At 40.8% G+C, this 243,720-nt stretch overlaps 11 protein-coding genes, 2 long non-coding RNA genes and 1 pseudogene across 26 annotated transcripts; 6 read left to right on the top strand and 8 right to left on the bottom strand.

Moving 5' to 3' along the window:
- Positions 1-10,025: 10,025 nt before the first annotated feature.
- On the top strand, positions 10,026-20,070 carry ldhba (lactate dehydrogenase Ba). Its single transcript, XM_026142292.2, has 8 exons — positions 10,026-10,241; positions 14,038-14,174; positions 15,263-15,380; positions 15,477-15,650; positions 15,742-15,915; positions 16,004-16,121; positions 18,754-18,877; positions 19,200-20,070. Exons 2-8 carry the CDS (start codon positions 14,046-14,048, stop codon positions 19,365-19,367), a joined length of 1,005 nt encoding a protein of 334 aa, XP_025998077.1. The 5' UTR covers positions 10,026-10,241; positions 14,038-14,045; the 3' UTR covers positions 19,368-20,070.
- A 2,225-nt stretch (positions 20,071-22,295) lies between these two features.
- On the bottom strand, positions 22,296-24,172 carry kiss2 (kisspeptin 2). Its single transcript, XM_080290058.1, has 2 exons — positions 23,930-24,172; positions 22,296-22,750 (listed from the first exon to the last, which is right to left on the bottom strand). The coding sequence occupies exons 1-2, from the start codon at positions 24,039-24,041 to the stop codon at positions 22,488-22,490; spliced, it is 375 nt and encodes a 124-aa protein (XP_080146184.1). The 5' UTR covers positions 24,042-24,172; the 3' UTR covers positions 22,296-22,487.
- A 9,953-nt stretch (positions 24,173-34,125) lies between these two features.
- Positions 34,126-47,746, top strand: gys2 (glycogen synthase 2). Of its 2 annotated transcripts, XR_003269760.2 has the most exons (17): positions 34,126-34,399; positions 36,963-37,144; positions 37,892-38,083; positions 38,220-38,405; positions 40,238-40,382; positions 40,733-40,850; positions 40,955-41,075; positions 41,159-41,265; positions 42,152-42,211; positions 42,315-42,393; positions 44,007-44,120; positions 44,375-44,501; positions 44,608-44,703; positions 44,804-44,967; positions 45,506-45,586; positions 46,591-46,688; positions 47,169-47,309. XR_003269760.2 is itself a non-coding variant. In XM_026142474.2 (16 exons), exons 1-16 carry the CDS (start codon positions 34,276-34,278, stop codon positions 47,385-47,387), a joined length of 2,115 nt encoding a protein of 704 aa, XP_025998259.1. In that variant the 5' UTR covers positions 34,126-34,275; the 3' UTR covers positions 47,388-47,746. The 2 variants fall into 2 exon arrangements, 1 of the variants encoding a protein (XP_025998259.1); XM_026142474.2 differs by lacking the exon at positions 46,591-46,688 and having other exon boundaries at positions 47,169-47,746.
- An 874-nt stretch (positions 47,747-48,620) lies between these two features.
- spx (spexin hormone) lies at positions 48,621-51,134 on the bottom strand. Its single transcript, XM_026142476.2, has 6 exons — positions 51,129-51,134; positions 50,600-50,683; positions 50,397-50,454; positions 50,208-50,270; positions 49,363-49,449; positions 48,621-48,802 (listed from the first exon to the last, which is right to left on the bottom strand). The coding sequence occupies exons 1-6, from the start codon at positions 51,132-51,134 to the stop codon at positions 48,738-48,740; spliced, it is 363 nt and encodes a 120-aa protein (XP_025998261.1). The 3' UTR covers positions 48,621-48,737.
- A 6,889-nt stretch (positions 51,135-58,023) lies between these two features.
- Positions 58,024-67,375, bottom strand: golt1ba (golgi transport 1Ba). Of its 5 annotated transcripts, none has more exons than XR_003269795.2 (6): positions 67,225-67,375; positions 66,443-66,534; positions 63,898-64,076; positions 60,964-61,045; positions 60,160-60,223; positions 58,024-58,644 (listed from the first exon to the last, which is right to left on the bottom strand). XR_003269795.2 is itself a non-coding variant. In XM_080290057.1 (6 exons), the coding sequence occupies exons 1-5, from the start codon at positions 67,113-67,115 to the stop codon at positions 60,618-60,620; spliced, it is 387 nt and encodes a 128-aa protein (XP_080146183.1). In that variant the 5' UTR covers positions 67,116-67,251; the 3' UTR covers positions 58,024-58,644; positions 60,592-60,617. The 5 variants fall into 5 exon arrangements, 3 of the variants coding, with proteins under 3 accessions (XP_080146183.1, XP_025998626.1, XP_025998627.1); XR_013901959.1 differs by having other exon boundaries at positions 67,091-67,251; XM_080290057.1 differs by lacking the exon at positions 60,160-60,223 and adding an exon at positions 60,592-60,626 and having other exon boundaries at positions 67,091-67,251.
- A 309-nt stretch (positions 67,376-67,684) lies between these two features.
- Positions 67,685-87,737, top strand: recql (RecQ helicase-like). 3 transcript variants are annotated; one of them, XM_026143016.2, is made up of 16 exons: positions 67,687-67,800; positions 68,879-68,930; positions 74,221-74,448; positions 74,537-74,716; positions 74,821-74,927; positions 75,812-76,010; positions 76,120-76,286; positions 78,867-78,948; positions 79,595-79,743; positions 81,428-81,545; positions 81,645-81,783; positions 81,871-81,962; positions 82,056-82,272; positions 83,584-83,713; positions 85,295-85,434; positions 87,002-87,737. In XM_026143016.2, the coding sequence occupies exons 2-15, from the start codon at positions 68,921-68,923 to the stop codon at positions 85,397-85,399; spliced, it is 1,923 nt and encodes a 640-aa protein (XP_025998801.1). In that variant the 5' UTR covers positions 67,687-67,800; positions 68,879-68,920; the 3' UTR covers positions 85,400-85,434; positions 87,002-87,737. The 3 variants fall into 3 exon arrangements, with proteins under 3 accessions (XP_080146180.1, XP_025998801.1, XP_080146181.1); XM_080290054.1 differs by lacking the exon at positions 85,295-85,434 and having other exon boundaries at positions 67,685-67,800; XM_080290055.1 differs by lacking the exons at positions 67,687-67,800; positions 85,295-85,434 and adding an exon at positions 67,908-67,989.
- A 3,699-nt stretch (positions 87,738-91,436) lies between these two features.
- On the bottom strand, positions 91,437-91,582 carry LOC113007206 (U1 spliceosomal RNA; annotated as a pseudogene).
- Positions 91,583-91,777: 195 nt separating this feature from the next.
- LOC113006943 (gamma-aminobutyric acid receptor subunit rho-2-like) lies at positions 91,778-119,979 on the bottom strand. The gene is made up of 10 exons (XM_026143209.2): positions 119,063-119,979; positions 117,254-117,322; positions 116,248-116,354; positions 105,632-105,699; positions 101,239-101,462; positions 101,073-101,155; positions 99,800-99,940; positions 97,741-97,893; positions 97,360-97,568; positions 91,778-97,274 (listed from the first exon to the last, which is right to left on the bottom strand). The coding sequence occupies exons 1-10, from the start codon at positions 119,182-119,184 to the stop codon at positions 96,960-96,962; spliced, it is 1,491 nt and encodes a 496-aa protein (XP_025998994.1). The 5' UTR covers positions 119,185-119,979; the 3' UTR covers positions 91,778-96,959.
- Positions 119,980-121,524: 1,545 nt separating this feature from the next.
- ube2j1 (ubiquitin-conjugating enzyme E2, J1) lies at positions 121,525-169,548 on the bottom strand. 4 transcript variants are annotated; one of them, XM_026194542.2, is made up of 9 exons: positions 169,461-169,476; positions 162,381-162,581; positions 157,040-157,113; positions 154,732-154,863; positions 152,700-152,784; positions 147,925-148,030; positions 141,352-141,481; positions 140,681-140,800; positions 121,525-124,407 (listed from the first exon to the last, which is right to left on the bottom strand). In XM_026194542.2, the coding sequence occupies exons 2-9, from the start codon at positions 162,409-162,411 to the stop codon at positions 124,132-124,134; spliced, it is 954 nt and encodes a 317-aa protein (XP_026050327.1). In that variant the 5' UTR covers positions 162,412-162,581; positions 169,461-169,476; the 3' UTR covers positions 121,525-124,131. The 4 variants fall into 4 exon arrangements, with proteins under 4 accessions (XP_026050327.1, XP_026050326.1, XP_026050328.1 ...); XM_026194541.2 differs by lacking the exon at positions 169,461-169,476 and adding an exon at positions 162,668-163,119; XM_026194543.2 differs by lacking the exon at positions 162,381-162,581 and having other exon boundaries at positions 169,461-169,548.
- A 1,272-nt stretch (positions 169,549-170,820) lies between these two features.
- Positions 170,821-174,135, top strand: LOC145420691 (uncharacterized). The gene is made up of 2 exons (XR_013902006.1): positions 170,821-171,113; positions 172,894-174,135. It is a non-coding gene; the product is annotated as an uncharacterized LOC145420691 (long non-coding RNA).
- Positions 174,136-177,515: 3,380 nt separating this feature from the next.
- LOC145420313 (uncharacterized) lies at positions 177,516-178,147 on the bottom strand. The gene is made up of 2 exons (XR_013901608.1): positions 177,875-178,147; positions 177,516-177,765 (listed from the first exon to the last, which is right to left on the bottom strand). It is a non-coding gene; the product is annotated as an uncharacterized LOC145420313 (long non-coding RNA).
- Positions 177,887-200,225, top strand: gopc (golgi-associated PDZ and coiled-coil motif containing). 2 transcript variants are annotated; one of them, XM_026194118.2, is made up of 9 exons: positions 177,887-178,147; positions 181,425-181,589; positions 185,958-185,981; positions 193,776-193,951; positions 196,391-196,556; positions 196,639-196,734; positions 198,615-198,779; positions 198,853-199,018; positions 199,537-200,225. In XM_026194118.2, exons 1-9 carry the CDS (start codon positions 177,887-177,889, stop codon positions 199,650-199,652), a joined length of 1,335 nt encoding a protein of 444 aa, XP_026049903.1. In that variant the 3' UTR covers positions 199,653-200,225. The 2 variants fall into 2 exon arrangements, with proteins under 2 accessions (XP_026049903.1, XP_026049904.1); XM_026194119.2 differs by lacking the exon at positions 185,958-185,981.
- A 5,097-nt stretch (positions 200,226-205,322) lies between these two features.
- cep85l (centrosomal protein 85L) lies at positions 205,323-226,307 on the bottom strand. Of its 3 annotated transcripts, none has more exons than XM_026194114.2 (12): positions 225,872-226,307; positions 223,232-224,046; positions 221,054-221,139; positions 218,956-219,073; positions 218,698-218,865; positions 218,434-218,586; positions 217,342-217,496; positions 215,890-216,007; positions 215,760-215,810; positions 214,853-214,960; positions 209,616-209,793; positions 205,323-206,632 (listed from the first exon to the last, which is right to left on the bottom strand). In XM_026194114.2, the coding sequence occupies exons 1-12, from the start codon at positions 225,915-225,917 to the stop codon at positions 206,466-206,468; spliced, it is 2,163 nt and encodes a 720-aa protein (XP_026049899.1). In that variant the 5' UTR covers positions 225,918-226,307; the 3' UTR covers positions 205,323-206,465. The 3 variants fall into 3 exon arrangements, with proteins under 3 accessions (XP_026049899.1, XP_026049900.1, XP_026049901.1); XM_026194115.2 differs by having other exon boundaries at positions 217,342-217,493; XM_026194116.2 differs by lacking the exon at positions 214,853-214,960.
- A 6,772-nt stretch (positions 226,308-233,079) lies between these two features.
- LOC113007052 (uncharacterized) lies at positions 233,080-242,106 on the top strand. Its single transcript, XM_026143394.2, has 5 exons — positions 233,080-233,760; positions 233,842-233,901; positions 240,570-240,650; positions 241,238-241,303; positions 241,619-242,106. The coding sequence occupies exons 1-5, from the start codon at positions 233,229-233,231 to the stop codon at positions 241,867-241,869; spliced, it is 990 nt and encodes a 329-aa protein (XP_025999179.2). The 5' UTR covers positions 233,080-233,228; the 3' UTR covers positions 241,870-242,106.
- Positions 242,107-243,720: the final 1,614 nt, after the last annotated feature.

Raw genomic sequence — 243,720 nt, 5'->3', positions numbered from 1 at the left:
GATTATAAAAACCCACCCCTAATTCCAACCATGTGCAGTGGTACAGTACACAGTGAAACGAGACCATGAAGCTACATATGACATATAACAGACAATCAACACAGGACTTTACAAAGTTCAATGTGCAAAAATTGCAAATAAACAAAACAAAGAGTGCAACACCAGACAGAGCAGAACGATATAGACACAACAGTGGAAACTGAGCATTGTACAAAAAGTAACTTGGAGGTGTGTGTGTGTGTCAGTGCAGTTACTCAGTGTTCAGGAGTCTGACGGCCTGGGGGAAGAAACTGTTCGGCAGTCTGGCAGTGACGGCCCGAATGCTCTGGTACCTCTTGCCAGAAGGCAGCAGGGTGAAGAGTGTATGTGAGGGGTGCGTGGGGTCCTCCACAATGCTGGTGGCTTTGCGGATGCAGTGGGTGTGATAGGTGTCTATGATGGAGGGAAGAGAAGTTCTCCGCCAGGTGGACACCAAGGAATTTGGTGCTCTTGACAGCCTCCACAGATGCTCCATCAATGTTAAGTGGACAGTGATCTCTCTGTGCTCTCCTGAAATCTTTTGTTTTGTCCACATTCAGACACAGGTTGTTGACTCTACACCAGTCCATTAGATGTTGCACCTCCTCTCTGCATGCTGGTGTGAGATTATAGCATAACATATGATCAATTATTCCATTGTCCTCATCTCAGACTGTGGTTGATGGTTAATGTAGAAGTCAAAAGCTGGAATTGTGCAATAGATATTGTTCATTACTGATAGATCCTATTTTCTAGTACAAATGGCACAGTTTTGTGTGTGTGAGAGAGAAAGACAATTTAGAATTTTATTTTTATATTTTTTTGCTCTATAAAAGTGATTGATTCTACTATTAAATATCCAAGGAACCAAAAGTAAGCTGTCTGACAGCATAGTGCTGTACTCGGGTGATATAGTACTGTGAGGTCTGAGGAATATAAGATGGGGCCTGATTATTCAAGACCTTCTATGTGAGGAAAAGGGTTTTTAATTTGCTTCTGGATTACCAGGGAGCCACTGCTTCCTGTTAAATTTTGCAGATACATTTGCATGCATCCACTATCATACGCTCATGTTGTGCCTCATGATCCTAATAGTGTATTTGCTAAAATGATGTAGTAGAGCTGTGGAACATAAAAATCAGACACTGCATTTCAAACTGAGTTAAAAGGAACTACTGTGTCACAAATGAAATGATAGCGCCTAGCAGATTTACCTGATGCTCATCTAATGGGCCTGAGCCTGGCCTGGGTCACAGAAACTCCCCCTTACACACACACACACAGACACACACAGTGTGCTGTTGTACTGATGGTGTCATTACAATCCATTTGTTGCCCACAAAATGGGCAGCTTCTACACTGGCAGCAATAGTGTTGTCTTCTATTGGGATAAGGTTGCATCTCAGTGGGTACAACAGGGCCGCCTGGCAGGATAAGGTTGCCGGGGGTCATGGGAAATGGAGTCTATTTATGTGTTCCCTGTTTGTGAGGCAACACTGTCATCTGTGAATGATTGAATAAAACATCAACACTATGGGGGATAAAAAGGTTTGTCAGACGCTCAGTTTACTCATCTCCTCTTTTTGGGTGGATCGCTCCAGTAATTTCCACGTTTAGGTAGAATACGAAGAATCCATTGATTTGATAAACTAACAGGGTTATTGCACATGCTGCTTGAACAGTATGTGTGGCCTATTTTAGTACTCCATCTCCAGCACGTCCCACTGTTGATGGAAATAGCAGTGGGCTCCATCAGGGACAGTCAGGGTTTAGCCTTCATTATCAGGTCCACTTTCAACTATGTTTCCATTGCACTGCGCCAAGTCCACACAGACAGGCAGATCATGCACCGAGGACCCCGTAAACTTGCTTTTTTCCTTTCTTTCTCTCTTTCTGTTTTGAGTTTTAAAAAAGTGTTTGTGCACTTTAGAGTCCAAAAGATTTCAGTTTTTAAAATATTTTTACTGAACACTGTAATGTGTCCTATGAAAAAACATATTAGATAACCTGCAAACGACTAAAAAACAAATGTATATGGATTGTTACAAACTTTATCATTTAGTGTTATTTTACATTAACAGTATTTTTGCCAACGTGAATGGTTGAACGAGGGCACTGGGTATTTCTGTCGCACCCTGTCCAAAGATTAAACCAAAGTTGAACTCTGTAGCATTAACTTGACTCACCTTGTCTGAAGGAAGAGAAAACCTTCTAATTAGCAGATGATCTGCTCTACCTCCTTAGCTACAGGCACCTCATGACAACAAAGGAGTTGGAACATTCTGACTGCCCTCGAGTTGCTCAACCTGGGGTCCAGACTTAAAGCTGATTACTCCAGAGCAGGGGTGTCAAACTCATTTTACATGATAGGCCACCTATCACTCTTAAGAAATATCTTTAGCAGTGCACATTCAGGCCTGTGAGACTCATTTAGACACTCAGACACTGAGCCATAGCTGTGTGCTACATGCAGACATTTCTGCATCTATGCCATTCAAAGACACTTTGTATATACTTTAAGTAATATTCAATACTAAACTGTCACTTTAGTCTTTTTCAAGGAAGCTAATTTTTAACTCTGTATTGTCAGAACCCCCCCCCCCCAACTATTTTTATGGATTTGCTACTACTAGGGAGACACACACGAGGTTTAAGGCCTGGACAAATTTGAATCCTGCACAATGGAAAATAGCTGAAAAGAAAAACGGGTATGACTTTATCCAGGTCCTAGTCTTATAAAGTCTGCACTCAGCTTTGCGGTTTACAATAACAATATTACTGAAATTTAGCCAGATGCTGCTCATTTTATGTTTTCTTTCGTTTCTTTACTCTTTCCCGAGATGCTTGCATTTAAATCCGGTGTTGTGCCAAAAATGATCGCCAGCTGCCAAAAACCGATTTCCGGTATTTGCCAAAAACTGATTGCTCCTATTTAAACTGCTATAAATAACTTGTTGGTCTATAATACGTGAAACATATGTCAAATGTATCCCTCATCATCTTAAGCCACAAACAACAATCCTGTAAAAAGGTAGAAGCCACAATCAGTATTTGGCAGTGGCTTTTATATATCCTTTATTTATCTTGACATTAAAAATGTCTTTTTTTTTAAGTTCAAGTTGACAGCGGAAATTGCAACAAATATAAAAAATAGTTCTGTAAACATATTTTAAGTGGACAAAAAGGACCGGATTGGTTATAATCTAAGTACAATAAGACAGAGCTATAAAGATACTTGAAAAACAGGTCATTTTTAAATTTTATATGTAACCCCTTTGTAAACCCTGTTCACCGAAGTCTATTTACCAACATACGTAAGGATATTACACATAAAAAAAAACATACGGAAACATTGGAAAACAGTTTTGGGCGCAACACCGGCTCCCGGCTGTCCCCTATCTTCTTTTACATGTTCCCAGTCTGTCTTTGCATGTGATTGGCCGCATGATATGCCCATCAAAATAAAGTCCCGCCCCGGCTAGCATGGATCAGCAGGGCTCCAGGACTGAAGATTCGACTATTAATAACGGACATATGAAATTATATAATTGTTAAGCTGTGTCCCAAAACCTAGGCCGCATCTTTCGAGGACCCGGCCTTCGCGGTCTGCGTGGACCGGGTCCTAGTTTAATTATCACATGGAGAGGAATAACATTCCAAGTGGAGTTGAGATATTTTTGTACATTTTTTACCCAATTAATGATAAATGTGTTGTTTAAAGTGCTAAAATCCAGAAAGTTTAGACCGCCTTTATCATATGTGTTCAAGAGAACAAGTTTCCTTAAATACTGAGTCTTATTTCTCCACACAAAGCTAAAGAGCATCTTGTCAGTGTCATTTAGAATAGAATAGAATAATCCTTTAATTGGCCCCTAAGGGGAAATTTGTGTGTAACAGCAGCAAGAAAGACACATATACAAACAAACAGTACACAAGACACAGAACAGAAACATACAGTTTTTACATATTTACACCAAGGACAATGGTTCTGTTGGAGTGAATTGTTAAATGTTGTCATTTTTATGCCACCTCTGATGAAAGGAATTCCACTGTCCTTCCCCCAAGATTCTCGAGGTTCTGGGTGGGGGGCTGTAGTGTTTTATTACAGACACATCCTTGTGCTTTTTGATCTAAGCTTCCTGTGGTCAGCAGGAGGTCACACACACACACACACACACACACACACACACACACACACACACACACACACACACACACACACACACACACACACACACACACACACACACACACACACACATTCTTACAGAAGTTCACACATATACATACAATGCCTGGTCTTAGGACCATGTGGGCGTTGCTTTGCTGTGATGTGTTTTGTGTGAACTGTCTCTCAATAAAAGGCAGCGGGAGGAAGCCAGATTTGGGGTCATTTTCGTGGTGGACACAGACAAGGCCTCCCTTGCGCAAGTAATCGATCGATCGACTGTCTTGTTTTCTTCATGATGAATAAGTCTCTAGAATTAGCGGGGCTTGTGGAAACACAGACCCAACAGTTACCAAAAGCAGAGTACTGTATCATTATTGAATTAAATCAAGTACAGATAAGAGGCAAAACCTGGTTATAGTGTGAATCGGTTGATAAAATAGTGCAAGTTACAGTGCTGATGTAAACATCTATGTTTGTTGGGAGCAGTTCTGAGTCTGACAGCTGCAGAAGAGGAAGGACCTGCGAAACACTCCTTCATGCATCGAGAATGCAGCAGTCTGTCACTGAAGGAGCTCTGCAGTTCAGCAACATTTAAGAGGTTTTTTCTCCTCATGGATAGACAGAGCTGCATATATTAATCGTAAAATTCGCTCTGCTTTGGTGATCAAAACTCTTCCTCTTAAGAAGAGATCTCTAGGGGCCACTGGTTTAGTCTACTTTGAGTTTTCTGGAAGACAGATTTCACATTTAAGGATGTTCCTCTTGGTTGATCCTTAGTAATTATTATTCCCAAGTATCTCACTTCATTTTTAACTTGTATAGTACAAATAGATGTACTGAAATATTCCTTAAGTTCACACTTGTTAATATTCAGATCTACGCCAGAAGCTCTAGAGAACGCTTCCAGAGCTGCAGACGTGTTTTTGGTTCATCAGAAAAACAGCAGTATCATCAGCCATTTGACTGATTATCAGATTTCTGTCCAGCAGTGAGATACATGTGAGATCTAAAGATCTTGTAAAAAGAGGTACAGAGATGCAGGGCATCCTTGTCTAATGCCTCTTGACAGATCAACTTTAGGACAGGTTCCACTAATTAGTTTCACTGAGCCATTGCCGTTTCTGTATAGAGTCTCTATGGATTAACAACAGTAACTTTCAAAACCAAATTTATGTAAGGACTGTACAATGGACTGGTGTTCCACAGTGTCAAAGGCTTTATAAAAATCTAAAAAATAACATGAATCAGAATCAGAATAATCAGGTAAATGGTCTTCGTGAGTTTGGGAATCAGTGTGGTCAGTCACTGAGTCATAGTGAGTGGAAGACTTTCTTCATTGAGACGTTCCTTCACATAAAAACGAGCTAGCTCAGTAGCAAAAACCTCATGAAATTCTGCAGCTAGACTGTCTGTTCCTGGTGATTTGTTATTTTTGAGAAGATTAATAGTGCTCTACACCACTTACTGTGACTGCATATCATTTAAGGTCCTAGTAGAAATGGAATTCAGCAAGAAGTCTGCTGAGGCCTGTGGGAAATTGGATCTTTAAAGTTGTTTATAGAAGATAAAGATCTCTCCTGGTCAAAAAAACACAGCATCATGGTCAGTAAAGCCCTACAGCGACTCTACTTCCTCCACAAACTGAGGAGAGCAAGAACTTCGACCCCCATTATGAGCACCTTCTAGTGAAGCATTGTTGAGAGTATCCTTGCCAGCTGTATCACTGTGTGGTACGGCTCCTGCACTGGGTCCTGTTGGAAAAAGCTACAAAGAGTAGTGAGAGCAGTGGAGAGGATTGTGGGTACTTCTTTTTCCTCCCTCCAGGACATCTGCTGCACCTGCCTCACCTTAAAAGCCTTCTGCATTACAGGTGACTCCACTCGTCCGTCCAACAGTCTTTTCAGTTTGCTGCCATCGGGATGGCAAACTGTTGTGTATATAAGATTGTATTGTTCTCAGGGCTGGACTGGGACAAAAAATCAGCCCGGGCATTTTGACTAGTGACCGGCCCACCATGGTATTACAGGAAAATCCATAAAGCCTTTATAATAAACTTAAACCTACACCAGCCTCCCTATTCTGGTATTCTAAACAGTACTTAGCAAAAATATAAAACAACTTAATTTATAATTACATATACCTAACTAATAGGGTTGCCAACTCCCAGCAAAAAAAGAAAAAAAAGGGAACCACTCCCGTACCCTCTGCCTCAAGATGCTTAATTGACAAAACTGATTTTAATTTAATGCACGTATAAAACAAATGCACAGAAATCTATTCTTTTTCTCCAGTAATTAAATAGATTCAACATCTTTCTTCAACAGAATTGCAGACTGCACAGATGGTACCTTCCCAAAGGAAAGAATACTATAACTTACAAGGGTATATACTAGACTTAATATTTACTGAATACTATAATGGATTTCTGTACATTTTACATCAGATGAAAACTTTGGTTGTAAGATTCAGATAATTATTTATTAAAAGCTAGACATTTTAACCTTCCTGCCTTCTTGGGACCTTTTTGTGCCACTGCTATGTGTTAAATGGCTGCCATTTCCACTGTGTTCAGTGGAATATAACCAAACTTGCCACAGGATAGTTTTTACCTGTCAATGTTAATATTCCAGTGTGAATTCCTTAAATCAGCCTAAAATGGCTGAGCAGCAGAAATCCCCACACCCATCACCCTGGGGACCATTTTCTGCCCATTGACTTCCATTATAAACGCTATTTTTCAACCCCAAATTATCATCATATGATTTTATTTTTTCTTCTTTTCTTGGATGTCAATGAAGACTCAGGGCCTTGAAGTTTTAATTTTTAAATTGCAAAAAAAATGCAAAAAAAATAATGGCAGGTCAAAATGTATGTTGGTGCCAATCTTTGGTCCATCTAAAGGCCTACTTATAATGACAATCACATATTACTTCAACTGGTTTTTTGTGGAAATATTTAGTTTCGTTTTTTGGTTTTTGGGGCTTATAACACAGGGCGCTCATGTAATAACACTGGGATTTGAAGGGTTAAAACAACGAAAATATAATTAAAACTTTACATGAATATTTCAGGGAGAAGTAGTTTTACAAGGTTGGCTAATTTAAAGTGGAATAAAATATGGATATATGGTCTTTTTATGGCGTGGCTGAGAATGGTCCCTAGGGTGATGGGTGTGAGTTTTTTAAAGGATGGCAAGAGGGTTAAATAAGAATAAGAAAGAAAAGTATTTCTTTGTGCCCACCTTTCCCTGTTAATGCCCTACCTGCCCCCCTGGCAAAACTTTGCTAGACCCGCCCCTGCACACGTAGCTGTCAGCTACTTAGAAAAGGATCCTGGTGTTATTTGTCTCTCAGAAACACTTCATAACTTCCCTTCACCTCATTCCTGTCACCTAAAAGGTAAACCTGTTTCCCCGTCACCTGTTCAGCTCTGATGATTCAGTAAGGACATCTCCTGGTTTCATCTTCATGTTTCCTTCTCACCAGATATCCAAACCGACATCATGACCAGCAGTTTTTACAGCTGTGGCTCCAGCAAACATCAGCTGATACTAGAAATTAATATTAAATACATTCTAACAACAGCTGATCAAGCTTAAACGTGCTGCTGTTGTTTAGCGCGACCTCCGCTGGTTTCCTCTTTCAGTCATGAAACTTCATTGATCAGTTTCATGACTGAATTAGCAACTTTCTAGCTGAAGTAGTACGGGACAAATCGCGTTCCTTTTCACCTCAACTTTAAAGTTCGACCTCCTTCTGTAATTGGTCCAGCCCAGAGTCGATCATGACCAACTGGCCAATCCACCACCATTCATTTATACCATTAAAAAAAGAAGAAGAAAAGAAATAAAACCCCGTCGGCCGATAAAAACGAAAAATCACGAGCGGCCCACCGGGCAAATGCCCGGTATGCCCGATGGCCATTCCAGCCCTCATTGTACTGTATTGCGCATATGATTTTTATCTTTTTATCTTTTATATTGTTTAAGTGTAACACTGAGGGCCTTTGGAGCAATGCAATTTCAAATTCCCCTGTTTGATCTGCACATACAAATTTTGACAATAAAGCTGAATTTGACTTTGACCTAAATGTAGCGTACTGCTGAAAATGCAATGTCCAGATGAACAGAATCAACTTTCTGAGATTTTCTTACCCAGGTGATTGAGCATGCATCAATATATTTAATTTTGTTTGTTTCAAACTAGGACCTGAATATTTGATTACTGTTTTTTGGGATTGTTTTTTTTGCGTATTTCTTCCTCATGGAGACAAACTGATGACTGTTTATAATGATGGCTGGGAGAAATATTGGAAGCCGTTGAAGTGTTAGAGATAAAGAGAATGAGGAATACTGATAAGGCAAGAATGCAGCTACTATGATGGGGGTGGGGTGTTTTGTGACAGACTTTTGACTCTGCATGTCTTCTTGCACTTTCCCCAATATTCCCTTTCTTACTTCCCTTTCTGTTCACATACTGATTTTCAGTGTGTCTGACTGGGTGCCTTAAGGTATGAATGTGTTGCTGGATGAAGAGGGCAAGGCTGCAACATCCTATTGTTTTCGAGTTCCTCTCTCAGTCCTTTGTATTTCTTCAGCTTTTCATGTTCCTGATGTTGCTATTATTTGGCATAGCTACAGCTATCACTGTCCGGTTGGTTCGCCATCACCAGTTTATCTGTTTGTATCGGGAAGTTCCAGAGGATCTTAGCTCAGTCATTCTCAGTCACCCTCGGGGGTGTGTCCTATTTTGACCTTGGGACTTCCAGGCCATATTCGGCACAGATGTAAACTATGCCAGCCACTTCGTTATGGAGTTACATGTATGCACTGCCTGCTAGCATCTTGCACCCTGCTGGTATGTGCTGGATTGTCTCAGGGGCATCTTTGCACAGCCTGCACCTGGTCTTCCTGTTTTATCATAGAGTCATTTGATTGTTGGGGTTTTCTCTGTTTTCTTAGTATTATTCACACCTTAAAGCTCCTTCAGGCAACTGTTGTTATGATTTGGCATTATATAAAGGGAAATGACTTAAATTTAAATTGAACTTTGTGCACTCGTCCAAACTACTGGTAACAGTCCTGAACACATCCCAGTTGGCACAGACCAAGTAGCCTGAAGATATTATTTTACCTCACTGGACCACTTTTTGGATTTCCTCATGACAATTTCAGAGATTTTTAGTTTCTGCCTGTATGCAGGAATAAACTGGGTCATGACATGGCCAGAATGAGGAAGTGAAGGAGTTAAATGAGGAAGTGAAGGTGGAAATTGTAGATACATTGCTAACTGTAGTGTAATGATTTTCCAGAGTCGTTTACTCTTTCGGTCAGGCATTAATTAACAGTCTGCATTGGGGGAACTCGTGCTTGATAGTTTATTTGTTACAATCACCAAGGAACAATACAAAGAGAGTCTAGGTTGGTATGGTCCATAGTGGGAAAACAAAGATGCCAGTTTAAATATTGCATTTGCCTTATGCATTGTTGTATTTACCAACAATGAGCAGTTTCCATAATCATTTTTATTAAAAGTAGTCCACATGTAGTTTACCAGTCTTTAATGGCAGCAAGCGGAGAACGAAACTTGGAACCAAGGGAACATAATTTCACAGCACACTGATGTGGAAATTAAAAGTCTTACACTTTAGATATCGTTTGACGTTCATATATTTAAATGATCCAAAGTAAAGTGCTTGTGAGTACAATGATGTTTATGACTGGACGTCTTTATTGCTACAGATGGCAAAACTGCAGCTGATCTGAATCACTGAACGAAAGTCTTCATCTTCACCTATAAACAGCGCATTGACCACCACTAATGCTAGAAAGGAGTCTGATTAAACAGGTGTGAATTCAGGCAAGCAGGCGGACCCGCACCACCTCTTTCTCATAGCCAGCCTATTCACATCCACCTCCCTCTATACCCTCCCCCTCCTCACAGCAGCCCTTTCAGCTCCACACCACATTTCTGTTCATCCTTCACCAGCCACCGAACATCACCTTGTTCCTCCTCCGGGACCAGATAACGAATATCAGGCTTTCTATAAACCTGTAAGTCCATGTTCTTGTTGTTGTGGCTGTTTTCTGAAGCGGCGTCGTGTTCGCATCAGAAATGGATGCTCCGAGTTAAAACGGCAGCTAAAGGAAACCATTTTCAGTGAATAGGAAGTTCCACTAGTGTCTGCGCAATCTTTGCAGCATCGTTAAAATTGGGGCGATTTCACGCTTGTTTTGCACAGCTTTAAAACACCGTTTAATATTAGCTTTTTAAAAATGATATAAAAAAATTATTTCAATTGGAGAGGCCCACTCAGGAAGCTAGAGCCGTGATGCAACGCGAATGTCGTCGTCCTTCCCTTTATGTGCGTTCCACCACATCCGTGTCGACTTATCGTTATCTACAAGTAATCGTTTTTCCCGCTGTGCGCGTGACTTTGAAATAGTTTTCTCTGCGTGAAAGCGGACGGCAGGACTCGGGCCTGGACTCTTACGTAACTAAATTACAATGCAAGACCCTTGAGGCATAGCACAAACTGGAAAAACGAACTCGGGGCGTGTTGAAGACGTGATGTACGTGGCTGACGGCTGGATTGTGCAATGGTAATTTTTTAGAGGGTAGGAAAAGACGTGCTGTTCAGCAGCTACATCCTGTGTAAGTGTGCACAGAAGGTGATCCTTTATGGAGACAAAGCACCCCTCCCCCATGGCCTGTTCACAAATTTCTTTGACCTTGGTATAGCCGAGAGGTTGGAGCTTGTTGGTAGGCTAAATATGACACAAGGTGACCTCGCTGGCTTTGTTCTTACCACTGACTGGCAGCTAAGGTCAGTGGCTTCCAAACACAGGCCCTGTGAACTTCAGAGATCTCTTTTTGGATCCTCGCCTAGCAGTTTTCGTTCAAATCATGTGCTGTATAACTGTATCTACAGTTCACACAGTCATTTTATTATATTAGTCATTTTGTTGCACTGAAATGTTACACTGTTAATACATCAGATTTGGCAGTTTCTGCAGATTGGACGTAATATTTTGGTAAGGTCTGGTTTATTTTATTTTTGTCTTTGACTTTTTTGACCTTGATGTGTGAGCCACCATATTTACAGCTGCACAGGTCAGGACTAAGGCCTCAGCCCCAAAATACAACTAACTGTCATTTAACTGTTATTTTGAAAAAATAATTTCCTGTTCTTATTGAGCCTCACTGGCTGTTAAGAAAGTAAGCAGTGTAGTATTTGGAAAAAGGAAATACTTTTATGGCTTTCAGCTGAAGATAACAGATAAGATAAACCTATATTAGTTCCACATGTGGGGATTTTTTTGGTCATGGCACAGAAGGTACAATTTAAAAGCAGTAAGAATTAGAAAAGAATAGAATAACATACTTTGTTATATTGGGAAATTGCACTCGGTACTATTGCACATCAAGCAGACATGGCGAAAGTTATCATTGTGTATTGGGGGTGTGTGTGTGTGTGTCTGCACGTACGTGTGTGGTCATCTGGAGAGACCATGTTGTAGAGTCTGACAGCAGTTGGACGGAAAGACCTGCAAAATTTCTCCGAAACCATTTCTGTCATCAACTACATTTTTATTTCCGAGTCTCCTGATATTTTTTGTCTTTTCAGGCAGAAACTTGTGCTCCAATGTGAAAATGAAAGAAAAGAGAACGGAAATAAAACAGTAGTTGACTCGTGGAGATGATCTTATTTGATTATTCAGCTTAACAAATATTCTTTTGTTTTTTACAATGACGGACTGATGTCACATAATTTGGAAAAAAATAAAAATGTTAGTTGATATAAAGAAAATACTTGTAATAAAAATGATTTTATTGTTTAGTGGTAAAATGTGGTATAGGCCTGAGCCACATTGCTTTGGGGACTAATGATCTGTCCCATGATGATGTTCATCAGTCAATGTAATGTGCTTTATGGAGTAACCTTGGCAACCGGCTGACACTGTTGCCAAAATTTATACCCGTGTGGTCTGTGTCAACAGTAGCACATAGTTCTATTTGTGGGGAGGAGCAGTTTATAGGTTACAGTGTAAGGTTTCAGAAGAGTTTGCAGTTACAATGTAGCAGATTTAACTCCATCACAGTCATGCTGTTTCCTCAAAGCTGTCTCTGACCTCAACACTCCAAAACCCAAATACTTACATCTTTTGTGTTTATGGTGTTTTTTTTTTTTGTTTTCTTTTTTAATGGTGATGTCACATCATTTGTGATCAAACATATTAGCCAAAGTCAACCTTGAGTGTGGTAGTGTTTAATCATTTTAACTTAATAATGATTAACTAATGAAATGAACAGCTTGTGTCCAAAACTCACTTTGTTTGACTTTTTGATGGCGTTTATAAAACCAACCATTGGACCCAATGTAGGTCATTTCACAGTAGACCCTCTGCAGGTTACTGAGACATTTCAGCCCCAAATCACATTTACATATGTTATTATGGTTTGTAAGTGTTTCATACCGATTTAGATGGGTTTTTTTTTAAGTTTACAACTCGTACCAAACAAACATAACAACAAAAAATCTTCTTTTTGTATATACAATAGAATTTTTGTTCTCACTTGTAGAAAATGGCTAATATTTGCATAGAAATGGTCTTACCCAGTTTTAAAAATTACAATCATTATAATTATTATAATGATAGAATACACAAAAGACAAGATTATTTTGTTTTAACCTCCAGTGAATCAGTCATTCTGAGACTGGCTCCTTCTTACTGCCTGCAGTCTGAATACGGCCACACCCCTGTGTAAAGTGCTTTGAGTGCTCAGAAGAGTAGAAAAGCGCTATATAAGAACCAGTCCATAAGGAAACATTTTACCTGTAGGTGAAGTGGAGAGAGCAGTATCAGTGTTGAAAGAATAAACCCTACACCAGTTGGTGTAGTGTCTGAGGAGAAAGCCAGAACCTTCCAAACTGTTTCCACTGGTGTTTGTGGTTTAAAACGGTGTGAGAACAAGGAGCACCTGGGGCCCTGTACCAGGAAGCATGGCCAACAATCACAGTTTAAAATAAAACTCCGAGGTGTTCCCGAACAGCTGATCACAGGTGGTTCAGTCAACTCTGAGTTTAGCACATGCATAAAAGGGGCTCCAGCACCTCTGTGCCTAAGGACCACCCTCCGTTCATTGTGTAGCTGGTTCCTTTGGTTGTTGTTATGAATGTGCCAGAGTATGTGTTTATGTGGCTTAACTAGTTTTTCAGGGTTTTTCCTACAAGGACAGTTTGACTGATAAAATATAAGAACCCTCACCCAGTAATAGGCCCAGAATGTTTAAAGAGGACTGGGAGGAAGTAAACTGGAAATGGGACAGTTTTAGCTCAGGTGAACATTTGAGCAAACCCACAAACCTGAGCTTTTGTAGTCTTTCTGGAAGTTTTTGGCTGAGTTTTGGAATTAAGACTGGAGCTAACTGGAATAGGAGCACTTGTTTTTTTTTTTTTTTTCTCTCTTCTGGTGCTTAAAACAGTTTAGAAGAACTTTTCACAGATAGTTTTGGTCAGTAATATTTGCAGTTAATATTGTGCTTTTCTAGTCACACTTACCACTTGGAGAACGTTAGGATACGTAAGTCACATTCATGGAGTTTTTTTATTCTGTATGCATCAAAAAAAATTTTTTCCTGCACATGCCCAATTTAGAGTGAGCATTTAACCCAAAGTTCATGTGGTTTGAGCCAGGAGCCTTCAGTGCCCTCTACTCTACCACCGTGCTGGCCCATCTTCAGCAGCAGCAGTCAACACAATCTGTTTAAATTTTTTTTTTTCCCTTTGTTTTATTTTGTCATTTGACAAGTTGACTGAATTTCCTGTTTCTCTCTGTCTCCCTGCAGGTGCAATCATGTCCTCAGTGCTCCAAAAGCTTATCAGCCCTCAGGCCGGCAGCGCTGCTGAGCCTCCCAGGAACAAGGTGACGGTGGTCGGGGTGGGCCAAGTGGGCATGGCCTGTGCTGTCAGCATCCTGCTGCGGGTAAGACAAACTCCGCCTTCAGCCAGTGTGTGAAGGAAAACATAAAGCTGTGATGAAATTTAATTATAAAATGACCTCCTGTTTCCACCATTTGATCTAAAGAAGTGAGCACTCCCTGGGAGGCTGCTGTGTCTAGAAAAAGAGATGAGTTGTCACCACCAAAACATTGTCTCATTGGTTAAACCTGAGATGTGGTAACACAAAGTACCGTTCAGTGTGTCTCGTCTGTGCAGACCCATGCTCTACTGTCATGTCTTTGAAGTTTGGAGTCAGTTTCTCTGACAGTCTTAACTCATCCTCTGTGATTTATGGAAATTCTGGCCGTTTGACAGTTTTTCACTGATTTTTTTTCAGACGTCATGATTTTTATTTTCACCAAACTGGTGAAGAAACTTCCACAAACTCACTGCTGTCTAATTAAAAAACTTCTGGAACCAGCCATATTTCTATAATAAGCAGAAATCTGTGTCTCATTTATGATCAGTCCCATCTGAGAGTTTCATGTTTAGTGCGAAACTATATATATGTTTTCATAGCAACAATCCACAGTCACATTTGCTTCATATTGCATGTTAAAAAGCCCACAGGAAACCTGAACAGATCTCCTATAAGGACACATCCTCATACACCTCTCTGCATTGAATCATTAGTTATTATTAATCTCTGGCTCTGTTCCACAGTATGTCTTTTGTTCTGTCTTCCTCCCCTCATCACAACCAGTCGCGCCAGACGGCCGCCCCTCTTTGAGCCTGGTTCTGCCAGAGGTTTCTTCCTGCTAAAAGGGAGTTTTTCCTTTCCTCTGTTGCCAAAGTGCTTCCTCATAGGGGGTCAAATGTTTGAGGTTTCTCTGTATTATTGTAGTGTCTTTACCTTGCAATGCTCTAGCCTGGAGGTAACTGTTGTGAGTTGGCACTATATAAATGGAATAGAATTAACAAATTGACAACAGTTTTTTTTTTTTTTTTTTTTTTTTTTTTTTTTCTCCCCCCCATCTTTGGAGTCTTGGGGAGCTCCAGAGTCTCCTGGAATATGGCGGAGATGTGGAGAAATGTGTGGAAATACAGTAGTGAATTTTCTCCTGTGGTCAGGACCTGTGTGATGAGCTGGCTCTGGTCGATGTGATGGAGGACCGTCTTAAAGGAGAGATGATGGACCTCCAGCACGGCAGCCTTTTCCTTAAAACCTCCAAGATAACGGCAGACAAAGGTCAGGAGCTGGACCTGCACTGACCCCCATGCTACAGAAAGATGTCTGAATACATGCCTGAGCAGATCATGTGTTACTCTTTCCTTCCTCCTTCAGACTACGCAGTGACAGCCAACTCTCGCCTAGTCGTGTTGACTGCTGGTGTTCGCCAGCAGGAGGGAGAGAGCCGCCTCAACCTGGTGCAGAGGAATGTTAATGTCTTCAAGTCCATCGTCCCTCAGATTACCAAGTACAGCCCCAACTGCACAATCATTGTGGTCTCCAACCCTGGTAAGTGCAAGAGTTTCATAAAGACCCTTAGGAATACTATTTATTTATATTCATTTGGTTTTCGGCATTGTGTGTTTGTGTTTAAATGCAGTTGATGTGCTGACATATGTGACCTGGAAGCTGAGCGGTCTGCCGAAGCACCGTGTCATTGGCAGCGGCACCAATCTGGATTCAGCCCGCTTCCGTTACCTAATGGCTGAGCGACTCGGCATCCACGCCAGCTCTTTCAACGGCTGGGTGCTGGGTGAGCACGGAGACACCAGCGGTGAGTCCACACCCGAATTAGCTTCTGTCTAATAACAGCATTATAAAATCATATCTGCATGTAAAATCTCCATGAATTCCTGCTTCAGTGCCCGTGTGGAGCGGAGCAAATGTGGCCGGAGTCAACCTGCAGAAGCTGAACCCTGATATCGGCACTGATGCCGATAAGGAGCAGTGGAAGGCCACACACAAGGCAGTGGTGGACAGGTTGTACTTTGAACTCTATACCTTTTTTTTTTTCTTTTTTTTTTTCTCAGATATTTGTATTAAGTTTTCTGCATCCATTTTTACAAAAGACAAATTAAACAATATGCCGTTTTCTTTTTGAAGAACATAAAACAATATGAAACATACACTCCCACCTCATAATTATAGGAGTACCAGTGGGTGTACAAAAAGAAAGGATCCAATCTAATAATACGAATAGTAAACCCTGGAGTACAAAATAGCAGTTCCTGAGTGTACAAGAGAGATGTGGAGAGTTTCAGAACCCCCACACATACACAGAAAAAACAAAACAAACCAACCAAAAAAAACCAAAAACATAATGAGTGGTCAGCTTAGTTGTAGAGATAAGTCAGATCGGTAAGAGAAAAGAAATATGTATAAAGTAGGTAAATAAATACCATCATAAAGCGCAGGCACAATAGAGTCCGTATAGTTAAACATAAGATAAAATAAAATAGAATAAAGTCTGAGCTGGCTAATTGGGAGCGTTGCGGGACCGCAAAGTCTGAACATGGTCAAAAAAGGGTTGCCAGATCTTAAGAAATTTGGCCATAGACCCACGCAGGGTGGATTTAATCTTTTCAAGTTTGCTAAAATGCAAAGAATCTCTGATCCAGATTTCCCAGGATGGGGGAGAAGGGGACTTCCAATATAACAATATTCTACGTCTTGCCAATAAGGTGAGAAATGCTACCAGATCCGCTTGGGGCGTCGGCAAGACAACTGTATCAGGAAGAACCCCAAACAAAGCAGTTAAGGGCACAGGTTGGAGAGTTAGCTGGATGATCTTTGATAAAATATTAATCCAGTATTGTTTGAGGGATGGACATGACCAAAACACATGTATTAGAGAGGCTGGTGTTTGATGACAATGGTCGCAATCAAGGCTAAGGTTGGGGTATAGTTGAGCTAGTTTGGCTTTAGTCCAGTGTACGCGGTGCAAAATCTTACATTGAATCAACCCGTGTTTGGCACATAATGAGGAGCCATGGACCCGGTACAGAATTTTATCCCAAAAGTCATCCTGAATCACACACCCCAAATCCTGCTCCCATGCCATTTTAATAGCCGAGGTTGAGGAGTTGCCAAAGGAACATATTCTCCCATACAGACAAGAGATCAGGCCCTGTGATGAAGGGGGAGGCGATAGAAGGTTATCAAAGTCATGACAAGGAGGTCTAGATGGGAACTGGGAAGATTTCTCTTTAACAAAACTCCGGATTTGTAAGTAGCGAAAAAAGTGACTTTTTGGAAGGCCAAATTTCAATGAGAGCTGTTCAAAGGAGACAAGTGTATTCTGAATATACAGATCAGAAAAAGACCTGATACCCAAGGAGGCCCACAAATAAAAAGCACCATCAACTAACGAAGGCTGAAAAGAGGGATTTTTCAAAATGGGTGACTGAAGGGGAAAAAAGGGCAACTTAAAATAATGACGAAATTGATACCATATTTTCAAGGTAACTTTGACAATAGAGTTATTATAAAAACCTCCACTCAGAGGCTGCTTTTGGGCATAAATCAGGGCTGGTAAAGAGGATAAGGCACAAGAAGAAATCTCCAAGCTCAGCCACGCAGGGGGAATTTTCATGCCCTCCACCTGTAGCCAGTACCTGAGACCAGCCAGTACCACTTTCTCTTTTTTGTCTTTTTTGTCTTTTTTTTTTTTTTTGTTCCAAATGTACCCAGAGAGAAACTTGTCTAATTTAACAAAAAAGGAAATTGGGATAAATACAGGGACACACTTAATTGTATTTATGCGCCCTGCTACAAATACCTTTTATTTTAAAGTCAAACTTTTTCAAACATAATCTTACTACCTAATGCAAATATGTGTGTGCCATCAGTATATAAGTAAATGAAATCCTCTTCAGCATTCAGTAATCGGTAATTATCTGCATCACAAGCATACAATCAGAAAAATGCTGCTGGGACACTTAAACTGACCGCTAGAAGTTAAAACAGAAAATGGTAAAGGAAGGCGCATGGTGATCTGACAAATCAAACTAACAGATGTTCTGTTTTTGAAGCCAGTATCCTTCTGTAATTAAATATGTGTGTCATTCTGGGAATGTCTGCAGTTATTCAAGGCCACAAGTAATTACAGTTATACAGAAGGTGGCTCCAGTGGGAATAGAACCTCTAACCTCAGTCGTTGTATTTAGTTAGTTTCAGAGCTGAAGCTAATGTAAGTGTGCAAGGACTCGCTTCAAGGTGTGGGTTCTGTTAATAATTGTGCATTTAAGACCAGAGAGATGTTATCAAATTATACATGAAGCTGCTACTGTTTATCAGAAGCAGCAACTGTTACTGTGTACTATAATGTGATTTATTACAACAGGCAAAGAATGTCATTCATTCAAAGTACTTTTTTTTTTTTTTTAATATGCATCCAGCATCATATCGCTTCAAAAAATAAACATATTTTCGACTTGCTATAAGAAGATCGAAGGCTTTATACATGTTGCTCAGAATGATTTACAATCCTGTAACTTTTTCCCCATAATAAAAGCCTTCCTGTCAGTGTGCCTGGGTAAACTAATCGAGCTTCCTGTAACACATTTAATATCTAATTGCAGACAGATGCTAATAATGGTGTTTTGTATCTCAGTGCCTATGAGGTGATCAGGCTGAAGGGATACACCAACTGGGCCATCGGCCTGAGCGTTGCTGACCTCACCGAGAGCATTGTCAAGAATCTGAGCCGTGTCCATCCCGTCTCCACCATGGTCAAGGTCAGACATGCACACAGACTCTGTCTCGTACAATTGGGGTATATTGTCTTACTTTGGCATGCAGCGTGCATCAAACCACCAGCCTTCTGACCTGCTCTGCCTCTTGAGCCACCGTCACCCCATGAAAACCATTTTTCACGTGGCGGCTGTTACACAGAACAGCACGTTGGCTCTTTAGGCCAAAGCTACATTTGCTGTAAATCACCAGTTAATTCTGTAGTTAATTCTCCACATTAGTCATGATTTATGAATCCCCTTGGGGGTTTTGAATTAGAAAGGGCATCTGGTGTGTTTCTTCATTTTGTGTTTGTGTCTTTTCCAGGACATGTACGGTATCGCTGAGGAGGTCTTCCTGTCCCTGCCCTGCATTCTGAACAGCAACGGTGTGAACAGTGTGGTCAACATGACCCTCACTGATGACGAGGTTGCCCAGCTGAAGAAGAGCGCTGACACACTGTGGGGGATCCAGAAAGACCTCAAGGACCTGTGAACACACCACGTACCACTCCCATGATGCAGTGAGGCCTGTCCTCGCACACGCAGTCCTTTCATAATCTTGCCCATTCTTCTAGCTTTGTGTTGCCTTATTTTGAAGAACAGTACCAGTGTTTTTAAGACTGTCAGGGAACTTTTCAGTTTTACATCATGTTTCTGCTCACTCCATGCCAATCACCAGATTATTTGTAGGTCTAAAAAAACACTGGTATGCTTTTTTTTAAAAAAGGGCACATTTGCTTTCCGTCGTGCGCTAGGCCTAAGTTACTGTCGCGGTGATTGTGTTAGCACATCTATGCCCTTTGTTCCTGTACTGTCTTTGGATCCAGAGTGTCAGCCAACATATACACTTAGAAGTCCACACAAAACCACCAAGAAAAACACACAAAGTGTCACTGACTGCTTCAACTGCATTTTCACGTGTTGTTTTAATTTAGAGCAGGGAGTCACTGAGCAAAATAATCAACAAAGCCAAAGGACAGCCTTCCTCTGAAGTTGCTTCTTTGAAGCAGACAAATCATCACATACTTGGGTCTAGATGGGAAATCTTTCTTTCTCTGTGCTGTCGAAGCGAGGTGCAGTAGCAGTGGAAGCATGTGGGTATCCAGCTAGGACTGATTTATGGATACGAGGTGTGATTTTTCTGGCCTTGTGTTGTAAACAGCAGTGTGTGACTTAATAAAACTACACCTCCTGAATGTGTCTTTGATGTTTGTTCATGTTAATGTTACAGCCTGTAGCAAAATAATGAATCTGTTCTATCATCTGGTGGAAAAGTACAAATAACTTTTGATTGTGTTTGATGTAAAAGACAAAATGCAATAATTTAGAAGTCATTTGAAGGCTTTCTTGGCAAAATGTGATGAAGACAACATATCAAAGTTAAAAGTGAAATAATTTTCATTTTCTGAAATATTCATTCTAAATCTTGTGTCAGGAGCACATTTCAAAAAAGTTGGCAGGGGAGCAGTTTTGTATTACCTGTTCATTTAGCTCCAAGGAGACACAAAAAGTTTACTATGAACAAAGTTCAACACAGCCAGCTTTCTTTGTCTTAGCTGGCTCGGGGGGAAAAAAAATCCCTAAATCTCCTTTTGGAGATGACGGACATCATAACCACTTTCTCTGTTAACCATGGCTCTCTGCTTTAGACTGTGTGCGCTGACTTAAAAAGAGGGGTTTCATAGGTCGTGATTTTTCTGCACTGCAGAGATATTATCAGACGATCTGCAAAGAAAATACAGCAAAGGACAATACTGTCACAAGTATGAGACAAATGCTGCAGAAACGGGTTCATCTGATGATTTGTCAAACAGAGGGGGGAAAAGAAACATCTTAATTCAAGATAATTTTTTGTAATTACTGGGTGTCCTCTCAGTGTTGCTGTTTAGTTAATGCGATTGCTTGTACATCTATTTTTGGTGTGTGTTCTGTTTTATTAGCTGCAGTTCCAGCAGAGTAAGATATTTGATGTGTTCCTTCTTCAAAATAGTTTATCATTTGGAATGATAACCTAAAAATAATACTGCAATATCTCAAATCGAGCTGATCAACATGTAGATCTATAAAATCTTAGGCATTCCAATGACTTATCTGTACTGATAAAACTTTACTTTAAAGACTTGGAAAGGTAGCCTAAATTTGTTGAGTTAAATCTGAAATATTTAGTATGACTAAAAGTTTCAGTGTGTCTAAAATTGTACTACCACACATACACAGTACATTTGCACAATAACTGAAACTAGCACCACTGAATGAACAAGAACTACACATGGGTGTGCCATGGGTTCTCCAGTTTCACCCACTGTGGCTGACTTGTACATGGAAGAAATGAAAAAGAGGGCCATGTTATCCTACCCTGGAACACAACCACACCATCTGTGAATTGTGGTACATCCTGAGATTTGATTTTCGCCCAGGTGTCATCCACATACCTGAACCAATGACTTTATGGGGATGTGTTTTTATAGTTATTAAGTAGGTTTTAAGCACATGTAGAGAATCCCTTTAACAATGTGTTTTATTTACATTGTTAAATAGTGTAAGGATAACTCTTGTGAATCAAATAAAGGAAATAAGCTGTAATAACAATAACCAGTATTCTGCCAAAAAATGGTCTCATGTTCTGTAGTGCTATAGTGGACAATTACAACATTGCAAAATTTTATTATTGTTATTGGTAAGAGGAAATAATTAATAAAAACAAACTACCACTGAAGCCAAGAGAAACTAAACTAAAACTGCTCAAACATTAAAAAAACTAAACTGAAACAATTAAACTCCCTCTGGAACCTAAATGGAACCAAACTGAATGAATTTGTTTTTAAAAAAGGAACTAAAAATAAAAACTAACTTGAAACTAGAAGAACTCAAACTGTCAATTATTGACTTGAAATGCAATAAAGAAAAAACAAGTATATAACCATGGAACAAATGACAAGAGGGTTACCTCAATGTCAACTTTTTTTTTGTTTTGTTTTTTTTAAATGCTTTTTTTGTTTTGTTTTTTAAAGGTATTATTTAATATTGGTACCTTTCCATGTTTGTTATTGTTCTTAGCGTCTTGGAGTGACTGTGATCACCTAATTTGCTCTGCTATAAATAAAATATTCTGATTCTGATTCCCAATAGACACTAAATGAACATACCTAAAACCGGAGTCAGAGAATCTCAAGGGTCAAAGATAGATGTTTTCAAAGGTTATTTCTACATATGTCCCGGTAATAAGAAGCGCTTTGATCTGGATTGATTCAGCATTTTTATTTTATTTTTTTACAATTCTACTAAACACATTTGACTATTTTCCCTGTTATTTAGTTTGCAGTGCCCTCTTGTGACTGCAGTCAATTAAATCACTTCATTACTACTAAGGATCTCCTCGTATAACTCATCAGATTATTAAGACGAGACACAGGACAAGACATGCTCTCTAAAAGTATTTTATTTACATAGTTCTCCTCTCCATTGTAGCATCTGAAAATAATTTTACATTAAAGATAGGTGCAAAAGTTTTAATCAGGGAAACCTTTTTTAAATAAAGAGTTTTAAGAACACTGCTGTCGCCGTTTGACTTTCCACCACAAATAACATACTTCCCCAGTTCATGTCCTCTGTTTCAGGTGGGCACCTCCAGTTCTCGCAAGAACAGAGAGAAGGGTGAAACCTTTTTCGTTCTGGCTCTTTTAACAGCTCTTCTGTAAATGTAGCCGTTGTAGCGTTTTCCAAAGCGAAGGCTGAGAGGGTTGTAGTTGAAATTACTTCTGCGATCATTGCAAAGGAGCTGCCTCTGGTCCTCGTTCTCTCTCAGGGAAAAGCAGAGGCTCGGATCCTCTGCCAGGAAGTCGCCTGCTGTTCTCCTGAATGCAGAGGACACTGCTCCTGAAGGCAAACCCCAGACACATCAGTCCACAACTGCAAATACACAAACACAGCAGAGTACGTGCAGCTGCAACCTGCTACACAATCTATTGAATCAGTCATCACCACACACACAGTGTTTGATGAGGTAACTCATGTATTTTTTTTTCTTTTTTAGATTATTTTAGTTTGACATGTACTTTTGTTTTTAAAAAGAGGATTTTATGACCATGAAATATCTATGTGTCAATTATTTTTATACCAAATTATGGGTTTATTGTTTGTTTGTTTTTTAGCTTCATATCAAAATTAAGACAGTCAATTACGACATCATAATTTTCACTTAAAACAACCACAGGAGTCAACAAAGCCTTCATGGTTGATGCAAATATTTCATATGGATACCCTGTCTATTACTGATTATGTCCAAATCCTCTGCTAATCCATGAATCATAAGGAAAATACAGTCCTAATGATAGTAAGACTGTATATTGCTTTCATAATGATGAGAACAGGAGGCTCAGCGCTTCATCCTACAGCTACAGTTACTCAAACTTTTCTGCCCCACTTCAAAAGATGGAAACAGTTCAGATCTCACAATTTTAATATCAGCATTTTGAACAAGCCTCAACATTTTCCTTTAAGTCTATTTTGTCTGCAAAAGTCAGATTCACTTGATTTAGTTTTACTCCACATTGTTCTGGTCATCGGTGCAGTGGGGCCTGCAACACTGAGAAGAACTGTATTACAACAAGATAGTGTGCCAAAGTATTACGAGAAGGAAACAGGCACAAACTGCAGACATAAACCCCATCAAGCTGCTTTGGCATGAAGTAGACAGAAAACTGAATGCAAGACAACCTAAAAGTGCAGCAGATTAGTAGGAACAAAAAGTATATACATTAGAATCCGTATACCTATAGCAGGCTCAGCTTCTGAATGATTCAAACATTTTGATTCAATTTAGGGCTGAGAATTTCATGATTTTTTGCACCCCTCTAGCCTGTATTCTGAGACGTGAAACTACATTTTTTCAAACCCTTTATTTTTAGTGTAAATTCCAAATTCACAAAGCCTATAAAAACCTAACTGGCTGCAACTCTTGAGGCGACACGTTTCCTGTCTGTACTAATAGTGCTAAATGAATAGCATAATGCTGTAATAAATAACAAATAAAAAATATTAGACTTCAGTAGCCACCTGTTGCATGTGTTCTCTGTGCAGGGTCGACTCCTTGCAGAGCTGCTCCCACACTCCGTCCATCCTGGATAGCAATGAGAGCGCAAACCACAGCCAAAGCCAGTAGTCTCATCTTTCAACACCAGATCCAAAAATTGTTTGTCTACTGAGCCTTCCCTCCATTCAAACCTGTTTTATGTCTCCACCAGGTGACTGCCTGCGCCGCTTGGCTGCCAGCCAATCACAGTGCGTGCATCTCTGTCCTGTAAATTGTAGAGCTGATTGATGCTGCTTAAGTCATTTATCAGCGCTTCTACGAAATGCTGAGAACATCATTCAGTACAAATCACTATGCTGCATAAAAAAACCAAACACTTAAATCAAAAAAGCGATGAAGCTGTTGAGTAATGTTGCAGTTCAGTTTTTAATCCCATCTGCAGTCAATCAAAAAGCTGGAGCGGGAATGTGGAATGAGTCGTCGCTATAAAAATATTCTAGTTTTTTCATTCTCCGTGTTGAATGCTGTACAACTAGTACAGTGCAAAAGTCTTTAGACACCCATAATTTCTTTATATTTTGCTTCAAGTGAGTCTTTTGTAATTTTTTTTAAAGTGATCTTGATCACTAGCAGCTTCGTGAAGGGGTTTCAAAGTGTGTATTTGCTACTTTGCTACTCCTGCATCCTGCATCGTCCCGGTCCCCAAAAAGAACCGGCCCAATGAGCTGAATGACTTCCGACCGGTGTCACTGACGTCACATCTTATGAAGACTCTAGAGCGGCTCTTCCTCAACTTCCTCCGACCACAGGTACAACATGCCCAGGACCCACTACAGTTTGCATACAAGGCGGGTGTCGGAGTGGAGGATGCCATCCTGTACCTCCTACACAGAGCCCACTCACACCTGGATGGGGGAAAAGGCACGGTCAGGATACTGTTTCTTGACTTTTCCAGTGCCTTTAATACCATCCGGCCCTGTATGCTTCAGGAAAAACTGAACAGGATGGAGGTGGACCCCTGCCTGGTGGCTTGGATCTCCGACCACAGTACGTCAGGCTGAAGGACATCACGTCTGACACTGTGGTCAGCAGCACAGGAGCACCACAGGGAACTGTGCTGTCCCCTCTTCTCTTCACCCTGTACACCTCTGACTTCTGCTACAACTCTGAATTATGCCATATTCAGAAGTTTGCAGATGACACAGCCATCATGGGGTGTATCTGGGATGATCAGGAAGAGGAGTACAGAAGTCTGGTGAGGAACTTTGTCGCATGGAGTCACACAAACCACCTGCAACTCAACACCTCAAAGACTAAGGAACTGGTTGTGGACTTCGGGAGGTCCAGAGAAGGTCCACTGCCGGTTCAGATAGAGGGGGAGGAGGTGGAGGTGGTCAACAAGTACAAGTACCTCGGGCTGTGGGTGGACAATAAACTGGACTGGTCATGCAACACAGAGCACCTGTATAAAAAAAGCCCAAAGCCGACTGTACTTCCTCAGGAGGCTGAGGTCTTTTAACATCTGCAGGAAGCTCCTGAGGATGTTTTACCAGTCGGTGGTTGCTGGAGTACTTTTCTATGCTGTGGTGTGCTGGGGGAGCAGCACAGCAAAGAAGGACTCATCCAGGCTGGAGAAACTGATCAGGAAGGCTGGCTCTGTGGTCGGCATGAAGCTGGACACTCTGGTGACAGTGGCAGAGAAAAGGACATTAAAGAAACTGATGGACATTATGAACAATGCTGGGCATCCTCTGCACACGGCCATAAACAATCAGAAGAGTCTGTTCAGTGACAGGTTGCTTCTCCCCAAGACAAGAACTAACAGACTTAAAAACTCCTTTGTCCCACACGCCATCAGACTGTTTAACTCCTCTCTGGAGGGGAGAGGGAGGGGAAACAGGAGGACAAAGGAGGGGGGAACAACTAAGCTGTAGTGCCTCTTCACCTCACTGTTCACTACCTTGTGGAATACTTTTTGTAAATAGTCAACAGTGCAATAGACTCAATACTTGAAATGTGCAATTCACTTGTATTTTATTTTTTATTCCTATTTATCCCCTTTGTATATTTTATTTATATTTGTCTCTGTATTTGTGTATATATATATATATATATATATATATATATATATATATATATATATATATATATATATATATATATATATATATATATATATATGGACAGCTTGCTGTATTTCTTAGGCACCTTATTCGTCGCACCTTTCTGCAACTCCGTTAGTTGGCTAACCTCTCTCCGTGCTACTTTGATCTTGCCCTCTAGCCTCCTTCTCCATGGAGGGTACTGGCCCTTGTGGCTGTTCAACTTGTAGCCAAGCATCTCACTGATCACTGCTGCCGTATTGTAGATCAGCTTGTTAGTGTCGGTAATCGTGGTTGTAGGTATTGCCCGTAGTGCTGCATTAACATCATCTAGCAGACCTTCTGAGGGTACTTCACGTAATCTTGGTAACCGGCTACGGGGGATCCAGGTTTCAAGCTTGGCCATGATCCTATTTTTCAGGTCAGTTCCTCTCGCACTCAACGATCCTTCTCCTATCACACTTGGGGCTATGTACCCAATCTCGGGTGGGGGTGATGATATCTCCCCCCTGACCTGGCGTCCTGACTCCTCCTTGCCGTAGCATTTGTGTTGTACCTCGTCAATCTCTAGCTGTGAGAGCAGTCCCTTCTTTCGAATGTTGGAACACTGAGCTACTAGTTGTTTCGCCGTCATTGTGGATGTTGGGTATCGAAGAATCCATAGGTCCCTCATCCTATTCATGTAGCCCCTTCCGCCGGGGTTACTTGCGTAGTAGCATTCCAACAACGCCCTGTTTTCGTCCCTTGCCCACCGATGCCTTCTTGTTCCAGTAGCCCACTTTTCGTCAGGGTGCCCTGGTTCCTCAACACCTGACGCGGACCTTGTTGATCCGGGCGACGTCCGAGCCGGCATGCCTTCATATTTATCTGTCTCGCTCATGTCTGCGGTAGGCTTGCTTAGCATAGGGGGTCTAGCCTTAGGACCCTTACTGGATACAGACGCCCCAGGCAGGAATCGAACTTGCGACCCTCTGCTCCAAAGGCGTGTAGTCTAACCACTACGCTATCCAGCTGCATATAGCAGCAAGCTGTCCATACCTGAGGCCTTGGAAACTGCCAAGCAAAGACTCACAGCCTTGGCCAGCCGCTTGGGGAGGTACACCAGAGAGATAGAAGGCAGGAGAATAAACCAGCTGTTCTCCACAGAACCAGCAAAGGTGTACTCTCAGTGGCAAGGGAACAATAAGAGAACAGCACCACCAAGGCTGGAGACGGAGCAATACTGGAAGAGCATATGGGAGAAGGATGCAACCCATAACGGCAATGCTCAGTGGCTAGAGGATCTGAGGGCAGACCACAGCGACCTCCCTGAACAGGGTCCAGTAACCATCACAGTGGCAGATATCCAAGAAAGGGTCTCCAGTATGAAGAGTTGGACAGCACCAGGGCCCGACATGGTTCACGCCTACTGGCTGAAGAAGCTAACTGCACTCCACGAGCGTCTGGCAGCACAAATGAACCAGCTGCTAGTTAACGAGAGACACCCGGAATGGCTAACTGAAGGCCGGACGGTCCTGATCCCCAAGGACCCCAAGAAGGGACCGGTCCCCTCCAACTACCGACCAATAACCTGCCTCAGTACTACATGGAAGCTCCTGTCAGGCATCATATCGGCTAAGATGAACAGGCACATGGGTCAATACATGAGCGGGACACAGAAAGGAATTGGCAAGAATACCAGAGGCGCAAAACACCAGCTACTGGTAGACAGAACAATCAGCCGAGACTGCAAGACCAGACTGACCAACCTGTGCACTGCCTGGATTGATTACAAGAAGGCCTATGACTCAATGCCCCACAGCTGGATACTGGAATGCCTAGAATTGTACAAGATCAATGGGACCCTAAGAGCCTTCATCAGGAACTCAATGGGGATGTGGCGTACAACACTAGAGGCCAACTCCAAGCCCATAGCACAAGTCACCATCAAGTGCGGGATCTACCAAGGAGATGCTCTGTCCCCACTGCTGTTCTGCATAGGCCTGAACCCCCTCAGTGAGATCATTAACAAGACTGGCTACGGATACCGACTACGGAACGGAGCAGTTGTCAGCCACCTCCTGTACATGGATGACATCAAGCTGTATGCCAAGAGTGAACGAGACATCGATTCACTGATCCACACTACCAGGCTATACAGCAATGACATTGGAATGTCGTTCGGACTGGAGAAGTGTAGTCGGATGGTAACAAAGAGAGGGAAGGTAGTCAGAACTGAGGGGATTGAACTACCAGAAGGCAACATTGCAGACATAGAGGACAGTTACAAGTACTTGGGGATCCCGCAGGCGAATGGGAACCATGAAGAGGCTGCTAGAAAAGCTGCAACCACCAAGTACCTGCAGAGGGTCAGGCAAGTCCTGAGGAGTCAGCTGAATGGTAAGAACAAGATCCGGGCCATAAACACGTACGCCCTGCCCGTGATCAGGTACCCTGCTGGGGTAATAGGCTGGCCAAAGGAGGAGATAGAAGCCACTGACATAAAGACAAGAAAGCTCCTTACCATGCATGGAGGGTTTCACCCCAAGTCCAGCACCCTGAGGCTGTACGCTAAGCGGAAGGAAGGGGGCCGGGGACTGGTGAGTGTCAGCACCACAGTCCAGGATGAGACAAGGAACATCCAAGAATACATTGGGAAGATGGCCCCAACTGACCGAGTGCTCAGTGAATACCTCAGGCAGCAGAAACCCAAGAAAGAGGAGGGAGACGAGGAACCATCATGGAAGGACAGGCCCCTGCACGGTATGTACCACCGGCAGATAGAGGAGGTGGCTGATATCCAGAAATCCTACCAGTGGCTGGACAAAGCTGGACTGAAAGACAGCACAGAGGCACTAATCATGGCAGCACAAGAACAAGCTCTGAGCACAAGATCCATAGAGGCTGGGGTCTATCACACCAGGCAAGACCCCAGGTGCAGGCTGTGTAAAGATGCCCCAGAGACAATCCAGCACATAACAGCAGGGTGCAAGATGCTAGCAGGCAAGGCATACATGGAACGCCATAACCAAGTGGCCGGCATAGTGTACAGGAACATCTGTGCGGAGTATAACCTGGAAGTCCCGAGGTCAAAATGGGAGATGCCCCCAAGGGTGGTGGAGAATGACCGAGCTAAGATCCTGTGGGACTTCCAGATACAGACGGACAAAATGGTGGTGGCTAACCAACCGGACATAGTGGTGGTAGACAAACAGAAGAAGACGGCCGTAGTGATCGATGTAGCGGTTCCGAATGACAGCAATATCAGGAAGAAGGAACACGAGAAGCTGGAGAAATACCAAGGGCTCAGAGAAGAGCTCGAGAGGATGTGGAGGGTGAAGGTAACGGTGGTCCCCGTGGTAATCGGAGCACTAGGTGCGGTGACTCCCAAGCTAGGCGAGTGGCTCCAGCAGATCCCGGGAACAACATCGGAGATCTCTGTCCAGAAGAGCGCAGTCCTGGGAACAGCTAAGATACTGCGCAGGACCCTCAAGCTCCCAGGCCTCTGGTAGAGGACCCGAGCTTGAAGGATAAACCGCCCGCAGGGGCGTGCTGGGTGTTTTTTATATATATATATATATATATATATATATATATATATATATATATATATATATATATATATATATATATATATATATATATATATATATATATATATATATATATATATATATATATATATATATATATATATATATATATATATATGTGTGTGTGTGTGTGTGTGTATATAACAATTCTGTAACTGTAACTTCGGTCGTTGCTGTGCTTTTTGGAAGTCGAATTTCCCAGAGGAACCCACCCGAGGGATTAATAAAGTTCTATCTTATCTTATCTTACTCATTTTTTTGTCCAGCTCTTGTATGTCATCCTTCTTTCTTTCTTTTATTTTTTGTTAAACACTTAACAGGGACCCGAGTCATTTAAACATAAAAAAAACCACACATAACTGTATGGATGACTGTAGAAAATAGGGACGACCTAACAGCTCCCCCAAAATGAAGCCAAAACATCTCTATCGCCCCCTGGTGTCTGGCTGTAGGATAGGTCACCCCCCCCCTTTCTCAAGTCGTAGGGCCTGGGTTTGAGGTGAATCCATTCCATGCATACTCCAAGAAGTACTGTCTTTATCATCACCCACCTACTTTCTTTTAAATAAATAAATAAATAATTTTTTTTTCATTATTTACAATACCAGAAAAGAGAGGGGGACCCCCCAATAAATAAATAAATAAATAAATAAAATAAAATGTATGAGGGACATTTGCAACACTCAGGTCAGAAAAAGCGCACGTAACATCATCAAGGACCACACACACCCACAGCACACACTGTTCACACTCCTGTCATCTGCCTGCTACAGGTGTGTGAAAGCAAGGACAATCCACAGGCTATCAGTGTGACAAAGTGGAGAAGCAGTTGTAATTCTCTCCATTTGTCCCATATGTGTTTACCTTTTTTTTGCACATTGTACACATTATTCTGTTTCTATGTATTTGCTATGATTTGCTATTTGTCAAGTAACATTGCTTCACTCACTATCCCGGGTTTGTTTGTGTAAGCGTTTTGTTGCCGGCAAATCAAACATTCTGCAAATTAAGACAAATACTAAGTTATGTTTCTTTATACTTTATTATGTTACAGATTAAGTCATTTGTTCATACTTACTCTGTCTTTTCAGTCATCATGAGTGTCAGGTGTGGGGAAACGCCCGCTTGGCATTTCCTCATTTTAAAGTCCTGATCATGTCACACATGACATCATCAGGTCAAACCATGTGGAGGGGTTTCTTTTTCCAGAGAGATGCTTCCTTTTGTTTGTGTTAATGTTTAAAGGGATTTGTTGAATGTTTTTCCTTTTGTTAATACTGCCATTTAGTTGTGTAAATGTGCATATTAGAAGTGTGTAGAGGTTTTGTGTTTTTAGATAACCTGAGTAGAGTTTTAGATCCCTCAGTTGAGTGAGTGGTACTGGCTGGGCAATTGGAGGGAAATTGATGGCCCTATTTAAAGCCAGTCTCTACCAGATGCAGGAGAGAGGAGAGGTGAGCTGTGTCACCAGAGCCATGTTATGTTGAGTTTTGTTAAATGAATTGATTTGGGGAAAGTTTTGTTAAGTTATACATTAAATTAAGTTCACTGCAAATAAATTGCTCACCTTGGAAACCCAAAATGTCTGCATAGTCTGCTTCCCTACCACCTTCCTTGACGTTCGAGTGTGACTACCTCACAATCAGGCTACTGAATCACTGACTTACGCTTGAACTGTGATTATCTTTGACCTGTTAAATTGTAATTTTTTACATCTATATCTAACATAACACAACTTCATACAGTCTAAACATTTTAATATAGCACATTCTGTATATATTACCACTGTGACAGTGTTGCAACTACTGGCACTTTAGATTCTGACTACACCCACACATAAGCTACATAAGCACTTGTTTTACTTTATTATTTTGTATGCTCAGACTTAAACTTATTCTTTATTTTAGTTAGTTGTTATTTAGTTGTGTGAAGGGAACCTGCAAAGTAAGAATTTCATTGCTCTGCATAACCACTTGTGTTTTGTGGTGTATATGACAATAATCTTCTTGAATCTTGACAGTAAATAACATCTGAACAAGATCATTTTGAACAAAACATCTGAAAATGAGCTGTGAACTATGAAGTAGAAACGTGAACTATGAGCTGTGAAAACCAAAGGGGCTGTAAATCGTCATAGCAGGAGCTAGAGAGACAACTCAGGGAGAGGATTGTGGCTCAGGTGAGGGTCAGTGGCGCTTGAACACACAGAGATGGCAGCGATTGGTCAGGTAAGAAGAGTAAGTAACCTGGAAGTGTCTTACAGATTTTGTAGGTGGAGGCTGGCGTGAGGGGAAGGCAGTCGAAGTGATCCAGGTGTCCAGAATCCGAGTGTCCAGAGGGAGTGTTTATCGTGAATCCTTTGAGAAGGAGCAGGGAGGAAGGCAGGCGGGTAAATGGATATCTAACAGAGCTTGGGCTGTGATCATGATTACTGAGCAGACAAGCGTTCAGAAGTGGTGAGTAATGTTGAGAGTGAAAAGATGTACCAGACGATTCCTGAAAACCACAGACAAACACCAGGGAAGCATACACCAAATACGATGATGCACAGGAATAACTTGTTGGTCTGGCGAAGACTTATTGAATTGATCCCTAGGGGAAATTATGTTGGTTACAGTGCTCCAGTCCAAACAGTAACAAAAACAGACAATACAAGAAGTAAGAAATAGCACAATATATACAATATATACATACACATAACTCACTTACTAATAAATATCTGAATAAGAACGAAGAACATGTGTTAAAAGGGTGTTGCTATAGCAGGATGTGTTTGAGTGTGTGTTGAGAGCGCTGGTCTTATATGCAGGCATTGGAATGAGGAAGCTGCGCCCAGAGGTGGGAACTCCAGCTCTGCGGAAAAACACACAGCCACTCACACGGACCATGACAGTAACATGTTTAATACCTAATTATCACATCAAAAATTGTATATACACTCCACACCAGTTGGTGGCGGTAGTGCCCCATGCATCAGATTTATATTTTTACTGAAATGAGACCAGGTAAAAGTTTCCGCAACATTTACTTAGTCAATATAAAGTCATGAGTTGTCACTGAACCAGTTCTATGCAATCAACTACAGTGTGTGCAATAGAATTCAATTTTCAATTCAGTTTTGCTTATATAGCCTCAAGGTGCTCTATATTGTAGGGTAAAGACCTATAATAATATTGAGAAAAACAATCAGATGAACCCCTATGAACAAGCACTTTGGCGACAGTGGGAAGGAAAAACTCAATTTTAACAGGAAGAAACCTCCAGCAGAACAACGCTCGGGGAGGGACAGCCAGAAGAGAGCCAGAGATGAATAATAACTAATGATTAAAAATTTTAACACAATCAAACCATCTGCAGCACAGAATGGACAAAACTTTGGACAAAGTGCCCGAAATGCATTGACAGAGACATTTCAGGGATTTTGAGTCATTCTGCGCTCCAAATGGATTCATTGCGTTGAAAATTTTAATAGCATTAATCGTGACAACGGCGTTTACATTGAAAGCCCTAGTTTGTTGGTTTGTTTTTATTTTTGTTTTATTTTGCAAGCTGGTCGTTAGATGCCGCTCCAGCCGGCCCGCCCCTCTCCTCCTGTAAGCAGCAGGCGCACCTTGCAAACAGAAGGGCGAGCAACTTTCTTTTTTTTTTTTTTTTTTGCAGATGCCATGATGCTGCCCTGGGGAACCGCCCATGTTGCCCATATCAAAAAATGCTGCCTAGGGGTATGTTCTCACCAGGAAGTCCGCATAGATGTATGGTTAGATGTGGCTGGTAGACTAAAGCACTTTGACTGGTCACAAAGATGAAAAAAAGCTACATAAATCAGTCAGCCAGTGTAAGAGCTCATTGAGGCCTGCAAAGAGTCTCAGTTAGATACAAATTATTTTACAAATTTTGATTTTTGCTTTTATTGGTTTTAGAAATTCAGATTACAAAATCATTCCTTAGTACAAACCATTACAAAAATAGTCTTAATTAGATAAAAGTAGTTGGGGTGAGTTTTTTTTGGTAAGGTTTAAGGAGAGAAGTGTCAGATTGGCACAAGCTGCTGCACCTTTGCTAATCAACTCTGCCTTGTTAAGCAGCAGCAGGGTGGTTCCTCACGGAGCACATGTGCATGCTAGCTAATATAGTTGACTCAGGAGTGAACAGCTTCCGCTGATATAATATCTGACTTTTCTGGAATTTGACACTACTAAGGGGCGAAAACAGGCCTTATTCTGTTTTTTGCGTGAGCGAGGAAATTTCCCTGTAGATGTTCAGTAGTTTGTAGAATCCTTATTTGGTTGTATTGAGTGGAATGTAAAGGTGTTTTTTAGTATCTGCTCTAAAAACAACACTTTTAAGCTAACATGGAGTCAGCCTAAAGCGGATTGATCACTTTAGGCCTTCACTCCTCAGAGAGATAAATAAATAAATAGTAAGACTGAGCACACAGCTGCAGTTTGTTTTTATCACACACAACCCCAAAACCAAACCTTTCACCCTGACATGATTATGGAAGGTAGGCGGGGTGGAAGTGCTTTGCCCTCGTGACTTTTTTTTTTTTTTTTTTTTTTAATAAGTCTCATCTTTGCCTTCGGAGAGGAAAGCTCTTTCTGGCCTCTAGCCACAACAGGTTCGAAGGTCCTACATTGAGATTAAGCGGAGCTTCTTCCCAACAGTGACGTTTGTTGGACCCCCAGAAACTGTAAGATGCCTCTGTCCCGTTCGCTTTCCATGACATCCCTGACCGGGGTGCTGCCGGCCTGGGAGGAGGACGAGCTGCCTGTGGAGGACCTGCTGCTCTTCGAAGTCTCCTGGGAGGTCACCAACAAAGGTCAGTTTCATCAGAACTGTATTACTTCTATTTCCATTTTATACAGTAAAACACTGGATGTATCATTATAGTATTTATTTCATTTGAATCAGTTAGCTCATATTAATGTGTTTGAGTCAATATATTTCAGTGTGCGTGTGTATATATTTGTTTTTTTTAAATTACTCTTGTGGCTAGAAAAACAATATACAGAATGTATAAATATCTATGAATCAAAGGAATTAAAAAAACTTGTGAAACCATAATGAACAGTAACAAATGTGTATCTTTAAAGTATCAGTATTTCAGTTTAAACATCACTTTAATTTGTATCTCTAATACATGCCATGTGACAATTTCCTGTTTAAAAAAACCCCCTCTGTCTGTTAATATTAGTAATATTTTATGAAAGAGTCACTCTTTGCCCCTTGAAGAGCAAATATTGCACTGAGTGTGCTCCCTCTGAAGAGTTAAACATTAAGCTGATGCTCATGTAGTGTCCTAAACACAAAAAAGATAAAATGACTGAATATTGAATTGGTTTGCATGTGGACAGCAGGTGTCGTGTTACAGTACTAATTGTGGCTTTTGCCTCGAATCACTGAGAACATTTTATGCATAGTGAAGATTTCTGCTGCCTGTTTATTCACTCTTACTGGCAGTTTGGATTGAAGTTGGATATGGAAACTGCAACTTTTTTTTTAAAGATGTGACAATAGCACATTGTTTCATGTTGTGTTTAATTACCTTTAATTTCAAATTAATGAATCTAAAAATGTAAATATTAATTTGAACATTAAGGTTCAGAGGTTATCAGGCACTCTGCTGTTTTCTCTGGCTTTACTGTTTATATGATCCCTGCTCTCTGATGCAGCTCAGACGTCATTCTCCACTGAATGTTTTGGTGATAATATCAGTATTTGTCTTTATGCTGCCTAGTGAGACTGAAAAACATTACCACATGTGCTTTGACCCCTACAAACCAGAAATTTTGTGTCTGCTACAAATGGCACCAGTGCAATATCAGCTCCTGGTCAAAATGGGTTTGTATAAAAGATCTGTTAAAGCAATTGATGGCCCCTGACTATTTTCAGTGATTTAGTGTTTGACTAAATGACTGAACAGCTGATGATAATGTATGTAGGTATGTTTTGTGTCTTTCTTTCCATTTTTGTGTATTTTTAAATGACAATCTGGATTATGTCTCTGCACATAATAAGAGGTTATTTAACAAAAGTAAACCAAAAGCAAAAACACTGTATAGAAAAACTAGGAACATCTTTCATACTTCCATAGGAATTAGGAGACTGAAAAGCAGCCAGTTGCTGCTACTAAATGCATTTGATTAACTGATCTGGAAATGTGAACAGCTATAGAAGTAGCAGTAGTTTAATTATCATTCAGGTGTCTGTTCACCTAATGCCAATGAAGATGGAAATCAAAATTATGAGGAAGCAATTTTTGTTGCCCATCAGTCTGTAACCGGTTATAAGGCTGCTTCTTGAGCAATTTGAAATCAGTCATTCTGCAGAGAGGGCATTAGCAAGTCAGAAAGCACTCAAAACAGTTTTCAGTCTTTCAGTTGACATTCCAGCAAATTCACCCCAATGATACTCAGAAACTTAACCCTCTGGGGTTTAATTGGCCATTTTTTCAATACTTTTGATTTTACCTTGTATATTTCACATTTTTAAAACTGTTTACCTTGCCTTGTTTAAAATAATTCTTGTCAGCACTCCTTGTTTGATTTGGGGGGTTTTTCTTTTCATTTTGACGTACTGTATTACCTCTAAAATCAACACACAAATAATATGAGGTTAGGAAAAGTTACACTTCTTTTCTTTTTTTTTTTAACTGCAAAAACTACAAACATGTTTGACAAATCATTTTCAGAACTTGAAAAGCAAAAGAAATTGTAAATGTAAAAGAAATTATGCACAAGTTTTGCAAACAAAGTTATATAGAAACTACTTTCCTAAAAATGTAGCAAGGCCTCAGGCGTTTTTATATAACCATTTAAAACTATTTACAGAATAATCAGGTGTTCTGCATCAAATAGTTAAAGTTCAAAATAAATAACTGGATTAAGAATTAACGTAAAAATGGCGTTGACTCCGACAGATCGCTTTTTACGTCACGTAGCTGCGCAATGAACGCAGTTTTTGTGGGTGGCAGAAAAAAGCGGCGTTCAAAGACCGGGAAAACTGCCCTTTTTTCCGCCACTCAGAAGGGGTGTTGAAGGCGCCCCCCACCCCACCCCCTTTTTTCTGACTAATTAAACGGCGATCTTTAACGCCATTTCTTAACCAGACGGGTTAGGAAAAGTGGCAAATTGTAGCACTATTGGCTTGCAACAGTTAAAAGTTTTTACCCTTTTCTTTCAAACACTGACAGTCTTTTTTTTTTTTTTTTTTTCCCCCCCCCCTCCACAGATTACTGTAGTAATGTGTTAGGAGTCTGTGAATATACAGACTGGTTCCTATTGGACTTTTTACAAGAATTTTTAAAAGACAAGTCAAGTCAAAAGTTTGAAACCTTTTGCAGTGACTTCAGGTCTTTTCACTTGCCCTGTGTGTCACTATAGTTGGGGGAATCTACACAGTCATCCAGACCAAGGCTAAGATCACTGTGGATGAATGGGGAGACAACTACTACATGATGGGACCATACTTCGAGCACAACTTCAAGACTCAGGTGGAGAGCTGTGAGCCACCAAATCCTGCCATCAGGAAGGCCATGGATGCCCTCATCCACAACGGCTGCCAGGTGAGGGATGGGAGAGGAAAGATTATCTGTGTACCAGTTGACACACCAAAACTTACTGAGTTGACAGGCATACAATTTGCTTAACCATAAAGGGGACTAGTGGGTCTGGGGGTTCTCACCCATGAAATTAGTTATTCATCATTGTGAAATGATGAATATCACTGTCATACAGTTTGGGCTGCCCTGGATGTACGCTGTGTATGATGGGAATGATGTGATTGCTGGATGAGGATGGTCACTGAATGGTAGTTACGCAGGAGGCTCAGATGCCAAATGCGTGTTTGACCACTAGAGGGTGCACATATGCTGATGAGACAGTTGCAGATCAGACTGTCAGAATACATTTAAGGAAATAACAATTAGCATGACTTTAGTAAAAAGCTACACTAAAGCTGCAAGGCTCCTTGGAGATGTTTAAAATGATCCCTAAGTTATATTGTCTAACTTTAAGAGCAGATAGAAAATGTGTTTGTAAGAACACAACTTGGCTGTATATTGCTGTCATGCAAAAAAACAACACAATATAGTGATCACTTTATACTTCAAATGCATGCATCCAAAATTTCTCTTAGCAAAGTGGATATAACCAGAATCTTCATACCACCTACGCCCTAAGTAGGGTTAGGGTTAGGCTAACCTCAGGCTAAAACTGTTGCCATGAAACTGAATGCATATCCTGGGATAGAAACACAGAGGCACTTAAATCTGAAAGTGTCCCTAATAAAGCTGAACTTGTTTTTAATGCAGGTTCATTTTGGTCGCTGGCTGATTGAGGGCAGCCCCTACGTAATCCTGTTTGACATAGGCTCAGCAGCCTGGAACCTGGACCGCTGGAAAGGGGACCTTTGGGACACCTGCAACATTGGTCTGCCCTTCCATGACCGAGAAGCCAATGACTCGCTCATTTTGGGCTCCCTTATTGCATGGTTCTTCAAAGAGGTGCATTATAAGTGAACCTAATTGTCTTGTTGGCTCCTATGCTGAGTTTTGGATTTATAAAAATAAATAAATCTCAATATGCATCACTGAGATGGTTGGCATAAGTAAACATGGCAGCTTTCTTTTGTGTTTTTAGTTGACAGACCACCTTGGAGACAAACCTAATGTCATCAGTCACTTCCATGAATGGCAGGCAGGTCCTGGACTTATTCTCTCTCGCTCACGCAAAATTCCAATGGCGACAGTATTCACAACACATGCCACCCTGCTGGGAAGATACCTTTGTGCTGGGAACACTGACTTTTACAACAACCTGGACAAGGTGAGAGAACAAGAGAACTGCCTTACAGCAAACAGACACATAGTAACACTGTTTGTAGTTGGCCTATAACTGTCATGGACACCAAGCCATTCCCTTCTTATGACTCTAGTTAATAATACAGGCAGGGAAATTTGTCAATGTTTTATTGTGAATCAGAGCTTGATCTTTACAGCTGATATGTTGCCTACAATGTGCATATTAGATTCATTATAAATAAATTTCAGATAGTTGAATTGGGTAGTACTTAAATCCTTTTGACCCTAATAGAAGGGGGAAAAACATCAGTGTTTGTAAACATAGGGGCACTACAGTAGGCATGTTATTTATATTATCAAATCACAATAGTAATCACTTTTATATTTCATATTGCACGGCCTTTACACTACAATATGAAATGCAAAAAGTGAGCGAAGAAGAGAAGCCCACAGCATGCTGAGGCCTATTGCAGTGTACCTATGAAAACAGAACAAAAAGCAAAGTTCTTAAGAGTCTGTCTCCTGGCACCCCACGTCCATCACAAAATACGCGTGCAACTCACACTCGCGCCTGTCTGCCTACAATGACCAGCCATAAGATTTATGCTCATATTTAAAGGTTTAGCTCTTTTAGGACTACTTAGAGCATCATTAGTAATGTTGAGCTACATTTGGAGATGTCAATGCAATGTTTGTAATTGGCCACACAAGCTAAAGGTCAATGTGGAGCTAAAGGTTACTCCTTGACCGAATGGATAATTGACAGATGATTCTTAGGACCATCACTTATTCTGTCGATGGAATCTTGTTAACTGAGAGTCAGAAAATGCAGCCAATGTGGTAAAACAAAGCAGGATCATTTCCAGACTTACAAACTGTAAATGAACTTTAAAAGAGATTTTTTTTTAATTCATTTAATTGAATAAATGAAATGCAATATTTTATTATGCTCTTGTTTATGCTCAACTATGCCTGAAATGGATAATTATACATGCTGTTATAACCAAACCTTTTTGTGGTCCCACGAGGGTAGTCGAGATCTTGCCTTGTAGGATTAATGAGGATGCGGTGAACTAAACTGGTGCAGTCTCATCCTCATTTTCCCAGTATGTTTCATGACAAACGCTCATACTCGGACACTCGTGTCCTCTCTTGCTCATTTAAACATGTATGCACGCTCGCATCCACACACAGCATAACTGTGTATTTGTTTGTGTACCTCCCTCTGTTTTGTCTTTTAGGTGTTGTATCGTTGGTGTACTTTGTTACAGAGGAAGCACGTCTGTTTGCATCTCTCTCCCTCTTTTTTTTTTTTTGTCCCTTCTATTCTTCCACTTCTCCTGTCTTTTGCCTAGTCTTCACCCTCTGTCCACTCCAGCATTATATCTACAAGCGATAATATGAATAATATTTTCTTTTTTAAAATAATTGCAACAAAAACATTCAGATGAGAAAAGTAGACCCTCTGTAGGCTCCTCTTGTTACAGCAAATATATTTGGTAAAAAAAGGCATTCAGAAAAATATTCTGCTGCTCTGGGCAGGTTTAAAAAAAAAATAAAAAAAGCTTGATAATTAAACAGGTTTTGGGGATAGGTTAGGTTGGGGATAGGTTAATTGAATAATCCAAATTGCCACTAGGTGTGAATGTGAGTGTGAATGGTTGTCTGTCCCTAGATGTTAGCCCTGCGACAGACTGGCGACCTGTCCAGGGTGTACCCCGCCTTTCGCCCTATGACAGCTGGGATAGGCTCCAGCGCCCCCCGCGACCCTGAAAAGGATAAGCGGAAGCGAATGGATGGATGTAAAGTAAAATGAATGTTTTTGTTTTTTCTGTTTTTAAAAATTGTGTGTGGCAGTTTAACATTGACAAGGAGGCTGGTGAGAGGCAGATCTACCACCGATACTGCTTAGAGAGAGCAGCAGTTCACTGTGCTCACGTCTTCACGACAGTCTCTCAGATCACTGCTGTGGAGGCCAACCACATGCTGCACAGGAAACCAGGTGGAAATTTTTCACTATACTATCTCCACAAGAACGTAGTTTTACGTTGTCTATTGGTTTTCTGACGATCCATGCAACACAGTCATGCAAGAAATGTTTTTACAAATCACACTACAGTCCTGTAGATAAATACATATCATGATTGACTCATTTGTAGTGATAACTAGCAACAGTAACTTGAAGTAATCAGTTTCTGTATGATGTTCACACAGTCACACAACTGTATTCCAGGGATTGATGGCAAAAATACCTTCAAGTTTGAAATAAAATGTTGAAGCTAAACACAAAGTAATTTTGATACCGCTGTCAACGGAAAATGAATAAAACCATCTTTTCCTTTGTTGGTACAGATGTGGTCACCCCAAATGGGCTGAATGTGAAGAAGTTCTCAGCCATGCATGAGTTTCAAAACCTGCACTCCACCAACAAGGCCCAAATCCAGGAGTTTATCAGGGGACACTTCTATGGGTTTGTTGCTTTATTAAAAAGTAGTCCTGGCAGCTCTCGAAGTTTGTTGTACTTCATAAAATGAATTGAAAATTTCATTTTATTAATCTTTATTATCTCGGTAGTCACCTGGACTTCAACTTGGATAAAACCCTCATCTTCTTCATTGCTGGGCGCTATGAGTTCTCAAACAAAGGAGCAGATATTTTCCTTGAATCACTGTCCAGACTGAACTATCTGCTGCGGGTGAGGCCGTGTTTGTTTTGTGCCTTTTTGGTAGTGTTGTGTTGTACACATCTAATGGAAACCTATCGTCACCGTCTCTGCAGGTCCACCGAAACGATGTGACGGTCGTAGTTTTCTTCATCATGCCAGCGAAAACTAACAACTTCAATGTGGAGTCACTGAAGGGGCAGGCAGTACGTAAACAGCTTTGGTACGTCCTGCTTTGCTGATTATTTGTAGCAATTAAATAATTCTGTACAGTACATCCATTTTTTTTTTTTCATTATATACTCTAAATGTGATGAACAATACCCGGGGAGGGGGGGATCTGGAAATCTGTTGGGATTTTTCTCCCTCACTGATCACTTGGGGAGCTGCAGTTTTTGGCAAAATTGTAAATCCCACAGGTTGTAGTGCATCTGCCTCCCAATTTAGAAGAAGGCTATAAAGAACGGCACATGAATGAAATCTGAAATGGAGCCTGGGAATTGCAGGGCCTTCTAAGTTGTCTCTGCCATGTTGTTGTTGCCATGCAAAAGCAGAGGCTGTATGCCAACAGGTAATAAGGAAGAAAGTGCACTAATGAATGAGACAAAGGAGTGTTGTTAGGAGAATTTATTTTTAGGCGCTACTGATGCTCAAGTTCCCTGAACTTCTCGTGTAGCTGTTCGCCACCTGTTTGTGGTGATCACCTGCACAACATTTATTGCTTCAAGCTTGGGCTTATCGACCTTTCTGGGCAGCCACGACACATCAGACAAATCCAATCTTCACTTGTAAATAGCAGACAGTTTGAGACAGCCTGGTATTGATCTGATTTGAAACACAAACCTGATTTAACTGCAGCCTGAACAAAGTGTTTACCTCCATTAGGAAGCTGTACTGAAAGACTCGTCATTATCCAACATTGATTTAAAAAATGTGTACTTCCTCATGAGTGGTTGCCAAGGTGGGCATGGTTCAGCAAAAATGCAACTTAGGAACTTTGCTCCTTCCCTGCTTTAACTCTTAAACTCTAAATAATAATGATTTTCTGTTACTGTTGGTGCTTCAAACTAACAACTGCAGTGGTGATAGATTTCCTTTGCTTTTAACAGGGATACAGCTCATGCTGTTAAGGAGAAATTTGGTAAAAAGCTGTATGATGCTCTGTTAAAGTAAGTATTTCTACTTGCTGAGGTATTTGATGTTGATATCAAAGTGTTGTGTAAATTTGCAGATCGATGATGATGATGATGTATGTATGTCTTCTTTCATTAGAGGGCAGATCCCTGATCTCAACAACATTTTGGACCGAGATGACTTCACCATTATGAAGAGAGCCATCTACGCCACACAGGTGTGCGTGTGTGCGTGTGTGCGTGCGTGAAATAATCTTTAATTCTACTTCCCCTCTTTCAAGTAACTGACTACCATTAGTCCTTATTGATGATGACTTAGAAAGATTAATATCAGTAAATTGTACCAGTGTATTGTTTCCCAAGACAAACTGTGTTCAGCTGAAATCTTTACACCTAAGGTGACACTCTTGATAAGAAAATGTTAATATCTGTAAAATGATGTGGAAATTGGGATCTTTTCAACCAGACAGAAACGACCTTTTTACTACATAAAGGGCCATGTTTATGGTTGCGCCACTATTACATTTAGGCACATACAAATTTCAGGATAACTTATTTCAACAACATTAAAGATATAACTTTCATTTTGACTCAAATGTTAAAGCTATGCTGGAATATTTTATTTTGAATTTCATATAACATAATACAATTTTATTTTTTTAAATTGTCATCTTGCTCTGTTCATTTAATTTGTGGGTCCTTTTGTAGTCTGCTGTTAACAGTGTGGATAACATCGCAGGCTGTCGCAGTATTAGCAGAGAGTGCGGCACATGCAGTTATTCAATCTTCAATTGAAGTTCATACAGCACCAAATCACAACAGTTGCTGTAAGGTAGACCCTACAATAATACATGCAGAGTAAAACCCAACAATCATATGACCCCCCTATGAGCACTTTGGCGACAGTGGGAAGGAAAAACTCCCTTTTAACAGGAAGAAACCTCCGGCAGAACCAGGCTCAGGGAGGGGCGGGGCCATCTGCTGCAACTGGTTGGGGCGAGATAAGGAAGACATGTTATCACGATAACATATGTACACTCCCACAGTAGATAATACGGCCTCATTCTACTAGCTTACCAGCTCAATGTCCTTACTGCAGAGTGTCTTTTTGATAGTTAGATGGTGTAACTCTGGACACTTATCATTCAGAAACACAGCCAGACCCCCCCCCGTCTTATTTCTGCTCTCCTTGGTCAGCCTGGATTAGATGCAGATAAACATGGACTGTCTTACTTTTTGGTGTTAGTGTGGTTAATTGGACGGATAAGATGCCCACTGATGCCAGGGCCACCAATTCATCCACGTTACTGTGAAGAAATCTCACATTCCACATGAGATGATGGGTCCGTATCTTCTCCTCTGGTTTCGATGCCTGATACCAGATTCCTCCTAACATCTTAGGGCAGCTCTGGACTAGAACGGAGTCCAGCTCCTGCCAAGGATGGTTCCAGATCCTGACTATATCTAGTTGATATCTCTCAACCTCTCACAAGCTCAGGCTTCAATTCCACCAGAGATGTGATGTTTTATTTCCTAATAGCCAGCCCTGGTATCTGGAGACTGGACCACCGCCCTCCTGTAGAGCCTTTACCTTTGAACATCGCCTGTCACACAATGTACCCAATGCCTATAGCGCCTTCTAACCCTAACCTGCAGGTGGTGGACCTACTGGAGGGAAGCCAGTGTAGCTTCTTTGGGCTGCATCTGACTGGACCCCATTGCCTAAGGGCCTGGTCACCAGGCACTTTTTAAAATCACTCAGGGGTCACTTGAATTCCTCACTTTTATGTTTATCTATCCTAATCGCATACTTTAACCTCTTGGCTTGCAGAGGCACAGCCTCCCTCCAGTAACCACTCACAACATGCTGGACGACTCAGCAGATCCCATCCTGTCCAACATCAGACGTGTTGGCCTCTTCAACTCCAGGAACGACCGTGTCAAGGTAAACAAAACATTATGTCAGCCATGTCAGGTGTGATAAGATCTCTCGATCTCTCTATTGATGGAGATAGATAATAATTTTTAAAATATATATCTAAAATGTGGAGAGATCTACTGTGACTACACAGTTGGTCTTTAATCTATTAACTTGTAGTTATTAAAAACAAACAAACTGGCTTAACTTTTATGTTTTAATTTGTGCTATGCTGCCAAATAAGGACATGGGCAACTCTTATCTGTGTGTCACCCTCTCAGGTTGTTTTCCACCCGGAGTTCTTGTCCTCGACTAGTCCTCTGCTGCCAATGGACTACGAGGATTTTGTCCGTGGTTGTAACCTTGGAGTGTTCCCTTCCTACTATGAACCATGGGGCTACACACCTGGTAGACTGACCATCCTCATGTTGTAGCCAGGCATACATGTTTCTACACAAATGCTTTATACTTCCCCTGTGCATATTGTTTAGGGCTTCTGTCTTCTGTTCTCCAGGTGAGTGTACTGTAATGGGCATTCCTAGTGTGACCACCAATTTGTCAGGTTTTGGTTGCTTCATGGAGGAGCACGTGTCGGACCCTGCTGCATATGGTGTGTGAGTGCATTCACACTCATGGGTGCACAAACACTGTGAATTATGTGTGTTCATCCTTATGGATTATGTTCTTTCCCCCCTCCTCCTCTCTGTCAGGTATCTATATAGTGGACCGACGCTTCCGTTCTGCTGAGGAGTCCTGCAACCAGCTAACTCAGTTCATGTTCAGTTTCTGCCAGCAGTCTCGGCGGCAGCGTATCATCCAGCGCAACCGAACTGAGAGGCTGTCTGACCTTCTGGACTGGAGATACCTGGGACGGGTCGGTTTCTGATTCTGAAGCCCTGAATAGTTACTTGATTAAAGTCAGAACAGGACACAATCAGAGAAAACGGGAGTCTACTACTGAACTATATTCTGGTTCAGCCAATAAATAATCAATTTCATTACTGCTTTTGCCGTTTACCAGATACAGGTATACAACAGTGAACAGCAAGCTGCCAACTTTGGTTGTGCTAGGCTATTCCACTTACACAAGTCAAATATAGGGCTACCATGCTGTGGCTCCTGTGAACTGTGGTACAATGTGCCATGTATTGATCTGCTATATAGTTCACCCTCTCCTTTAACAGGATAACGTGCTGACCTCCAAGATGATTGCAAAACAAGCATACAAGATTTCATAATTGGTCCATATGTAGAACAAAGCATGCACCAACTTTAAAACTACTTTCGTCGTTACTGAAGGATGTATTCTTATGGTCAAGATTAATTAGAGGTGGTAGTTCAGACGCCCACATTGCAAATCTTTCATTGAAATGTTTGTTCAGTTCTTAATGTATTTCTGGCTTGTTTGACAGTTCTACATACATGCACGTCACCTGGCCCTTAGTAGAGCTTTCCCAGACAAGTTCAAGATGGATCCCATGGCCCCTCTGAAGGTAAGGAATCCTTTACAAGGGATTTTGATCATAGTTGTGCACAAAACTTTATGTAGAGTAAGTGTTGAGGAGAAAGTAGAGCTTTGTGAAGTGATTTAAAGAGTTTACTGTTTGTGGGGATTATGTCTGATCCCCTTTTGTGCTCAGAGGACATCCTGGCCTTTCTCGTGTGTTTGGCTGGACTCTTTTTGCCCAAAGAGGCAGGAAATGACAAAAAAATGTTAAACAGAAAAACTTCATTTTTTTACATTTTTTTTTATTCTTCCTTTCCCCTCAGTTCTCATGAGGCTAGGACCTTTGCTAGCTAGCTGTGATCCTGTGTTACATTTACAACCTAATTGAAAGCATGAGAAATGTACTGGCGTTACTAAATTCTGTGTGGTTCTTGTACCAAACAAGTTGATGCCATGGGATCCTAATGATCAGCGGCCCTCACATCACATGTGAGAAAGTCTGAGAGACTTGTTATGGTCCATGAAAACATCACTTGACCCTCTTCAGATTGTGGCAGGTAGATTGATTGCATTGTCGACTCTCATATTTGGTCTCTACATAAGCCTTGCTTCCATCTAGATGCTTGCTGAGGGTCATCTTGTTTTATTTATCAAGTTTAACACAATTCAGTCAGATTAAGAGAGACATACAGGAAATGTTAGTAAACATCTCAGGATCTCATGTATCACAGTCTAACTGACAAACTGCGGTATGTGAGATAGTTTGTCTAATGTTCAATACAGCAACTCCAAGGGGAACTTGCTGCGTCCATTCTTGTTGTCCTTGTACACATCCCACTTAAAATCAGACGTAAAAATCTGGCTCATGACATCGCCAGAAATACTGATTTTTGTAGTGATTGGATATGTTGGGAACAAGAGGAGTACACAGGACTGGTGGATCATTTTTTTGGAGCAGAGAAATCCTCTGCTTCTGAATGTGGGAAAAGACCAGAAAGGTGATGGATATCTAAACGAAGATGGTGGCTACACGTCCCGTGTCTATCGTAGGACAAGATGCCGCTGTGGTGCAGGAGTTGACATCCAGATACTTCTACATTAAAAGGCTGAATTGGAAGACCAACACAGAGGCTGTATACAAGAAGGGGGTGAGCATCCTCTATTTCCTAAGGGAGCTGAGATACTTCTGGAGAATTTCTGTCAGTTTCTTGTGGAGAGCGGAGTGGAGCTGGTGATGCCAACAGACTGAATAAACAGATTAGGAAGGTTAGTTCTGTGACTGGATGCAAACTGGGAGTCTGAAATACTACAACTATATACATTTTGTTGTTGTTTGTTTTCTTTTCTTGATGAAGTCAACTGCTGTAACAAGAATTTCCTAAGTATTTAAGAGTGCTTTTTAAATCCAATGTTTCTAAGCGATTATCAGATAAAAATGAGCATTTCATGGTTCTAGGCCAGCCTGCCAGCTTCCTTTTTACTTTATTAGGCTCCTCTGCTCACCTGGTAAGAGTTCACACACTAATCATAATTAACGATCTACTTCAACTTTAGATTAGTGTAGCAAAATTCACAGATCTGTTTAGGAATCACTGACTTACAGTGACTGGGCTCATTTGTCTCCACAGACGGAGGGTTTCCGGTATCCCCGGCCCTACTCGGTTCCACCCTCTCCTTCTGCCTCTATCCATTCCACGCCCCACCACAGTGATGTTGAGGATGACGATGATGAACCCTATGATGAAGATGAGGAGGCCGAGAGGGACCGGATGAATATCAAATCTCCATTTGTGCTCAATGCTGTGCCAGAGGGGAAGAAGCAGCAACCAGGAGAGTCAAGAAACTGAAATGCTCCAGAGTAGCTATGGCCTTTACAGTTGGATGGACTTGACAGACAAATGTGTGCGGTGGGGGGGGGGTCACTGCCTGGTTAGCCCCACAGTCTACACCACAGTAATGACGACCCCCCCCCCCCCCCCCCCCCCCACATCATCACCTTTTGTTAACAATTGTTACACTTATTCTGCTGCCAGGCAATAAAGTCCACCCTGCATAACAAACTTTTTATAAAGTTTGTAGAAAGGTTAAATCTAAGTTTATCATCTGTCTTCAAATGCTAGCTCGCCAAAATAACTTTAGTCAAGCAGAGTCTGAAAAATGCTAACTGAACATTACAGTTATTTAAAATAAACTTGAGTAGAACAAAGTGTCTGTCACAGGCTTTCCATTCGTTTGTTTGTTTGCATGAAGCGATAGAGGGTTGCGCTTTAGGAGCAATTTAGAATGAGCAATGAATTTGACACTGTAGCCTTTTAATTTTAGAAGACTATTTTTCAGATTAGAGAAAGCAAAACCAAAAACGATGAGATGAGACGAGGGACTGTCAAAGTAAAACAGGAAGTATAACACAGACGTGGACTTTACACTGAACAAAGGGACCACTGAGCTAATCTGAAGGCCGAAAAGTTGAGGTTGGAAGGTCTGCAGCATTTGACTTTGCAAAAATTTGGTTACATCTGTAAACTATGCGTCTCAGTATCCACTGACTTTTTGTGATTGGACTTGTTGCACAAGTGACATTTGGAATCACTAGGATGATGCAACTACCACTTCACATAAGAAAGTGATGGGCAAAATCTAACGACTACTTATTGCCTTTTTTTTTTTTTTTTTTTTTTTTTTTAAAAAGTACACAATTTTTACAGTGCACTTTGGTGTTACCACACACCTCTACACAGTAGTTTAAATATGGCAATATAAGGGAACAAGCTACATGACGTGATTTGATTCAAAAGACGCTTTGCTTCACTCTGGACTGAAATGGTTTGTATATGTTTTGAGTTTTCCAAGGTAATCTTGTGGTCTAATATTGCAAAAATTCTGATGTACTCTATTTTATTATTTATCATCACGTTTACACTTATCTTTCCTTGAATTTCCAAGTAACCTAATTTCAGTTCTGTTTAAATTCTTGATTCATATTTTTGAAATCTGGAGCTTCTTGATTTTGTTTTACAGGGATTGATTATATACCTGAAAAATAACACTGCCCATAAAAGTAGAAAATTTGCCCCAAACAGTTTCAATTAAACTCTTTTTATTAAAACATCACATTTCATATTTAGAGAATTTATATTTACAGCTTCCTTTTCCCCCACACAGAACAAATCAGAGGTTGTCTGGCAATGATACAAACATTAGAAATATTCCCTCTTCCACACTGGTAGCTCCTGGATATACACCTCATCTGCGTTTTCATCAGCTAGAAGAGAGGAACGGTAAAAGAAAGTATGGAATTGAAATTGAGCAAAAAGAAGAACAAAACACACATTTTGAACTAAATGCCACAAGATTTGAGATTTTTTTTTTTTTTTTTTTTTTCTATTATTGCCTTTTCACTACAATCTGAAGTTTATTCGAACTGGAACAAATTAAAAAAAAAAATTCAATCTCTTTTTCTTTATTAGGGCATAAAGGCAAATTTGTGTTGCAAAAAACCTTCATAAAACTGCAATGACACAGCCATGCTGACAACTACCATAGTACCATAGTTCCCACAACTTGAACTCTAACACCTAAATCATCTGTTTTCTCACAGAGATATTAAAGGACAGTTAATCATTTTTTTTTTTTGTATATTTGGTCGGAGTTGCACTATGACAGTGTACAGTATATGAGTTACCCAGTCAGCTCTAGAAATATCTACCTTCTCTCAAAAACAGCTGAAGTGGCCATCATGGCATCTTGTGATGCTCAAAGCATGAAAAACATACATTTGAAAAACGTGTATATAGAACCCATAGGTCCAGATTCTGCTCTCACCTCCCTCTCTAGCTTGCTGTAGGAAATTAAGCAGAACAGTAGCAGCCTGGTCCACAGTCAGCTTCTCTGTGTTGTGACTACGAGTCTCTGACAATCAAGAAAACACAACACACAGTCCTGAAGGTGATTGCAGGTCAAGGTCCGCCATGAAAACCACTTACTGTGTATAAACATGGAAAGTTTTTTTTTTTTTGTCATTCTTAATGAAAGTTAACTCTGTGAGGTCTAAGTCACCATCAGTGTTTACCATAAGCCCTGTGCAATCAAAATGTTTCCCCCCCCCCACACATATCCAAAACCATTTTCATTTTTTTCAAGAGGCTATTTTGCTTTCAAATTAGTTATGGTTATCACCAATGATGACTAAAGGTTCTTTACTTTTTTTTTTTAAATTATTCATTTGTTATTACTTATTATACAAAGGGCAGCACGGTGGTTAGCACTGTTGCCGCACAGCAAGAAGGTCCTGAGTTCAATTCCAACATCAGGCCGGGGTCTTTCTGTGTGGAGTTTGCATGTTCTCCCCGTGTTTGCGTGGGTTCTCTCCGGGTACTCCGGCTTCCTCCCACCGTCCAAAGACATGCAGCTTGTGGGGATAGGTTAATTGGATAATCCAAATTGTCACTAGGTGTGAATGTGCGAGTGAATGTGAGTGCGAATGGTTGTCTGTCCCTGTGTGTTGGCCCTGCGACAGACTGGCGACCTGTCCAGGGTGTACCCTGCCTCTCGCCCTATGACAGCTGGGATAGGCTCCAGCGCCCCCCGCGACCCTGAAAAGGACAAGCGGAAGCGAATGGATGGATGGATGGATTTGTTATTACATTTTACAGGATACTTTATTGTACCTAGGTGAAGAGTGTCGTAGACATCTCCTTCTTTTCGGTCCTCTGAGATGAACCTTCTTCCCTCTGAAAAAATGTTTTTAAAAACAACTTTATGGTTTATTTACATAACTAACTAACTAAATAGATAAATGGTGACAGTAAATGTTTATCGTCACCCTGTTCCTATTATGTCAGTAGCTAGATACATACGGGTGCCCTTGAGGTACAGCATAGCCTGCGGGGTCCAGTTTCTTCGCTGGAATGAGCCCTTTATAGAAGAAATAGTATTTGAAGCTCAAAGCTGGAGATATTTTTATGACTTTAGAATACTGTCAGAATATGAATAATTGTTTTGGTAATCTTGTAACAAAGCAGTTCAACAGGGGAAAAAAATTAAATCAAGCCAGCCGTACCTTTGGCGTGCTCCGTGACTGGGAGATAAATGTTGCCAGTAATAAAAGTGTGAGTACATACGCTATTGTGACAGTCTTCAAACCCTGTCAGCAAAAAAGAAATGATCAAATCATGTCATCAGCATCCTTCATCTTCCTCACAGACCGACTCACTCAGATATGTGCCTTTATATTCACTTGAAGAAATCTTTTAATAATTAACTCAGTAACTGTGAAGCCTCAGTGAAAAACGTGTATATGCAATATATCTGTGAATACAAAGAAAAAAGTGAACTTTTAGTGAGGACATCTCCAAAATTACTTTGATATTGCTGATTGATTCATCTTTTAGAAAGTGAGATATTAAAATGTTTAGTTAAGATAACATTTTCCTAAATGACATTTTCAAGAAAGAATGCATTTCACTTTTTTGAGGATGCAAAAAGCCCAGATATTTAAAAAAAAAATTTCCAATGAAACCTGTTTTAAAAGAAAAATAAATAAATTCCTTCCACCAAAATACTGCAAACGTTTCATGCCTTCTACCTACCTTCATGGTATCACAGGTCCTGTAAGCCTGGCGCCTGCAGAGACGATGAGAGAGTAGAAGGTTCAGGGTAGCTGCTGGTGGTGTTTCCTCTGCCTCTACTTATATCCTCTGTGAACCTTCTATGCTCTGTCAAGATGCTGCCAGCAATAGGTCATGCAAGTTTGATGGAAAGGGGGCGGTTAGGAGAGTGAATGAATTGTGCCACTAATCGATCCAGTTCCTTTCACAGACAGCTGAAGTCTGTTGTAAAATACCTGTGAATTGAATCAAGCTTCTCTAAACACTTCCTGCTCCCCAGGGTGGTTTTTCAAAATTAGTCGGAGCTGCAGGCCATTAATATGAAATGTGGAGCACCCTGGATGTTCATAACAACAGCAATATTCTCCTCTGTGGTAATTTTTAATGTTTGCACCTTGCTTACTGGAGCAGTATACGGAGAGATGTGAGTTCATTTAATGAATCAAAAGGCAACATATCCACTAATGAAAGGAACAGTCCACAGCCTACAGGAGTGAATGAGTGATGTTCACTGTCAGTAATAGAAGAATATCACTAACTGCCCTATTTCCCACATTGTAGCTGGTTACTCAAAGATGCCACCAAGCATTTGTGTGCATTTTTTAATACGGTTACACTCATGGGGTGGCTGTAGCTCAGCAGGTCATCTGCTGATCAGAAGGATGGTGGTTAAATCCATAAGAATGGTTGGGCCGAGAACTGCAGGAGGTGAGATTTAGCTGTGGCGGTGATGTGAACGAGGAGGGACTCAAGGAGTTGGGTCACTGCTGCTGCTGCTGCAACGTGGGAAGGCTTGTCCACTGCTACTGTGATGTGGAAAGGATTTCCTGCTGCTACTGCTGCGAGGTGGAGGAATTGGGAATGTGGAGGTGATGAACAGGGCTTGGAGCGTCTCCTTAGCCTGGGTCAGAGAATGGGCAAACTCCAAAGCCACAGAGAGTTGGTGCAGGTGATGATTTTCCCAGAAAATGAGCCCTGGATGACTCATCTTTCAGTGGGATATCAGCAGAGTTAAGGATGATACTGCAAAAACTCAATACTAACACACCTCAATCTGTTAGGATCAACACCATCACATGTTTATCCATCCTTTATCTACAACACTGGCTCCCCTCAGGGCTGAGTCCTCAGCTCATTTCTCTAAACCCTGCTCACACATGACTGCAAAGCCAATTTCAGCAATAACCTCATAGTGAAGTTTGCAGATGACACAGCAGTGGTGTGGTCGGCTCCTCAAGTCAGTGAGACTCACAAACAGCTTCTTCCTCTGGTCCATTCAGATCGTCAACAACACTACCCCACCCACCTCACCAATCTGAGCCATGGTTTGAGTAGCCCCCATCACTCAGGCCAATCACACACAGGCCACTCTATTCGGTCTTCTCTTTGCACCACTTCCAAGCATTTTGCATCTTGTTTTGTAATGTGGGCCTATTCTCTCTCTCATTTTTGGATACATTCTCTTGTTTTGTATACTTTATATCCCACTTGATTGTATTTATTTCTCCTGTTTTATATTTCTTCCTGCTGTCTACTATTTCTTTTTTGTTTCAGCACAGTTGGTGTGGACACCCAGAATTTCATTGTACATGTACAACAACAATAAAGGGCTATTCTTTTCTTTTGTTCCTTGTTTGTCCTTGTTGTTTTTGGTTTTACTGGTGTTCATTTGACACTGCATTTACCTTGTGATGTACAGGAGTGTTGCTTTTATCTTGACATTAGTAGTCATCATTTTGAATTCTTTCTTTTCTAAACTGCTCATATTTTAATATTAATTAGTGGACATTTTAAAAATAAAATAGGCCATTTAATTAATTTGCCTATTTGTAGTTTTTTTGTGCGTGTGTTCATCTTCATCTACTTATGAGCAGTGTGCATGATTTGGTGTTTGTGTTTAGGAGATACAGTGGGGCAAAAAAGTATTTAGTCAGCCACCGATTGTGCAAGTTCCCCCACCTAAAATGATGACAGAGGTCAGTAATTTGCACCAGAGGTACACTTCAACTGTGAGAGACAGAATGTGAAAAAAAACATCCATGAATCCACATGGTAGGATTTGTAAAGAATTTATTCGTAAATCAGGGTGGAAAATAAGTATTTGGTCACCTCAAACAAGGAAAATCTCTGGCTCTCACAGACCTGTAACGTCTTCTGTAAGACGCTTTTCTGTCCCCCACTCGTTACCTGTATGAATGGCACCTGTTTGAACTCATCATCTGTATAAAAGACACCTGTCCACAGCCTCAAACAGTCAGACTCCAAACTCCGCCATGGCCAAGACCAAAGAGCTTTCGAAGGACACCAGGAAAAGTATTGTAGACCTGCACCAGACTGGGAAGAGTGAATCTACAATAGGCAAGCAGCTTGGTGTGAAGAAATCAACTGTGGGAGCAATCATCAGAAAATGGAAGACATACAAGACCACTGATAATCTCCCTCGATCTGGGGCTCCACGCAAGATCTCATCCCGTGGGGTCAAAATGATCATGAGAACGGTGAGCAAAGATCCCAGAACCACACGGGGGGACCTGGTGAATGACCTGCAGAGAGCTGGGACCAAAGTAACAAAGGTCACCATCAGTAACACACTACAACGGCAGGGAATCAAATCCCGCAGTGCCAGACGTGTTCCGCTGCTGAAGCCAGTGCATGTCCAGGCCCGTCTGAAGTTTGCCAGAGAGCACATGGATGATACAGCAGAGGATTGGGAGAATGTCATGTGGTCAGATGAAACCAAAGTAGAACTTTTTGGTATAAACTCAACTCGTCGTGTTTGGAGGAAGAAGAATACTGAGTTGCATCCCAAGAACACCATACCTACTGTGAAGCATGGGGGTGGAAACATCATGCTATGGGGCTGTTTTTCTGCCAAGGGGACAGGACGACTGATCCGTGTTAAGGACAGAATGAATGGGGCCATGTATCGTGAGATTTTGAGCCAAAACCTCCTTCCATCAGTGAGAACTTTGAAGATGAAACGAGGCTGGGTCTTCCAACATGACAATGATCCAAAACACACCGCCTGGGCAACAAAGGAGTGGCTCCGTAAGAAGCATTTGAAAGTCCTGGAGTGGCCTAGCCAGTCTCCAGACCTCAACCCCATAGAAAATCTGTGGCGGGAGTTGAAAGTCCGTGTTGCTCGGCGACAGCCCCAAAACATCACTGCTCTCGAGAAGATCTGCATGGAGGAATGGGCCAAAATACCAGCTACTGTGTGTGCAAACCTGGTAAAGACCTATAGTAAACGTTTGACCTCTGTTATTGCCAACAAAGGTTATGTTACAAAGTATTGAGTTGTATTTTTGTTATTGACCAAATACTTATTTTCCACCCTGATTTACGAATAAATTCTTTACAAATCCTACCATGTGGATTCATGGATTTTTTTTTCACATTCTGTCTCTCACAGTTGAAGTGTACCTCTGGTGCAAATTACTGACCTCTGTCATCATTTTAGGTGGGGAACTTGCACAATCGGTGGCTGACTAAATACTTTTTTGCCCCACTGTATATATAAAATCTTTAGTCTATCCAAGCTGTCTCAGGGCGAGAGGCAGGGTGCACCCATAGACAGGTTGCCAGTCTGCTGCAGGGCTAATACAGAGAGACAGACCACCATTCAAATTCACATTCAAACCTATGGGTAATTTAAAATCACCATTTAGCCTAACCCCAGTCTTCTAAGTATTTATTTACTGCAATCTGAATCAAGAAATGCAAGAACTTGACTGACGCAGAGTGGGAATAGACAAACCTTGTTTAGCAAAGCTGCATTACAACAAGGACTTTTTAACCAAACTTTACACATGCAGGGATGGAACAATCAAGACCAGCTTTTTCATTTAGTTAAGAACATTTTTATTTATATAATTCTTTCCAAGATAAATATCACAAAGAGCTTCAGAACAAAAACAGTAAAAAACAAAAAGGGACAAAAGGTTTCCCCCAAAAGTTTTTGTTTTTTAGCTGCTTTGTAAAAAAACAGCACAGATGAGTCCACAGGTCACAGGCTCAGTGGGAAAGAGTTCCAGAGTCACTGTGGTAAAAGCTTTAGTTCTCTGATCACAGGGATCTGCTCGGGCTGCATCGGTGTCAAAGTTAAAATGTTGGTTTTTTTTAATATAGCACTTTTTTTTCTAGACTGGAGAAACATCATCATATCAGTGATAAAAAAAAAAAGTTCTTAAAGGTGCTCAAAATGTGCTGAAAAGGGAGAAGATTTAACAAATACAATAAAAGCCCCCAGGTGGAACGTTATGGCACATTATAGGCAAGAGAGATGGAAGAGGACCTGTACTGGGAAACAACACAGGAAAGGACTGTTCAGACAGATATAAGGAGAACCAATCCAAAGCAGACCCAGATACAAGCACCACGCATGTAGTAGTCAGCAGTTCAAAGGGCAGAGGTCAGGTCAAACAAAACAGAACATTCTTCTTCATCATTGGATCAAAGGAGGAAGACCTGTTCCAGTTAAATGAGCTTGATTAAAGACGGACTGAAAATGATCCAGAAAGCTGTATTTGTCCAAAACAGCTGTAAGCTTTTAGCCACACCCTTCTCTAACATCTTTGCATAAAAAATAATTTTAGATTGGCCTGTAAATGAGAGAAACTTGTTAAGCTTGTTTTTGTTTGCTTTTTAAGTGGCGGGATTCTTAAAATGAGTAGGCACTTAGCCAAAAAAGTGCTAACTATACAATTAAACATGTCAAAATCTTTCTATAATGCATCATCCTTTAATCGAAGCAGGTGAATGTATAAATGAGTTGAGTTCAACAAATGCTCCACTTTTTGACAAGAACACTTTAAACTGCAAATCCTGTCATTTGTCTAAAGTAAAGATTTTGAAACAGGAGCTGACCTCACTGTAACACGATATATGTTATCTGAAATGGAAAGAAGATCGTAAAACCACTGTTGGTCATTGTGAAGGAATAAGACTGTTCAAAAGCAGGGAATTTCACAGCCGCACAGGAATGTAAGACGCGAGCGCTAACCACACAGTAACATGATGATCACAAATAAAGATGTCCCCAGAACAAATACAGTCCTTATTAAATGTAAATAATAAAAGTAAAAACCAGGTCCAGTGTGTTTCCTTTGGTATATGTGAGGCCAGACAAATGTTGGGTGAAATAAAAATTGCAGGTTCCTACAAAACTGCAAAAAATATATATCTGATGGGGAATTTATCAGAGTACTTGATGGGCAACACAAATATACCCTGAGAAAAAAGAAGCATATTAGCAGGTGCCCTTTCCAAGAGTTGAGGTGTTGTAACTAAAATAGTTACCATCATCAGGCGAGAACGCTGAATCAAAATATTTTGATTTTTGATTTATTAGTAGCAGAACAATCTTCCATTTAGTCTGAGTGCTGGATTTCTATTTTCCTCTCAGAGGCAAGAACTTTCCACATGTAGGGAACCTTGCTCAGAAGATGCTGGCTCTCTTCGTTCAACCTTTTTATGTAAACAAACATTTTTCAGAGATAAAGTTTAACAAATCCATACACTGAGATACTGAAGACATTCAATCTGACTTTAATACACATTTTCAAGCCCAAAATAGCCTCGATCTTTCTCACTCATTTTGTTCACAATTGTTTTGGAAATATTGATCAAATAATGATTAAATGTTGGCATTTTTACTCGTGAAATCTAAATTAAACAATTAAAAATTTATAATGAAATAAATACTGAGCAGGCTTGAGTTTAGTTATTGGTGTGGCCCTCTTATGTCTTGTGTGTTCTTATACCTTTATAAAATGAATTACTTACCCCCATCTATGGTGTATAATGGTGACAAAGTCATTGAACATACGCTACATTTTAGTCTAGGTTAAGCTTTAGAGCTGTTAGTTATCTAAAGTGTTACCTTAGATAAATCAGTATACTGACTGCGGGCATGGGCTGTTGAATGATTCTTATGTGCACATCTCATAAACATGAGAGTAACTTTTTATGCACACCTATTTCAGCTAAGAATATTTGTTCACACATATTAGTGAATTAGGCCCAAAAACCTTAGAATAGATTCAAGTGTTGCTTTTTTTGATCACTGTCATGTCAACACTGAAAACACTGAAAAAGCCTCACAGGCGAAAGAATTTTACAAACCTACTCGCTTATCCAACTCAGTGTTTTGGGGGCTTGAGCCTATTCCACATGCTGTCCCCTTTGGTGGAAGCAAACAGGAAAAGATTATAAAAAGTAAGACGGATGGCAAAAATATTATTCAATATTTACTGCAAACTATTTGAGTACTCTTTGAAGACCCTCCACAACACTGTCAAAAAAAAAAATGCACATAGTTGTGCCACACTTGTGGTGCCTTAGCTTTATCTGGCCCAGCTGGGGAAAGTTGTTTCCTTTTTTATTTTGTAATAGTATTTTTTCAGTTCCACACAGAAGTTTTTATTGATAATAATCCTGTTTGGCTTTGTAGCCTTCTCTTATTTATTTAGCAACATCTAATATCACAGGTCTGATGCCTATAGTTAGTAGCATGTCATCTTCTGTTTAAATGTCTAATAGCAGTCACCCAACAACATTTCCTACTACCGGTTATTAAAAAAAAAACAAAAAACAAAAAACAAGTAAATCATAAAAGCTAAAAAAAAAAAAGGCAGAAAATAATTTAAACTTTTGTTGTAATTTTAAATCCTAGCTCTCAAACAGTATATGATTTTGGTATAAAACTATTTTGTGCGTCAGTAAGGATTTACAATTTGAATATTAATTCATCAAGATCCAATGTGTCCTTAACTTGTGTGTTGCATGAACATTGTCTTTGAACACTTAACTCGAGAACTGTGTCTATCCCAACGAACGAGTAGACAGACTGCCACTCATAACAGATAAAGTCAAGTGATCATATTTAAAAAATAATTTATACAGAAACACCTCTAGCCAACACTGAACACAATCACAAAGAAATGGACAAAGTAAATATTCCAACAGCTGAACGGGGGTGTAACTGTAAACAAAATCCTGGATTTAAAAGCTTTTGTGCAAATTAGGTTAAAGCACAGGCACAAACGTGGCAAACATGGCAGGATGCACTTCCACTTCTTGTCCTTGCACTGGGTAGTTTTATCTGACAGTTCCACAGATTAAGAACATCATGTAGATAAAGTCGGGCCTTGAGGGAGTCTTCTATCCTCCTTTTAAACGCAAGATGCAGTCAATGGCGAAGGGATCGATGGCATTTGAAACATTTATTGTAGAGACTTTAGTGTTGACAGTAAGAAACTGATGGTGCGATACAGTGATGAATCTGTGATTGGTAGTGCTGACCACTGAAGTTACAGACAAAAACAGTCCTTGTCTGCTTGAATGTGGAAATCTGAATCTGATCTGTATATTTAGGTGCTTTTACTCAGCACCATGGGAGATTGTGATGCTTTATAAAACCTATAATCAAACAACTTTCTCTGGTTACAAAAAGTCACTGTTATACCATAGTGTTGCTCTCGCCCACTTTGTCCGCATACTGAAAGAAAAGAAAGAAACCGTGTTAAGTGACAACTTGTTGGCATTCAGGACTCATGTGGAGAATGTTTGGCACAGATAAATGTAGGAGCGGCTGAACTGCAGTGTTTGCGATTATCCTGCAACACTTTAAAGTGAAGCATGCATGACCTAAAGGGACACACCACAGCTGACAAGGCACAGTCTCAAAATTTCAGGTCATTTTTATAACCTGTTTGCAACGAGGTTGTGTGCACTACTTTCTGTTTAAACAAACAAAAAAGACGAGTCTAACAAGTCTGAATACTATACTTTCAGTACATAATCGCACACAACCTGATGGTGCAGGGAAACCCTTTCGTCCACCAGGGTAAAACAGGCAGCCTAGTATATACCAAACCCACCTCCCACTAGGGGAAACTCCAAAGTGGAACAGCCCCTCTCCAGGAAACACTTTTCAGAACCTGAGCTATATGTGCTGATGTGAGCCTGATGAGTATATCTAACCTGTATCTCTAACCAAAAGCACTTAGTCAGACGCCTTCCCCACAAAAGAGGTGACACTCCATGTCCCTAGAGTACGGGTCTCAAACTCCAGTCCTTGAGGGCTGGTGTCCTCAAACGTTTCCATGTGTCCGTTGCAACACACCTGAATAAAATTAGTAGGTCATTAGCAAGAGTATAGAACTTGACTGCATGCTGAAATGGCAACCCCTAACCCACAGGTGTCAGACTCCAGGCCTCGAGGGCCAGTGTCCTGCAAGTTTTAGATGTGTCCTTGATCCAACACAGCTGATTTAAATGGATAAATTACCTTCTCAACATGTCTTGAAGTTCTCCAGAGGCCTGGTAATGAACTAATCACTTGATTAGTTCATTACCAGGCCTCTGGAGAACTTATGTTGAGGAAAAGATATATGTTGAGGAGGTAATTGAGCCATTTGAATCAGCTGTGCTGGATCAAGGACACATCTAAAATGAGGACACCGGCCCTCGAGGTCTGGAACTGCCCGCCCCTGTTCTATACAGTCTTGCTAGTGACCTACTAATTGTATACAGGCGTGTTGCAACAGGGACACATGGAAAAGATTTAGGACACCAGCCCTCAAGAACTGGACTTCGAGATCCCTTCCCTAGAGCCAACGGGACCTCTGCCTTTGACTGCTGCCCAGTCCTTATTGCACTGAACCCCTACAGCACCTGCTATAGGTGGACTATTAAATACCAATGGAGAGAGAGCAGGTTAATGTCATTTAAGGAACTGACTTCCTTTTTAGATCTGAAGGCTATATCCACTTCTTTTATGCATGATACTGTTAAAAAAGAAGAAAATGTATGCACATATGCCCATAACTACAAGATTTTGTCAGGTTAGCCAACATGATAGTGGGAAATTGTGGCAGCTAATCTTCCATATAAGCTGGCTGTTTAGCTTGTTAAAATATTCAGTGGCTCATTGCAGACCAACTTTTTAAATCCTTTTGTCTGCAGTTTGTACAATTCATATTTCACTGCATTTTGCATGGTGCAGCCTTACTGTTAAAATCCACTGGGGCCATTCTGCGTGGGATTTGCAGGTTCTCTCCGGGTACTCAAGCTTCCTATCACAGTCCAAAGACAAGCAGGTAAACTTCACTGGTGATTCTCAATTGGCTACAAGTGTGACTGTCAATGTCTCTCAGTGCTATCCCTGCAATAGGCTGGTGGCCTGTCCAGGGTCACCAGCCTGGACAGGCCACCGACTCTTGCCACTGCAACCCTGAACTGGAGAAGTAAAAGACGATGGATGGATGGCTTGGCTGACTGGATGTACAACATGTCATCTTAAGATATATCAGTCTTCAGATGACATGCCTGTGGTGTGTGCCTTAAAGGTTAAAAAACAAAAGACAATTACCTGCTCCAAAAAGATGAGACTCAAAGCGTGTTAGATAAGTTAACATGCAAAGGAAAATCGGCAGTGACTGACCACGACTGCTGATTGTCCTCAGAGCCTTACGAAGGCTTAAGAAAAAAATAAAATAAAGACAGATGCTCACCTCAAAACAAAGCTTCCAACACAACAGCATGGTAGGGGTATGTTTATTAGCCACAAAGCAATGTGTGAGACAAGCTAAACACACAAAACTACATTTAATTTTCCAAACTGCTTCCATCCTAGCTGTGTATGCTGAGCTCGTGTGTCTGCTAAATTGATTTTCAGTTAAATAACCATGGCATTTATTTGGGCAGTCTGGTTAATCTGTTGTGCTTGAGGTGTTTGAATATGATGATTAATGAAGAAACCATGCTGTGTTTAAACAAAAGCTGCACAGCAGGTGTGGAGCTGGGTAATACTCACTGCACTGATAAAGGGCAGGTTTAGGATGGAGCCAAGGACTGGTATTCTCCTGATAAAGCCTACAACCACTGGAAAGAAGCCCCTGGATGTGATTAAAGAAAGGAGAGTAAGACAGAGGGGAGAAGCCAAAGACAATTCATGAAAAAAAGTGTTTTTTGATTATTACATTATTTGAACACGTGCATGTCTTTTTTAGTCAGAATTCTGACTTTTTTTCCATCAGGATTATTTTTTCTCAGAATTCTGGAAAAGAAGAAAAAAAAAAAAGACGTGCTCACTTTTCCTCCCCAGTAGCCTAATCCTCTTCCGTATGAACCAGACCAGATGACCAACTTTTATGCATAAATGTTTTTATAATGAAGATGGAAAGAATCATCCCACAGGTCGATTATTAACACCAAGTTGTTGCTAGCTCTCAAGGCTCCTCAGAACTGGGCTTGGTCTTCGTCTTTAAGCATTATCTGCATCTCTTGGTTCCATCTTAATTATCCGGTGATAATTTTGGAATTGACAGACTTTCCCTTGTCAAGTCTATTTTGAAAACATTTTCTAAACAACACTGGCTAAAATGATATCTACCACATATTAGCACTAACCTAAAAACTCCTGGGGCCTGTTCTTCGTACCGCGCTAAGTAAGTTAGCTGGATTAGATTGTTGACGATTTCGCGTGATCTTGGATCGTTCGGTTCCCCGAAGCTCATCCGGGACTTGCTGTCATAGCAACAGAGCCGTAAGCGTAAACCTGCTCGGGAGCAGGTTTACTTTATGTAAACAGGATTAGATCGCGGCCACGCAGGTATGTCCGCGTCATTCATACGAAAGCAACAGCGATATTCCACCACTGTTTCACCATAAATAAATAACATCAATGTAACTAAAGATAATGCAGCACTTGATCCTTTTATTGATGTCACACAGATACATACAGGTCATTTCCTAAAAAAGGGAAATGTACTATTAACATTCTATCACATGTATGTGATTATTACAGATGTAATTCATATTTCAGAGTAGTAATTGCAAATCACTTCGTGTAATCAAGATGAGAGACCACGGCTATAAAAGCGAAGGTGGATTTGGGAAGTCTGTCGCAGCCATGTCCTGTCCGTATACGCGACCAACCCATTGCGGAAGGTGCAAGATTGATAAGGAGAGTCCTCAGAATTCAGCGTATATTGCGGGACAGACAGGATCCTTTAGCTCAGCGCGACAGTGTGCTCATTGAGAGATATCGATATTCCCGTGAGGGTATTATTTACTTAACCAACTTGTTGACGAGGGGGTGCAGGACCACCACCTGTCTTTTTTTTGCTCTGCCCTTTTCTTGGTTGCTTTTATGAACAAACAAATAGATTATTTCAGGGTCTCTTTCCAAGAGACGAAAAGCAATATAAGTGATAAATATTACCATTCTGTAGAATATTCTTATATTTCACTTTTACTTGTTCCCATGTTCTAGTGGGTCCTGTTGTGGCTCTAATGTGAAAGGGGATATAATATAACAATATAATATAATGTAATATAATATTGGATAATATAGTGTAATATAATAAATCTATGAATAAATAATAAAGTGACTGAATAGTGGTATTGTCATGCGCTTTGGGTGCCTTGAAAAGCGCTATATAAATCCACTCCATTATTATTGTTATTATTAAATTACTTACGAGTTTAATTTGTCAGCAACTTTCTGCCAGCCCTCTCTCCTTGCTTTTGCAGCCTTTGCAGTGTTCCCTTGCGTTTTAATTAAACTCTGAAACTCCTGAAATCCCTCAATCAAGAGTTCTTGCTCTGCTGCCGGAAAATACCGAGCGCGCTCCTTCGACATTTTCGCCGACCAATCAGCGGGTTGCCGATCAATGTTTCTACTATCGATGCGTAGCCCCTTTTACGACACCCAGTGATGTCACATTACTGCGTCCAGCTGTACTAATCGTCAACAACAGGTGTGTTCGGGGAACCGGATTAGCGAGCTCACGGTTAGCGCGATGGTTTGGTCTTGGATGTGTCATTTGATCTTGGATGTAGTGAGCGACGTACGAAGAACGGGCCCCTGAACTGAAAAGCTTCAGTTGAACCAAAATGCTACAGTGAAAATACTGACAGGGACTAGAAAGAGAGCAAATTTCTCCTGTATTGGCTTCTTATCACTGGTTCCCTGATAAATCCAGAATCGAATTTAAAATCCTTCTCACCACATACAAGCTCTTGAATATTCAGTCCCCATCTTATCTTAATAATCTCAAATCTATGTGTGGCTCCTAGGATATTTAATTCAATTTCATGTATATAGTGCCAAATTGCAACAACAGTTGGCTGCGTCTGTTAATGCTCCCTCGCGTCTCCTCGTTCTCTCAATATTTCCAAAGTGTCTCCAGGTATTCCCAGTGTTCCAGGTTTTCAGTTTGTTAGGAATTTAGCTTTTACAGTGTATATATATATATTTTTAATGTTCATGCTTTGTTCTCAACCATAATAAATGGCTCGCCTGATCGTGACAGTAAGTCTATAGACCACAATTAATCAACCCAACCCGGTGATGTCATGTTCTGTGCAGACTCAGGATGGTGCTAAACTTGTTTTAAAGACTTTGAGCAGTTATTTCTTAAATCCAGAAATAAGACAGACAGTGCGAAATCCATGGCAGTTTTTTAAAGCATAGTACTCCATGTAGTGTTTCATGTCCACTTTAAGTCTTTAAACACACTGCAACTTTGATGAAAACAGTGCTTTCCAAAGTGCAATTTAATATATAAAATTTAGGGCTTTTCAGGACTGAGCCCAAGTTTCAATCAGATCTCTCAAGTCATCCTGCTTCTTTCATGTAAAGAATAAGTTTACTGTATCTCAGGTTTCAGTGTTTCGTGGGCTCTTTAAACAAGATAACTGTCAGTCTACTGAATCTGTTGTGTGCCTTTTGTATTCATCTTACCTGAATAAGAGAAAAAAACCATAGATCTCGAGCAAAACTCCAATAATGGGCCAGCCAATCAACACCACAAACACTCCTCCCAGGAAGAAACTGGTGGCCTTCATCTTGTGCTTCTGGAAAAAGAAGCGGAAGGTCCTCTCAAGGCCGATGACAAAGGAGAGTCCAGCAACAAAGAGAATCTGCAGAGACAAAAAAAAGAGTGGAAACATATTAGAGAAGGGTTCAAAACTGCAAGCACACGCAATCAAGTATCCAGTGTTGTCATTGGCATCATATAAATACCAAACAGACTGAAAGAAAGCAATTATTTGCACTAGTATGAATGAAGGAAAAAACACTGGAGTTTAATTTTATTGGTTTTAAATGATAATTGTGTAGCCAGTAGAGTTGCCACAAACCAAATGCATGCAAGCGGTTAAGAAACTTGTCCTCTGATTCAGTTTTGGGTCTGCCAGACCTCTTCCTGTTAGAGTTTGTTTCTGAGTGTCTTTTGATGTCTTTTTGAAACTATACTCACTGACACCTTGACTTTCTTTGCAATTTCTCTGTAGGAAAGACCTAAATTTTATGATGGTCTGTCTCTCTTCCATTGTTAATTGCCTTTTTCCTCACCATTTTTGTAGCAACACACTCCAACACTGCTTTTATGCAGACAGAGGGTGCTGTGAGTGATCTAGAAAAGTTGGAACGCCTGTAAAAATTAGTAGCACCAGCTTTCAAGGCTTGATCCGAACAGCTTTAAATGGTTAACCCATTTTGTGTTTCCTGAAAAATGCCATCTGCAATTCTGAAATGTGCATTACTTTTTCAGTTTTGGGTAACCTTAGCTTTTTTTTTTTTTTTTAACCTGGCAGTTCATAACTTACCTTTGTACCTCGAACGACTTGAATTCCAATAAATAACTGGAATGTTGTTGTTCTAAACGTTTTGACTGGTAGGGTATATTTTCTGTGCTTACAGAGAATATTAGAAGGAACATTTTTAACACTGTGCAGCATTATAGAAAAATCCAAAATGCAATCCTTTTTACAAGCAGCCATATTGCTAACGACAAAAATGATGAATGTCATGATTTTGAACGTGTCAAGTCCATCTATCCAGTGTTAGAGTAAAAGCCTTCAAGCAATACTCCCGGCATGATGTATAAAAAATTCCAAGCAGGTCCTGTTTATTCTGAATTTGTTTCACGTTAGCAGGAAGAAAAGGTCTAAGAGACCTGCAGCAATAAACCATCTTAAAAGATGGTTTATTGCTGCAGCCCATGTGGCAGGACCCTCTGTCACAAAGACTGCTCAACTGGACAGTGTATCCGTACACTGCCTAACTGCCATTTACATTCAGATCTATGGGAAATATGTCATTAAATAGATTAGAAAGTATGAATTGCAGTCTGGCACATAACTGATTTAGTTTGGTAGCAAAGGCAAAGAGCAGCTCTTCCAATAATAGTCCATCATTAGTTCTATGACGACAGATATTGATATTAGTGTTACAGTGGATATTCAGAGCACTATAAAGCAAATAGAGGCCGTCAGCATCGCAAAAAGTGAGACACGCAGAAGTGAATACATTTTCAACAGCTAAAAAAAACCAAGAGATCATGCTTGAACCTTTGACCTCTATGGTGAGGTGATTGGGTGCTTCTCTTATGTTTAGCAGTAATAGCAATCCTGTGACATGAAACATTATTGTCCAAATGGGAATGGTCTTTTTCATGATAACATTACCCCCTTTCGTGGGACGATTGGGCTCACTGGAAGGTTTATATGTGTTAAAATCACGTGAATCATAATTGCAGTCAGCTGAATATCTATGAGGGATTTTGGATTCAATTCAATTTAATTTTATGTATATATAGTGCCATATCACACAAGAGTTACTTTAGGGTGCTCTATACCATAAGGTTAAGACCCTACAATGATACAGACAAGCCCCAACAATCAGATGATCCCCTATGAGCAAGCACTTTGGTGACAGTGGGAAGGAAAATTTGCCTGGGAACAGGAAGAAACCCCCAGCAGGGCGGGGCGGCCATCTGCTGCGACTGTTTGGGGATGAGAGGAGGAAGACATGCTGTGGAAGAAAGTCAGATTTTAATAACTAATAACTAAATGGACCTAAAAAAAAGGAAAGTGGAGAAGAAGCACTCAAAGATTTATGGTCACCTGATCCAGCCCTAACTATGCTGTTTATCAGAGACTAAAGTTTTCAGCCTAATATACATAGAGAGGTTGTCTGTCTCCCAAATCCAAACTAGGAGCTGGTTCCACAGAAGAGTGGCCTGCAAGTTCATAACTGAGACATTTTATTTTAGTTATATTTCCTGTGTAACTGAAATAATGCAAATGTGACACTGCTGAGAAAGTGAGGCACTTTGATGCTATTAATGATGCTGTTGCTATGTTTATGTGAAACTAAACACAGCTGGATCACACTAACAGATTATAATTAATAATAATTGTCACGTGTCACACAGTAATGCATCTGCGTAATCAGAAGTTGCACTTTTAGACATCCTTTGGAACAACAACAACAGGTTACTCACATTTCCAATAGCCAGAAGTGCTTTGTCAAAGAACAGGATCATCCCGAAGAAGAGGAAAAACACGCCGAAGCCTGTTAATCCCATTCCAATCTCTGAAGGACACACAAACCATCAGAGTCTGACATTTAAATCTTAAGATAACATGAAGAGATAATATTTTGTTACACGTTTTTCTACGTCGAAAGCAAACCAATTGGTTTACATCTCGTTACGGACACATTGACAGAAGCTATGCTCGGCATGTCAGAATGTAATCCTGCACATAGTCATAACTCTAACAGCCTTATTTCAAATTAAAGCACACGGAAGTACTCCAATAACACATATGCAAACAAGGATGGCAGAAATATCCACAATAAGAATCACAGCAGGGCTTCCAAAGGAGCTCCGCTGCTCACGCTGAATGGTAAAGTTGTCAGAGCGCTTAATAATGTACTTGCACGTAACTCTGGTCGTTCTAGTGGCTACAGCGGATATTATCGGGGGGAAAGCTGCTGGCTATTTGTGCCACTGAATGTCATGAGAGAAAAATGAAAGGTAACTTTCTTGTACTGACAGTGCTAGTTAGCACTTTGAGCACTGCAGCTCAAACTAGGGTTAGCTCAGACAGCAGGAACCTACGGATACACTCAAAAACACAGCTCTTACTTTGGGAGTCCGTTAGAGAAATCATCTTGATAATGTAGCTGGATGAGACAGAAGCAGAACAAAAAAGCTCTTCTCAGAATAATTTTGGATGACAGCTGCCACTGCAGCAACAGCCACGTCTTCCGGAAACACACCTTCTCTCGCTGACATCTTCCGGAACAGCGTCCATGACGCATTCATCTTGGCAACTTTCGTTCATTAAGATTATAGTTAATAACATAACCTTCACTAGGACACATATACCACGTAGCTACCCTGCTCTATTATAACACAACATCTGGATTGCACATAGCAGAATATGTTGCAAAATAGTGGAACGTAACAACACATTTGCTCATCTTGAATGTACCACATTGTGCGCGCTTGTTTTAACGCCTGCGTTTGGTCTGTCAGGCAAACAATGTAGAAATGTGTAACTGCCTGATTGCTTTGTTTTCACCCAGACTTTCCAGTTTACCTATTAAACGCCGACTTCATGTATTTAAAATGTGTAATATATTAAAATTGGTTATAGTTGATAAAGGGTGTAAATCGTCCAGCAGGAGAAGGTATTTGCAGACAGCCTAGTGGATTAAGCTCGGGGCGAAAATGTCCCGAGTCTTCTCTGATGCATATGCTTCCGAGTTTCTTTTTGTCAGTCTGTCTGTTGTAGCAACTGAGTAGCTGCTCCAACGGGAAGACGTGGTCGTGGATACAGTGTTTTTTCAATGGTTAGTCGATTGAAATTTGTGCGTTTCGAAGTTTTGTCGCAGAGGCTAAATTCACCAAGAAAGTGAAAGTGAATGAATGACGGTGGTTCCTTTGAGCTAGAGGAGACTGAGTTACTGAACAGCACTCTCCAGGCTCCTGATGCTCATTACCATAACAAACTAGCAGCTAGCTACAATGCGATCAAACAGGTGCACCGCTTTAGAGTCTAGCATGTTACCTTTATTAATATTCATTATATGCACTTTATGTGCATATAAAAAAAATCTGTGACATAGTGTCTTTTACTGCATGTAGTAACCATGAGTCTTTTGGCGTTTTCACTATTTTATTATTTTTTACCTATTTAATGTAATGTAATTTAATTTAATTTTACGTCCAGACCTTTGTGCTGCTGTAACAGGTTTGTGGGATTAATATTAGTCTATGCCTATTAAGCCTGGACAGCGTAATGAATTTCACGTGGCTGGCTAAGTCTCAGTAATATGGAGTAACTTTAGCTGTAGTTCTGATTCTGAATTTTTAATTAAATTTAGAAGTAAATCGTCTGCTTAAGAAATTACAACATGAACGTTTCCCCGAATTTTAACACGAGTAATAAATTTTAAAAAAGAAATTACTCCAAGTACTCATTCACAGAAATAAATAGAAACAAAATGGTCTGAACACCACTGATAAAAATGCAGTCCGCTTTACATTCAGATATCTCACTGGCAAATAAAAATGAAACTTATAGATGTAGAAAGACGACCTTAAAGGGGGCAGGGATAGCTCATTAGGTAGAGTGGTGGCCCCATGATCGGAAGGTCGGAGGTTCGACTCCACTGAACGGCTACCCTGAGGTACCCCTGAGCAAGGTACCGTCCCTACATAGTGCTCCCCGGGCGCTGCACTGGTGGCTGCCCACTGCTTCACTGGGTGAATGGGTTAAATGCAGAGGAACTATTTCCCTATGGGGACTAACACACACACTTCTGTCGACTTTGTACCGTTGTTTCCGGTCATACATATTATCATACAAAATCATGAAGTTGACTGTTTTTTAAAGTTTATTTTTTATATGGTTTATGCCTGTGACAGCCTGAAAGCTGATTTCCTCCTGAGCACATCAGACTGTGAAATATGAATACAGGTAAGTATTTCTGTTTATACTTTTTAATATTTTTCCAATTAATTGTTTGCTGAGTTTTTTGTGGAGCAGTGAACAATGAACAGTACTGATATGCATACATGTGATAAAATAGCTGTGATAGCTTTTGTATTGGAGACAATGTTGTTAGCATGGCGACTGGAGACGATAACACTGCCACAACTCCAGAGGGAGGTGAAGGAATAAGATCATTAACTGCGGGGGTGTGATTCTCAGGGCTCTTGTTACTGTGTAGGTGTGAGACCTGGCTGTCTACTCTGCCCACTCTAACAACACCAGTCCACTGAGAGAACATGCTGCACATTTCTGTCTCTATGAAAGGAGCTGACGGTACATAACGTATCGCAGATATAGCCAACACAGTAATGAAAGTGCTCCTTTAGTTTTCAAGACGTCACTGTCAGTCACACTGTCATAAAGATGTTTCTTTATTTAGATTCTATTTTGGTTGAATCCTTTATGCCTTTTATTTTTAATTTAGATGACTGTGTTTTAACAAAGGCTCTCTTCCGATCTCCTTAGGTCAGCTAAAGGGTGAATGAATTAAAGCAGGTAGGACCAAAAAGTGCACCGCTAAAGATAAAATCAGACCCTGGTAGAACCAGGGTTGGGGGGAGGCGGCCATCTGCCGCGACCAGTTGGGGTGAGAGAAGGAAGGCAGGATAAAAGACATGCTGTGGAAGAGAGCCAGAGATTAATAACAAGTATGATTCAGTGCAGAGAGGTCTTTTAACACATAGTGAGTGAGAAAGGTGACTGAAGAAGACTGAAAGTAAATGCAAAAAAGTAAAAATAAATCATTGTTACTGGTACTGACCTTTAACGCTGACTGAAAACAATTATATGGTGACAAAATGAGAACGTTATCCTCTTTTTTTCTTTTCTTTTTTTTTTCTAAAAAAAAAAAGTTACTGGTAATAGACAACCTAACTAGCATTTAGAGGGTAAATTTTTTTTTTTTTTTGGTTTTAATGACAAGGAATGATGCCAATTTGAGAAATCGAGTGGAAACTGTTTTAATATGTATTAATTTTATAACATTTTGTGAACGTAAACAGGTGGTCGCCAAATTTTCCACTAACAAGCTGAGTGGGAGTTTTTTTTTTTTTTTTCTTTTCAAAAAAGTAATGACTCATATATAATCGTAAAAGGTTAATTATTGATATACATTTAACTGCAATCATGGTTAGAAAATAAATCAGATTGCTTGTATTATTTGGTAAAAAATAATTATTTTATCCTTTTATCTCTTTGTAAATCATCAGAATGATGTGATGTAACTGGTTTTGAAAGGGTCAAAATTCTGAATTTTATGACTAGGACTGGTGCTAATTTAAAAACTCAAGTCAGACAATGTTTCATCCATCCATCCATCCATCTTCATCCGCTTTATCCGAGGCCGGGTCGCGGGGGCAGCAGCCTAAGCAGAGAGGCCCAGACCTCCCTCTCCCCAGCCACCTCCTCCAGCTTATCCGGGGGAATACCAAGGCGTTCCCAGGCCAGCCGAGAGATATAATCTCTCCTGCGTGTCCTGGGTCTGCCCCGGGGCCTCCTCCCGATGGGACATGCCCGGAACACCTCACTCAGGAGGCATCCTTGTCAGATGCCCGAACCACCTCAGCTGGCTCCTTTCGATGTGGAGCAGCAGCTGCTCTACTCTGAGCCCCTCCCGGATGGCCGAACCTCTCACCCTATCTCTAAGGGAGAGGCCAGCCACCCTTCGGAGGAAGCTCATTTCTGCCGCTTGTATCTGCGATCTCGTTCTTTCGGTCAGTACCCACAGCTCGTGGCCATAGGTGAGGGTAGGGACGTAGATCGACCGGTAAATTGAGAGCTTCGCTTTTACACTCAGCTCCCTCTTCACCACGACGGACCGGTGCAGCGTCCGCATTACTGCAGCTGCAGCCCCAATCCGTCTGTCGATCTCCGGCTCCCTTCTCCCATCACTCGCGAACAAGACCCCGAGATACTTGAACTCCTCCACTTGGGGCAGGAACTCATCCCCGACACGGAGTGGGCACTCCACCCTTTTCCGGCTGAGAACCATGGCCTCAGATTTGGAGGTGCTGATCCTCATTCCCGCTGCTTCACACTCGGCTGCGAACCGTTCCAGTGCGAGCTGGAGGCCCCCACCCGATGAAGCCAACAGAACCACATCATCCGCAAAAATCAGAGATGAGATTCTGAGGCCACCAAATTGAAAGCCCTCTGCCACTTGGCTGCACCTAGAAATCCTGTCCATAAAAATTATGAACAGAACCGGTGACAAAGGGCAGCCCTGGCGGAGCCCATCACCCACCGGGAATGAGTCCGACTTATTGCCGGCAATGCGAACCAAGCTCTTGCAACGGTTGTATAGGGATCGAATGGCCCGTAGCAATGGGCCAGACATCCCATACTCCCGCAACACCTCCCACAGGACACCCCGAGGGACACGGTCGAATGCCTTCTCCAAGCCCACAAAACACATGTAGACTGGTTGGGCAAACTCCCATGCACCCTCAAGTATCCCTGAGAGGATAAAGAGCTGGTCCAGTGTTCTGCGACCAGGGCGAAAACCGCATTGTTCCTCCTGTATCCGAGGTTCGACTAGCGGACGAACTCTCCTTTCCAGCACCCTGGCATAGACTTTCCCAGGGAGGCTGAGGAGTGTGATCCCCTGTAGTTGGAACACACCCTCCGGTCTCCCTTCTTAAAGATGGGGACCACCACCCCGGTCTGCCAGTCCAGGGGTACTGCCCCTGATCTCCACGCAACATTGTAGAGGTGTGTCAACCAGTACAGCCCTACAACGTCCAGAGCCTTCAGGTACTCGGACCTCATCAACACCAGGGGCTCTGCCACCAAGGAGTTGTTTAACTGCCTCAGTGACCTCGCCCCCGGAAATTGGCGGGTCATTCCCCTCATCCCCAGACTCTGCTTCCTCCTCGGAAGACGTGTCAGTGGGATTAAGGAGAAGTATTCCTTCCACCGCCTGACAATTTTCTCAGTCGATGTCAGCAGCGCTCCGCCAGCACTATACACAGTGCGGGTAGAGCACCGCTTTCCCCTCCTGAGATTCCTGACGGTTTGCCAGAATCTCTTCGAGGCAGTCCGAAAGTCTTTTTCCATGGTCTCTCCGAACTCCTCCCACACCCGAGTTTTTGCTTCAGCCACTGCCCGAGCCGCATTCCACTTGGCCTGTCGATACCTGTCGGCTGCCTCCGGAGTCCCACAGGCTAACCAAGCCCGATAGGACTCCTTCTTCAGCCTGGTGGCTCCCTTCATTTCTGGTATCCACCATTTGGTTCGGGGATTACCACCACGGCAGGCACCAACCACCTTGCGGCCGCAGCTCAATGAAGCAGCTTCGGCAATGGAGACGCTGAACATGGTCCATTCGGACTCAATGTCCCCAGTCTCCCTCGGAATGCTGTTGAAGCTCTGCCGGAGGTGTGCATTGAAGATCTCGCGGACTGGGGCCTCTGCTAGATGTTCCCAGCACACCCTCACTACGCGTTTAGGTGCACCGGGTCTGTCCAGCGTCCTCCCCCGCCACCTGATCCAACTCACCACCAGGTGGTGATCAGTTGACAGCTCAGCCCCTCTCTTTACCCGAGTGTCCAGAACATATGGTCGCAGGTCTGGTGATACGATTACAAAATCGATCATTTACCTACAGCCTAGAGCGTCCTGGTGTCACGTGCACTTATGGACACTCTTATGTTCGAACAAGGTGTTTGTTATGGCCAAACTGTGATTTGCACAGAAGTCCAATAACAAAACACCGCTTGGGTTCAGATCAGGGAGGCCGTTCCACCCAATCACGCCCCTCCAGGTCTCGCTGTCGTTACCCACGTGAGCATTGAAGTCTCCCAGGAGGACAACAGAGTCTCCAGGTGGAGCACCCTCCAGCACCCCCCCAGGGACTCTAAGAAGGCTGGGTACTCTGAACTGCCACTCGGCGCATAAGCGCAGATGACAGTCAGGACCCGTTCCCCGACCCTAAGGCGCAGGGAACAAACCCTCTCATCCACCGGGAAAAACCCCAACGTACCGGCAGCAAGCCAAGGGGATATTAGAATACCCACCCCAGCCCACCGCCTCTCACTAGGGGCAACTCCAGACTGAGACAGAGTCCAGCCCCTCTCCTGGAGACTGGTTCCAGAGCCCAAGCCATGCGTAGAGGTGAGCCCGACTATATCTAGCCGGTACCGCTCAACCTCACGCACTAACTCAGGCTCCTTCCCCACCAGAAAGGTGACATTCCATGTCCCTATTGCCAGTCTTGGCAGCCGGGGATCAGTCTGCCAGGGCCTCCGCTCCTGGCCGCCACCCGGCACACAATGCACCCGACCCCTATGGTGCCTCCTGCGGGTGGTGGGCCTGCGGGAGGATGGGCCCATGTCTCCTCTTCGGGCTGTGCCTGGCCGTGCCCCATGGACTAAGGCCCGGCCACCAGACGCTTGCCCTCGGGCACCCTCCCCGGGCTTGGCTCCAGGGCGGAGCCCCGGTAACCCTATCCCGGGCAGGGTAAACTGTTCCCTCGATGTTCTCTTCATAAGGGTCTTCTGAATCGCTCTTTGTCTGGTCCCTCACCCAGGACCAATTTGCCATGGGAGACCCTACCAGGGGGCAAAAGCCCCCAGACAACATAGCCCCTGGGATCCCTGGGACACACAAACCCCTCCACCACGATAAGGTAGCGATTCACGGAGATATCACCTTTCTCACTCAAATATATATATATATATATATATATATATATTTTATTGTATTTTATGAATGTAAACAGGAGGTGGCCACTTTTGGCCATGAATAAGCTGAGTGGGAGTTTTATCAACTTTTGCTTTACGTGCACAAAAATAATAATATATGTTGTTGTTAATCGAGGACATGTCTTAAACTCTACTATTAACAATATAAGAAATCCAGTAGCACTGCAAATATAGGAAATTGTCATTTTTGAGGTTGTCTTCCAACAAGGGCATTGTACAAACAAACTGGTGTTTTATGGGTTTATATTTATGAAAAGAGCTGATGTTAGTTAAAAACTTTATGCAGTAAGAATAGCAAAAGAAAACCATGCAAATAAAAAAAAAATTACAGACTTAATTAGTTGGTGGCCACTTCTGGACATGCGCAAGCTGAATGGATGAGTGATTTTGAACAAACCAGAATTGATTGCCCAAGAGTAGTTATTATCTGGGCATTGCTGAACTGTTTGGGGTCCAAAGACACAACAAATAAGTGCTTGGAGCCTGCTACCAATGTTCCTGGTGTTGCTGTTTAGATATGCAGGTCGAGCTGGACTCGATCGAGGCCGAGCTGGACACAGTGGAACTGCAGCTCGCAGAGATCCTGCAGAAAAAGGCTGAGCTCACTTCTCGGAAGAATGCCCTGCTGCAGCAGCTGGAGGAGGCCTGTGACACTGCACAGCCTTTATCTTCTTCTGCCTCAAAGGCATCTGAAGCCAAGCCAGCGATGAGCAAGCAGGAAATGCAACGATATGATGGCACAGGTACTCGACAGACAGACTAGACAACTAGTTGTAGAAATATGCCACGTCTGTGCACTGTGTTGACATGCAGTAACATCATGCTTTATAGATTTTCCATGGTCCAGCAACGTGGAGCAGCACCTGAAGGCCACATTCCATCTCTCTAACTTCAGACCTTTGCAGCTGAAAGCCATCAACCTGACCATGTCAGGCAAGGACCTGTTCCTGGTCATGCCCACAGGAAGAGGGAAGAGTCTCTGCTATCAGCTTCCTGCAATCTGTTCTAATGGTACAGTGAGACACACATGCAGAGTTTTGGAACAAAACATCTGTCCTTCCAGTTTTATGCTCTTCTTCTTACGACTTATTTCTTTTACTTTTATCATTTATCAGGCTTTACACTGGTCATCACTCCACTTGTATCCCTGATGGAGGACCAGTTGATGTACCTGAAGACTATTGACGTGTCGGCAGTCATGCTCAATGCATCCAGTAGCAGAGTAAGAACTGCCTGCCATGTAGAAAAAGATTATTTGAGGATTATGCGTGTGTGCGGAAAGAAAAGAATTGCCTTTTGTAATCCACATTTTGGATACAAGTTGTAACTATGTGTTTGTTTTACTGAAAGGGTGCAGATTTTTGGAAAGGAAAAAAATCTGCTAGCCAACTGTGTTATGTGTTGTGATTCCAAAGATATAGAGTGGAAAAAAACTAGAGGTCATACCCACTCTCCCTCCAGGTAGCCTTCTTTTGTGACAGCCTGAGCCATAGCTTTTGACAGATGTACACATCTGTCAAAAATTCACACATACACATGTGTTGATAGTTTAATAGTATGTCTCATGAAAGTGAACTTGCAAATGTGTGTGTGAATGCACAGACTAGCAAAACAGAGTTTTAGGGAGAAAATAAAACTACACGTACAGGTACTATCTTCTATTCAATTCAGTAACATTTGATTTGTACAGCCACAATCACAACAATAGTTGCCTCAAGGAGCTGTGATCTTGTTTTCACTGGTTTACAAAACTAATGTGAGAGATCATCCAAAATCATTCATTCTGTATATTCCATGACTGCTGTTCATATCTGATGAGTAAACTGACTTTCTTGACAACCGCTTTTAATTTTGTATCCATGTCTTCATTTTGCTTTAAGCAACAATGAAATAACCATGGGAACTGCACTCACTGTTCACCAGTGTGTCCAAGAATCGTTTAGTGACATTACACACACTTCTGCTGTGGACAAGAAATGAAGACTGAGATGGCTTTAGGGCATCTAAACAACATGGATGGATCATCTGTAATGATCCACAACAACTGCAGAGCTTTATGTTTCTGGCACTAAACTGCAGCTTGTTTTTTGTTTCCATCATTCGCAGGAGCATGCTAAGACGGTCATGGCTGGAATGACAGATCCAAAGGCCCCCTTCAAGCTGGTGTACGTGACTCCAGAGAAAATTGCTAAGAGCAAGCTCCTAATGTCTCGTCTGGAGAAAGCCTACAAAGCAAACCTCCTGAATCGTATTGCTGTTGATGAGGTGCACTGTTGCAGCCAATGGGGTCATGACTTCAGACCAGGTGAGTATTCTGACCTCAGATCATATTTAGTAAGCACCCCCCCCCCCCCCCGCCCCCCCCGTCGCTATGATGTGCTACATACTGGTTCACCTGTGTGCTTGTCGTTCAGATTATAAGATGCTAGGCATCCTGAAGAGGCAGTTCCCCAAAGTGCCCCTCCTTGGCCTCACAGCCACAGCAACCAGTAGTGTCCTGAAAGACTGCGAGAAGATCCTGTGTGTGCCACAGGCAATCACGCTCACTGCTTCCTTCAATCGAACTAATCTCTACTATGAAGTAAGCACTGTCACTGCACTCAAAAATCCACTTAGCCAGTCAAATGTTTTAATATAAAAATATGTGTTTAGAAATGTACATTTTTACCCTAGCAACAGGCAATACCGTTGTCTGATTGGCTGGTAGTTTGCTAAGCCGCAACAGCTACGAACTCTGTGAAGAAATTGTTAATTTCTGTATATTAGATTGAAATTAGAATCCCCCACCTTTATACCTTAATACGTCTTTAACTTTCAGTATAGTCCATTGAAGGAGTGGTGGCCATCTTCAACAAATATGCTCATATTTAACTTGTAGCAAACGTGACACACCAGCTGTCAATCAATAGTATACACCCTGCCCATCCCTTCGTGATCAGTGCCCATAACACAGTTTAAAAAAATGACCTGGGGAAAAAAAAAAAGAAAACCAAAAACAACAGATTTGTTTTTATTTTTAAATTAAAATAATTATTAGAAATTACATTGACTTTATTTAAATGGGTGACAAAGGAAACTGAAGACATTTCTGTCTATTATGCTGTCAAAGACATGTCAAGACAAACCAATGGGTGACAGCCAATATAGTATTTCCGAGTCATTCACTTTATGCTATAATGAAACATTTCTACCCTGAAATGTTTATTTATGATTTTTTCCAAAAAATCTACATAAAAAAATCCAGTTTTGTTGTCACCGTACAGAACAGGATTTATGAGATGTCCAAAAAGCAATTTGATCTCATACAGACTGACATGCCAAGAGGTTTATGATATATCAAATGAATAGTTATTGCAAACATGAAAATGCATCAGTTTAAAATAAACAATTGATTAACAACAGTCAATACAATGTCATTGTCACATGCTTGGCAGGACAGACACCAGCATCACCGGGCGGGGATGTCACAGTAGACTTAAATGAATCTCGATATCCAGTTTGAGACCAACACAAAATGATTATCCCTCATACTCAAACATAAACTGATTTATGGTGGTAGCAGGACATATGCTAAACTGTTGGGAAAATATGCTGAATAGACCACTATTGTTATTCCAAGGTATAACGTCAGTATGTACATTACATTAGCCACTGAAAAACACTTTAGTCCAAAGGTGTCGAACTCCAGACCTCGAGGGCCGGTGTCCTGCAGGTTTTAGATCCAACACAGCTGATTTAAATGGCTAAATTACCTCCTCAACGTGTCTTGAAGTTCTGGCACTGGAGTTCAACACCCCTGCTTTAGTCTGTGGACCATTGCTGATTTTAAAAGGCCAGTAAAATAAAAAAAGAAAATGCAGGATAATATAAGAAAAACAATATTTTAGATGTGGTTGGATGTTGAAAGTCTCTGAACCAATCTGTCAGTCTCTTTCTTCCCTGTGAATTTGGGACAAAATAGTGTGCTGCTTATTCACAGTCGGATCACACAGTTACTGTGTGGTGTGCTTGACATCATCTGTCTTTGAATCTACCTAATATATCAGGTGGAAGGCAAACTCTCTGAATAATGATAGAAAGATAAAAAATAAATGTGCTTATGAAGTCAGCTCTTTATCTTTTCTCAGAGTTAATAACTGTCACCTCCACTGTATAATCATTAAATAGAGCAGAGGTTCTTAACCTTTTTTACTGCGGGTCCCATTTCAGATATTAACACTGTATTGAATAAATTGATGTTACTTTTGGTTTGATTTAATAACTAAATCAAATCGACTTCATTTTAACGGTTAAAACCTTGTCAAATAAACATGATGATGACATGATACGATGTAATAATCACAAAGACATTTATTTATTATGTGTATTTGAACCTGCACATAAAAGAAAATGCCAAACAGCAAGGAAGGATTTCTGCTCCGAGCATTCAAAGAGCTTTATACAACTTGCTTTCTCACACATCAAATGTGTGAGCTGAGTATAGTTACATTAGTTATGTCTGCTAAATTGGGCTAACACTAATGTGACCAACTCTGTCAGATAACTCCAACGCTTAACACAATTTCAGTCAAAATGTAGAGCTAGTATTTTTTAACATGGGACTCTATTGGTATTTTGCTGGCTTTTAAAACCAGCCTGAAGTGCCTGTAGTTTTTGGCTCCATTTTCAGCCCCTTGACTATAACTTTGGACTGTAGAAGTGCCCTTTATAGAAGTTAAGTTATACAAATTCTCAACAAGACATGGTTTGGATCATGCATTGATCTAACAACTCTTACTGACAGAAGATACTCTATGAATACACAAAGTTCGAAAAGGCTGTAGAGGAATTCTCTAGAAAAGGGGTGGTGAACTCCAGGCCTCGAGGGCCGGTGTCCTGCAGGTTTTAGATATCGCCCTATTTCAACACACCTCAATCAAATGATTAGTTCATTACCAGGCCTCTGGAGAACTTCAAGACATGTTGAGGAGGTAATTTAGCCATTTAATTCAGATCAGCTGTGTTGGATCAAGGACACATCTAAAACTTGCAGGAAACTGACCCTCGAGGCCTGGATTTCGACACCTGTGCTCTAGAAGTTAAGAGTTAGGGTTCATAAACTTCTTTTTACTATGCTCCCCATCTTCATACACACTTAACACGTGTTTCATTTCCTTCTCAGGTTCGTATAAAGGATTCTGTCAGTGAAGCATCAGTAAATGACATAGCTGCTCTGATCAAGAGTAAATACAAGGACCAATCAGGTACTATGACAAACAAGACTGCTGCATATATAAAACATTACTAATGCCATTTTTCCACTAGTGCCGACTCAATTTGATTCTCTTCTGTTTTGGTGATTTTCCATTAAAATTGAGTACATGCATGGGTTGTTATAGCAACGTGGTTTTGTATACTACACAAACAGTGAAGGACGCTGAGGCGATGGTATACCTTCTGCTCAGCCTACGGCTTACTGTTAAACTTGCGGACCATGGTATTGGTTTTTGTGTAGCCATTTCCCTCAGTGCTGGGTTTCAAAAATAGTGGTTTTGATTTTTGAGAAGGAGTCACTCTCATGACCCCAGTGACACCACTGACTGGCCAATTGGCGTCATCCAGTTTGTTCCATTTTCTGATTGTCTCAGATTGCTTGGAAGCCTTACCAAATAGGTACTAAAAAAGTACCTGGTTACCACTTATTACCACCTAATGGAAAACCCTTAAAATTGAGTTGATTTGAGCCAATCCGAGCTGAGTGGGCACTAGTGGAAAATGGCTAAAAAAGGTTAATATCCTCAATTCTGCAAAGTATTTTTAGTCATGCTAGAATAGACAATTATAATGTGAATATTTCTATACGTAATAATCATGTATGAATATTTTCTGCTTTGTTCATACATGCCACAGGAATTGTGTATGTATTCTCTCAGAAGGATGCAGAGTTGGTGTCAGCAGAACTCCAGAAAAGAGACATCTTGGCATATCCTTACCATGCAAACATGGACTCTGAGGACAAGTCCCGGGTTCACCGCAAATGGACCTCCAACAAAATTCAGGTCAGTAAAGAAACATATGCACAGCTGCATTTCTGCTGAGATTTTCTATAAGAATTGGGTCAAGATTTTCTGCTCATGGTTAATATTGCCTGGAGTGATTCCACAAAAAAATTTTTAATATATTTTTTTATTTAATTGCAATAAATGGTTCAGCACATAGCTTTTAGATATTATTAAAACTAATTTTTGGATTTAAAATATTCTTCTAAAAAGGGTTTTAGTGGATTTCTGGACTTCTGTAGTGTTGTAGATGGCAGCAGCTTAAACTACAGTCAGTGCTCCTCAAAATAAATAATTAAGTCATAGCTTAAAATGTAGATTTAAATAGCATAAAAGGGGATAATAGGAATTTCCTTCGGGATTAATAAAGTATTCTGATTCTGATTAAAGGGAGAAATCAACATGGCAAAGTCAGAAAATGAACTATAAATTACAAAGGAGCTCAAGGGGGATGTGAGCATAGCTTATTTCCTGGAATATGGAACTAAGGAGGTGGTTTGCATGGAAAAAATGGAGATCAAGTAGAGTGGAAGGAGTGTTCTTTAAACAGCACTTTGGGATTTAGATTGCACTTAAAAGAAAAGCATATAATGCAATCAGAATGACACTCAAGGAAAAATGAGTTCATCATCAGACACTATCCAGGAAAACTCAGGGTGTTTTATGACTCCAGCTCCGTGATCTACAGCAGCGCATCCAAAGCCACAAACGACCTGGAAAAATGGGATTACAAAGTCCAGAGCCAGTTCCCTCTTAGCAGTCACTTTTAAATGGAGATCCTATCATTGTAGGTGGTAAACAGCTGGAAGTAATCCATGCGATGATCTGCTTGAAACACGTTGAAACTGAGAGGAGTTCATCATAATAACCAATGTACGGAAGAGGATTAGGGCCACTGGGGGGAGGGGTGGGGGGTGGGGACGTCTTTTTTTTCCATATGTGTGTGTGTGTGTGTGTGTGTGTGTATGTATGTATGTATGTATGTATGTATGTATATATATATATATATATATATATATATATATATATATATATATATATATATATATATATATATATATATATATATATATATAAAAGTGACACCACTTTCCTAAACAATTGAGTTTAATAGCCTGATATCAGCCTTTATCCAGGTCAAGATAACATGTAGGCTTAGGTCACAAACTCTAGAGCTAATTTGCTTAGAAAATTATTAAAAGATAGCTCATTACTCTTTTGAATACAGTAGGACTAAAATCTTTATAAGAAATATTTATTTACACTCAATAAGTGGATGTCAGTACCTCTAAAGGTCTGGGACATGCCAGAGAACGAGCAGTAATAAATCTGCAGGTCTCTTCCAAATCTTCTGGGATTGTCCAAAGCTGTCCTACTGTACAGAGGTGGTAGCAAACGTAATTTAACAATTTTTCCACAATTGGCCTTTGATTTCACTTTAATTTATCTACTTAACCTTCCATCTGTACTTGATTAAAAAAGATTGTAAATATTATATAAATAATGTGATCCGAACTAAAAATCATATCAATTTTGTTCAAAATCAGCACTGAAGTTCCCCCATACATAGAGAGGGGCAATACCTCTGATTGGAAAAAAAATTCCATTCCATGCTTGTAAACAGCTCACTGAATAATGCATCTGTAAAACACATGAGTTGTTTTTTTCGTTTTTGTGTGTTTAGGTTGTGGTAGCCACTGTGGCATTTGGCATGGGCATTGACAAGCCTGACGTCAGGTTTGTCATCCACCACACCATCAGCAAGTCCATTGAGAACTACTACCAAGAGAGTGGACGGGCAGGTAGACGGCCTATAATTTCTATTGGTAGCATAAGCAATACCGTTCTAGCATTACTCACGGTTATTATTCCAATGTTAAGTGTTTCCGTTGTGTCTCCAGGTCGAGATGACTCTCCGGCTGACTGCATTGTCTATTTCGGCTTCGCTGATATCTTCAGGATCAGCACCATGGTGGTGATGGAGAATGTTGGTCAGCAGAAATTGCTACAGATGGTAGATTACTGCCAGAATGTTAACAGGTAGCACAGGATGTCAGTGCGGGCTGCCCAATTTGCACAGTCTTAAATGTAATATATATTCTTAAATGTAATATCTGCTTTGTGAAGGTGTCGGCGCTCTCTCATGGCAGTTCACTTTGATGAAGTGTGGGATGATGAAGGATGCAACCAGATGTGTGACACTTGCAGTCAAGCAAAAGGTGTGGGTGGTGATGAAATTTATTGCTTTATGTGTCAGCCATATCGATCATATGCCATAAATCCATCACCTCACTTTTAACACCCCCCTCCAGATTACCCCACTGTGGACATTACCCAACATGCCAGGCAAGTGGTGCAGATTGTGGAGCTTGCAGCCTCCATGGATGAGAAACTGACCCCACTGAAACTGGTGGATGCATGGATGGGGAAAGGCCCTGCAAAGCACAGGAAGATGATTCAGACCACCACGCTGTCTCGGCGACAGGCTGAAGTTGTGATTGTTCACCTGCTCCTGCAGGGATACCTCAGGTGATTCATGCTTCGTTTCTTTCTGTGGATTTAGCTTAATTCAATTTTATTTATTAAGTATCAATTCACTACAGTTTTTCAAGATGACTTTGTTTATTGTTCTGTTTTTGTTCATTAATTGACCAGTGTGTGCATGTCTGTGTGTCAGCCTGTCTGTAGAGATGATAGCTGGAAAAGTTTTGAATGAATTCTGATAAAACCTTGGATGGGGTTTAGAGAAGGCTTGGCTTAACGATCCATTAAAATTTGGCTTCCTCTGATTGTATTGGCACAGGAAATCAGAATCAGAATCAGAATACTTTATTGATCCCTGGGGGAAATTATTTTTTGTTACAGTGCTCCATTTTAAACCAACATTAAGACAAGACAGACAATACGCTAACTAAGAATAGTACAATATATACATATATATACATACATACATACATAAGTCACTTATAAATAAATATGATACTGGTATATAAGGATTCTAAATATCGCATTACAGTTAGATCCAAATATGTCACATTTGATCTCTGACATCACTTTTACATTTCACATGTGCACTTCTTTAAAGTTAACCCCCAAATGCATTATTGTTACTGCACTGCAATCTTCTTAAAATACATTTAAAAAGAACAAAGACAACAAAATGCAAATATAATGTAAAAGTAAATACTGAGGAGAAGAGAGTGAGCTGCCTGGGCAGAGGTTGGTGCTCTTGGAGTGCTTCTTGGTCTAAAAGAGAACATCTTTGTGTGACACATCTCTCTTTTCTGACACGTCAGAAAAAGATGTTGATTTCATGCAAAGAAATGCAAAGAAAACCCACTGGTGTCAATGAAGTGCCTCCAAACTGCTAACCAAGTTTGGATACCATTTTCTTCCTCTACACTAGGTTAGCCTTCGAGCTAGCGGTGCACTGTTGCAGATGTGGGGCCTAGGAAATGCAGAATAAATTAAATTGAACTCAAAACATCAGGCCCTTTTCAGAATATCCATTCTAGCTTTTCTAATTAGGATCAGACCTGTCACAATGTAAAGAACAAAAATGCATTGAGAAGTTTCCCTCAAATCACACAGCCTCTGCAAATACATTGTGTTGGAAATCGGACCATATTTAGTCTATAGAGAGGAGTAGCTGAAGTTAAAGGCCAGACATGCTTTTCACTTTTACTTTCTTTGAATAAACTCACCTTAACTTGACCTGACTGACTGTGGCAAACCATCAGGCTGTGTAAGTCTCTAGTTCATGGGATTAAAGATAAAGCTCTGATCCTGTGACCATTAAGTCTGTCTGACACAGAGTTCTTCCCAATGTGTTGACCTCAGAGAGGATTTCAGCTTCACACCTTACACCACCTACTTCTACATGAAGCTGGGCCGCAAAGCTTCTCTGCTGAAGAACCCGACACACACACTGAGCGTGAAGATGAGAGATGCAGGGGCCGGAACTGCTTTGGTAAGTTTGAAGGAAAAAACATATTCTTCTGTTACCATCATTTAGGAGAGTTTTTTAGTATAACACCTAACCCTAACTACAAAGTAAGTTACAAATCACATCTGTTTTCATGTCACAGTTGGGTGTAGTTAGGCCTGAATTTTAAAACACTCACTTTAGTTAGTACATCACACTGTCTTTGTTTGCAACAGGTTTGAACAAACATTTCCAATTTGTAAGATATTACAGCTACAATCAGACTGAGTGCCAGCACAAACAGATCAGAGTGAGCAGACTGCACTGTACTGTTTGGAATATTTTTTTTATTAGTAACTAATCCAAAAGAGCCTAATAAACCATTTATGTTCTATTTAAAAGCTCTAAGTGAATAAAAATGTCATAAGGACACTCTAGTCAAAATAAACACTTTTAGATCCCTGTCTTACTTCTCTCACCCTAACCTATCGCAGCAGATGGCCCCGCCCCTCCCTGTGCCTGGTTCTGCCGGAGGTTTTCCTGTTTCCTGCTTCCTGTTAAAAGGGAGTTTTTCCTTCCCACTGTCGCCAAAGTGCTCGCTCATAGGGGGTCATATGATTGTTGGGTTTTTCTCTGTATGTACTGTATTATTGGCACGATTTGATATCCTCGTGTTGTAGTCGCAAAAGCATGACGTCACAACTATGTGATTGGTCACTTGCAATGTTGAACCCGGAACAACATTTATTGTGATGATGTGGGAACAACACCAACACGACGATATCAGGTCATCCGTATTATTGTAGGGTCTACCTTACAATATAAAGTGTGCTGTTGTTGTGATTTGGCGCTGTATAAATAAAACTGAATTGAATTGGAAATAAAGCTATTTAATATAAATGGGTTATAAAAGGGTTAAACAGGTCAATGGTATGGGTACAGGGTACACAGAAAAATGCATGACTTTCATTACTTCTGTTCGGGACATAAACTTTTGCATGTATTATTTATGCCACATGTAAATAGTCCTAAAAATTGGTTGCAGTAAAAATGTTCAGCTGCTTCTCTTCCTGGAGTTTCCAAGCATTATCAAAAAAAAAAAAATTAGCAAAAAAAATATAATTGCTTCAGAAAAGATAATTAATTTTTTTTATGAATAAACTAAGTAAAACTACTTGTCAATGTACTCTTCAATTCAACAGCTACACTCACAGAACTAGCCAACTAAAATATGCTCTCCTCTGCACAGTCCTCTTTGCTTTACAGTGCTCTACACACCCGAACATTAAAGCTAACAAGTGGATTTTCCCGTTTAACGGGAGGAGGGATCTGTGTTTATATAAACAATGATGGTGGACAAATCACACTGATATAGAAAGCTACAACTCCTCAGACTTGAAATACTTAATACTTGAATGCAGAGGATCTTTTCTAACTTTTTTGGAAATGGGGTTGTAAATTAGATCTTTACAGCAGTACCGTTCTGAGATCTCACGGTTTCCTGTTTTGGCACTGAATCAGATTCTGTCCTGGATTGTTGCATGTCCTCCCCTTCTAGTGTCGACTCATACATTCCACATCGGTGTGAACCTATTCGGATAAAGCACTTTTGTTAATGACCTGCAGGTAAAAGTCTCCAGTGGCAAGGGCAAATCCAAAGAGGGAAAGAGATCAGTTCAGAGCTGTGGAGATGCCACTGTGTCCAAGAAAATCAAGACACATCTCCCATAGCCCTCTCTCACCTGCCCAGAGGACAAGTTTACAAAGTACAGTTCATCATTCCCTACTCTGTTCACAGTTGCTTGTGTATGCATGGTGCTATGAACACTGTTACTTGTTACCGCATTTTTAAAATCCTGATTTTCAGCCTGTTGCTTTGACTTCCATGGTGATGAAAACTTTTGAGAAGCTTGTAAAACATGAGCTTTTGCATGCTACTCAGGATAAATTACACCTCCTCACCCCCTATAGAACAGGTAATAGGTAGGGTAGAGGATGCTGTGTGCACCTTGCTCTATATGGTTTTGAAGCACATGGATGGTGTAGCAAACTTTTATTGCCTGCTTTTTGTCTTCAGCCCCATATTTTAGCAAGACATCTCATCCGTACATTTAATGTTGATTCTGGACTGATTTCTTGGCTTATTGACTTTTTAACAGATAGACCTCAGAAAGTGAGAGTCAACAATATTTTATCAGATGTGCTTTTATCTTCCACTGTTTCCCCCCAAGCGTGTGTCCTTTCTCCACTTTGGTTCTTTATACAAATGAGTGTCAGACCAGACCAGGACGGACATATAATCAAGTTTGCAGACGACTCCGTTATCGTCTCTCTCTGCTCCACGATACAGATTGTGACTGTGGCCCAGTTGTAGAGGACTTTGTAAGCATGGTGTGGACAGTCTTTTCTTGACATTAATGTGTTTAAAATAAAGGAAATGGTTGTTGATTTTTTTCTAAATAAAAAATGTCATCTAACCCTGTTTGTATTCCTGGGCAAGAAATTGAGGGGATAGAGAAATATAAATATCTGGGCACCATACTTAATTAAAAGTTTAAATTTGATGTGATTACAGACACCATATGTGCAAAGACTCACCAGCGTATGTATTTGTATCGGAAACTAAGTGGTTTTAATGTGGATAATATTTTTTATGAAAATGTTCTTGTTTTATTGAGTCTGTTTTCATTTTCTTTAATCTGCTGGTTTGGGTCTCTTAGCCTGAAAAATAAGAAAAGGCTGGAGCTCATTTTTAAATTGTGTAGCAAAGTGGCAGCTAAATGATCTTGCCCTCATGCATAAAGGGAGGGCGACCCTGAAGTCAGAATGGATTCAGGGTGCTATGACACCCTCTGTTTTTTTTTGTTTTTTTTAAGAGTATCAGCTGTTGCCTTCAGGGAGGAGGTATTTCTTGCCTCGTTGCAGAACAAACAGATTTAAATTCTCATTCGTCCCTACCACTATTCATTTTTGAAATTCTGTTATGTAATTTTGGGTGGATGTGTTATTTATGCAGCTGGCTACAAAGCAAATTGCCCCTTGGGCATAATAAAGGTTATCTTGATTATATTTTCTCGCCCACGCCTGTTGGGCTTAGTGTAAAATCTTAAATATTCAGATTTTACACAGAAGCATGTTTCACCAAGCTCTCGCTAACATTTCATCAAACTAACACATTCCTGGTTACTTGTAGGTTAAATATTCTGTTGCTGTATACACTTTATGAACATGATACTTTAAGTTTCTCTATTTTGACACATTCACCTCTTTGTGTACATCCAGTGGCTTATTCCAGAATGAAGACTTCACTAACATTGAATTTCATGTTTACAGGACACCTCAGCTGTTAAAGTGAATGAAGAGGATGTCAATATGACCTTAGACTCCACTGTTGTGGAGGACAGCTGTCCCCCACAACCTAAACAGATAATATTTAAAGAAAAGAGGAACGTATCGAGAAGACAAGACCTGAAGCCAGTCAGCCAGACAAACAAGCAGATGGCGAGACCGGACAGATATGGGAAGGCAGAGGAAAAGAAGAATAAACCTATCGTATTTCAACATATAATTGAGGCGGATGTTGAAATGAACAGAGTACATCATGTAGGAATCAGTGATTGTCAGAAAACACCGTCACATTCAGATAAACCTTGTTCCAGTTGCAAATCCAGCACCCCTCAGAGAATGCGAAGGAAAGCTTGTGCTCACACAGCAGCAGCCACAGGGCATGTTCCCTGTCCATCCACCTATATCACTGTGCCTAGCTCTCCTTCCCAGACCTCCATCATCTCTGACACAGCAGCTGAGGAGCTCTGCGACCTCAGGAATTATTATGGCGAACAGCTGAGGAGAATAAACTACATTTCCCACGAGTACTTGGGGCAGCCCACACACCCAGGAGTGCTGGCCTGTATCAGGGAGCCTTTGAAGAGCCTCCGTCTGCCCCGTGGACTGATCATTGCCCAGACAGCTCGAACCCTGTGGACACGCATCAGTGGCAGGAGAAAGCTGGTCCGCTGCTGACTTTTGTTACTGTTTAAATATAAAAATAAAATGAACTTTGTTTGGATGTCTTGTATATTTTTATATTTATTATTATATAGATGGAAGAGAGAGAAATTACCTACCTCGTGTCAAACCAATGTTTTATGGCCCCCGTGTCAAATGATTTATGCCTCAGGAAATTGTAACGGAAGTAATAAAAGTTAATTTTCTATTTTCATGAATATCATGAAATTATGATATTACATAACTCTGTAATAATCAATCATATGCGCAAAAATTATGATCATGAAAATGTAGACGAGGATGATGAGTAGGATGTTTGAGATCGTTGGAGTTTGTCACTTTAAGCCAAAAAGTTTAAGACAAAGACAAAATTAAGACAAATTGCCAACTCAAACATTCTGAGATGAGCTTACACACTTGCTTTACTTCTCTGGGATAACTTTCTCGTAGATTAAATGCCGGTTTGGAAGCACGTAGCGAGGCTCCAAATGCTGAACCAGACCAGGTCTCACACGCCACAGACGCTCTATCACGAGATGCATACTCCTCCGACATGCTAAGGTTATGAGCTGGGTTGCTATGTTGCAAGTTTTGTGAGGTGCTTTTGTGATATTGAATTGATCGGATTACATTTTTTATTTCTCTCCGATATCCAATCCAGTAATTTAGGTCGGTATCGGACCGATACGTAATATCGGATCGGTCCATCTCTACTTATGTTGAGGAAGAAATCCCCTTAAAATGGGTGTTTCAGCAGGACAATGACCCCAAACACACCAGCAAGCGGGCAACATCCTGGCTGCAGACCGAAAAGACTGATGTCGCGAAGTGGCCAGCCCCTTCTCCTGACCTCAATCCGATTGAGAATTTGTGGAATGACCTCTAAAATTCTGTTTTTGATGCAAAACCCAAAAATGCAGAAGATCTGTGGATTGTAGTCCAGTCAGCCTGGGCTGCAATTTCTGTTTCTAGGTGTTAAATGTTAGTTGACTACATGCCACACAGATGCAAAGCAGTGACCAGAAATAATGGTTATACAACTAAATAATCAGTGCTTAAAGGAAAAGCAAAATCCTCATTTTATTTTCAGTTTATACTGTAAATATTCCAGTTTGTAAATTACATTTTTTTTAAACAACCCATTGTTTTTCTTCATTTTCAGTTAAAAAAAGAAGAAGAGAAGAACAGACAAAATTGTTCATGTTTTCATTTGGGATTGAATGTGCACGGCTCCCAGTTCCTTTGTATACATGGAAATAAATGCTGCTGGAATGCTAAATGCTATGGAAGTAACGTGGAACTTTTCCTCTGTTGTTTTAAATACATTGCTATTATTTTGCACATAACTGTACATGCTATATGGTCCAGTGGTTCTGGACATACAACATGCCACTCACACAAGTAGGGTCTTGAAGGGGAGGTCATGGACTGCATAGGTTACAGTGTGTAAGGCTATTCATGTGGCTTTGCTTGTTCCTCATGACCCTCCTCCCTCCTTAATAACTGGTAATAGTGACAGAGGGAATAGTGACAGATGTGCCAAGTATAGTATGAAGGAGGGGGTTGATGGATAAGATAAGATAACTCTTTATTGTCATTGCACAGTCATACATAGTACAGTAGTACAATGAAATTGGAAATTGGATGTGTTGCAGGTTGAACTTGAAAGGCTTGGGGTTGAAGTGGGATTGCAAAGGGAGGAAGTAAAGGTGGAAGAGTTAAAGCTGGGATTGATAAAGGAGGGAAAGGCAGATTAGTCATTAATTACTGGGAAGAGAACTCAGTGTAATTGTTATTACACTGGGGTTAATCTAGTTTAGCCCACTGAAAGCTCTCACCACCTGAAAGCCCCCCTGAAAGCTTGTGTTGATCTTGAGCTCGCGGTGGTATCAGGTCATGCAGATACTTTTAATGACATGACACATCACTACAGTCCGAGACAGCAATCATGTAATTCATAACCATTTTGTTTCCCAGTTTCTACATAAGGGTATCAAATAAAGATTGTTAGTCATTTCTACTGTGCAATGTTTTTATTTAAAAACAAAACAAAGCAAACAAAAACATCTACGTTATGCTTAGTTAAAATCACATCATTTCATACTCAAATCTGAACAAACCACCCAAACCCAGTGCCTTTGTGCATACAGGAATTTGTAAAACTTTATCATGTTTGGTTTTTTTCTTTTCATTTTTTCTAAATATTTGCAAATGTACCCTACGTACAGCACAGATGTCCTCTTAGGACAATAAGTCCTTAAGGCTGGTGGGTATAAATTATGGCCAGACATTGTGGAGCGTGAGTCAGTATTAACCCCAAGCAGCGGCTACATTAATAAACAACACAGACGAGAGTGTGCAATCAATTGTCACCTTGAGGCAACTGCATTTGTGCTTTGGTTCTGTATGAATAAAACTGAACTGAACAGAAGTTGCCCTACTACAGGAATGTGATTTAAGTAGTGGTAGCAAGGGTAAATCTGATGTGATTTGTGTATTGGAGGATTAGGTGAGCACACAGTACTCTCTGAAACATGGATTAAAGTTCAAAGTGGGTCACACAGGAAGATTGCATCTTATACAGTATTCCTGGGAGCTATGCTTTTGTTTTCTTTTGTTTTTTTGAAATAAACCTGCTTTACTTTGTGAGTGCGCATGCGCCATTAGCGTGCTGCCTGCTGTAACCCCTAATTTCCCTCGGGATGAATAAAGTATTCTGATTCTGATTCTGATTCTGATTTTCAGGCCTCTCAGGTAATGATGAATTAACAAATCCTGAGACTGAATGTTATGGTTAGACTGATTATCCATAGCTATAAATTAGGCATCAGTATAATGTGTGAAAGAAAGACTTTAAAGTTTATCTTTCACACAATTTAAAAAAAAAATTGCTGCAAAAGCATTACATTCTAAATAATTTTCCAAAGATCAAGGAATAAGTGGCATCCGTCTGGAAACTGACTGTAAGGGTGCTTGCCTTTTTCATTAAAAACATTTTTGTGTGTTATTGGGGGGAAAAGGAAAAGAAAAAGAAAAAAAGAAAGAAAGAAAAGAAAAGTTGATAAGATCAAATACAGAAATGATAATTAAAAAAACAAAAAACAAAACAAAACAAAAACAAAAAACAGTCATGCAATTGAGCTCAAACAAAGCAGTGTTAGAGTCTGGAAAGAATATAAATGTTAGTGTCTATGTTTTGATATGATCAGCCTTGCAATGGGATCAGTGATGCATTGTGTATCAGTAATTTATTCACGCTCTGTATTCAAGTACAGTTCTCAGATACTTATACTTTTTTCTCCCTGCTACTTCATTCTTTCATGTCACATTTTATTAAAAATATTGATTCCAAAATTGTTTTCATTACAATCACCTGAAAATTGATATCACCTCTGTACTGCTACTTCACAGAACTTCTTCCAAGACAAGGTGAAAACACTGAGAAGTTAACAGTGTATTAGAAAGAATTGCCACTCTCTACAGACTGGTAAAGCAAAACTAAGTAAATCCATTCACAAACAGACAACGCTCATTATCATAATGTTAAGTTGAACAAAAGAAGACAAAATGAACAGACTACAGCAAATGTAGTTTTAACAGTCCGAGTACTAATCAAAGGGGACCTAGATGTATCTCCCCGTCCTAGATAGGTTCAAATTAAGTGTGACCAATGTTTCAAGTTCTGAGGTAACAATATAAGTATATAAGATAAGATAACCTTTATTAGTCCCATGCGTGGGAAATTTGTTTAAAAAAAAGTGAGGGGAGAGCGCGAACGCAGTCCTCCACTACCACAAATTATGCAGTTGAGATTCCCGCATTTGGGGAATTCACAGGGGTTAGCACAACCGCAGTGCTGGGTGAGCCACCTTCGTGATCATGGTATCTCCCCTGCCAGGTAAGTATAAATATATACAAGTAAATATATATAAAAGTATATGTTTACCTTACTATTTCTGGCTCACATTTTCAGGTTTCAAGGAACAGAAACTGAAATGTGTTATAAACAGTGTACATACAATTCTCCGACAGTGGGGGAAATAATGATTTCATTACCTGCTGTATTTATAGGTTCACTCACTTACAAACAAATAAACAGTCTCTAATTTTATGGAAGTTTTATTTTAATGGAGAGAGAATATCAACCAAAATTCCACAAATTACAACCAATCAATCAATTAAAGATATTCCTGATGTCAACTATGTATGAAGTACACCTGTCTACAAAATCAGGTTCCTTCAATTTCCATTCTAACCGCTCCACCAAAGAGCTGTCAAAGGGCACCATGAACAGGACTATAGACTTGCAAAATGCTAGAACAGGCTACAAGACCATCAACAAGAAGTTTGGTGAGAAGGTGACAACTGTTGATGCCATTATTGAGGAATAGAAAAATATAAAATGACCGTCAGCTGCACTCAGTCTTGCTCTCTATGCAAAGTCTTGGCTCGTGGGTTGAGGGTGATCATGAGAAAGTGGAGCCATTTTTTGTGTTGGTACATTATGTATGCCATTAGGGGTTACCTTTTGTGTTTTACGATATGGTGTGTTGACGGGAATGTATTTAGGGTAGACACACGTAATTAGCGGCAGGTGTGTTGTTGTTCAGAAGGAGCAAACGGTTTATGATAAATGGTGTTGGATAAAGAGAACTGTTGACAACAAATGCAACTGATGGAAGTGGAATACAGATTCTAAACGAACAAGATAAGTACGGCTGGAGTTATCGGACTGTGATAAGTTTCATTCATAACAGTGGCATCGCGTCACCCCAGCCAACGAACATCTCAGTGGCTTCAAGCGTGGGCTCAGCCTCTACAGTGGTGGATCAGCCCCAAACTACACAGGAGAAGCTTGTTGATTATCTGAAGGCAGTTGGAACCACAGTTACCAAGAACACAACTGGTAACACACTATGCGATAATGGTTTGAAATTTTGCTGTGCTCACAAGGTGCCCCTATGCAAAAATGCAGACGTGTAGGCCTATCTTAAGTTTGTAAGACACCATTTAAAGGATTTAGAGAAGGCTTGGGAGAATGTGCTGTGGTCAGAATAAAACCAAAATAGATTTTTTTTGGCTTCAACTCAACCCACCATCTTTGAAGAAAAAAAATTGTATGATGCAACTACAATGATCCCTCCCACTCTTAACCGCATTGGAGGACTCTGGGTTCAGTATCTTACCCAAGGGTACTTTGGCATATAGACTGGAGTAACAAGGGATCGAACCACATTGCTTGCAACTAGTACGTCTTGTGCCACAGCCACCCTTGTTTAGAGAGTTTCTGTAAAGGGGAGTGGCCAAAATCCTGAGATAAGTACAAACCTAGTCACCAACTACAAGCAACATCTTAACACTGTACTTGCCAACAAGGGTTTTTCCACCAATTAATGAGTCATGTTTTGCTTGAGAATCAAATACTTATTTTACTCAATGACGTGCACATCAGCTGATAAAATTAAACTACCATACATTTTAGAGCCTGTTGTAAATGAGCAAACTTAAATGTTTTTTACCCCACTATAAATGAGGATTTTTCTTTATGTGTGAATCATGCAAAAGTACCCTGGAGTGGAGTACCAGAATAAAAATGTACAAACACCAACTTGAACTAGGTTTGCTATTTTACGTACCTTTGCTTTATGCTAAGCTAAACCAATTATGTAAATAAATAAAAGAACTAATCTGTCAAACTGTATATCTGTCAGAAATGTATACAGCACGTAAAATAACTATTGAACAAGTCATGAGTTTACTAAGTAAATATATTTCTGAAAGTGCTATTGACATACAATTTTCACCAGATGCTGGTAATAACACATTTCAATCCACACAAGGTAGACAATAATAAGGTAGACCCTATTATTGTAGGGTCTACCTTACAATATAAAGCGCCTTGAGGTGACTGTTGTTGTGATTTGGCGCTATATAAATAAAATTGAATTGAATTGAGCTAAAGAAATCAAACCACAGATGTCATAAATTATGTGTAAAATGAAAAATGACACAGGGAAAAAGTATTGAACATGGTTACTGAAATGTATTTATAAAAGCTGTTGGTGGTGATGACAGCTTCAAGGCGCCTCCTGTATGGAGAAACAGGAGGTGAAAAGTTGCATGTATTGCTCAGGTGAGTTTCTTTCATACAAACAGTCTTCAAATCCTGAAGGTTCTGCGGGCCCTTTCTGTGAACTCTGAGCTTTAGTTCTCGCCATAGGATTTCAGTTGGATTCAGGTCAGGTTATTGACTGGATCATTCTAGCAGCTTTGATCCCAAACACACAGTCAAGGAAACTCAGCTGGTTTCAGAAAAAGAAAATATTGTCTTCCTGAGATATCCAGCTTCCATTCATTCTTCCTTCAGTTATGTGAAGCGTGCCAATGCCGTATGATAAAAAACATCCCCACGCCGTGATGTTCCCACCTCCAAACTGGGGGGGTATATGCATTGCCTGTTGATCTCAAAACATGATGTGTACTATGGCATCCAAAAAGTTCAATTTTGGTCTCATTTGTCCAGACTATCGGGCGACCGTGGCTCAGGGGGTTGGGAAGCGTATCTGTAATTTCTTAATATCTTAATTTGCAATAGGTGGCAGGATTGCTTTCTAATAACTGATAGATTTCAGCTGGTGTCATCACTTTACGTGGCTTTCTTGCACCTCCCATTGTTCATGTGTTCAATACTTTTCCCACGTGTCATTTCTCATGATTATACATAATTTATGGACACATATTATTGGATTTCTCTGCATGTAAGGATTGGATGGGTTGTTACAGGCATCTAGTGAGAATTTCATGTTAGTAGCACCTTAGAGACATATTTACTTAAAAAATTGGTGAAGTGTTCAATAATTTACTCACTGTATCTTTGTAGGAACTATCTGCTTAAAATACAGTAGTGTTGTGATGGATGAATTCACACACATCATAGCACAATCAGTCTAATGTTAACTTCTAGTTACCTACATGATTAATGTCAATCATTGCTCTGAAATTAATTAAAAACAAAAAATCTATCTTGTCAAAATATGTACATGAAAACAATGTTCACTTAAGGCGGTTCAAGTTGATTACATCACTGGTAAAGCTTTCTATGTTTTAAAGTTCTTTCTAAGAAAAATACATATAGGAAGATATTATATTCCATGTCTTGCAGCATTCACCAACCAGTTTCTGTGTAAGCCCTGTTTCCTGCAACTTGCCTGCAATGACACATGGATCCAATACTGGTGCAAATAAATAATAAAACATTAAACAAATAAAATGTGGTGAATTTAGAAATCCTATAAATAGATAATCAAAATACTTTGTTCAGCAACAGTAATGAATTGTACTTTTAAAGTACTTTTAAAGTTCCAACTGCTTTGGACAAATTCAGATACATGACTCAGTCAAATCCAATGACTACAGAGGCAATAGCAGCCAAATTATATTCTCTTAATCTTTTTAGTCATGACAGTTGAGAGGTTCAGGTTGAAGTGTGTTATTCCAGGAAGCCTGGACAGGGGCTGGTTGCAGAGAGACAGGCTAGATTTAACTGTCCAAAAGTACATTTGTTGTGCAAAATCTGCAGGTTAAACTTCCATCTAAATGAAGAGCAACTCCAACAAATCACAAGAAAATGAATAAATGTTTCTTTCCACAAATGATATTTAAATATTGGGACCTAGCTGCTCACTGATTCACTGGTCAGTAATACTAAACCATTGCAGAAAATGTGCTTATATGTTTTACAGATCAAACTGTGAAAAATAATGTGAAAAACCTTGACAAATTGAAAAAAATAGAAAACAGATTTTTTTGCAGGGTCTATACCCAACAACATAACATGCCTTGGGGCAACTGTTTTTGTAATTTGGGATTATATAAATACAGTAGAATTGAATTTAATAGAAACAGAAAACAACCATATTATTACCCACAGAGTATATTGCAAGAGTTCTTAGCAAGAGTTACCCCAGTTATCATGTTGACTTGGTAACAAAGGGATAGACCGTTGCTACTAATAGTAAACAACTAAGTTACACATGTTAGACAGAGTGAACAAAATAAAATTGAATAGAATATCAGTCCATCAAACTTCACTCATGTCAGACAATCTGACATATCTGATAATCACAAGTGAAAGTACCTTAACTGCAGATAGTGCAGTTCCATCAGGTAGTTGAGTTAAGGTTTATATGTGAGCCAGCATGAATGGCAGAGGTCTGAAATTTGCTCACCTAAATGGAATAAAAATAGTTTTTCATGGTATGTGTTACACCTGTACTTAATCTTTACAAGCCAAAATATCTGCTGTGAAAACAGTCTGTTTTAAAAAGTCCAAATGAACATTTGAGGTGGAATAAACCACTTAGATTATTTGTAAACTTGTAAACTGAGCTAAGTTCTATTTATTAAGGTGAAACTGTATATTACTGAAAGACCAACAAGGACAAAATTCAGTGGTGAGAGATTGTAGATGAAACTTTCTGCTGAAGTTACCATAAAACAGAACAAGATGCAAACAAGAATGTATCCAGGAAACTGACATCTTTGTGAAAGAGCTAAAAGTATCACCACTGTTACCCTTAGGGTGCTGTAGCAAGCTTTTTAGGCTCATGATTAACCTGTTTATTAGAGCAGCGGTCCCCGACCTTTTTTGCGCCACGGACCGGTTTATGTCTGACAATATTTTCATGGACTGGCCTTTAAGGTGTTGCAGATAAATACAACAAAATAAAACCAGTACCAGTACCAAAAAAAAAGATTTATTCATAACACACGGGAAAAGACCCAGGGAAACCGAGTTAACTATAAAAAATAACAATAAAAACCGATAAAAGCCCTGAAGACCATAAATTTCACACCCGAGCCTCAACTCTTGCGGCCCGGTACCAAACGGCTCACGGCACCGGACTGTGGCTCGGGGGCTGGGGACCGCTGTATTAGAGTGAATGTGCAACCAGCCCCATGAGTTTTCTCTCAGCGTGACTTGGGTACATATTAGCTTGTGAGGCAGGAACAGGTCTTTTGCTGCCATGATGCCAGGTCTCTCTTGGAAATGAGTTTTGAATCTCAGTGAGATTTTTACCTGGATAAATAAAGGATTCATTAATAAAAATTAAAAAATAAGCTATATCGAATGTCCAGTCCAACAATGAAATGGGTAGTATTCACTCCCAGATGTCTTTGATAGGCCATCCTGGCAAACTTGAACAGGTAAACCTCAGGCTTACGTCCCACAGAATGGTTTCACAGTAATTTTCTTTCACTACTACAATTTGAGCTAAAATTCTCAACAGTACACACACCAGTAGATCAGGTTGAAGAGGATATATGAGCCTGGGAAAATCATACGAGAATATGTGTCAATGGTGTGGGTGTTCTGAATGATCCGGAAGCCACGGATGCCCTTCTTCTTGGTGCCAGTGGACTCGTTGTCCAAAGACAGATGCACTACCATCTGTTCCTGTTTATCTGATATGTCCTCGGCAACCATCGAGGCTCTTGTGTATCCCGCCAGACTGTTGGCATCTTCCTCACTGTATGTCCCATCAAGCATCATGGTCTTGGTATGGGGCATGCCACATGTGCAAGGGAGTGTCTGGGACTAGGTGAAATAGACAAAAGGAATCATAATTAAAAAGGTTTGATCACTGTTTGAGATGTGTGAGTTTTGAAAAAGGTGCCTGTACCTGTTCCTTAACCTTTTCTCTGAGTTTGCGGTCTTTCCCATCCCTCAAAGTTGTCAGGTAGTTTACGGCAGCGTATTCTAGCACAGACAGGAAGACGAAGACAAAACTGACCCAGAGGTAAATGTCCACAGCTTTGATGTAGGAGACCCTGGGCATGGAAGCATTCACTCCAGTAATGATGGTGGACATGGTGAGCACCGTAGTTATACCTGAAGAGCATACAAGGTCTTGTTAGCGCAGCAGTCAATGAACTACAACAGAAGGTCATTTTAATGGCCAAAAAGAGCTAACTGATTTCCATTTTCACATTTTCACATCTGATGTCCTTAGGAAACATTCAGTTTTAGCAGGCAACAGTTACAATGATGCAGATCCTCTTACCTAATGAGACTCTGGCAGGGACAGCCCTGCGGTCAATCCAGAAGGACACCCAGGACAGCATCACCATTAGAGTAGCAGGGAAGTAGGTCTGCAGTAGAAAAAAGAAGATGTGACGCCGCAGCGTGAAGTTGATGTACAGACGGTTGTACCAACCTGGAGATAGAATAAGTGAGGAATAAGTAAAACACAATATACTTTTCGCTTTATGTGTTAGAGGTAAAACAGAAAAAAACAAGGTAAAATGACAGAACATGAGGAAATTAACAATCAATTAACAATTAAAAGCTCTTGAAAGCTATTTGATCTTTCCTTAGGTTGGAATGGAAGAAATTGCTTCTTCTCATGTGCTTTATAAACATAACAAGTTGAAAAGAGGAGTTTCTGTAATTAATTGATTGATTGCAGTGTTGTGTGGTGGCGTTTACAGAAAGGCAAGCAGAGATGATTATTAGCAACTTTATCACAGTCCATCTTCTCTGCATCATACATGTTAGGCATGGTGGTTATTTAGAAGTAGAATGGAACTCAGAGCCTTCAGTTTTCAGGCTCCTCTTCTATGGAACCAGCTTCCAGTTTGGATTCAGGAGACAGACACTATCTCTACTTTTAAGAAAGAACTAGTGGCAGCAGATGGCCCCGCCCCTCCCTGAGCCTGGTTCTGCTGGAGGTTTCTTCCTGTTAAAAGGGAGCTTTTCCTTCCCACTGTCACCAAAGTGCTTGCTCATAGGGGGTCATATGATTGTTGGGTTTTTCTCTATATGTATTATTGAAGGGTCTACCTTACAATGCAAAGCGCCTTGAGGCGACTGTTATTGTGATTTGGTGCTGTATAAATGAAATTGAATTGAATTGAATGAAGGTGGTTAGCAACTGCAAACTTATCTGTTCTGCTGCTAAATCACTGAATCTTATTTACTTGCTAATGCTAGCTGAGTTTCCATAACACATTGAAATTGATCTAAGAGCAGCAAAAGTCTAAGTTCCTTGAGGCAACTGTTGTTGGGATTTTGGACTATAGAAATAAAACTTAATTGAACTAAAAGCTGAGCCTCGCGTGCTCCTCTCTCAAGGACCAGAGATTTATCCACAATGCACATGTGCAAACCACCAGAATAAAGCTGCTGGCCTCTCAGCCTAGCCAGCTCCAGTCATTGTTACTGGGAGATGGACATGCCCTAAGAGACACACACTTTGCTACGAGATGAAATATGCACAGCTTCCAGCTGCAATATCTGACTGTGGCCACAAGATGGCAGTAATGTAAGGGCCAGATGTACATATCAATTGATAGACTAGGACTTTTTGACAGAACTGTCTGAGATGAAAATTGCTCTACTTTGGTAAGTTTTAACATATAAATTTCTATTTTTAGGTTTGACAAGGCAAATGCACTTGTACTAATGTACTGATGGATAGCCACTCTAATCTGTTTGCCACATGGGCACACAGCCTACCTGTGGGAACCAGAAATCTACTTATTACTTACCTATGTATTTTACTCAGAGACATCCGAATTAATTTATAACTTTGTTATGTTTGCATTGTGTTGCACTGTTTATTTATCTTTCTGTTGATATTCTGGCTCTTCATTAAATGAAACTACCATAAAAATAAGATATTTTTTAATTTCTTTGTAAGTCTTCAAACTGACAAATTCAGCAAGGAATCAAAGAGTTTTTTCCCTCCACTCTAGGAACATGTTTTGGGATTTTTTTTTTAACTTGCCCCACTGAGGTTCAGCTCAGTCAGCAGGATGACTTCTGACTGTAATAGCTGGATCTGGCTGAGCCATCAGCAGACATCAGAGGAAATATGTAAACCTCTCCCAACTTAGTTTGGCTTAGTTTACTGATTAAACATGAAATTAACTCTAGAATCTCTCCCAGATAATCATAATGTTGATGCTAAAACAGGACTTTCATATATGGTAGTTTACAACAACTTCAGATTATTTCCCCTAAATCTTTGGTTTTTGTGGAGCAGTTGTAATAGTGACCAATCTAATATTACACAAAATATGTATGTGTAAGTGAAATCTGGGTTTGTTTTCCTTCTCAACCTGTGCTGCTGTAGAAAGCCAGCCTGGAGGTAGTGTGAAACTTCTGAATCAGGAACTGAGACAGAGAAATCCTGTCATCTGTGCTCAGGGACTCATCGCCACTTTTCCAATAAAGCATCAGGTCCTCATCTGTGTAAGCATCTGCAGGACAGAAAGTAGGAATGGAAACAGCAGTCATCTGAATGAACATAGCTGGACCTGGATAAGCAAACAGAGCAAATTCATAAATTCAATAAAAGCTTGTATTCTGCTGATGGCTGAGTTTCAAATAAGAACTAAACTAATACTAATACTAATAATCAATTCATAATTTAGTAACCAAAGCCCCTTTTTGTTGTAGGTTTGCTCATTTACACAAAAATAAACAGTCTCTAATTTTTATGGTGTCTTTTTAATGAAGAAAGACAGAATATCAACCAAAAAGCTGGCAAGACCAAAGAGCTGTCAAAGGATATGAAGAACAAGGCTGTAGCTCTGCATGATGTTATAGAGGGCTACAAGACCATCAGCAAGAAACTCGGTGCGAAGGTGACACTTGTTGATGCAATTATTTGAAAATGGAAGAGTGGAGCTCAATGCAAGATTTTACTTTATGGGGTGAAGACGATTATGACAAAGGTGGTGGATCGGCCTAAAACTACACGGGAGGAGTCTGTTAACGATCTGAAGGCAGTTGGGATCACAGTCAGCAAGAATACCATTAGTATAATACACTACACTGTAATGGACTGAAATTTTACAGCACCTAAAAGGTCCCCCCGCTCAAGAAGGCATCTGTGTAGACCCACCTTAATTTGGCCATGAACATCTAAACGATTCAGAGAAGGCGGGGGAGAAAGCGCTGTGGTCAGATAAAACCAAAATCGAGTTCTTTGGTATCAACCGTGTTTGCAAAGAGAAATGCTGGGAATGACCCAAAGTCTCCTCCCCACAGTTAAACACAGATGTGGAAACATCATGTTGCGTGACTTTTTTCTGCTAAGGTAGATGACGACTTCACTGCATCGACACCGCAAATCTTGGATGACACCGTCCTTCTAGCATGACAGTCGCCTAAACCACACCACAAGGCAACAAAGGAGTGGCTAAAGAAGAAGCAAATTAACATCATGGAGGTGCCTAGCCAGTCTCCACTTTTGGTTTGGATTTTTGGTTGACATTCTCAAACTGTTAATTTCTTTGTGAGTGAACTTAGAGATTTAGCAGATAAAATTATTATCTCCCCCACTGCATAGCAGCACAAGAAGGAGTCTCATGGTCTAAGAATACTTACAACTCTCCAGCTCCAGTGTACATGTCTGTGAGTCCAGAGGGAAACGACTAAAATCCATGTTGCAAGCTGCAGTAACTGTTACTCTGTGGAATTAAAGCAGAATATAAACCTTAGTAACTCTAGACAGGGGGCCCTTTCTTGCAAGGCATTTGTTTCCTGTCTTCACCTCAGACTGTATAGAACATGACCATCTGGGAAGACCCTTAACATGATGTTGTCAGTAGTGGTGTCGTGGATGAAGGACCTCTTGGAATGGACAAAGAACACATCAGGTACCCATATTTTCTTCACCAGGCGACCATCAAAGGTCATGCTTTTGTTTGTAGCGCTTGGGAATGCCAGCCTTTCATCTTTCCAGTAGTGCCTCAGGTACAGAGTCATGGTGAAGTCCTGAGATAATGGGAGAAAGAAGACAGCATCGGAATGAAAGGGTCTTGCTATCCCTAATTTATTTAATTTTTCCTGGGATTACATCACTGCAGCCAGTGGCTGCTGGATTATTGAAGTTGTTTACAGATAAATGTACAGTAAGCCAAAATGCTGAACATATGTTAACCAAGTACAGTCCACAGGCTTCATTTGGTCCTAGAATACCCTCGTTTTTTTCCTCCTTCATCCTCTACGTTGCTCTGCAGGCAGGAATGGTTACGCCCGTGCATGCCCCCCTCCACACCACAGATAATCTTTTGTCCTGTTCTCATAGTATTACAATTATATAACAACGGATTTATAATGACTAATGACTGTAGCAACATGTACTCTTGGCACCAAGTGAACAAGTACCTTTGATGTTGCATAAGACCAGTTTAAGGGCATGTCTGAGACTTTCACATGATTAATAACTTATGTCTACTAATCAGAGATGATTCCACCTTTAAAGATCTAAAGTATGTATTCTTGCATATTTCAAGTTCATGGTTTTAATAACCCATATACTGGTATACTGGGTCATGTAAAATTTTGCTTCATGGTTTTTTTTTATATATCTCAGTCAAAAGCAAAACTGCTTTGTAAGAATAAATTGAATTTTCTGTCTTTTATTTATTAAAAATTGGATTTAACAGAAACAAAATAGCACATTTTTTCATGTCACTGAATACTGTGCTGAGGGTTTTTGTTGCTACAGTCTGGTATAATTTAGTGTCTAATGCTACCTAATAACAGTGAGTGTTAGACAGCAACTGCTGGAGTATTACAGAGCATGTTTTCTGTCTTTATGGCTGTCATTAAAGCACACTGAATGGCTTGCATTAAGCAATGAAAAGTAAACTCTGGCCAGAAATATACAGTATATTATGTTGTCTAACAGTGGGTTCAGTGATATACATGAAACACGACAGACAGTGACTACACCCATCCATTCATGTTCTTCCACTCATCCAGGCTGGGTTGCAAGGACACCCAGACCTCCCTCTCCCCAGTCACCTCCTCCCGCTCATCTCCCGCTCACAGAGGCATTCCCAGGCTAGCTGAGAAATTGAATTCCTTCAGCATGTCCTGGGTCTGTCCCGTGCCCTTATTCTAGTAGGACATGCCCAAAACACCTCACCCAGGTAGTACCCAGGTATGATCACAGCTGAGGGATCAGAGTGCAGACTGACTGGTAAATCTTTGTTATTATGCTCTTTATCACAGCGGACCAATGCAGCATCTGCATCACAGTAGCCATAGTCCCAGTCCATCTGTTATTCTCCCACTTCCTTCTTCCCTGACTCATGAATAAGACTCTGAGATACTTAAACTCCACTTGGGGCAGTAACTTGTCCCTGGCCCAGAGACTAAAATGACTCCGTTTGTTAAAATTGTGAAGTGACACACAAGCGCGGTCAGTTTTAGTTCAAAATGACATGCCAAGAGCCGCATTATTTAGCATAAGGTCACAAACAATGAAATTTACCACCAGGACAAGTTTTACTGCTGCTGGTATTGTTTTGGTTGGAGGTCATCTCTAAGTTAAATGAGAAAATTTAAAATCAGGAAGTTTGGTAATCCATTTTCTTTTATAACATCTTCATCTGACATTCCAAATAAATTGGAGAGATGTCTAACTCTTCTAAGCATGCACTCTTAAACCTTTGCAATGCCTCTTCCACACAGCAGTAACTGCTGCAATATCAAGCTCAAAAATTAAGACGTGCCTTTTTAGCATTGAAAACTGGCACAATTAGCAGTTGAGTAACTAATTTACAGAAATGCTTGTGCAATATGGTCAGTTTAAAAAAAATCCAGTTTCCATTTCTTACACACAGTTGTCCATGTTCTCTTTGCAAATACCAACAATACTTTCTGCACAGCAGTTTAAAGTCACACACCTCCAAAGATACAGCTGAAATTAATCCTGACAAACAGTTTTTGCCTTGTGTACTTCAGACTGTTTTCAGTGTGTAGGACAGATTTGGGCTGGTTGGCACGTTGTTTATTACTGCCACACTAGAAGGCACTGTGAAACTTTGTTGATATCACATATTTAACCATTACGAGCTGTCCATTTTACAGCGATCATTTTGTAAAACAAAAATAGACCGAGTTGAGGAGGTATTCAGAGTAATTTCACGTGTTGTTGTGTGTGTTTTTGGTTTTTGTTATTAAGAGCTTTGGCAGTATTAGACACTTAATAATAAGGTAAAGCCATGGTTAGGATCAGTTTGGTGCTATATAAATAATATTGAATTGAACTACAGAACACTGACCTGTTACTACCAAAAAACATCTACCGAGAAGAAGTGAATTAAACTATTTCATATGTGCAAGTTGGCACATAAACAATTGTCAGTTTGTCGGCACTAATCAAGAAAAACTACTGGAAAGCTCCATCATTAAGGCCTCTGATATTTAATATGACTTTGCACCAACAAAAAGTCCATAAGTGTGTATACAACATTGCAGTGGCACAGAAAGTCACAATCTCAAAGCCCTGGAGTAAAACCAGTCAAGCCGAGGCAGACTGGTTTAGTCGCTTCCTCAAACACTGCCCTACTCTTGCCATTTGATCACCACAGACCACAAGCTTGGCACGCACTACAAGTTTCAACAGGGAGAATTCTGGCATGTTCTTTGACAACCAGGAGCAGATCATGTTGAAATACAGATTTGAATTGAATAACTTGTGGAACGAAGCAGAAGGTGGGGGGGGGGGGGGGGGAGGGGGCATCATATCCTTTATTCCCTCCAGATTGCTCACGTAAACTCAATCCCATGGACGGGTCAAAATATGGATCTTTTAAAAAGTATGTCAACTCTGCCCGTGATGCCTGGATGCTGCCAAATGTTATTCTAAGGATTGTGGCCATTTCCTTCCCAATAGCTGCACCCCCTACCAACATCCAGTATCGTTCAGGGTAAGTGGCATCTACCCAATAAATAGAGATATCTTCAGGAATTTGAGTTTGCCCAAAGTTTGTCTTCCAACCTTATCTGGGTTACAGGAGTGCCTGGCTCCTCCCACCTCCACTGAACAGAACAGCTTGGTTTGTGTTGAGCCTTATATCAGTAGCTGGCCCAAGGAAGAATGGCTTTGATGTGTCAATGTGTGTGCCAAAGCTGGGCTCTCAGATGATATCAGAAAAAAAAAAAAATCACAATTTTTACTGATATCTCATTGATAACTCTGGGGACAACCAACCCCAAAGCAAGGTTGGTTGTCACAAAGTGTTAGTGTCACCTAATTAATTTTTATTACAATTAATTACAAAAATTTAAAACATACCCATTTTGAGCCAGTACCTTAAGCCTAATGAAGGAGTAGTTATTGAAGGATGTTTTACTGATCAGCAGTTTATGTAAGAGTAAAAATGCCACCCCTGTTCTACCTACACGTAGCATATTTTAGCCATGGTCTCTCATAAATTAGACTTGGACAATGCTAAATTTATTAAGCACTGGCAGATAAAATCTACCCCAATTCCAAGGCTTGACACACAAGTCATGTTAAGCTTGGGTGCTCACAGATAATGACCCTCTGTTTAAAGTCCACATTGTAACACGTTAAGTTGGTGAGACGGGACAGTTTGTGTGTTTGTGTTAAATTTGTGTTATGTTGTGTGATTAGTTTCATTTTTAGGCACTAAGAACTGCTTAGCAAGATTATGGCATGGTTGAAAATTTGCCCCCGGCTGCACATGATACTTATGCTGTGTGTCTAATTGAGGTACCAAGTGGACTGTTGGGATTATTGCCATAACCTGTTGTGTTTCACACTTCCTTCATTGCAGTAATGAAACCACTTTTTTATATAGCTCCAGACATCTGGACATTACTACAGCAGTCTCCTACCAGCTCTGGAAATTTTGATGTCCAAGTCACTGGCACTGTTTTGTGTTTGTGCCACAAATTTAGATGACGAGATGCTGGGTGCACTACAAGAACCAGCAGTTTCCATAATCACTATTCCAGTATTCTAAATGAATGGGGTCACATGTCTGATAACACAGTCAGTTTTGCATGTCTCTTAAACTTCAGTGTCAATTAAACATTCAGCCTTACAGGTACTTTATCCAAATACTTGTTAAGCTACATTTTGTGTAATGCAAATTTACATTTAATGCATTTAAAATACTTACCATGTCTACCTCTGATATGCTGTCCAAACTCTCCACCTGAACGTCCACCCCAACAGGGACAGCTGGACCTTCAGATATAAACAAACAAATCTGAAGTGGTGCCAAAAGTACATACATTCTGTACTTAAGCAGATACTAGTGTTAAAAATACTCCAGTAAAAAGTTGAAGTACTAATTCAACTTCTTTACTCAAGTATGAAAAACTATCAGCTCTGAAATGTACTCAGAGTAAGAAAGTAAAGTAGCTCAGAGTAAGAAAGTAAAGTAGCTCAGAGTAAGAAAGTAAAGTAGCTCCTTGAAGAACATTTTTACCACCTATTTTTATGCAAAACTAACTGAATCCTTTGCTATATTAATGCCATGATAAAATAACATTAGTATATAAGAATACCAACTTTATTTCAGTCTAAATTTTAATTCTAATACAGTTCCTCAGCTTGAATCAGTTAAGTGGAACAAAATAAAAACATAGCTCTGTTTTCTGTTGCCTGCGTTGTAGTGGCTGATTTTGCCTATAAACAGGAAAATGAGCAGGGAAGAGGTTGAAGCAGATTTGTTAAAATCAGTTCAATAAGAACATGTAATTAAAAGAATGAATTGATTTATTGATGAACAGAAGTTAGACAGATGTATTTAGTGGTTAGACTCCGATGGCTCGTCTTGGCAGAACGGAACCCCAGCTGTGAAAGGGACAGGGATGTTCAGTGCTCTTTGAGGATTTACACAACTGAACTGAACAAGATACAGTGGGGCAAAAAAGTATTTAGTCAGCCACCGATTGTGCAAGTTCCCCCACTTAAAATGATGACAGAGGTCAGTAATTTGCACCAGAGGTACACTTCAACTGTGAGAGACAGAATGTGAAAAAAAAAAATCCATGAATTCACATGGTAGGATTTGTAAAGAATTTATTCGTAAATTAGGGTGGAAAATAAGTATTTGGTCACCTCAAACATGGAAAATCTCTGGCTCTCACAGACCTGTAACGTCTTCTGTAAGAAGCTTTTCTGTCCCCCACTCGTTACCTGTATGAATGGCACCTGTTTGAACTCATCATCTGTATAAAAGACACCTGTCCACAGCCTCAAACAGTCAGACTCCAAACTCCGCCATGGCCAAGACCAAAGAGCTTTCGAAGGACACCAGGAAAAGTATTGTAGACCTGCACCAGACTGGGAAGAGTGAATCTACAATAGGCAAGCAGCTTGGTGTGAAAAAATCAACTGTGGGAGCAATCATCAGAAAATGGAAGACATACAAGACCACTGATAATCTCCCTCGATCTGGGGCTCCACGCAAGATCTCATCCCGTGGGGTCAAAATGATCATGAGAACGGTGAGCAAAGATCCCAGAACCACACGGGGGGACCTGGTGAATGACCTGCAGAGAGCTGGGACCAAAGTAACAAAGGTCACCATCAGTAACACACTACAACGGCAGGGAATCAAATCCCGCAGTGCCAGACGTGTTCCGCTGCTGAAGCCAGTGCATGTCCAGGCCCGTCTGAAGTTTGCCAGAGAGCACATGGATGATACAGCAGAGGATTGGGAGAATGTCATGTGGTCAGATGAAACCAAAGTAGAACTTTTTGGTATAAACTCAACTCGTCGTGTTTGGAGGAAGAAGAATACTGAGTTGCATCCCAAGAACACCATACCTACTGTGAAGCATGGGGGTGGAAACATCATGCTATGGGGCTGTTTTTCTGCCAAGGGGACAGGACGACTGATCCGTGTTAAGGACAGAATGAATGGGGCCATGTATCGTGAGATTTTGAGCCAAAACCTCCTTCCATCAGTGAGAACTTTGAAGATGAAACGAGGCTGGGTCTTCCAACATGACAATGATCCAAAACACACCGCCCGGGCAACAAAGGAGTGGCTCCGTAAGAAGCATTTGAAAGTCCTGGAGTGGCCTAGCCAGTCTCCAGACCTCAACCCCATAGAAAATCTGTGGCGGGAGTTGAAAGTCCGTGTTGCTCGGCGACAGCCCCAAAACATCACTGCTCTCGAGAAGATCTGCATGGAGGAATGGGCCAAAATACCAGCTACTGTGTGTGCAAACCTGGTAAAGACCTATAGTAAACGTTTGACCTCTGTTATTGCCAACAAAGTTTATGTTATAAAGTATTGAGTTGTATTTTTGTTATTGACCAAATACTTATTTTCCACCCTGATTTACGAATAAATTCTTTACAAATCCTACCATGTGAATTCATGGATTTTTTTTTCACATTCTGTCTCTCACAGTTGAAGTGTACCTCTGGTGCAAATTACTGACCTCTGTCATCATTTTAAGTGGGGGAACTTGCACAATCGGTGGCTGACTAAATACTTTTTTGCCCCACTGTATGAGCAGATGTTTCATGAGGTGTCCTGGCTGATTTCCATCCTCTACACGGACAGTACACTGTTTATGCTTTATATTATACACTCTACAGCTGGTAAGGTTGAATAACAGAACAGCAGAACAGCATGAGAGAGGTGTGGAGTGGCATGAAGACTGTGGTGGGGCATAGCCTGCGGTGTCATGCAGGGAAGGTGGACATACCTGCACGGCATCCGCAATCACTTAAATATGGTACTGGGCCCTGCAGTACTGTTGTTGTTGTCAGTGTGTGTGGCTGGCAGCGAAAGAGAGCTGCAGCCAACTGTGTGTATACAGCAACCAGCAAATAAATGATGCTGCAAAGCATGAAGGTGCACCCGAGTCTGCTGTGGGTTTGTTACAAAGACAATCACTGGATTCAAGCCATCCAACAGCAGGGGAGCTGGGGGTGGTGAGGACAGAGCCAACGAGTAGAATGTGCTTTTCAACAGATTCAACACTGCAGTGAATGCTCAGCCCCCTACTGACTTGCCTGTAGCCACACCACCGTCTCTCCCTCCCTCTCAACACTGCATCGTTGCCTCCTTTTTGAGTCCTGACACCCCTCCCCCACCTATCACACTAACGACCAGGTTCAGAGGCAAATGAGGAGACTCCACTCAGGCAAGTTTGCTGACCAGACGGGGTGAGTCCTCATGTTCTCAAGGCTTTGTCGAGTCTTTCATAAACTGTTCATGTTGAGTATGAGTCTGCAGAGGGTCCCAGTGCTGTGGAAGATGTCATGCCTTGTCCCTGTACCAAAGACGCCATGTTCCAGTGGTCCCAGGATTACAGGCCTGTGGCACTGACTTCCCACATCATGAAGACCTTGGAAAGACTCATCCTTGACCAGCGACCTATAGTCAGACCACATCAGGATCCCCTTCACTTCAGAGGAGCTGAGGACACCATCATCTACCTACTCAGTCGTGTCTACACCCATCTGGACCAGCCAGCGAGCACTGTGAGGGTCATGTTTTTCGACTTTTCCAGTGCATTCAATGCCATCAGACTAATCCTTCTGGGTGATAAGCTGACAGCGATGTAGGTGGATGTGTCTCTTGTGTCCTGGATTGTTGATTATCTAACAGGAAAACCACAATGTGTGCATCTTCAACACTGTGTTTCTGACAAGGTTATCAGCAACACAAGGGCACCAGAAGGGACCATCCTCTCCCCCTTCCTCTTCACCCACTACACCACAGACTTCAGCCACTGCACAGAGACCTGCCATCTTCAGAAGTTTTCTGAAGATAGCACGAGCAGAATCATCTGCAGCTCAATGTGACAATGACCAAAGACTTGACTGCAGACTTTAGGAGGACCAGGAAACCCGTGACCCCTGTTTTAATCCAGGGGATCGATGTAGACATTGTGGAGGACTATAAATACTAGATAGATAAGTACACATAGATAATGAACTGGACTGGGTTAAAAACACCACTGCACTCTACAGGAAGGGCCAGAGTCGTCTCTGAGGACTTTGAACATCTTTTGGACAGTGCTCAGGATTTTCTATCAGTCTGTTGTGGCCGCTGCCATCCTCTATGCTGTTGCATGCTGGAGCAGCAGGTTGAGGGTTGCAGATGCCAACAGACTCAATAAACTGACGACAAGGCCAGTAATGTTGTGGGGACGGAGCTGGACTCGGAGACGCAGATGTTGTCCAAGACAAGGACAATGTTGGACAATACCTCCGACTCACTCCATGATGTGCTGGCCAGTCACAGGAGCATGTTCAGTGGGAGACTTAGATTACCCATAATGCACCACTTAACATCACAGGAAATCATTCCTGCATGTGAATATCTCTGTACAACTCCTCCATCTAATGCACAGTACACAGTGCAATAGTTACACACTCTTTTGCATATGTTCTACAGTAAAATAACAAATAACAACGTTTTACAGTTTAGAGTAAATGTCTGTTATATATTTAATCTCTGTAATATTCTGGATATTTATAATTGAGCTATTTGTATATATATTAGAGCTATTTCTTATATTTCTTACTGTAATATATTGTATTATTTCATTAGTTCAGTCTGTTACTGTTGTTATCTTGGAGCAACAGTAACCCACATAATTTCCTTAGGAATTATCAAAGTATTCTGATTCTGAATTTACTGAATGAATCTCAACATCATCAGTTTAACTTCAACTTAATCACTGCTAGCCTTTATGTACCTAACTGACCATGAGCACCACAACTGCTGTGCACCAGTCCGACACACTATTCTTTACTTTGAATCTGTCACAGTACAGCAAACTAACCTGTTTATTGTGCAGTAACCTGCAAAGTATTTTCATGCAACCTTTCAATAGCACAGTCTACCTTCTCAACATGAAAAAATGCAATGACCCATTTGAAATTACCTGCCACTTTATGTTCACTCTTCTTCTATAGGACTAGCTGGTACTGCAACTGCAGTTTATGGAAACATGCAGTTGTTCTGGTATTGTGCCAAAAAATAAAATAAAATAATAACAATGATAATAAATGAATAAATAAACACTGGCCCACTTTAACCTCTGACTATGGCACATCCCTTTCACCCTTGGTGATTAATACATGAACGGGACTGTCTTCTGTGTTACTGTTTAGGCTCAAATCACCGTGATTTTTAAAGTTAAAATAACACATTAAACCAAAGGTAACAAGTCTGTTTTGAAAATGTAAGGAGTAGAAATTACAGATACTTCTTAAAAAATTAAGGGAGTAAAAGTAAAAATTACAGTACAGTTCAAATACTTCATTACCTCCCACCTCTGTAAATAGTATATTACAACACTGGAAATAAGACAATGAGAATAAGTAGAACCTAAAGTACTTTCATTATTGTCTTTAGTCTTTATTGCCCAAGGATAGAAACTGTGCAGGCGCATATCTGTGCACAGAGGAATAAGCACACTTAAAAAGCTATTTACAAATTAATAATAGTGAAGACATCTATTAAAATCACATTGCTTTTGAAACTTTATCCAAAAAGTTAGAACCCTGTGCATACTGTAAATAAAAAGAGGTACAGATGATTTTCTAATATTCTCTATATTCAACTGAAATAATAAAATGGAAAAAGTAACCAGATTGTCACTGACATTTGAAATCCTGCAAACAAATTTTAAATTTGTTGTTAACATATTTCAAAGATGCTAAGACAATGATTACAAGCCCAGGAAACATGCTACCTTATTAAGTTCACCTTGACCTTAATAAGTAAGTAATTAATAGTAATAGTTCATCATAATTCAAAAGACTGAACAAGGCCTATACAAAAAGTTTAACCAGTAAATAATAGTATTTCTCATTGCCAAACTGCAAAAAAACTAGATTTCATCATCTATAGTACAAATTCTTAGAGAATCAAGAAAAATCTGTGCATAAAGGTCAAGCTGAAATAATTGGCTAGCAGGTAGCACTGCTGTCATGGTCCAGGGTCGCTGATCCAGTGTTTTAAGTTTTTGTTGTAGACTCATTCTTCTTTCTTTTGGATTTAAAAGATGACTTATGGTCAAATTTTGTAATATTTAGTTTTGAGTATAATATTTTGTAGTGCATCTGAGTTCTGTTTTAAGATTTTGGTTTCTTATTTTATTATGTTATATATCTGTCGTGTCCAGTCTGTCCCAGCTTCGTCTTTTTGTTTTGTCGTCACTGTCTCCTGTGACATGTCAGTCTTGTCTCCTTTTTTATTTACCTTTCTTGTTCCCCCATAATGTCCCTGTATCTTTCTGTCTTGTCTCCATGGTCCCTGTTAAACTGTGTCCAGTTTCTATGTCATAGTCTTGGTTGCAGTGTTAGTTTTATTTTGACAGTCCCTCATCTTGTGTGCATTATATTTGGTTTTGCTTCCCCTTGTTTAATTAGTCAGATTCAATTCAGCTGTGTTTGCAGGTGTTGGCACTCTGACATAATCACCTCTTGTTTATTTAAAGCCTCGGTTTGCTTCTGTTATTTGTCACGTCCACCCTCAAGCTGTGTCTCTCGCTGTGTGCCTCCAGTTAGGTGCCTCTCGTCAGATTATTTGTTCCTGCTTTATGTTATGTTTACTTTGAAGTTCTCAGCAGTAAAGCTCCTTTTGAATTTTAAATCTTGCTTTGTGAATCCTGCATTTGGGCCCTACTCTCAACACCACACAGTGGAGCCTTGACAACAGCTTTAAGAAGCGACCTAGATCTATATTGACTCAGAAACTCTTCTATAAACTATTGCTTATGAACACAGTTTGTCACTGCATCCACAAATGCAAGTTTAAACTCCAGCAGGAAAACACAAGATCTCAAAGTTGAACACTGTCCTGAAAATGTCTTCCTTTTGGCCAGACTCTGGTCTGACCTAAACGAAGACATGTTGAAAACGATGGACACCGAATCCTGAGGGGTAAGGTCTATGGTGCACTAATGCACATTTGGTAACTTGCACATCTGTAAAGGCAACAATAAAACTGAACTATGCACAGGCATTTTTTTCCATGCTTATATCAGTAAGATGATGACAAACTGGACATCCAACAACATGGCCCCATGGCAAAACAGCATGCCTGCCTACAGTTCCCACTGAAATTATTGGGTACATTTTGAAATTTAAAAAAAAAGAAGCCAGTGAGGGCCCCAAAGTGTTGAGCAGCTGAAATTCCACAACAGACAAGAACTTTTGGCTTTCATAACTATAGCATATTGTCTCATGAATGGGTAAGTGTCTAACTGTTTGTTTCTGATGACACAAACTAAGTGTGCTAAGATCTTCTTTGATTTCAATAGAAATGTGACATCAGATGTGATGCAGTCACTCTTATGATCTGCAAACTTGCTTTCAGTGCATTCCTTACACAATCCTAGAATAACAGGCTGGAGTATCCCGTTAAAGCCAGTAGTAATAACTGGTAATTTCACATGAAAGGTTGAGTTAGGCAGAACACAGCATTCTCATGTTTGTTCCTCTGTGTTGTTTAGCTGATGAGATGATTATATTTAAGGCCAGTCTGGGATTTAGAGGGATATGGAAGAGTATCCTAGCAGGCTCATAACAGATAGAAACAAATTCACACAGCAGTCTGTCGTTTCTGTATGAAAGTCACATTGGCTGCTGTGGTGTTGTTAATCTCTGCAGCAGTGAGAGAGTCAGCCTTACATAACTGGTTGCACAGCAAAGCTGCTACCTGGAAGAAGGGATAGTAACTCGTGCCCAGCTCCAGCTGTCAGTGTTCTCCCCTCTCTTACTCACATCATATGTCACATGTCACGTTCTGGACTCACTATAACTCCTCCTGAAGACACGCCCCTTCAGCTGACATAACACTAGATGCCTGCAGAGAAAAAGCCTCAGCTAGCAGTGCTTTTGGAGCAGGATTGCCTAATTTCTGGCTACAGTCAAAGTCCATTTTGAGCCAAACAGAGTGACAAGGAAATAGCGGTGGTCTATCCAGAGGACGAATACAAGTTTTCATGTTCAATAAATTACTGAGAATGTAAAGCAGGTATCCGTTCTTCTTCCAAACATTTATAGACTGATGAGATAGTTGCATGAAGTGTCCTATGTGTGGATTTGCCCACAAATCAAAAGTGCATCATCACTATGGATCCATCATGCTACATTCGTGCTGTGGAAATGTGTTTGATTTCTTATTTTTTGGTATATTTGTCACAAATACATGTTTGAGATCACAAAACAGTATGTACAAAATGTGCCACAGTGTTGGCGTGATAGGTTTTCACCCAGGGGAACCAGGGTTTGCATTTCCTGTTAGTTTAACTTTTGTTTAAAATTTTAAAAATACATAAACATATATACGTTTTCAGTTACTGTTGCTGTTAGATTGGAGTCATACAACTGTGTAATCTTTTTTGTAAACATAAGGAAAGTCTAGTCAACTAGTAGACTAACATTTGCTCATTCTAGAGTAAAATTATTAAACAGATTTTATTAGTAGTAGTAACGCATATGCTTTTACAAGTTTGTTTCTTGGGATGAGCCTTTCGTTTTCATTTCTCCATTATCATCAGTAAATTTCAGCTCATGTCATAGGGAAAAATACTTTTGCTGTATGGCCTATGGAGCTCTAAGGACCTTGGAAAGAAAAGCGACTGGACTTCTTTAAGTTTCTTGAAGACATTTCACCTCGTATCCAAAAAGCTTCTTCAGATTTAAGGGCAATTGTTGGAGAGTCCAAGGTATTTAAGCCCTAGTGGGGGTGTCCCACTATTATTGACCCCTGCTGAACAGGGTGATCCGAAGGGCCAGCTCTGTTCTAGGATGCCCTCTGGACCCAGTGGAGGCGGTGAGTGACAGGAGAACGGCGGCTAAGCTGTCATCCCTGATGGACAACATCTCCCACCCCATGCAGCAGACTGTGACAGCACTGAGCAGCTCCTTCAGTGGGAGACTGCGGCACCCACGGTGTGGGACGGAGAGATTTCGCAGGTCTTTCCTCCCCACTGCTGTCAGACTCCATAATAAAGACTTTAACTGATCAAGCACACACATCCATACATATGCAATAATACTAAGTGCAATAATCCTTTCTGTCATCGTTGTATTTTTACTCAGTTGTATATAGTATTTGTATTTGTATTCTATTTTTATCTTATTGTATATTTATTTTATTTTATTCTACTGTATATAGTATTTTATTTTATTCTATTCTGTACAGTTGTGTACTGTATTTATTCTTATTGTATTCTAATTTTTGCCTCATAACTTTTGCACTGTCCACTCCTGCTGTGACAAAACAAATTTCCCACGTGTGGGACTAATAAAGGTTATCTTATCTTATCTTATCTTATCTTAATCCTGTGCCTCAGCACATGTGGGGCTGCTATTTATCTAGTTCTTTTGTGTGCTAAATTGACCAAACCCAAACCAAAAAACCAAACCCCTCCATCAATCTTTCCTTTGTTTCTATCTATTCAAATGGTGCAGTGCGGATTTTAAGGAGTGTCTCCCTACATACATAATGTGATTGATTCTGAAGCATGAGTTCATTTTTAAATACTAATCAACTGCTTTTTATTTTTTCACATATCTAAGATTGCAGCTGTAATTTTTCCTAGTCAGCCTTAGTTTTGAGAGCTTGAATTATTATCTTGTCCGTTCACCAGAATAGAGAGAGAAAACACTTTGTCCATTCCATGCTGAACTCTGTGTGGATTAACAACTGTAAATCCACTGTTGGTTGACTGTGCTTAGATTAGACAACTAGGCCTGTGCATTAAGCAGTGATTTTACTCTGCTGCGAACATAGACACAGACAGCTGGAGGAATAATCATTCCTGTTATACTTCTTTGAAGTCTTTGCAACACATGCATATTAAGTGCATTGCATTGCCTGTGGAACATAAAGTCCCCGCTGATGGGGCCGCACATTCCTAAAGAAATTGTCGTGCACGTAGATGTCCACTCCAAACCTCATGCTCCATGTCTAATGATGACATTTATGCAAACCTTTGCAGTTCACAGACAATGAAAATGTAACACACAGTAAAACCAGAAAGAAATCCCACTGCAGAGTTCCTCAGAGTGACATTGGTGACATAAAAACCAGACCGTCTCAATACTACAAATAGAACCAATCCATACAAGTGTATCTGCCCTGTTTTGTAGACAGTCATGAAGGTGGAGCTACATAAATACATTGCAGATTGATGTCATATGAAATATTCCAAATATTTCACCAAACTGTCTGCTACTGTTCATCTATTAAATGTGTCTCACCACAGTCCAATGGGAGCAGTGCAGGTGCTTTAATTATAAGCACAGAAACCTTATTAGCTCTCCTTATACACTGCTGACGATAAACCTTGTGTACTGTCACACTCTGATATACATTTTAGAAGCAGTTCAAACACAAAACCCTTCTTTCATTAGTTACACTGCAGTCGCTACTTTTAAAGCCAGAAGGGACTGCAACAGCTGGTGCACACTTTGACTTCTTCCTCATTTAAATGACTGCACGAGAGTCTCACAGGAGTCACGTGTTAAAGAGCACAAGTGATCATGGAATGAATCTTTTTTAAACTAAGGGTTACAAGGGTCAGTCAAGAAGGAAAGAGTCAGAGTGGTATCAACATTGACTTTAGGTTGAACAAAATTTGGAGAAATAGACTGGGAGACTATGTTAGTGAAGCGCTGAGCTGACATATCCAGTTGCCTCTGTAGGTTTTCTATATTTCTCAGAAAACACATGTCTTTAAAGAAATCAAGAACACATTACTCTTATCATGATGGAAATTAGCAGCTATTGGAGCTTACCTGCAAATGCGGGCCTCATGGTGAAATCGTGTTCATCAATGCGCAGGAGGTGGCTGGTCTTTACCTTCCGGCTTTTAGTTCCATCCACAACTTTCTTTGATAGAGGACTGATGACAAAAACCAGACAGAGAAAAAAAGGGGAACTAAAAGATAGGATTAAGAAGTAGTGAACGTTTGCTAAAAGCAAAAACTGTCAGGTGCCCATGACTCAAATCATTCTTACTCCTCATATTCGTCAGTAAATGATTCCTTCATATTGATCTTTCAATTTAGCAGTGGTGAACAACATCCACAATCCTCACTCATTGCAAAACACATACCACATTTTCTATGAACCCAACATGATGATGATTAACAGCTGAACATTTGGGCTTAATTAGAAGGAGACTGCTCTGTGACAAAATAAGTCAATAGTTCAGTTGTGTAACCAGCTTATTATTACTTATTACCTTTATGATTTAAAACTAAATGACCTCTGCCTACATGTGTGAGCTGAACCTGTCACCCTGGTTGCCTAGAAACCTCAACTTCCTAATGTGATAATTTGTCTATACTAGGCCAAACCATCAGCTTTCCTAACTCTGACTAAAGAAAGGACAAAGAAAGTAAAGATGAAATCAAGAAGTAGTACCACACGAGACTCTAAAAGTCGTGTGCTGTTTACTAATGCGGACGTTGTCACCCTTAAACTAGAAAGACTGCTGTTGTTTTATTAATGGTCACAATGATAATTCTGTTAGGAACAAACAACCATTACACTATCCAAACAACAATAAATAAAATAAAATAATATCTAATATCTTTTCAAACTTTGCTTTTATGACCCGTAATTAATTTGCAAATATTTTTTCTTGAAATTTACAAATGTAATTGTGATTGAGTGTGATGAATACATTTATAATTATAATTATTATTATGGAAAGATTGTGGTCACAGTTAAAAACAAATGTGAACAATTAATTGCAACATTGGAATGTTGGGCATAAAAGACAAATGTGTTACACACCTGTCCTCCATCCTGGTCTCAGAGCCTGGCCTTACAATAACAACAGTGTCAGGTGTTCCAGCAAGTTCCCTATAAGACATATATTTATATTCAAATGAAAAATATTTAGGAACTTTGTGCATTAATAAAAGTCAACTAAATTAAATCACACAATATATTGCAAAGTTACAAAATATAACACAATAAATCTAATACATATAAATAGCTCAATTAATAAAGACATTTTACTCTTAAATCTTGTGGGAGGTGAGTTGTTGCAAGTTAAAGTCACACAGTTAAATGCAATGCAAAGGTTGATGGATGCACATTTCTGAATTTTGGTGACAAAATAACACACTATACTAAGTTGCTGTCACTTGTGGTATGAATGGATCATGTATGAATGGTGACCCTTATGAGTTGCAACCAACTCTATTTACATATAAAATGAAGGAAGAAAAGCAGTTAGCAAGTGTCCAAATAATTATGATCCACAAACACTGTAAGAGCCCAGTTTGAGGTACAGCAAAAATAAAATTAAAAAACGAGTATTAAAATACCCTGAGAAACTACTGGATGGGCAAAAGGGACACAGGGGAGACACAGGGGAGACACAGGGGAGACACATAGCATGACGGTTTATGACACGACCAGGAACTGAGGGAAACTGGGGGATTAAGTACACATGTGACATAATTAACTGGAGCTGGAACACACAAGAAAACACGAGCTAAATCTGAGAAACAAGACTGAAACTAAGCTGAGCACAAGGCACACAAGACCAGGGACTGGTGGTAAATTAAGACAGGAAGTGCAGAACGTAGACTTGACATGTAAACAGCCAGAGAGAATGCTGATATACAAGAGGGATGCTTGGAAGGAAAAAACACAAAGATGTGATTAAGACAAACTGGACATGAGGGGGAACTAGCTGAGACTAGAAACTAGAAATATCCATAAGTGAACTATGAACAATGGGGCATAATATTAAACATAGGGGGAGACTAAAACATGAGAAGCTGGAAGGAAATCATAACATCATAACTCAAAACTGAATCAAGAACACACAAAAACTGGGGGAAAACAGGAACCATGACACATGTGAAATCAGGAATAATCAGCAACAGATCAACAATGAAAAGGAAAACTGAATTATTACGGAAGAAACTAAAGGAAACGTGAGTCTGTAATCCGACGTTACACGATCAGCATCAGTAACTTGCACATCTTGTTAGCCAAAGAGATTAAATCCAGGATATAGAGTCATGGAGTGCTCCTGGTAGAGAGCTGACAATCAGCGAACGATAGCAGCTAAATAACAGGCAGAATGATAATTCCTAAAATTCTTGCCCCCCACGGACCCGTTCCTGCTCCCTTCACAGAAGTCCTGATAACTAAAATAACATCTGTATAACACGCTGTATCTCCAAGCATGGTTTTCTTTGCTGTAGATGATTTCTCGAAGCTCGAGGACAGCGGATTGCTGTTCTGTGGCTGCTTTTTACGCACGGTTTGGTTGCATAAACACACAATTAGTTACCATTCAAAAATGAACCGGACTGCAAATTGGTAAAATGTATTTAGCCACGGGGAATTTACACTTGAATGCTGTGATTCTGTGTGTTCGTAGAAAGAAAGACTAAAGACTTAAATATGCTGTTCAGTGCCACACTAATGTTTTAATATGATGGATGAACCACGAGTGAATTATCTAGACGTGCAAAAAGATTTACGTCACATTGCTGTTTCATTTCATTTGGGGTTTTTGTTGTTGTTGTTGTTGTTGTTGTTTTTCTTTTACTTTAAAATACAACGAAACAGAGAACTTACTTTGCTGGCTTATGAGTCCCGGCCGGTGCCGACCACCGTTTTTTCCTACTTCTGTGTTTCCGGCATTCCCCGATCAGACTCACACACAAAACTAGAAGCAGGACCCTGGTGTAACGCGGCATGATGAGTTAGAAGTCCAGCTGAGAGTCGATTAGCGACGTTTTCCTTCCACGCGCAGCACCCTCCGTGAGCCGTACCATGTTTCTGTCTAAAGCAGGAAGACAATCGAGCTTGAGTCTAGAGACTGTGGTGAAGGAGTGCGCCAGTTGCTTCGCAGAGAGAGACTGATGGTGAAGACTGAAAAGCGCCGTGATTGGTCATCAAACTCCAGAGGTGCTTTTCGTGGATAGGAGCGCGCAGCTTCAGGACCACATGTAGCGTCACATGAAATAATCAAATATATAAACAAGCACATAAACATAATGAACGCCTGACGAGCTGGGAGTGATCGTTGTATTAATATTAAAAAAAAAATAACAATGAAAAACAATATTTGCGAGCTACACTCCTTAGATTAATTCCAGTCAGCTGTATGTATGACTGTCCGGCATTTGCGATATCATTTTCAGTTTACAATAGGAGATATATACATTATAAAATCAGAGGTTTCGCCAAAATCCTCTACTGTCAGTCAGGACATGATTCTCTACAGTAAATTTCTTCCCAGATAATCTGACGTCAACTCAGCACCAAATTTTCGAGCAGTCTTTGTGGGTGTTGAGGACGATGTGCTCTTAAATGATTAGAATGCATTATCCTATCAAGTGTTTGGAGAAACAAACAGATGATGATTTTCTTTAAGCCCGCCCGGGTTCACTACTGCTGCTGCTACTGCTACTGGCAAGAGTAGATTTTACAATTAGGCAATAAAAACAAGCACAGTAAAAATGGAGGCTGTCCTCCTTAAACAACTTTTGATGTTGTTCAAATGTGAAAAAGAAAAGCCTACAAAAGTCCATGATAGCAGGAGTTGGACCCAAAAACACATTGAATAAAATCAGGATAGTACAGCTGTTTATTCTAACATTGGTATCTGTATTTTTAATTTTCATATGTTGACAGAAATTTGAACAGTCTCTGTAATTACTTTCACATCTTTATATGACAAGGTCTATAAGGTTGTATGAAGGCTCGAGGAAGGGGATGCAACACTGTGAAAGAAATACTGTATGTAATACTGAAAGAAATGATTCAACACTGGACATCTCTCGGGCAAAGAGAGCCGAGTTTGCAGTATACCATTGTGGATGAAGCTTCTCCGATGAGAGGTGAAACGTGCGGTCGCTTTTCTTTCCAAGCTCCTTAGACTACGATGACCTGGATGACCGAGAACCGTCACAGACACAGTGTTGAACATAGAGGAGTTCAATTTACCCTTTTGTAATTCCTTACCTTAACACCAAGCGTTTCATATTTTATACATGACTTTGGCATCCTCAGTGTGATTTTTTTCCCCTTAAAAATAAAAATTGCACTCTAGCTCAGGGGGCGATCACGTGCCATATGGATGAGAGCGGACGGTCCACCGGTTCAAGTCCGACCCTTTCCCCTTCTCTCTCTGTCGTTTCTTCCCTGTGTCTATCAAATAAAGCTGAAAAAAAAAAAGTAAATTTTCTGAAAGTAATCATGGCCTGTCATTTCTCTTTACTTAGCTGATTGGTTCTTTCTGATTTTAATCTATAACATACTTTGACCATCATCATGGCATGCATCATAGCTTCACTACAAAAACAGCATCAATTCAATGTCTTTAGAAGACTAAAAACTAGATATCTGATATGTCCTTTGATCATTCACTGTGGAAAACTTCAAAAAGTGGATATTGGGTGAGCTTTTAAAAGGTGTGGGTGGCTTTACTCTACACTTTGATAGTCATCTGGCTTTAATTTTTTCTGTGTAAAAATAATGTTCATAAAATAATGCCATTTTAATTCTTAAATGTAGGGTATGGCTATCGAATGAAAAAACAAACTTGGTGTTGACGTGTTTTGAATGAAGCATTTAGACACGTTGCATTGATCGAACAACTTTTTTGTCCTGAAGGCCCTGATTCGTTTTTAATCAAAATCTTGCAATTTGAGCATGAAGAGCCTGAAAAGCAAGATAATATGCCCAAAGGAAACTGTAACAAGTTTAACAGGCAGTGAAACAATGAGAGAGCATCTATTGATTGTCACACATTCTGGGATCCAGGCCCTGCACACAACTGCAAGAGGTCAACTTGATCATCAGAGTTTGACTTGATGCATGCTCAATCATTCAGGTAAGAAAATCCCAAAAGGTTGATTCTGTTGAATCTGTTGATTCTTCAGTCTCAGCTACTGCAGGTTTCCCCAACCTTATGAACAGTACATTTGCACAATAACTGAAACTAGCCCCCTGATGAACAATGGGCTGTGAGGGGCTAAATAAGGTAATAAATAAGGATAAGACAGAATAAAACTTGGCACATGGCAAACACATTCCTTCATCTGAAATTGATTTATTTTCTGTTTATATCCAAGTACAAGAGCTATGGGAATAAAGACAGAGGAGACTGTCATAAAGAAATTCTGACAAAATGCACACTGATAAAAAAAATAATAAAATCTTGAATGTCTACATGTAATACCTGGACATATGCAGGTATCCGATGCTGCTTGAAGAAGAAAAAGACTACAGAGGCAAATTTGTTCCTGTAGACTGTTGCAACTTCCTTTGACCTATCTGTATGCAGCCAAGACGTTCTACGTATCAGAAAGCTGTCACCTTTGATGTGCAAAGAATACATTTAAATTGCTTCCATGTTCCTCTGAGTGTCACGAGACTGATAAAATTCTAAATCTAAGTTGAATCAAAAAGGGTAAATACTAAATGCTTGAGACAGTTTCTGAGTCTAAAAACTGGGAAAAATAACTTCAGAGAATGCAAGGCAAACAAAAAATGAATGCAAAGACATGTGCTACGAACACCATGAAACAGCTGGGGTGACAGAAGTACCGAAAGAGGAAAGATACTGAAACAAATGGAATTACAAATCCACAGAAAAGCGAGTTTGTGTTGGAAACAAAGTGTGATGTTGGTGTGATAGGTGAAGAGTCCAGGCAGTTATACTTGTGTTGGAAGTAAGCACTTGGTTGCACGTTTGGCAGACGTTTATGAAGACACTGTCTTGTTTGAGCAAGTAATCCTTAAAATGACATCATCAATAAACATTGCTATGGTAATAAGATTAACAAAGCTGTCTACCCTGATCATGTTCTTCAGTAAACATGCATTTAGCTGATACTGGATCAGTCACACAGGATTACTAGGAAGCTTTACACTCCAGGCTCTATTTTGGTGGCAGCACAACATATAACAAATGCTTCAGCACAAAGCAGGTAGTGTTCTGATGGAAATGTGTCTTAAATGTTTCTGTGTACAAGACATTAGACACTTCAGCCACTAAAAGACCTTTGACCCCTTGACATCTAGTATATCATATTTCCCAGATTGTTCAACAAATTTTCGGACAATTCTTTTAGGCTTTAAAGGGTTAAAGTTTAGAGGAAAAGAAAGCATAATCCTAAACCTCACTTTGAAAGGATTCATCAATTTTTAACCCCATTTACAAAAAAGTAACAATTAATTTAAACCCTATATTTAAATGAAAATAGTACAAAGACAACATCCAATGATTACAGTGAAGAAACATAACACTCGAGGCTTTTACTATGGAGCTATAGTGCTATGACAACTTGTGAAGAATGTGGTTTACCATTGTTGTGCTGAATAATTAATATTGTGATTGACTTCAAATACTTACTGAAAGCAAGTGTTGCTAATTTCTACACATGCCTTCACCAATTCTGGTGCACATTACCAAAATCCTGTGCACTAGTGTGCAATACAAGCACAAGTTCCTCTGCCTTTAGTTATATACCTGAACTTTTACTGCAGATATCCTTTCTAATTTTTACTATTTGGTTGTTTTGTTTAGTATTTTCTTGCTGGAATATGCAGTACCTTAGCTAAGGGTTATCATCTTATCAGTAGCACAAGTTGCTAACAGAATCTTTAGATGCACTGATAATTCAGTATTAATTGGATCTTTACAGACAACTTTGTATAAGATGAGTATAAATGTATTGTATTTGGGGGAAATCAAGAAAAAAATCTCAGTTTAAACATTTTAAATACTCTTTTTGTATTCTTTTCAAATAAATACACAGACAAAAATGACAGTGATTATAGCACAGGATATCGGTACAGGTATCTGTAAAAGACACTATACCTATAAAGGAATAGACTGCGTTATAGTCCACTCTTTTTAACCTAAAGCTCTGTTGTACTGTATTTAGATTAATTTATGAAATTTAGTTTTTTAATATTTGTCTTGGTCCTTGTTTGAACTACTGATGTTTTACAGTGTACGGAAAGCTTCTACATCAGTCTATTAAATCCCCACAGTCACCTAAAAGTAGCAGGACACACGGTGATGCAGCTGCAGCTTCTGCTATTCAGATTGGTCTGAATGCCCCCGTGCAATTAAAACAATTGTCCACATTAACTTTGTGCTTGTTGTTAGCCTTAAACCATTAAAACAGAGCCCTGTGCACTGTGACCAAGCTGACCTTGCAGGAAGATAAAACACATGATAAAGTCATAATAGCACATGTAATTTGTGCAGATGCTTTCTTGATCAAATAATTAGTATGAGACAACAACTGCCCCTGATCCTATGTTGTTGTCATTTTACGTTACTCTGTTATTTCAATATTGGAAACAGTCAGCAGCTGTAAGACAATTTCTATGGAAGGGGACATGTTGTGTGTGTGTGGTTTAACAGGTCACAAACAATGAAGTTTCCCATTCACAAAAATTCAAGATGCTCTGGAAAGTAAAATTCACATTAAATTAAAGACACCCTGGAGGTGTTCTAGCGATTAGAGGAATGAAAGTTCCCCCTAAGTGGAGGCTGAACCCTCTGTGGACAGGCAGAGAGGACAGCTGTAGTCACTGTTAGCCACTGCCTCACCTCTGGTTCTGCTTTAGCTAATTAAAGTTCTGTGGAGTTGGTAGTACGAGCGGTTGACTCAGGAGGAAGGTCACAAATCATAGTCAAACTTGTACTCATGTGCAAGGTAGATCCTGCGGAAGATGAGTGCAGCCAAAGCCAGAGTGAGCACCACAATGAGAACTGCAGAGCCTGTGTGGCTTTCATCCTGAGGCTGATGAATTGGTGTGAAAACTGCTCTGCTGGCTGCTGACTCTCTTTGGGTCTGTTGGGCGCGACGTTGCCTGGGGCTGAGAGGACGATCGGAACTTGTGGAGGTTGTAGGTGTCTGAAGTGCTTCCGCTCTTGTGGACTGAGAAGCCTCTACCTGTGGAAGAGGATCTCAGTGTAAGCATCACTAAGACAAGGACATTAGTCATCTCATTAGTTACATTTTTGGCTGTTTGGCTGTTTCCTCAGTAAATGTCTGAAACTCACTTATTTTATAGACTTTTTCTACTAAGCTTTTAAGCTTTTGTTCTTCTGTCTTTAAAATGCTTTGAACCACTTTTAGGAGCTAAATTTTGCCTGTCCTTTAGGTCAAGCAGCTTTGGTCGGTCGCAGCAGCAGACTACAATGTTAAAAATGAATGTTTGAAATAATACACTAAGGACAGTACAGTGACACAGCAGTTAGCACTATCGCCTCACAGCAAGAAGGGTTTGAATGGGTTGAAATACACTGGCCACGGGCTTTTTCTCTGAGACATGCAGTCAATAGGGTGAATCTAAATTGCCAATAGGTGTGAATGTGAGTGCGAATGGTTGTCTGTCTTTCTGCGTTGGCCTTGACAAAGACTGGTGACCTGGTTGATCTGTTCCGTCCTTCATCCTGTCTTCTTTCTCTCACCCCAACCGGTCGCGGCAGATGGCCCCGCCCCTCCCTGAGCCTGGTTCTGTCGGAGGTTTCTTCCTGTTAAAAGGGAGTTTTTCCTTCCCACTGTCGCCAAAGTGCTTGCTCATAGGGGGTCATCTGATTGTTGGGTTTCTCTCTGTATGTATTATTATAGGGTCTACCTTACAATATAAAGCACATCGAGGTGACTGTAGTTGTGATGGGCACTGTATAAATTTACAAGGAGCTTTTAAAATGCTTTCCAGTTAGGGACATGGGAGAGTGCACAGTAGACACCTACACATGTATGCACCTAAACACACAAATATGACAAAGACCAAAGCAGAAATGTTATTAGTTTACACAGAACTAAAGCAGCTTTAGGTGTGCTGTAATTTCCTGTTAATAACCTAGTGACTTTAATCGCCAAGTTGCTTTATTTTGTACGCACACTTTTTAAGACAGACAATCACACAGGACAGCAGATGCCATTAAAACGGATTCATGCTGATTATATCAGACAAGGACATCATCACGAAATGTGAACAGCAGGACAGCTTGGACATGACTGCTGCTTAAATTAATTTATGAGCGTCAAGCTGATTACTGCTATATAGAATTCAGCTGTCTAGCAGGAAAAAAAATTAAACTGAGAACAATAACATCTAGAGTTTGGCTACAATGAACACAAAAAATTATCTTCTATTATGATAAACTAAATATGTGCTGATATTATAAATTATACATTTGTAAAGGAAAAAAATTAACAGCATTTTGAAGCAAATCTTAGGTTGTATTGAGTAGAATTGTAGTAGATCAATATACACTAACAGAAAAGTTTTAGAACACGCCAATTTTTTAATTTTGTATTGACAATTACGCAGTTTTATTCTCATTGCACATTGAAATGAAAACATAGTACAAATAAGCAATTAGAGTTAAATAAGAAATCATGGAATCAATTTATAGACCAAAATGTATTCTAAACTTTTGACTCATCAAAGTAGTCCCCTTTGGAAGATATAAGAGCTGAACACACCTGTGGCATTAATATTCTTCACAAAGTTCTTCTCATATCTGTTGCTGAAGTTCCCATAAACGTGCGGCACTTGTAGGTTACTTTGCTTTCACTGTTCTGTCCAGTTCATCCCAAACCAGGGTTTAAGTCTGGAGACTGTGCTGGCTACTCCGTGTTTTTAAGCTTACCATCTTGTTCTTGTTTACTGAGGTAGGTCTGACATAGCTTGGACTTATATTTTGGGTCCTTGTCTTGCTGTAGGATGGAATCCTGATCAACTAGGCACATACCAGAGGGTATTACATGGCGCTGCAGAACGCAGTGGTAGCTGTTTTGGTTCAGGGTGCCTCTCACTCTGAATAAATCACCAACCCTGGATCAAGCAAAACAGCCCCAGACATCACACTTCCTCCTCCATGCTGAAACTACATGGTTTAGCAAAAAGGAAATTTTGAAGCGTAATCCTACATTAGAGATAGTGTCTGTCTCCTGAATCCAAACTGGAAGCTGGTTCCATAGAAGACAGGCCTGAAAACTGAAGGCTCTCCCTCCCATTCTACTTTCAAATACTGTAGGCACAACAAGTAAGCCTGCAGTGTGAGAGCCAAGTGCTCTAGTGGGGTGATATAGTGCTATAAAGGTCATTTAGATAAGATGAGGCCTGATTATTTAAGACCTTGTATGTGAGGAGCATGATTTTGAATTCAATTCTGGATTTAACAGGAAGCCAATGAAGGGAAGCCAAAACGGAGAAATCTGCTCTCTCTTTCTAGTCCCTGTCAGGACTCTTGCTGCAGCATTTTGGATTAACTGAAGGCTTTTCAGGGAGTTTTTGGACATCCTGATAATAATGAATTACAGTCGTCCAGCCTGGAAGTAATAAATGCATCAGCTAGTTTTTCAGCGTCACTCTGAGACAGGATATTTCTAATTTTAGAGATCTTGCACAAATGGAAGAAAGCAGTCTTACATATTTGTTTAATATGTGCGTTGAAGGACATATTGTAGTCAAAAACACTCCAAGATTGCTCACAGTGGGCTACTTTCAGTCATTGTTCAAAGGTACTGTAAGGTTGGGGAAACCTGCAGTCAGCTGAGACTGAAGAAGTCACCTGGATGAGTGGCAAAACGTTTCTCCCACTGAATACGCTACATCCAGATGAACAGAATCAAGTTTTAGGGATTTCCTTGCCTGGATGATTGAGCATGCATCAAGATGCTATAGTTAACAGTTTAACTACTGCCAGCTTGAAGACCTGGAGTACGTAGCCAATTAATAGGTTGATTACATTAAAGACTGAAGCACTAATTAATGTTAGAACATTTTTTGAGCAGGAATGGGATCTAAAAGAAATGATGATGGCTGGGAGGGAGTAATTCCCTGAGTTAACTCAGAAAGATCAATTGGAGAAAAAGACTAAATGAATATTAAATGGTACTGAAAGTAGTTGTACATAATGTTATCTCTGTGAGATTATTATGAGTCCTTTTTTCTCTAATGGTAAAAATTTTATTTGTGAAGAAGTTCATGAAGTCATTACTAGTTAACAATAAAGGAATGGTTGATTCAACAGAGCTCTGACTTTTTGACAGCCTGGCTACAGTGCTGAAGAGAAACCTAGGGTTGTTCTTATTTTCTTCAATCAGTGATGAATAGTAAGATGTTCTAGCTTTATGGAGGGCTTTCTTATAAAGCAACAAACTATTTCTCCAGGCTAAATGATGATCTGCCAGATTTGTGACACGCCATTTCCTCTCCAGCCTACAAGTTGAACAAGAACAAGATGGCGCCGAGTATGGCAGCCTTGTCGCGAGCTCCCCCAAGCAACAGCTTTTTTCTGTGTTTAATTTTACTTTTCCTTCATTTTTTCGCGAGTAGCACATGTCTCCTTGTGTACGACCGACAAACCTTACTGGACATAAAAGACGGTCTTTCTTATAACTTTCCGGAGTTCAAGTTTTGCAACACGGACGCTCCGTTTGCAGACCCCCCATTCATCTCACCTGAGACGCCTTTGTTCTCTGGCCCTGGAGGCCGCAAACGCAGACACAGAGGGAGAAGATCTGGCGTTCTGGTTCGACTGAGACGGCGCACTAACAGACCACCGTTACCCAGTTTATTACTGGCTAATGTGCAGTCTCTGGAGAACAAGCTGTGCGAGCTTCGGGCACGGATCTCATTCCAGCGAGAGATGCGGGACTGCTGCGTGATCTGCCTCACAGAAACCTGGCTATCAGACAAGGTACCGGACTCCGGAATACAACTACCGGGGTTCTCCGTGCATCGCGCGGACAGGTCACAGGATCTTACTGGGAAAAGCAGAGGCGGTGGTGTGTGTTTCATGATCAACAACAGCTGGTGTGATTATGCGAACGTGCACCCGGTCAAATCCTTCTGCTCACCGGACCTGGAGTACCTGATGATTAAGTGCCGGCCATTCTGGCTACCGAGGGAATTTACAGCAGTGATTATTACGGCTATTTACATTCCCCCACAAGCCGACACTGACCGAGCACTCAGGGAACTGTACAGCGCGATCAGCAGCGAGGAAACCGCACACCCAGAGGCGGCGTTTATCACAGCCGGAGACTTTAATAAGGGAAACCTGAAGAAAGTCTCACCCAAACTCCACCAACACATCCATTTTAACACTCGTGGAGATCGGCTACTCGACCACTGCTACACCTCTTTCCGGGATGTGTACAAAGCCCTCCCCCGCGCCCCATTCGGCCAATCAGATCACCGCTCCATCCTGCTCCTGCCCGCCTACAGGCAGAAGCTGAAACAGGAAGCTCCAACCCGGAGGGCGGTGCACTGTTGGACGGACCATTCGGAGTCTGCGCTGCGGGACTGTTTTGATCACGCGGACTGGGAAATGTTTCACGTGGCTGCTAGGGACATTGATGAATACACAGACTCAGTCTGCGGATTTATCAGGAAATGCGTGGAAGATGTCGTCCCATCCAGAACAGTTAAATCCTTCCCAAATCAAAAACCCTGGATTAACGGAGATGTTCGCGCGGCACAGAGCACCGCCTTTGCCTCCGCGAACACATCGGACTACAAACACGCACATTACCAACTCCGGAAGACGATCAAAGCAGCCAAACGTGAGTACAGGGACAGGGTGGAGCAACAGTTTGACAACCCTCGGAGTATGTGGCAGGGACTAAACACGATCACAGACTTTAGAGGGAAAACCAGCACACCGCAGACCACGGCCTCTCTGTGTGAGGATCTAAACGTATTCTACGCTAGATTCGACACAGCGAACACCATGAGACCGGACAGTGTGCGCACCGCGGATGACGTCAGTGCGCACACTGTGTCTGAGGAGGATGTGCGGAAGTGCTTCAGGAAGGTGAACGCGCGCAAAGCTACTGGTCCGGACGGGATTCCCGGCCGCGTCCTCAGGTCATGCGCGGCTCAGCTGGCTGGAGTGTTCACGCACATCTTCAACCTTTCCCTCTCTCTGTCTGTAGTCCCAGCCTGCTTCAAAATGGCCACCATCGTCCCTGTACCCAAATCCTCCACCATCTCCTCATTGAACGACTGGCGACCTGTAGCCCTGACCCCCATCGTAAGCAAATGCTTCGAGAAGCTGGTCAAGGACTTCATCTGCTCTGCACTACCCGACTCACTGGACCCTCTACAGTTCGCATACCGCCACAACAGGTCCACTGATGATGCCATATCCCTGACACTACACACTGCCCTGTCACACCTGGAGAAGAGAGACACGTATGTGAGAATGCTGTTTGTAGATTACAGCTCAGCATTCAATACCATCTTTCCCTCGAAGCTGGACAGGAAACTGCAGGATCTAGGACTGAGCAGCTCCCTCTGCAGCTGGATCCTTAGCTTCCTGTCTGACAGACGCCAAGTGGTCAGACTGGGCAGCATCACCTCATCCCCCGTCACACTGAACACTGGTGCTCCACAGGGGTGTGTACTGAGCCCTCTCCTGTACTCACTCTACACCTACGACTGCACGGCCACTAACAACTCCAACATCATTGTGAAGTTTGCGGACGACACTACAGTGGTGGGTCTTATCACCAACGGTGATGAGACGGCTTACAGGGAGGAGGTCAGCGCCCTGACCCACTGGTGTCAAGACAACCATCTCACCCTCAACGTCGCAAAGACAAAGGAGTTGATAGTGGACTTCCGGAGGTGCAGAGAAGTACACACCCCCATCACCATCAACGGCGCTGCTGTGGAGAGAGTGAGCAGCTTCCGGTTCCTTGGTGCACATCTGGCTGAGGATCTTACGTGGTCAGTACACACAAACAAAACAGTGAAGAAGGCGCAGCAGCGCCTCTTCTTTCTCAGGAGACTGAAAAGATTCGGCATGAGCCCCCGCATCCTCAGGACCTTCTATCACTGTGCCATTGAGAGCATCCTCACTGGATGCATCACCACCTGGTATGGCACCGCCTACAACTGCAAAGCTCTCCAGCGAGTAGTGCGGTGCTCTGAACGGATAATTGGAGGTGAGCTTCCCTCCCTCCAAGACATCTACAGGAAGCGGTGCCTGAGGAAAGCGGGGAGGATCATCAAGGACTCCAGTCACCCCAGCCATAAACTGTTCAGACTGCTTCCATCAGGAAGGAGGTTCTGCAGCATCCGGTCCCGTACCAGCAGACTGAGAGACAGCTTCTTCCATCAGGCCATCAGACTGCTGAACACGTCATAGACACCTCAGCTTCACTACTGGAACTTTAACATTATGCACTCCATACTGTACAGTAATGCCACTGTTTTGCACATGTCTCACTCTGTATATTTTATTTTATATATTTTATTTATTGTTTACTCTATTTAATTTGTAAAATATGTGTACACACACACACACACACACACACACACACACACACACACACACACACAGAAAAATATTTAGTATACACATCCAGAAGTACATATATTTATTAGTTTCAGATGTAGCCATTCTTGTATTTTTTGTTTACATTATTGTATTTTGCACAACTCTGTTGCTTGTGAAGCTCGCACACAAGAATTTCACTCGCATGTGCTGTACCAATGTACCTGCACATGTGATGTGACAATAAAAGTGATTTGATTTGATTTGAAGTCATCACCTTTAAGGTGCGCGTTAGAGAGTTATACCAGAGAGTTGAAAGTAGTTTTAATTTGAGGCTCTCTTTTTCACAGGAGCTACAGTATCCAGAGTCATATGCAGTGAAGAAATAAAATTATTAACAAGATAATCGACCTCTGTTGGACTAACGTTCAAGTAACCGTGCTGCACATGTCATTGTAGAAGACAGTGGATGAATTTATCCCCACTGCTGTGTAATAGGGCTGCTCGATTATGGCAAAAATGATAATCACGATTTTCACTGAAATTGAGATCTCGATTATTTGACGATATTTATTTAACCCTTACGACCTACTATAGAACCAAGTCCGCCAGAGCTTATATTATTTTTTTTACATGTTATAGTGCCATTGGGAGCATTTCAAGTTGCTATACATCAATACAACTGTTATAGCCCATATTTTAATAATATGTATGCATTAAGTCCATAGTAACTACATTAATTGCAAAAAAGTGCAATAAACTACAAAAAAATTGAAAATCATTTTTGTTTTTTACATATATTTCTACTTGGAGAAATTTAAGAGGTTTGTCCCTCAAAACTTTAAATGCAAAAAATAGTTTACAACAACAGGAAATTTATTTTGAGTGTCTTCATAGTTTTATTTTGGAGATAAAGCAATTTTTATATAGTGCAGGAAAAACAAAAAAACAATCCTATGATTCAAATTTGCAAAGAAAACAGCAGGTGCATCAAAATAAACTATTTCCAGCAGTGCAATATGAGTTCTAAGCATCCCAGCAACTATTCAGAAAAGTCAAACATGACTTATAAAAACACCAGTATAGGTTTTTAAGGCCTACAAGTAAAAAAAACTACATGTTCCGCGAAGATGACGTCACTTCCGGTTTCTGGCAGGAAATGGCAGACATGCGATAGTTCGCGCTGACGTCTATTTCAATGTGGGAAGTGTTACGAACAGCTGATCAGATGGCAAAGCTGTTTCTGGAATATTATGTTTTTGTTCCTGCAAGCGCTTTTTATGCAATTTTTGCAAAGCTTTATGTGGAAGGAAACCGTGACCGAGGACAAGCTGATGGCATAAGATGTAAGTACAACTCCTCCGGTTTCATATGCAAAAAAAAATTATTGCGCTAGCTTAGCGGTTCCGGTTCTACAGGGATTTAAAAATAGTTACACAAAACAGAGCGTGCTGCTCTGATCGGTGTTCTGGGAATTTCTCCTACCCCGTAAACCGTCCTACCCGTAGTTCCTGAGCATGTGCGCGCATGCGCACAACACAAAAAGGGAAGCTAAGCGCATCCGGCTGTGATTTCACGCTACTCCATTGTCATATTTGCAGGAGAATAGGTAAGTAGTAAGTATTAGTACTTTTTATTGACGTTGATACTTGATTTTTTAAGCCTTTGTGATTGTTTGTCAATATTAAAGTGAAGTCGCTATCTGCTTTCTGCACAAAACTGTCGAATTTGCAGATTCGGTGAAGTCTGCTGTCAAGTTACCGGACACGTGGTATTTGCACAACACTTTTGAGTCCGCAGCTTCGGTGTTTTAAGGCTGTTTCGGTAATTTCGTTATTTAATAAGTTAAATTATTTGCATTGTCAACTGCACATATTGAAGCTCATAAGAAAATGTTTACTGACATTCGTAGATATGGAGAAGAAGTGGGAAGAGATTTACGCGTTCATTTCTGCGGGCTCCTACCCTTCAGGATATGACAAGGCTCAGAGGCAAAACCTAAGAAGATATGCCTCAAAATTCAAACAAAAGGGTCAGTAATTTACTGTTAATACTAACAACTCATATATGTGGTTAAATTAATTTCTAAATATATATTGTTTTACTGCAGATGGAGAACTCTTTGTTGGAACCAGAAGAGTAGTAAAAACCATGGATGATGCCAGGAAGATATTTCATGAGTTTCATTCATCTCCAATTGGAGGACACACTGGCACACACAAAACGCTAAATGCAGTGTTTTCCAGATTTTACTGGTTTGGTATGACAGTTGACATTAAAACATGGGTATGTATTAACTGTTTGTACTGTTGTTAAATAGTGTTTAAAATAAGCACATTTTTTGATATCAGTTAAAAATATAAATAAATATGGTTAATTAGTGATATTACAGTAATAACCCGTAGGCCTGGCAGAGATTTGAAGACACGCACACAAACTATTGTTGCTAAATAGTTTGTTCGTTAGAGAATATGTCATTAAGTGTTTTTGTTTTTTACAAATGAGAATGTTGAACATTTACGTGAACTCCATAAATATTTTTACCTTAAAGATTCAGGAATGTGACCAGTGTCAAAAAGTTGGGAAACCACTGACTGCTGTGCAACCGTTGCAGTGTATTCAGGTAAATATTATGCCCCGTTTACCCATCAAACTATGCTTGTAGCTCATATTCATAAAGGCAGGAGGGTTTGCCAACTAATTTTAACCATCAATGTTAATGTGTACATTATACAAATTGTTATTCAAATTATTAATTTGTCCTTGATAGGTGTCTGAAGTGTGGGAACTTATTGGTATAGATCTTACTGGACCTCTTCCTAAAACTTCAAGCGGCTTCCAGTATATACTTACTGCAACTGACTACTTTTCAAAATGGGTTGAAGCTTTCCCATTAAAAACGAAATCTGCATCTGAGGTAGCCCAGCACTTGTGCTTCATTATATATAGACATGGCTGCCCCAAAAGGATTTTGTCAGACCAAGGCAGAGAGTTTGTGAATGAAGTAAGTGTTAAATAATTTTCAGTTACATTTTTTAACTTTACTTCACTGGGGTCAAAGATTTTTTCTTGTGTGCTTGTATAAGCAGTATAACCTTGTCCTTATCTGTTGAAGCTCAACTCTGATCTTTGCAAGTTATTGCAAATTGAAAGAAGTGTCACAGCAGCATACCATCCACAGACGAATGGTCTAGATGAAAAGACCAATGACAACATAAAAAGGTATGCCTAATTTTTATCTATCAGTTTTTAATAACATTACTTATGTTATTCAAACTTAATTGTTACTTAATAATTTATTAATTTCTTTACTTCTAATTAAACTTTGTCTTACTTACTGTGTTTACATATTTCTATGCCTGCATTTAGAGCCCTCCGAAAACTGGTGAATGACCAGCAGAATAACTGGGATCTGTATCTAGAGCCCACCCTGTTTTCACTTCGGTCAAAAGTACACACCACAACAAAATACACACCTTTTTTTCTGATGTATGGAAGAGAGGCAGTATTTCCATCAGAAGTGCCTGTTCAAGTGCCGGTGAGTGTTTGTCAAATTCTTTCTATGTTAGAACTAAGAATTGAAACCATTTAAGAAAAAACCCAGTAATGTCTTTATGAATATGATATCATCTTGTTTTAATTGCTAATATCTACAAAATTTTAGATTTCCAACATCATTCTGCCAGACGACAAAAGGTACAGTGACTATGTACAGTCTGAAAGTGAAGCACAACATGCAGTTAAAGAAACTGCACAAGAAAACATTGCGAAGTCACAAGACAAGCAAAAGGTTGCATATGCCAAGCGGGCCCTGAAAAAGTACAAAAATGTTGTGTACAATGTAGGGGATCAAATTCTGCTTCTAAATATGAGGAAACGTGGGCGAAAAGGAGGAAGACTTGAACCGGATTTTTCAGGTCCCTACACAATTGATGACTTCAGTGGAAAATGTGTTAGACTGAAAAACGCTGAGGGAAATACTTTAAAAAGTCTATACAGTATTGACCACATTAAACCCTATAGAACAAGCCACCCTGTCCAAGTCTCAACTCCAGCTGAACCTGTTGAGAGTAGCCCATCTTCTGAGATGTGGCCTTGCAGTCCTCAGCATCAACATGAAGCGCTGCAAAATAACAGATCCTCTGTCATTCAGTTTGCACCAAAAATAGCTCAGGTAAAATCAGTCCAAGCACCAGAAGAGCTTGTACCAGTGACCCCCCAGAAACCCAGCACGCAAGAAAAAGGTGGCATAGCTAAAAATCTCATTCTGACCGGTTGGTCAATTGTTGCCTGTTTGGCTAGTCAGATGGATAGAATGTTTTATTTTTTTCTCCCCTCTTGCTAATTTTGACCTGTTGGTCCAATTTTGGCTAATTTCTGATTTACATAAAGCTACTCCCCTCTGGCATGTTTATGTTGTTGGCCCGTTGGCCCTTGTCTGCTTGTGGCCCGTTGGCCATTGACCGTGATTTTCAAATGGCAATTGTTATTACTAAAGAAACTTATCATATTTTGTTTTTTAGTGAAGTGGCTTTGGGCTGCAAAAGACACCGGGCGTGTGGAGGCAGTCGTTGGGCCATACAAATTGTATGACTCTTCTTTTCGCACACTGGAGGATAGTGGGTGGCTTTCTGATGAGGTAAGTGAAATAATCATTTTTGGTCCTAGTGGTGGTCTGTAAAAATAATCTTCTTTTAATCCAAACAGGTCATTGATGCATACCTGCACTGCCTCATTAAGAAACAAAAGGCAAGTAAGAACGTATGCCAGTTATTTCACAAAGGTATTTTATAAAATTTTGTAATCATTAAAAAAAAAAAAAAATAATAATAATCTTGCATTTTTTCAGAAACCCGTGTATCAGTTGTCTTGCGTTGTTGCAACCTCTCTGTTTTCTGGGAAGTTTAAATGTGTCAGCAAGGTAATGTAGATGTTATATTGGTTATATAGTGTATGTTATGTAAATAAATCTAAACCTTTATAAACTTAAAAATATTCCACAGATGTTGTTTCCGGCTGAGGACATTTGGTTGTGCCCACTGAACTCTGGTGCACACTGGATACTTGTGGTACATGTTCACACCTCATGTGTTTTTTCTCTATTTTGTTTTACTGTTCTTTTTAGCAGCATATTCTTATTTTGAAAATGTTTACAATTGATTATGTTTACTTAAGTGAGTGTAATACACATATTCTACTAAATACAATTTTTATTTTAGGTTGTCAAAATCTCCTCACAATCTGTACTGCTGTTAGACCCTCTTGGAAATGAAGGTTGTTATGAAAGGAAAGTTATGCGTAACTGGAGGTATTCATCATTCATTAATTATCTGTTTTAGGTTGTTTGGTTTGTGGGGGGTTTTTTCTTTTTATTTAGAGCAAAATGCTGGCTACATTTTAAAAACTTGTTTTGTTTTTATTAGGAATTTTCTGAAGATGAAAGGAAAGGAAGAGTCCCGAGTGGATTGGAAAATGGAGACTCTGCCACACAACAAGCAGATGGACTCCAGCAGTTGTGGAGTTTTAGTGTTGAAGGTATTTAATAAGCAATTGTATTTAATGTATTAAACTAGAATTAAGTTAATCAATTGCAATTACTGTAACATATTTTACAGTTTGCCGAACACTACCTTCTGAGTGGAGAGGTTACTAGGGTGCTGTCCACTCCAGAAGCCATTGGGCTGCACCGCACTGAAATTGCTTGCGAACTGCTAGAACATCAAAGTAAGTTGAGTCATGTGCTTTTGTATTGCAATAGCACTTTCAGTTTTGTTTAAAACTGTTAGGTTTAATGTCAGTGTGTTTCTAGGTAATGCTGATGACTACTGTGTGGTTTGTTCCATGCTGGAAGCCGATCCAGACTCCAGTATGATTGAAATGGTAAAACAAATAAACCACAAATGCAATATACAGTGGCTTGCAATAGTATTCGGCCCCCTTGAACTTTTCCACATTTTGTCACATTACAGCCACAAACACAAATCAATTTTAATTGGAATTCCACGTGAAAGACCAATACAAAGTGGTGTACACGTGAGAAGTGGAACAACAATCATACATGATTCCAAACAATTTTTACAAATGAATAACTGAAAAGTGGGGTAATTATTCATCCCCCTGAGTCAATACTTTGTAGAATCACCTTTATCTGCAATTACAGCTGCCAGTCTTTTAGGGTCCGTCTCTACCAGCTAGAGACTGGTAGAGACATTGGTCTTTCATGTGGAATTCCAATAAAATTGATTCATGTTTGTGAATGCAATCTGACAAAATGTGGAAAAGTTCACGGGGGCCGAATACTTTTGCAAGCCACTGTAGTAATTATTTTCTCATCAAATTCATAATGTTGGTTAACACACTTACACCCCCCCCCCTTCTCCCTCTTCAGGTGCAGTGCGAGTTTTGTTCCAGATGGGCACATTTTGGATGTGCTCAATATGAGAGCAGCCTGGTCAAGTACCTGTGCGACAAATGTGCATAATTTGTACACTGTTTCTTTTTCAGTTCTTTCTCCCTGTGTTCTGTTGATCTATAAACGTCAAATATATGTATCTGTAAATATATTCAGTAAATATATACTGTAACTATAATGGAGTGAGTTCATTGTCAAAGTTTATATAGTCAGGTGTTCCAATCACTTCAGTGGTGACAGCTGTATAACTTAAGCACCTTGGCATGCAGACTGCTTCTACAAACAAGTGCCAAACCATGCTACCTTTGTTATTATAAAGTAGAAGCATACTCTGACAGGAAGAATTACGTGCCAAAACATGCTACCTATGTGAATGTGACCTCCAAGCACACTTTAATGGGTAAAAAAAAAAAAGTGTCAAACCGAACTGGCTTTATGAATATCAGCTACAAACATACTCTGATGGGCAAAGTTAAGTGGCAAACCGTCATACCTACTTAAATTTGTGCTGGAATTATTGTTTGGCAGCAGAAATGTGCATAAATTACATACAGTAGGACATTTTGCCAAAGTAGGGCAGTTTGTCATATGGCAGCGTAAAATTATCCTACGGGTAGGACGTTTTGCCAAAGTAGGATGGTTTGTCAGAACACCGGCTTTAAAGGGTTAACAATAACAATGTATTGAATAATGACTTTAAAAAATAATATAAAATAGTGTGAGAAATACTGATAACAGTGCAAATGTTTGCAATATAAGAAATAAATGAAAAATGTAAACATCTATGTTTAGTGAACTTTGCAGTGTTGCTCTGTGGTGCAGCTACGACACCGTAGCAAAGTTTACACACTGTGTCTACTTGATCCACGTCTGACTCCGCGAACCCATAATGTTTCCAAACCACTGAAGTTTTTTTTTTACCTCTTTTCAACCAACGGCAGTCACTCTCCTCTCCAAATAACTTCTGCTTAGCTTTCTGAGCTTCCCTCGGGTCCTCTTAATTGTTGTGACGTGTGTTCGAAACAAGAGGTGCGCTCGTTTTGCCACACGGAGCAGCGCGAGAGTAAAGCACGAGGGAGGTGCTAATAATCGGCTCAGTCACTTTTAATGATCGTTGAAAGCCCAGATCGTAATCGTGATTAAAATTCGATTAATTGAGCAGCCCTACTGTGTAATACATTATTATAAATTAAAATGTTATTAGGGAAAAAAAAAAATCAGACAAAAGGTTTTCAGGAAATGTTATTAAATACTCAGTTTCTCTGCTATATATCATAAAAAGATCTAGAAGTGTGATTAAAGTGGAGAGTGGGTTCTTCTACATTTTGATAAAAGCCAATTGAGTCTAATAATAGAATAAATGTTTTTAGCATCTACATGAATGTTAAACTCACCAATAGTAATTATTTTATCTGAGACGAGCACTAAATCAGATAACAAGTCTGAGAAATCAGACAGAAACTGTGTAAGGCCCAGGTGGACGATAGATGATCACAAATAAAACTGGTTTTCAACAGGCCTTCAAATATATTAAAACTCTGAGTCTGATTAATAAGCTGGAGTGCCGCCACACCGCCTCAGCCTGTGCTTCGAAGATTCGGAAAATTAGTATAACTCGTGGTTCATTTAAACTAACATAATCCTCCTCGTCTAACCAGGTTTCTGTAAAGCAGAAAAAAATCAATTTGTTATTAAATTTTTAATTAATGTACTAATTAACGGCCTGTTTAATAATCCACATTTTTGCTTCGGTCTTTGCTTGAGTCGTGGATACCATGTTGTTCTTTTTTTGTGATTTTTTCTTATGTTTAAATAGTTTTTTTGCATTTTTTTGTCTGGATGCATTGATGATGATCATTTATCATCAGCAGCAGCAGCATAGAGGCAGTGTGGAATGCCAGCCTGTCTGATTCTGCAGTTTTAACCCCCCCCCCTCCCCAATTCTAGCAGCAGATGGTGAGTACTATTTTTGATATGTCCCTCCTTAGTTTATCCTAACGCAGCAGCACTGATCTAAGTTGACCCTCCACAGTACTCCTTCACACTCAGTCTCTGTGCTTCTGTGGGTAGCAGCTGGCACCAAAATCAATCCTCTTAGGCAACAAAGCTCACCCATATCACAACTTATGAAGAGAAGCCATGGTATCACAGGCTTTAAGCTACCATGACACATCTTCTACAATGTTAAACACGAGTGTCTAAAATGACACACTGGATGGACAGTACAGTGACACAGTGATTAGCACTATAACCTCAGCAAGAAGTGTTTGAATGGGTTGAAGTTCACTATCTGGCCACGGGCCTTTTCTCAGAGACATGCAGTTAATGGGGAGAATCTAAATTACCTATAGGTGTGAATGTGCGTGCGCTGTCTTTCTGTGTTGGTCTTGACACAGACTGGTGATCTATTCAGGGTAGTACCCTGCCTCTCACCTTATAACAGCTGGGACAGCCCCTCCACAATGGATAAGTGGAATATGGATGAATTGCATGGCTAGATTACGTGAAAAACATGAATTATAACCTGACAGCTTTATGTGATGTTTTACGTAAATGTTAAAAATGGACTGGACTAAATACAAAAGTTGTTCTTGCAAACATTTGACAATACTTTTAATTATGAAACATGAGAATACATTTTAGCCGAAACTGAATTTTAAACTGACATTTTTTTTTCAACTATACGATACTACTACTCTATATCAAATGTTTATATATATTATATTATTCTATATGTGATATGACATACTGGGAGAGATGGCACTGTTTTGTGCTGATGCCACAACCTGTGCTAATAGTGCAAATTATAGACAAAATGTATTTATTAAAACTATGACTTAAAATTTTGTACTTCCTTGGATAAACAACTGCTCCAGAACACACATGAAAGTTAGCAAATGAATGTAATGCAAAAAATAAATTAAAATGTGGTACTTGGAGCCAGTTTTATGCCGAAAATCTACTTTGTTATGTGTTCAATATAAGTTACAATGGAGTTTTACTCAGGTTAAAAGAATGATACCCTCTGTACAATCCCTATGGTAAATTGTTGTTTCACCTTCAAAGACTCCCAGTCATGGCAGTTTTTGGAATCACCTGCCAACAGTTATGGAAGATTGTGGGATCATAATGTAAAGCAATTTAAAGGGTGAAAAAGTCTTCAAAGGGAGTAAGACACTGGACACTGGTTAAACAAATCTCTTCATTTGGGCAGAGTGGGGCTGAAACTCATGTGAAGAAAACAAATCATCATTGTTTTATTTTTAGCAAGCACATGTCTGTGCTTGTCTGGTGGGAGGAATTAACAACAGGGAGAAGAGACAATTCAGAGGACTCAACTCTGTAAACATCTGGTTTCCTAGCCGACTTTATGCATGTATCATGCATGCAGAATAAAATAAAACAAAACCACTGGGATGGATAACTCTGTAGGTGGCGAGCTGGCTGCAGGTTATGTGCTGTCTTGTGTAAAACAAGAGTGGTAAAAAAAAAAAAAAAAGATACCTACCTGTTCGGCCTGGTCTTTTTCAGCTTCTTGGCTTGCAGAGGAGGGTCCCTGGGTGTGGGTTGAAGGTTCACTTTCTCCTCCTTCATTCTCACTAGATTCTCTGGATAAACTGGACTCTGCCTGCATAAACACAGTCAATTTATGTAATCTACACCATGCCTTGCGTTTTGTAATGGGGCCAGACCTCAAATCTATATATTCATCCTACATTCTTCCAGTAGCGGATTTTTAAAGGTCAAGCTGCTCATATTTAATTTTAATTCTCATCCTGCATAGTTCTCAAACAAAAGAAATGTAAAAATAAGGGGCATGCCTATTGCGCTACTGCAAAACATTGGTGAGAACTATCTTAATAGGTATTTGCTAAATTATGCACTGACTTTATAATCTTTGTAGCGGGATTATGTTAGCTTCCATTCCAATGTTCAATAATGAACGGTTAACACAATGAACAGTGCTTTTGGCCCATCTGCTCTGTGGTTCTAATAAATAAAGGCTCTGGATATAATCTGTGGAGTTCCAGTATTCTCAATATAATTATGGAAAGTTGTGATACGAGTTAAACAATTATTATCAAAATCAGCTTTGTTATGAATTGTCATGCACAGAGAAAATATAAAACAAAAGAACTATGAATTTAACCCGCCTCATGTAACAGCCAGAGTTTGTACCTTAAAGTTGATTTGCTGAGCCAGTTCTTTAGCCGTATGGTCTTCAGCACCAGGGTTGCTATTGGGGGTTAGATCCAGGAGGGCAGAGCGCATGGTACAGCCACAGGTCTCACAGCAGAAGTCCTGGGACCTGTCAGAGAACAGGTGGCATGTGGTGATGTCATCTTGCCACAAGGACTTGTTTGAGTTTCACACTTGGAACCTTCTAGATAATGATCGTGAATAAAATTGAATTCACTCCATGACTGATCAACCTACTACAGCAGGAACTCAAAACGGTACTCTCTATGGGACCTACATGCCGATACACATGCCCTATGAAATCAAGGTATGCTCCTAATGAGATCACGGGTGGTGTCCTGGGCGATCTCCTCCCAGATCTGGACCAGGGCATAACTGAGCTCCTGGATGGTCTCAGGTACAACGCGGCAACTTCAGATGGACAACAAAATAATGTCCCAGAGGTGTTCTGTTTGATTTAGGTCACACAAGCATGGGGAAGAGTGAATAGTATCAATTCCTGGAATAACCATTTTTGCCAAGTGAGGCTGGGGATTGAATCCTCTGGATAAACCCAGGACCCATCCAAGGATTTCATCCCGATACCAGCAGCAGTCAGGGCGCTGTTGTCTAGCCTGTGGAAGTCTGTGACCACTGACTCACCACTGTATGGGTCATGGTAGTTAGGGGCAGCTCAGCACGCCTCAAATCAGACAGTTACTAGAACATTGTCTGCTCAACCATTTCCAATTTGCATAAAAATGTTTGGCTCAAAGTTTGGACATATATAATGCATGTTGGGAAAGTTTAGCTTCATAGATAATTTAAGATGTATCTTGTTTTTGGAAAAATGGCCCACTTTTAAACAATTTTTTTACCTATTGAAATCACATTGCAATGTTAAACATGAATATATAAAAAATAAAGGCCTGAAATTTTCACTGGTGTTTCTTACCACCAAAATGAATCAGGTGTGTAATTTTCGATAGATGCATTAAAAATTGTCTCAATATTGGCTCGTAAACATATGAAAAGAAGCCCAATGCTCCTGCTGGACTATCTGAGGACACACTAATATAAGAAAAGGCAAAAAACCCCAAAACAACTGGCGGCAATTTCTAAATAAACAAAGTTCACAATATTGCAAGATAAAACATGTAGAATCATTTTTACCATGAAATTCCTAGTCACACAAATTAAGAAAATGGCATTTAACTTTCAAGCTGGCTGTAGCAAATATGACAAGTTGTACCACAAAAACAAAAATAGTTTAAAACCTGAGTCACTACATCTGAAATCACTAAAGTTTTAGAAAATTTTCTGTTAAACCATCTTCAATTTGCCTAAAATTGTTGTCATCCAAGGTTTGGATATAAAGGGTGGGCCATTTATATGGATACACCGTAATAAAATGGGAATGGTTGGCGATACGTTGAAACCAAGCACACCATTGTTTTTCTTGTGACATTACCAATAAGTTTGATGTGTCACATGGCCCTCTTCCTATTGAAAAAACAAAATTTTGTATCCAAGATGGCCGACTTCTAAATGGCCACCATGGTCACCACCCATCTTGAGGAGCTTGCCCCCTCACATATACTAATGTGCCACAAACAGGACTTTAATTTCACCAACCATTTCCATTTTATTACGGTGTATCCATATAAATGGCCCACCCTGTATAATGGCTGCTATAAAATGTTCAAGCTTCAAATATCAAATACTTACTCATATTTTTTTCTTACATAGTTTACCAATACACAGCTATTTTTGATGTTTCTCTCCCATATTATAGATTCGTCCATTTTGACTAAAACTTTAGGCTGAGATATTCATGTTCAAATCTAGTGCTAGAAATTCAAACAGGCTTGAACCAAAGAACCAAAGAGTCCAGAACAGGATTAAAAATGTTATTCCATTAAAAAAAAAAAAAAAAAAAAAAAAAACCCTGTCAAAACTTTATTGGAAGAATAAAATTTACATTCAACTTTACAAAAAACAAAATCCCATGGCAGCCTCAAATCTCTGAACACAGAACAATCAACTCAAAAAACTAAATAGCTCAATTACCAACTCATGTTGGTTATACACAGAACAAGCATTAAGCTGAGACATACTTTTATTAGACAGCCAACCTATTAAGAAACACCAATGCTTTTGTAATTCTTCAGCGCTTCAAATTTCTGACCGTGAAGCTTCCCCAACTTTACGGTCACATTAAATTTAAGAACTTCAAATTTCTCCAGAATTTCAGCCCTGACCGTTGAGTTTCTTAAGAACTTTCAAATAAAAGTGACTACATTATCAGCTTTTTACAGCTAAGGGGGGACAAACACAACAACAACAACAAAATCTGCCACTGACATCCCAAAAAGAAAAGTAAAAAACTGCCCCACAAAAAATACAACAAAAGGCAGAATTATGTTGGTGAATCTTGAGATGAATATGAGCAAAAAGCTGTGTATAGTTATACAGCCAGTGAGCAGCGTTTGGTACAAAGACATAGATCCAGATTTGTTGGATGATGGTCAGAGAACTTGCTGTTCTCAACATGAACAAAGCAAGAAAAACCAGAACCCTCACAGCAGCATATGCAGTGTGGCTCTTTGATGTATGTGCCAAAGAAAAATGTAACACCATGTGGTGCTTCGCCCATTCGGTACCAATTACAGTATACAGTTCTAAAGACTTTTACATTGAGCTGCCCATACTTTTTAGGGCTGTGTATCAATTCCCATCATCCCATACAAACAGACAAAACTCTGCTTCAAACATCAGTACCGGGATTACACTGTGACTGCAAGTGTGTTTGTAACAGTGACTTTCTATATCGTGTTGACTGCCACAGTGTGTATCGTCAGCTGTAATTTTTTTTTTAACATTGACATGCCCCTGTTAAGAGCTTAGAATACTGTGTGCACCTTTAGGCCAACATCTCAGCCCTGACAGCAAGGTTTGGTGTGATATTACTAGGAACACGATCAACAGAGACGCTTAATGCAGTGGAAAAAACATGAGCAGTACAGAAAAAGATGTTTCAGTGGATTTCATTGGATTGTGTTAGAATAGCTAATCATCCCTAGAAGCAACTAATGGCCTCATATTACAGCTGTGAAGTTGTGGAATGACTCATGCTCTCAGGAACAGCACATTATCACTGTAAAGCTCCTCAAGCAAAAGGTGGCATAGATAAATTTGGATACATTATGTATTAAATGATCCAAATCAGAGTCTTCCTCTGGAAAAAAGTGGTAATTAGATTCTATTCAAGTCAAGTTTAGACGTACAAAGAAAAAGCTTGGCTTATTCGGCATGAGGAATTTTGCACAGCATGTCGAATGTTCTTTTTTGGCCTCCAGTCTTCGCATAACTGGACTATGACATGGTAAATGGGAAGCCTGTGTCTCCAAAAGCAGGGACCACATAGGCACAGTGGTTGGTTGATAGTTTTTCACAAAAACTACAGTTGGAACCCTTTCAGACATAAATCAAGAACACATATGTCGGCTCACAGAGCTGGAAGAGCTTATTTGTAAATTCCAAGACATATACTGAAAGAATAGCAGCAGTTACGTCTGCTACTGGCTTACAAGCGTTGTTTGTCTGTTTGTCAGCAAACAAGTGTTCACAGTTTTCAAGATATAATTTTCTTATTTTTCATTCAATTCAGTTTTACTTATTTAGCACCAGACTGCAACAGTTGCCTCAAGGTGCTTTATATTGCAAGGCGAAGACCCTGCAATAATAAAGAGAAAACAGAAAAAACAACAACAATCAAATGATCCCGTATGAGCAAGCGCTTTGGCCACAGGGGGAAGGAAAAAATTCTTTTTAGCAGGAAGAAACCTCCAGCAGAACCAGGCTCAGGGAGGGGCGGCCATCTGCAATGACCGGTTGGGATTAAGGGGCGGAAGACAGGATAAAGACATTCTCTGGTAGTGAGCCACATATTAATAATAAGTAATAATTAAATGCAGAGAGGTGTATAAAAACACAGTGAGTGAAAAAAGGTTACTGAAGAAGAAACACTCCGTGCAGAGACAGTCCAGTCATCTGATAGGTGAGTCATAGCCCTGTTTAGCCTCCCAGCTCGATCAGTTCTTAAAAATGGTTCCCATCCTCTATGGGGTGAATTTCAGCGTCTTTCCTTGGACAGAGGTTTCTAGTTCCAAGATGCAGGACAAAGCGTTATAAAAACACCTTTGTCCCTGTTGTTGTCACCGAACTCAATAAGAATGGTTTTGATTTGATTCATTTGATTTAATTACAAAAAATGTGCATTTGTCAGGTTTTATTAGGTGTGTGTGTTTTGTGAAGGGATGCCAAATGCTATTATTTTTCTGTAAAGCAAATTTCCCTATGAGTATAAATAAAGTAACCTTAACCTTGGGTCACCTGATCCAGCCCTAACTATATGCTGTAGCAAAAAGGAAAGTTTGAAGCCTAATCTTAAAAGTAGAGATAGTGTCTGGGGTGATATGGTACTATAAGGTCTTTAAGATAAGATGGGGCCTGATTATTTAAGACCTTGTATGTGAGGAGCAGGATTTTTAGTTTTAACAGAGGATTTAACAGGGAGCCAATATAGAATAAATATGCTCTCTCTTGCTAGTCCCTGTCAGTACTCGCTGCAGTATTTTGGATTAACTGAAAGCTTTTCAGGGAGTTTTTATGGCGTTATTTTTGTGCCACTATTCTGAGCGCACGTAAGAAAATTTTGAGCGCACGTAAAAAAAGTTTGCAGGTGCAAGTGTTGCATTTTAAGGAGAAATTTATTTTGAGCGAAGAAAAGCTAAATTTGAGTGAACAAAATTCATTGCTGCGTGCAAAAAATTTATTTCAGTGTTTGCTATTATCCACACACACACACACACACACACACACACAATAGCAGCCCCTCTCGCTCAGTTTTTGCATTTGCGCTCGCTCGCAATGTGTTGCTCACGCTCTCAACATTTCTGCCCGTGCGCGTTCAACTCTTTCTGTACACCGTTATAGTTGTGCCACAAAACCAGCCAATCATAGACTTGGATGCAAATCTGATTGGCTGTTTTGGTCTCCAATCAAATCGAAATGACGAAATGCAATATCCCAGAATCCCTTTCGTCCAAAATTCAAACGAGGCAGTAGCGGAGGAACAGCATTGTTTTATGATGTTTTTGTTAAAACATCATAAAACAAAGTTTTAGTATAGCTCTTGCCCTTCAGGAGGAATTACACTCTCTGAGTGCTCTTGTTTATTCTTTGATACTTCTTTCACAGCAGCACTGTCCAGCACTACTTTCAAGAAAATACTGGCAGAGGAGTTAGTACTGTGAACTCAAGTTGACAGAACAAGAAAATGAAAGGATCCATCTTGATTCTTTAAACTATAAATAAGATGTTTAATGATGCCATTCCTCTACTGTTCTTGTACTTGACTTTAACCAATGGTTTGTAACTTGTTCTAAACCCTCTGCATTTACATTCATAAAGGCATCTCTTGACTTAAGACTTTAACAATGGCATCCCTACGTAGAAGTGTTCATTATTTCATTAGATGTCAAAGGGTTTTTCTGTCTTATGTTATCAGTGACTAAAGTGCAAATCTGAGCTGCTGCTGACTTGTACCCAGATGCCATCTTTATTAGGTATTTGCAATAGATTGGTTTTTGTTCATTATGTTTGCAGAGATGCCAGTATCTGAACAGGGACTAAATCCAGCAAACATTATGTTAATAACTAGCTGGTTGAAGTTTAAGGTTTAAGTTTCCTTACTATTTTTCAAACTGTCCTTACATGCAGACTGTCTTTTCACAAAGTGTCTAAAGATCAGATGTTGTCATTTCTGAATATGTAATCAAAATGAGTGTAAATGTGAAGTACTTAAATAGTAATATTTTACATTTTCATTTAATAAATGAACATTTTAGTGCTGCCTCAGCCACTGCGTGTGTGTGTGTGTGTGTGTGTGTGTGTGTGTGTGTGTGTGTGTGTGTGTGTGTGTGTGTGTGTGTGTGTGTGTGTGTGTGTGTGTGTGTTGGGAAGGGGTGGAGGTGCCATCATGGAGACAAGCAGCCTTGTATTCATCACACAGTATGTTTTCCTATCCATTTCATCTCCATGAACTAATGAAATAACCGGATGATCAAAAACTCATCTCATCTGCTAATAGAAGAGCAATTTTAGCTTGAACTTTACCATCGCTGGCTTTGTACCATTTTCTCTGAGGAAAACACAGTGTGATATGAAAATTGAGTGTCTGCTCACGCGTCCTCTGGAGACTGGCAGCACACAGCAACGATGAACTTGTCATCTTTCAATACCAGGACTGGCCTGGAAATGTTCTTTTCAGATTGTGATAGACCAGTAATTAGCAATGAGGCATGTCGACTCGAGCTCAGGTGCTTCTATTACATGTTTGAACGGACTTGGCTGTTTGAATATTTTATGAGGATCATATCCACTTCCTGCTTGCCTGCTACTTGAGGTTGTAACATTATTTCATACAAGAAGATGCAATATGCCATACTCACCTTATTACCATTCTCAACTGGAAAGACTGAAAAGATTTTTGTATCTACTAAATCTTACTTTTTGGCAAGGGCTCTTCTCTCTTCAGGAGTATAATCGAGAGATCCAATGGCACCCTCTCCTTTTGTTGGCATGAATCCAATTATAGCTATGAGGGCAGTGCGAACTGGAAGAAAAAAAAGAGAGAGAGAGTGTGTAAACAATGAGGAGAAAATAGCAAGTGAATGAAAAACACAACGTAAGGTCGGGGGGCGGGTCCATTCCACTGCAGGACAACCTGCATGTGGCGAATAAAGCTGATTGAGTATTGACTATTGATATTCATTGTTAGCCTCACTTGGCCATGACAACCTGTTAATTCTCCAGTTTATGTTTATTCTCTGAACTGTCTGTTCTTTAAATACATCTTGCTTGTAAATGTAGATTTGGTAAAAAAATTATCATTCATATCAGCAGCAATAACATCGGGTTGTGTCAGTCAGAGTTCACTATAATTATATTGAAACAGTGTGTGACTTTGGCAAAAACTATGTTGTTTTCTCTGGTCCTCTGCCCAGTCGGACCTGGAGTGATGCATTTCGTCCTCAAATTGCTGGCTGTCTGAGTGGTGTCCAAAAAAAATCACGTGGGCTTTTTAGATAATTGGGAAACTTTCTGGGGAAAACCTGATCTTATTAGGAGAGACGACATCCATCCCACTTTGGATGGAGCAGCTCCCATTTCTAGACATCTGGTGAAATTTATTAAACCCCCCAAAATGTGACTGAGACTTGGGACCAGTCTTACACACCTCTCTGCAACTTCTCTCTTCCTGTAATCCCCCCCAAAACCCCTTCTTTTTAGCGGCTATCTGCTCGCAGACCACCAAAAAAAACAAAAGAAAAATCATCAAAAATACAATTTAAAATAAAAATTTTTTTAAAAAAAATAAAAGTAAGAACAATATAGTATCCACAACTGCACCAGAGTAAAGCTGTTAAATATGGATTGTTAAACATTAGGTCTCTCTTTTCTATGTTCCTATTCGTAAACGGCGATGATCTATTGCTCCATCGATCAATAGAGAAATAGATAGAAATAGAGAGAAATTTCAATTAAGTGACTGAAAAAGACACTAGGACGAAGACAAGAAGAAGCAGCAAATTTTAACAGCAGCCAGTCTATTGAAATAAGTCACTTTGGTGCAAACTGTCATACTTCAGTTCTGATGACCTGCTATCTCTAACTGTGTGTATAACCTATGACCAAAGTTTGTGAAAATAGCTGGGCTATAAACAATACACACAATACACTTCAGCTTACATTTTAAAAAATAAACAGTATTAAGTACAGACAGACCAGAAAACAGCTTGAGGAAAAACATTTGTCAAGATATTCATGAGTAACGATACCATATCTAAATAAATCAGCCTATGTAAAAAATACAAATTTAAATATTTCCCAAAGAGACATCAGAGGGAATGTTTAATTATCTGAAGCATGCTTTATTAAATATGCAGGCATATCATATGAACTAAAGCAGCCACCAAGAGTAGTGAGCATAAACCTGGAACCCTACAGTTGGCCTGTCTGTGACAATCGGAAGCACTGTTCAATTATCAAGTCAGGCCTCCTGTGGTCATTGCAAACAGGATCAGACACAACTTAGAGCCAACACTTTAAAAACCCAGCAGGGGAAGTCAAATCTCTGAGGCATAGCTGGCCATGTGACCTACAGTTTGTTGGTAAAAAGAAGTTAGGAGCAACCTTTGTCTTTGATTTAATTCTGTTATTGATTTGAAACTCTTCTTACTTAAGAGAGGGAGGCAGTAGAGAGAAATGCTTTGAGGAAGATGCAGCATCTCCCACTGAGTTTCCACTGATTAAAGTTCCATGCTGAGAAGTAACATGAAAGCAGAACTCAGCAAACGGACCAAACGCCAGTTACAAACTAATGAGGAGTTCTTGGTAGTAATAAATTATTCGTTTTTACTCTCGAGGTGTATAAAAATACTCTTATATCAAGACCCTCAGCACAAGTTCATCTATCAACACCAGCACCCAAAGTGCAATACTGTTTAGGCCAGAAGCAGATTACTGGAGTGAGCTTTGTCATTTATATTAGAAAACAAATGTTTCACATACAAAGTTCATGCAGTACTGAAAAAGATCTCTTTGCATTTAACATACTGACTTTGGCAAGCAAGCAATCTAAGGACACTAAATGCAAGTCTAAAAAGTTTTAATTTTAGTTTTCTTAGAGGAAAGCACCGAGTGCACAGATCTCAAACTCAGGGGGAGAGAGTTCCAGAGTCTGGGGGCCAAAAGTCTACTTTAGTTTTCAACTCTAAAATAACAGGCTGAGCTAGAGCAGGAACAGACAATGTAAATGTTGATGGAGAAATAGTAATTCTTCTATTATCAATTTTTCTATCAAGACAGAAAATTTTCACCTTTATTTGAAGAGATTGGGGTGGCAGGTGGAGCAGGAGTAACAATATTACTAATGGCATCAAATAACACCTGAGGATTACCTCTGCTCTTTGTAACCAGATGTGAGAAATAGGCACTCTCGCATCTCTAACTGAACGGTTGAAAGAAAGATCCTTTATTAGACCATGTGCTCAGCTTATCGACAAGAACGCTTTAAGCAGCGAATGGTTTCATTTATGCGAAGGGAGAATTTGGAAACGAGCTAATTTCAGTAAGACAGTAATTATTAAAAAGATTTGTTGTAAGATCATAAGGGGATAAGAACAACTTAAAAGAATCAGAGAATTTCTCAGCAGTAGAGGAATTTAAGGTGTGAGTGCTGACCACACGGCAAGCAGGAGAAAGACAAGTTAAAAATAATACAGTGATGATCAGAAGTAAAAATGTCCCCAGAACAAATAGAATCAATATTTAAACCCAAAGTAAAAACAAGGTCCAGTTTGTGTCCTTTGGTATGTGTGGGACTAGACACAAACTGAGTGAAATGAAAAGAATCCATGATGCCAGTAAAGCTTCTGGCAAAGAGGTCAGAGTTGTCGTCTACGTTAATGTTAAAATCTCCAACTATAAGGAGTCTGGGCAGCTTTATAGTGGAGGATAATAAGTCACTGAATGCCTTTAAAAATGGACGATACACCACAGGACAATAAAAAAAAAAAAAAAGGTCTTATACCTGACTCTAATCAGCTGTAGTTCAAACGAAGAAAAATGTCTAACTTTTGCTGAATGACAGGGGAACTGGTGGTAAACGCTGACACAGGAGAATGAGGTATCTTGACCCGTCAGTGAAGATCGGATAGATAAGAGCAGCAGTCAATATGCCACCGACACACACAAAAACTACACCGCACTACACCACATCAGGACAAACTGCAGCCGCCAGCAGCAAAACCAAACACATGTATCATCATAAGGGCCTCTGACAGTGGACTCGTCTCTGTGCTTGTCCTCCTAGACCTCAGTGCAGCATTAGATACTGTAGACCAGGGGTGTCAAACTCCAGGCCTCGAGGGCCGGTGTCCTGCAGGTTCCAGATCTCACCCTAGGTCAACACAATCAAATGATTAGTTCAATACCAGGTCTCTGGAGAACTTCAGGACATGTTGAGGAGGAAATTTAGCCATTTGAATCAGCTGTGTTAGATCAAGGACACATCTAAAACCTGCAGGACACCGGCACCTAGAGGCCTGGAGTCCGAGACCTGTGCTGTAGACCATAATATTCTCTTAGAATGATTAGAGCATGCTGTAGGTTTTACAGGTACTGCACTGTGGTGGTTTCTATCATATCTATCTAATAGACTCCAATTTGTTCATGTAACTCGGCCTTGATGACCTTGAGAAAATGCTGAAGCGCAACTGGGTTCTGCAGCAAGGCAATGATCCAAAACAGACCAGCTAGTCCATCTCTGAATGACTTACTGACACAGTGAAAACCTTGGAGTGGCCCATTCAAAGTTTTGACCTGAATCTGACTGAGGAGCAGTTGCATGACCTTAAAAAGAAGGTGTATTTTCGAAAACCCTCCAATGTGGCTGAACTATGACAATTCAGCAAAGATGAGTGGGCAGAGCTGTAAAAGAATCATTGCCAGTTACTGAAAACGCTTGATTGCAGATGTTGCTGCTAAAAGTGGCACAAACAGTTATTCGGTTTAGCGGGTAATCACTTTCTCACACAGGGCCATGTAGGTTTGGATTGTTAAGATAAGATAAGATAGAACTTTATTAATCCCTCGGGTGGGTTCCTCTGTTTCCTCCTTAATAATGAACACCTTCATTTAGAAACTGCATGGTGTGTTTACTCGTGTCATCTTTGTCTAACATTTAAAATTGGTTGATGATCTGAAACTTTGAAGCGTGACAAACATACAACAAAAATAGGAAATCAGGAATACTTCTGTACCAATTAACAGCATTAGAGCATCAGTGCTTACCTGGATGGTTTTGCATGCAAGACATCAGTGCTATTAATTAGTGATGATCATTTCAGTACTTTTCCTACACATCTCATTTCACAGCTCTACAAATTCTTTTGTGGAGCTTATTTCCAAATGCAACCTCTAAATCAGGGGTGCTCAATCCCAGTCCTCGAGAGCTACTGTCCTGCAGCTTTTAGATGCATCCTTGTTCCGACACAGCTGAATCAAACGAATGGCTTGTTATCAGGCCTTCTCCAAACTTGATGGCATGCTGAAGAGGTGATCAAACATTTGATTCAGCTGTGTTGGAGTAGGGATGCATCTAAAAGCTGCAGGACAGTAGCTCTCGAGGACTGGGATTGAGCACCCCTGCTCTAAATACTTAGATTACCTCAGGGAATAAGATACGTATGGAGAACTGGGATCTTGTCTCCTATACTTACTACTCCAAGAGGGCTGCCAGGTCTCGGGATGGTGGCCAGAGATGCTCAGACAAATCTTCTTCCCAACTTCAAATCTCCCATTTGGCTAATGGAAGGGAATAAAAAGAAAGTGGTATTGGTACGTATGGGAAAACAGAGGCACAGCACATATTTCTCAAAACCTATGAACACAAACTGACATAAAAGTTTTGAGCAGTATTAACAAATAAAAATGAGGCTACTACTGTGCAAATGTCAGAGCTTTCAAACAAAAATCTAATTAAAAATTTGGTTCAACAAAGAACCAATAAAATAGTAGCTGGTGTCAGTGAAAACATGTGAACACAGTTTTCTCACAACAAATTCTAACTTTTATCAGTCATTAAAACATGTACCGCACAGCTGCCTGAATATAGTGGGAAAAGGATGATTTGATCTTGTGAATTTTTTAATTTCGACAGTCTCATTTTTGTGGTTGTTTCATATAAACAAAAATCCACACATTACATAAAGATCTATAACTGACTGAAATAAATATTTGATCCGTTTTCAATAAGCGCCTTCCTTATGGTCATGCAGCCTAGTCCAGCCTTGATTTGGGTTTCCTGACCACAGGACTTCCTCCCAACGTGAGGATTCTGGTTGGTGGTCAAATACTTATTTCACTCAATGACATTCAAATCCATTTTCAACTTTTTTATTATTATTTTTTATTTTTTTTACTGACATTCCATCTCTCAACATTAAAATGAAATTACCATTAAAATATGAAACTATTCTTTTTTGTATGAGAGGAATTCAGCATGGGATAAAATTAAATTTCCCCCACTGTGTGTGCGAGTTAATCGATTCCCCCTGTTTTATAAGTAAAATTAGAGCTGGATTTTAAAATAAGAGAAAAAAATGAAATGTTAAAAGTTATGCATTCAATGTTTTAATTAAAGTGAAAAACACAATAAAGGGAGAAGCTTGAATGTCCCTCGTTCTCTTTTACATCTTGACTCTACTAATGTTTGATTAATGGTCGCTGTTGTCACTAGTCGGTACCAGACTTTGTGCTAAGGTTGGGCGATATGTAAAAATTTTCCAACTGACATTCGCCGGTCCAATAACCGACAAAAGGCAATATACTCACGCAGGCGCAGACTTTTTGATGGGCGCTATTATTTTTTCTGTTGACTGCTTCTCCCTAGCTTCAGTCAACATTATCAGCAAACTTACTCACGGGCAAATAAATAAATTGGTCTTGTAAAAACGATCGGTGAAAGGCTCAGTCTATCATCGATGGGCAATATATTCGTCCAGTCACCCAACCTTACTTACTAGCAATTGAATCTAATTGTTAAAAATTTCTAGATCTTACGACATCTATCGGCCGGCCCGGGAAAGGCTTGAAGTTTCCTCGGATAAGCTGGAGGTGGCAGCAAGAGGGAGGTTTGGGCTTCCCTGTTGCAGCAGGTTTGTTTTAACTGTTTAAAGTATAATGTTGTATAATGCTGAATATAATGTACGTGTAATGTTGATAACGCACAAAACGAAAAGTTAAGCGGCATGATTCATTATTGAAGAATGGGGTAAATTGTTTACAATGCCTTTGTTATTAGTTTTTGAAATTTCCATGAAATGATTTTAAAATTGAACTTCATAGTTTTAGACTAGTCAGTCAGTCTCATTTTTTCCTGGCCAGGAACATCCTTAATCTTAACACCTGAACTGTCCTGGAAGCTCACTTTCTTCCCCTATTACGTTCAACTCCCTGACTGTTTCAAAAGAAAATTGAGCTCTAGCTTGTTCCTCCAGGTGTGTAAGCCTGGGCTTGAATGGAATCAGGGCCATACATATGCTCACTGGTAAGCCTAGAACGATATTTATTTTTGATAATGTTCATTTTAGAGAATGTGCCTTGCAGTTATGTGTGAAGCCAAACATGGTCAGTGTATAAGGTTGGGAAAGTTGTCTGTTCTTAAAAATTGCTTTTTCAGCTTTTTGATTATCTGCTGCATCAGGAGAATAATCAAATGCAGCTAAGATGTGATCTTCATCTGCATCTTACTGTGAGTAGGATGATGCTGGGAGGTTTCATGGGGTATTCTGGGGGAAGTATGATCCTGCCGTGGTAAACCCCACCATCAAAATCAGAGTCTGGAGGACCACGAACAGAAAAGTGCCACTCAAAGAGATTGTCCTGCAGAAAGAAGGAAATATCATTTTAAGTAGAGCAGGGCAATATGACCAAAAATATTTATCACGATATATATTTGAAAATTTGCGATAACGACATAGCTGACGATATAATTGACACTAGACAAAACACTTTACAAATCCACAACTTTATGGGTGCAGAAAAAAAAACATCAATGTATTTTCACTTAAACAAGCAGCTGTTTTTTTATGTGCATTAAAGTTATATAAAAAATTAACAGTGCAAATGCAAATTCCTTGCTGACAGTTTAACCAAAAGGCCGACATATCCTCAGCATGACCATGTATAATATCCACAAAACTTAAAAAGAGGTTATACACACACAATACGGTAACATTATGTTAAAGCGCAGTACGTATCACTCCGCCAGGCTCCTGCCTACGATAGCCGTAATGCTCCGACAATCCATCAAGCGGTGCGGGTTCGTAGCTTAGCAAAGTCGTACTAAAACGTTTGACAGATTTTCGAGCGCCGTGTACATAAAATCGTTTCGAGGTCAGTAAACACAACCAGAATTCATACATAAGGCACACGGGATTATAAAGGACACTGCTGATTTTCAGAAAAATCAAAGGATTGATTTAAAGTGTGCTGTATTTTCCAAACAACACGGTAATAACGACGGCCCGCTAGCATGCTCTACCAAAAATAGTGCTTTGTTGTGTATCTGACGGATGAAAGCTAAACCAGTTCCACACCACTGAAGTTGCAGCATTTTTACAAACCAATTCTGGTTCATCTGTTTCATTCAACGATCCGCTTTCGCCCTTCTCATTCTGCGTCGCCGCCATGTGCGTATGAAAACAAAGGCACTGCGCATGCACGTTTTACCCATATTCTATCACGATATTTCATTTTCTTATCGTTGCCCAACATTATACCGGTATTACCATGAACGGTGTGATATGGCCCAGCCCTAATTTTAAGAACATATTTCTGTCTGAGAAGACAACAGAAGGTAGGACTGGGCGAAAAATCAAGTTTAAAAAAAAAAAATCCATATACTTTGATACGACATATAAGATGTGACACTATCGTTTATATCGATATAGTCTACGTTTGCTATAATTATACTTGTGGAGCCAGTCTCTCTCGTCCAGGCTTGTCTCTACACGTCACTCTGCCCCGCCTCTATTTCTCACTGAACACAACTCGCCCATCGCTTCACCTGCAGGCAGCGACCAGATGGACACAGTAGCTATCGCAGAGTAGCTGGTTGGTAAAAAGAAAAACAACGGCTCAAATATTTGAAGATGGTTTGGATTCAAAGTGTCAGATGAGCAGCAGAATAATGTATTCTGTAGAGAATGACGAAAAAGCGTCCCGACAAAAGGTTCGAGCTCTACCAATCATTTTCACCATTTACAACAGCGCCACAGTGCTTGAACCTGCGTGCTGTATCCCAGACCGCGACGTCTTCCCAGCCTCCTGCCCCGAAACAAACCATCTTAAAGCCACAGTAGCCTATTATATCACTAAAGACATGATCCCTATCGCAACTGTGGAACAAGAGGGCTTTATACAGCTGATTATCTGATATTATCAGCTGATTTGAAATAAGAAAAAAATATGCTAAGAAATAAAAAGTGACTTGCAGAGCTAAACATCTCTATTGACCACTAGACAAATATTTTCAGAAGTCATAGCCAGCGTATATCTATCACTTATGAAAGTGAAACTAAGTATTAAATCCAATGAACTTACTGGAGTGTGTTTGTGTTTGTATTAGCTTGAGGATTGTGACACTAAATGAGGACCCCAGCTGAGACAAGACAGGGATATATAGTGAGATTTAAAAGGCCTAAAAGTATGGGTTATCTTATATAAAAGATTTTCAGAAAACTTGACTTCTGACCGTGAGGTCACAAAATTCAAAGAGAATTCGGAGAACTTTAATAACCATATTCTATCAGTTTGAAAATCCCAGGTCACGTCTTTGATTTCACACCAATTTTGACCTGCAGTCAAGCTCACTACAAACTGCAACTGATATCTATAGGTGAAAATTTTACACACTGTAACTTGAAGGCTATCAAAACTAGTAGTACCTAGTAGTGTAAAAGTAGCGTAAAAGTAGCTGCATTGCCTGCTTATATTTTCATTGTCATGCATTGTTAGACTATAGAGTAAAGTAATAGCATAAAAATGCCAAACTTACTTCTAGTGGTTGGGCATGATAGTGCTCTGTGGGATCCCTCAGTTCAGCAGCCTCCTTCATCAGCCTCTTCACCGCTTTCCATCAAAAGAAATAAAGAAAAAGGAAAAAAAAAGGTTACCACCTGCACGGAAAGCTACAGTACATCTGGAAAGCATTTACACCACTTCACTTGTACCATGTTTTGTCATGTTACACCCTTATTCCTAAACCGATTCAATTCATTTTTCACCTCAAAACTCTACACACAATGACCTAATCTTTCTTTCTTGCAAATTTATCAGCCGTCTGGAGTCAAATGTATAAATGACTACATCTGATTTTACTTTTATATTTCACCTTTAAAAACTATTTACTTTGACTTGCGGAGAATATGAAAAATAACAAGCTAGTTTTCTTAGACTTAGAAATGTCCATCATTAATGGGGGACAATGTCTATGAATCAGTATTTAAGGTTTGAGTCTCGTGAAATTGTGTGTCATCAGGACACCACAACACAGAGCAAACGCCTTTTTCACAGACACACAGCCGTGGCAGCAGAAGAATATCACATCAATAAGGCCCTGAGTAAATGTGCTTAAGCCAGCTAAACATTTGCCAAAGAAGAGTTGAAGCAGTTAGAGCCACAAAGGGTGAACCGACATTGTATTAAATCCTGGATTACTACTGGGATGCAGCTCAAGTTCATGTTTGAAGGCAGATGAGTAAATAATTTTGGCAATGTAATGTATATCTAAAGGCTGACAGCCTGAAAGCCAACTTTGGTATGTCAGTTTCTAAGAACTGTATGGAGGATGATGATGAAAGTGAGGTATTAACAGCTTCATCAACATCTTCCAGTAAGCTTTGTTTACTGTGTTATTTGATGTTTTAGCTTAGCATTTTTACTCTGGCTGTAATGAAATTACTTATTAACATGGTAGTTACGGTAAACAAATAAGAAACTTTCATTTATAACCAGTAAAAGTATAACATTATTATTTAACACTGTAGCATGCAAATACTGTAATGGTAACGACACTATCACATTACCAGATAGCAAGGCAGTTGGTGTGGTGTATAAAATGGTGTTTAACCCCAGAAGCATAGACTTGCATGATTTTTTGCTAAGTATCATTGGATATCGTTACTCAGTTCAACATATCAATAACACACACACAAATCTCAGGGTCGTGGAAAAGATATTAGTGTGTTTGAGAAGGGTCAAATCATTGTCATGCTTCAAGCACAGTAAACATCTAAGGGGATTGTAGAAACTACTAAAATTGGGTTAACAACTGTCCAACGCATTATTAAAAAGTGGAAGGATAGCGGTGACCCATCGTCTTCGAGGAAGAAATGTGGCCTGAAAAAAAATTCTGAATGATCGTGATTGCCGATCACTTAAACATTTGGTGAAATCAAATCAAAGAAAAACAATAGTAGAACTCAGGACTATGTTTAAAAGTGAAAGTAAGAGCATTTCCACACACACAATGCAAAGGGAACTCAAGGGATTGGGACTGAACCGCTGTGTAGCCGTAAGAAAACCACTAATCAGTGAGGCAACCCGGAAAAAAAGGCTTCAATTTGCTAGGGAGCATGAAGATTGGACTCTGGAGCAATGGAAGAAGGTCATGTGGTCTGGTGAGTCCAGATTTACCTTGTTCCAGAGTGATGGGCACTAGATAGAAATAAATCTTGTGACATTGCAGAAGCTTATTGAAACAATGCCACAGAGAATGTGTGTCGCAATCAAAGCTAAAGGCGGTCTAATGAAATATTAGAGTGTGTGACCTTTTTTTGGTGGCGACTTTTTTTTTTTGGCCAATACTATAATATAAATTCCATATTTGCTCGGGTCTTAAATAACTGACCAACAACAAAATCCTCTTGCACTACCATTGCATTGGCACTCAAAGAAATTGTGATCAATGATGATTTCATTTTTTGCCAATATCGTTGAGTCCAAAACACTACAAAGCATAAAACATAGTGCTATATTTATAGTTACTACTGCATTCATTCAGATATGTCGCCACACAATTTCTGGAAAATTATCTTTTTTCAAATTTATCTTCCCAAAAAAAAAAAAAAAAAAAAAAAAAAAAAAAAGCTCTGTTACATGCAAGCTAAAGATGGGGAGATAAGATAAGATAGAATTCAAAGGTGGTGATAGTTAGAGTTGACAATGCAATGACAACGAAAATGATAGTGAAATTAACATGGTTTTTCTTGGATTTCATTATGACATTCTCTCATTTAACGTATCTGTGCCTGGAGACACTGACAGGAACTACACTGCTCCTTATTGCCTGCTGAGTTTCATATTCATTTTCCATTTTTGGCTCTGTCTTAAATGGTACATAAACTGGTTCTTGTAAGATGCTTTTCTCCTCAAACTGAACACTCAAAGCGCTTTCTATCCAACATTCAGACACATACTCCAATAGATGCATCAGAGAGCAACATGGGGTTAGTATCTTGCCCCAAGCAGATTTGGCATGCACAATGGAGCAGCCAGGGATTGAACCACCAACCTATCCATTTAGTAAATAACCTGCTCTACCTCCAGAACTGCAACTACCCCCATAGTAGGAAGAGATGACAAGAAAAGCCTTTCCCACACAACTGTCTCTGCAGAAGTCCAGTAACAGGCCCAAGGTGATAATCCTTATATGCCAAATCATCTTATGCAACACAAATGTTGACTATTTGCCACTAGGAATGACTCACACCAGGTCCAAAGGGATAAAAAGAGACACTGTTACATAATAACAAGCTAACACCAAAGACGTGAAAGGCATAGACAAGAGAATGAAAAGAAAAAGCATCTCCAGACTGTGCGCACGTCTACCGCTGTCACTACTATTATAGCATTTAGCTAAAAAAGGAGACCTAAAGCGCTACAGGTATAAAGACCTGCTCTCAAAAACCGTCAAAGGTTTAACGCTCTAATTGTTTAAAAGATTTAGAGCATGTTTAGTACCATCTTATGACGGTACAGAAATGTAAGCAAACAAGACTGATGTGGAGATTTTTGTTTCTATGTACACGCTGATGGATGCCAGGATTCCTGATCATTCTATAGTGAGAAACCCGGTTATGTTTGCGGTGTGATGGAGCAACCACATGTTTTAAATTGTTTGGGTGTGCTTGGGACAAAGACGACACCATTTTATTGCATAAAATACAGCCGATTGCATGTCGTGGACTGCTTTGCAAGTTGACTGCATCGCTCTGTATACCTGGCCGATGAGGAGACGAGGGAGGAAAAAGTAAATATATAAACAGTGCGTTTGACTCCAGCTTGTCAGTCCAGTGAGTCACCAGTTCACCAGCTAAAAATAACACTTCATTAGAAGCTTATACTAACAAAACTTTGTGGTTGTATTTAATTTAACGAGTCGTTAGTCGCAGTAAACCCATCAGCAGATAACCTGGAGAAGATGGGCTACGTAAAAAGTGAAGGGGGGGCGTGTTCACGGTCACATCCAGCAGGTGACACAGCTATTCCACCTCGAGTCACTACTGCACAGACTGACTCCAAACGTGCAATACGGCAGCTCCCACAAGTGGGAAATTTTGACTTCATTTTTGTACTATGGAAGGAAGTGCAGCCAGGTCATGCATCTTTTCTACAGTCATTTGTTGTGAAGGGAGAAGAAACAATGCTGTCCCATAATTCATTGCAATGGATCATCCTACCATTCATGAAAACCCATCAACATAATAACCAAAGTTTCACAGAAATGGTCATTTACAAGTGCATTTAGCACTTCATGCCACAACCTGCTGATGTATTAAAACATTACAAATACACTTACTCAGCATTGTGGAGATTTAAAGAGGGTTTCTTTTTCAAAATAACCATCAATTGCCTGTGTCTATTACCTATGTGTCTATTAAGAAACCTGGGTGAGTTTCCTGAACATACTCACATCTTGAGAGGATGCTATTTAGTCCATTTGATCAAATCGGTGGCAGAACAAATTCTCATTAAAGCAACAAGTTCGCTTATGAAGTGCTCTGTAGTTATCTCAGTGTTCATCGCTCCTCGTTTTAAATCTCATTTTTAACCCAGATCAGTCACTCTGAGGGGAAACACAATCTCCAGCAGCTCTGCACTCAGGAAACAAGCCATTGTGATGACATTACATTATGTTGAGGACGCAGCTGCCCACTAAACTGTGTCTAACACCAGTTAATGTGGGCATGTTTCCTACATCAGCAGCAGACGTTAGACAGCTGACAGGTGAACAGGATGCATGCATGACTGAGGGTCCTTCAAGCAGATCGGTGGTGTCATAAGGAAAATGTCAGCTTGTTAGTTATGTTTCTTTTTTTTTCTTTTTTTTTTTAATTGAGATAATTTAATTGTTGCCTGAAGCTAATGTTGAGACACATAGGCATTTGTACGAGCTGGAGATGTTGCCCTTTCTTGTGAAACCGCAAGACACACTGGCAAAGTGAGAAGACCATTTGATCTGCGGAACATAGAGAGTTAACGTAAAAACCAGTTAACCTGGAACACTGGAGTCCAATTCCTTGTTTGTGAGCACAAATAAAGATGTTTCTGATTTCAGTTCATTTCTGTCCCAGTGAAAACTGAGAAACTATAAGGCTCACCTCTAAACACTCATTATCAGGGATCAGTGAAAAGGTTTTGGACAGCTGGCCAAGTTTTGACCCTGCCAGAACAGCTTTGAGCCATGCACGCAAAATGCAACTATCATAATCACGACATAAGACATGATTTATATTCAGCGTTAAAGACTTTGTGCAATATACTGCAAAGTGCACAATATTTTTCATTCCCATTTCCGTGACTCATTTAAATCTTCTTCTTACGAAAGTGAAAGTCATAAAAATACATATACTGTTTTAAAACTTTTTTAAAATAAACATTACGTATTATTGCTGTGGGTTGCACACCACCAGCATGCTCGCTATGTTTCTTAAAGTCAACCTTCAAAATCAGCCGATTAAATCGTCCCCATGATCACTAATATTACACAAGCAGCTAACGACAACGCTGAACACGCAGACGTGTCCTTAATTACGTGTGTAACGTCAAAGAACTCCGCAACACGAAAAGTGCAGGGACAGAGCCAGCCGGTACAGTTTCAACAGACAGATGGTTTGCTCTGAATACCGAAGAGTCTAAAAAAAAAATAAAGCATCCCACACAACAGAAAGAACTCAGAAAAAATACCAAATAAAGGTGCCAGTGTAAACATTTAGATTGGGACGGAGGCTAATAACAGTTAAGCTAATTAAGAAACATTAAAGTGTTGGATTTTAGCTGTAGGATTTATCCTAGGGTTCTGAAAGCTGTAGAAGTTGTTTTGGGATCAGGCTTACCTGGACTCTTAAGGTTGTATTTGCTCTCCATCCTTAAAGAAACTGGGCACTGTCTTGAAGTTGTATTGTTTTCGTTTTCAAATACCTAGCTTTCAAATATTAGCGTTAGCTTCGCTTAGCAGCCCGGGTAGCTTGCTTCGTTCTTAAATCTGAGCGATACAGCTCAAACCGAAGGTCCCGCTCTCGCACCGGTGCTCCAGTCTGCAAGTGAGACAGAACGTGTTTCAGTAATGATGGGATATTTTTCAACTTCTCTGCTGTTTAGGTTTTGAAACGGTTTCTCTAACCTTATCGACGTGACGTCATTTACGGAACGTAAACAGGAAGTGAAATCTGAGGCTACGCAAGGAGTGCGCACATCACTGTTAGAAACGGTAATGGCATTAGTCTGGAAGTAAATCATTACCAAAGAATTAGAATTTTATTAGCAACAGGAAAGTGAAAGATTTAGATATAATACTGGTGATGGCCAAATGAAGCGTTCCGAAGTACTGAAGCTTCTCGAAGCTTTTCAAAACTGTCCTCTTTAGCGAGATCTGGTGGCTAGAAATATGAAGAACAGCTTAAATCAAGAACAAATAATGACCTGCTTCATTATGATTGGCCGCTCTGCAGATCTTCTGTTTCATGTGACAGTACTGTGTGATATCGGGCTGATATGGTGCTTTGAATATGTTTTTTGGGTGAAAAAAAAAATAATGTTATGTCTATTTTATTAGATGAATAAACTTTCCTTGTTTAAACATGTGCCATGGTGTTTTCTCCTTTTGCTTGTGACTTCGTTTTTTACTAATAAAAAAATACACTATATATATATATAATAATGTACAGCACAATCTTACAATAGGTTGGGAGTATGCTTGTGCTGCGAGGTCCTTGCCTCCACGTGATTAAGTAATTAACAAGCGGACAGGTACGTTTATAGATAATATACTATAACTTCTATAAGACATTTCAGATGGCAGTTTCAGTAGAATAGTGTTTCGCTGTTTATAAATTCAGAATAATTCAGTACGTGATTTGCAGAACCTACCATAATATGAGTATTGTGTATTTTAAACATTTTTTAAAGTTAAGTTGTTACGTCCCCCCCGAAGGGGTCTAGGCGTGCGAGTGCAGTGTTGGGAAGGTTACTTTTAAAATGTATTCCATTACAGAATACAGAATACATGCCCCAAAATGTATTCTGTAACCTATTCCGTTACGTTACTCAATGACAGTAACGTATTCTGAATACTTTGGATTACTTAATATATTGTGGCGAGTTCAGACAAGGAGGAGACGGAGGTATCGTTTGGTCTTGCTTCCCGTGAGCTAGCCAGGGAGCACAGCCGTTTATTACATTTGCAGAAGAACACACTGCCACTAGCTAACTGCTCAGCGCGGCAACCACAACACACATAGGGCGCCCTCTGACCCCGGAAGGACACACCGTCGCAGCGAGAGGGCGTCACCCGTCACCATGGCAACATACACAAAACATAACTGTACAAGCAGAACCCCGAACAGCCCTGACCCGCTACAATATTATCATGCTTTTTACAACAACGTGAATGTACTATTGCTGTGTGATTTATTACTATTACTGAAGGTCCGCGACTCCGAACTGTAGTAAAGGGACCTCTGACTAATGCTGGGCTCACACTGTGCGATTTTTGGCCCATTTTGAGCCGATTTTTGAGTCGTGCGATCGTTTTGGCGATCGGCCCGATTTTGGCCTTCATCGTGCGTCGTATAGTATACGTGGGGTAACGAGAAGCGATTGACACCTCACGACCAGCTCCCGATCATCAATCGCTTGGTCGTGAGGAATGAATGAATGAAAAAAAATATATATATATATATATATATATATATATATATATATATATATATATATATATATATATATATATATATATATATATATATATATATATATATATATATATATATATATGCGCCTGTGTATAAATACACAAACAATACACACATGCTTTCAATTGTGTAATTTAAGTGATCTAGTAGCTCTGCTTTGGAAGTTCAGTTCATGCTAGAAATGTGTTTTGGAGTTGTTTTGGTTTGTGTTTTGGACGAGTCGGAGGGCCCCTGGAGCATCGGTGAGGGGGCGGGGGAAAACGCTGGTGGGTCCTGAATAACCGTCTGGACGCCGAAAGTCCTGGTAGCCAGGAGGATGCGATCCGCCTCTTCCGCAAGGGAGCGGTAATCCTTCGTGGCCAATAGCGGGGAGTTGGCAAGGCCAGCGCGCACTGGAGCCGGCAGCTGTCGAAGAAAGAGGTGGGTGAAGAGAAATCCTCCGTCCTCCGCGCCCAGCAAGGACAGCATGCTCTCCATGAGCTCGAGGGCGGTGCTGTCGCCCAGGCCCGCGATGGAAAGGAGTTTCTCGGCCCGCTCAGCATCAGAGAGGGAGTAACGCCGCAGCAGCAGCCCCTTGAGGGCGGCGTACTTGCCCTGGGCTGGGGGATCCCGGAGGAGAGTCATCACACGGCGGGTTGACAGCGGGTCAAGTGAGGCCACCACATGGTGGTATTTGGTGTCGTCGGCTGAAACTCCACGAAGAGCAAACTGAGCTTCTACGTGCATGAACCATGAAGGAGGATCGTGAAGCCAAAAATCCGGCAATTTAAGCGCCACAGCAAACGCAGCCATCGGCGGAGGTGAAGGTCCGGCGGCCGCCGATGCTTCCAGGCCAGAGCTGGCTTCGTCGTCGAGCCTTAGCATGTTCACTACAGGGGTCACCAATGTGGAGGTAATTAACAACGACAGGAGAGGTCTCAGTGTCTCACTCCAACAACTTTATTAACTGACAGAACTTCACATATAGTCAGTGCCAAAATCTCCACCCCCACACTTCCTTTCAACTTGTGTGTGAGTGGAGCCACCTGGTGGTCCGCCACAGTACGTGTTTTGTCTCTAGGGGCCACCGCATATATTTATATATAAACATATATAAATAAAACCACTTTTTTTACGTTAGTAATTCCTTTTGTGCATAATTTTATATTATTGTTAATAATAAATTAATTAAAGCAACAAAACAACCTGAAGAGCCGGTTCGGAGCCGAAAGAGCCGGCTCTTTTTAGTGAGCCGAACCGAAAGAGCCGGATCTGTAAAAAGAGCCGGAAATCCCATCACTACTTTGTTGTGTGGGTCAACTTTTCTTGCGACAGACAGAGAGAGGCGTTGAAAGGCTGCTCCAACGGAACTTGTCGTTTTCGGAGGAAAACACGAACACAGTGTACAGTCGAGTCTTAATAGCTTACTTACAACTGGGCTCGTCAGGCACTCTTCTTGGCTGCAGTGGTTATTATTATATTTACATGCTTCCAGCTCCCGTTTTTGCTCGATGACTGCTCGTACCTTTCCACTCCCCTTTTTCTCCCTCCTAGCGCTCACAGACACATAACGTGTATGGCAGTCCATTCTCCCAGCAGCACGGACTACACTGAACATGATGCTACATTCTTTAGAGCTATGCTTGTAGCATTCTGCCTGTTAGCTTAGCACAACAACAACAACAACGAAAAGTCGCAGAGAGAGAGAGCGTCGCCCTGTAACCATGGCAACCGTAACGCTGCCGCCTGGAACAAAAGAACGTAGCTGTCAAACAAAACCCAAACAGTCCTGACCCGCGACAAAATGAAACAGGAAAGTACCCCAGTGTATTCCATTTATTTCAACAAAGTAACTGTATTCTGAATACCACCTTTTTAAACGGTAACTGTAACGGAATACAGTTACTCATATTTTGTATTCTAAATACGTAACGGCGGTACATGTATTCCGTTACTCCCCAACACTGTGCGAGTGAGGGGACCAGTAACAAATGGGTCCGGAAACAGAATGAAAAGGAAAACAGACAGGTGTTTTTAGTAAATAAAATAGTCTTTATTATAGATAATCTTAACATAAAGAGCCGGCAACATCGTTTTACCAATAACACTTGGAAAAAGGTTGCAAAAACACGGAACACAACAACCAAACAAAAAAAAAAACAAAAAAAAAACAAACAAAACAAAAAAACTCCACACCACGAGGAGGCACTTCCAAGGGCCCACAAGCTCCCCCTGTCACTAGCAGCAGCTAGTTTTACTGCTGCCGAGGCCCACAAGCCCACACTACTCACGTGAAGCAGTTACACTGCACAATGCTGCCACACTATAGGATCTCTCCCAGACAAACCACCCTGCTCACAGCTCACCCCCAGCTTAAATAGCCTCAGAGGTGATTGCTGACTGGATTCATGTGGCCAACGAGGCTAATCAAGAGCAGCTGTGTCCTCGGGAGAGAGGAGAGTGAGAGAGAGACAGAGGGGTGTAACAAGAGAGGAAGAGGCGGAGAGAAAAACCACACCCACACAAGGGCAGTTTCAGGAGGCCCAGCTAGGGCCGTAACACCCCCTCCCATAAATACAAACCAGTGGTTTGTCACAGAACGTCCTACCCAACCTTTAAACATATACCTACCATGCACCATAATAACAGTTAGGCATACCCTGCCAAATCTGCCAAGACCTTTTTGATGGGTTGAAAACACTGCACGGGGTTGGCTCAAGTCCCTCAACATAGTGTCTCAAGTGACAGCCAGATGTTTGAGCCATCACATATGGAGAACCCGTAAGGCAGCTAGAAGGCCTTACAGCAACACTTCTGATGCTTTTTCGCTAGGTCATGGCGAAAGGCATGCTGGTTAGCCAGAGGTGCAGGTTGGAATGGTTGTGTCACACACAATCTGTCACACTGTAGGTCATCTGGAAGATGGTCAACAGGTGGCAGCTCAGAATTAGTCGACCTCTGACATTCACCAAATGAGACCACTGAGCAATTATGCTCCAATTGTTGCCTAGGACTGGCAACTTTGTCTGTTTGCGAACCACAGTTCACTCTTTTGAAAGCAGATCGATTTTGCCTTGAGTTGGCTTTCGAACAGTGAGCAATCAGGTGGCCAGGTTTGTGGCAGAAGAAACAGAGCTTTGTTTTGGATCTTGAAACCACACCTGTATCAGCTTTGCTAGCTGGCACACTCCTAGCCCTCGAGACCAACTGTTTCTGTTTGTAGGCCTCACAATTTGCTATCAAATGGCCAGACTTTAAACAGAAAACGCTTCCGTTTTGCTTTGGGATGGGACACAAGTACCTCACTCTTTGGGTACTGTGCAGCTGGCACATCACCAACCTTCACTGAGGCGTCGCGTTGGTCATTCTTAATGACACTGGTTTTATGGATGAGGGCAAACTCATCAGCCAGTGTTGCAGCCTGCTGTAATGAGGACACCTTATGTTCACTGAGGTATACTGCGATGCGCTTGGAGACGCAGTTCTTAAATTCCTCTATCAGCATTAATTCACGAACCGACGCCAGGTCAGTAGCTTTGCTGGACACACACCACCGATCAAAAAGCATACTTTTCTTCCTTGCATAATCTCGGTAGGATTGACCCTGTCCCATTTTTAATCCCCAGAAACGCTGCCTATAGGCTTCTGGGACGAGCTTATAAGCTAGAAGGATGGCACTTTTCAGCTTGTCATAAGTCAGACTGTCCTCACCTGACAATGAGGAACAAACTTCCTGAGCTTTACCTACCAGCTTACATTGTAGCAAAATGGCCCACGACTCCCGTGGCCAGTGTAAGGCTGTGGCTATTCGTTCAAACCACCCGAAGTAGCTGTCAACCTCAGTGTCGCGGAACACCGGAACCAGACGACTGTTTTTCCCTACATCAAATGGTGTGTCTGCCTGCCGAATGGAGGCAGCCGGAGAAAGGGAAGCCTGCTGGAGTTCCAACTGTCGCAACTTAACAGCTGTCTCCGCCTCCACCTTTTTCAATTCAACCTCCCTGGCTCTGGCAAGCTCTGTGTCTAAACGCTTAAGCTCCAACTCCTTTAGCTGGAACTCCCTCTCACGATCCTCCTTTTCCAACTGGAGACGAGCCAGGCGGACACGTAGCCTAGCATCCTGCTTCGCACCTACTGATGACTCTATGGAGAGTGGTTCGAAGTGAGGCAGTGTCATCGGCTTGTCCTCAGGGATCTCCTGAGCAACAGGCGTAGACACTGAAGGAGCTACAGCTTGATCTGGCACCTGTGGAACAGGCTGAGACGTTACACCATGCTCAGGTAGACTGGCAGACCCACTATCCCTTTCTCCACCAAGCCAGACACAAGAGCAGCTTTCAGCTCAGCCTTATGCAGAGCTGTGGAGACACAAATGCCATAAAATGATGCCACCTCATGCAAATCCCTCAGGCGTCCAGCTGGACAAGCGAAGGGTTTTCCTTAAACACGGTAATAGCCATTAAAACTAAAACTACCTGAGGATAACAGTAACAACAAAGCAGCACCACCTCCAATACACAAATGAAAAATAGGTGGGAAATGTGTGGCAACAGGTTAACCAAAAAATAAAAATACCACCGACTCTCTCCCCAGACCTACCTACTAAAATCTTAGCCTGCTTAGCTTCTGAAGTGTACCAGGCTCGAGGCAACTTTAAAGGCTAAGCATCAAGTGCACAAAGCACTGACAAGCCTACCTCCGACAGGGAACTAATCCCCACCCGGGATTATTCCGAAAATAAAACAGGCAAAACAAAAAATGAGTGCCTGAAGGAGGAGTTCACGCTCAGCTAGACACTCCCCTCTGCTAACCAGAGAGAGAGCGCAGCAGACACAATGCAACTAAACAAGCCACCGGCAAACAACACACTAAAACTCAATTGCTGTTCCTTCCATTCATATTCCGGACGAGCCCCCACATTGTTACGTCCCCCACAAAGGGGTCTAGGCGTGCAAGTGAGGGGACCAGTAACAAATGGGTCCGGAAACAGAATGAAAAGGAAAACAGACAGGTGTGTTTAGTAAATAAAATAGCCTTTATTATAGATAATCTTAACATAAAGAGCCGGCAACGCAGTTTTACCAATAACACTTGGAAAAAGGAAAAAGGTTGCAAAACACGGAACACAACCAAACAAAAAACTCCACACCACGAAGAGGTACTTCCAGGGACCCACAAGCTCACCCTGTTACTAGCAGCAGCTAGTTTTACTGCTGCCGAGGCCCACAAGCCCACACTACTCACGTGAAGCAATTACACTGCACACTGCTTCCACACTATAGGATCTCTCCCAACACCTTCAACGCCCAATGTGGGAACACCAGAGAAAAACCACCCTGCTCACAGCTCACCCCCAGCTTAAATAGCCTCAGAGGTGATTGCTGACTGGATTCAGGTGGCCAACGAGGCTAATCAAGAGCAGCTGTGTCCTGGGGAGAGAGGAGAGTGAGAGAGAGACAGAGGGGTGTAGCAAGAGAGGAAGAGGCGGAGAGAAAAAGCACACCCACACAAGGGCAGTTTCAGGAGGCCCCGCTAGGGCCGTAACACCCCCTCCCATAAATACAAACCAGTGGTTTGTCACAGAACGTCCTACCCAACCTTTAAACATATACCTACCATGCACCATAATAACAGTTAGGCATACCCTGCCAAATCTGCCAAGACCTTTTTGATGGGTTGAAAACACTGCACGGGGTTGGCTCAAGTCCCTCAACATAGTGTCTCAAGTGACAGCCAGATGTTTGAGCCATCACATATGGAGAACCCGTAAGGCAGCTAGAAGGCCTTACAGCAACACTTCTGATGCTTTTTCGCTAGGTCATGGCGAAAGGCATGCTGGTTAGTTTCAGGGCAGTTTCAGGAGGCCCAGCTAGGGCCGTAACATAAGCAATAGTTACTTTTCAAGTAATTAATTACTTTTAGAATCTTGTAACTCAGTTACTTTTTTGAAGAAGTAACTAGTAATTATAATTAATTACTTCAAAGTAACTTGCCCAACACTGATAAGAACCAGTCCATTTACCATTTGAGTTTCTTTACATTTTTCAAGCAAGTAATAGAAGTGTTATGACTTTCCACCAGGGTTATCTTAAGAGAACGGGCTTATTAGGTGGTGAGATAAGAAAACCAAGTACTCAGGGTAATTTCGAGAAATAACTAAGTGGATGGGCCCTGCTCGGTGAGTTATGGTTTTCAGCTTCCATAATAAACAGCTCGCTATTTGTTAAGTTTTAGTCTAGCCTCCTTTGTCTGCATTTTGGTCCTCACACAAAACTTACACAATCTGCAGCTGCACATCCTGACAGCCATGCTCTTATTACCTCAAATTTAATAACCTTTTAACTATGTCTCAGTTGCTAAAGGGTGATTAAAAAGTCCTTCCAAAAAGTAATTAAAAGGGGTAAGTTTCAATTGGGTTTAAGAGGGAAAAGGCTTCAGTCCTGGCCAAAGCCTCATCTCCAAGGAGACCCACTGGGTAAAATAATTTAACGATGTGAGCTAAGGAAGAGGAGTGTGAGCAAGTGAGACGTGGCCAAGGAGCACTGGATCAGATTACCACCACAGCCCCCCCCCCCCCCCCCGCCCCCCCAGCAAAAAACGTCTGAAGAGGTTGATGTGGCATTCTGAAACGCAACATCAGCAGGGTCCAAGAAGCCATGGGACCATGGGAGAGAGGGGAGAGCACTTAGTCCAGGGGATCCAAGTTGGGATTTTTGCCAAGTGTTGACCATTGGGAGAAGGAGAATGTGAGTGTGATAGCTTAATGCAAGACCGTAGGGAGAAATTTTGAGGGAGACTGGTCATTTTTTTCGTAGAAATAAAGAATGGAGAGTGAGCAGTTGGTTGAGTGTTCAAAGGAAGATTTACCGGAGAAGCGGATGAGCTCAATGAAAACTGGTGGGTAATTCTGGTAAACATTCCACATTTCAGCCATGAAACAGGGGAAACAAATTAGTTAGCATATAGAAATGACAGGTTTGCAGGAGTAGCATAGATGCGTCTCATTACCACACTAAGGAGCCAGACAATCTGGTAGAGATTGAGTGCTTGAGCTGGTCTTTAAATGCAGGTCAGTAATGAGAATGATTAGAACCAAGTGATCAGGTTGATGTGTGGAAGTAAAAAAGCTAACCTCTGCTCAGCTCCTCATAGAGACTCCAAGGCTATAACAAACAAGGGGAGGCTATGACACACGTTATTGGAAGCATATTTTTGTTGTACTTACTTTGCACAAACACTTTGATCAGTTATAAAGGGCAATAACACTACAACGTGTTACAGTTAATCCAACTTGTTTTTAATGGGTTATTCCTGACTTTCAGGTTTCAGATATAGCAGAGGCTATTCTGCCTATAGCTCTGCTGCCAGCTCTTCATTTATTCATTAAAAAAAGAAAAAGCTGTCACATGTGCAACTCTGAAGATAAACAACTGTCTGGGATAATGAGTTTGCACTTTAACTAAACAGTTTTAAAATGAATGGTGTGTGATTTTGACATGTCAGGATCATAGGAGAAACTGACAGTTGGTCTGTATAGATTAACTTCTAATGAAAACAGATGGGGGGAAGCATTATGTAATGTCATGAGATTGGCTCGCCATCAAGCGCAGCAATCTTCCACCCGCTAAATCTAGATTAATTCTGCTTGTGTTTATGTGTGGGTGTGTATGCATGTGTGCGTGTGAGAGACAGAGAGAGAGTGGCGTGGGCAAATCTGTCAGGTTTTAAGAAATACTGGCAGGCAGTTCATTAGTGTTCAATGCAGCAGATTTTATAGCACAGTGCTCTAGACTTGAACACAACATATTTTTTAAAAATAAAATAATGTGACATCTAAAATGTTTTGCTCACAAAATGTAATCTTTTTAAAGTCCTCAAACCCCCACCCCCTAGACACACTGTGCACATACACAGACACACACAGCTGGTAGACTTTGACTCTCAATGTGACGTTTGCACTTTATACACAGGTTTAGCCTTTGCTGCCCCCTACTGTCGGAATCATCTCAGCACCACATTTTTGTCAAATTTATTTGTTCTCACAATTCTTGAAATTTGTATCTTTTTAAAACTGTATATTGTACAATCATTGTGGTACAAGCTTGGTGAGATATTCAGAAATGCCTCATGAGGTTAGGATGTTCACGAGAAATGGTGATCAGCCCAAAAATAAATTGTCTCAGTCTTTACTTCCCTCCGTCTTTCTTCCTTAGTGCCTAGTAAGTTAGTTACAAGTTGATGCCTGTGTTTGTTTGTTTTTTTGTTTGTTTTTTATTCTTTAAAATTACTGCTGCCGTCTGTGTTTTAGTTTTGCTACTTCTAGGTCCTAGGGTTTGATCTCATTGCCCCTCATGATATTCTCTGCTCCCTCTGTTTCCATGTCTAGTCATCCCTGCCTGTGTGTTCCCTCTGTTCCAGTGTAGTCCTTCAACATCGTTTAACTTAGAGAAACCATTCAGGGACCATTAGATTCTTCTTCTTTTGAACATATGTGCTTGTATTTTTTTCAGCAATTCATTGCATAGTTTTTATGAAATTCCAAAAAATTGCACCAACCCAGGCCACTCTGGAGCCCTAGCACTTGGCCAAACTTTCATCAAACTTTATATGAGTCACAAGACTTTTATCCGGTAATTCTGTGTTTTTGACATCTTTTTTTTTCTCTTTTCTTCCACAGGAACAGTTTAGGTTTCATGAAGAATTTGATTCTTCATGGAATTTTCCCAACACTGCATGATGATATCATCAGCTGTAAAAACTGAGGCTGGAGAATAATCTGAAAAAGAATTTCTTTTTCCTTCTTTCACACCCAGACCTTTTCCCTACATGTATAATATATACATCAAAATGTAGCTATCAATGTCCTCTTTCATCCAGTGTCATTCTCATTGAGATGGGATTTATATTATTCTCTAATTACCTCCCTCCTCCCCCCCCCCCCCCCCCACCCACACACACACACACACACACATGCAGGGCCTTGAGGTACAGGTATGTCACTGAGGTGCAGGGGAGGTATTGCCCTCCCCTCCTGGTCACCTGTGCCTCAATTTTATTCCATAACTTAGACACATTATTTACACTCTCACAACACATTCATATAGGTCCTTGGGGGTAGGCACACTGGATGGCGTGCAGAGAACGGTCTGTTTATTTAGCCTCACCTCTGGTGCCTGTGCCCACTTTTCAATTTTAAATTGCATGTAGACATTTAGGGTGTTGGGAGGGGCCGAGCTGTCACCAGCTGTTATCTGGCTGAAGGTTGTTGGCGCCATGCTCCTCCCCTGTTTTAAATGCACTTTAGAACAGCATGCATAAACACAACATATGAGAGGGCCGATTGAGGCATGGGGTTTTCTCACACCCACGTTCTCTGTTCACCATCTGGGGCGGGGGCTTTTGCACCATAGCTGCTGGGTGAACCCCGTCTGGGGCTCTCCTCAGGTCTTTTCTTGGTGGGTGGTGTGACTGCCCCTGCGGTGGTCCTCCTGGGGCTCTCGTGCTCTGGGGTGCCTATAGATGTCTTGGGCCCGGGTCTCCTCCATGCCTGCTTCATGTCCTAGGGGGGCCAGGCTGTGTGGACTCACACACAGGTGTCCAAACAAATGCATACAATCTTGGTTGGCTGCTGCCTCTAAACATGTGATGTGTCATTAACACTGTGTGTGCTCAGTAACATTAAATATTTAATATTTACTGCTACTTATGCATATGATGGTTGTTGTTGAGGTTTCCCTGCTGTGTAGTTTTTTGCATGTTTTTTTTTTACATTTTATTTCAGCAGGTGGTGAAGATTTTTAGTGCCCTCTCTCTCTTCTTCTGTTAACTTTCTTCCCGTCTTCTCTTTCTTCTTGTCCATTCTGATTGTAATAAATCAAAATCCTAATACAAATCTAATAAAATATGACTTTCAAGTGGACCAGTATAGCAAAAGCTGCAATGGTCCAATTGGGGAAATAAATGTGCATTTTGTTTGGCCTTCGGACAATAAATAAGAGATAAGATAAGAGAGATAAGATAGAACTTTATTAATCCCTCGGGTGGGTTCCTCTGGGAAATTCGATTTCCAAAAAAGCACAGCACCGACAGAAGTTACAGAGTTATACACACACATATATATAAATACAGAGACAATATAAATAAAATATACGAAGGGGATAAATAGAATAAATAGGAATAAAAATAAAAATACAAGTGAATTGCACATTTCAAGTATTGAGTTGAACTAAATCTGTTTAGTTCAACTATATTGCAACCTGCCACATTAAGGTTATATGCAGTTTCCACTGCAGATGCTCTTCCAGAGGACTACATCACTACGAGTGAGTCCTGGGTGCTCATGATCCTGTTGCCTCTTCACCAGGTGCCATTTCTTGGACTCATTTTTGTAGGTACTGCATACGGATGAACAAGGTGCCCCAATCAGTCAGTATCTCTTTCGGAATTCTGACTTGGGAGATGACCTGAAACGGTGCCTGTGCCACAGTTTCTGTTGCAGAAATGCTGGCCAGTAGCAATGCTTCAGGATATTGTCTTGCGGTTCGCCACTTGGCATTCTGGGCAGGATGCACATCACTGGCGCACATCCCCTCAATGGTCAGAGTTTTATATCCCATGAAAGGATATTTTCACTAGGTGCAGAAGTGGATCAGTGAAATCACCACACATGAGAACAGCTGACTGTGAGCACACATCATCCTTGGCACATTTCCATTTTTTTTTCCAATTTTCAAGTAGGGTTATGCTTTGAAGCTAACTGCACAAGTTGAATGACCCCTTAGTTTCAACTAGAGTCAACCTGTGTCCATGGTGACATCTGCTGGACAATTTCACTACACCAATACACTACAGTGACACAGACAAGCTCTGCACAGTTCCGAACAAAGCTACTTATTATACCAGACTGTTAATAATTATGATCAACACATATTTAGGAGGCCAGAAACATATTGGAACTGTTAAAGAAAGCAGTCTGTGACTATAGTGATCAGTGTACTTCAGCAAAATTCTCTCTCTTTTAATATTCCTGTTGCTTTCAGTAACTTAATTTACAAAGTAAATCATTCTGAGTCTGCTATATTCGTTGGAATAACCAAACATGTTTCCAGCTGTTGTGAGATCAGTCTGCTTTGTTTTTGGTTGATTTTGAAGCTTTCCAGGTGTTCGTTTCAGCTTCGTGCTAGAAACTTTACTTTATACTGCCGTGGATGCTGTATCTTATAACACTGGCATGATGTTTTACTGGGTCATAGTGAAACTGCATTACTCCTGCTCTTTATGAGATTATTACAGCAGAAGCGTCAGTGGTAATGAAAAAAAGGGATCACCTGTATTTAATGGATGTTTTTCTGACATTTCTTTTAACAGTATAAATATATTTTTATGGTGTTATATGAGTAATGTGTTATAGTGATGATAAAGTAACTTATTGCAGCAAATAAAGTTTTCTGATGAAAGGGAGTAAGAGCTGAAAATTCCTGCTGTTTTATTTTTTCATTGAAAGCAGAGAGGAGGTTTTTGTTGAGATATTCAGTTGTGAGTTTAAGCCACAGATTACACTTTAGATTCCAGTGTTTGAGTGCTTGCATAATCCATATTGGGCTTCACAATCCACGGCAAAAACATAGCGGGGGTGCTGGTTAGTGAAACATTGGAATAATGGTGCCCGGTGTACAGTACCTGTCGAAACTGGGGTGAAGGTCAGTGGCAATGTTCCTTATCCCATAGCCCAGGCAATATTGTGATTCACATTCGTATATACGCAGCTAATCAACGTCGTTGACAGGCTATGACAGCGTCCTTATAGTTAGCAAAGCAGCGTGGCTGATGTGGAGTGAAGCCACGTTAATGACAACGTATACAACCATTGGAGATGTGAGCAGGACAGACGGCGCAATTGACGGAAAAGGTGTGGACTTTATACCAGGTTTTTAAATTGTGTTGATAGGCCACGTAAAACCAGAGTTATGATAAAATAAATAAATAAATAAATATATATATATATATATATATATATATATATATATATATATATATATATATATATATATATATATATATATATATATATATATATATATATGCAATGTTTGGTTTTCTTCCTGAATACTATCGTTGTTTATATTTACTGCGGGACGAAACGGTAAAAACAGCGTTTTATAAGGAAAACGCTCGAAAGCCTGTGAGCAAAAACAACACCACCCCCCAAATGGCATTTAGTTGTTTAGGAAGGGGGGAAGTTTAAGGAGTGACAGCAGTGTTTTAAGATGTGAGAGATTTGCAACGTTTAGCGCAAATCTTGTGTAGTTAGTGTGTAGTGTAGTCAATAGTTTTGTTGTGTGTGTCAGAACAGTGACACTGAATGTTACAGGTGTTACAGGAGTGTTTTTCTCCTTTATCTCATAGTGGACAGAAATAATTTTTGGAGTGGCACAAATAATTTGTGTTGCATCAAATTTGATGCAGAACACCTGATTGTTCTGTAAATAGTTTGAAATGTTTATTTTATTTTTTTTTAAAAACGCCTTGGCTGCATTTTTAGGTAAACAGCTGCAAAAAACTTGCATAACTCAGTTACTTTTTTGGAGAAGTAACTATATAATTAATTGCCCAATATTGGTCATTATATACTGTATTTTGCAAACAGAGGGTTACAGGACTCTCTCCCAGGCCAGACTCCTACTCATAATACAAGTCAGGGCTTTATAAAAAAAAAAAAAAAGAAACTTGTGTTTTCAAAATTGGAGTTCAAGTTATTTTTACTTCAAGTTAAGTTACTTCCAATAGTGTTAACATACTACACAGGTCATGAACAAGATTTTTTTTTCATTGTAAGTGGGCTAAAGCAGTTAATTAAAAGTAGTCTAACATAATTGTAAATGCTGTAATTGGATTATTTTAATAAGCCATGTAACTTGGATGGATTCGATGCTGGCGTGACCACAGTGCACACGTCTACTGTTGCTCACAGGGAGTTTGTGTGTTCGCTCAGACACATGAAAAATTAGAGGGAACAATGGTCCGTGGCCTTGGTTTTTCTAACACCTGCGCTTCAGAAGCTTCCCATCCCTACGAGCAATACACCATAATGCTTTTTTGTGCACTGCATTCATGGATAGAGCCTGTTCAGTGCACAACTGCACATCCTCATCAGTTATTTAGTGAGCCAGAACTACACAATACGTGTTACTGGAACACTACACAGTAAGTCATTAAACTTGCAAATGTCACGAAAGCCCCGAGATTACTAAAATTATATTATTCATAAATAATGTTATTTAATTATTTATACAAAATTCCTCGCATTAGAAGACTTTAATTGTGAAAGTAAGAACAGGAACAAGCTCTGCGTTAACATGTATTTCCGGTACGACGTCGACAGGTCCAATAGGAGTTCCTAGAACACCCACAGGGAACAGTTCCACAGTAGCGGAAGGAGTAGTCGTAGGTCTCTTGTATGCCGCTTTCTGCGTAGTGGCTGCTTGGATGAAATCGTGAATCTGATGTGGGACGTTCTGGTTAGACGTTGCTTCTTTCGGGAATTTTAAGTCTACGGACCAACACAGTGTTCATCACATTACAGCGATATTTTAACGGTGTTGACAGAGATTAATTTGTCATCATTTTTTAAGTTAGCAAAAAGCTAACATCAGCGTTACCTTGCTCTAACCATGTCTGCTTCGACTGGATGCTCCCCATCGGGCCAGCACTCGGGCCTTGTCCCCAGTATGTCCATGTTTCGATGGCTAGAAGTGCTGGAGAAGGAATTTGATAAGGCTTTCGTGGATGTGGATCTGTTGCTTGGAGAAATAGATCCAGATCAAGTGGATATAACGTATGAGGGTCGGCAGAAGATGACCAGCCTCAGCTCTTGTTTCGCTCAGCTCTGTCATAAAACTCAGACTGTCTTCCAGCTCAACCATAAACTAGAGGTTAGTATTTCGTCTAAGAAGAGCGGTTAATATTAGGAAGCGGGTTTCCTGTTAATGAAATGATCACGCCGACTCCACTCAAGATTTAACAGAGTGACTAATGCCACAGAGCAGCACTGGTGTTTTCAGGGCTTCAGTCACTCCTGTGTTTTGGTGTCCTCCCTGTGCTTCTGAGGGTTTCTATCCATCTGTGGCACCGACCTGTAAACTGTGATCACATGGGTTATGGTATCCACAGCAGCCTTCGTTTGGTCATTGAAACCAACATAGGTGTTAGCATACTTCACATTCATTTGTCTTCTAGATACAGAACATGTTCTCAGGTGTCTTTGACCGCTTTATTAAATATCCTTTATAATTATGTAGCGCTAACGTTTTTTTTAAATAAATAAATGAATTTCAGCATTTTTCGATTATTACGTCATGGCCTTAAAGTGACAATGATTATCTTTTCTTTAGATGTAATCAGGATTGTGTGGTGTAATGTCTCGTTTGTTTTCTGGAGTGCCCTTCATTTTTTTTCTGTAAATGTTAACATAAAACTAAAAACACTATCACTGTCATTCACTTATCCGTATTGTGTCTCTCTTATTAATATTATTATAATAATTTGTGTGTTTTTGTTTCAAGAACACGACCTGTCATTACTAATTTGACAAATCAAAAAGGCTCTCACTATAAAGACATGATTAAAAGCCTGAGACATTTTTGAACAATACAAACCTAAAGCAACAGGCTAATCCGCTCCAACACATATTATTGTTTAGGCCGTTCAAAGCTTCCGTACGTTTCCACAAAGCTGTCAGACTCGGTCTGTAAGTCGGCAGGCCCCAGGCTTCTTTTGAATGAGAGGGGCTTTAAAGACTAAGTCAGCACCTGAACTCCTTGGCATTTCCCCAGCAATGTTTGCTGTGTAATTAGGGTGTGTTGTCATGTCTAAAGAAGCTTTGCCATTTGTGAATATTGTCATTATGGGCTATATGTTTATGTTTACAATGTTTAAATAGGTGATACAGGTGCGAGTGACATCCGCATGAACCAGTGGTATTGCCTGCTTAGAGATAACCCTGCTTCTTCCAGCTTAGCTTGTTATCATGGTGATTCACCCTGCCAGCTGTTAAACTTGTTAAACAATGCATATACACTGTGCCATCCATCTATCAGATGGAGCAACCCTCTGTCCTAGACTTTGAACCTTGTTTCTAAATGTTTTCCAGTGGTGGAACAGAAGTGGATCAAGGAGGGGTCAGGACAGATACACTGAGAAAAATGACTAAACATAACTTGTGTTTTGACAAAAATGTTGTGATTGTACAGTTTTGTTAGCTCAGCAATAGGGCTGGGTATCATCACTGATTTCTAGAATTGATTCGATTCTGATTCACAAGGTCCCGATTCGATTCGATCCACCGATTTCAATTAGATTTGAATCGGGGAAATTTTTCCTCAGAAATATTATAATTCTGATCATAATGTGCAATAATAACAGTGTGCAATACACATACACTTATTCTTCTTTTTTATACTAAGTTAATATACTGTGTTGTTTGTGTTGCGTTGTGATGTGTCATATCGTGTCGTGTTGTGTTATATGTAGTGCCGACGTAGGACAGTTTTCCAATTTCATTGTACTACTGTACTATGTATGACTGTGCAATGACAATAAAGAGTTATCTTATCTTATTTATCAGTACTGACACTTTTGAGACGTCATCAGAGGTGTAAGCATCACAGCAGATGCCTTTGTGTCAAAGTAACTGAGGATAAAACACAGAAAAACATGAAGGAGATTTTCCTGGCCTGGCTTTTTATATCAGTTAACCTTAAAAATATTCAGCAGTAGAACAAAAACGGAAGAAAACCTGCTCGTGAAGCAGAGCAAAGTCACAGAGGCATTTTGCAATTTGTCATAATTTTAAAAAGCATTTTTTAAAAGTGTGATTTTTTTTTTTTTTTTTTTTTTTTTTATCGTGGTGGAAGAAAAACAGCAAAAGTAAGAGGGAATTCATGACTATGTTTAAGTGAAGCGGAATGTAAAGCTTAGTTTTGATCTTCTTTTGCTGCTGATTCAGTCAGTTTCGGTTGGAGAGTGATGAAACAGCAGCTTCAGAACCCAGCACAAAAAAAAGGACGTAAACACAGAGCGTCGACCAGACGCAGCAGAAGCTGTGAGGTGTTGGCTTTCAGGTGAGAAAGCTGACATCTCACTGATTTTGATGCGTCAGGTCTGCGCTTTGTGTTTACATGTTTGTGCGGAATACGTTTACCTGCACTCATTTACTGTTTTAGCTGTTTGGAGGTTGTTGAAATAGTTTTGTGAGCTTTAACCTGAGATTCTGGCGTTTCGGGCAAAATACATTTATATTTAAAAAGCAATTCAGGATTTTTATGAATTGCTTTATTCAAGCCAAAATCAATTTTAATCGGAAAATTGATTATTGAAACTCACCCCTACTCAACGTGCGTCTATTACAGCAGAAGGCGCAGGAAGGTCACCGCCTTTTCTGTCTGGAGTTGGCATGTTCTCCCTGTTTTTGCTACAGAATGTCTGTCCATGAATTAATGTCCTGAAGGTCAGGCAGACTTGGCTTGTGTGAAACAGTGTTTCATCTTTTCCGCCTCTTTAATTCAAGTACTAAATGACACATCTGCAGATCTTTTGATAAAGAGCTTTTAATAAACAAATACATCAGGGCTCTAGACTAACTTTTTGCCATGGTTGCACTGGTGCACCTAACTTTTTTTCTTAGGTGCACCAGTGCAAAAGGTAGCAGCAGCACAGAGTCGGTGCTGCGGGGCTTCAGCAGCACATTCAGCTACTCTAAGCAGCACCTTTATGATATGGGCATAATGTTGTCTGCTGTTGGCCACAGAGCCTTTCAGAGGTTTTTTTGTTTGTTTTTTTTGTTTGTTTTTTACTCGAACAGCTGGTCGCAGGGATTTTTTTAGTAGCACCATTGAGAAATTAGCCTGCATTTGCGACCAAATTGATTGCACTCTAGAGCCCTGGATATGTAATATGTTATTTTCTTTAAAGACCTTTAGAATACCACATGAATACATTGTTGTGCTAAATTTATGGGATCGTAATGTTTCCGCACAGTAACTAATAATTAATACTCATAAATTACAAAGAAAAAAAAAGTATGTACTGTAAGATTTGGGTTTTGCAAACTACGAAAACAGTGATGCTGTGATCTGAGACCCATGCCCCTTTAAACCACCTAACACATCTGCTTCCTGTGCCCCATCCCTCTGTTGTTTCCTTTCACTCTAGGCTCAGCTGGTGGACTTGCGCTCAGAGTTGACCGAAGCTAAAGCTGCACGGGTGGTGGCAGAAAGGGAGGTCCACGACTTGCTCCTGCAGCTTCATGCTCTCCAACTGCAGCTTCATGTCAAGCAAGGCCAAGCTGAGGAGTCAGATAGCATCAAAGATAAACTGGTAGGGAGAACGGCTGTAATACAGTCAATCAGCCTTTGTAATCATTTAACAATAGTAACAGAGTTACTGATTGGCTGCAGTGAGTGAAGATGACATATTTATTATACAATCATTGAGTAATACACTGTCACTGACAACCTAGTCTTCTGTTTTCAGTCTATGACGTTAGGTACGTGTATCAGACATGCTTGCTGACATAGCATTACAGTGTACAGCTTAGTGATGCGCCTGTAATTAAAAAAGTCAATGTCATTCTTGTACTCGGACCAAGACACGTATGTTCCTTTGAGGTAACATTACAATTTCAAGAGAAATTTCATTCCTGTTTACTCCTTTCGTCTTTCTACTCCAGGTCTTCTTACTGTTTTTCTGTCTTTCTAATGTCTTAATCAACAATAACACTCCCCGGCAAGCAGAATAACAACACTGTAAGCATACTGTAGTAGTTTCAGTGCTGTGGACAGGTGCCAAGTTCTGCTGGAAAACAGAAATAAACATCTCCGTTAGGGGTGTGTATTGGCAAGAATCTAGCGATACAATATGTATCACAATACAGGGGAGACCATACGATAGATTGCGATACTAAAAGCCAGACACTATTTGTGTTTATTAAGACTGAATTTAAGTGTAGGAAAATTCACAGTAAACAGTCCAAACTGTTAAATGCTTGGCATGAGCTATCTCAACTAAAATAGAGGGATACATTTCACTGGAGGAAACAAAACACTCTCTCTTTAAGTTCAAAATGAATGGAGAAAAATTAACATCTGCCTTATCAGAAGCCATGTCAAATAAACAAACAAAACAGCTTTACTGATATATCGACTATTTCTTTAACATGAAAAAAGTAAACAATGAAATGTTGATGTACTTATTGAGTACTTTTAAAACACTAATCCAAAAAATGCTCTCTGCAGCATCAAAACGAAGCACTTTTTTATGTTACCTTAACACAAACAAATATAAATCAAAAATGAAATTGCATGAAGAATTCATCTGAGTAAACACTGACAATATAAAGTGCTATTAAAATGAAGTGCTAATAAAAGAAAGTACAGCTCTGCAGTGTCCATCAATAGAACACTTTTTGTGCAACCTGAAAAGGGGAATTTGTTCACCTGTGTGACTGACGGTTCCACTGATCAGTTTTGTGATGTGCTGTAACAGTGGCCTACCATTCAGTGGCTCTCGAAGTCCAAGGGTCGCATGTCAAAGAAACTGTCTGTGCTGAGCTGAGACAGTCCAGCACTGTCGCTTTGCCTTCTTGATACAACTTTGGCAGAGTATGTCCGTGAAGTGTTGTCGGGAGGGAACAGTGCAACAGGGCTCCAGTGTTTTAATCATATTACAAAATTATTTATTCTCCACAGCACTCAGAGGGCGCATGTCTTTGCAAATAAAAACAAGTACGGACTGCGCTATCTTTTTTTGTTGCACGAGTTGAAGTTGCTGGTAGTTTCGAAAAGTTAACTTCTTTAATTGTCCGTTAAACACCTCATTTCATTTTAAAATTAGAATTTGACCCTACGTCGCTATTGTGTCTAGACACATGTACTTGTAAATTTGTTGTGTTACCCGAGTATTTGACTCTGGCGGTGAAGATTTTACAGACTGCATAGCTCTTGTCATAGTCTTTACTGCCTTCTTTTGTTCTGAATCCAAAATAAGTCCACACATGTGCTTTCAAAGCTGATGGAGGTCTCTTAGATGACTTGAGCCTGCTAACAGTTGTCTTTGGGCTCTGAGACAACTAACGTCTGCTAAGTGACGCTAGACTATAACACCCCTCAACAAGAATCAGTTATCACAGAGGCTAACGTTAGCCAGCTGAGAGATATAATCTCTCCAGCCTGTCCTGGGTCTGCCCCAGGGCCTCCTCCTGCTGGGACATGCCAAGACTAGAATTATTAACTCCCCTGCGAAAATTTGGCATTTTAAAAACTATTTCCCAAGTGACACTAAAGAGAGCAAAAATGGTGTCATGGTGCAAAACTAATTGTACAGAAATAGAATATGCTCTAGATCTAAAGGGTGCAATGTAGACAAAACATGTGTGTAATAAAACCTGAGTAAGTAAATTTGTTACTGCAGCATGTTAACTGAGCAGTAAGCGGATTGAAGGGGTGTTGTTAAGTAATCCAACATAGCAGGGGAAAGAAACTGTCCTTGTGGCGTGAGGTGTTGGTTGTGATTGACCACAGCATCCTGCAGCAATCTTCTTTGCCTGATTCAGTGTCCTGGAGGGTGTACAGGATTGCAGCCAGTCACCTCTTCAGTGCAGCGGATGATACGCTGCAGTCTGCCTTTGTGCTTGGTAGTGGCAGTAGCGTACCAGATGGTGATGGAGGAAGTGAGGATAGATTAAATGATGGAGGAGTAAAACTGCATCATCATTGACTTTGGCAGCTTGTATTTTTTTCCACCGATGCAGGAAGTACATCCTCTGCTGTGCCTTCTTGGTTAGTGAGCTGATGTTTAGCTCAAACTTTAGGTCCTGGGAGGTGATGGTTCCAAGGAAATTGTCATCTCCCTCCTATAGGCAGATTCATCTCCACCCGAGATGAGCCCGATGAGTTTGTCATTTGCAAACTTAAGGAGTTTGACAGATTGGCAATAAGAGGTTCAAATGTTGGTGTACAGGGAGAAGAGCCGAGGAAAAAGTACAGAGCCCTGAGGAGAACAGGTGCTGATGCGTTGAAAGTGAGACATGCCTGCCTAGACAGTAATTCGGTGATCCTTCTGCAGGTGTAAGCGGGAACATTTGGCTGTGAGAGTTGTCTTGTAGTAGAGCTGGGAGGACGGCATTAAAAGTGGAACTCAAGTCCACAAACTAGCCTGATATAGGTTCCTGCAGAGTCCAGATGCTGGAGGATGAAGTGCAGTGCCATGTTAACTGCATTGACTACGGACCTATTGACTCTTTAGGCAAACTGCAGGGATCCAGGAGATGGGATAGTACCAGATGCTCAAATGTCTAAATGACTACAGAGGGCAGAGCAGTCGGACTGTTTCTAATAACACTTTTCCACTTTAACTGAGCACTCAAAGTGCTCTATACGACTTGCCTCATTTGACCGTTCATATAAACACTTTGTTCTATGTTTTTTTCTAAGTACTTTTTATGGATGCACCGGCAAGCAACTTGGGGTTAGTATCTTGCCCAAGGGTATTTGGCGTGCAGGCTGGAGCAGCCATGTTGCTTAGTCTTAAAAGTAATATGCACCATGTTTGGAGGTCAAAAGGCACTGCCGCAAAAACACCATAGCCAGAGTGAAGTTTGGAGGTGGAAACATCATGATGTAGGGCTGTTTATCAGCATAAAACACTGGCACGCTTCATATAATTGAAGGAAGGATGAGTGGAAAAATGTAGACATTCCTGATTGAAAAAATCTGCTGCCATCTAAGGGTGGAGGCAAGTCAATGATCCAAAACACACCCCAAAGGAAACTGTCAAGTGGTTTCAGTGAAAGAAAATAAATCTGTTAGAATGGTCCGGTCCAATCAGCTGACCTGAATCCAACTGAAAATCTATAAGGAAAAAAAACCTAAAGCTCAGAGTTAATGGAAGTGGCCCACGGAGCCAAAATCACAGAAATGCAATTTCTCCATACGGGAGGTGTCTTGAAGCTGTCACCAACAAAGCTTTTTGGACCAAGTATTAAATACATTTCAGTAAATGTGTTCAATACTATTTCCCTCTGTCATTTCTCATTATTACACATAATGTCATTTATGGTTTGATTTCTTTGCATATGATGACTGGATGGGTTTTTACCAACATCTGGTGAGAGTTTCATGTCAGTGGGACCATCAAAAATATCTTAACTTATAAAATTGTTCAATACTTATTTTAGCCCCTTTATGTTAAAAAAATTTACACAAAGTATAAATGGTTTAGGACTGTAGTTGGAGAAATGCAGGGCTGAAGGGGTCACAGATCGGATGTTGACCTGGTTCAGAGCAAGGTTATTATAGTCAATTAAAAACTAAAACTAGATGTAAAAGAAACATTATATTTAACTTAAATAAAAACTGCACATGCCCCCCATACAGTAATTAAACAGATTAAAACTAACCTGTGAGAAATGCATATCCTTAAGTTTATACATCTACTATTTACTGAAGCCTTTTCAGAAATGATCTCAGGCAGGCTGGCTGGAGAAAATGCTGATAAATTATACAAGAATTAGACTAAAAATAAAACAGATTTTATGGAGGGATGAATCTAAATTTCTGGTTGAAATTGTACAAGGTTGGTGTCTGCTGCTGTATATCTGATGCTTTGTAACCTTTCTAATGCTTTTTGTACCAATTTCTCTAATCAAAGACTTTTTTCTTTTCTTTTTCTGTATATTTTCCTTTAAAGCCTACACCAACCTTAGAAGAGCTGGTAAGTCGGTGTAATGGTGTCTTTCCCAGAAAATGTAGCTACATGCCTCATTTCAACCATTTACACTTAATAAATATATATATATATACACACACACACACACACACACACACACACACACACACACACACACACACACACACACACACACACACACACACACACACACACTGTACTCTTTACATGCATCATGTGCCCAAGGATACTTCAAAATGCAAATGCAGTTGTTGGGCTTGACTTTCGAAAATTAAAGTCAAAGAAGTGGTGTGACTGCGCCGTTTTCAACATTTGTTTATGAGGAAGTTTAGTATCCATTTGCAGAGTGTGGGAATCAGGGTCAGAGACAATGCTTAAAATAACTGCTGACAATGCAATCAAAGTGGCTCGAGTTAAACTGTTCTTAACTACCAATGAAAAATGCAAGCTTTTGTTGATTTACATATGATAGGGTGTTAACTAAATCAGAGTTAGCCAAAGAACCAAAGCCTGCAATCAGTGATCAACTGTGAGTTTCAAAGCTGTAAGCAAACTACTTTCTGTGTAGGTGCCCTTCTAGCTAGGAGATGTGTTAAATACTCAAGTCAATAAGCAGCATTGTTATCTAGTGGCATAGTAACAATAGTGGCTGTATTAAGACAGGTGGGAACACATTCTTGTGAAAGTTGCTTGTATAAAGTAAAAACATCAACTAGCCGATTGGCACACTTTTAGTACACAGACAGGGGCGTTATCAGGCCTGCAGCTTGACCTTTAGTCACTTTCACAGTAGGATTTGTCTCACATCCATTGTAGAAATCACAGACTGTCATGATTGATCATAGACACTCATGGGTAAACACCTAAAGTGGTATGTCCCTGTGGTATTCCCACCCACCAAGCCCCAAGAACAGCTGGTGTGTTGAATGCGTTGGAGGTGCGAGCAGCTGACCTGAGGAGATGGAGGATCATGGCTACGCTGGAAACCTGGACCCTCCATGTCCAATTACTACGACTACCTGAAATAAACTCTGAAGTTCTTCTAAAAGATGTGAAAGCAGCATTATGGACAATTCCTAATGCGACGGTTATTGAAAGCAGCTGGCTGATCTACACCGCAGCAGCAGTGATCACTGAAATGCTTGGCTACATGATGAACAACCACAAGGAGCAGTATTCTTCACTGAGAAAGGCAAGCTCAAGGCAGCACAAAGGAAACTTGGCAACTATTGGAACTGCAAAAAGGGGTACCTAAGAAATGCTGCAAGTTGTCCTGAGGCCTTAGAAACTGTCAAGCAAAGACTCAGAGCCTTGGGCAGCTGCTTGGCGAGGTAACCCAGAGATAGAAGCCAGGAGAATAAACCAGTTCAAAACTGTTCAGTTTAAAGCCCCTTTTCTATTAGTACCTACTAATTGACTTGCCACAGATCACCACGAGCTAACTTGGATCACCTGGTTTTCCATTACAACCCAGTGTGCGTGCTTGTCGTCATAGCAACGCATCTGGGCGTGGACAACAAAGGTGGACATCGAGGCAAGAACATACCTGCTGCTCAGTGTGTGGCTTTTCATCAGACTTGGGGACCACGGCATTGTTTTTTTTTGTTTTTTTTATAGCCATTTCCCCCCTTGCCAGGTTTCAAAAATGGTGGTTTTAATTTTTGTGATCAAGACACTTTCATGACTCATTGAGTGATGCTGCTGACCAACCAATCAGTGGCATGCAGTGTGACAATGATAACATTGTAGTACCTACTTAGAAAGTACCTGGTACCAGGTACTGTAACCTAATGGAAAACCCAAAAAGCCATGGCAAACGGTGCCGAGTCGAGATGCGTGGGAGATGAAGGTTTTGCCTCACGTTCTAATTTTAAATACCCTATGAGACACAAGTAATCCTGCAGTCTAAGAGTGAAGTGCTGTAATGGGGTCATGTGGTACTATCAGGTTAGTACTATAAGATGGGGCCTGATTATTCAAGATCTTTAATGTGATGAGAAGGATTTTAAATTTGATCCTGGATTGAAGAAAAGCCAGTGTAAGAGAAATATGCTGTCTGTCCTAGTACCTGTCAGTACTCTTGCTGCAGCATTTTAGATGAGCTGAAAGCTTTCCAGCGAGTTTTTAAGACATCCTGATAGGAATGGGTATCGTTTAGGTTTTATCCGATACCGGTGCCAAACCGGTACTTTTGAAATGGTGCCGGTGCTTAAACGGTGCTCGAACCGGTGCTTAAAGAATGGAGAACACAAACTTTGTCCAAAAACCTCTCATGTTTAGCTGTTTTCCACTTTTTCTTTGGTCATTTTAGCCTTTTTGGCCAGGGTGAAGGGAGTATCTGCCATCAAACAAGAAGACAGCCGCATGTAACTACAACGCTGTTTGCTAGTTCACCTTACGTGCATTAATTTATTAATGTGGTTAACTACTAAACGTAAATTACACACGAACAACATTAAGCTACTCACGCAGAGAAGAACGGCTGCTGCTGCCATTATCATCCGTCATCATTTCTGCTGCACCGGCAGGGCTAGCGGCCTGGACTCTCCTCTTCGGGTTTTTGGGGGATGTTGCTCCGGGTCCGATAACAGGCACCACACCCGCAGTAGATGTGCTCGGTGTGAGGTCTCGCAGCAAGCTATCAAATACAGTGCATTTCTCAGCTTTTAAAAAAACGCTATGCATCGCCAAGTTCGTTGTCAGCTTCGAGGTGTTACCTCCTTTGCACAGTATCACCTTAAAGCACTTGTTGCAGGCTGCTGAGTTTGTATCTTTTGCTGTGAAGTACAGCCAGACTTTTGACCACTTCGCCTTGGGCATTTTTAATCTGTAGCTCTGCTCTAAAAGAACATATGTACCTGGGCCCACCTACTATCCTTGGAAAGGTAAAATGGTTGGCTAGAATCCAAAGTGTATGATATCTCAGGAAAAAAAAAAAAACACCGAAATAAAGCACCGCTTTTTGGTCTGGTTACTACCGTTTATGTCAGAACCGGATACCGGTACCCATCCCTACATCCTGATAATAATGAATTATAGTTGTCCATGAACTAGTTTTTCAGTGTCACTCTGAGACAGTATGTTTTTAATTAATATTGCACAAATGGAATGGTAAATGAACTGTTTTTATATAGCCTTTTTCTTTTTTCTGCTTTCTATCTAACATTTGCACACAATAATACTCTGATGGAGTCTAATATCATCCACGTCTTTGTCTTTAAGACATTCCCACAGTTTAACTAATTGGTATGTGTTATCTGGCATAAGGAATAGATAAAGTTGGATATCTGCATAGCAGTGAAAATATATGCTATGCCTTCTGATGATACTGCCTAAGGGAAGCATGTAAAACATAAACAGAATTGGTCCTAGCACTGAACCCTGTGGAACTCCATAATTAACCTTAGTGTTTGAAGAGGTCTCTCCATTTACATGAAGAAATTCGAGTGTATTATACAGATGAGATTCACAATACTGCAGCATAGGACTTTTAGTACCTGCAGCATGTTCTAATAGCGGTAATAAAACATTATGGACAACTGTATTGAATGCTGCACTGAGGTCTAGCAGGACAAGCACTGAGGTCTAGCAGGACGAGCACAGAGATGAGTCCACTGTCAGAGGCCATAAGAAGATCATTTGTAACCTTCACTAAAGCAGTTTCTGTACTGTGATGGGCAATTTTAACTACTTTAAAGTAGTTAAAATGGTTTAACTACTGTTTTTAATAGTGTAAAGACCAGTTTTTTCAGGCTAAATGATGATCTTCTAAATTAGTGACATGTCATTTCTTCTCCCGACCATGAATTATCTACTTTAAGGTGCATGTTTGAGAGTTATACCAAGGAGTCAAGTACTTCTGATTTGAGGTTTTCCTTTTCAGAGCAGCTACAGTATCCAGCATTTTATGCAGTGAAGCTGTGACACTATAAACAAGTGTCATGAAATCAATTCATTACTGCTGTGTAATCCACTGTTGTAAATTTAAGAAATGATCAGACAAAAAATGGTGTTCAGGGAATACTGTTAATGTTCATTTGCTTTGCCATATATCATAATAAGATCTAGAGTAAGACTAAGTGTTGAGTGCGTTCTTTTATTTTTTGAAAGAAGACACTTATTTCTAATAATTGGCCTTGTTGAGGCTGTCATTTTTAATATCTACATCAATGCAAAAATCACCCCCACTAATTAGTTTAGCTGAGCTGAGTACCAAATCAAAACATCTGAGAAGTCAGATAGAAACTCTGAGTAAGACCCATAGATAACAACAAATAACACTGTTTTTGAGGTTTCCAGCTTGCATGGACAAGGCTAACCATCAGGCTTTCGAATGAATTAAGACCATGTCTGGGTCTTTGGCTCATTAACAAGCTGGAGTGGAAGAGCTTGTTCTAAGTTTAATAACTTTTTGGACACCACTTAGACAGCCAGAAATTTAACGAGAACATATCACTCCTGGTCCGACTGGGGAGGGGACCAGGAGTCTAACATACAGAAGCTACAGTGGGGCAAAAAAAGTATTTAGTCAGCCACCGATTGTGCAAGTTCCCCCACCTAAAATGATGACAGAGGTCAGTAATTTGCACCAGAGGTACACTTCAACTGTGAGAGACAGAATGTGAAAAAAAAATCCATGAATCCACATTGTAGGATTTGTAAAGAATTTATTCGTAAATCAGGGTGGAAAATAAGTATTTGGTCAATAACAAAAATACAACTCAATACTTTGTAACATAACCTTTGTTGGCAATAACAGAGGTCAAACGTTTACTATAGGTCTTTACCAGGTTTGCACACACAGTAGCTGGTATTTTGGCCCATTCCTCCATGCAGGTCTTCTCGAGAGCAGTGATGTTTTGGGGCTGTCGCCGAGCAACACGGACTTTCAACTCCCGCCACAGATTTTCTATGGGGTTGAGGTCTGGAGACTGGCTAGGCCACTCCAGGACTTTCAAATGCTTCTTACGGAGCCACTCCTTTGTTGCCCGGGCGGTGTGTTTTGGATCATTGTCATGTTGGAAGACCCAGCCTCGTTTCATCTTCAAAGTTCTCACTGATGGAAGGAGGTTTTGGCTCAAAATCTCACGATACATGGCCCCATTCATTCTGTCCTTAACACGGATCAGTCGTCCTGTCCCCTTGGCAGAAAAACAGCCCCATAGCATGATGTTTCCACCCCCATGCTTCACAGTAGGTATGGTGTTCTTGGGATGCAACTCAGTATTCTTCTTCCTCCAAACACGACGAGTTGAGTTTATACCAAAAAGTTCTACTTTGGTTTCATCTGACCACATGACATTCTCCCAATCCTCTGCTGTATCATCCATGTGCTCTCTGGCAAACTTCAGACGGGCCTGGACATGCACTGGCTTCAGCAGCGGAACACGTCTGGCACTGCGGGATTTGATTCCCTGCCATTGTAGTGTGTTACTGATGGTGACCTTTGTTACTTTGGTCCCAGCTCTCTGCAGGTCATTCACCAGGTCCCCCCGTGTGGTTCTGGGATCTTTGCTCACCGTTCTCATGATCATTTTGACCCCACGGGATGAGATCTTGCGTGGAGCCCCAGATCGAGGGAGATTATCAGTGGTCTTGTATGTCTTCCATTTTCTGATGATTGCTCCCACAGTTGATTTTTTTCACACCAAGCTGCTTGCCTATTGTAGATTCACTCTTCCCAGTCTGGTGCAGGTCTACAATACTTTTCCTGGTGTCCTTCGAAAGCTCTTTGGTCTTGGCCATGGCGGAGTTTGGAGTCTGACTGTTTGAGGCTGTGGACAGGTGTCTTTTATACAGATGATGAGTTCAAACAGGTGCCATTCATACAGGTAACGAGTGGGGGACAGAAAAGCTTCTTACAGAAGACGTTACAGGTCTGTGAGAGCCAGAGATTTTCCTTGTTTGAGGTGACCAAATACTTATTTTCCACCCTAATTTACGAATAAATTCTTTACAAATCCTACCATGTGAATTCATGGATTTTTTTTTTCACATTCTGTCTCTCACAGTTGCAGTGTACCTCTGGTGCAAATTACTGACCTCTGTCATCATTTTAAGTGGGCGAACTTGCACAATCGGTGGCTGACTAAATACTTTTTTGCCCCACTGTAACTGTGCTCCATGAGCATCTAGCAAACTAACAAATGAGTCAGCTGCTAATGGACCAAACAAACCCAGAATGGCTAACTGAAAACGGGCCAATCCCGTTCAACTGCTGGTCAGTAACCTGCCTCAGCACCACATGGAGCAGGGAAAAGAAAGGACAGATGGGCAAAACACCAGCTCCTGGTAGATAGACTGTAAGACCAGACTGACCAACCTGTGCACTGCCTGGATTGACTACAAGAAAGCCTACTACTCAGTGCCTCACACATGGGTCCTGGAATGCCTACAATTGTACAAGATCAATAGGACTCTAAGAGCCTTTGTCAGGAACTCAATGGGGATGTGGCGAACAACACTAGAGGCCAACTTCAAGCCAATCGCAAAAGTCATTATCAAGTACAAGATTAAACAAGAAGATGCTCTGTCACTACTGCTGTTCTGCATAGGCCTGAACTCCCTTAGCCAGACCAGACAAACTACGGAATGGAGCAATTGTCAGCCACCTCCTCTACATGGAAGTGTGTGCCAGGAGTGAACGAGACATCGATTCACTGAGCCACATCACTAGAATCTACAGCATCATCAGAGTGTTATTCGAACTGGAGAAGTGTAGTCGGATGGCAACAAAGAGAGGGAAGGTAGTCAGAACTGAGGGAATTCCACTACCAGAAGGCAACATCGCAGACATCGAGGACAGCTACAAGTGCCTGGGAATTCCACAGACAAATGGGAGGCTGCTAGGAAAGCTGCAGTCATCAAATACATGCAGAGAGTACAAGATCAAGATCCAGGCAGTCAGCACCTGCCAGTCGTCAGATACCCTGCTGGGATAATCAGCTGGCCTGAGAGAGAGAGAGAAGCCACTGACATCAAGACAAGAAAGCGTCTTATCATGCGTTAGTGAGCGTTAGTGACCTAGACTTGGAGGATGCCTTACCCCAAGTCCAGCACCCTGAGACTGTATACTAAGCGGATGGAAGGTGGCTGAGGACTAGTGAGTGCCAGAACCAATGTCCAGGATGAAAACACAAAGGTCCATGAGTTCATCAGCAAGCCACAACTGATAGTGTGGCTCCTCCATGGTATGTACCACTGGCGGATATAAGAAGTGGATAATATTGAGAAATCCTGCCAGACATAGTAGTGGTGGATAAGCAGGGGAAGTGGGCTGTAGTGATAGATACCAAGTGATAACTGGAGAACTCATTGCAGTGAGCCCCAAACTGGGCGAGCAGGTCCAGCACATGCCAGGAATAAAAATCCAAAAGAGCGCAGCCTGCATTGTGCCTGAACTGGAAGGTAACAGAGGACAGTAGTTGTCAATGAGCAACAGGTTTGAAAACCTCAACAATAAGGCAATCTCTTATCAAACACTGTGCTATACTCCCTCAAGTCCAAAGTTTGATATAGATTCAATTTACAATTGTTGAAAAATGCCACATTAAGAGTCTTCTATTTATTAGTGAGATTGGGATCAGCCTGTCAGCTGTGGTTTATCCCCGTGTACCTAGTTTTCTCATGGTTATTTTTCTGCAAATTACATAAAATTACATAGACTAATGTGAATGTAAATCAGAGTTTAACCTCCTCATATAACATTTGTAATTAATCATGATTAATTTTTGCAAATTTAACATTACATTTTCATAATATTCATTTTAAAAAAAATAGGTTAATATTTTGTACTTACAATGTATGTGTTTGTTCTAGGAACAGGAGCTCGAGGCCAGTAAGAAGGAGAAATTAGCAGAGGCAAAAATGGAGGCAGAAACCAGACTATATAAGAAAGAAAACGAGGCCCTTCGCAGGCACATGGCAGTACTGCAGGCCGAAGTCTACGGCGCCAGACTGGCTGCTAAATACTTGGACAAGGAACTGGCTGGCAGGTAAGACGTTAAAGTTCAAACTATTTTTAGTGCAAAGTTTAGGTTTGCTAAGACTATTATGGTAACTTCTAATAATAATAATAATGATAATAATGATGATGATGATGATGATTCTAATAAGCAATTAGTATAATAATTAGGAAGTCATGCACATGAAGGCACGTGGCACAGACTACATGCAGTGGAAGTGACGACTAATGTGAGAAGAGTGAAATGATGGGGTTTAGTGTAGTCTGTAATCATGTTGAGAACATGATAATGGTGACAGTTTTGTTGAGATTAAAATATCAGTTTGGACCTGTGCAAGAGGAAAGCACACACTATAACATGTATACACAAGTATAATAAACAAATACAAGAAATTATTATACGTATGTCTATCAGTCTTTGTACCTATGTTGCTGAAAACCAAAGTGAAGTTTCTAGTGTAAAATAAATTTGAATGAGAAATGGTCTCTTCTGGGGGACCTTGTTTCAGTAGCACAGTAATCACTTCTCATTAGTAGGCAACATCAAAGGGTAGATGAGTATTGCTCTCTGTTTATCCCCGTTAATGGGCTACATACGACAGGCCTTTAAGGTGGCAGTACTTACACCATTTGCCGAGCCAATCTTCAACTCCCATTCACCAAAAATCCTTTAAAGAGTAATTGTAAAACAGCTAACTAATCATCTGCAGAGGATTAGTTTATTTAAAGTCTAGGAATTAAGGCACTCCGCTGCGGTGGTTTGAATCATATCTTTCTATTAAGTCAATTTGTTCGTGTAAATGGGGACAGAAAGCTTAACTATAAAGTTTACATTTGATATGCCTCCCTTAGGCAGTATTGTTGAAAGGCAGAGCCTTTATTGGAAGAATCTTTTAAAGACATAAAGACCTGAATGAATTTCCTGCTTCTAATTTCAGATAAAACTGAGATTTTGTACTTGACCCCAAAAAAACTTTAAAACATGGTGTCTAAACCAATAATAAGAGGCAGCTCCTTAAGTTTCCCGGCCCGTCTTCTGTGGAACCAGCTCCAAGATTTGGGGCACAGACACTCTCTTCTTCACTTTTAAAATTAGGCTTCTAACTTTCCTCGTTGATAAAGCTAATTAGGGTTAGGGCTGGATCAGGTGACCCTGAATCTTTACTTAAGCTGGGCTTACACTGTGCGATTTTTTTTCAGTCGCGTTATTCAGCTTCTGCTCAAACTGCACGATTGACTCGCAGGGGTTAGAAGTTGGTAGGTCACGATGCAGGTCTCACACTATACGGCCCGATGCTCTGATGCGACCTGAGTGCTCACACTGTGCGTCCATAAAATGAAGGTTATAACAGAAATTCTGTCGCTCGCTCGCTCTCCCTCTCTTTCTTTCACTCACACACACACACACACACACACACACACACACACACACACACACACACACACACACACACACACACACACACCACCATCAACTTTGCTAAATTGCTAATGAAAAAAATTAATCAGGCAGCTGTGATTAAGCAGCAGTGTAGATCCGACTATTTTCACGGTTGTTGTGGTCGTGATAATTTTGTGAGGCCACATCGAAAAGGCTCGGATGAGCTTTCCAAAGTTCTACAAGTTGTGCCTCCATCACTTGTGTCCAGATCACACGCTGCACTGCCGTGCTGCGCCGTCTTTACACTGACATTTGTGTTTGCGCGTCCGCAGTGTGAGAAGCTGCAGTGACACACTCACGACGGTCGCGATTGATGATCGGGAGCTGGTCGTGAGGAGTTAATCGCTTCCCGTTACCCCACGTATACTACACGATGCAGGCCAAAATCGGGCCGATCGCCAAAACGGTCGCACGACTCAAAATTGGCTCAAAAATCGCACAGTGTAAGCCCAGCATTAGTTATGCTGCAATACGTCTAGGCAGCTTGAGGCTTTCCATTGTGCACTGAGTGCTTCTTCTTTAGTTACCAATCTCACTCATTGTTCTTACTCACCACTCTGTGTTTAATCACTTGTCAATATTAATCTCTAGTTCTTTTCCACGGTGTGTTTTTTTTGTTTTGTTTTGTTTTTTTAATTTTATTTGGTCCTGTTTTCTTTCTCTCAACCCCAACCAGCAAGCTGCCCGTCCCAGCAAGAGCCTAGTTCTGCCAGAAATGTCACCCTGTTCAAAGGGCGTTTTTCCTTCCCACTCTCACCAAGCACTTGCTCAGAGGGGAACATTTGATTGTTGGGGGTTTCTCTGTGTGTATTGTTGTAGGATCTTTACCTTACAATATAAAGTGCATTGAGGCGACTGCTGTTGTAATTTGGCGCTATATAAATAATATTGAATTGAAATGTGTGATCCATGCATTATACTTACCTATGACCAGTGATGTCACAGATGTCAAATGTTTTACATATTTCAGTAAGATATTAAATGGCACATACAGACAGTAATTAGATCTTTGCTTGGTTTGTCTTTCAGGGTGCAGCAGATACAGTTACTGGGTCGTGACATGAAAGGGCCAGCACATGACAAGCTCTGGAATCAACTGGAGGCAGAAATTCACCTTCACCGCCATAAAACTGTGATCCGAGCATGTAGAGGTCGAAGTGACCCAAAGAGACCTCTTCCCTCTCCTGTGGGACATGTGAGTGTAAAACTACAAAGTAGTGAAAGCTGTTGGTACCTTTAGTTCTGCGTCCAAAAGTTGTTTTTGTGTGTAATTACAGGATCCAGACATGCTGAAGAAAACCCAGGGAGTTGGCCCTATCCGAAAGGTTGTGCTGGTCAAAGAGGATCATGAGGGTCTAGGAATTTCCATTACAGTAAGAAGTCTCAGTATTTTATCTTTTTAATCAGCAGCTGGCCATGTTTGGATCAAACCTTACTTAAGTAAAATGGTAAATGGTAAATGGCCTGTATTTGTATAGCGCTTTATCGTATCGAGTATCGAGGTTCTGTTCTCTGTTCACTCCCCATCTGAAGCTAGGGGGTTTTCATCTACTAAGATGATGCGGTCATAGCATATTTCGGTCATCAGTGGTAATGAGCAGGACCATCTCCTCCAATTTCTTGGGGGTGACATTTACTTGCACCTTGCATTCTCTTTGTCTTTAAGAAGCACTATCATCCTTGTTTAAGCTTCAGTTGGTTAGATGTCCACTTTGTCTAAGGCTGTTTCAATAAGTATGTATGTCCAAACTTTCCAACTGGAGTCGGACATGGACCCACTTTCTACTTACTTTTTGAGTAAGCAATGAAGCCTCAATGAGAGTGCAAGTATCTGTGGGTTCACTGAACACAGGTAACAGTGGTGGATTATTCACAATGTCTGTGACCTCAGCCAAAAATGTTCTCAGCAACTCACACTTGACTTTGGAAGATCCCATCCAAAGAGGCATTGAGTCCAGTGCAAAGTGGCCCTGGGGCCAGATGACGAGCCACTCAGTCCACCCCAATGGATAAAAGAAGACCAAGAGACCAGTGTACCCTGCCCTGAGATAGGGCTACCGAGGACCCATCCTGTAGCTAGTCACGGAGAGGGATACCATCTGGTAGCCAGGCCTTAGCCCATAGGACCTAGCGCGGTAGGGGTTTGGTGCAATGTGTGTCGAGCAGCACTCAGGGGCAGAGGCCGTGGTTGTCTAATCCCCAGCTAACAAGGCTGGCTACTTAAATGGAATGTGACCTCTCTGGTGAGGAAGGAGTCTAAGCTAGTGTGTGAGGTTGAGAAAAATCAGCTAGATATAGACAAGCTAACCTCAACGCACGGCTTGGGTTCTGGTGGGTGGCGGCAGGCAGGGGTGGGTTCTTGTAATCATGCGCTTGCTGCCAGTACGTTGGGGTTTTTCTGGTGGACAATAGGGGTGCTTCACTGTGCCTTTGGGTTGGGGAACGGGTCCTAAATGTCATTTGCTTTTATGCAGTGAATGATAGCCGTCTTGGTGTCATTGAGTGGGTGCTTCATCCGGTGACTTCCTACTGGGAGACTTCAACACTCATGTGGGCAATGACAGTGAGACCTGGTATGTTTGGGAGGAACAGCCTGGGTGATCTGAAACGACCAGTTCTTTGTTACTGGATTTCTGTGCAAATCACTGTTTGTCCATAATGAAGACGATAAGTGCATGTGGCACCAGGACACCCTAGGTCGATGATCGATTTTGTACCATCAGATCTGCTGCCGGGTGTTCTGGATACTGATAAAGAGGGGGCGGAGCTGTCAGCTGATCACCATGTAGTGGTGAGTTGGGTCAGGTGGAGAGGGAGGATGGTGGACAGACCTGCCGCACCAAAACGTGAGCTGGGAATGTGCGGCGTAGGCCCCGGTCTGGGAGATCTTCAACTCTCACCTCCGGAGGTTTGACTTCCCACTGTCACCAAGTGCTTGTTCAGACGGTTGTTTGATTATTGTAGGATGAAGGTTACAATATAAAGAGCATTGAGGTGATTTCTGTTGTGATTTGGCAGTATATAAATAAATGAAATTTAATTGAAATACACCTTTGTAGTGAGCAATGTGTCATATCATTAACAAGTTGTTGTGTAACAGCCAGAGTTCAAAGAGCCAATTGCGTGATATCGCTTTTAGAAATGGAAGCGCCATTAGAACACAGTCTGATAGTGCTGTTCATCTGTGTCATTATGACATAGTGCATTAAAGCTGCTTTCAACTCATTTCATTCCTTCGGCCTCACTTTCTCAGGGTGGGAAGGAGCACGGCGTTCCCATTTTAATTTCAGAGATCCATCCCAGTCAGCCCGCAGACAGATGTGGAGGGCTGCATGTTGGAGATGCCATCCTTGCTGTCAACAGCATCAATTTGCGAGATGCCAAACATAAGGAAGCTGTCACCATTCTCTCTCAGCAGGTAACACTGGCACGCACATACACGTGCTCCCTGCATATCGCTGTTTGTGGTTAATTCTTTGTGTCTGTGTCAGCGAGGACAGATAGAGTTCGAGGTCGTGTATGTGGCTCCTGAAGTGGACAGCGATGATGAGAATGTGGAGTACGAGGATGACAGCGGCCATCGCTACAGACTCTACCTAGATGAACTGGATGACAGCATCACAGCACCACCTAGCAACCGTTCAGCATCACTTCAAGGTACGAAGAAATCTGCAGATCAATGAAAGAGCTTTTAACAGACTTTGTCCATATGTGAAGGTGTGCACTGTTTATACCTTCACCTTTGTAGAAGCGGGTGCATGTTGGAAAATTGGATTTTGCGGGTTTTCTGTTTTTCAGAAAAATCATCGTTGTTGTTTTAGTTTCTTTTGTTTTATATATAAAAATTCTGATAACACATTTCCACTTGACTTGTAGTCCCCCTTCAGCTACGATATGGGATGTAACTGCACAGAGAGCCAGACACATAATACACATAAACACATACTACACATAATGCATACAAATTGAAACAGCCCTATATTAAAAAAACAACATAGAATGAGCTAAAAAGCAACATCTCACAAGGTGTCAAAGGCCAGGGTGAAGAGATGAGTTTTCTGAAGTGGTTTGGAAACAGGATAGAGAACAGGAGAAGATCTGCTGCTGGTTGTCCAGGTTGCTTTTAATTGACGATGAGGATGAGTTTGCTTATTGTCTCTGTGTCCATCCTTTAGCACTGGAGAAGTTATCACTGAGCAATGGAGCAGAGTCTGGAGATACTGGGATGTCCAGTGAGACACCTTCAGGGGAAACTCCTTCAAAGCCACCAGAAACTGACTGCTCTTCCTAGAAGCTGCTGGAATGTGGAAAGGAAAAGAACTGAAATGAAATTCAGTGACAATCCTGTGAAAAGGGGAACATCTGTTTTCCCTTTTCTCCTTGGAGTGATGTAATTTTCTGGTCATGCAACAATGATTTTTGGGTTTTAAAGTCCATATTCTTAAAGTGGAGGTATGTGCAGAAGGGAGTGATGCTGGACTCTGATAAACTTGGTGATATACAGGATAATAATGCAGGTGATGGATGTCACCAAGTTATCGTGGAGGTGTTTAGTGGAGACACTTGTTTTGCTTTACTTTGTATAGTTACTCCTCAAAGAATCTGTTACCAAACTTCTCAGATCTAATCCGTTCATGTTCATCCAAATGAGATGTTAAAGAATAATTTTATATATGATTATCCCACCCGAATATTTTAACACGACTATGTTACAAAAATAACACTTTGTAATTGAATACAATTCTTTGGGTTCCCTGTTGATTTGTCTATCGCTGTTCATTATATTTCATTATTGCTTCTGTTGTGCCACATGTACTTTATGAGGTGTTCCTCACAATGTAATAAAATACAACAAACTTGCAAACTCTTTTTATCTCAGCCCCTGACCAACAGGCCTCACCACTGTGCAGAGATATTTAGTTCAATACATTCTTCTTATTTCTTACTACTGTTAATATTATTATTATGGCCCAAAGAAACAGAAGTAAGTTAATCCCACCCCCATGAACAACACTGTCTAAACACTCTCAATGCTATGTTATGCATTCAGGTCAGTCTTTTTTTTTTTATTTTATTGTCTTGGTTCCAGTCTTGTTTTTATCTTTGACATAATTGAAAGCATTCAAAAGTCCAAAACATATTTTCCCATCTCGCGTTAGCAGGCTTACAAAACGTGTGCAAAAGACAAATCAAATACAATCAGTGTACACAAAATAATAATATATTAAGCGTTCTTCAGCAGTAAAGACTCAAACAACTGTAAACGTGAAAACCGCAGACATCACAAAAATGTTTGATCATTCATACTTAAAATAGTAAAAGATAAATGAGTATATTTATCCGTATTTATAAAGGGGAAACTGCTGCTGCAGACTCCCTGAGCTCTGTAGGTAAGGCTCTCTGCTACAGTGCAGGCTCGCATCAAAAGCACTGAATGATCCCTGTTCTTATAGAGATGTTATCAAATGAGGAGGATGGTGAGTCGTAATAAAATGCAACACTTGCCAATAAGATGAGTGATCAATGTTGCAGAAAATGTATAAAAATGATTTTATTGCTGCAGCTGTACTTCAAATGTTGAAACTTCAGAATCATGTAAACATTAAATATTACTGTTCCATGACCTAAAACAAAAAACCATAATTTTCTTGATTAAATGGACGCTGTCAGTGTGTGTTCTGTGTTCCAGGAATCTGTTTAAAACAGACTGAGCAGTAGAGAAGAATTGTTTATTTAAATACTCCTATACATTTTCTTCCCATGACAATGCGGTGCAGTGTTTGCACTTCATTCGGTGGTTTTTATTGAGGTACAGCTCAACTACTTGCATATATAGGATGCATTCCCCCAGTAGAACCATTCTGTAAATAATAGAATCAGAGGAAAGATGGTGGAAAAGCCCTTAATACTTCACTCGTTCACCCAAGAACCAGTTTATCTGACATTTACACTCCAGTGGATGCATCATAGAGCAGCGTGGGGTTAGTATGTAACAACGATATGTAGCACCCAGGGATTGAATTACCAACCACTGCCATTAAGTAATGACCTGCTTTACCCTCTGGGTAACATCAGTATTAATCTAATAAAAGTAAGTGTTACTGCCCATTAATCTGGCTACAGTTGCAAGCCCATTTCTAAACAATATGAAGCTCATTGTTCTGCAGCGAGAAAGCATATTCACAAGTGGAAAACAGTCACGTGCCAACCCTCCTATGAGTGGACATCTCAACAAATTCAGTGTCAAATTTACTGTTCAAAGCTCGAAGAAGTGCGAAAAATAAACCAAGATCTGCAAACGTCAACAAACAGAACAATGTAGTGGCAATATGTGATGACAAGTATTCAGTTTTTAACACATGCAGAAGTCCTACACACATCAAAGTATTTATCATCATCTGGGAATCACGTCAAGCCGGTGGCCCTGAAGTTCTCACACATAAACTCTGTGGTCCCTGAGACTTTTAACCCGCTACAGTTCATCTAAAGCTCCAAAGGATCCGTGTACAAGGGCTCTCCACTGCAAAATACAACATCTAGACAGCAGCAGAAATCTATGCACTTCCTGGTTACACTTCTGCCTTTGATACAGTCAGACTAGGAAAGTTGACTGGCTGATTCTACCTGCAACTGTATTTTGGACTTCCTTGCTTTCTTCCTTCCTAACAATATGAAAACAACCACTTAAGAGTAAAACACTGAAGGTGTTGGTGAGGATGTGACCAAACTCCCAGCTGGCTACAGGGCTGCTCTCTCAACCCTTCACATTTCTCCCTGGACACCCACAACTGTGTTAATATCCAGGATAACACAGTCATCAATAAATATGCTGTACGTGATCATCCTGAGCCGCATACAAAACAGTGTGTAGAATGAAAATATATTTCCCAGAGGGGCCTGCTACAGTTTTTTGACATAAAATAACTCACCTACAGATATCGGGGCTCATCGGTGTCAGGAGTGTGGGTGTGAGGGAGTGGGACAGCCTGAGTCGGAGGCGTGATGTGGTGGCAGGTGGGCAGATTTAGGAAACAGTGATTTATACTTGTGTGCAGAGGTTAGCTAAACACACAGACACAGTGTTTTCTGTTAGAAACTACTAATAGGAGGAAAGTCGAACAGTTTCTTTCATGTGGACTTCTATACAAGTTTCATTTCCACCCCTCTCTTTTCTTGTTTGAAACCCAAACTTCACGTTTAACTAAGGCAATCCTACAGTCTAACCACTCCAGCGCTCAGGGGCAGATGGAAGTGCTGGCACCTGGACCAAGGCTAACTGGATGTCTCTTTTGTTGTGTCAGTTGACGTGAGGTCGAGAGTGAAGCCCACCCCGCCATCACAGCTGAGATCTTTTTATGTGATTAAAGATCAGACGGCTAATGTTTGAGTGTTGTGACTGTTAAACCCGTGAAATATAAATACATAAAAAAAAAAAAATAATTTAGTTTAACCAGTATAATGATTCAGAAAACAGAATAACAATGATAACAATAAATCATAATATCAGCCCCAGGATATGCAGGATGAGGGTGACACACTGGAGTCACTGATCTCCGAATGGCCGACTGACGTTTGATTTAATAAAAACAAGTTGCATTAAATAAATGGTGAAGTAGAAGAAAGTATTCCTCTGAATTAGTTCAAATGCATGTTCATGTGTCCTGAATGTGTAAACACGATGGAATTTTCTATGTTAAGAATGACAAAGAAAATGTAATGAAGGCGTTTCAAAGTTTGAACTTTGTGGTAAATCATGTAAATCAGAAGGATAGAGAGAGAATGGTGTGGGTGAACATCAGGTAATTAGACGTTCCCGGAGTGAGAAGATGTAACGTCCAGTCTTCCTGTTGGGATGTGTGTCCTCAGGCTTCTGGGGGCGTCGCTGCAGCTTCCCACCCTCATTATCAATGACATTTGTGACAAAGACACAGGCACACTCTCTACCTCACACACACACTTATTTGTGTATAAAGTTTTGTGTTGTGGGTGCTGTGTCTGTTGTCTTCAGTTTTGTCTCCTACAGGTGCAGCAAGTGGTGATACATTGTGCTTTTCTAGTTGTTTCTATCCCCCATATCTACGCACCCCCCTGTGAGATCAACAGTTCAGGCAACAGGAGCTAAGACGTTCGCAGTGGAAAATACAGTGGAGATTTTGTAGTTTTTAGCTTTTCATCTGCTTTTTTTTGCAGTGTTGGATGGTTCATTCAGAAGGATATTGATTTAGATCATACTTCCAGCTGGTTTTTACACAGGGATAAGTGCATTTTCTGACCCAGTTGTGATGAGATTACTTTGTTTGGGATTATTACTCTTTGCTCCTGCTAAATTGCCTTAATAAACTTTTCACTTTTTATTCTTTCTAATGCAAACAGCTCGTACATGTTACTCTAACCTTTTAAAGTAAGCCTTGGGGCCCAGGCTCCAGGGCCCGTATCCCTAAAGAATCTTTGTGCAAAAAGTGGCTCCTAGCGGCCAAATTCTAAGAAAATTCTCAGAGTCATGACGTTTTCTTAGAATTTCCCCTAAAAGTGACATGACAATCCCAGTTAATATAAAAGCTATTCCTCAAGATTCCTAACGCTTAAAAGGGCTCCCAAGGCGAGATCTGCTAAGAGCAGGGAAGAGGACTTTTAGTGGCTTAGGAGTTCCCCTAAGCAGCTGCACAAAATGGCCAACAGAAGAGGCAGGAGAGATGTCCTGCAAACACTGGATGACAGGGAATTATTGAGACGCTACAGATTGGATCGTGCAGGAATCATGTTTGTGGTGGATCTCCTTAGAGATGCAATTACTTCACCAACTCGACGCCACAACACTATTACACCGGAGACGAAAGTAATCACAACCCTGAGGTATTTGGCATCCGGGAAAATGCAACAATGCAGCAGTGATGACTTGGGTCTGCAATTACAGACATTGCTAAAAGCTGAGCCGTGTTAGCCTCGTTAAGACCACACTGGACTTGTAACGTTGTGATTTCTACTTCATTAAGGACAGCCCCTTGAGATAGGCCATCTTGTTTTCAACAGGGTCCATATGGGAGTGAAAGTACAAAATATGTCAGCTAGGATATTAATATGAGCAAATAAGACACAAATCATTATTTGAACAGGGTGTAATGAGTTTAAGTTTTCACATATTTTAGATTCTAATGGCTATAACCCCTACAGCTTACTATTCATTTTCCAGATATTTTCTTGAATGTGAAATATTATTTACAATTACAGTCAGCATAAGATTAGAGTGTATAATTATGTTTATTGATTTGAGGGTACATCCTTTGCTCATTATCACCAAAAGCTCATTTCCATCAAACTTGTAGGTTCAACCAATCACGGCTTTTTAAATGATGACTCATACCTAGCAACGGGGTCAACCACACCTCCTCACTAAGATAGGATTTTCCATCCATTCCTTGCTCAGAGTTCACTGAAAATGTTCTGGAATCACTTCTAAGCTAAAACTCCTGGCAAGGAATTTTTAGGTTAAGTTAGGAGCTCTCTGAGAGGATTCTCAGAATCTTTAGGGATACGGGCCCAGGCCTCTAAAAACATCCCAGATAACAAGTGCTGCAGGTGTAACAGGTGTGACTGATACAATTTCACCTGCAAGGCTTCTCAGGTTTTTTCGTATCAGGGCAGGCAAGGCCCTGAACACCAAAGCAGCCAGTCTGGGCGAGTCCACTTACCCGCATTGGCTCCGTTGGCACAGGGTGAAACTCACAGATCAGAGATTAGGAGTGAAACAGGCTTCATGTACACAGAAGAAAGCTAATGCTAGGAAACAAACACGTTTGTAAGTTCTTTGTGAAGCCATGGTGATAGATTAATATTTTCATTAAAAAACAAACAAAGAGACACTAAGTGACTTTTCTATTTTCTAGGGCCGTGCTAGTGAAGATCCTCACATGGGCGTCACTGTCTGCTGTGAAAATGGAGATTCATAAAGACCGCACATCGAAACAATCAACAGACAGTTTAATCACACACATACACACACAACAAGCTTGCACATTTGAGTCTTTCCTGCCATAATCTGCCTTATTCACAAGTGCAGTATATATTTCAACAAGATCACTCAGAGAGCACGTACTAAATCTGTTTCATGATGTTTTTATTACATTATAATGATGTAGACCTATTATGGAATCGTTGTGATGTTGTAAGCCATTGTACTGAAAAAAAAAAATAGGAGGTGTGTTGTACAGTTCTCTCCTCATATATACCATATACTGCTCATACGGTCTCATTTGTTTCTTTAGGGTCAACTTTGACCGTAAATGAAGATCAAGGTCAAATGCTTAGCCAGCTTAGGTACTCATGTCCCCAAAGGCCTCGTATGTTGTTGTGAAGTTTGAAAACAATCTTTAAAAATTGTGAGTGACATAAAGTTTTACTGATTTGGACATTTGATGTCACCTTTTTGTTCTTGCTTTCAATCAGCTCGAGCTGTTGGTGTCTATCATCAGATGCTAGACTGCTAACAAACAGACAAACAAATGGAACCGATCACCTACTCAGTGCTTTCAGGGGGACAATAATATTCTTTTCATACTTTAAGTGCAATACAAGAATTACTGTTATATACTTACTTAAATATTGTCCCCTTACTTTATCTCAGTGTGCAGCTTGCTTTATATTTGTATATACTCTCTTTAACACATGTTTATAATAACTCAATTACATTCAGTTCCTTCGTACGATCTCTCTTTATTGACCTGACATCAGAGAGCTCCTGCCATGTATTAAAATACAAGTTGCATCCAGCAGCAGCAACACGATTAGCTGACTGCTGGAGAAACTATACAGATGGGCCTTTGGGATCCCAGTGTCTTTCCAAGCAGCTGTTTTTCCAAATTAGCGGATCCTCAAAACTGATTTTTTAAAAGCTTATTAAACAGTTTAGGAAAACATTAACAAACATTGTCCTTGTTCATTAACATGCTCCACCTGGATACTTTTTGACAGGAAGTTTGGGGTTGTCCCATATATATGTGAGCGTGCTGTCCACTCAGCTCCAAAGGGAGATGTCAGTTACTACACAGCAATCATACAAGTATCATTTTGCATTCTTTCTCTGCGAAGTACAGAATGTGAAAGGAAGTCACTGAGAAATGCAGTCACCCATAAACTGATCGTAGCAGTCTGAGATGCTTTTCCTCAGCGCATCGATGTCTTTCCTCAGCTGGCCAACTTCCAGTAGCTTTAACCTTAACTTGTCTTCCACTGCCACCACTTTGCAGTCACTGTCCTCTGCTGAAAAGGTCAGCGCTGAACAGAGAAAACAAAGGAGAAAATGTTATGAAAAAGTCAAGGACAATATTTAGTGAGCCAGATTATGACTGCATGAAGAAATGTGAAGCAGTGCCTTGAAAAGAAAATGATTAGGGCAGAAGGCACCATACACATGTCTCTCATGCAGTGCAACTGTGCTCTATCGCATTGAGACTGTCGCTACACTCGGGGTATGACTCCATGATTAGGGCATCAGGGCACATGGAAACTTCTTTAAGACACTTATGCTTGACTGGTCACGCCCACAGCTGTGCAGAGTGTTGGGAGTCTGCATCAGTATTATGACTGAGTTGGTTTACAGTATTTAGTCCACCTGCCTGTTTAATGGGAAGCATATGTTGACTTTCTGGCTGTGACCCCTTGCCTGCGTATTGCTCATGGTTTACGTGCTGGGTGGGACCTTGCTGTGTCAAGGCCCTTTTAAATAGGACTCCGCCCAGGCTGTGCTGACCGCTAGCTAGAGTGAATGGCCCAAAATTTGTGATGCACTGGCTGCCTGGCGAGTGAGTTTAGAACAATGTGTTGCTCACGATGTCACGGGTTAAACACTCAGTGCTTTGTAAAACAAAAAAAGAAAACTCAGCTGTAAGTTGGGTGTGATGCTTGCTCGCGGTTCATGAGGTCACATGCTTGATGCAACCTTCCTATGGCGCCTAATGGAAGAGGATGGCGAGTGAGTTCTCTCCAGCCAATGCAGACAGCCTTGCGTGTTGCTCACAGAGCCATGAGTTACACGATTGGTGCTTTCTTCATGTGAGTTGGCTGTGACTCCTACTAACATATTACCAGTGCGAGTTATTGTGCTTGGTAGGTCCCTGCTGCATGCAGACATATAGGAATCATATCATTGTTGGGTTTTCCTCTGTATGTATTATTGTAAGGTCTACCTTACAATATAAAGCACCTTGAGGCGACTGTTGTTGTGATTTGGTGCTTTATAAATAAAACTGAATTGAAATGAATTCAACTGTAAGCTACCTGTGGTCCTTACTGGTGTATTGCTCTGAAGTTTGCCACAGTGAGGTCCCATCCAGTGGCTTCAACAGACAGCTGATGGTCCAGCAAGTGAGAACTTATCTTATTTTATATGTTTAAGCATGTTTATTGTTACATTTCTTCTCTATCGGGGGAAAGGAAAGTTAGAAATGACTATCCACTTTTATGCATAATCATTTCTAACTTTCCTATTAGTCATGTTAATAAATACATTTGTTAGCTGGAATATCTGTGGATTTGGAAATCAGGCACAAAATATTAAACATAGGGACATCATATGTGGATTTACGTCTACTGCAAGAAAACCACTTGTGCAAACAGAAGGTGAAGACGTTTGATTTCATGATGAGTCAAACACAGCTCTGAGTGGTTTCCACAGATTTATAATCTTTTTGTGGGGTAGGTCAGATGTGAGGAAGACAATCTTTCATAAATAACCTAAAAAGTTCAGAAGGATGATGTTGTAGTCTGGGGCTAGCATCTGTTTATATACGTAAATCTTAAAATCTGTGTGTGGGGAACACTAAGAAAAAAAAAGTTGGGTCACAGCTAGTTTTGTTCATCCAAGTTATAAATAATGATTTTGTGTTTGATAGAAAAAAAAAGATATTTCAATGCCCTGAGATATGTTGTTGAAGTTCAAAGGTTTCTGATAACACAGGTCTCCAGAAAAAAGAAAAACAGAAAGAAAATCAGCTGCGTAGTACGGAAGAGGATTAAGGCCACTTTTTTTTCTTCGTTTCCAGAATTCTGAGAATCATGAGAAAAAAAAATTCTGAGAAAAAAGTCAGAATTCTGACTTTTTTAAAAGAATTCTGGAAAAGAAGAAAAAAAAAAGACATACTCACTATCTTCTTAATCCTCTTCCATACTTCCGTAGCATGGGATACTTTTGGTAAATTTTATGTTTTTAGGGTGTTGAATCAAAAAATTATCTCCATCTCCTCATGTTTTGCAAAAAACATTGATGCTTCTCTGAACACGCTTTCGCTCTTAGAATATATATTAAATTCATGTAAGAAATCATTAGTGGATATGTTTTTTTTTTAACTCAAATATAGGATACCAGATTTCAGTTTAAAAAGGGAAATTGTATGCTTAATTAAACTTAAAAACATGAGTTTTGCAAGAAAACCTGACGTGATGGAATTTTAAAAACATTTTTCTTGGTTTCAGTGAGTAAAAATCTACAAGAAACAGTCAAAAAACCCTATGCAGATTTTTGGTTGCAAACCTGTGTAATTAATCAGATAATTATAAAATAGTTTTTGCAGCTGTTTATTACCATTTATTTATTTTAAGTTAGTAAACATTAAAGTGATACGCATTAACAACCTCACTTTACCTCAGCTGTCAATACGTTAAGTAAGAACCATCCACATGTATTTTACTCTGGAAGAGGCTGTAAAATTTTGAGTCTGATTCAGATCCATGAGTCAGTGAAACTCACTTCTGTCAGATGACACCAACAGTATCACCTCAGTATCGCTAAGCACTGTTTTTGTAGTTGTTAGCTCTTCCTTTCCGGCATTACCAAAGCTTTCTTTGAATTTGAGCTGACATTATTGAACTCTGACAGTTATCAAATAAACTCTTGTGATTTTTAGGACATTAGTGGGTATAATGTTAGCTTATAATCAGCAGCTATTGTCGTTGTTGTTGGCTCCAGACAGCTGACAACTGAAATCTTGGAATGGGATTTAAAATTAAATCAACAGCTCCGAAAATGAGTTTGAGAGCCCTATTCCAGGAATTTTACATGCGCACAAAGAAAACTGCTAACTGATTACTAGGTGACTAAAATAAAAATAAAAAATATATTTTTTTTTACAAATGCTACAAATCTTATTTGTATCAAAAAAATCATAAATGTCTGTATTTGTGTTCGCCCTCTAACTACAGTAGGTTACAAGTGATACATAAAGAATAAGTATAAATAAGTATAAAATGTATGCCTACATACATGTCATTCCTAGAAGCAAAGACAGGTTGGGCTCTTTCCCCTGCGCTCTCTGAGCCAAGATGCTGCAGAGACCCTGGAGGTCCAGTAGACAAAGGGACATCTCTTTCAGCAGCTGGTCCACTTCTGGAATTTCCACATGGGCTAAAGAAGACACCAGCAACCCTTCATCCATCACCTGCTGCTTGTCAGTGAAAAAAGAAAAGAAAAAAGAAAATATTTTTTAAATATCTTGGAACAACATGTTCCCATGTATCAGAAAACCCACCTCTCAGGGATCACTGCAACTTTCAATCTAGCATGAGTGCTATTTTTTTTTCCTATTTAACATGCACTGACAGCTAGGGATGGGAATTAATGCCAATTTAGCGATTCTGATTTCAATAGCGATTCTCATTGGGTTCTCACTGGCTCACTTTGAAAGTAACCACAATCTTTAAGCAGCATATCAAAGAAATTACATTCATGCAAACTAACTGCATGCTGTGGGATCACAGATTTGTGTATGTTGGAGGCATTTCCCCTGTTTATTGGTCATTACTCAGAAAAGTAATGTGTTACACATATTACACAAAACACTTTTCTTGGAAGTCATGCATTACTTTTAAGAAGTACTGCACTTAATTATTTTTATTACACCCATAAGAATGTAATTTGTTATACTACTCTTCACATTACTTTTGCATTTCAAACATATTATGCAGACACACATTTTTTCTCTCAGTATTTAGGTATGAACACAAAAGCACAAATGTAATCCAAATAAAATCCAGCACACAGAGACTACAAAGTGAAAGCCACAGTCATGTAGAATATACACGTCTGTTCATGCTTAGATGTACATCATTTAAATGTGAACAGACAAAGACGGAGCCTGCAGCACTGCTCATCGGTGCCTTTTTTACCTATTGAAATTCAGGGTCTCGCTGCTGGTTCAACATGATGGATTATCAGAACAGTTCACTCCACTATAGCTCTCCCCACTTTCCAACTGTTTCCAGACTCTCTCTCAAACCCACACAAAGACTGTTCACCATAGGGGATTCTCCAAGCAAACCTGAGCACAGTGAAAATACAGACTGGCATCTCTCTCACAGGCAAGCTGAAATATTAACTCAAGGGTTGGAGGTGAGTTGCACTAACTTATTCAAGACAATGATCCAGTGAGGATTAAATAACGGCCACTCCCACTGCTCTTGCAACAGTTGTATAAAGATCGAATGGCCAGACACCCCATACTTCCGAAAGACCTCCCACAGAATACTCCAAGGGACATGGTCGAATGTCTTCTCTAAGTCCACAAAAGGCATGTAGACTGGTTGGGCAAACTCCCATTAACCCTCAAGTATCCTTGAAAGGGTAAAGAACTGGTCTAGTGTTCTGCAACCAGGACGAAAACCGTATTGTTCCTCCTGTATTCGACTAACGGATAGACTCTCTTTTTCAGCACCCTGGCATAGACTTTGCTGGGGAGGCTGAAGAGTGTTGGAACAGACCCTCTGGTCCCCCTTCATGATGATGGGAACCACCAGCTGGTCTGCCAATCCAGAGGTACCGCCCCTGACAGCCCTACAACACCCGAGGGGCCCTGCCACCAAGGAATGGTAAATGGACTAGTTCTTATATAGCGCTTTTCTACTCTGAGCACTCAAAGTGTTTTACACAACTTGCCTCATTCGCCCATTCACACCCATTCGTACAAGCTATTTTTTCTATGCTCCAAGAGCTTTCCATATAACATTCACTCGTACTCATACTCCGATGGATGCACTGGAGAGCAACTTGGGGTTAAGTATCGTGCCTAAGGATATTTGACATGCAGATGAGAGTAGAAGGGGATTTAACTACAAACCTTCCGATTAGAAAGTGACCTGCTCAACCACCTGAGCTACAGCAACAAGGAGTTGTTTAACTTCAGTGACCTTACACCAGTGATGGATGAGTCATCCCCCTCGTCCCCAGACTCTGCTTCCTCTACAGAAGATGTCCTAGTGGGATTAAGGAGGTCTTTGAAGAAGAAAGTCTTCCTCCATGTCCTCTCCGAACTCCTCCCACAACTGAATTTTTGCTTCAACTAGAAAGTGCATTTTCTGAAGAAACTGCAGTGTGAATGCTTGAATCTGAATGTATGCACTGAAATGAATTAATTGCTGAATTTTGAGTTAAAAATATTGAATGAGATAAAAAACAAAACAAAAAAAAAACGAATTTAACCTGAAAACAAAGGTGCTGAACTGCTAAAAGCTGGACGTTACACAGAAGAAGAAGTTGGAAAAAAACTGAAAATGTTTTAAATGTAAATTAGAAAACCCTAAGAAATGAGAAAAGAACATTTAGAGTCAGAAAACATCTGAATGAATATTAAAAGTTCATATTCTTTGAATCACTGAATGAAGAAAATGTGATCCCTCCGCTTGGATCCACACAGTTTAAAAAGTTTAAATGTCTGAGCTTTGAAAGACACTGTGTTGGAAAGAGAACAATAATGGCGACATTTTGAGGGTAAAATGATGGCTGTAACACTGTGGACACAGCAGCAGTTGAAAGAGAAGTGCTTAAGATGAATCTTGGTACAGTGGCAGGCAGAGCTCGTTAAGCAGGCAGGTGTGAGCCTGGTTGCTATAGTGACCGCACCCAATGGCTCCATACACACGCACACAGACATGCACCTCACTTTTGCTGCTTAAAATGAACAGAAAAGTCAGGCCGAAACAAATCGTTCCCAAATGAAAAGTAAAAGTCGTATTGACAAAATTCTTTCACCGTGAGTGACAGCAATGTCTAGTCTACTGAATTCTCAGTTTTCATGCCTGTGGAGTTTATTATATGGACGTGGTGACAGTGGAAAGACACCATGCTCTTCTGATTTTCAAACGAACCTTCTGAGCCATTTTAACATTAGAGTCTATGGAAGAGTTGGAGGGAGGAGGCTGTGCATTGGTGACATTTACGAAAGAACCATAACACCTAGGACAATAGTAAACACATTGGATGAAAGAGGACAGCCATGGCTATGTTTTGAGGGTAAAATCATACCTGTAGAGCAAACGCTGCGGACACAGCAGCAGTTTTAAAAAAGATTTTAAGATTAATTTTTTTGCTCCTCTCACTCTAGCAGTTGAGCTGCCTCACTCTAGCCCCAACATTCCGTCCCATACACACCCATTATAAATTTTGAAACGGGTGAAAAAACATCATGAAACTTAAACTGGAACTGAAGAAAAAGTATAATAGATATTGAAAAGATAAATACAAGTTGAATAGTTGAATGTCTTGTCTTCGTTTTAAAGTTTGAATGGTGGCTCTATGTCAATGTATGTGGAAGTAGTAAGAGTTTAAAAATGAGTAAGTTGAATGAGAATTTGAAGGGTCTCCCCATTGAAATACATGGGAAATTTTTGTTGAATAAAGTTGAATAAAATTAAAAATATAAATGTTAAAAATGAGAAAAATACAAGCAATCATGTCCAAAATAATAGGAATCTAACGATGTTTGAATGGTTTTTCTAAGTTGAACGGTTTTGAAGGAGTAGGCTTTCAAAAAACGTACGGAATAGATAAAATATAATAATAAAGATTAGAAGAACAATACTGTGAATGCTTTTCAAGCATTCACACTAATTAATGCCCGAGCCACGTTCCACTTGACCTGTCTGTACCTATAGGCTGCCTCTGAAGTCCCACAGGCTAACCAAGCCCAATAGGACTTCTTCACCCTGATGGTTTCCTTCACCTCCGGTCTCCACCATCTGGTTCGGGGGTTACCACCATGACAGGCACCAACCACCTTGCGGCCGCAGCTCAGTGCAGCAGCGTCAGCAATGAGGTCCATTCGAACTCAATGTCCGCAGTCTCCTGTTGACAACCCCACAGGTGGGGGCCTCTGCCAGGCGTTCCCAGCTTACCCTCAATATCCATTTAGGTGCCCCAGGTCTGTCGAACATCCTCTCCCGCCACCTGATACAACTTACTACAAGGTGTTGATCAGTTGACAGCTCAGCACCTTGCTTCACCCGAGTGTCCAGAACATACTTCTGCAGATCTGATGATACAATTACAAAACTGATCTTATGAACTGCGGCCTAGGGTGTCCTGGTGCCATGAGCACTTATGGACACCCTTATGTTTGAACAAGGTTTTTGTGGTTTGTGGTTGTGGTTTGCACAGAAGTCCAATAACAAAACACTGCTCGATTTCAGATCTGGCAGGCCGCTTTTTCCAGCCACGGCCGTCCAGGTCTCACTGTCACTGCCCACATGAGTGTTGAAGTCTCCCAGTAATGAGAGAGTCCCCAGGAGCAGCACCCTCAAGCACCCCACCTAGGGACTCAAAGGCAGCCAGGTACTCTGAACTTTTAGGCCATGTTATGGAGTAATGCAAAAGTAATAAAACAAATTCAATTCAATTCAAAATCCTGCTCCTCACATACAAGGTTTTAAATAATCAGGCCCCATCTTATCTTAATAACCTTGTAGTACCATATCACCCTATTAGAGCACTTCGATCTCGCACTGCAGGCCTACTTGTTGTTCCTAGAGTATTTAAAAGTAGAATGGGAAGGAGAGCCTTCAGTTTTCAGGCCCCTCTTCTGTGGAACCAGCTTCCAGTTTGGATTCGGGAGACAGACACTATCTCTACTTTTAAGATTAGGCTTAAAACTTTCCTTTTTACTAAAGCATATAGTTAGGGCTGGACCAGGTGACCCTGATTCCTCCCTTAGTTATGTTTTTCCTTCCCACTGTCGCCAAAGTGCTTGCTCATAGGGGGTCATATGATTGTTGGGTTTTTCTCTGTATCTATGAAGCGCCTTGAGCGCCTTCATAGATACATTGTTGTGATTTGGCGCTATATAAATAAAATTGAATTGAATTGAATAGTGTTTTTACAGGGAGTAATTAAGTAACACACTGCCACACTTTTTAAAACAGTAATGAGAAATATATAATAATGGATTATTACTTTGAGTAACAGCACCACCACTGTTCATATATCATTGATAGTTGGAAAGAACTTAATCTCAAAAATAAAGCTGTTGGTAGAGAATCAAGTTTAATAAGTAAATGATCTGAAGACTAAAATTAAAGTAATTTCAGTAAATGATATGCTTAATTTTCCTCTCATGTGATGATCTGAGTTGTGGCTAAAGGTTTGGGGCAGAGGAGATTCAGCACCTATCAATGACTAACCAAAAATCAATTAGACAGGCAGAAGAATTAAGCTAATACTTCCACCACAGATACCTGAAGGAAGGCTGTACTGGGTGTATTCAGGCTTTTTCCCTTTTCTGGAAGGTAAGAATATTGCTGACGAGAAAGGCCTCTTTTCTTCTGCAGTGTTGTGCTGGTAGACTAGCAAAACAAAGAATGTGACAGATGAGCTTATGTTTTCTACAGAAAAATAATATACAGTCATTGATCGTCTTCTTCTTTCAATGTGTTTAGTCTTTGTCACAGTGGATGAGCTCCATCTCACTAGATCCAAGAGCCTATGAGGTCTTCTCCTGTCTGATGCCTTCATTCACAACTGCCCAGTATATCCACTATCCATCCACTGTACATGTCCAAATGATTTCAACTTTGCCTCTCTAACCATTTATCACATCCCTCGATTATTAAGTGAATTTCAGGCTGAGAGGTACCATAGCTGATTTTGGCAATAAATCAAACAGTAAAGACTTGGATCTCAAATTTTATGACTGATGCCTGAGCAGGAAAACTTTCTGTTATGTAATCTCACTTATACTGAAGCTTGGAACTGTTCTCAAATAATAACAGCAGGAAGTTAGCCTGGTATTATTATTATTATTTTCTTTAATGAAAAAAAATTTTTTTTTTCTCAATACAGTTTTCTAAGTTTGCAGATAATGCTTTGGTAGGGTGAGGTCAAGGTCAGTGTCTGTTTTGCAGGATGACCACAACACTGCATCAGCCTTTCACGGCTGAGGATTTAAAAAAAACAAAACACAAATTGTCTTCATTACAAGTTTCTTCAGGCGACATTTTTCAAACAAAGTAGCTCTTTTGCTGAGTGATTTTAATTCATTCTCATGTGTTGCTGATCATCTGTGGTCCTCCTGATTATCAGATGTAAAGAAATACAGCATATACAAGAATTGTACAGTGAGGGTGTAGATTTATAACAACCTACCATGAGTTGTGAGGTCAGTCTCTCAATCTGTTCTCGTTGATGCTTAAACAGCTGGAGGTGATCAGACACAACACGTGAATGGCTTCTTCATGTGTTTTGTGTATGTGCATAAATGTGTTTAGAATGCTACCTTGCTGCTGTGATCTTGCTGCTTAATAAGCTGATGGTTTTCCACTTCAAGCCGCTTCAAGTCTTGCATAGGTAGCCTCACTCCATCATCCAAACACTGCTGCACCTTTTGCTGTAGACTTTACCAGAATAAGACATGAACAAAACAGAGACATGAATGAAATGAAAAGAATATCATAAATAGATCATTTAGTATCACTTGTGTCATCTTTACAGTAAATGAAGATGTGTGTTTACAGTTAATGCACGTGAACTGTGTAGTTAACGACAGGAAATACTTCAGATCTGCCAGTGCGCATGTACCATATGTGATCATAATCTTCTGGAACTGTACCCATAAAAATTACAAATACAGGTGGCTCCAAGTGGTACCGCCCTGACCTTCTAGCAGATTCACCTATGGTATAAATGTGAAAGCCCCAGGCAGTTTTCTGAAAATTTGCCATCTGACCTTTACTTTCAGTTCAAGCTCACTGGGATTTAAACTCTTCTGAAATTTTTACTAGATGCATCACTAGAGGCTGAATGTGAAATTCCTATGTGAGTTCCTTCTTGAGATATGGCATTCCCAAGATTGACTTCTGACCTTGATAGGGTGACAGCGATACACTAACAGCGCTTTACGACTAAGGGGTAAAAATGTGTACCCAATTTCAATTTGGCTCCGTCTTCTACAACATTGTCTTTTGAGCAAATGAAGACTGATTGCACCACGCTTGCTTACATACTTCTAGAATGCTCCTTAGACTATTCACTGTGACTGCTTGGATATATGCTGCAACCTTATTACAAATATTAGTGTAAAACAACAAATATCAACTTCTGTGTCAAAGTGCAGATGAGGACAGACCATTAACCCCCCCATGAAAACATATTTTTTAAACTATTAAAAAGAACAGGGAATCCAACTTTGGATTCTTTTCTTTTGATCCAAAGTTTTATTTTCAATGCCCCAAAATTCAACAAATCTTTTCTTCAAGTCTAAACCAAAGTGTAAGCTCAAACCCTTGTCTTATTTTATCAAAACTGATCTAATAATGCTCTCTAAAGAAAACTTGTACGTTTAGTAATGCTATTTTGGACATGCCTTGCTCTGTTGAAGAAGCGCTTTAAAGAGGCAAGGAAAATTGAATTTAATAATTGTTTAACTCATTTCAACTGTTGATGACCTAGGCTAAGATATGAATCTTTCCTAAATTAAAGACGAATTTTTTTTGCACTATGGTGATGAATCAGGAGATATCTATCATCCTTTAGACATTCACAAGTACAGCTAATAATAAGACGACATCCAGGGAGCTGTCTAAAAATATCAGCAGTGAGAAAATGACCTTGAAGAACCTATTTTAAATCAGGCACTGTATGTTTTCTGATTTTAGTACAGTCCTCACAAATCTGTGAGAAACGACGTACCTTATTTGCACACAAACGTATCATATACACATAAATATACCTATGTACAGATGCAATCAATTCTTTCTCTCTCTTTGCCTGCATCTTCATCTCGATGTCTTTGTCCTTCATCAAAGTACATCCTTCCTCTAGGCTCTTTTTTAGGTGAGACACTATTTTCTCCAGTTTCTTGCATTTCTGCTGTGCCTCCTCCTGCTGAAAATAGAAATATGCACAGTGAGATAGTAGAGCAGTACGAACAAAACCTAATCCTCTCTCTGACTGACTAAATGGGGTCTCACAATTTTAAATCCTGGACCTCAATCTGTTTATACTCTATATAAATAACATACAAATGTCTAAATTATTAAAATATAATTTATTTCTTGATGACATCACCTAATATTGTTTTGGGAAAAGTCTGGAATGGCTTCTAAATATAGTGGAATTGGAATTCCAAGAAATTGTTTAATTTAAATGAGAGCAAACAAAGTATCTAATATCAACAGGCAAATAAAAAATAAAGTCAATGATGAACAAGGTTGAAATGGAAAGACTGTATGAAAATACATTTTTGGTAATTGACCTTCACTTATATTCAAAATCATCCAAGAGTTTTAGTAGATACACCTAGGTTTTAATTTGAAAATCCTAGGTGACATTTTTCTCCAGTTATCGTGTTCAAAAGGTCCACTGCTGGTGGACCATCTTTAGGAGTAGTCTGGGTTACACAAGCAATGTGTACACAATTTTACACATTGCTTGTTCCTTTAAAAGTGATGCAGCACATTAATTGTTTACTGCCCAGAGAAGGTAATGTTGAATAAAAACAGAGCTTAAATGTAGGCTTAGCCTACCTCAACAAATTTTATCTTGTTTTAGGAACATATTTAGACTGTACCCAGTCTAGGGGTCGAGAGCAGAAGAAAAGAGGAGTATATGGTGAAAACAAACAGGATAAAACAAACTCAGGGATTATATTGTAAAACTGTCCTGCAGAAACCCATTTGCACTACGCTCGGAGGACAGAGGAGTCCCTGTCCCATATGAAACGCCACTTGCTTAGAGTTTCCAAGTCTCTAGGATGAAAAATGTCTCTGACTGATCAACCTGACTCACCTCAGGGTGTATGTATGCTCATATATGTGTTTACCCTGTTGGCCTGGACCTGTACTTCATCTAATGTTGGCAGGTCAGAAAGGTATTTCTCCAGTGTCTCTATGCGTTGCTGGTTTTCTTGGTTTTGGTTGTTCTCTCGCTGAAACTTCTTTTTTAGACTACAGATGTAGCGATCCCTCGTTTTTATCTGTGGATGAAGAAAATACATATTCAAACATATGTTTACGTTACTATACTTTCAAGAGTAAAGTACACTTTAAAGAGTAAAAAATGTTATATATATTAATTATTACTGTACCCTTTCCTCCAGTTTTCTGATATCCTCTGAATATTTCTGAGTAATTTGCTTGAAGACTTTGCTGAAATGGATTGTGTCAAGTTCAGCCACAGCTAATTTCTTAACAAGTTCTTCATCACAGGACAACTGATCAGGTGGCTGCTTGCGTGAAGTTCTCATTGTTGAGTCCTTAAAGATGACCAGAACTTGTGCTATAACTTTAATTATAAAAATGTTTTATGTGGTTATTAAATTTGGATATGAATGTTCATTTATTACCTGGATGTTTCGGGTGTGAGAGTCATCAAACAACCTTCTCTGGCTCTTTAAGACCTGATGTATTTTCTGTTCATTATCTCTGATCCGCGCATGTAGTAGCAAGATCTGTAGCTTTTGTCTGAAAGACAGAATTCGTTCCTACTTACAAAGATTCCCACCTGTATTGTTTTTTCCATATGCAATAAATAAATGACTAAAATAAAGTTTATTCGAGAACTGACAGGGTGAACAATTTGGATCTGCAAAAGATACCCAAACATGCCAGATGAAGAGTGAAAGTAGTGACAAAGAGAAGCACCAATGTTTGGAACACTTCAGTGTACCATAGTATTGTTGTGTGTTTTTAGGATTTTTCGCAAGCCTTTTTATACTTCAAAGTAACAAGACTTTTCCAATAAAAAATAAAAAACAACATCAAAGTTGTACATGTAAAAGGTTAGAATTTTGCTTTTGTAACCTTCAGGATGTCTGTGAAGGTTCTCAGTCATCCAGGTCATCGTAGTCAAAGGAGCTTGTAAAGAAAAGCGTCTGGACTTCTTTAAGTTGCTTGAAGACGTTTCACCTCTCATCCAAGAAGCTTCTTCAGTTCTAAGGTCAAATGGTGGGGAGTCCTTGACCTTAGAACTGAAGAAGCTTCTCGGATGAGAGGTGAAACGTCTTCAAGCAACTTAAAGAAGTCCAGACGCTTTTCTTTGCAAGCTCCTTTGACAACCTTCAGGATGCACTGGTGTGGTTTGTAGTCAAATCTCAAACAGCAGGCACAGGAATCACAATATCCACATCTAAGGCCATGATTCTCTGCCACAAAGCGGTAGTTGTAGCTGGTGTTTTTATTTGTTGTTCTTCTCTTATCAAATACACAACTCCTTATTTGCTACCACCATCTTCACTTTTTACTTAAAACTCTGTAAACTAACACAAGTTTTATATTTCCAATGCTAATGGAGTGAAAGCAGGAAAACAAAACAAGTCAAATCAACAAGTGTAAGCCTGGGTGAATAACAATATACACAGTTGCAACTGATCGCAGCTTGTTCCACAATAACTTTCACATATTTAGTTTGAGATAAGTATAGGTATTGGTGGACTGTTCTTATATTTTTCAAAGAGTACACTGAGTACAGGCTGTGGGTCTTTTCTTGGCAGCTTTAAGGACTCAGGTATGGACAGCTTGCTGCACTTAACCTAGCTGCAACTCTGATTTTTGGCTAACTTCCCTTTTCAGTGCCTTGAGTTTGGCCTCTAGTGTCCTTCTACATGGAGGCTAGTGCTCCTTGAGGCTGTTCACCTTACAGCCAAGCATCACTGCTGCCATCGTGTAGATCAGATGATTAGATTCAGTGATGGTTGCACTAGGGATTATCAGTAATGCTGCATTCACATCTTCGAGTACACCTTCAGAGGGTACAATCGCTTCTTCCGAATGTTGGAACACTGAGCGAAATGACGAAACTGACAACGAAACACTGAGTTGTTTCGTTGTCAGTCTGGATGTTGGGTATCAACGATCCCATAGATTCCACATCCTCTTCATGTAACCTCCTCCGCCGGGGTTATTTGCATAGTATAATTCCAACAGCTCCCTGTTTTCATCCCTTGTTGACTTATGCCTCTGTCAGTGCGCCACAGGGTGGCTGTGGCTACAATGTAGCTTGCCATCACCAGTGTGTGAATGTGTGTGTGAATGGGTGGATGACTGGATGTGTGAAGCGTTTTGGGGTCCTTAGGGACTAGTAAAGCGCTATATAAATATAGGCCATTTACAATTTATGCCTTCTTGTTCTAGTAGCCCACTTCTCATCAGTGTGTCCTGGTTCCTCAACACCTCATGCCAACCTTGGTTATCTAGACAACGTTCGAGCTGGTATGGCTTCAATTATCTCTTTCTTGCTCATATCCCTATCCAAGGTAGGCATGAGGGGATCTGGTCTGGGGATCCTTACTGGAGACAGACGCTCTGGTCGGGAGTCAGACCCCCAACCTGAAAGTGGGTAGTGTTACCCCTACTCTAAATGTATATATGCATGCATCTGCATGCAAACACACACACACACCCATATAGGGCAACTAAAATATCTGTCTGTTTGGCTTTCAGTACCTATTTATCTGTTGCTCTCTTTGTCTCAGTAGATCCTCTTTTACCTTAACCAGATTGTTGACAGGCAGGGAGGTCCCTCTCAGCATCTGGTAACACACAAATATAGAGAAGACAAAATCTAATTTATGCACACAGCGAAATCATGACATAATGTAAAAGCCTTAGTTGACGTCAGTTATAATCATGTAGTAGAGAAAGTTTTCACAGGACTGCCCAGTGAAAAACTAAGTACACCTCATGATTCAGCAGCATGTAGTTCTCTTAGGGTCCTGACAGAGCATTTCAGTCGCGTTAAGGTCCAGACTTGAACTGGGTCATTGCAACATCTTTATTATTTTTTGTGCATTCTTGTGTAGATTTGCTTTTCCCTGTTGGACAGATGGCGTTATATTTACAGTGATGTGAAAAAAATACACTTTTCCTGATTTCCTAACTTCTGTATGTTTGTCACACTTAAATGTTTCAGATCATCAAACAAATTTAAATATTAGACAAAGACAAAACAAATAAGCACAAAATGCAGTTTCTAAATGAAGAAGTTTATTATTAATGGGGGAAAAAATCTAAACCTACATGGCCCTGTGTGAAAGAGTGACACCACCCCTAAACTAACCCTAACTTGTTGGGCCACTATTAGCAGCAACAACTGCAATCAAGCCTTTTTCGATAACTGGCAATGAGTCTTTTACAGCGCTGTGGAGGAATTTTTGCCCACTCATCTTTGCAGGAATTCATTCACAATGAAGGGTTATTGAACATGAATCGCCTATTTAAGCTCATGCCACAGCATCTCAGTCAGACTTTGACTTCATTTTGGGGGTTTTTAAGCCATTCAGAAGTGGGCTTGCTGATGTGTTTTCTATCATTGTCCTGCTACAGAACCCAAATACCCAAATACGCCTGAGGTCACAAACAGATGGCCGGACATTCTGCTTCGGGATGTTTTGGCAGTCCATATTGTCCAAAACAACCCCACCATCACACTACCACCGCCATATTTCACTGTTAGATCCAAGATAGCGCCGATGTTTGTGGCTCGCCATCTACCTGTCTTACCTGTTCTGTTTTTCGTCTTATTGATAATGTTAACTTTGTTCCAGTTTGTTCTGTGTGTGTTTGTTCTAGTTTTTACCCTTTTGCTATGTAAAGCACTTTGGTCAACCTCTGTTGTTTTTAAAAGTGCTTATAAATAAATTGAATGATTGATTGATACTGTTGGTATGATGTTACTTTTCTGAAATACTATGTTACTTTTACGCCCGATGTAATGGGACACAAACCTTCCAAAAAAATAGACAATCAGAAAGGGGACAAACACTTTTTCACACCACTGTAACTCTAGAATACTATAATACAATGATTGCAAGATGTCCAGTGCCTGCAAAAATAATTACTGGTATGAGGTGTTTGTGCTGACTGTGGTTTTTGAGTTTGGTTTTTGTCAAACATGGTGAATTTTATATCCAATCATCTGAATTTAATTTGGTATTATTTTATGCCAGTTCATAACAGTCATTTCAAAACAGCTTGTTGTACTGTACGGTAAAACAAAAACTTTAAAACACTGGAGACTGTGTGATTGCCCCAGCAGTCTCACAATGTGTTACCAAGGTTACAGTTACAGGGAGTTACAGGGAGGACAAATATCTATTGGGTCATTGGTGACCAATCTAGGTTTTAGGTTAGCAGCAGGGTTTGGGTTGACTTAACAAGCAAACCGTTTTCATATAGCCAAAAACCTAATAACAAAATGTATGAGATTCATCTGAAATGTAACACATTGTAATTTGTGAACTATTGCTAATTGCATCTAAAACAACACCCAACCTTATCTCTAAATAGAGAGCTACATGTTATGATGTTAACAGGGAGAAGTTCATTGCCCCCAACCTAAGACCTCTGTCAAAACCAGACTCAGGGAGGGGTAGCCAACAGCAGCTGCTTGGTGAGATTAAAGACAAGACATATTTGAAAGCCATAGAAAGACAGTGATCAAACCACAAGTAACTACCTCTCTGAATAATAGGGTTGCTGTGTCCTAAATCATCCTTTCTCAATCTATGAGCATATTTACCTACACAGGATCAAGTCGTGGTCTTTTTATTTCCATACTTTTTCACTTTCCTCGTTTCTATGTTTATTTTCACTTTTATATGATAGCTGTAAAACCCCACTCACCTGTTTAAGCCCTGGATCACATTGATGTCGCTGTTGCCATAGTGACTGCTCATCTCCACCGCAGCCCTCTGTTCCAGTATCACTGTTATGACCAAGTTCACCTCCACACTTTCCTTTGAGCCTGTGCTCCATGTGCTCAGTCAGCCACATCTGGGTGCGTGCTTCAAGTTGAACTGGGGACGTTCTATTAGTCTGATGACCCAGTGGAGAGTCCATTTGGTTGTATGAGATGGGTTGATAAATACTGTAGTCCATGTATTGTTTCACTGGTGAAGACAGAGGTGAGAAAAGGGACATATCTGCCTCCAAACCAGTGGATAGCCTGCAATTGTTGTACTGGTAACCTGTGCTGGCACCTGGCGAGTGCTGGAGTAAGCTACTGCAGGCTGTGGGAGAAAGTAGCGGTAAATATAAGTCGACATCGGAAACTTGAGGTACCCTTCTATGCCTATGCTGTAGAACTCTATCTAGGGATCCTTGTGCATTTGGGTTGTACCGATATCCTGCTGTGCTAGTATTGCACGTATCAGTTCCTAATGATAAGTTGGAAAGCGAGGAGCACCTCCGGATAGACTGATGGTCCTTTGTGTCTAGACAACTTTGTGGGTCCAGATGAGATGTGGCTGGCACATGCTGCTGAGAAGACCAGTACGAGTAATTTGTGCTGTGGCTTGAAGCTGGCATTTTAAAAGTGGTTTTATGTGAGGATGAAACAAATGGCCTTACATGGACAGTAGGAATGCCATTATCCTGGCCCAAGTGCTGCTGCAAGAGTGGCTGGGAATACAGATGGGTGGTACTGGAACTGGAGTCATCTAGGGAAAGATATAAAAGGTTAAAGAAAAAATATGGGAAGGATCAAATAACAACACCAACCTATATTTATTGAGAACTGTAAAAAAAAAAAATCCCTTCAAGAAAGGGTTTTAGCATAAAAAAAGAAAAAGAAAAAAGGTACTGTATCCATTTACATAAAGACCGCAGTGACAAGATTGTGTATAATGCATGGATGGCTGTAGCTCAGGAGGTAGAACAGATCATCTACTGATCAGAAGGCTAGTGATTCAATCTATGGCTCCCCCAGTCTGCACGCCACTTGGGCAAGATACTAACCCCAAGTTGCTCTCCATTGCATCCATCGGAGTATAAATGTGTGTGAATGTTAGTTAGGAAGCACTGAAAAGCACTGAAGACAGTGAATGTGGTATGTTGTATAGAGCGCTTTGAGTGCTCCGGGGAGAGTAGTAGCTATATAAGAATCATTACCATTTACCATATATGCTCCTTGGGAAATCTATCTTGTAACTTACGACGCAACCCAAAACTCCTTTTAACCCTACGCCATAATCTTCCAGGGTTTTCAGAGACTTAAGCGCGTGTGCTAAAAGAGTAAGACATTTTTCACCTTTGTCAACTTCTTTGAGATGCCAAATGAAGACTGAACTCAGAGCTGACCTGGAAACTTCAGTGCTGAGATGTCCAAAAATATCCAAACACACCACAGCTGTGCACAGAGCACAGCACAGCTCCACTGTCCTTTCTCAGATTCATCCATAATCAAGATATTTGCAATGAACTTGTCATGGGCCAAGACCACCAAATTCCTCTTTCTTTTTTGTAACATGGTGAGATGACAGGACCTATCACACAGCATTAACTTTCCCTTTGTGAGCTGCTGGAAGCTGGGGTGGAAAGAGAATAAGCTTTACTAAAATCGCTGTGATTACATCAGAATATGAATCTGTTGAGTGCACAGTTGAAAGCTCGGCGGGGCTTTGTGTCGGGGTCCTCCAGTAGGCTCTGTGCAGCAGACAGGCTGACAGAGAGAAACACTTCTCTACCAGACTAAATCTGTAAGAACAGCAGTGGAAGTGTCTCCCACTGATTGTACAAATATAGATATATTTTTACTTGTTATTTATCTCACGAGTCGCTGTGATTTGGACGACAGAGATATGCTGCTTCAGTTTGCTCTGCCCTGCCTACTGAGTAACCCGACTCCGGCTTATTTTCATACTAACATTGATCGGGTGTTTAGCTGGGGGGCGGGATCTCTGCCGAGTGCTTCGTGAGCGTGGGCACAAACAGAGCGAACCAGAGGCGAAATAGTCTCATTTGTGCCTTTTCCAGTGGATTCTTCAGCTACTGTAGTAAATCCTGTCCATATTCAGTTTGTGGGTAATCTTAATTTTCTTTCACAACTTCTAAAAGTTTGACTCTTGGCCCAGAGTAGAGCCCCGATGTGATGTATATTATATTTATCTGATACCTTAAGAACTCTTTGTTTTCACAATATGACTAAATTATGTACAGTAATAACGCTTGTTATTCAGGCTACTTCAAAAATTTACCATGAGAATTGTTTAATATAACGGTCATTTAACGATAAACTATAAAGCGTGTTTACATGTATTTTGCAACATACGATCAAATATTTGAAGAATATTACTAAATGGACTATGCTGTGGCATCAGATGTCTGTGCTAAAAAATAAAAGCCACGGATGACTTCTAGCTCGGTAACAACGGAACCAACGTGCCGTATACTCGATATGTTAAAGGATTTAACAAGGACACAGCACTGCAGATGAAACGGAACCAGCTCCTTACTTGGCTATCATGTATTTCCAAAGCTCCTTACCTGTTTTATTAGATTCCATCTTTAAATTAGAAATGATTGGATCCATCTTCAAAATCACTTCTGCATCGCATTTTTTAAAAAAAAGGTCTTTTTATATCAGAGTAGGGAAAATCACGTTAAGCTCACTAAGATGACAAAGGAGAATAAAAGCAAGACGTTCAAGACGCGACAGTCTCCAGCAGCAAAGCTGTCATATATGCATACTTCCAGTAAACGAGGCCGTTCTGGGTTAACCATGAGTGGAAGTGCACCCAGTAATCTCTTCCTCCGACACCCGCATGCACCTCATAGTAATTCTTCGGCTGGGCTGAAACCGTTCCTGGCACAGTAACGAAATTATTCAACAAAAATGTGCAAATAACGTGAGAAGTCTCGTGCTTTCAGTCAGCCTACAAATTGCTAGGGTGACAAACCGCGGTCAAATTTCTTGCGCTTCTACAGTCACCTTTACGGCAGCGCCTGTTCTCTTTAATTCCCGATCGCATGTATGACAAGCCATTAGTGCCAAATATCGCCCCTTTTCTAACCCGTGGTTTTCTGCCACCCGGATGGCGCCTTGAACGCACCATCCGAGTGGCCAATAAACACGATTCTGATTATGAGGTATTTCCCTCTGGACTGGATGGCACACACGAGTAAATTAAGTAGAAAAATGTCATGTTTAAAGCCTCTTTAAAAATTGTTTTTTGGAAACCACAAGAAGAGAAATATGTTGCATTCCCTTATGTCATTTTACATCTTCACTGTCAGTAGACAATTGTGAACATATTTTGATCTGGCTTTTTTTCCTTAACTCAATAGACCTGGCACACATTCTACAAAGACAACTCTCTTCCTCTGCTTCAAGCTCTTTGCTTGTAGCTTGAACCTATTCGCTGGAACGTTGAGGACAATATAATTGCACAGCAAAGCAAGACACGGGTAGGCAAAATTCTTCATGTTTCTCGTGCACGGGAGAGACCGGACAGACGCCGTTCCTTCGCTTGATCCCAGTTGCTTTCTCCGTTCTCCCGTAACACTGCTCTTTTATTGAGGTTAAATGAATATGCATAGGGTCATTAACATATAACATCTCACATAGGTATACATGTAAACAAAGAATACTGTGTGTGTGTGTGTGTGTGTGTGTGTGTGTGTGTGTGTGTGTGTGTGTGTGTGGGGGGGGGGGGGGTCAAAGTGTGACCCCATAAACGACTTCCTTAACCTGCTGGTCTGGAAAATCCAACAGTTCATCTAAACAAAAAGCAGGGCGAAAACAGGGCGTTGTTGGAATGCTACTATGCAAGTAACCCCGGCGGAAGGGGCTACATGAATAGGATGAGGGACCTATGGATTCTTCGATACCCAACATCCACAATGACGGCGAAACAACTAGTAGCTCAGTGTTCCAACATTCGAAAGAAGGGACTGCTCTCACAGCTAGAGATTGACGAGGTACAACACAAATGCTACGGCAAGGAGGAGTCAGGACGCCAGGTCAGGGGGGAGATATCATCACCCCCACCCGTGTTTGGGTACATAGCCCCAAGTGCGATAGGAGAAGGATCGTTGAGTGCGAGAGGAACTGACCTGAAAAATAGGATCATGGCCAAGCTTGAAACCTGGATCCCGCGTAGCCGGTTACCAAGATTACGTGAAGTTCCCTCAGAAGGTCTGCTAGATGATGTTAATGCAGCACTGCGGACAATACCTACAACCACGATTACCGACACTAACAAGCTGATCTACAATACGGCAACAGTGATCAGTGAGATGCTTGGCTACAAGTTGAACAGCGACAAGGGGCAGTGCCCTCCATGGAGAAGGAGGCTAGAGGGCAAGATCAAAGTAGCACGGAGGGAGGTTAGCCAACTAACGGAGTTGCAGAAAGGTGCGACAAATAAGGTGCCTAAGAAATACAGCAAGCTGTCCATACCTGAGGCCTTGGAAACTGCCAAGCAAAGACTCACAGCCTTGGCCAGCCGCTTGAGGAGGTACACCAGAGAGATAGAAGGCAGGAGAATAAACCAGCTGTTCTCCACAGAACCAGCAAAGGTGTACTCTCAGTGGCAAGGGAACAATAAGAGAACAGCACCACCAAGGCTGGAGACGGAGCAATACTGGAAGAGCATATGGGAGAAGGATGCAACCCATAACGGCAATGCTCAGTGGCTAGAGGATCTGAGGGCTGACCACAGCGACCTCCCTGAACAGGGTCCAGTAACCATCACAGTGGCAGATATCCAAGAAAGGGTCTCCAGTATGAAGAGTTGGACAGCACCAGGGCCCGACATGGTTCACGCCTACTGGCTGAAGAAGCTGACTGCACTCCACGAGCGTCTGGCAGCACAAATGAACCAGCTGCTAGTTAACGAGAGACACCCGGAATGGCTAACTGAAGGCCGGACGGTCCTGATCCCCAAGGACCCCAAGAAGGGACCGGTCCCCTCCAACTACCGACCAATAACCTGCCTCAGTACTACATGGAAGCTCCTGTCAGGCATCATATCGGCTAAGATGAACAGGCACATGGGTCAATACATGAGCGGGACACAGAAAGGAATTGGCAAGAATACCAGAGGCGCAAAACACCAGCTACTGGTAGACAGAACAATCAGCCGAGACTGCAAGACCAGACTGACCAACCTGTGCACTGCCTGGATTGATTACAAGAAGGCCTATGACTCAATGCCCCACAGCTGGATACTGGAATGCCTAGAATTGTACAAGATCAATGGGACCCTAAGAGCCTTCATCAGGAACTCAATGGGGATGTGGCGTACAACACTAGAGGCCAACTCCAAGCCCATAGCACAAGTCACCATCAAGTGCGGGATCTACCAAGGAGATGCTCTGTCCCCACTGCTGTTCTGCATAGGCCTGAACCCCCTCAGTGAGATCATTAACAAGACTGGCTACGGATACCGACTACGGAACGGAGCAGTTGTCAGCCACCTCCTGTACATGGATGACATCAAGCTGTATGCCAAGAGTGAACGAGACATCGATTCACTGATCCACACTACCAGGCTATACAGCAATGACATTGGAATGTCGTTCGGACTGGAGAAGTGTAGTCGGATGGTAACAAAGAGAGGGAAGGTAGTCAGAACTGAGGGGATTGAACTACCAGAAGGCAACATTGCAGACATAGAGGACAGTTACAAGTACTTGGGGATCCCACAGGCGAATGGGAACCATGAAGAGGCCGCTAGAAAAGCTGCAACCACCAAGTACCTGCAGAGGGTCAGGCAAGTCCTGAGGAGTCAGCTGAATGGTAAGAACAAGATCCGGGCCATCAACACGTACGCCCTGCCCGTGATCAGGTACCCTGCTGGGGTAATAGGCTGGCCAAAGGAGGAGATAGAAGCCACTGACATAAAGACAAGAAAGCTCCTTACCATGCATGGAGGGTTTCACCCCAAATCCAGCACCCTGAGGCTGTACGCTAAGCGGAAGGAAGGGGGCCGGGGACTGGTGAGTGTCAGCACCACAGTCCAGGATGAGACAACGAACATCCAAGAATACATTAGGAAGATGGCCCCAACTGACCGAGTGCTCAGTGAATACCTCAGGCAGCAGAAACCCAAGAAAGAGGAGGGAGACGAGGAACCATCATGGAAGGACAGGCCCCTGCACGGTATGTACCACCGGCAGATAGAGGAGGTGGCTGATATCCAGAAATCCTACCAGTGGCTGGACAAAGCTGGACTGAAAGACAGCACAGAGGCACTAATCATGGCAGCACAAGAACAAGCTCTGAGCACAAGATCCATAGAGGCTGGGGTCTATCACACCAGGCAAGACCCCAGGTGCAGGCTGTGTAAAGATGCCCCAGAGACAATCCAGCACATAACAGCAGGGTGCAAGATGCTAGCAGGCAAGGCATACATGGAACGCCATAACCAAGTGGCCGGCATAGTGTACAGGAACATCTGTGCCGAGTATAACCTGGAAGTCCCGAGGTCAAAATGGGAGATGCCCCCAAGGGTGGTGGAGAATGACCGAGCTAAGATCCTGTGGGACTTCCAGATACAGACGGACAAAATGGTGGTGGCTAACCAACCGGACATAGTGGTGGTAGACAAACAGAAGAAGATGGCCGTAGTGATCGATGTAGCGGTTCCGAATGACAGCAATATCAGGAAGAAGGAACACGAGTAGCTGGAGAAATACCAAGGGCTCAGAGAAGAGCTCGAGAGGATGTGGAGGGTGAAGGTAACGGTGGTCCCCGTGGTAATCGGAGCACTAGGTGCGGTGACTCCCAAGCTAGGCGAGTGGCTCCAGCAGATCCCAGGAACAACATCGGAGATCTCTGTCCAGAAGAGCGCAGTCCTGGGAACAGCTAAGATACTGCGCAGGACCCTCAAGCTCCCAGGCCTCTGGTAGAGGACCTGAGCTTGAAGGATAAACCGCCCGCAGGGGCGTGCTGGGTGTTTTTATATATATATATATATATATATATATATATATATATATATATATATATATATATAGTTTACTAATTAGTCTGTTTTTAAAATAACAATGTTTTATATCTCAAATCTGATGAAAAAAATTGATTATTAGGATGATGCAGTATATCATATTCATAAGTTTAAAATGTGTCTTAAACTTTAAAAAAAATCTGCTTTTTATTCTGAATTATGCGTTGGTTTTAAATTCACTTTATGCTTGTTTATATTTAGTGGTCTTAGTGAATATAATTTGTGATGTGTGGGATCGCTACTTTTTAAATTATAACTTAATGAATCATCGGTTGTTGTCTAATGCTGTGGTTTCTTTGTATTTGTAGAATGCCGTTGTGTGTGGCATAAGATCTGCCTCCAGACATCTTCAGAAGACTGGGATATGTCCGACGTAAGTGTACAGTGAAATTCAACCTGGAAAGACTCAGATACGGAGAAAGAATTAGACATGCTTTATTGAACATTAAATATTTGGCGGTCAGACCCCGGCGGGAAAACTGTTGATAAAAGCATTGCTGATTGAAGTAGGAGGTCTTCCCCCGGGGTCTGGACACTGCTGGTGGTATGGAGGCAGGGGGCAAGCATGGGGGTGCAGGGGTGGTGGAGGGATGCGAAAACGCTGAGAGGCCGAGCTATGGGTGAAAGAGCTTAAATGCCCGGAAGCTGAATGGAGGCGTAGGTGCGAGGGAGCTCCGGATTGGCTGCGCCGGAGTGAGCAGCTGAAGGGAGTTGAGATGATGATGATGATGGAGACGATGTGCAGGTGTGTCTCCCAGGTTGAATTTACGCAGGCTTCATTATAATATAGTTAATATTGACGTAGATGCAGTTCGTGAAGATTGCCACATGTTGCTTGCTCTTCCTTTTTCTTTCATCACAAAATTATAAGGATAATCAGTTTTGTAAGTGTTGTCTCAGATAGAGAATTGAAAGCAGAGAGATTTTGGACTGGATAGAGTGTAGAAGTTATGTGAGAGAGGCCAGAAATAAATAAACACATTGTAAAAATATTACTTAGATTTTATTATAATCCTTTGTAAAAAAAACAACAAAAAAAAAAAAAAAACAGTTTCATACAATCTAGTCTCAAAGGTTTTACAAATTTTGATCTGTGGGGGTCATTGTGGGAGGGGCTCTGGGACCAGGTTAGGGCTGGTGTCTTAGTTTTTTTGTTTTGTGTTTGTTTTTTTTGTTAATGTCATTGTTCAAAAAATATAAATTGGATATTAGAAATGGGACAAATATCAAAAAAGTACTGAATCGATCACAGATTGCAAATTGATCAAGCAGAATCAAAATACTTGCACAAAATACATATCTGCTGCACATTTTCTTCTTTAAATCGGGAGGTATTTCTTAGTACTTTTAAGACATCTAGAGACTTTGGTTTACGTCCCGAGCTCTGTGACGTGAACAATTTAGCATTTATCCTTCCCATGTTTATTTCTGTTATTTAATCTATGCTGTATTTACGAACAGGGTGATGTCTCATCTGATGAAGAATACATCCCAAATTCTGCATCAGATTCAGAAAGCTCAGGAACAGAGTTGTCTATTGAGTTACCTGGACCATCAAAAAACTCCCATGCTGCTAGCATGCCTGATTTATGCGTTACTTTTGCTGAAAAAGAACAGACCATGGATGTTAAGAACAACTTTGAGCACATTTTGAATGATCTTGAAACTACTGATGATCTTCATCCCGACCAAGAACCAGACAGCTCAGAGTCATGCCAGCAGAAAACAAAAGATGCATGTAGCGAAAAGAGTACTGTGGATATTAGCCAAAATGAATCCCCAACCAAGTCAACAAAATTAATCAAAAGCACAGTCAATTTTTGTTTTGTGTGTGGAAAACCTCAAACAAAATTTGCACGTCATCTGGAGACGCATGTAAATGAAAATGCTGAAGTCGCCCAGGTGCTTCAGTTACCCAAATCATCAAAGGACAGAAAAGTTCATCTTGAAAGGTTACGAAACCTTGGTAACTTCAAGCACAACTCTGCTGTTAAAACCACAGGATCAGGTTGTCTTAAAGTGAAAAGGATCTCAAAAAAGAGCAGCAGCAGCGCTGAGACATACGAGTACTGCTTATACTGTAAGGGTATGATATCCAGAAAAGAAGTTTCTCGGCATATGAAAAGATGTGCTTTAAGACCAGAGAATAATGCTGAAGAGAAGCTGAAAGATAGAGTCTTTGGTATAGCATCTACTCAATCCACAATGTCTCAGCCAATTTCAAGTGAACTCTACTCAGTACTGGGCAAGATGCACAAGGATGATGTGTCTAGTGCAATAAGGAATGATCATTATATTATGCAGTTGGCTCAGTCTCTTTTTAATAAGCATGGAAGTGACAGATCAAAGCATGAGTATATAAGACAGAAAGTAAGGGAACTTGGGAGATTACTTGTGACTTTGCGTCACACAACAAGAATCCATAATATGAAAGAGGCAATAAAACCAGCCAACTTCTTTATTCTTACTAATGCTGTCAAGAGAGTTTCAGGTTTTGATACTGAAACCAGCACATTCAAAGCCCCAAGTTTAGCCCTGAAGCTTGGACATTCTCTCAGAAAAATAAGTGATATTATCATGTGTCGTGCTCTCATGGAAGAGGATCAAGAGGCTCAATCAGGAGGTTTCACACACTTCATGAAACAAAGTGGTCTGAATTAGTTTCCCATTCAGCCTTATCAAACCTGAGTGAGGCAAAATACAACACGGTCGACAGCCTTCCACTGACCAGAGATGTTCAGAAGCTGCAGTTATATCTTGGTCAGCAAGTGGAATCGGCTAGGGAGAAACTAGGTGATAACCCAACAGCAGGAACTTATGCAGCACTAGCAAAGGTGATCCTTTGTCAAGTGATTTTGTTCAATAGGAGGAGGGAAGGTGAAGTAGCACGTATGACTGTCAAAAATTTTGAAGATCGTGACATGTCCAAACTAAACGATGACATCAGCTCTGGGCTTACAGAAGTTGAGAAAAGGCTTTGCCAACAGTTTGCCAGAGTGGAACTGAAGGGGGAAAAAGGACAAAAGGTGGCTGTGATCCTGACTTCTGATATGACCGATAACCTGTCACTCCTCGTTAGTAAGAGGAAAGAGTGCGGGGTATCTGAAAACAATATGTACCTTTTCGCCATTCCTTGTAGTGATGGTCACTACAGAGGGCAGTTTGGTCAGTTTGCAGATGCTTGCGGAGCAACAACAACTAACCTTCGCAAACAGATTGCCACGATAAGCCAAGTCATGAACTTGAAAGATAATGAACTAGACCAGCTGGCCGATTTCCTCGGCCATGACATTAGGGTCCATAGAGAATACTATCGACTGCCCCAATCAACAATTCAGCTGGCTAAGATCTCCAAGTTGCTCATGGCCATGGAGAAGGGAAGTGTGAAGGATATTCAAGGAAAAACTCTGGATGAAATTGGTGGTATGCATGGTTTATATGTTGTTAAATCGGCTTGGTGTTTGTGAATATGGTTGGTCTAATAACATTTTTTCAATTTTATAGATGACATAGATGGGATGGCTACTGGATCACAGCAACTCCCTGATGCTTCCACATTGCGAGGTACTGAAATTATTGTATTCTGTGTTATAGACTTTGCAGTTGTATTGATAAAGTATTTAAAATTTACATTTTTATATATTTAGATAATGTTATTGCAGTTCTGTTTGTACTTTGCTGTGTAGTTAATACCATTTACAGTGAGGAAAGTAAGTATTTGCTATTTTGCAAGTTCTCCCACTTAGAAATCATGGAGGGATCTGAAATTTTCAGCGTTGGTACATGTCCACTGTGAGAGACAGAATCTAAAAGAAAATTCCGGAAATCACAATGTATGATTTTATTAAAATATTTTTGTATATTACTGCTTAAAATAAGTATTTGAACACTTGCTTATCATGCAGATTTCTGACCCTCAAAGACCTGTTATTCTGCTTTTAAACAGTCCAACTACACTCTGCTCATGATTCTAATTTAGCAGCACCTGTTTGATGCCGTTAGCTTTCATAAAGACACATGTGCACCCCACAATCTGTCAAAAGTGTTGCAGCAACATGAGTAAAACCAAAGAGCTGTCCAACGACACAAGAGACAAAACTTTAGACCTTCACAAAGCTGGAAAGGGCTCCAGAGCCACTGCCAAGCAGCTTGGTGCGCGTGCACCAAGCTGATTTTTGTTAGAGAGACTTCTGGATGTTATTCAGGATGTCGCCATAGACAAAGTTGAACAGCGCCTCCTTTGACTTGGTTCCGTCCAGCTGCACAACATCAACAGCTGATGCCTCCATGATGTTCTTATGTTTCAGGTACATGGGCCAGACGTGGCCGTCAAAAAGGCCAGGTGGGTCTGGTACCAGATGGAGCGCGTGCAGGTGACTGTGCGTACCCTCTGCAAGACTCCTGCAGGCGCCCCTGAAGGGAAGAGGCTAATGTCTTCCTCGGACTGGAGCCCCACGTAAGATCTCAGCTCGTGGGGTGTCAGTGATGCTAAGAAAGGTGAAGAATCAGCCCAGAACTACACGGGACGAGCTGGTCAATGACCTGAAGAGAGCTGGGACCACCGTTGGCAAGGCTACTATCAGTAATACACTGAGACGTCATGGTTTAAAATCATTCATCACACTGAAGGTTCCCCTTCTTAAGCCAACCCATGTCCAGGCCCGTCTGAAGTTTGCCAGGGACCATCTGGATGATCCGGAGTCATGGGAGAAAGTCCTGTGGTCAGATGAGACCAAAATAAAACTTTTTGGTCTAAACTCCATTGTTGGGGTTTGGAGGAAGAAGAAGGATGAGTCTCATCCCAATAATACCATCCTACAGTGAAGCATGAGGGTGGAAACATCATGCTCTGGGCTGTTTTTCTGCACAGGGGACAGGACCACTGCACTGTATTAAGGAGAAGATAAACGGGGACATGGATTGTGAGATTTTGGGCCAAAACGTCCTTCCCTCAGTCAGAGCATTGAAGATGGGTTCTGGCTGGGTCTTTCAACAAGACAAAGACCTGAAGCACTCAGCCAGGAAAACCAAGGAGTGGCTCCGTAAGAGTCATTTCCAGGTTCTGGAGTGGCCTCACTAGTCTCCAGACCTCAGTCCAATAGAAAATCTGTGGATGGAGTTAAAAGTCTGTGTTGGCCCAAAACATGACAGATCTACAGAAGATCTGTGTGGAGGAGTGGGTCAAAAGACCTTCTGCAATGTGTGCAAACCTGGTGAAGAACTACAGGAACTGTTTGGCCGCTGTAATTGTTAACAAAGGCAATATTAATATAGTTTGACTCAAGTGTTCAAATACTTATTTTACAAAGAAATATACAAAAAACTTGTTATAAAATCATACAATGTGATTTCCGGAATTTTCTTTTAGATTATGTCTCTCACAGTGGACATGTACCTATGATGAAAATTTCAGACCCCTCCATGATTTCTAAGTGGGAGAACTCGCAAAATAGCAGGGTGTTCAAATACTTACTTTCCTCACTGTATGTATTTTATATATATATCTATCTATCTATCTATCTATCTATCTATCTATCTATATATGTATATATATATATATATATATATATATATATATATAAAAAACACCCAGCACGCCCCTGCGGGCGGTTTATCCTTCAAGCTCGGGTCCTCTACCAGAGGCCTGGGAGCTTGAGGGTCCTGCGCAGTATCTTAGCTGTTCCCAGGACTGCGCTCTTCTGGACAGAGATCTCCGATGTTGTTCCCGGGATCTGCTGGAGCCACTCGCCTAGCTTGGGAGTCACCGCACCTAGTGCTCCGATTACCACGGGGACCACCGTTACCTTCACCCTCCACATCCTCTCGAGCTCTTCTCTGAGCCCTTGGTATTTCTCCAGCTTCTCGTGTTCCTTCTTCCTGATATTGCTGTCATTCGGAACCGCTACATCGATCACTACGGCCGTCTTCTTCTGTTTGTCTACCACCACTATGTCCGGTTGGTTAGCCACCACCATTTTGTCCGTCTGTATCTGGAAGTCCCACAGGATCTTAGCTCGGTCATTCTCCACCACCCTTGGGGGCATCTCCCATTTTGACCTTGGGACTTCCAGGTTATACTCGGCACAGATGTTCCTGTACACTATGCCGGCCACTTGGTTATGGCGTTCCATGTATGCCTTGCCTGCTAGCATCTTGCACCCTGCTGTTATGTGCTGGATTGTCTCTGGGGCATCTTTACACAGCCTGCACCTGGGGTCTTGCCTGGTGTGATAGACCCCAGCCTCTATGGATCTTGTACTCAGAGCTTGTTCTTGTGCTGCCATGATTAGTGCCTCTGTGCTGTCTTTCAGTCCAGCTTTGTCCAGCCACTGGTAGGATTTCTGGATATCAGCCACCTCCTCTATCTGCCGGTGGTACATACCGTGCAGGGGCCTGTCCTTCCATGATGGTTCCTCGTTTCCCTCCTCTTTCTTGGGTTTCTGCTGCCTGAGGTATTCACTGAGCACTCGGTCAGTTGGGGCCATCTTCCCAATGCATTCTTGGATGTTCGTTGTCTCATCCTGGACTGTGGTGCTGACACTCACCAGTCCCCGGCCCCCTTCCTTCCGCTTAGCGTACAGCCTCAGGGTGCTGGACTTGGGGTGAAACCCTCCATGCATGGTAAGGAGCTTTCTTGTCTTTATGTCAGTGGCTTCTATCTCCTCCTTTGGCCAGCCTATTACCCCAGCAGGGTACCTGATCACGGGCAGGGCGTACGTGTTGATGGCCCGGATCTTGTTCTTACCATTCAGCTGACTCCTCAGGACTTGCCTGACCCTCTGCAGGTACTTGGTGGTTGCAGCCTTTCTAGCGGCCTCTTCATGGTTCCCATTTGCCTGCGGGATCCCCAGGTGTGTGTGTGTGTGTGTGTGTGTATATATATATATATATCGTAGTGGTTAAACTACACGCCTTTGGAACAGAGGATCGCAAGTTCGATTCCTGCCTGGGGGTGTCTGTATCCAGTAAGGGTCCTAAGGCTAGGCCATAGACCCCCTATGCTAAGCAAGCCTACCGCAGACATGAGCGAGACAGATAAATATGAAGGCATGCCGGCTCGGACGTCGCCCGGATCAACAAGGTCCGCGTCAGGTGTTGAGGAACCAGGGCACCCTGACGAAAAGTGGGCTACTGGAACAAGAAGGCATCGGTGGGCAAGGGACGAAAACAGGGCGTTGTTGGAATGCTACTACGCAAGTAACCCCGGCGGAAGGGGCTACATGAATAGGATGAGGGACCTATGGATTCTTCGATACCCAACATCCACAATGACGGCGAAACAACTAGTAGCTCAGTGTTCCAACATTCGAAAGAAGGGACTGCTCTCACAGCTAGAGATTGACGAGGTACAACACAAATGCTACGGCAAGGAGGAGTCAGGACGCCAGGTCAGGGGGGAGATATCATCACCCCCACCCGAGATTGGGTACATAGCCCCAAGTGCGATAGGAGAAGGATCGTTGAGTGCGAGAGGAACTGACCTGAAAAATAGGATCATGGCCAAGCTTGAAACCTGGATCCCCCGTAGCCGGTTACCAAGATTACGTGAAGTACCCTCAGAAGGTCTGCTAGATGATGTTAATGCAGCACTACAGACAATACCTACAACCACGGTTACCGACACTAACAAGCTGATCTACAATACGGCAGCAGTGATCAGTGAGATGCTTGGCTACAAGTTGAACAGCCACAAGGGGCAGTACCCTCCATGGAGAAGGAGGCTAGAGGGCAAGATCAAAGTAGCACGGAGGGAGGTTAGCCAACTAACGGAGTTGCAGAAAGGTGCGACAAATAAGGTGCCTAAGAAATACAGCAAGCTGTCCATACCTGAGGCCTTGGAAACTGCCAAGCAAAGACTCACAGCCTTGGCCAGCCGCTTGAGGAGGTACACCAGAGAGATAGAAGGCAGGAGAATAAACCAGCTGTTCTCCACAGAACCAGCAAAGGTGTACTCTCAGTGGCAAGGGAACAATAAGAGAACAGCACCACCAAGGCTGGAGACAGAACAATACTGGAAGAGCATATGGGAGAAGGATGCAACCCATAACGGCAATGCTCAGTGGCTAGAGAATCTGAGGGCAGACCACAGCGACCTCCCTGAACAGGGTCCAGTAACCATCACAGTGGCAGATATCCAAGAAAGGGTCTCCAGTATGAAGAGTTGGACAGCACCAGGGCCCGACATGGTTCACACCTACTGGCTGAAGAAGCTGACTGCACTCCACGGGCGTCTGGCAGCACAAATGAACCAGCTGCTAGTTAACGAAAGACACCCGGAATGGCTAACTGAAGGCCGGACGGTCCTGATCCCCAAGGACCCCAAGAAGGGACCGGTCCCCTCCAACTACCGACCAATAACCTGCCTCAGTACTACATGGAAGCTCCTGTCAGGTATCATATCGGCTAAGATGAACAGGCACATGGGTCAATACATGAGCGGGACACAGAAAGGAATTGGCAAGAATACCAGAGGTGCAAAACACCAGCTACTGGTAGACAGAACAATCAGCCGAGACTGCAAGACCAGACTGACCAACCTGTGCACTGCCTGGATTGATTACAAGAAGGCCTATGACTCAATGCCCCACAGCTGGATACTGGAATGCCTAGAATTGTACAAGATCAATGGGACCCTAAGAGCCTTCATCAGGAACTCAATGGGGATGTGGCGTACAACACTAGAGGCCAACTCCAAGCCCATAGCACAAGTTACCATCAAGTGCGGGATCTACCAAGGAGATGCTCTGTCCCCACTGCTGTTCTGCATAGGCCTGAACCCCCTCAGTGAGATCATTAACAAGACTGGCTACGGATACCGACTACGGAACGGAGCAGTTGTCAGCCACCTCCTGTACATGGATGACATCAAGCTGTATGCCAAGAGTGAACGAGACATCGATTCACTGATCCACACTACCAGGCTATACTGTCATGGTCCTGGGCCGTGTTGGCCCAGTATTCTTAGTTCTCTTGTATTTTTGTATTCAGTTCCCTGTTTAGGTTCTGTTTCCTGAGTTGCCCTGTTATGTGGTTCCCTGTGTGCTTTCCCTTTGTGACTCTCACCCCCTGTGTGCCCCTCTATGTATTCATGAGCCCTTGTCCCCTTTCGTGTTTTATTCCATGTTTTCCCCAGCCTGTTATGTCTGTGTTCTCCCCGTGCTCTCTCCTCCTGTCTGAACCTCTGTACTTCCTGTTTTACTTTGACAGTCTCTCGTCAGTATGCGTCATGTTGTGTTCACTCCTGCCCTGTCTCGTTATGATTATCTGTGTCAGATGTGTTCCCCGTGTGCTCCCACTTCCCTCGTTAACCCTCTGTGTATTTATGTCTGCGTCTCCCTCAGTTCTGTGTCGTAGTCTCCCTCATGCTGTGTGGATTTCCCTGTTTCTCTCTCCTTGTGCTTTAGTTTTCCCAGTTTAGTTTATTTTGTATTGTTTCTCGTGGCCAGCAATAAAGCTGTGTTTTTTGAGTTCATCCCCGTGTGTGTGAGTTTTGCGATTGGGTCCTCATCCTGCCTGCCACACAGCCGACCTTGACATATACAGCAATGACATTGGAATGTCGTTCGGACTGGAGAAGTGTAGTCGGATGGTATCAAAGAGAGGGAAGGTAGTCAGAACCGAGGGGATTGAACTACCAGAAGGCAACATTGCAGACATAGAGGACAGTTACAAGTACCTGGGGATCCCGCAGGCAAATGGGAACCATGAAGAGGCCGCTAGAAAGGCTGCAACCACCAAGTACCTGCAGAGGGTCAGGCAAGTCCTGAGGAGTCCAGATACAGACGGACAAAATGGTGGTGGCTAACCAACCGGACATAGTGGTGGTAGACAAACAGAAGAAGACGGCCGTAGTGATCAATGTAGCGGTTCCGAATGACAGCAATATCAGGAAGAAGGAACACGAGAAGCTGGAGAAATACCAAGGGCTCAGAGAAGAGCTCGAGAGGATGTGGAGGGTGAAGGTAATGGTGGTCCCCGTGGTAATCGGAGCACTAGGTGCGGTGACTCACAAGCTAGGCGAGTGGCTCCAGCAGATCCCGGGAATAACATCGGAGATCTCTGTCCAGAAGAGCGCAGTCCTGGGAACAGCTAAGATACTGCGCAGGACCCTCAAGCTCCCAGGCCTCTGGTAGAGGACCCGAGCTTGAAGGATAAACCGCCCGCAGGGGCGTGCTGGGTGTTTTTCTATATATATATATATATAATTTTTTTTTTTTTTTTTTTTTTGCTAGAAAAATCTATCAATGACAATGAAGAAATATTAACTTCTGTGACTTCTGATTTGCCTCACTTCTCCGAGACTGCAGCTCAAGGTACATTTTCAATGTTGTACTCAAAGTTTGCCCAACATATCTTATGTAATGAGCTGGGATCTGTGAGTTAGTCCTGTTCAGAGACAAATCCAGTGAAATGTGCAGTAACGTATTTTAACAGCGCACATCACGTATGATAACGATGCTCTCTTGTTTCATTAATGCCACTTGCATCTCTGTTTTTCATTGCATTAAAAATGAAATCAGACTTTACTATTAACACTACTATGCTGATTACGATAACCTGGGATTGTGTATAGAACAATATTACTAACCATCAGTACATTTTTACATGGTCGATTGTTAGTTGTTCCATTCCTAATTGTGACACTAATGCTTTATGACTAGTATTTTGATGCTTCATCAGTTTTGGTCAAGCAAGATTTGGCCTGTGCAAAATCTACATCATTTCCCAGTAAACTCATTACCCAAGGTATTGTTGACTTCATCCAGTTCAGCAGCATTGCCATGTGTATAGTTAGTATAATAGAACTGGCTGTCACTGTCCCCTCTGTGCCCATGGTGTTTGATTGGTAGGCAGAAAGCCTCTTTAAGCCCATACATTTATACTGTGCAATATTTTTTAGATGACCAGGGGAATGATGCCTGTGTGACTTCTGGTTCACCTCCTGTCCCTGACTCAGTTACTAAAGGTATGATATAAATCAGATGCCATGTCCATCACTAGGCACTATGTGCAGTCAACACCAACATCATGTGGTTAGACATTATATAACATATAAAGAAGCTGAATGTATTTTGTGTTTACCAAGCAGTGTGATGAACTATCATGTTAATGAAAACAATCAAACTTTAAATTTTATCAGGTCTACAGTCTATTTATTATCACACACAATTTGTTTAGACAAGTACCAGCTTGTTTTCACAGTTTTGAACACCATCTCTACCTACAAGTGCATCTCACATGATCTTTTTAAACTTCAAATTTGTTTTGTTTTATTGAACAGGTTTACGTGTTTCATCAAGGCGGTGTGTGAAGAGACCATGGTCTGAGGAGGAGATAGGAGTGGTGATGAAACATATGAAGCCTTTTATTGAAAACGGTATCACTGTCACCAACCAGCAGTGTCTGAAGTGCAAAGAAAAGGAACAACCTATCTTGGAGACGAGATCTATTCAAAACATTCGAGATTTTGTGCGCAACAGAGGACTGGCCTTTAAAAAAAAAAAAATGTTAAACACTAAATGCACTTTTTGACAGTCTGAGCCTTTACCTTTCTGGGCCTGATTTCAAGGTTAGTGTTCTCCATTCAAAAAGTATGTAGTTGACTTCACTGTGCTCACAGGCAGTGTTTTGTTTTGATGTGTGGTTAGCCTGAGTCTTTTAATGCCAGGATTCACTTTTATTTTCCTTCAATAATTGTTACAATGCTGTCCTTTTAAGGAATTGATTATTGAGTTGGTTATATTAAATATAGTTCAGTAATTCAACAAATGTGTTGTGTGTTGATATAAGTCTTATGTTTAACCCTTGTATGGTGTTCGGGTCTGTGAGACCCGTGTTCAGTTTTTTTCAAAAGAAAAATTAAACAATTAATTATTTTTTCACGTGTAAATGTGTTGTCTTTCCACTCACTCCACTTGATTATAACTGATTTATTTATAACATTTTATATAAAAGAAAAACGAGAAGCACATTAATTCATAAATGTGATCTAACAAAGGTAAAGGGAAAAAATTAACCATGTTTGCTGTTCATATGTCTTGTAATTGGGATGAAGTAAACATCTGTTGAGTAATTTAACATAAAATTGTTTGATAGTGTTAATTTGGAAAGCCAAAACTCTAGCGGGTCCACCAGACCCATGAACACTGGCTGAGTAACAAAAATACGAACACCACACAAGGGTTAAGTCATGGTGTCAGCCCAACTCACCCCTGGTATGCAAAGGTGCTGTTTTATTGGTCAGCCACTCAGTGCCAGTTTCTTCAGGACAATGAAAAACTCTATAAAACATAGTTTGTTCTAGTTGATGCAAGCACTGTTGTGTTATGCTTCTAGTTGTTTTAATGACACTTTGACCACCTGTTAGTAGATCACAACAGATATGATCTGTGGTGTTTTATGTATGCTTGTATGTCAGATTGTAATGCTCAGAGAAAACCAAAATATAGTCTTTTTATTATTATTTTTAATTTATTCATCCATCCATCCATCTTCAACCGCTTATCCGAGGCCGGGTCGCGGGGGCAGCAGCGTAAGCAAATTTATTCAATTTTACTATAATGATGTATCAGTCACAGTCTTATAATACACGTTCTTTTCTAAGAAGGTTATACTTAGTGCATGTGTGCGTATATGTACAGTGAACTGGCTTTACACACCATGTGTCCTTTTAAACCAGATTTACTCAGTGTGTGTGTGTACAGTAAACTGGCTTTACACACCATGTGTCCCTTCAGAACAGACTATACTTTGTGTATATGTATGATGACATCACTGACCTTGTACACCAGACTGTCCTTATAGACCGAGCTACAGAAAAGTCTCTACAAACCACCAGAATGTCTGAAAAAAATAGCCTTTTTTATATCTCAGTCGAGCAAAAAAAAAAAAGTTTAAATTTTAAGTTGTGTATAGGTTTGCTGATTTTTTTCATGATTTTTGATATGCATATTGTAGCTCTAGCACCTCTGGAACCCGGTGTCCCCATAGCCCTATGTCCAGTCTGATTTGCCAAAAATTTCAGAAATTGTCCCTCTAACCCAAGAAACGTGTGTGTGTGTGTGTGTGTCTCCTAGATGGCCTGACGCAGCAGTTAGGGGCAAACTCTATGTCCGAGTTTGTCTTTGCACAAGCAGTGCAGAAATGGCTCCGATACGCCCCAGATCGTTTGGGTGGTGCAGGACGCACATCATGCATCCCCATCCCGGAGTAAAAAAATTACAAACTTCTGTGAAACATATAAATGTAAATAGGAAACTGTCTTTTAATAAAGTATTTAGCAAACGAAACATGTCTATTGACCTTTTGTTTATTTTTTTTCTCTGTTACATCACATGCAATGCTTTCTTATTTTAGGATATTAATATTGACATGATACATTGT

This window comes from Astatotilapia calliptera, chromosome 15 (assembly GCF_964374335.1).
Source record: "Astatotilapia calliptera chromosome 15, fAstCal68.1, whole genome shotgun sequence".
In the NCBI taxonomy this organism is placed as follows: Eukaryota; Metazoa; Chordata; class Actinopteri; order Cichliformes; family Cichlidae; genus Astatotilapia; species Astatotilapia calliptera.
The sequence above is the reverse complement of the archived record's forward strand: the minus strand, read 5'-3'. Positions and strand labels throughout refer to the sequence as shown.

Excerpts from the sequence above, each read along its gene's own strand:
- LOC113007052 (XM_026143394.2), top strand. The coding sequence starts at position 233,229 with ATGACTGTCAAAAATTTTGAAGATCGTGACATGTCCAAACTAAACGAT. Across the intron at positions 233,761-233,841 it reads AACTCTGGATGAAATTGGTG|ATGACATAGATGGGATGGCT; the intron begins GTATGCATGGTT and ends TCAATTTTATAG. Across the intron at positions 233,902-240,569 it reads TGATGCTTCCACATTGCGAG|AAAAATCTATCAATGACAAT; the intron begins GTACTGAAATTA and ends TTTTTTTGCTAG.
- spx (XM_026142476.2), bottom strand. Across the intron at positions 50,271-50,396 it reads GCTGTACCTCAAGGGCACCC|AGGGAAGAAGGTTCATCTCA; the intron begins GTATGTATCTAG and ends ACATTTTTTCAG. Across the intron at positions 49,450-50,207 it reads CTACGACACTCTTCACCTAG|AGACTCGTAGTCACAACACA; the intron begins GTACAATAAAGT and ends CTTGATTGTCAG.
- gys2 (XM_026142474.2), top strand. The coding sequence starts at position 34,276 with ATGCCTCTGTCCCGTTCGCTTTCCATGACATCCCTGACCGGGGTGCTG. Across the intron at positions 38,406-40,237 it reads TTTACAACAACCTGGACAAG|TTTAACATTGACAAGGAGGC; the intron begins GTGAGAGAACAA and ends TGTGTGTGGCAG. Across the intron at positions 44,968-45,505 it reads ACTGGAGATACCTGGGACGG|TTCTACATACATGCACGTCA; the intron begins GTCGGTTTCTGA and ends CTTGTTTGACAG.
- gopc (XM_026194118.2), top strand. The coding sequence starts at position 177,887 with ATGTCTGCTTCGACTGGATGCTCCCCATCGGGCCAGCACTCGGGCCTT. Across the intron at positions 181,590-185,957 it reads ATAGCATCAAAGATAAACTG|CCTACACCAACCTTAGAAGA; the intron begins GTAGGGAGAACG and ends TTTCCTTTAAAG. Across the intron at positions 198,780-198,852 it reads TCACCATTCTCTCTCAGCAG|CGAGGACAGATAGAGTTCGA; the intron begins GTAACACTGGCA and ends TGTCTGTGTCAG.
- cep85l (XM_026194114.2), bottom strand. The coding sequence starts at position 225,917 with ATGGATCCAATCATTTCTAATTTAAAGATGGAATCTAATAAAACAG. Across the intron at positions 217,497-218,433 it reads TACAGGTCCAGGCCAACAGG|CAGGAGGAGGCACAGCAGAA; the intron begins GTAAACACATAT and ends TTCTATTTTCAG. Across the intron at positions 215,811-215,889 it reads AGCAAGATCACAGCAGCAAG|CTGTTTAAGCATCAACGAGA; the intron begins GTAGCATTCTAA and ends GATCACCTCCAG.
- kiss2 (XM_080290058.1), bottom strand. The coding sequence starts at position 24,041 with ATGAGACTACTGGCTTTGGCTGTGGTTTGCGCTCTCATTGCTATCCAG. Across the intron at positions 22,751-23,929 it reads ACAGAGAACACATGCAACAG|GAGCAGTGTCCTCTGCATTC; the intron begins GTGGCTACTGAA and ends GTTTGCCTTCAG.
- golt1ba (XM_026142841.2), bottom strand. The coding sequence starts at position 67,270 with ATGAATGCGTCATGGACGCTGTTCCGGAAGATGTCAGCGAGAGAAG. Across the intron at positions 61,046-63,897 it reads GGTTTTTTTCTCTTATTCAG|GGGCTTCTTTCCAGTGGTTG; the intron begins GTAAGATGAATA and ends AATCACATCCAG. Across the intron at positions 58,645-60,963 it reads ACCTGCCCTTTATCAGTGCA|TATGCGGACAAAGTGGGCGA; the intron begins GTGAGTATTACC and ends CTTTTCTTTCAG.
- recql (XM_080290054.1), top strand. Across the intron at positions 81,784-81,870 it reads TACTGCCAGAATGTTAACAG|GTGTCGGCGCTCTCTCATGG; the intron begins GTAGCACAGGAT and ends TGCTTTGTGAAG. Across the intron at positions 81,963-82,055 it reads CACTTGCAGTCAAGCAAAAG|ATTACCCCACTGTGGACATT; the intron begins GTGTGGGTGGTG and ends ACCCCCCTCCAG.
- ldhba (XM_026142292.2), top strand. The coding sequence starts at position 14,046 with ATGTCCTCAGTGCTCCAAAAGCTTATCAGCCCTCAGGCCGGCAGCGCT. Across the intron at positions 15,916-16,003 it reads TGAGCACGGAGACACCAGCG|TGCCCGTGTGGAGCGGAGCA; the intron begins GTGAGTCCACAC and ends TTCCTGCTTCAG. Across the intron at positions 18,878-19,199 it reads CCGTCTCCACCATGGTCAAG|GACATGTACGGTATCGCTGA; the intron begins GTCAGACATGCA and ends TGTCTTTTCCAG.
- ube2j1 (XM_026194542.2), bottom strand. The coding sequence starts at position 162,411 with ATGGAGAGCAAATACAACCTTAAGAGTCCAG. Across the intron at positions 152,785-154,731 it reads CCAGCATCATCCTACTCACA|CCAAATGGGAGATTTGAAGT; the intron begins GTAAGATGCAGA and ends CCCTTCCATTAG. Across the intron at positions 148,031-152,699 it reads CTGGCAGCCCTCTTGGAGTA|TTCGCACTGCCCTCATAGCT; the intron begins GTAAGTATAGGA and ends TTTTTCTTCCAG.
- LOC113006943 (XM_026143209.2), bottom strand. The coding sequence starts at position 119,184 with ATGCCGCGTTACACCAGGGTCCTGCTTCTAGTTTTGTGTGTGAGTCTG. Across the intron at positions 101,156-101,238 it reads CATGTTCTATACAGTCTGAG|AGTAACAGTTACTGCAGCTT; the intron begins GTGAAGACAGGA and ends TTAATTCCACAG. Across the intron at positions 97,894-99,799 it reads GGCTTTCTACAGCAGCACAG|GTTGGTACAACCGTCTGTAC; the intron begins GTTGAGAAGGAA and ends TTCTATCTCCAG.